This window comes from Phalacrocorax aristotelis, chromosome 2 (assembly GCF_949628215.1).
Source record: "Phalacrocorax aristotelis chromosome 2, bGulAri2.1, whole genome shotgun sequence".
Taxonomy (NCBI): domain Eukaryota; kingdom Metazoa; phylum Chordata; class Aves; order Suliformes; family Phalacrocoracidae; genus Phalacrocorax; species Phalacrocorax aristotelis.
Window position 1 is genome coordinate 73,440,431 of NC_134277.1, and position 266,542 is coordinate 73,706,972.

General features: G+C 45.1%; 2 protein-coding genes and 1 long non-coding RNA gene across 15 annotated transcripts; 2 read left to right on the plus strand and 1 right to left on the minus strand.

Annotated features, from left to right (window-relative positions):
* Window positions 1-11,734: 11,734 nt before the first annotated feature.
* On the plus strand, window positions 11,735-36,324 carry SSR1 (signal sequence receptor subunit 1). Of its 2 annotated transcripts, none has more exons than XM_075084097.1 (8): window positions 11,735-11,958; window positions 14,138-14,256; window positions 16,012-16,099; window positions 16,271-16,533; window positions 17,356-17,432; window positions 19,113-19,191; window positions 20,215-20,308; window positions 35,439-36,324. In XM_075084097.1, exons 1-8 carry the CDS (start codon window positions 11,874-11,876, stop codon window positions 35,489-35,491), a joined length of 858 nt encoding a protein of 285 aa, XP_074940198.1. In that variant the 5' UTR covers window positions 11,735-11,873; the 3' UTR covers window positions 35,492-36,324. The 2 variants fall into 2 exon arrangements, with proteins under 2 accessions (XP_074940198.1, XP_074940197.1); XM_075084096.1 differs by lacking the exon at window positions 35,439-36,324 and adding an exon at window positions 22,943-24,054.
* On the minus strand, window positions 36,203-162,527 carry RREB1 (ras responsive element binding protein 1). 12 transcript variants are annotated; one of them, XR_012659059.1, is made up of 12 exons: window positions 161,855-162,196; window positions 105,016-105,135; window positions 103,478-103,680; window positions 98,793-98,882; window positions 97,262-97,425; window positions 78,477-78,621; window positions 77,168-77,307; window positions 62,912-63,101; window positions 58,412-61,157; window positions 43,119-43,865; window positions 37,380-39,993; window positions 36,203-36,779 (listed from the first exon to the last, which is right to left on the minus strand). XR_012659059.1 is itself a non-coding variant. In XM_075084090.1 (12 exons), exons 2-12 carry the CDS (start codon window positions 116,397-116,399, stop codon window positions 39,473-39,475), a joined length of 5,097 nt encoding a protein of 1,698 aa, XP_074940191.1. In that variant the 5' UTR covers window positions 116,400-116,739; window positions 161,855-161,923; the 3' UTR covers window positions 36,203-39,472. The 12 variants fall into 12 exon arrangements, 11 of the variants coding, with proteins under 11 accessions (XP_074940191.1, XP_074940189.1, XP_074940190.1 ...); XM_075084090.1 differs by adding an exon at window positions 116,369-116,739 and having other exon boundaries at window positions 36,203-39,993; window positions 161,855-161,923; XM_075084088.1 differs by lacking the exon at window positions 161,855-162,196 and adding exons at window positions 116,369-116,739; window positions 161,497-161,815 and having other exon boundaries at window positions 36,203-39,993.
* Window positions 162,528-190,652: 28,125 nt separating this feature from the next.
* Window positions 190,653-192,944, plus strand: LOC142053916 (uncharacterized). Its single transcript, XR_012659369.1, has 3 exons — window positions 190,653-191,916; window positions 192,306-192,420; window positions 192,734-192,944. It is a non-coding gene; the product is annotated as an uncharacterized LOC142053916 (long non-coding RNA).
* Window positions 192,945-266,542: the final 73,598 nt, after the last annotated feature.

Here is a 266,542-nt window from a genome sequence, read left to right on the forward strand (position 1 = left end):
CACTCGACAACAGTATATCATCTGATTCTCTGCATGAGAACATAGCGTCTATACCAGGTCTGATACAGTCAAACAGAGAAGTGAAAAGAGGTATAACGAACAGCGTAATACTGAACATAAAAGAGGAAGTACTGAGAGTTTCCAGCAGAATCTGAGAGATGCTTTTTCCTATTTATAGTTTTCTATTTTTTTCAGTTAAAGACAATGTAAGAAGAAAATTTAAAACAAACATTTTAAAAAGGCTGCTCAAACTCTACTCCTGTTTATTATTAGGGTTTTTTATAGTATCTAGGAAATACAGTAAAAAATTGCATGGCCAATTATGTAAGGTACTTCAGGATATTCAGACCATCCCACTTCCTTCAACAGACTAATTCTATAGCATTTCAAGCAGCATATTTTTTGCCTTCTACCTCTGTCTTCAGTGAATAAAATCTCCCTTTTATCAGTCTTCCCAAAATTCAGTAAATAGAGAAATGCATAGAGCATTGGCAGACTGCTTTAATGTAAACATTACTTTGTCTCCATTTTTTACAACCAAGTTGCTTGGCCAAGTTTAATTTAGCTTTCTTGGTTGTTTAATTTCTTGCTTTAAGGTCAAAGATTATTGTAAGTTAGGCCAAAATCTGATGACGCTCTAGACTTTTCACTCCACCGGAGCTAGATGCAGGTGCAAGGACTGTAGGCATTGTAGAAGGGTGGGCTCCTTCAGTTTTGTCATTTCATTATGCTGGCCCACATTGACTTATCTTCACAGATGGAAAATTTCCACTGAAGTTTGTGAAAAAATAGTTTCCATAAGGTGAGCAGAGGGTGTCGCCTCTTGTTTTGCAACAGAAGAATGACACAACTCTACTAGTACTGCAACACTGTGGGTGAAGCTTACTCAAATTTATCCTCAGTTGCCTTTCTGCCTTCCCTGAATAGATTACTGCCAAGCCATGTGACCTCTCATTTTTCTAATTAGTTGATGACAGAATGTGGTTGTTCTCCTAGGAAACGCCTAAAGCTGATGAGGACTTTTTACTTCAGCATTCTGAGATATCACTTGCTCCCAAGGAAGAATACAAGCAATGAAATAGAAGCAATAAAGGGATTCTCTTCACTTGTAGAACAGGGAGCCCCTTGTCCAAGTCCTTATGAACCATCCTCAGATATGTGTGGAACAAAATATTCCAATTGCCATTTGGAAAAATTGTCATTTGGGAGATAGTTACGAACTTTAGAGGAGTCATCAAGGAGCTGGAGCAGGCGCAGCAAGGACAAACCCAAATCATGGATCTTCAGCGTGATGATATGGTTTTGGAGAAGGTTTGGAGAAGGTTTTGGAGAAGGGGGAAACTACTGCTTAATGAAGGGAATTTACACCTAGATTATGTGATTAGAAGTATAAAGTGGAATCAGAAGAAACAGCCAATGCAGATTATTGATTCTTACTACGAAGCCATTTCTCTGAAGACCGATTTTAGAGTTAAAACAAAAAATCATCCAGCAACAGCATTTGGGAAAAAACTGCAAACAAGTTAAAGAAGGGCACTGAAGATTGAAGTGAAACAAAAGGCAAATTCACAAAGGAGAAAAGTAAGGCTAGGAGTTGGCTGATAGTCATGCAGGAAACTTTATTCAGTGCTATCAAATGTCTTGAGTATGCTGAGACTGAAAAAAAAAACCTTCTGAAGCATGTGGAAGAACCTAAATCTGCATATTATCTCCTTCAAATAAAGCATGAGGCAGAAGTGAAGACCAGGTTTAGGGAGACAGTGCTTAGAGGCAGATCATACCATACACAAGAAAGACAGACACGGGAACTGCAGCATCTCTGAAAAAAGCAGAAACATGAGGCCAAGACAGTAACTTCAGCCCTGCATGTGCTAGAGGAGGAGAAGGAGAATACACAGAAATGGCTCCCACCCTTGCAAACAAAATTCCAGGGAGAAAAGGATGGCAGGTTGGCAGAAAGTCAACAGCTGTAATCCAAATATAACAAGCCGACTGCTCAGATTTGAATCCTGCAAGCAGAATTTGAAAACGAACAAGCTGAGATGATGAAAACGCAACAGCAGATTTGAGTTCAGAAGAGAGAAGCAAAAGCTGCAGCAACAGAGGATGAAAAGAGGATGAAAAGAGGATGAAAGACCTCAAGAACAAAACCGCATCCTGCTGCTTGAAACTGCCAGATGGAAAAAGAGATATGATAAAGTCAGAGAATCACAGGCAGCTAACGTATAATTCAGACTGATACAACACTGTAAGCATCATAAGTATCCGTAATGGATAGAGTTCCTAGTTGCCATGTGCAGCAGTTCCCCTTCCCTCCTCAGGACAAACTTCCACTGACTCAAGCTGATGGTTCTGACCAAGAAGTTGAGAACCAGTAAACTTATGTTTCTCTTTAAGAACATTAAAGTTCAGATAGCACTCCTTCTCTTAAATCCTTTTCCGGACTCAAGTCCCAGTGTGGAATTTTGTCTTATCCAAATATTTTTGCAATCACCTAATTTCAGGTAGTGATTGAGTGCTTTGCAATTTATTATTTGAAATAAATGAGGAAATAAAAAGTTATGATAATAGTCTTTTTTTCACTTATTCAAGGGAAAAAGGAATGAAAGTATTGGAATGTAAATGTTCCAAAGTTTAACACCATATGTCTGCCTTCAACTTTGCAGAAGCCTCTAAATAGTTTTCACAAAATCACAGAATAGTTTGGGTTGAAAGGGACCTTTAAAGATGATCTAGTTTTGTCTCTATCTTCCCCAAGTTGGGGAAGGTCAAGACTGGACACAGTATTCTAAACTCTAACACTGATGAGAGAGGTGACAGTCAGTCGCCTTGATCTGCTGGCTGTGCTTCTCCTGATGTAGCCCAGGATGCTCTTGGCCTTTCTTGCTGCCAGGGTACACCCCTGGCTCATGGCAGCTTAGCATCTACAAGGACGCCCCAAGAGCCTTCTCAGCAGAAGCTTCTCCCCAGCCAGTCAGTCCCCAGCCTGTTCTGTTGACAGACTGTTCCCTTCCTGGGGCAGGGCTCTTTATCCCTGTTGAATGTCATAGGGTTCCCGTTGGCTCATTCCTGCAGCATCCCTAGGTCCCTCTGGGTGGCAGCCCTGCACTCAAGCATATCTGCTAGGCCCCTACCACCACACCACCACCTGGTTTGGCACCATCTGCAAACCTTTTATGCGCTTTGCTCCCTCCAAATCATTGATAAAAAAATTAAATTGGACAGGTCCTGTGACAGTCCTCTGCAGTATTCCCCTTGTTACGGGCGTCCAGGTAGAATATGAGGCTCTCGAGAGCCAGATTACTGCTGTGCTCATAATGACTGTTGCTAGACAAAAAAGGTTAGCCACATCTGATTAATAAACCCCCATACCATCTCCTATTCCCCATGAAAACGCTCAGGGGCCTGGTGGCAGGGGTCACTTAGCATGCAGAAGCCTGTAGGGCTGTGATCTGCTTTTGCAGCCTGGCTGCAGTCGTCAGCAAGGATCTGGAGATTTACCAGGAACTATCAGGGCACCCTGGGGGCAAGGTCTCATGGTACTCTCAGTTCAGGGCTCAAGAAAGCCCAAGCTAACTGTCAGGAAGCCTGCAGCAGGAACAGGACCAATCCACAAGGAAAAATGGGCCAGAAGCTGAGGGTGACCCAGCACAGGCAGCATCCCACCAGCCATGGCAGAGAACCGCAGTACCTGGGTGAGGTGGTGACAGCAACAGGTTCTGCCAGGACTCTGAAAGATCTTGACCTCTGAAAAGCCAGTATCTCCTCCAGCTGATGATCCTTGTATCATTGTTTCATAATGTTTTATAACACTCCTGGTGCCTCTGACAAGGGTTAGATGTGTTATTTTACCACTTCATTTACTAGATCCTTTGTTGATTTGATATGCTAAATTTTTATATAAATTGTGTGAAAAATAGAACCATGACAAAATAAAGACCAGAATGAAGTGCAACATGGTTGGGTTCAGTTGCAAAACTGGATAGGTAATTTTAAAAGTGCTTGATTCTTACCAGTAAAAGAAATTTTTTTTTTCTTGTTGGAAGAGCTTTGATCCTTTTCAACTGAGCAGAGAAAGATGGTGATCAAACCCAGAATGTGTTGTTCAAATTTGAAGGTACCAATAACAATACACAAAACCATCCAACAAAGAAAACAGATCTACTTTGTTCAATTCCTATAGCATAAAGCATGTCTAGAAATTAACTGAATCTTCAGTTTCCCTTTTTTTCTTGAACATTGACAACTCTACCATAGCCATAGGTGGCTTTTTTATTTATTGATTACTCCATATGCAATTACATGTACATGTTCTCATACTGGTTATATTTTATTTCCCTGTTCTATAGACTTCAGGCTTAGAATATAATTTTTCTTTCATCATGTATAACAAACGACACTGGCCTGCTCTTAGATTCTTTTCCAGTAGTAACGTTACTAAACACATGTTAATAGAGGCTCAGAAGGCCTCAAACACACACACTATGTTAGGTTTTGTAATATATTCTGTGTTTGAATACTCAAAAAGCAAAACTATGAAATAAATACAATCTTAATTACCTCTCAGTAGCTTATGTGCTGAGTATTTTCCTAGTAATTCTCTTTGCCATTTGTTATAGCTGGTCTTGGTCAAGATAGCATAGTTACCCTTCGCTTACCTCTAAGGAAAGGCAGTGGTGAACCCTGTGCTAAATTTTGGTTCTCTGTCTGTTCAAACACTGTCAGACTTCCTCCACTGTTACGCTCACTAGGAGACAGATCATCCTTCTACCGCTGAACATAACATGAAGAAAGAAACTATTATTGAACTGCAAGAAAAAGTTAAGAACCTTACCCTTGAAAAGAAAACCTTGAAGAAAAAGGTAGATCTTTCCTGAATGCATGAGGAATGTACAAATGGGTCTGTTCAGCTGATTAAGAAAGGTTCTGTAGTACAAGAACATAGAAATCTTAGTAATCTTTTTTTGCTGGACTGAGTATGGAAGCTGTTTGATTCACGGTGTTTTTATCACACTTTCCATGTGCCTCCCAGTAAAGGAAGTTTACTCTTCAAATTATTGCTCATTTGATTTTGGTTATGTTCAGTAAGCACATAATTATGGCCACATATATATATACACACACATAATTATAAATTATATATATACATAATTACACTATATTAGTTTTCTTTCATTATAATGCATATTGAGATTTAATGATCAGATTTCTAGGTGACTTTGGAAATGACCCAGAAATAAGGACCTTTCACCTATAACACTAGGTGTTATGTCCTTCTGTTAATAAGTCATTTCTAAAAAAACACTAAAGGTTTCCATTACAGCATAAGCCAAAACCAGTCAAATGATTTGCACTATTTACTCAGTAACATACAATTAATTGGGAAGATCATCAAGAATGGAGTCAAGAAATGCTTTCAGTGATTCTAATGAATAGAACCACATGCCTGAGGATTTACAGTTCTCCATGTGCAATGTCACAGAGTGTATACCAATCCTTTAGGAGATACTTCCACCCAAAGAGGGAACAGAGAGTAATTATGTGAACTGAACCTACAGCTCCTTTACTCTGCAGGCCTTAACTTCCCCAGGCAAGCCCGGGAGCTGATGTTCCTTACCTCTCACAAAGAGAGAGAGCATCTAATAAAAAGGTTTAGTTGCTTTGTAACTTATTCTATAGGCTTATCTCTCAGGCCAACTAGGTAAAATTTAATGGAGAAAAGCCCAAGCTAGTTGAAGATAACTGAATGTACAGACTGAAGGGCATGATACAAAGATCTGAACAGCTGGTTACATTTGATAGCTGTGATTCTATAGCTAAAAGAATGTTTAAAAACACATACTAGAAAGAGGCTCCACGTAGAATGTATAAAGCATTATTTCCAGCTTGGGGTTTATCACTGACAGCCTGTTTTTAAAAACTGCTATTGCAGTTAATATTTTTTATAAGACAAGGTATATGTACATAGAGTCCCAAACCTTATTACCATGAATGTTTAGTTACAAAGTACATGAAAAATGTAGCAATCACAAGAGAGTCAATGAATGAAATGAAAACTTTCCAAGACCAAATTACTGAGGCGAGTTTGCTATTCACAATGATAAAAATCAGAGGTGGTTTGCATATACTGAGCACTGATAACAAATATTACTGTGTACTGTGCCCCTTTCCCATCTTGCTCTGTGCTACTGTGTTCATATAGAGTTTATACAATGGAGTCTGGAAGCTGATTGGGGCCCTGCAGTGCATTAACGTCCTGGCAATAAATGTGGAATACAAGAAGTGCACGCCTCCTCAGCTTGCTATTTGAGCACTTGCTACTAGCTCCTGGCTAGACAGCTACTTGAGCTCCTTTGGGAGGGATGCATGAGTACACATGATCAGTAAAATGTGTGCTTGTTGCCCTACACCTTATTATACAAACACAGCAGAATGACAGGGTTGCACTGAAGCGCTACAGGATGGCTGAACACTGCTAGCAGCGCTTAAAATCTCATTAGCGTGGTAACTTCTCTAGTTCAGAGATGTCCTCATCCCCTCTTCCTCATCCACTTCAGAGGATTATGCCTCACCAATACCACACCTATTGCTATTATTATATAGACCTTCTGGAGAAGGCAAACTGTATAGACTGATAGTGTTCAGAACTGGACCTGTTTTCTTCGCAGCAACCAGACATACTGCTGTCTTTCAGGTCTGTAGTGTAATACAGCCGAAGAAAGTAAAGTGTGCATCAAGGAAATTGGAAGACTAGCCCAAAAAAAAACCCCAACCAGTGGACATTTGTCCCATTTTACTTCTGATACGTGAAAAACATATGGGATCTCTTGGTGAACTGTGGGAAGGTGGTTTGCAGCCTTTCACCTCGGCACTTGCCACTAGTGAACAACATCCATGCCTGTGCAAGCCCTGAGCCCCTCCAGATCAAACTGTCAGCAGTTCTGAACCAGTTAGCTATGCGGAACCATGCCATCAGATTCATTGCCACTCCTGAACTCATCCACAGTACGAGTCCAAACTACGTAAAAGGGAATGCTGGTACCTTCAGCCGCTATGCCACCTAGGCTCTAATGCAAGCAAACTCTCACACCTACCTATTTGTTTTATTTGTGTTCAGAAATGTGAATTTAATTTGTAATCTTGAAGTTGACCTCTCTGGCATTTCCAGCTAGGTTTCAACCAACATACAAGGATTAGTAGATAAACATAAATGCACATGACAAATCTTTAGTCTGGTACCACCAAAACCACAAGCGCTCAGGCATTTGACATTCAGGCTGAACTTTCTTGCAGAATTTAAAAATGTTGTAGATACTCTTTATTCTTTATATACAGTAATTCAAATGCTTAACAAAATATTTTACCTTTTATGTAAAGATTGTAAGATAGACTTAGGATATCTCTTATGGTTCTGTCTTTACTAGTGTCTCACAACTAAAGCAAACAGAAGTCAGGACTCTCCAACTTTGTGCTTTCCTAATTTTAAAGTGTAGAACCCTTCTCTTTGCTGTGACAGACTAGACTTGTGATTTCCATGTCCACAATGACATAGAAATCTGCCAAGTAGCCAGATTATAGGGAATTAGTAGCAAAAATTAACTATAGAATAAAAATAGCCTTTTATCTTTTGGTGTCACCAACTTTGGTTCTGCTCTTATTGCAGAGTGAGGATCAAAAATCCCCTGGCTAAAATAATCTGCATGCTTTAAGCTGCATATATTGCAAAACCATCACCCCAACTGAAGCGTTACAAAGAGTCTTAAGCTGGGCAACCTTGAACTAGGCCAAAGGGAGCTCTGAAGTTCCTTTCCTGTTGCCATCATAGGAAGCATATGGAATTCATAAATCTGATTATGCAATCATGGTTGGTGACAACAAATTTAGCTACATTACTAGATTTTTCAGCTGATTCTTTCTGTTTCTCAGAAACACATCTAATTAGTCAAGCTCGTGGAACACAGAGTTTCTCCATATATTTGTATCAGGTACATTTTTTTCAGATAAAATAAGGAATCTGTGTGCCTTTTGAGAGAATTTTGCTGCAATAGTGTAATTAAAACTCCTTCCTGGAAAAAACAAAAACAAAACCAACAACAAAAATACAAAAAAAACCCCACAAACTGGGAAAGCAATGACCTTCAAAGAAGCCCCACAACTCATGCAAAAATCTAGCAGATCTCATTAAGAGCTCTTGTGAACACTGGTTTGTCTCCTGTAGCACCACACAATCAGAAGCAGCCGAAAGGACTCGCAGGGCTGAAGCTTGCGATGTGAGTACTGTCTGCCCGCATCAATTTCAAGTTGATCCCTCAGAGTTATAATGAGTGATAAGAGAGAATAACAATACCTTGATAGGTCCAAGCGGGAGATTCTCACTGGAATCATTAATAACTGCCAAATATAGTAACTGTTTGGCATTTTGAAAAGTACTACAGAAATTAATAGGAAAAATTCTTAGAATTCCATATCCATAGAATTACTTCTCTAAACTACAAAGAGTAATGAAGAGATAATCCTTGATACAATTATCTTGGAAGTATAGTATTATCTCTTCTGATTTCAGCAGTCACTACAAAATATAGACGTTTATGAAATTACCAACTATTATAACAAAATTTTACAGCTTCTGACACTTTCTGAAAAGCAGAAAAATTAGTCTTATCTGTGAGCCCATGAAAAGTCTCAGCAAAAACAATGAGCTACCTCTTTGGTGCGCACTGGATTAGGGCGGTTACTCATCAAAACTATTGTAATGACCTGAACCTGAAGAGAATGGGGAAGTAGCGCAGGTCTTAGCATACGGTGGCACTGCAGGGTACGGACAGCTGTAGCAAAGTCCTGAGAAAAATAACTGCGAAAAAAATATACTTCTTGCTAGTATGTAAAATTCCAAGAAAACTCAGGGAGCATGTGAAAAAGTGAACCTCCTGATTTTACCAACAAAATTTCCCTCTACATTACAAACAAGATCCCTGTCCTAGCCAGATTATGTTTCAGCTGGCTTTTTTCCGAGACGTCCCAACACACCTTCCACAACTGAGAAACAGGAAGCGGACAACAGGTTAGGGCCGTATGTGTGACAGTGCTCCCAGAAGTGCTTTGCTGAATCCATCTCTCACAGAAGCTGCTGAGTAAATGCTGAAGAGGCAGTCCAATTGATTCTTAAACACTTTGCCATGTCAAAAGCAAGTATCAATGCAGAAATAATAAGTCTCTCTATATGTACCTAAACTATTTGCCTTTGGCTGGTATCTTAGAAAATGAAACACACATCTGGGAGAATCATTTAAGAAGTTCAAAACGGAAACTGGAAACAAGAGGTGAACTTTATTTTAGTCCACAAATTTTAATGCTTATGAAACTGAAGGTATTTTTCCTAGAAAGAGTTTTACCTGTAATGTCTAACTGAAAAGCTTTTCTTAAATGCAAGGATACAATGCTTGTACATAACTGTGACCACATGCAGAATTCCCATGGACAGTGTGAACACCAGTCTTCTCAGAATCCGCATCTGATGTAAGATATGTCAAATCCGAAAGTTACAGTAATGGCAATTATTGCCAACACTTATTTTGTTATGTCTGTGGATACACATACAGAGCAGTCTGTGCAAAAAAACCAAAATCTCTGCAACTTGCTTCAGTTATTCATACAGTCTTTTATTTCAGATTATAAATTGTTTAATATGAGTAAAGTACTTAGCCCAAAAGAACTGCAGCCTAATAGGCTTTTAGACACAGCTTTAATATTGCAGTTGGTCTGGGCTCAGTGCTTTGCTAAAGCTAGTCAAGGTATCTCAATTATTTTCACACACACTGTTAGTTAACACTCTTCTGTGCCCCCACCACCTGCAAACTCAGCAAGAGCACCACACAGACTAATTAGTAACATCAGGCTCAGTTAGCTCAGATGGAAAAGTAGCACATGAAGTACGTACTGCTTAGAAGACACAGAATGTTTCAGATCCTACAGTGCTAAACAGAAAACTTCTAACAGCATGCTAGTATTCTTTTACCTCCCTCAAGAAAAAAATATTTGGCTGCTTTTCTCCCCAACCCCCTTCCACCCCCCACCCCCCAACAAACTAAAAACACCCCACAAAACAACCAAACCATGATTAGGTTAAATCAAATGTGTTTGGCCAAAGATTATTATGTTAAACAAATTTAAGACCTTTGAAAAAAAAAAAAAAAGGTAATAAATACCTTTGGGTGGCTATTATCTGATTAGAAATACTTTCATCAGTAGCAATGGATGCTCTTCAGTTTTCATAATCACACTTCATCTTCAGTCAATAATACTTAACTGTGTTTCAGCATGTTAAAAATATGATTGAGATAAATCTTAGCTAGAAAGGTAACTTTTGAAATTTTTTTTCTGTAATTGGTAGATTCAGAATCAAATTAATGAAAATAATGTGGAAAATGAAAGACTAAAGACTTAAGACTATATTTACCATTGCCATCACAGCAAGCTGCATACACACAAGGGACAAATAGTTACCTCAAGATATGGAATGTGACTTAACACTACTCACCTTTCATTGTACCCTATATGCAAATGCCAAATTAACTGTGGGAGAAAAGAGAAAGCTTGGGGGCTGGTTTTGGCCTTGGTATTTTCACTGAATATTTTGATTGTGGGATTTGGGAAGGCTTTCGATCTTAATATGCCTTACATTTAATTTAAAAAAAGATCCAGTGAGATTAAGGTAATATATAACTTTCATACACATTGCCTATCACACTTAGGGAAACTTTTTCTGTTAAGCCATCAAATATAAGACTCTGAAGCAGTAGTTTTAAAGCAATGCAGAATCGTGAGATTTTGATAGCACCTGTTTCAGTGATACGCTTTATCCTTGATCCTTCCAGAGGTATGTTAGTCTACTCTGCAAAAATAAACCCCAATCCTCACACGTAGGACTTTACTCCTCCCCTCACAGTAGGTTAAGGCAAGGCTGAGAGACCTGGGTTTGTTCAGCCTAAAGACCAAGGGGCAGATCTTATCAATACTTACAAATAGCTAAAGGGAGGGTGTCAAGAGGGTGGGGCTGGACGCTTTTCAGTGGTGCCCAATGACAGGACAAGGGGCAATGGGCACAAGTTGGAACACAGAAAGTTCCACCTCATTATGAGAAAAAACTTTCCTGTGAGTATGACAGAGCAGTGGAACAGGCTGCCCAGAGAGGTTGTGGAATCTCCTTCCCTGGAGGCATTTAAAACCCGTCTGGACGCAGTCCTGTGCCCCCTGCTCTAGGTGTGCCTCCTCAAGCAGGGGGGTTGGAGGAGATGATCTCCAGAGGTCCCTTCCAACCCCTACCAGTCTGTGATTCTGTGACACGACCAGCATCACCCCATCACAAGCAGCCCGAGGCCACGGCACGGCCTCTCACGGTGCCAGGCGCCGGAGGACGCCGGCAAAGAAGCGGACCTGTCCTCCCACGCCCACCCGGGACGGTCCCAACAGCCACCCTATGCAGCCACGGGCAGCGCTTCCCACAGAGGAGGGGATTCAAGTCCTCCAGGGCGGGCTACCCAACCACCACTCACCACAGCCCCGGGCGGGGAGCAAATACGACTGGCAGCGCGCGAAACCCCGCGCATGCGCACTGCCTACTGAAGGAAGGTGACCCCATCCCGAGGAGCGGTGGGCGGTGGCGCGCATGCGCGCTGGAGGGCCGGCGGAGGGGGCCGACGTGTATTACGCTCACGTGACTGCCTTGCCTCCTCCCCGGCGGAGCCACGTCCGCTGCGGCGGCGCGCGGGGCGGGGCGCGGCGCGGCGCGCGCGGCCCCGGATGGAGGCGGCCGCCATTTAGTCAGGGGGCAGCGGTGTGGTGAGGGGTGTTGGGTGTGTGTTGGGGTCGCCGCCATGAGGTGTCTATCGCAGCTGCTGGTGTTCGTACTGCTCGTCTTCCCCGCCGCTCTGCTCCTCGGGGGTGCCCGCGGTGGCCCAGGTGAGTAGCGGGGAGGCGAGCGGCTGCCCGGGGGAGGGGGAATGGCCGGTCGCTTCGCGGACCTCCTGCTGAGGGGAAGGAGGCAGCGGGCGCCGATCGTTTATCGCAGTGCCATGGGCGGGTGGCATCGGCTCGGAGCCCTCCCCGCGCTCGGGGGCCGCCACCGGGGCTTCGGTGCTTGGCTCCATTCCTGTTGGGGGCGCGAGGGGCGTCCCGGCCATGCTCCCACCGCGGGCCCCCCATTCTAGGTTTCCCCTCGCGGGCGCTCCGGCAGTGCCGGCTCCTCCGGGCAGGGCCGGACTCTGGCCTCCCGCCTCTCCCGCGGTGTGAGGCGGGGCGCCGCTGTCCCGCTCAAAAAAAAAAAAAGGCAACCCAGAACTCCTCATTTTGAGGAGGTTTTGTGTCTCTGCTCCCGCTGTCGGGGCTGGCCTGTGCAGTGGCTGGGTAGCAGATGCACTGGCTGCCAGTCTGCCTGCACACCTCGCCTGCCCCATTCCCCCCCGCCCCAAAGCGTCCTTCACGCCGCCGAGCCCTGGCCTCAGTTTACATTATAGCGTTATCTGGTTCACGTGATGAAAGTCGCCGGTCCGGTGCGAAGCCTGGAAGGACGGTAGGGCAGCCGCCTCGCCCGGCGCTCCCAGCGGGCCGCGGCACACGCGGTGCCGCCGCTCCTTCCCGCAGCCGGCAGCTCTCCTCCCGCTGCTGCCACATCATCACCGCTCTGACATCCATTGAAAAGGCTCTCAACGAGAGGCCTCGGAGAACGTGCTAGCGCAGTTCCGTGTGCCTGTGCCCTCCTCAGGTGCAAAGGTTTTGATTAAAAAAAAATAATTGTAGACTTAGAAGTTTAGAACTTCGGCAAATAAAATCGCTGTGGTTAGTCTTCGGTGAGATATTGCACGTGGTTGAGCAAAAGTCTTTGAGTGTACCTTCTTAAAGACAGTTGAGAGGAGGGGTTGTATTTGCTTTTCCTAGATCTGACTGACAATCCAGAAGTCCTTAGATATTCTTGTCCTGCTCAGGGATTCTTATTCCTTGTGAAAGTTTTTAAATATTTATTTTAAATGTGTACTCGTGGCAATTAGAACGTTTCAGGCTTGACTAAATCAGTTATCCATTCATTCCTACTCTTTCATTTTGAGAAGACATTAGCTTCATTAAAAGAAAAATATGTAGTTTTCTATATGTTTTAAAAGCTCTTAGCTAGCCTGCATGTGCTTTAAACTGCAAACAGAACTTTGTCCCGTGTCCAATACTTGTATTGGCCAATTAACAACTGTAAATCAACAACAATTAGATATTGTAATATCTCTGCCACATGTTTGCATGTATGAGGCTCGGCTCCATAAAAGCAGAGAGGCAATGAACTATCATATTGTGCTTGTCTTCGAGCCTTGCGCTGGAGCTGTGCTCTAGATCAGGTTTCTTTTCTGACTGGTGTTGTGGTTCTGTTGAACATATGAATACAGTAGCATATGATACTGAGGAGGTCACATTAAAAAGTATTTTTACTGTGTTTTAAAACTTGAATGAAAATAAGTGCAAAAATAATAACTTTCTAGCTACCTGTGAAAGTGTAGTGATCTGATACCAGCAGATGAAAAGAACATGCTAATCATTTACAAAATATTATATATCGTATATATAAATACATAGTGTATGTATAGTAGACATACATACACTACGTGTAGATATGAGAAGTAATGTATTAAACTTACTAGTCTTAGCAGAAACAGTACTTACTGAATTAATTTCCAGGCAATAGCAATCTCTTTCTATTTTCACATGTGTAATGACAGAAAAATTAAAATGTTTTCATACATGGATATTTTCAAAAATTAAACAATAGCTTTTAAGGCAAGTTGGTTGCCTTCTGCGAATTTAAGCATTGCTGTGTGAATGTTGAACTTTTTGTCATCCAGCTGTAGACTTTTTGGTTTTGAACTTACTGGCACATAAGTAAGTAGTTCAGAAGGTTGTTAGAGAAGGAAAAAGGCTGAAAGATCAACACAGACCATCATTTGCATGTGAGGCTTTTGCAACTGAGGCTTCAAAATGTATTTGACAGGTTTTTAAGAAGTTCTTCAAATGTTAGTTTGAAAATTGTACTACAGTGTCAGTTTTCTGTTGATTAACTGAACATTAAGAAGTCTTGTACTTGCATTTTTTTTTTTGGTAGGTTCAGGTTTGCTAGTTGCAGCTCAAGATGCTACAGAAGATGAGGAAGCTGTGGAAGATACTGTAGTTGAAGATGAAGATGATGAAGCTGAAGTCGAAGAAGATGAGCCAACAGACTTGGTAATTGTACATGAGTATTACTTCACAAGTATGAATTAGACCAGAAGTGCTTGAAGCTAGATAGTTTAGATATATTCAAATATGTGCTTAATAACATTGCTATTTCCAAATAGCTGTTTCCAAGTCCCCAGTTAAACTTGGGTTCAATTTGAAGTTTCAGAGGATTTATCTTTTCTTCCTGAATTGCCAGCTGAAAAAACATGTGGGGACAGCCTGATTTCTGACTACCATAGCTGTAATTGACAAAAAAAGAATACCAAGTGAGAGAACCAGAGTCTCATAGGAGCCCCTTGTAGTTCTTTTCCAGCTTAAGCTGCATCTCAGTAAACTGAGAATGATGTTGGGGTATGGGGATATACTTCATCTGCCTTCTCTGCTGTTGATTTTCAAGGGGCAACAGAATCTTAGTTCTTAGTTTAGCTCAGTATTAATTCTGATAACCTGGTTTTGCAGCCTGTTTACACTTAAGACATTCCTAGTCTCTGACACTTGTTGCAGGGTATGCCTGTTAAGCCAGTGGCCTTATTGCTGTTCAGGGTCACTTACTTCAGCTTGACAAAGTGAAATATTTTATGGAGTTATGTGATCTGCTTGTAGCAGTAGAGTATGAGGCTTGGTAATGCTTAGCATACGTAAATTGGTACAAAAATTTCTCACATTTCTGGTGTAAAATAAGAAAGTTTGGGACATACCTAGGAGGAGATGATGTACATAATAAAAATGGAGACGTGGTAAACTGCTCTTTGATTCTATTAGACTTTTACTGAGCTTATGGTTGACCAGCTTTGCTAAGTGGTAGAAGGTATGCTAGGTATTCAGTACTGACAGAACATTATTGAATAACCTTTTGGATTGATTTGGTTTTAGTAAATAGTCTATGACTCAGGTGCAAAACACTACACTTAGGCAGTTTCTTTCATTTGTCACTGAAATAGAAGATGCAGTTTTGCATAGCCTCTTGAAATCAAGAGGCTAGGCGCTCAGCTCTGGTTCACGGCTTCCCTAGGTGGTGGTACATGTACGACTGATCCAGTAGGCTATCCAGTGCTTCATGTGATTGTTAAAGCAGTGAAATCAAATCATCTAACTAACTCAGTTCAGACAGTTCAAAATGGGGTCAGCCTTGTTTTTATTTGGTGGGGGAGGTGGTGATCCCGTGATCACCATGTGGTAAATAAGCCCTTAATGCTTGCATTTGCCAAATTAAAAACTGAATCATTGCAAAGGTGAGCTTGAACAAGTGAATCCATGAACTCGCTTAGTTCCAACTGTCTAACCATTTCCAGCCATACAGAACACTTAACTAATTAAAACTGAATAGAAAGCCTCTATAAACACTTCCTCTGTAGTGAAAGCAGCTCTCATTTGCCTTATGGTTGCCTACAAATTTTGAAAATGCTTGTTTTCTAAATAGAAATAGCTTAGGTGTGAACACTTAGTTTCTATGCTTTTCCTTCCACCCCCAAACAGAGACCTTACTGTTGCTTTCTGATTATAAACCTTTCAATACAGCTAAATACAGGTCAGATTAGTCACTGTGTCTGATATAACAAGTAGAAGGATAAGTGCTAAAAATGATGCCAATTAAATCTAGAGGAAGAATAGACTATGTGCTGCTAATGCTGCAGCAGCAGGAATTGATACTAATAATGGCCATTGTTGCATGCTTTGACACATGGGATTCTCATGAAACAAGCATGGTCTTTGCTTCACTGTTCATTATAGGATTTTTTCAAAAAAAGTCTCTTGTCTTAGACAGAAGAAAAAGAGGAAGAAGACTTGTCAGGAGAACCTAAAGCTTCACCTAGTGCTGATACAACCATCTTATTTGTGAAAGGTGAAGGTAAGAGTCCTGTGTTAATCTACCATCTTTACTGTTGCTTAGACTGTATCAGTGTGTATAAAACAGTGAAGCTGTAAAAAAAAATCTGTTCTAGACATTCTGTTTAGAAACAGGCTAGGTGTGGTGTATGAAGCTTCTAATGGTTGAATATTTTTTTTGTGTGTGTTTTAGACTTCCCAGCGAACAACATTGTAAAATTTTTGGTGGGCTTCACCAATAAGGGTACAGAGGATTTCATTGTTGAGTCTCTTGATGCTTCTTTCCGGTATCCTCAAGACTACCAGTTTTATATCCAGAACTTCACAGCTCTCCCACTGAATACAGTTGTTCCACCACAAAGACAAGCCACGTTTGAGTACTCTTTCATCCCTGCTGAGCCAATGGGTGGCCGTCCTTTTGGACTAGTTATCAATCTCAACTACAGAGATGTAAATGTAAGCCTGATGTTGTAATTCATATCAATCTTTCCAGTTGATGTGGAAACGTGAGGAAGGAACTGCTTAGTCAAGTTACGGCCTCTTCAGAAAGTGAATGCCTTTGTGGTTTTTCAGCAAATCAGTAGATACATAAGCACAGTAAGCTACTGCCTACGTGTTTCACAATAGACACCCATGTCAGCTTAGTTCTGCATATGTTAGACTTAGTTAAGTCAGCAGTGGAAACTAGAATGCCTTTGAACTGTGTAGTAGTGGGTGCTTTTAACAAAAAAAAAAAAACAAAAAACCCTAAAAACTAAAGTTTTCTTCAGGATAACTTAAATTTCACTGTGTTTTTCAAGTTGGGCTTTGCTAACAGACTTAACTATCCACTTGAATCCCATCTGTAGACTTGACTTCAAGCAGAAAAATGGCCAGTAGTTGCAATCTGGAGGAAGACTATCCAAAAGCATAAATGGGGATTAAAATATTAGAATAGGGGATTCTTTTCCTTTTGAGTGCAGGTCAAAGTTTAAAAGGCTTCTGTACCATTTGTGTTTTGATTCTTCTAATAAGAACCCTTAGTATGTAATATCTCATGTTACAGGACATGACATATTTAAGGCTAGATGTGACTTTCCGGCTAATATCAAGACTGTTCTTCGTAGTTGCACCAGAATATTTGCGCTCTTATGTGTTGAGTCAAACTCGCACCGATTATAATCAAGTCTTGAGCAGGAGTTACTTGTATAGTATTTTCTAAGAACATGGAAAAAGATAAACATTTGTGTATGTGTTTGAGAAATGAATTAAAAATGTTATATGGAAACTCTGTTATAGGGCAATGTGTTTCAAGATGCTGTCTTCAATCAAACTGTTACAATTATTGAGAAAGAAGATGGGCTGGATGGAGAAACGTAAGGAGGCTGGAGATTCAAATTTAGTTGGTATACTGGTAGAACAGGTTGTTATTGGTGCCAATGAGAACAGTTATTGTATCTTAGTTTTACTGAATGTTAGGTCTGCTGTGTTTTGCTGATGGTGTAGGAGGCATTTAACTTGTACAATGTTGATAGACTGAAAATATAAACTTTTCCCCAAGTTAAAGTCTGTATTAATACTAGGGATCTTCAGGATTGGTGTTGTGTCAGTGAGCAGTTTACACATCTTCTCAGGGGCATAAGCCTGGAATAGGACCTGATGTTATACAGCTACATAGCAATTCAAAGCTGTTAAGCTTTTGTTATGCTACCGACTTTTTTCCTAAGAGTTAAAGATGCAGAAGGTCCATAGTATTGGGCTGTGGGATCCTACTGTGAAGACTGGAATAACTTGTTTCTGGAGCGCTCCAGTATAACCCAAGATTACATGAACTGAATGATGGAGTTTGAGAGAGAGGAACTCGCACTCATTCTTTGTTGCACTAACCCCTATCTGTAGCAGGTATCTTTCAGGAGTGCTTTTTTTCTGTCTTAAAGACTAAGTACATCTGACATACCTTTTATTTTGCAAGCATATGCTGTGCTGATATGCTTTTAAAATTCCACTACAGTGTTAGAATATTTAAGAGAACGTGTGAGTTAAAACAATCTTCAGAAATAATTGTAGATGATGTTGACTATTTAAATTCTCCTGCCACAGGTAGAAATGGCCTGCTGAGGGAGCTTCCTTTTAAAAGAAGTCAACCAAAAGAAATAGCTGTTGCATTAATGCATATTTCTCAAATAAGTAGCATCAATGAAAGAACAATTGGTTATATGAAAATGTGTGATATTGTGATAAAGGAGTTCTCAAAAGAATTCAAATTATTAGAACTAGTTTGAATTAATGTCCTGTGAGTAGATTATTTTCCTAAAACAGGGATGTTCAATTAAGTCTATTCTGTAATTTAACTCTGTAACTTCATCATAAACCTGAGTTCAGATGTTAAACTTAAAACAGATTCTTTATCTGTAAACTCCTACCTGCTCCCCAAATTAGTTTTTACATATAATGTATGTTTACCTCTTGCAAGTATCAATAGTTATTTCAGGTAGAATTCTTCAAAACAAACCAAAATGCATAGGTTTAAAAAATTGTTTCCATAGGTAGAATTCTAACTGGAACACAGAGCAAGATAAGCAAGGCCTTTCAAAGATCTGTTGCCAATAAATTAGTATCCTAGAAGTACTTGCTTTGCAGTAGTGTACTAAAAGCATATAAGAGATTAAGGGTTTTGCAAGTGGTTAAAGCTGCCACAAATGTAAATGTTACCTGTGACCCAACGTCTTGAAACATGATACTGCAAGAGTTCTTACACTTACTAAATTTCATTAATTGCTTATATCAGTTTCCCAGCTTATACAGCATTTTTCAAATGTTCTGTTAGATTTAGGATTACAGTGTCTGAAACTGAAGTCAGAATAATTAATATTTATTAGCACTTAAGTTTCAGATTCATATTCATTTTTTCCCCTCCACCCCCCCACAAAAGTTCTTGGGAAAGCTCAAGTGGGCATATGGCCAAAGCTAGGCTTAGTTTCTATGCCTCTGTGTAAGCTCTCTTAAATACTTAAATTATTTTTTTAGTTAATGGTTTCTTAAACTGTTTTTTAAAGGATCTTCATGTACATGTTCCTCGCTGGACTTGGTCTACTTGTCATTGTTGGCCTACATCAGTTACTAGAATCTAGGAAGGTGGGTAGTGTGTTTTTTTTCTGTGTACTTGTTATTGCAATACCTTATTGATATGAAAAGAAAGCAATTCAGTAATTACCTCTGGCAGATGATGGTACAGGTAGAACTTCAGAAGATTTACTTTTAGAACAGAGACCTTGGAGATTACTGGGAAAACCAAAGGGTTTTTAAAAAATGTTTGTAATTGGAGACCTTTAGATTGCTTACCTAATCCCCTCTGGGTCTGCTCTTTGGCACCACACTGGAGTGGTTGAATTGGAAGTGTTGATACCTTCCAGTCACTGGATGTGTGCAGCTACTGATTCAATACTTGCTGAGTAGACTTTCCCCATGCTGTCTATTTCTGTCTGCTAGTTTAATCTAGGCCAAACATTGGGGAAAACAGCTGCCTAGTCCTTTATTTAGTTCTTATCAGTGCTTTGCCATAATGTTGATTAGGGCCTTCTGGATTCCATTTATAGTGCTATAACAGCTGAGGGTTGGTTTGTGTAAGTGGTCTGGCAAGTAAAAGCTGTTGAAAGCTTCAGTCACATCTGCATGCAATGCATAGGTTATGTCTTCGTGCAGTCTGGCTTACGATACTTTTGAAGTAGCTTCCCTTGGGAAGAAGTATGGAATGATTATTGTACTTAGAGATATGTTTTGCAAGGTGGCATAAGAGAACATTGTGCTAATCTGACAAAGCATAATGAAACAGGTAATCACAGTGTTTAATTAATCGTCAGCCATTTTTTATAACAGGTATAATGAACTTGCCCAGGCATGTGTGAAATCTTGGTATCTTTGTGTGGAATAAGTATTGCAAGGCATTAGAAGTGGTAATGCCAAGCTTAGGTGGATGAACTGCTAATGGTAAAGGTAGTTAAAGCAAAGCTACAAAGACAGCTTCATACATGGACTAGCCTTAAGTTTGTGTCTTAGTGAAATAATTGCAATTCATTAAATATAGCATTACTAGTTATTTCCAATACTTGTGCTTTCAAAACTTCATGGAAAGAAAAAACTTTTTTCTTGAATTTTCAGAGGAAAAGACCAGTACAGAAAGTAGAGATGGGAACGTCGAATCAGAATGATGTTGATATGAGCTGGATTCCCCAGGAAACTTTAAATCAAATAAGTGAGTAGTCTGCCTTCCACAAACTAGAGCGTAACCAACTTACTAAATCAATTAGTTGTAACTGAATGAGTTGCTGATACCAATTTCTCAGAACAGCATGCATCTCTTCTAGGGAGTAAAAAATTGTCTAAAGCACTGTGCTTAATGATTAGACTATTACATTAGCGGCCTATACTTATGTAGAACAAACTCACTGGTTGATACAATAATGACTATTGGTGACTTTTTCAATTTGTTCTGTAGACTCTTTTTCAACAGTATAAAATCTCTACCCAAAACCTGGATCACAAGGGAGGTTTAAATAGGAGAAAATATCTGTCATCTCAAAGTTTCTGTAAGTTGTTTGGAAACTTGCCTATAGACTGAAGTTTTAAGTAAGCGTTAGAAGTGTGTATTAACTAAAGCCACATTAAGACTTGGTATTAATGTCCTTCACAAGTCCAAAATGACTAAGTTCTAATTGATATCTGAAATGCGAACAGTAAACCCAGTATCTGATTTCTTTAAACCATTTGTGTGTTTGTGGATATTTCTAACTTCTCTTGCTGTTTCTTCTGTTTTGCTTTCCTGTGGCTTCAGTGCAGAGTAGAAGAGGTGAGGCACACTGGTGGTGTAAAGACTGGAAGTGCTTAATGTGTTGTCCATGTGATAATTAGGCATGGATAGAAGTGCAGCTTCCTGCATGCAGTGATTGGTGATGTAGCATGAGCAGTGAAAGGTTACAGAACAGATGCAGGCAACCACATTTTATATACATATAAATTTGTTTCATGTGTTATAAATGTGTGTGGATATATTATTTGTGGTTATATTGTAGTAATGTAGTTTCAGTAGAATATATATTGCTGAAGTACTGGTTCCTCTAACACTTCCACCAGAACCCTTTATCCAAAATGCAGATGCATATCTTGCCTTCCCTGCTACCTTGGTGTAGCATCAAGCTGATGTTACATGAGGGAGGTGGAGGAGCAATCATGACCAGTGGCTGAGCACATCTTGTTTCAGTGAGAAACAAACCTCAGCCTTGGGTATAACAGTATAACAGACAGGTTGATCTTCCTGGGTTGTCTTTATCCTCGGTGAATTCTTCTGCCAGTAGCATTGGCTGGTGTGAGGTGAGAGAGCTTCACTTAAAGCACATCCTAGACAAGAGAAGTGCTTTGAAAACCTCTTGCAGGCACTACCTTCACTTGAAAAAGACTCCTGTTTTGATGAAATAAGCATATTCTGAGCTTTATTCAGTGTAGAGGGCTAGAGGCCTCAGCTCTGATACGAAGTTGTGCCAGGAGTTGATGACTTCACTCTTTTGATTCCTTTACCCTTTTTAACTGTACTTGGGTATAAAGACTGGTGGTTTACCTCTGAAAATGTAAGCTTGCTTGTACACTGTCATTCTGTAAGACACAAGAATGATAGTATAAAATCTAGACACAGGAACTTGAAAAGCCTCAATCTAGTAAGAAAGACTGAAGCTCTAAATGCTATATTTTCCCAAAGAACAAGCTGTCTTTAAATGGGCTCATATGCTGGCAATGTTTGGGTCCTATCCCCCACCCTGTTTTTACGTTAAATAGGTACTCATATCTTAATACCCAAAGTCTAGGAAAAAATGATGGTTTTGTCCTTAATTGTGGTTTTCTTTAACTCCAGGTTAGTTCTAATTAAAACTCTACACTAGAATCTCTTGAAATACATGGCCTTCAAGATCCTCAGAGGTTCTTGACTATCTTATTATAGAAGGACACCTCATACTGTACTGATTGGCTTGTAATGTCATGATGGCTGTTCCTTGTGTTTGCACATACTCTAAACAGTGAAATTATTGGAGATAGTTCTGTTTAAGAAAATGTGCGTTTTTAAGTCAACAGATCCACTTAGCAATCACTTTAGCACTTAATACAAAGCACTGTAGCTTCTCTACAATGTTACAAGGATTGAAATTCTACTTATGTAAGGACCATCATTGTAGAGGACAACTGTAGGCCTGTCAAAGTGTTAAATGTAGGATGATGCTTCTGGCTTCCAGTGATCATAGAGCTAAAGCTGGGTGGCTTCCCTGTATGGGTTATCCAATTACACAGGGACATCTTCATAGTGAAATGTGGATGCTTCCTCAAACCATGTGTTTTCACAAGCAAAACGCTTCTCTTATTTTGTATAAATGTGGAAATATTTCATGCCAGACAAAAGTATCTAAAAGAGGGTCAATCATGTATTCTTCAGGCAGGTAAACTCAAATGCATAATGATCAAAACAATTCATTAACTTTCTAAAAGTGTAATTACTGAATGTGAAACTTTTCTGAACAGCAGAGCATGCAGTTTCATCAGGAGGTGGTATGGGGTTCAGTTTTGGCTTTTTTATTTTCATAACTGTCAAATTGAACAACCCTCACCCTGGAGTTGCATGTTACAGAATAGGAACATGCTTTTTTTGTTACCTTCTATTTAGGATGCTAGTAGTTAAAAAGCCTTAACAAGTTGTCTGAACTGGCTTCTCTGTGGTGATGCATTGCACTAGAAGGGCAGTTTGGCTTGTGTTTGGGAGAGAGAAATATATATGGTCATACGACATAATCTGAAGTAGCTGTAGCAATTCATGCAACTATCTTTTTTTTTCCCTTTTTTAATCTAGATAAAGCTTCACCGAGGAGGTTGCCCTACAAGAGGGCACAGAAGAGATCAGTGGGCTCTGATGAGTAAATGTTAACTACTACAACAGTTGAACCTTTACTAATCCTGCCTGTTTGGGTTTTTTTGGATTGGAGTAGTGCAGAGAATCCATATCACCATCAGGAAAATACTCCTATACATTTGGACTGAACAGATTAACTGAATGGTGTTAATGTTACTGAAAATGCACTTCTCTTTTTTTTGTTAATTTTTGGGGGTGGGGGGAGGAGGTAGCCATTAAGATTTGTGCCTGCGTGTGTAAGCAGTTGGTCTTAACAGAACCATGTTACCTGAAATGTGCCTTTAGAGTTCTTTTGTAATGCTGGCTTGTCATCTGTACACTGTCTTTAAAGGATTTTTCTCCTCCCCCTAATCTGAATGTCTGGTGACTTAAATCTGTCTTGATTGTATCATCTCTGTATCAGAATCTGTATGCATTTTTCTTTTTCAGTAGGTAAGTTTATTCTCTACAGTGTACACACACTGAAGTTTGTGTGTGTGGTCCTATTTCGGTGCCAAGGCACTGATCATCTAGACTTCCGCATAGTTTGCATTCTAAAGGCACAATTGGGTATAGCTGCTTGTAGTGGTAGATATCTTGCTGCTGTTTTGATCTGGGCATGCAGTGACCTAAAAATCTGACCTTACCTGCATAAATGTTAGGAAAACTCTTACACAGCAGCAGAACTTGTGAAGCATGGAATTTGTGTGCTGAATTGGTACTACTACTTTTTTTTTTATACCCAACTTGTTAAATGGTCAATATTGAGTCGTGCCAGCAGCTTAGGTATTCTGATTATAGTGGCAGCTCTGCAGTGTTTACTCAAGAAATTATTGAATAAGCGAGAACAACTTCCCATTAAGTTCTTGGTCCTCTCGCAAAAGCTAGAATGTCATGTGTATCAAAATGTGGACTTTAAGAAAAGCTTTACATGGGGCAAGGACTTCTGCATTTACTGTACACACTTGAAACTGAATTTGAGAAACTGTTGGCTTCAAATCTTCTTAAATGGAAAACTATTTAATTCACCCTTTGCAGTTTTTAAATATCAAACTTCTTTCCTCTGGTCAATACATTGGTCTGAGTTGTTATCACCTTGTTTTTCCTACTAGTAACACAGATGCATATCCATTATTAACTCCATGCTAGTTCAGTACTAAAGCAGAGAAGCTATATGCAATCAAAATGGGATTTTCTTTTGTCGCAGGTACTGAGGTATTGATCCACACCCATTACATCCAGAAATTTAACTGATAGTAAAAAGAGCAGGTAATGCAGGGTGTCAGTTTGCTCCCATCCAGGCACTTGGACAAGGCTTGATTTGCTTTCATCTCAGCTGCATCTCTTCCTGTGTCTGAAGGTTGTCTGGAAGCTTGTTTAGTTCAGGAGGAGGCATTGATATGAGACCTCTGTTTTCTTCTTTTCTTCCCCTTCCTGATCCCCACGTGTGAAAGTGTTCTTAGCTCTACACTTGCTCCGCAGGGACTGAGCTCCTGAGTCAATGAATGCTGAGCAATACTTGCAAATCATGTCACAGTGTGTTTGGAGCGTCTAAGCTCTGAAACTACCTGTACTGGCACTGTTTACTGTATGCTTTGCCAGAATGAACCGTGGAGATGTTCTTAACTCATCCTGCTATGGAAAAGCAACCCTAAGGATGCTTTGTTCAACTTCCTGATAATATAGCTAGCCCAGGCAGAAGACTTGTAATATTTAAGGTTGCTGAATTGTCATACAACTCACTCAAGCAAACAGTTGAGTGACCTTCATAAGAGGTATCGCCACTGAAATTGTATGGAACAACTTTGCCTTTAGTGATGTAATCTGCTGCTGTAGTAGGTTTATGGGCTTATATTCAAGCTTGCATTGATTCAATGAAGTGATTATGTATTCAGTGCTTTGTATACTAAAGCCCTGTAGCTGTTGCAGCACCTGATGTACTGAACTTCTAAGTACCCTCTCTTGGATTATGTCTCTAACCTGACACCAAGAGACTTTTTTTCTCCACCTTCTGGTTATTGGCAATCTTAAATTGTATACTCTAATTTGCCAGGATAGGAAGGGGGCTGATGATGAGAGCTGCTCTAGATACAGGAGTACTCCAGGAAAAAAGACAAAGGATCAGAACAGAGGACACTGACTTGTAGTATCCTAGTTTTGTTTGTTCAGCTAATTAGTTTAGCCCTTACTGATTGGCAAGTTTAGAATCTTACACTGACTGGGACTTAAGCTGAAGGACTGAAGTACTGTTAGAAGTAGGTATCTGAAAGTTTTAGCTTTCGTCTCTGCAGTCAGTGGTTAATATCCAAGTGCTTAAGCATAAAAGAATCGAAGAGACAGTTTAGCAACTTGCATAGGAGCAAGCAATGGGAAACTCCTCAGTGGTACCAAAGCTGTCTTTCTGATCATGGGACTTGGCATTCACTGTGGTGGCTCGGAGTAGCTTTCTCAGCCAGAAGCAGCTCATAAGAACTGTGGTTGGCAGTCAGCTACTGTTTGTGATAAATGAACAGTTCTGAGTTCCTTGTTTCTGATTAGTTTGCTGTAGTTGAAATTTAGCAATAACATTCCAGTGTGTAGTGGTAATTGAACTTGGGCATCTCTTACATTATTTCTAGTGAATAAGCCAGTCAGTCTACTACATTCAGGCTTCTTCATGGGATAATGTAGTTGTTGCTTTATCCTGTTCGTTAACTTCTGTTCTGGTACTTGAATTTCCTACTCAATTTATAAATATGTACAAATAGCACAGTGTTGCAGGTATGTTATTGGATATCATTATCACCTGAGCAGGGTATAGTTTCATTGACTTTAAGATGGAACAAGTGGCAATTCTGCCTATACCACCCCTTTCTGTGTGGTAGCACAGGCATTTGTATAATCTGGCATTCTTACCAGCCTAGTTTTCAGTAAGCTTACTATCCTTCCACAAAACTGCTCATGTGAGGTTATGAGAAGAGGAGCAAGGACTGTGAAAGATTGTGGAGTGGGGGTTCTTCCTTATTAATAAAAGATGCTAAAATGGTTTTGGGTCACAAATAAGCTATAGCCTTAGTGTGAAGGACCACTTAATTCCTTTCTCATGGCTCCTTAACTGATTAAAAAAAACTGTAAGGACTTACTGCACCTATAGAGTCATTAAGAAACTGCTTTAGAGTTCATGTCTACAGTGGTAGCAAAGCATTAATTAGCTACATGTGATACTTGTAGCTGTCAGTATGTTGTCTGCTTTGTGACACCAGTTCATTTTTTTCTGGTATCATATTTTCTGAGAAAGAGTGGATGCTGTCAGTATCATCTTTATTCTTCATGTACAAAATAATTAAGTTATAGGCTATGGAGAGGAATGGAGCAGACTAGTGATGGCAGTGCTGCTGCTTTTTTCAAGAGAGTTATGCTGAACATCTTCCTTACCTTGGAGTGGATATAATCAAAAGCATCACTCACTGTTTGTTCATGGAATGCATGGTGCAAAACAAGATGTTCCAACTGAAAGCTCTGAATTTGGGGAAGCAGCAGGAAAGTCAAATACTAATGGAGGCTGGCTGTCCTGTTCTTAAGTGTGCCTGATGTACTGAGCAGCAGTTAAGAGTATGTTCTCTTTTCTTCTCCAAAGGAAGGACAGTACCTACCTCATAGGGGTGACAAGGGCTGTTTCAGGAATGTTTTGAAGTTACTTGAGACTTCCACAATACAATTCTGTGGAGATTGTAAGACATAGCACTTGTATAACTTGATGGTAACTACGTAGATTCATGTTGTATCAGTTTAATCCCCTCACTGAAGAGAATTTAGCAGCTTTACACCAAGACTTAAATACACAGAGGAACTGCATTTAATGTGAAGAGAGCAAAGCCAGAAAGACCTTTCAGTTTCTGCAAGAGTTTATAGCTGGGCTAAATAACATTGACACTTTTCCATTTCTCTTTAAATTTTCCCAGGGATTGTTTTTAATCAGGTGATTGTAGATGTTTGTTTGTGTAGATACAATCAACAGTCAGTTTAAGAATGACTGTTTTGGATGATTAAGTTCAGATGATGTACTGCAACTGAAATGTTAAATTAACATTTACTTTCTTACCTGCTGACTTTCATTTATAAGTGAGATCAGATCTCTTGAAAATGGCTGCAGGTTTTTGTAAACTTGTTTTTTTTTTTTCCTCTTAGCATTGTGTAGGTTGTTTGTTTTTTTTTTTTTTAAAATAAAGCATGAGTATGGCACCAAAAAGCCTGAGTGGTATGCTGGTGCTCTCTTTCTTGATAAGCAACCTGTAGTAGCAAATATGCAAAGAGTGAAAACATGCTATTATTAAAAAGCTACTTTTCTACAAGTGTGTTTGGAATGGGAATAATAGCAAGGAAGTATTCTGTGATGTTTTGGATAATGGACTAAGATTAATCTTAAAGTACCTTATCAGAATAAGGGAGGGCCCTGGGAAAGTGTTCAGTAAATTCTTGAATCCTGATCTGTTAAAACTGAGCCATAGTCCCTATGTTTCCAGAAAGAATAACCTATTGTTAAACTGTGGACAGCATGAAAAGGATCTGTTAAGATGCTTAAACCTGAAGCACAAGGTTGTAACAAGGCCAAATCCCTATAGCTTTAAAGGGCATGCCATTGTCTGACCAAGCAAACAATATCCAGGCAGTGATCTTGGAAGCAGCAGTTCAAGCAGGTGTACTGTGTCCAAACAGAAGGTAAGACTTGCTGGGAAAGAGCTGAAAAAAGCGTAAGTGGCTTAAAATAAAGGATGCTCAGGCTTCTGTATTTGTGAACTACATCCATGGATAAATAAGGGAAGAGTTAAAAGCAGATATGTTAAGATGCATTTTTAACTCCCAAAGAACATAGAAATAACTCTCAAATTTGAAGTCTACCTCATTTTTCACTAAAAGGGTCATAGTGGATTTTTGAGACTTCATATTGGTCTCTGTGCTTTTGAAGGTGGTCACTGCAGTCTAATTTCCATAGTATCTTTCTTTTCCCCTCATGTTGGTAGTCTTGACTATAAACTCATATTAAGAAAGATGCAGTAAAGTGTCAGCATTACAACATTCCAGTCCCTTAACTGGTGGTAGAAAACTGAAACTTAACCTGTCTTTCCTGATCACTTTTGGTATGTTCAGCTTATATTGAAACCCCAGCTTGTCCTGCTGTAACTGAGTTTTCCCTGTGCTGCTTAAATTCACATAAGTTACAGTTTCTTTAAGAGTGGAGTCTTTCACATAGTGAAGAGAATACTTGGGAGTTAACCTACGTAGCTATACATGTGTCTGAACAAGAGACATTTCCAAGGCAACCTCCGTGTGTAATCTAGTAAGACAGATACAGACCTGCCATACAGGGCCTGGGTGGAGCTAGGCAGCATAGTTTTCACTTAGATGAAGCAGCGTTTGTGGACCATATGTGATTAAAGCATTTACCCTGAAGATAATGTACAACCTGAGGTTCACTAGATGGAAATAACCACAGCCAGTAATACCAAAAGCTGCCAGCTGAGGGATCTCCCAAGCCAGTGACAGCTGCTTCTTCTAAGAGACAAGCGTAAGAGAGCTTTAGTTCCTTCTCAAAGACGAGCACCTAAATGGATGGGTGAGAGCAACTGTGTCTGGCTTTTCTTAGCAAAGAATGCTTATGTCTTTGTCACTGAAGTAAGTCTAAGCGCTGCATTCTTCTGTGCTTTTAATAATTGATACTGTGAAACTTAAACTCTGAAAAGCTGTAAATGCTAGTGTCTTGTATTTGCTTCCAAAGTCAAGGCTATAGGCACCTCTAGGGTCAGCCTAAGGTGTTGCAGAAGCAGGGATAATAGTGATGCTGCATATATGCTGCCTCTTTGTCAGCTGCTTTCCTGGTCCTAGGCTCCTCAGCGAGGCTTCCTGCAGTTTAATCTAACTTCAAGTGGGCCTTTTAGCTCCATGCACACCTTGACCATGTTCAGGCACAAATAGGCCTGCATTCTCTCTTCAGCTGAAATACTTTTCCATGAAAGCTGAATCGGAGTCCAGCCCATCCAGAACACTTAAGGATGCTTCCTTGCATGTGCCTGAATCCACAGCACTACAGAAGCAAGTCGTGCACAGGGCCTTGCCATGACAGCATGCTGGATCCCAGCTTGCACTGGCACATCCACCAGCAAGCCTCCAAGAGAGACAGAAAAGAAAGAACAGTTTTCCTCAGCAGGAATCTACACAGGAAGCAGGAGAGTCTAAAAATAACTCTTGCAGGTTTCTTTTAGAAAGGAAAAGCTAGAATTTAAATAGCATCTGATGACTATTACATACAGTATGTCAAGCATTGTCACCAAAACAACAGGTTATAATTAGAAGCAAGTGTAAATACCCTAACAAACTTGATTATGAAGTGCGTTATATTTTCCTCAGAGCCAGTTTTTAAGACTTTGTTAATGCTGGTTCTTTGTAATAGGATTGGTTGGGCAAAATGTCATTCCCAGCTGTGAGACACTAACAGGTTGCTACTATAAGCAAGCTGAAACGTGGGAGGCACATCTTGCCATCAGGCACCACAGGAACAGCAGCCTTTCAGAAAGAAAACCCAAATGAAATAGGATTTAGCGTGTATTTTAAAAACCATGCTACACCAGGACCATCCCCTTTCTGATGTTAGTAGCAATCTGAGAGGCTGGGGTACTGCTGCGTCCTAGTGCCGCTGCCCCTGGCTGAAAGGTGTGACAAGGATGAGGTACCAGTTGCAGTCACACAGCCAGAACTATCACTGACATCAGTCGTAGCATCATTCCGTGCTCGTACAGGGCAAGACGTTCCCTCGAGGTCCCACTGGGACTGAACTCCCTCTGTACCTCACTGGGTGTCCTTTACTGGTCCTTTAGTTAGGTGCAGCACTCTGGTTACTCTTGTTTTCCTTTCGTGACAATCCCCAAGGGCCATCACCCGTCATTGCTGTTTTGCTGAATTTGTAGATTTGCACCGAAACAGATGTCACTGATTCACTGCAGCAGTACTAAGCACAGGCTGCCACAGATCTGTTGACAAACTGCAAAATGTCCCAAGCTGCCAATCAGTGAAACACTGCCACAGGGACCCTGGGAGGAGCTGCTGTCACTTCTAATTAAGTGTTCAAATTAAGTACCTTCATGTTTAAGCAGGTGTTTTACAGCTGCTAAGGAGAATATTTCAGCTCAGGAAGAAAAAAAAAACAAACCTCAGAACTGTTTGAGATGTGTTCACCAAAGAGTAATAACCAAATGCATTAAAAGCAGGGCGCGGCTCTGCGCCCTGTGCACCTCATGGTAATGTACTTTGGCACAGGTTGCTCAGTTCTCCAGCTCCCTTCCTTTCCCTTACCTACAACCCCGGCGAGCTTTTCTAACCAGGTCAGCGCCGATTCTGGGTTTCAGGTAGCTGTGCTAGAAGGCCTCTGTGGTTTCGACTCCAAAAGATAATGGCAGATAAAGATCCAGACAGGAGATCAAAAGTCAAACTTGCTATGTTGTGGTGCAGCCTTCTCATGGATTGCTGTGTACACACCGGCAGCTTGATACTTTGATTTTCTCCAGCTGTGGAGTGTAATGGACTTGACATAGTACGTAACCTTGAGGCCTGTAAAGCTTTAGTCATAAGCACCTTGAAGGCAATGGATGAAATGGTGTTAAATATCCTGCCACCAACAGGGACTCACCAGCAAAGTGAGCAAATGTATGAGGATTGTATCCTGCTCAGCAGCAGCGCACGAGATCCCTCCACCCCAGCTGCTACCTGGGAGCCCCACGCATCAAGCAGGGCTACACTTCAGTGGTAATAGAGGAAAATGGCAACAGAAAAGGTTATGTTTTTTATTTATGCCAGGTTTTAACCAGTCACTTTTCCATTCCCAAGCACAGGCCACGTGGTAAAGCCCGAGTTGCAAACAATTGGGAGAAATATTTGTCAAAGCGAGCCCATGTGTCGCAACTAGCACTGCCGCCACCCTAAAATAAAATACAAATACTTCCTTTGGGTGAAGATACATTAAAAGTCAGATGCAGCTCATGTAAAACTACAAATCTAGTTGCAGATCTAAGCCGTTGTCATCCTCTGTACAATCAGATAACGGGAGATGGGAGGAAAGGTTAACACACCAATTGCTTTAGTTACCCAAGCATAACTCATCCCCGCACCACACGGGACCAGTTCGTTGCGTACTCGCTGCGGAGGGGCACGCTTTGCTGTTCCATATCACAGCAGACCCACCGACCCCTCCGGCTGACATTTTGTCCTAACCTTCGCACATTTTTATGAGTCGCGTGGCCACCCTCCCTGTGCCGTTAGAGGCTAAAAATTACCAACGGAAAGTCAGCCCACAGCAGAGGTGGCCTTTACCACATTAACCTCTGCCTCTGAGATTATGAAAATAGATCAGGCCTCTCATGATGAAAAGCCTTTTCTCCGGCAAACATTTGTCTTATTTACAGCCTCCTATTAACTGATGTTTGTAAACTGCTTCACAACCCTTTGCTGAAAGACCCTAGAAAAGTTCAAACGCTTTCACAACAGCGTATTCCAAACGCCCATCATCCAGTTTCCTCATACACTCCTGGCAGTTTTCCCTGCCAAACCAGAGATGAATCTGGCACGGGAGAAGTAAACAACAAGCACAGCATAGGAGAAAGCTATTTTCAGTTCCTGCTACTGGAGAGGATTGCTACAAGGTTTCCGACCACATTACGCAGCAAGGCTCGGTGAGCCAGAGCTTCCCACTTACTAGTATTTAACATACGAAAAACTCGAGCTTCCTTTGAACGCGTTTCTTTTTTGGGCTGAGAGAGGACTTGAGAACTAAAGTAGGAGGCAATGCTAGAATTTTTGGAAAGCCTCACCTCTTCAACCCCATCTTTACTTAGTTTCAGCTCTATGGGGCTATTTCAGATGCATCCTGACATGAAGGCATCTTGGCCCCTTACCTAGGAATACTCTGAAGGTTTTCAGTTCCCTTGAGAATTCAGCCAACTTCTTCCTTGGTCAGGCACCCCAGTAACACTGTGGCACATGTGTGCAGATTACATGTCACTTACCTGCAGTGACACACAGCCAGCAACAGTGAGGTAGGTAGATGTTCCTGCATCTGTGAGGTATCCCATTCTGTGCAGTAACCTGCCATCAGCTGGTGTCACTGCTGCCTTTGAGCGGGCCAACTCCCCTCTGCCTCACCACTGTCCTTCTCCCAGGTATCAACGCACTTGATTTCTTTGAAAAAAAGAGCTCTTAATGGAAAAATTATTTAATAAATATCTTTTTACAACACAGCACTGCTGCCACTTCAGCAACATGCAAACACAGCACTATTCTCCTTGTCCACATCCTATCCTTCACCCCACCCCTTGCTTTAAATGGTCCTCACTGCCCAGGTGAAGCCACTGATGGGCCCTGGCAGCACATGGGTTTTCTTGCAGCCTTTACACCTGGAAGAGGTGCAGCTGGTGAGATCCTAAAACACCAAATAATTCTGCCCCGGGGCATCCTCTCTGCTGTGCCCCCCAGTCCTCTAGTAAGTCCCAAGCAATCATGCACGTGGCAGGACAAGTGAGTCCGTAACTTTTCATAGGACCAAGGGCGGACACTACTAGTGTCTGACACCTGCTCAACACATAGGAGAAACACCTTGTGCTTACTTGGTATAAATCGTCCTTTCAGGACTGGTGAGAAGGGGTTAAATCACCTAAAACTGCATTCCCAGTAACACTCTCCTCAGCTGAGGTGATGAAGAAAGACACTAGCATGGCCATGTTGAGAAAGGCCAAGAGCTTCAAACATGCCAAGTGCAAGTGTGTCTGCAGGACACGCTTCAGGCTCTGGAGGGGGCTGCATTAACAAAACATGCTTCCTGTTAACATTCTTACTTCAAAACCAGAGGAACAGACTGTGACCATATACCTCCTCAGCAGAGGTGTTGCCTTAGGAATCCCAGCTGTGCTGAACCTCCTGTCATTTTGGGATATTTCCGTTTTCTCTAATCCTGCGATCCAGCATGGCACTAATTGCCCAGGACTAGGGAAATCCTGTGATCTGGCAGGAAATCTGCAGGTATCAGTGGTCACCGGTTTCCACGCAGCGGCTACAATAGGCTCCTGGATATTTTGTTTCCCCTGTTGCCTGCGTGTGCATACGAAGCCATGGGGCAAGGCGGGCAGCTCCAGTGTGGGGCTGGAGGCCAAACCCGAACCCAGGAACTCCAGAGCATGTCCAGGACCCAAAGTCCAGGGATCACCAGAGAGACACGCTGCTACCAATCTGCAGTACATACATAGCCAGGCAACAGCTCATCACCCCAGGCCAGCCACAGCACAGGCAGATGGAGATATCTCACCGAATAATGTCATCCCGCTAGCAGGCTAGATACATACCTTTTCCCACCCACACACATTCTTTCCCCATCCCCAAACCTTGGATCATTTTTTTCTGAAACATTCAGCTCCTCGCTGATTTGAAGGAGGTTTTCAAAAGCCCCAAGCCAAAATGTGGCTCGTCCACTTCCCTTATTTAAACAGATGGAGACCAAACCCCAGCATCTTCCTTATTGCCTGTTCTGCTGTTGCAGCGAGCCTCTCCCCTGCACAGGTGGTTACAATTACTGCTAAGGAAAGGGACTGGGGAGGAAAAGCACTTCACACAGCTCCGAGGTTGGAGAGCTCAAGTGACCCACGTCACCAGAAGATACTGGTGCATTGTACAGGTTTTACTCGCTTTCCTCCCTTGACATTGGCTGCTCAGGTACCCAAGTCCTGGGTGGTCCATTTTTCCACAGTCCAGCAGTTAAGCAATCAAATCAAAAGCGTATCTCCGTCCTTTTCTTTTCCTGCATTATCAGAGTGGATGAGAAAAGATGGTGCCTCTTAGACTGACGCACAGAAAGTGGCAGTTAGTCCGTGCTGGGGTCTTGCGTCTTCCTTTTGCAGATAGTCCAACCCTCAGGGTTTCCAAAAGTGACATTGTCAATCCCATCTCAACTGCCAATCTCTAAAGAGATTACCTAAATAAAAAGCCGCGTGTGATTACCCAAACCGGAGACTTGCGAACAAGGAAAGTTTTCAAGTAAACTTTTGTCCCGTGCCTTCCTTGCTAGTTGGATTGTGACTCATCTAATTCTAAGAAAGACTTTTTTTTACAACAGAACTGGGCAAAACGCTATATTAATAATATCAACAGCAAATCATTTCTCATTGTATTCACTTTCTGAAGATTTAAGTGTAGGTATACAGCCCTCCCATCCCCCAAATGCTGGGTACTTTGTGACTGCCAGCTGGATAATGGGAAAAAACCCCAACTTTTATTCCTTTTTACCAGTTTGCATTTCAGTGTCAGGAAATATGCAACAGATGCCCCAACCAGGCTCCATATCCTACTTTGGGACAGCCAGCATTCACCCAAGCCTGCTCTCTCGAACCAGCTCTCCTGCCCATCCCCACGGTCCACAGCCCACAGATTCATACTCCACAAGTCCAGAAAAAACTACCCTCCTGGTGCCCCTTCCTGCCAAGGCATCCCCGCAGTGGCAGAGGATTAGGTCTTCCCCAAACCTTAATGCTCTGGGGCGAGCGCGTGGACTCCGCACCCGAGGCACTGCTGCGAGGTAGATCCACAACACGGGCTGTGCCGCTCTCGCCACCCACGTCGAGAATTAACCTGCGGCTTCACCTTTACAATGGTGGGAAAAGAAGCTTTAAGGAACGAGGAAAGGAAGCAGCAAGTTGGAGGCGGCACATGGGGACACCACCACCTCCCTGCCCCTCTGTCAAGCTGATGGTTCAGGCCAGCTCTAGCTATTGCTGCCACAGGAGTTAGAGAGGGAGCAGCGGAGGGAGAGGGAAATGCCGACAAGGAGCGAAGTTCAGCTGCCCTGCAGGAGGTTTTCCTCTCGGAGGCAGGAGGAGCAGGGAAATGCCCAGCTCAGTGATGTCACCGTTGAAGTCAGGCAGAAGGAGAAAAGGGTTGGGTACGCAAATTGCACCCTTCCGCGGCCACTTAGAACCAAGTGCTTGCTAAGTTGTCTATTTTGTAAGTAATTAGTCACAATCACTTCCTAGCCACATAAACTCATCCCATTTGATTTCACACCTCATGACAGGTCCCCACACCCTTTGGATGTGAGTTTTCCCATCCATCTCACAAGAGGAGGGGCGATTTCTCAGGCCAGTGGGTCGGAGAGGGAAGAAAGTGTTTTTCTGCAGGTTTCTTCCCTCAGAAATCCTGTTTCCACCCCTTCAGCCCACCCAGAGGTACCTCACAGAGCCCCACTTCATCAGTTACCCTCGGCTGGGGGCAGAGCTGGCCGACTGACTGGTTTTCTCTTAACCTGTCCTCACTGCAGAGAGTGCCGTGGGGAGTTTTAACCTCTGTCATGAAGGTACGGGAGGGAGGCTGGCTACAGGGAGGAAAACAGCACCACTTTACCCCCCGGGTATGTCTCTCTGATTCCGAATCTGGTTCGCTTCTCTACCAGAAAGAACCATCCCACCCGGACTTAGGAAGATGCGGATGCTTCAACTTCGCTGAGATTCCCTGGCCTCCAGAACCGGATACGCAACTCAGATGATCCTTTGGCTCACTGTCCTGTGAAATGTATTTTATTTATAGGAAAGCATATAAAATGCAGCTAAGGTAGCTCCAACAAGCTAAAACAAAGGGTTTCTCTTTTTTTTGACAAACGCATGTGGCTTTCAAACACATCCTGAAGATCTCACAGCCGTACGCATTTACGTAAAAATAAAACTGTGGTGGCAGAAACCTACTTTGTTTATACAGAAAACAACTGATACACTGTTAATCACCACAAGTGCCAGAAGGATGCTCACTTACGTGATCACAGGGCTACAGTTAATAAAAATAAAGGACAGAGCACCCCGACCCAACGCCCGTGCAGGAAAATCAGCACCGAAGTAGTTTCCTGCTGTCTTCGGTTGCTACGTTAAGGAACTGCACCGAGAGAAAAGCACCATTTCAAAGGGGCTCGACTACCAGAAAACAGCAGCCACTGGTTTGACTGTAGGCAATGGTTTGATGACCAGGAGAAGGTGGTCAAAATGAACGTGAATTTTCAAAGTGCAACAACCACCTCCAACTCAAACTCTGTCCAAGTGAAGGAAGAGAAGCAGCGATGCTATTTACACAGATCAGCTCCAGCTTGTACGTCGTCCTCTAGCAGAGAAGTCTGAAAGCAAGTTACAACAAACCCACAAGAAAAGCCACGTCCATTTTGTAACCTCCAATTTTTAAATATAACATTTTATTGCTTAGATGGTTTGATACAGAACAACTTTTACTTTTTATTTTGAATTTGGAAGTACTGTACAACTGAATAAAAAGAGGAATAAAAGTACCAAAACAAATGTGTGATTCTCTGTTCATGTGGCATAAACCAGTCTTGTACACAATTCGTAGCAGCAGTTTTAAGTTCCCTTTAGAAAAATATGAATTCTACACACTTATTACTGTTTCCTGCATGGGATGAAATCACTAGGATTAAACTTCCTTCGTGGAGAGAGAGAAGAGAAAGGAGACACACAGAGAGGAGAGAGAAGATGATGAATCATTCTGAAAATGGAATCAGACTGTCACATAGCCCCAAGAGTTATTTCACAACAGCCTCAAACAAGGTTCTCTCTTTTTTTTGTCTTTTTCCTTTGTGGTTTTTTTTTTTTTTTTTTTTTTGCTTTCACAGTCAAGTGCTTAATGTAGTGATTGAATTATCTCAATGTTAAGTCCATTGCAACTCAGGCAAGAGAATTTCAGAAGATCCTTTTTTTTGTGGTTTTTTTTTGTTTGTTTGTTTTTTGTAAAAGCCCTGAGAGAGGAAAAAAAAAATAAAAAGATTCAAACAAAAATCGTATAGAGACAAATTAGCTGAACATGCAAACTAAAGCCTAAGATTCACCCATAGTTTAAACACATTATAAATTTCACAGTTTAATATTGGGGGAGGAGGGGAAACAAAAAAAAAAAACCCAACAACAGCAACGGTTCTCAGTCAAACTCAACTAATAAAAATGTCAATAAAATGTGGCAAGATCTTATACTCTACTAGGATATAGATAAACGCTAAATAAAGCTTTAAATCAATAGTGATTATTGCTAGCAGATGTCCCGGCAGGCTGCTGGGAATTAATTACTTGCTACATTGTTCTGCAGCATATAGTTTAGTAATGGCTTCTCCCCCACAGTATTGCGCAGTTTAGTGTGGAGAGTTGCAAAAAAAAAAAAAAAAAAAGAAAAAGAAAAAACAAAACAACAAAAACCAAAAAATACCCAAAATAATAATAATAATAATAATAATAATTATAATTATAATAGTAATAACAATTTAAGGGATGTGTGAACTGGTTTTAATTAAGTAGGATGCACCTGGGTAGAGTTTCAAATGTATCATTGGTTGTGACTGATTTACCTAGAGCTGGCGTTAGCTTCGGTTCTGAACTGGTTCAAACATCCCTATTTAAAAAACAACAACAACAACAAAAAAAATAGAAATCACATATACCTCAACCATTTTTTTTTCTTATTCTATTTGCAAGAATATTACTCGAGAACGTTTCTCTTCCTTTGAATTCTGGACAGTGAGATTTCAGTCTCCAGAAATTTTCGGCGAATTTTTAATATAGATATAGATATATATATATTATATAATATAGACTGGGTCCGAGGCCCACTTCCTCCATGTCTGGTGAGAGCAGGAAAAGCGATTCTGCGGGGGGGGGGGGAGGGAGGGAGGGTCACAGTGCGGGCTGGGCTGGGCTGGGCTGCAGTGGTGGAATAGCACAGTGAGGCTCCGGCAATGCTATTATGGCTCTGTCTGTCCCAGAGGTCATGACTGAAGGACAATTAACAAACAACAATAAGGACAACAACAACAAGGACAACAAAAAACGCTGGGCACTCCTAAAAATGCGCAGCTACAGTAGGATACATTTCGCTTAACCCCTTCAATGTTGGTGGCTGGAGCGTCGCCTGTTGCCGGCAACAGGAGCCATTCGGAGAAATTCCAGCTGCCAGCATTAAAGGGGTTAAATTACTGATATGAAATTTAGACACACACCTCAAGTCTTCAAGCATCACCCCCAAAATCTCAGGAAGAATTTTTTTTTAAATTTATTTTATTTATTTTTAACATGTCTTATATCTGTAGTTTTATTACCAGTAGTATTTTCTTGCTCTAGAACATGACAGTAGCAAGATGACGGTAAGGCTCGCATTTCTCTCTTGCTCGCTTTCAACTGGAAGACGGAATAACTTTGCTCTTTAAGTAACACACGCTGTCACCGATGTCATTGCAACAAGATGCATCTAGTACTCGCAGTGCCTTTCCTACGCACCCGGGGGGGCCGAGTACGGCCCCGTTCCCACACGCTTCTGCCCCCAACACACACGCACGAACACGCACGCACCCACACGCACGCAGGCACTCGCGCTCCACCACGAGTGAGATGTTCCCCTGTACCGGTGTGATGATACCTCGCTGGCCTCCATTTGACTCCGGTCAGAGGAAGGGTTTCATTTAAAGTACAGTAGAAGAGCTGCAACATAAGAAGAGGAGCTGGTGAAAGCGTTAAGTCAAAAAACATTTCGAGAGGGGATCCAAGCTGCGTTATACATCTGCGTGGGCAAATATTGCCCATTGGTTTCTGCTGACTGCAGAGACAAGCAAACGGATGGATTTATAAAATAACAATAAAATAATAATAATAATAATAATATACTGAAGCAAATCAAACATATATAACAGCGGGTGCATAATTTCCATAGGTTACGTTGCTATGTAACTCTTCTCTGTATACATGCTCAGTCCACGATGGCCAGAAAAACCCCCTAGGATTTAGAAGACCATTTCTAATGCTGAAAAGTGGAAACAAGCGTGAGGTGGAAATTCGTTGCATTTCCTGCTTTTTGGCTTGAACCACTTTGAACACCTTCAACTGCCACGTTGTTCAGGCCTGGAACAGGCTTAATGCTCCACCATGTGGCAAATGCAAGAACATCTACTGAGAAAAAACAATAAATCAACATCTCATCTGCATTTCCTCTGACTATTTCATATGAAATTCACATAATTTTGCTTCCAGTTATTGGCTGTGGTATCCAAGGGCCTCCCACCCCACTGCCCCCATTTCCAGCTCAGAGAACAAACACAGCGACTATCACAGATATACAAGAACAAGCTCACGCACACCAATACAAAAGGTAACATTAATGCTTAAATGAAAAAGATCCTTTCCAAATAATTCATTAAAATATTAAAAAAAATCATTTTTGAAAAAAAAAAAAAAATCTATGATACCAAAAGATCTAATAAAGTAGTAAGGCACTCAAATCAGTATATACTGTAGTCTCTTGCATTATTATACTGAAAGGCATATGGCACCGCGTCCAGTCTGCCATACTCTCCCCACAGCTATAGGTCGCTCTTCCAAAAAAAAAGACTCCAGAAACCTTGCTCTGCTGGCTTCGGTTTGCGTGCTGGGATGAGTCCAACCTCCTAGCAAGTCATTCAACCCCCAAGAGCTGAGGCGCACTGTCTGCAGAGGCAAGGAGGTGATTCATGGGAGACTTTTTGTTGTGCATCTCCAGCAAGTCTTGAATGAAACCTGAGGGCCTCTCGTGCTCAGAGCTGCCCCGAGGTTCCTGGTCTTTTGCCGTCTGTTTCTGTGCGCTCTTGGTGGGCTCCGCGAGGCAGGTGCCGGCTCCTCTCCCGCTCGGCCTCTCCTCTCTGCAGGGGGAGTCCTTGGCCGTGCCAGCCAGGGACTCTTTTCGGCTTCCCACGAGTGATGTATGGCTACCGACGCCCCCCGCGGAGTCGCACTCATTTTCTGAGATGGGGTTGGTGCCACTGTGACTAGACTCATTTTCGCTGTCTTCTCCACACCTCGACTGGGTCTCCTCCTTGTCGCTCTCCTTCCCGTGGTTCCGGGCATTTTTGACTTTCTGGTGTATGCGCTGGTGACGAACCAGGCTGTGTTTCAGAGTGAAGGTCCGTTCGCAGGTTTGACACTTGTATGGTCTCTCACCTAGAAGAGAATTAAAACACAAAGTCAGCTGTAACGTCACAAAGGCACCTCCCTCTTGTTTCAAGCGGCATAGATGCTCTACACTGTGGAAATTCAGTACCTGTATCAAACATGAATGTCGCATTTACGCAGATTTTTCACTTCTGTACTAACAAACTAGCTGATGGCATGCACATCCCTTGGGGCACGAACGAAAAACTAAAACTGTCTCAAGATTTCTACAAGCTTGGTATGGCCCTGCACTAAGGAGGAAGACCATAAGCCCCAGGTGCTTGATAGCATCCCATCTCATTTAGTCAGCAACTTTTCTGGAAGAAGTTTGCAGTCGTCCTCTGGAGCTCAAAAGCCTTTGTGAAACCAGCCCACCATGGAGGCTTCCTGCTGCAGGTCAGCCTAGATACACACGGAGAGGACTTGAGATGGAAGGACGAGGATACTGCCCAGGTAACTGTGGTCAACAGTGCTTAAAAACTGAACCGAACAGCACACGAGAAAACATCTCCCTCTCTCTTAGACGCTGGCAGATGGGCAAGCACAAAATGCCCAAGTTAACTGCCGAAGTTGAAGAGAAGCTGTCAGGAATTACCCTTGCCACAACAGCCCCTCCTCTTTCTATGAAGCAGAAGACAGTACCACCACATTTCAAAACGGACACAGAGTAGCTAAAGGACCTAGACTTGTCAGGCATTCACGGGACACAGGAGGTGTCTGTCAGAGGTGATCAAGATTTACTGACTGAGTGAAAAACGCCTGGCTTGGGATGTTATATACGCAGCTCCTGGTGTTCCTCAGCCCACTGGTGCTTTTGGACAGGACTGACACATGAAAGCCCCTGAAAAACCTCTTCACACCCATTCCAGAAATGCTAACTCGGAGGACAAAATTCTTCCTCTTATTTTGCAATCTTAAGCCGCAGAGCAGCTGCAGGCACCCTTTGCTGTAATCAACAGGTCGTCTGCTCTGATCTCAGAGCTGCTTTTTGCACCTGAAATGCTCGAATACTTTCCTAAGCATGAGCTCATCAGAAAACAAAGCAACCACAGTGCCACAGACAAAATTCCCCCAAACTCCCAGCCGAGCACGGTGCCCCAAGGTGCTGTCTGCCCTGAAGAAGAGAAGGTCCCACCCTGACCCCTTCATTCTGTTTCCAATTGCACCTGTTAAAGATTTTTCAGTGCTGCAATACCATCAAGGCACCATCTTGTGCCAATGACCATACAGAACAAGACACTTGCGGCTCATTTCTCACTTGTAGTAATGCTTGGGATCATTAAAAGAAAACCAGTTACAAACTTCAGGTGGCTGGCTGAAATCTGCAAGTAGGTCCTGTTGTTCCCGGGAAGCCTGATGCTTCTTAGAAATGTTTCTCTCTGGTGCCCTGCTTGTGCATCTGCTATCATGGGAGGGCACGGCTCCCCGGGGAGCATTTTTGGCTGGCAGCCTTTGCCCATCCGGCACTGCGGCTGATGCGGGCTCACCCTGAGCTTGGGCAGGGGCACCAGAGCACCCCGCGACTATTTGCGGGGAAGCAGCCTGCACTGGGAGAATGAAACATTTCCAGCCCGATTGCCATTCAGTAGGCAGGCAGAGGATTCTTGCACGCTTCAGCATGTCCCAAATGTTCCTCTTCCGAGTAAAGAAATTCCAAAACTGTACAATGATCTTTAAAAAACCCCACACATTAAAACCAAATTATAAGAAATGTTACAGTCTGACAGTATTTTGTCATTATAGCTGAACAAGGGGGAAGGAGAGAAGGAGGAGAGCCAACCCACAGTACTGAGGCAAAATCCTCAGTTGAAAATGCGCTGATTTAACGGTGAGGATAGGTGGTATTTACACGTATTAAATCTGAAGAAAGCACTGACCCAGGTTCCCATTCAACACCTATTCGATGTTAAAACATTCTCCAGTGTCAAACAGAGAAACAAACCGGGGCGGGGCGGGGGGAGTGCCAACAAAGCCTGCATAGCTCAGCATGCAATGAAAACAATTAAAACATACAGTATGGGAATCTCCACAGGCACACACCAGTGTATCATTTGGGGGTAAAGCTCAGTGCTTTAGATATTAGCATCTTTTAAAGACTTCCAAATTCAGTATGAAAATAGGCACAAACATGGGCCCCATCCCGATTCACTTGTGGCTCAATGCCAGAAGAAAACAGGTCAGTTTTGCACTCAAGAGGTCAATATTTATGATTCAGAATAGAAAAAAGTTTGGTTAAGGCACTTGACTTTGGTGCAGTTCATTAAATATCACTGTCAGTTACAGCACAAATATTTTGTTAATCACAAAGATCTTGTCTTCAGCAGAGAGCACCTTCAAAAGATACAGAATGTCAAACTGCATCAGTCTTCCCATGTCAGAGCAGCTCGCTGACAGGTAAAATGGATCATTAATAATGATGCATTAATAAGGATGAATGATTAATTCACCTTTGAGCTGGCTCATGGCTTCATCTCCTCTACATGGAACTGCTGCAAACTGTGTATCACATAAAGCCATCCCACATATTTTAACTGCTGAGTCAAGTCATCGGACAAGCATTTTACTACCTGTGTTCCACCTTCCCTGCCCAAGCCCGAATGAAGAGCAGGGTGCCCGCTGTAGCTTTGCCTTTCACTCAAGCAGCAGGTGATGCAGATCACCAGCACATTACCCGTACCAGCCTTCGCTAATCGAACACAACCAGACTCTCTCTAAACTTTCACTCAGATATGAAGTCTTATCATCTACTGCCAGATTTCTCAGCTGCTCATCAAAATACTGGGAAGAGGTAGAGCCACGCACACATGACAAGAAGGGAGACAGAAGCTGGACAGAACAACTGCCCAGGGATCTCCATACTTGCCCTCACCTCTAAATTCTGCGTGCAAGCATGGGGAAAAACAATTTGGGAGTTGAAGATAAGGCAGTGCTGACAAATCCTGCTCCCTCGGTAGGCTTTGTGTGTAGCCTGGGGGATCGGGGCAGAGAAGACACCTTGCAGATGTAGGACTGGAGGACTAAAAGCGGTGTCTCCAACCTCAAGTGGTAGCAGCAATCGTGCACCTACAGAGCAGATGCCTCAGTCTGGTGGCAGACCTGATCATCATCTGTTCTGCCCTCAAGTCTCCTCTTACCTGTATGAGACCGCATATGTCGTGTCAGATCTTGCAGAGACCAGAAACGCTTGTTGCACACAGTACAGACTTTCTTTCTTTTGTCTGCTTTTGCAGTACTCTTAGCCCCATCAGTCTTTGGTTTTTTGTCATCACTGCTCTTCTCAGTGGACCTTCTCTCTGTGCCTTCCCCCTCAGAGATGCTTTCGCTCTCTTCATTCTCCTTTCCTGTTGCCTCACAGTCCACAGGAGACTCCACTACCTTCAAGTCCATCGGAGACTCTTCCTGCTCAAGACCAGAGTCCTGCATCGAGGGAGCTCCTGCATCATCCTGAATGCTTTTGCTTTCATCCTCACTGCTCCTTTCATCCTTTCTGTCCTCACGAGTGTGGGCCTTTTTGTGACGGCTAAGAGTGCCAGCAAACTTGAAGGTTTTGCCACAAATGTCACAGGCATGTTTCCTTTCAGTCTGAGAACTCCTGCCTGCACTCTGGTCACTCTCGGCCAGCTTGAAGTCCATTAATTTGCTGGCAAAATTGAGGTCAAGACTTTTGTTACTTACAGAATCTTCCTCAGGGCCCTCTTCATATCGCTCCGCTTTTTCTTCGGCATCCTCTTCTGCTGGAGGGGAGTCAGCCTTTTGCTCCTCCTTGGGGCCGCACTCACTCCCTGGTAGCTCCGTTATTTCCTCTGGCTGTTCCTTCTCGCAGGAGGTCAGGTCCAAGACTTCGTTTCCTGTAGCTAGTGTCTCTGCATCAGACTGGCTGTCTGCAAGCAAACAGAGAGAAACTTTCAGTGGGATGCTCTCTGCTAATTCACAGCTACCAGCAGTAAGGCTGCACACCGACCCATGAGCATTGCTTCTGATCAAGTGTCCCTACATCTCTTTCTCTTATCTGTGACCCAGGCCAGTAAATTACAGCTGAAAAGACATCAAAACACCACTGAACCCAATTAGCAAGATGATTAAAAATCTGCAACCAAATGCTTTCTTTTCCAAAATACTCTCACTTTCTTGGCAGTTTCTTGAAGTCACTTTTAATATAATCACTGTTACCAGAGAATGCAAAATGTTGAGACATCAAAGAAGAGTGGGGACCACTACCATTACAAATACACCATACCAGAGACGTGGATGTATGATTTAGAGTATTTCATGTATGAAATCTGGATATAGATGCAAGTAATATACAACCACATATTAATCAAACTATCTTATGAACTATAAGTAGTGGGAAATGCTCTTCAAATGGGAATGTAAAGGCCTCATGCAACCAACTGGTACAATCAAATGTTAAAGGTTAGTGCAGACAGTAACACAGAGGTCAGCTAAAAAGTTGGGTTTATATCATATAAGCAAAAGACACGTGGGTCTTTGTCACACACTCTTTGTTACATTGATACCACCTGGAACCAAAACATAAAAGCCAAGATGCAGTAAAAGGCAGCATCCTTCGTTGTTTCACAGTTCCCCCAACAAGAAGGCAAAACCCACCTAAGACATCCACCTTAATGACCTCCTCTGCTTCCTTATCAGTTTGTAGCCTTAGCATTGCTGAAGACATAACATGTGTTGAAAAAAAAAAAACAGATAAGGCACTTAAGGAGAACAAAGGGCTGGAGCTGTACCCCTTCCAAGCTCTATACAAATAGTGTACATGTAAATAGGAAATAAGCTGGACTGGATCTGGAGGCCAAAGCTGACGATGATGCACGGCATGTAACTGCATCCCCGGTGCCACTTTCCACAACTGTTCCAGGACACGAACTCAGCAAGTTGTGCTTTCTGAAAGTTGAAACTTTCCTTGCTTTAAGTCCTCCTCCCCACCCCCTTCTTGTTGACAGCACACAGCCAAGGGAGCACACAACCTAACAGGCATTTCAGCATTCATCTGCATGCCTGATGGCTGCTGAGTAACTACAGGGATTTAGAAACTCTAGTAGAGCAGTTTAAGTTCTCCTTTTGACATAGTACAACATGTGCTTGGTCTGAATTGCCTAGATTTCCTGTTACAGGCTTTTTTCATAAGCAAGGAGTAATGACAAAAGATTACTTTCTAATTTAACTATTTATATAGTTATATATAAAAAATAAAGTAAAACTTTTAATTAACTATTAAGACGACAGTTCTCAGGCACTTAGTAGGTCAAATGCAACATAACTTGCATTGACTCCATCTCCTTGCACAAATGATAACAAATGGCCACTAAACAAATGTCAAAACTAAGCAGCATTTCCAATAATGGTGAACAATCACTTAATAGACCATAATCCTCGATATGCTTTTTCATGGGGGGGTGAAAGGGGGAGAAGTGACCTGTCAAAAAAAATAATCTCACCTTTTAATCAAAACAGATCTGTTTACATAGACAGTGGATTATACAAAAGCTTTCCACAAAGTTCATTGCTCGTCTAATTATCTGCCCATTAAAAGAGGCAACCGAGCCATAATCTGTCTATAATGCTAGAGAATTTGAGGATGTGGGCATCTGAAAACAAAGGTCGAACAAGTGCCCTACAAATCTGCATTCAATTTCTGTGTTTTGACTCATTGCTTATCTCTTGGCTATATTGAGGCAAAAAAGGAAACAAAAAAAGAGAGCTATTATAAACAAAAAGAGGTAATTTCTAAAATTCAAGCTGAAATGCTGATACATAATAATTAAGGGGAAGCACTGCTCTGCAACCCAGACAAATGGGTGCCAGGCACGTATGAGAAGCTGGATGGTGCTCTTGGATGCAAGGCAGGTAGCCGAGTCTCACCGCTGCTGGCGCAGGCAAGAGAGGGAGCCCAGAAGGCAAACCCAGGCAAATCTACACAGGGGATACATTTAAGAATCACAGCTATGGGTTCCTGCCTGCCACCTTCTTCCACACACTGTGTTTGGGGGCAGGACGAGTGCATCTGGCTCTCATTGGCAGCGCCTCACCTTGGCCTGAGAGCTGGGATGAAAGGAAGGATTAATGGCAACTGACATGACTCCCTGCTGCTGCTGAAAGGGTCCTCGTCCTTCCCTGGCCACCAACTCCCACCCCAGCCCTTGCACAGCCCTAACGCTCACACACCTGAGTGGCTGGGGCCTTTTTCACCAGAGCACGAGTTTATTTTGGACTGAAACAACCCTGCAATCACCACTCCCTCTAGGCTAAGGGCAGGAGGGAAGGGAAACAACAGGGAAGAGGAGTTTCCTCCCCAGCAGCCTTTGGTTGCTACCATCACAGTGTCATATCCGTGGACGATGATGAGACAAAACTGGAGTGGCAAAGTGTGTCTGAGGCACAAAGACCTTGAAGCGACACCAACAGAACGCACCTAAAATGGCTGCCATACCCCCACCATCAGCACTCATCATCCTCAGCAAGGTGGGAGGCACCTTCTGGCAGATGTGGCACCCTGTCCCATCAGGAAATGCTCCCCCGAGGGGACATACCTTAGACAGGCCAAAGAAAGACTGGAAGCACAGCACAGAGGGGATTCATTAGGGAGTGGGGCAGGAAACCATGGGAGCTCTGTTAGGATGGAGTGAAGAGCATGAGGAAGCCGAGATGGAAGAAGCTCCTCTTTTATTGTACCAAAACAGATGCTTTATAATACTTAGCTGACCAAACAGAAGACAGCGAAGGCAGAGTAAGTCATTTTTCAACAAGAAATATCAGGAGCAAAGTGAATGAGTGGAACATATACCCATAGCACTCAAGTAAGAAAAAAACAAATCCAAAACACTTTAAAACACCAAAGCACAAAAGCTGCAACTTTTATGTTCAACATGTTGTATATCATGCATGATTTTTTTCTACTTCCCCCCTATTTTTCCCTGACTTTTTCTTGTTCTGCTTTCAGTATTTCAAAAAATGTATTTTTCTTTCTTATAGTATATTCATCCTTCAGTGAATCATACCCAAACTCTATCTCCTTTTATCCTCTCCTCTGTGCCCTGGGCCCCTTTCCCAGCTGCTATGCTGGTCTTGCGTGGCTGGCCCATAACTACGTTTTCCTGTGCAAGAGAGATACATTCTGAGAGATAGGTGGTCCACAGGTGAGTGACGTTGCCTTACTAGCACAGGCAAACAGATGAGGTCAAACGTCAAGAAAAGCAAGTTTAAACAATCTGCCTTCATGAAGGGCAGAGACCACTTCAGACCCGAGAGCACAGATGTACACACGCTTTCTCTTCTGAAGCTGGCCCGCCACTCCTGAACGAACACATTCAAAAATCAGGTAGGGACGTAGCCAGAAACGTGCTGACACGCGTACGTGCTTGGGGGAGCACTCTTCTTCCTTACCTGCACAAACCAGACCTTCCATTTTCTTTGTCGAGAAGGAGTTTCACAGGCCCCTTATGAAACCTCATGCATATCGTAAAGTGGCAGCTCCCAACTAGTCGAGCTGCTCTGTGGTTACCCCCAACCTGCGCAGTTGGTTTCGCAGCTGGCGGAAAAGTGAGCTGCTTTGCACAAACCCCAGCTGTTCGGGGATGGGTGAGAATCAGCCTCGCTCTGCTGCAGCCGAACTGGAAGAGCAGCAGGGGAGTTGTGAAGGTGTGTGGGAAACACGACAGCCGTGACAACAGCCATGTCAGGTCTGGTGAGGGATTTCTCCTGCAGTGCAAGGGATGGCTGCAAGGGCAGTCTTGCTCTGGCAGCTGCTCCGTCCACTCCAGCAGAGGTTAGGCTTGGCCTACACTACTGTTTTTTTCCCTGCTTACATGCCTATCTGCAGCTACAGAAAACCTTGCTGGCCATGCAACTCCAGCAGGCTTGTGTCTTACACAAAGATGAGCATTTTGACTAAGGATTCAGATCTGGGCAAACATCCCTCCAACAAGGCTGAGCTCCTCTCAGCCAGATAATTCCTGTTTCCAGAATATTGCTGATTTACAGTGCAGAGCAGCCGCCTGCATCCAGGAGGCGAGAACGGCAAGGTACGTGGGAAAGGCCTGTCATTTCTTTCATCCCCTTCCCGCCTTTCACTTACTAAGGCTATAAAATGCTTTCCGGTCCATTTGTTATCCCACAGATATTTACACTCGGCGAGTCAAGAGGACAAGAGCAGAGAGGTCTGCTTGCCAAGTCTCCCACCTACCACCACTTCTTCAGCAACTGTGGGAGCAGAATATATTACCTTGTCATGGACAACCAGAGTTTCTGTCACTCCTCTGAAGCGAGGATAAGAAGGTGATGCTAATTGATGATGTCAATTCTGACACAAGAGTCAAAGAACATGGGCAAAGTAAGGGAGAGAGAGGGAACGAACAGGGAGGTAAGGACGTATGGAGGAAGGCAACACAAAGCAGCCACTGGTAGCTCAGCTGCTGCTTCATCAGCTCCTGGGAAAAAACAAACTTCTCAGGAGATATATTCATAAGCAAAACCTCAAGGACTCCATCTGAGAATCCAAAAACTTTTCCGCTTGCATGAAAGAAACCACTATATAGTTGTAGCCAAAATAATTTTTCCTTCAAACTGTGGAAAGAAAAGACTGTTTTCCTGAAGTCTATTTACAATTTCAAGATGCAGTTTTGGGTCAGCCCAGTCAGAAGAGACTCCTTAATCTTTTATAGGTGGCAAGAAAGGAAGAGAAAGAGCAGTAAATGGCTTTCCTGCATACACAATCCAAATTATCAAGAGGGACACTGAATACAGAAAGTTTCACATAAAAGAGCAGACACAGATCAAGGTGGGGATGTTGCTGGTTTGACTCTGTTTTCCCGTGGTTTTCTTTTTTCCTGGAACGAAGGTGGAATAGAGAACAGAGCTTGAGTTGCTAAGGAGTTATTAGATAAAACAAGGTGTTGTAAGGGAAACTATTTTGTGACTTTAAAGCAAATGTTTATTGCCAAACATTGCTGACACCCCAAGAGAAGTGTTAGAAAACCCGTCACATAAATAATGCTCAAAACCATAGCACACAGAGCACTGGAAATGGATGCTGTACAAGCAGTCGGCATTACCAGTCAGATGAGGCAATGATTTACTATTCTCCCTACGTTAACTAAAATAACCTCAGCTATTCTTATATTTTACAATAGACGCTGCCACCGCTAGGTGGTAGCAGTCTAGTAAATTTGAGGGGTTTTTTGGACCCACTCACACAATACTGCTGCTACTTCCACCCACGAACTGGAGCCAAACTGGAGAACATCTTTCCAACCTGTGGAGTGAACTTGCAAAAATTTGGGCGTTATCTTTGCCCATTTTTACTGTAAACACTCTAAACACTAAAATTTAGCTACCTTCATTACATCCCATGCACACACACAAGTTAAATATTTAATTAGTCCACAGTTGAGGGAGCTTTGGTCGTATCTGCGTGCCTTTTGAAATGAAAACATTTGAGATAGAAAAGGACTATTTACAGTGAATGGAACTGAATATATCTGGGGGAAAAGGAGAAAACCAGTTCTGGAAAAAACCCACTTCTTGTGTTTGACACAAGGCACGATCCCGCAGTACCTTCAAGGGAGCAGCTGGAGTCACAGACACAAAGAAAAGTGTTCAGGACTGCTCTGACTGCACCTACCAAGTGGAAATCTGTGTTGAAGGGGTGGGGGGAAAAACTCCAGACTTTCAGCTTATGGTGAATTCCACTGTTTAGCAGAAAAGCAGTTTGATGTACAGCCGGCAATACAATCAGCAGGTTATATACTATCTCCTCAGTCCCTTCTAAACAACAGCTGTAGCACTCAGACCAACTCCCAGCAGCAAGCAACTCTTGCTTTACCCTGAGCTACAGCTCTGGAGTGGCTGTTAAACTTTGCCTGACACTGAAAAGATGGTTTCAAGCCCTTTGCCCTCTAGGAAATACCCACAAATGTAGTCCAGAGGTACAAACAGCTAGAACAGTTTGGAAAAACAAGAAGTCCCCTGCTATACCCATGGCTCACATGACTTCTGGAGGCATCACGGAGTGGCAAATATCTGGAGCAAAGATGAATTCTGCTAAATGCTAATCGGAAAATTCACTGTTGACTATACTTTGTCAATATTTGCCTAGTTAGCACAGAGCAGTTGTGTTTGACCCTCTCACATTAGGGGCAAGCCTCTTTAAGAAAGGGATCTTTTCTTAGCAAAGTCACTTTCTGTATTACGTAAGAGATAATCCCTTACCCCATTCCCATCCCACATCTCTTCTCCGCGGACTGTATTTTGTTGCAAGAAGGGAGCATTTAGAAAGCCCGAAGGGGACAAAGGCAGAGCTGCCTTTCACTTTGGTGAAAGTGGGCGATTCATTAAGTTGCTCCACAACTGCACTGTACGCCTCTCCGCCGCTACAGGTCTCCTGGGGTCTGACTGCTGCGAGCTGAGCGGGAGGTCCTCAGTTTGCTTCAGGTGCTTTAGACCATTCCCTTCCTCTCCGTGTAGCAAGGGCACACACTAGCCCCATCACTTACACAGCCTCCTCATCTCTGAATCCTATTCAAAACTACCATCCTGTTTTTGTTTTGGTTTAAAACAAGACCAAGAGAAACCCTCTATAAACTTGTTCCCAGTGACACTCTATTGAATTGCACTTCCTGTCTTACACCTCAGCTTTAACCTTCGCTTCGTTTATGGCTGACCAAACACCATCCAAGCATCTCCCTTCATTCCCTTTCCTTCTGGCATACAGTGAAATCTGGGCGATCATTCACTTCCAAGTACAGCTCTTTTGCACGGGCTCTGCGCATGAGCCCCAAGCACGCTACTCACCCACCTTTTAAAACCAGCACAAAAAGAGAATCGACCCTGTCTTAAACTAAGACACAGTTTCAAATCGTTAATTTACTTCCACTGGTTTTGAAATCCATTTTTCTTGGACAACGGAGGGAGACCACAAGTCCAAAGCTGTTGAATGATTTTGGACCGTGATTAAACACCACTTGGCAAAGCCAGTTATAAACACTAAGCTATGCTATAAAGCACATGCAGTAACTGTAACAGTATAGGATCTGGGCTCCTTCCTTGCTGTCTGAAGTTGCTATTTGAAGACACAAAGCATTTGACAGCAACGCCAATTTCAACAGCATCTATCCCCAGCGCCTCCCAGGAGATGCTGCCAACTCCACACCTCAGCTGCATCAATGTGCTCTTTTAGGGCAGTACCGCCAGCCAGATCCGGGAACTGATCTCACCACTGCTGGTCCCTCCCCTTGCCCTTTTCATTTTTTTGGGCAGCTGGGTCAGCTACAGCTGTGGGGATGAACAGTTGGGAACAGGTCGAGCCAGTACGGGCAAGAAGTGCTTTGTGTTATCCAACTGTGGCCCAAGGCTCTGTCTGCCAGGGGCAGGTTGAACCACTCTGACCAGCCCAGTGTCGGCTGCTAAGAGCAACATCAATGTTCCACTGAAGTCCTACCCATCCTACGTGCAGTGCCAGCGCTCATCTGAGCGGCTTTAGAAAAGCTCGCCTCCTCACCCCACCGACCACCTGAGCTGTGTTAGGATCCCACCGACCACAAAGAAAGTTTTCAACAGACCCAAGTAGGACATTTTAGTTTCACTCTGCCATGAAGATTGTCAGGGGTGAGCACTTTCAGAGCCCTTCTGCAGACTTTTGTTCTGCGAGGCGATCATGTTATAACATGAGTCTTCCTCTTGCAGGCTGTAGCCATCTGTTGTCTGCATAGGCAGGATGAGCCCACGTGACACCCCAGATACCGTGCTACAGCCCTGTGGAGTTACAGGCTGTTAACATGGTAACACAGCAACTTAGTCTCTTCATGATAGGCAAGATCAAATCACGTTGTAACATGTCCCCAGCATGGCAGATTTTAATGCCAGACTAGTACTGAGACCTGCATTACCACATTTGAATCACTGCAAGGCAACCTGCTGTATTAAAAGAAAGGATGAGAGAGGCTGGGGAGACATCAGACTTTCCCAAACGAACCAGAGCTTGGAAAAGTAAGAGGAAAATCCTGTGCACACTTCTGTGCAATCCGATCAGCAGCTAGTCCGAAGTTGAGAGTAACAACTCATTTGTAATTTTAACTGCCCTGACGCACAGAGCCAACTTCTTGCTGCTTTTAGATTTGTTACTTCAACAATTCTCCTGTGAAATCCACTCAAAGTGACACAAAGTGACCCTGTCTCTCCTAGAGGTGTGAACACCTTACAGCAACAGCTCCCTGGTGCTAACGCTTTTCAGGCAAGGGACAGGTACCACCATCTGCTGAGCTTCCTTCTTGCATCCATCCCATTTGGTCAGTGCAGAAAAACCCTGGGTGACTGCGCTCACCCTTGGTTTCGTGTCAGCTTGTCCTTTCTGACTAAATGCCACTCGCCTGCCTACAACAAAGCCTTGTGTGACCTGACAATCTCCTTCACTGCTAAACTCTCAAAACAGAGGGGGTGATACAATGGCAGCTGAGCTTCAATGCCAATGAATATAAGGTAAAACATCTCTGGAAAAATAATCTAAAACATGCCTATGTGATGCTGAATGTGGTACTGACAGGTACATTTAGGCAAGAGGTCTCAAGAGCCATTGCTGACAGCTCTCCAGGATCACTGGCTTGGCCTGCAGCAGCAGCCAAACTAAAGCCAAGAAACACTAAGTATCACGAGCAAGGATATTGAGAGCAAGACCAAGGGTGTCCCTTCACCGCTGTGTAAAGCCCCGGTGTGCCCTTGTTTCCAGTGGTGTGTGCACTCCTGGTCTCCACACCACAGGAAGGAGGTAAGTCATGTTGCGTATGGCACACAGCAAACCTGATCCAAGTGATGGGGCAGCTGCCCTGCGAGGAGGCACCAGAAAGGCTCAGGCTTCTTGTTTTCAAGAAGAGGGTGTTATGGCTGAGGTTTACAAATTTTGAATGCAGCTGAGAGAGTGCACACAGAACTGCAATTCACCAAATCCTGCAATACTGGAACTAAGGGGGAAATCTCTGAAACTAGCAGGGCATCAGCTGAAAACAGATTAAAAATAGTTCCTTACACAGCAGGCAGTGAACCTTTGGAGCCTGACACCAGATGAGGTTGGAGGCAGACAGCATCAGCAGGTTCAGAAAGCAACTGGAGAGACTTGCAGACAGTAAGTCCGTGAACAGGTAGTAAAGGGATCCAAGCAGGGATGTGCTGTCTAACACACAGGCCTAATGCAGCAGTTGTGGATGCTGATTGAACACTGAGATGAACAGACCGCAGGAAGCGGCCAGGCCCACATGCCTACCCTAAACAGCACATCCTACCGCTACCACTGGAGACACGAGTACTTGGCTGCATGTACCACGGTTCTAACACAGCAGGGCACTTCTCACATCCTTATACCTCACTTTTCTGCAGTGTTTAGTCCTACCAAACACAACCCGGGCTTGCTATTCTGAGCCGCCGGGAAAAACTGCATGTGCCACTGTGCAATCCAGCATCCTACTTCCTTAGATTGGGGGATAAGCACATTTTTCCTCAGGTAGCAGCCGACAACTCCAGGTTTGTGCAAATTGTGTTAGATTTGGTAGAAAGGACAACATTTGGTAGAAAGGACAACAACACAATTTTGACAGGGGAAGGGCTTTCTAGCCTGACCCAAGAAAAAAGTATGTCTATCTAACCTCTAACATGTAATAAAAAACTTCTTTGTTTTTTTCCCTTTTCCCTCTCTACTGCTTGGTGACCAACTACAACATCCTGACTGCAAGCTCCTCAACAGCAGGCTCTCTCCTGAGATGTCTATCGCCCGTGTGAATGTGACATAACTTCCATGAAAACCACAGGGCATCCTTCCATTGACTTCAGTAGAACCAAGCCCCATATGCTGAATAAGCAATCAGTTACTTCCCCACAGGAGAAAGCTTTTCATGCCTGTAACTCATTTAAATGACTAGAACGAGGGAAGGGACTGAGCGCAGGAAGAGTTGAAAGAAAAGCCGGGATCATGCAGTGCAATGAGGAAAGCTGTCCTGAAAGACATCTTCATGGTGAAGAGATTGTGAGGATAGTTACTTGCAAAAGGAGATCAGCTCTTGTCATACCTTCCACCTCACACCCAAAACCCTGAACACATACAACTTCCCCCAGCCAGCAGCCTCTTTGATACAACATTGTGGCTATGTTTCTCACTTTCATCTGCCACAAGCTGGACCTGTTCTAATTAACATCTCAACCCATATGAGGGATTCCCCGCATCTCAGGCGCTGTTTCTTCCTCTTAATTTTCTTCTAGTGTCAACACAACTTTTTAGAAGCATCAAGGCACTGATTTTTGTAGACTTTCAAGCCACTCTTTCTTTTTACATGCCTGCTAAGTCAACCATAAATTTATGGCTACTAATACCACCACTTTCTGTGCTTTTATTTGGCTTCATTCACAATGCAAATACAAAACAGAACTTCAAAGTTGAGCAGAAATCCTTTTGCTTCATGATAGCCCAATTCCTTTCCACATTTCTTTTCAAGCATGCAGTGACAGGATTAGCTGGGGATTAATTACTTGAAACTCAACCTGCATCTCAGGTCACAATTTTCTCATATTTTCAGCCTTTTAAACTTTTGTATCAACCAAATATTTGCCATACAGACCAATACTTACAACAGATAAGATGTTCTTCTTTCCACACAAATGTCCTAGTTGGAGGTCCCAAAACCCAAACAAAAATCCTACTTACTGTGCCAATGCCAATCCTCCCACCCCAAGTTTCAGTTCTATTCCCAAATGGAAACCAGACTGCTTTCCAAAAATGTCACCTTTAAAGGCACAAAAAAGATCATTCAAAAAAAGCAGTATTCTCTGCTTCCTGTACTGTCCCTTAAAGGCAACTGCTCTTCTGATAAAATATACTTACTGGAGGGTAACCTAAGCAGTTGGTTTATATGCAATGTGATTTCGTTTTTTAAATTAACTTTTTTCCATAAGAATGGTCATGGCCTGGATTAAAATACATCTGTGCTTATGTATTGACTCAGAACTGACTGTAAAATTTGGTTAACAGCACATCAGGACTAGTCTAGGCTGGACACTTCGTGGAAGCCAGTCATTTGAAGGGAGTCTTTTTCAATATAAAGGGTCATCTAAATTATCACAGCATGTAAGAAGATCATTCCTTAATTAAGATATCTCCTGCCACTGTCGTCCTAGTGGAAACACATTATGGCCATGGTAAGGACAAATGTTGCAAAGTACAGATCTCTACAATTTCACTTTGACTTAAGTCATAAAAGCAAAGCATAAAATGCCTCCAGTCCTTTTTTTGTGAGACCTGTGTCCTCCAATCAACAGGAAACATTCAGGTTCATGGGCTAGGTGTAACTGTACTCTATTTATTTATTACTTTATTTTGTTTATATATCTTTTCTTGTTCAGTTCATTCCTGTTGTAACAGCGAAACAAAACAAAACCAAAACTAAAAAAAAAAACCTCCTGTGCCATTAAATATCACTTTCTACAAAAAATAATCTTGGGCCAAATACGATCTGGCAGTATCATTCTGAATATATCCTCAAGTGATTCTCTGCAAACAGATTTAGGTTATCTACAACAAACTAATGGCCAAAAAAAGACCATTATTTTAATTTTATATTGAACCTAGTCTGATGCACATGCCATAAAAGAAGTAAAATTAACTGCACCACCTGCAGGGCACATCTTACTTGCTGCTCTGAGAATGAAAAAAGCCAAGAGCAGGAGAGAAAAGCAAAAAAGAAAGGCAAGCTTAGTTGAACATAGAATAGTAAATTAAACAACAAAGACATCAAGAGAAAGAAAGCATTAAAAGCAAGTGTTCAAGCATGTTCAAACAAAGCACAGGTACTGTGTTAAACACTGAATAAAACCAAGCTATGCCAAATTCCCAGTGCCCCACTTACGAGCTCTGCATTAAAATAAAAACTGGTGAGGAAGGTGTGTGCTTCTTCAGGGAAATGCTTTTGAAATAAAAAACACACAGTGGTGTTGAGGCAAGAATAAGCGGGGCAAAAGCTTTCACGAGAGAGACGTTTGGTTGTGTGAGGGATGTGGGTTACTGGTAGCATGTGTGTTTCAGCACTTGCACAAAAGGTAAATATGATCTAACACCACATGGAAGGAGTCCTCCATGTCAAAATTTTATTGAACATGAAAGACACACTTGTGGCCCCTTCTGTCCCCAGGTGAGGGAGCAGCCATCAAGCCCAGACAATGAAGTGCTCCTTTTCTCTTCACAACAAGATTAGTGAATTTGATTTTTTCTTAACTCCCTTTATAAAACAGAGCTATCTAACAAGTCACTGCCTGTGCAATAGGTGGGGACAGAAACAGCGCATTGCATGACACTGTAGATGTCTCCGTCAGAAAACCAACTCGCCCACCCAGAACACGAACCCAACAAACTGCTGTATCTATCCCACAGCTGCTAAACTCCTCCCATGCCACCAGCACCTGACGCTCACTGCAAAACAACAGGGATCGCTCCACCTGAATGAATCCTAGCACTTGCTTTGGCACCATCTCCCTAGATCTCCTCTACCTTCCTAGCTTACCTTTCCCTCTCCCCTCCAGTAAGCCTTATCTACACTACTGCCACAGGATTACTGCTGTGAAGTCCCAGTTTAGAAAGAGAGTGCTAGTATCACCTAAAAGGAGATGCCCCAAGGCCAGCCAAAGCTTCCTGTGGGGTGGTCCTCCAGCAACAAGTCTCGCTCAACACCGCTCTTATGATCATTAGAAAACAGCTCTGTATTATTGATGCTGGAGGGCACTAACTGGAATATGATTATTGCCACTGCCATACTACTGCCAAAAATCTTGTATCTGCACTGACGATCCAGCCCTGCTACAGCTGCAGCTACTTGCCTTCTTTCTGGGGACTGCAGCACAGGCTTTCTGAAAGGATGGTGTCTCCTTCCAAGCCCAGTGGTGGTCGGAGAGACAAGTTTTACCAATACAACTCATGGCCGAATGCATTTTCCTGTCTTCGTTAAGGGTTTACACCAGTGCTGCTACCCTGGAAGTCTGCCATCAATAAGCAGGTCAAACCCCTTAGTCTGGGAAAAGCCTCTCTATTGTTTTCTGTCTCATGAACAGTTCTTCAGTAACTATATATTTTTTTTGGAGAGCAGGGTGTTAGAAAACAATTGATATGAATAAAGAGCTATCCTTCACCATTCAAAGTAAACTGTACACTTAATAAGATGAAATAATTTGGTCTCTGTGGGCCAGAAAACAATAGCCTTACAGTTGCAGGGATACCTTGCAAGTTATGTCCTCGCGTCACCCAAAGCAAACTGTAATAAGGACTGCTCCACAGCTCAGGTTCTCGTTAAACCTCTTAGCTAACCTCTTTTACCTCTTCAGGTTTCCCTCTTCAGCACAGACATGAATCAGTTGCTTCAGGAAACATCAGTTCCTTCCAAAAAATTCAGTTATCTTTTATGAGGCTGTACTCAAGTCCCCTACGTTTCTTACACATATCCCTAACTTTTATTCTTTACACCAGGAGTTGAGATTGCATAACAAAGCAAATAATACCAACAATTGTGACTGACTTAAAGGGGAGCAACAGCAATCAGAACTTTGTCCTATCTCTCTCTGAGTAGGATGAGAATCTACTAATTAGTTTATTACTGTGTGGGTGGAAAAAGGAGTGAACTTCAAACTGGCACTGCATTCAACGCAGTATTTCCTTTATAGCGAAGTATGAAAAATAACCCCAGACCTAGAATAAATCTCCCTCCCCAATTTCTCCTTTTGTTTATGCCAGGTTTGAGGTTACTTACACAGTGGCACAATATTAAAGATTCCATACGCATCTCCACGCCTTAGGGCATAAGCCCACCTTTAGTTGTCTAGCACTGAGAAGAAACATTTCCTAGAGGCAAGCTACTACGTAATGATCAGGATGATGTTTCTCGCACCCTCCTTCTTTGATCTGTCAAATAAAAGCCACCGCAATAAAAAAAAGATGCTAAAACGCTATCTTATTTTCCTGCCACAATTCTATACTTATTTGCTCTCATTTTTATGGATCTTTTTGTCATTACTGATGCAGACAGCCACTGGAAGCAGCCTTACACGGCACAATGAAACATTCAACACACACATTCACCTTCAAGATAAGACAATAATAACAGAACACCTGAAACCAGTCTTTTCCCACGTACGCTAAGTTATGCCACTGAAGTCAAATGGGTTTTAGCAGTTCAGTTTGCCCCCTTGATACTCAAAGGCACAGAGATTATTCCATTATTGAAAAATTTACCACCACCACTATACAACAGCAACAGCTAGGGATTTGCAAAATAATGAAGAATTCCATTCAGACACCAGAGAGAGGACAAGAAAGGAGGATTCCTCCATGGGGAGGCCCTTCCATGAGGAACATCCTCAGGGGCTACAATTCACCGCGAGCACAAGGCGCTCTTACCTGTGTGAGTGAGCATGTGCCGCTGCAGGGAATTTGCCCATGGAAAGACTTGAGGACAGTAAGGACAGGGGATATTTTGCAGGCAGTATGAATAAGCGTTCCTCTTCCCTCTCGGCAGCTTACCTTCGGCAGTTTCCTTCTCATCCTCACTTGTTCCATTTCTGCCGCTTTCTTCCTTGAAATTGTCAGTGGACTGCAGAAACGGGCTAAATTTATTAGTGTCTGTGGTAGCCAGCATCTTCTCTATGCTAGCAAACTCCCCACTTGACTCCAGATCCACACCACTGCTAAGTTTAGGCTTATTTTTCGTTCCTTTCTTTCTACCTCTTTTCTTAGTCAACCCAGCATCGGCAACAGGAGACTGCTCTGCATCACATGCCTGAGTCAGGCCACTGGGCAGGCTGGAGTCTCTCTGAACGGCAGTCATGATTGTCACTTTTGCTTTGGCGTTCCCTGATTTGTCACACCCAGTGGAGTTGCTCACTGCCTTGAGACTGGTGTCTGCAGCCTCCGTTTTCAGCAAAGCAGGAGCCGAAGACACAGATGAAATGATCTGTGCAATGGAAGCCAATGGTGGTAGCTCTTTAGTTACTGGAGGCTTTGGCAAGAGAGGTGGCGGTGGTGGTTTTGGCCTCAAGGGTCTCAGCAAGGCAGAATTGCCAAGGAGAGCCGGGGAAATGATCGGGACAGTCAAATGCAATGAACCTTTCAGTGGCTGGGGATGTCTGACAGCCCTGTCCTTCTCTGAGTTCCCATTGGCACCAAAACCCAAAGGACACTGCAGACAGTTATAGGCTTTATCACTGTTCCCAGAAGCAGACAACTCTTGACTCCTGGCTTCACATGGGACATCATCTTTATCCTTCTTCAGGGCTTTGGGGATGGACAGGTCGATAGGCTCCATCGAACAGTCGTAGAGGGACAGGGGAGAAGAGCCAAACAGGTTCTCCTGCTTCACTTGCACAGCACTCAGGTTTTTGTTCTTCTGAGAGAAATCCAAAGGCTCGTCAAAATCCATTGGGAAGTTGCCCGCAGGTTCAAGTTTGATGGGAACGTGAGATGACGTCCCAAGCAAGAAGCCATTTTGTGGCTCCAGGAAAGGCGTCATGGGCTTGCGGTCCATGTAAGTGCTGTCCTCCAATAAAGGAGGGTCTGTCTGGCTTTCCTGGGCACTGCAGTCCACTGCTAAGATGTAATTCTCTATCTCTCTTTCTTGCACATGCAAGTGCTGCTTGAGGATATGGTGAATGCAATTTCTCTTGGCTGAAAAGGCTGTGCCACACTCCTTGCACTCAAACGGCTTCTTCTTCTGGCAGCCGCTGTGCGTCCTCATGTGAATGCGGAGGGCCCGGTAATGCTTTAGGTCCTCGCCACATAGCTTGCACACAGTGTCTGGGGAGCAGAAGGCATCCACCATCTCAGCGGCGTTGCTGGTGACATATTCAATGTTCTTCTCTATATCCTTCCTGGTCACTTTGAGGTGCTTCTTTCGCAGGTGCCTCTCGCAATTGGCTTTCACTGTAAACGGGTAGTGGCAGATTTTACAGATGTAAGGCCTCTCCCCGCTGTGTGTCCGCAGGTGCCGGATCAGCGCTGCCTTGTCAGCTGCGATATAGTCGCAGATGTTGCATTGGTATGGGGAAATACCCAAGTGAGAACGGATGTGAGCTCTCAGGACACCAGAGAAGGCAAACACCTGGTCACAAAAGCGGCAGGGGTACAGGACTTTCCTCATGGTTGGGGCTTTCTTGTTTGCTGCCCCTGCGATGATGGCTTTGAGGTCCCCTTCTGTCACCTCTTGCTTGATCTTGGCTTCCATGCTCAGAGGCAGGAGAGCTTCAATGATGCTGTCCTGCTCCAGCTGTGTCTTCATCTCGTGCTGAGTTAAAGGCTCTACTTTGGGTTGAAGGAGCAACTGCGAGGAAGGACTCGATTTGGCTCCTGGCTGGGGGAGGTGAGAGTTGGAGGAGGACTCCACCGAGTTCTTGATCAGCCTCAGAGGGGGAGGTGGGAGGCTTGGGCTGATGCAGCCAGGGGAGGCTTGCTGGGCACTGATAAGAGGAGGAGGTGTAGAGGTTGTGACAACTGTTCGGGGCGTTACCAAAGGCTTTGGCTTCAATGGTGGCATATGCTTGAAAATGGACTGCACAGGGACAGAAGGTGCCTTAGAAAGTGGAGGAAGACTGATTTGAGGAGGAGCAGAAGAAGCCATCTTCAAGATCTGCTGAATGTCTGCCAGCTCAATGGCAGACTCATTGGAGATGGGTTTTACCACAATACTGCTGTCAGGCTGAATGATAAAACCCTTCTGGAAAGGCTGCAGTGAGAGGAGCTTTATGTTGTCTTTTGTAGGGGGAAGGACTGAAAATGACCCTCCTCCCATAGAGGCAGCTTCCAGAGGAGAGAGGCTGAGCAGACCGGGGCTGCCGGGTTCCTGAGGTAGGTTACTCTTCAGTGCTCTGAGCCGCATTTCTTGGACCTCATCTTGTGTAATGTCCTCCTGCTTGACAGGCTTGATGTCTTTGGTGTACTGTAGGCCCAAGGATGCCATGAAGGCTTTCTGGTCTGGGTTCTCGCCGGGTGGGGTCGTGGACTGTGGCTTGTGCTTGTCTTTTCCCTGATCCACCACGTGGGTGTCTGTGTGCAGTTTGAGCGCTGAAAGCATGGGGAATGCCTTGTTACATGTCTCGCAAATAAATCGATGGAAGTCACTGATGCACCTTCGCAAATTCGTTTCACACCAGACCTGCAAGACATGCAAAAATATTCAGAGTAAACATCTCAAACTGGAAAGGCATCACAGGCTGCTGCAAAACAAAAGCAGTTCACTCTCTCTTCCACTGCCCAAGCTCAGTTTAAAGGAGCCACCACCAACCTGGCATGGAATATTCCTGCTCCACAGCCTTTAGTCACCTAAGTGGTGTATCTAAATTAGGGGCTGATTCTCCAAAAGTTCCCTTCTATAAAGGCACACTCATTCAGAGGGCTACTCAGACTCTCAAATACTTTTCCATGCTGCACTTCCCCTCCAGAAACCTCTCTCGTTTCACTGACAGGACAGGAGCTTTAGCAGGCTATACAGCAAACTTCAGGAAGCTGGGCAGTAAGACCACCTCCTTTAGCTTTCTTATTACAAAGAAACTAGGAGAGGAATTAAAAAAACAGCATTCAAGAAGGTAAAGCACCATAAACCAACGAAAATAATATCCCCCAAAAGCAAATCAATGAAACGTAGAGCCCATAGCAGAAAGGCTTTTGGTTAGTGAAGTCTAATTATATTTATCCTCCCAAGAAAAATACTAAGCTTACAAATAGAGTTTATACCTGCCACTGGAAAGGATCATCAATCCTAATGCTATATTTAAATGCTACCCAGATAGCTCACATGTTGCAAAGGTTCCACATCAAAGAAGAGCACATGTGATAAAATAAGCAGAGGGCTGGCAAGGTCTTTATATACTCTACAGTTCACGTACTCTTTATTCAGATACTTCATAGGTCTTGCCTCAAAGTGCAAGCAAAATTATTAGAAAAGGAAAGCCCCAACATTTAAATCCCTTAATAACTTTAACTGTCTGCCATTAACTACAAAAGAAACCAACCCAAGTTGTTGAAAAAGTTCTCTCCTCTCCTGATTTTGTAACTTTTATACCAAAACCCTACTAGAGTTACAGAATGACTGACATGCTCCCCTGGACCAGCAGCAAATTTAAGGTCTACCACCTTGCAGCCAGAAGAGCTGGAAATCAATGCTTTAATCCAAGGAGAATATGAAAAGGGCAGATACTGAATAAGCACGGTCCTGCTGGATTGCGCTGTTGATTTATTTTTTTTAAACAGGTAAGCAGCTTCATCTAGGCCCAAACTAACTAAGGTTGCCAAGGTTTGATGGAGGAAGGAATAAACCTTCCAATAAAAAGCTTTATGGTTCTCAGAAGAATATTTACAGACTTCCTCCCTGCTCTTCCCCAGAACTGTCCCTCAAAGGTGCAAAGTCTTCAGACCTCACATAAGGAACATAGTAGAAAGGTACCCTCAGACTGTTTTGTGAAGAAGTCACTGAAGATGTCACTATTTAGTAAATAAGGTGTCTTCCCGAAGTTTTTTATGCTAAAATCTTTCACACCACAACTACATCCTTGTTACAGTGAATTAAAATAAATGACGTCTTCCTTACTGTGTGTCCTCCCTACTGATTTTAGATGTGGAATGGTTTGGGAAGGAGAGAACTAATGGGCAGGCTGGAAGGGGCAACAATCTAACACCACCAAAGTCGTCCTTTAAAGTATTTTGATTGATCTTTACACCAATAGTTATCCACTGGAATGATGGAAAAAACCCAAACTCCAATATTCTTTAGAAGAATAAAGAAAAAGGAAAGGCAGAAAGTGTTTGAAGCCTACACAGACAGTGGTAATACGCTTTCCACAAAAAATTCTACACCCAGTCTCTGCCTCATCAAGGGTATGCACTGTATCAACAATGAAGAACAGACCATACCTGAGAAATGCGGGGGAACTTCCTACAGGAGAAGTCTGTGAATCCCAAGTCATGGAAGCCTGCTGGAATCGAAGGGTTGTTCTGAATGAAAGGCTTTCCCATGGGATCTCTGGGAAGCTGCTTGTGGATAACTGCATTATGGCGCAGTAAGCCCCGATGAGTACGAAAGGTAATGCAACAGATGTCACACCTGGAAGGGAAAGGAATAAACCATAAATTACTTAGGGACTGCTGCAGGCTTAAGAACTAGCATTCTTCTCGCATTAGGCCAGCCTCCTTCCTCTTGCCCCATGATACTAAGAAGCTGCTAAACACAAAACGAAGCCACAGCGCATCAAAATCCAATCACCATAGAAAGGCCATTTCAATCACAGTCACTTTCTACCAGTTTCTGGCTATTAAGCTCACTGGAAGTTCAAAGAATATAGTGCATGAGAACTGAGTGTCCCACAAGGGCAGACTGTGATGCGGCAGCTGAGACTACAGCCCTCCCATTGTTCAACATGAAATATTTCAGTGGCTTTACACCATTTCACTTTTACTAGTAAATACTATTAAAATGAAAAGATATTTTTAAAAAATCAGTGACAAGGAAAGGCTAAGTCAGACCTAAGTAGCAAGCAGCTGCAAATGTATAAATAGCACCTTTTTTGACTACTGCTTAAAACACACTACTGCACACCACTCAAACACCCATGTATGAATTTTTCCGCATTGCCTTTCCATAAACTTTCACTGATTTTTCTCAAATATATGAGAAATATACTGTTTCGAAAGGAAAGCCAGTGCTTCTTGAAGGGGAGGAGGGTCAGAGGAGGAAGACCTGAAACAGTTTCAACACTTCTGACACTCACACACCCCCTTCACAGCCAGTGTGCCCCAAAGGAAAAATGCAGAAGCAATGTCTTTTCCTACCCACACTTTATTGCTGTGATTTCTTGTTTTTCTTAAGCTCTCAAACCCCAAATTCAGCTGAACAAAAGTTTCTCACCTAAAGTAGACTTGCGTTAAACAATCAAAAGTATTGGAAATGCCGCTGTGCTGCCAGCAGTAAGGACGATGCAGCAACCTTTGGCCAACAAGTCAGCAAATGAGTCTACTGCCTTTTAAATATCTGGGATTTGAGATTTGCAGCATGACAGGTCACGTCCACTCTGCATTCAACAAGTGACACACTGTTTCATTCAACATGGTTCCTTGTGGTTACAGCTCCAGCTCGCAACCAAAGCACAGGTTTCACAGAAGCAAACACCAGTGAATGTGAAGCAGCTTTTGCCAGTGAGAATATTACATGCACTCGGAGTTTTTCACATTTCCCCCGCCTTAGTTCTCCCCATACTGTCTTTGCCCTCCACATCAAGGAAAAGGACATGTGCCTACTCATTAAAAAAACATCCTGCAATTAGAAACGACTTCTGACAAAATCCTGAAACCACCCCCTCCTTGTCCTGTCCCTAACAAACTCCTATTGTTGTTCTTTTTATCACTACATAAACTTCCACAGACCTTTTTTATTCCCTGAAAATGAAGAGATAACCAAGTCACCCACAAAGAAATTCGACTCATAGTCTCTGAGTGGTGAAAGAAGCAAGTGTGAAGTATATGTAACACGGCCTTTGTTATCACGGTACCCAGAAGGCTGGGACATAAATATTATGTGCTGGAGGTTTAATCTGTTTTATCTCCCCTGTCAATTCGCTTGCATCCTACCTTTATAATTATTGCCAGCATAGTCCCTGCATTCCATTAAATACCAAACCAATGCCATTTACAAAGCAAACATTGACTAAAAGAGGTCTGCTAAATATGACAACAATCTCTGGTGGCGGGGGGGAATGCCAACACACAGCACTCCTCCAGCGTCAGGATCTACCGCTCTCCTCCAGCTCACTTGGCAGCACCTATTCCATGATGCAAAGCTTTCATCTTCAGCAAAAACAAAAACAGACAACCACCAAAACCACTGGGGGAAGGAGGGCATTAAAGGGTTAGAGCAATCACCTGAAGAACTCGCAGGCTACTGAAATAAATTCATTTTTAGAGGTGATGAAAACGCCTCGCATGAAAGCAAGCAGTGCTTCTGGCACGCTCTTGGTACGTCAGCATACAGACAACGAAGACCTGCAAGCAATGCTTCTGCACCCCTGGGAGCATTGCTGGCGGTCTGTGGGGCCAGCTGTTCTGCAGAGAGATGCAGACCCTCACCTTGGGGTGTCCTGAGACAGCTCTGGGGTCCCCAATAGGCCTGGCCTCCCCGGGACCAGCAACCCGATGCAGCAGCCATATCCATTCGTGCATGACAGGCCAGGCACAGCTACCACTGATGGGACCACAGGGCTACTGGGAGAGCTGGTGCCTTCCACGGTACCCCAGGATTTGGGCTGAGCAGAAGCCAGCACTCCTGGGCAAGCAGCCAGCCCCCACACAGAGTGGGGAGGTGCACCTTGTCCATTTTACACTCCCTCACCTCCACTGGGTGTGTGACATGCTGATTTTAAGCACTGGTTTATTCAGGGCTCCCATCAAAAGCTGCACTTGAGGGCAAATCTTTCAGAGCAGAGACCCGTGTGAAAGTCCTTCACAGTACACCTGTATCAACTACTACGCCTCAGGACAGTAAAAATTTGCAATTTAAAAATGGTGTTTTCCATGCAAAAGGAACCGCCTCCCCTCCCCTCCCCCAAAACAAAAGTAACATATCTTAAAAAAGGAGTATATACTTTCGTAATGCATAGGATTAACACCCCCATATTTTTCTCTTTCCTCCTTAGTCTTGTCTTTTTTTTCCCTTGCTGTGAGTGAAGAAACAGCAAGCAAAAAGAGAAGTTGGGAAAAGGATTAAGCTCTTTTTTCCATTTGGTCAGAAAGAGGCTCCTGGCTGAAAAAAAGAAACATCCAGATAAATCACACCTGTCATCTCAAGATGCAGGCACTTCACGGCATATAAATGCACCGCGCCCTGGCTAAGCACCTTCCCCTGGTGTCGCAGTTTACAGGATCACACGGGAGCTGGAGCATGGGAGGGACTCGTGGATGCCCTCCCTCCACAGTCCAGGCACACCTGGAGAGGCAGCCACTGCTTGGGAAGCTGGAATAAAAACAACCCGAGAAAAGCCCTTCCTGAGAGATGTGTGGAGCAGCCGCTCCAGGAAAGGGTCCCCAGGCAAGCAGGTGGCCCCGCCGGCTCCAGCGACGGCGCTGATACCTTGCACCCATGCCGCTCACCAAGGGCAAGGGAGGTCATTGTAAAGTGTTCCTGATGATGAGGGGTGCCACCGTGCCGCCAGCTCGGGAGGTCTCTCAGGCTCTGCAGACCTCACTTGGGCTTGTCAGTCTTCACTACAGATGCAAGCTGTTTAAAATACACAGCCTGTTTGCCCAAGTGTATGCACAATGGTTTTCTTCATGTGTGTGTTTTTGTTGAGTTCCCTCCCCCTCACTTCAGGTAGGAAGGGAGCCCTGAGCTTCTCCCAAATGATGCAACTTCAGCTCTGAACACAGCAACGCAGATGCAGATATGGACATGTACCACCTCCAAGAAAAAAAATCTTACAGGTATTAAGCTTCAAAACCTAAATAGTTAAGCCAAGCATCATGCTACATTGACTAAGGCTTGTGTTAATTTAAAAAGGAGCATGCTGCCATGCCTCACAATGCATTAACTGGAAGCATTAATTTTTTTAAGGAAGCCTAATCTGTTTTGTAATCAGTACTATTTTCCATCTTTAGGTAGTGTCAATGCCTACCGCATTTTAAAATCTAACACCACAGTTGAAGAAGGACAAAAGAAAGGAATCCTAGGTGATACGAACGTTTTTTCATCTTGCTTAAATTGCTTTTAAGAAAAAAAAGTTAAATAATTGTGGAAAGTCTGAAAAGTCCAGCATATCAAATAAAGCCTCTGAAACATATGGTAATACTTTGCTCATCATGAGCTCTAAAAAAACTGAAACAAAACACACAAAATCCCCCCCCCTTTACAATTTCACAAATCTGCTCATGTGTAATGCCAAGTCAAACATGGATGGTATGGCTGCAGAGAACAGAGACGGGAACAGGTTCTGAGGTTGTCAGCGGAACAGGCAGAGCAATGGCTCAACACCTAAGCAGAGATAAAAGCACTCTACTTGCAAGGTAAGTTTCCAGATGTAGCAAATAAAAGCTGCTGTGTTATCACGTGACTGCTAGTCTTGGCCACAGTTTTCCATTTTTCTATAAATATGATTACAGAGCAGAGAGAAGAAAGCTGTTCAGTTCCAAGCACAGAGATGCAATTATAAGTAAAAAGGAAAAAGCTGCTTTTACCAGCTAAGGGCACTTTAAAATGAACTTCATTCTCAATTGCCTTTACCTTTCGGAGTCGTTCACACCTGTACAATGCAAACATAATACTAGGGCTCTGGCTCACTGGCAGAGGTGTAGAAAGCAAGTGGGTGAGAAAACAGAACTGCTAAAATACAACAGCAGAACTGAAATGTAACTGTACGATGACAGTGCAATGAGCAGGCTGACCTTGGTGCTCAGGGCACACATCACACCAGACGAGTCTGTTTAATTATTACTACACCAGTGCACCTTTTTCCTTTTTTTAATGCAGGCAAAGTCTCTGTGTAAAAAAGCACCATTAAAAAGCTTTCTACTAAAATATGTTAGTATTCTTGAAATCTGTAATGCTAATTAGGACATAAAAGCATTTTAACAGGCTTTAAGAAATAGTTAATGCTTTGTGCAGTTTGTTCAAGAGGCAAGCCAGGATTTGCTACACTTACGACAAATGACACCTATGCAAGAAAAGTTTACATAAGCAATGCGTGTTGCCTTGCATTACACTCTCCTCTGAGCCAATTCCAATTTGTCAGCAATGGAAATAGCTTTTTATCTTTAAGAAAAGGAAAGACATTTTAGAAAGGAAATGCAGAGCCAAATTTTAAGCAAAATTAATCAGTCTCGGTTTTGATTAAGGGTAATGCAGTCAAACATTCAATCCTTCTAAATTTTGTATTTCAGTAGTCAAGATAAAAATGCCAAATATTTATATCCATCATTCTGTTGCCAAGAAATTAAGCAAACACTATGCTCTGCATTACCTGAGACTGGCAGTGGGAAAGGGACATTTAGCATTCTTCTACTTATACTTCCAAAACCACGCAAGAGTAAATCAAAACCTGAAGTTTTCACCCACGCAGCTTGCTATGTTGCCTATGTTGTAGATGTCAACAAATAAAAACTATGTTAATTTCTGGGCCTTATCTAAAATAAAAAGCTTGGTACCATTTTGTGCCTTTCCTGTCTATGCTCTTTAGCAACTGCCACAAACAGAAGGAAGGAAAACAAAACAAGAATGAAACATATCCTGAGACAGAAGTCATTAATACAGTTATGTTACTAAGTCACCTAACTCTTCCCACTGAAATCTCTAATACGTACCGTATATAAATTTCTACCTTTGTCGTTATCATTCTCCTTTCTGTCTCACATTATTTGCAGAATTAATGTGGCTCTCCTTAGAAGCAAAGAAAATCCTATGCTGACCTGAAAATAATACAACTGGGCAGTAGAGAAAGATGGGTGATTCCCTGCCGTTGACTCATGCCTGTTCCAGGGACAGGAGCACACTCCCAGCCTCTGCACCAGTAATGCGCTGCGGCGGAGGCCAACAAGGAAAGGGAGATGGAGAAAGGATGGTTTAACCATAAGGGCTTTCACCACCTATGAAAGAAAGACTAGCAGGTTACAGACATATTCCCCTTCAGGAAAGGATTCTTTTCCTTCTCTCTCACTTCTTTTGGGGCAAGGCAAGTGGAGGGAGATGAGAGAGAGCAAATTGGTTTCTGCTCCTGTGCAACCCCACCCAGGTCCCGATACTCATCTCCTTTTGGATGAAAAACCCTTCCTGGCTTCCACACCCAGGGCCCTGGGAAATAACATCCAACAGCTGCACTAATCTCTCCCACTTGCTGCAGATGAGTGATGGAAAAGCAGCAGTGCTGCAAACGCCCCTCCCGCCTCCCTCCTGGGGATCCCTGCTGTCCTCCCGGGGGTCCTCCTGCTGTCTTGTGATGACCGTTCCTGCCTCCTTCCCCCACAGCATCACAGCATGCCTGACCCTGGAGGACCTGCTGCTCTCCCATCTCCACCTCACCCAGTGCTATGGGCCAGTGCCGAAACCACAAGCAGCACAGTAGCACCAGGAGCCAGCTCCCTGACAGGCATGACGGACTGGAGAGGCTCCCCTCCCCTTTCCCAGTGCGTAGAGGGACAGGCACAGCTCACTAGAAGTTCAGCGCATGCTGCTTCAACAAAGGCGGGACTTTTCTTTTAACTTTTTCTCCCTCCCACCTCCCCACTGGCTGTCCCACTTTGTTACCAATGTGTCCTGTCACTCCCTTTAATTGTCTCCCTCAAAGAAGCCACCCTTGGGTGCAGCTAAGGCTGGAACCACTGCACCAACGCTGCTATTAATAGAGGGATGCACAATGCTGTGTGCATTCCTACAGCTTCACTGTGGTCCAGGGGACAAAAGTATCATGTAGGAGCCAGGGCAGATCCAATATAAACCAGGGTGGTGTCATGCTTCAGAAACTTGTCGGCACACTGCAGCCAGTGTCCATACCAGCATATCGTGACTCCCACAGTCAGAGTAACTCAAGTGAAGTTAACCGCTATAAGGTTTAGTAAAAAGGCATGAGCCATCCTGTGCCACCTTTAAGCTTGCTTTGTGCGTGAGCAAAGGAAAATCAGGAAAAAAGGAAAAGATTTCACTTCTTCCCAACACTAATGAACTGCACGTACCAGCAACACTTCAACAGTGTCTGAGTTAAATACCTCTGCCCTGGTGGAACAGTAGCTTACTCTACCATTTACTTCAACAGAATTAACACGGACTAAGAACAAATAAAGTGAAAATAAGAGATGGCCTGCAGACACTTGCACAAACAATGTAGTTCATTTTCTCATAATGACCTTCTTACTTAACAACAGCTGAAGTTTTAAAAACCAGAAGTGTCAAGAAATTGGTCGGACAGAATCACAACGCATAAGATCAACATAAATAACAATGAAGGGTTTAATAATTAGGACAGGCATACCTGGGCGGGGGGGAAGCATGACCAGTACAGTCCTCTACCCTCTACAGCTATGAAAATTGGAAGCTGCACAGCATCCAGAATAAAAGCCATTATTTGTGCACACAAACTCAGGTAGACCTTCTCGTATTCTTTCGGGGTAAGAAAAGGAAAGCTCTTCCTGCCTTCTAACACATCTTTCAAATACAGAAGCCAAGTACTTGTCTAGTTTTAAAATTAAAGGCAAGAGTTTAAAAAAAAAATCCATGTGTATACCATGTTAAAAAAGCAACACCACTTCTCACAAGTAACAGAAGAAGAAACACATCTACAGGCACTTGTCTACCCTATAACCGTCCACTGATGACAACAGGGCTCACAAATAGGTGCAGCTGAATCTGGAGTAAACACCCTTGCCCTTATCTACATTTGCAGGTAAGCTATGCTTAGCACGCAGATGTGACTGCTAACACTATAGGCAGCAGCCAGCATTTTGAGAGAGCCTGCTTATAAACAAACCCTGGTCCTCACGATCAGAGAGGCATGCTAATACACCCTCTTTCCCTCCTGTATTCCCTTTTACGAGCAGCTTTCCTCTACAGTCAGCTTTGCATTTTACCCACTTCTATTCTTGCAACCCAGCTAAGATATTCAACACCATGTGACACACCACACAGTTTCTCATGACAGCGTCACTCTCTGTGTCCATTCACTATCTGATATTTTTACCCGGCTGCTCTGGATTCCCAGTCTCCTCGCACAATGAGCTCCCTGATGTGAGATGACCACTTCTAGGCCAGCATTGGACTTGCGCTTCTCTTCAGATGTTTCCCATCTCTCTTTTCTGAACAGAAACTTCAGAAAGCACTTAAAATGCAGTTCTGGTCTGCTTTTGCAAGCCAGCATACAGACAGATGCTCAGCCCGCTGATTTTACTTCTCCATTTGCTCAGTTAAAAGGATGCATTCACCAGCTTGCTTGCATACCCTCTCCCCTGCCTTATCAACATTAAGAGCTGCGTTGTACCACAGCATATTTTTGGTCCTAGCATTTACCAGAGCTGGATTTCATCGTCACCAGCTAGCTCATGGAACTGCTCCCGCTCTGAAAATGCTGCCAGCAGAGATCGGGATTCAGTTCCTAGTTCTATCAGTAAGACACCGAGCAAACAGCTTGCGGAGCAGCGCAGAATAGGAGAGTCAGCCGAATTGGCAACGCCACACAACTGACCTTTGTGCGCCTCCATCCTTGGCTATAACAAGTCTTGTAACATTGACTCTGTTTGTACTCAGTAACTCTACCAGCAGTTCCTACCTGAACTATCTTTGCTGGTACAATCTCAAATAATGACTAAGAAGGGAAGTATCAGAGCCAAAACCAAAGGTCAAGGAGGTTCATGAACATGCCTATGCTGGAGTACTCTCCACCCCTCGGTACTTAACAATCGTTTAGGATACAACAATCTGAGATTAATCCAGCTGCATTGAAAGGGGACAATATTTCATATTTTGAAGAGCTAACAAGGGATGAGGCTTATCTAATGGGCACACCAGCAGTCGTGACAGAGACGCGAAAGTAGTATGAAACTTCACAATGATGCATGAAGACTACTTGTCACTCATGCTTCAAGTTGCTTCCAGTAATGGTAATGTCAACTACTACAAAAAAGCTTCCTCTGCCCACCATGAACCTATACTTTTGTCTCAGAAGTCATATAAATTGCAAACAACATCCAGTTTTCAAACACATGCACTCTTTTAAGTTTACAATGTCACTAACCCTCTTCCCACAAAAGGCTGACCACATGTAGAAAGCAACATGCTTCACAAAAATGAAGTCAGCAGGATTATTCCCTACTATCTATGGAGAGAAAAGATAGAAAGTGAATTCCTAAAGTTGTTTAAGTAGGCATTCATAAAAACAGGAATGAAACTTATGGGGCTTTTTCTGGTTGTTTTTTTTTTTTTCTTTTACATCCTGTACAATGTACTTTTATGCAGTCACGTTGCTGCTCTACGCACAACTTAGTCTTGTACTAGTCTTCTACTGGTGCTAATGACTGAAGTAATCTCCATACACTTTAAATTTACATTAATTTATTTTCTCACCTATTTTATCTCCCCAAAGCCAATGTGGAAAACTGCCCTGAAATACAGTAACTGGGCCAAATAAATGTGTAAAATTCTAGGCAGCTGGAATCATTTTGACTGAAAACCCACTTCTTTCTGTCTTGACTTAAACAGGGCTGCTCATGTGCATTGGCTAAAATGATACAAGGTGGGGATGCAGGCCTAGGTGCCTTGCAGCAAGCGTCCCACCACCGGACACCATGCACTGAACAACGGGGATGTGCTGGCAAAGGGGGAAACCTGGTGACCAGCCTGACTGAATTGCAAGCTGCATGTGACATCTTGTGAAACAGTTTACCCACAGAGTCCAGGATATCACTCCTATAGGGGTGTTTAAGTTGTCCACTCCTTCTGAGTGAAGCCAGGTAACACCAAGACACAACAATAGCATTTTCCACCTGGGAGTGTTTCCAGAAACAAAAGCTCACAGTGGTCACCCCGGCAAAACTGGAGGCAGATGCCAACAGACACCAATGGTCAGGGTGTCCTGACACTTTCCATTCCAGGACCTGAGCTCTTCTGTTGCTATGCCTGTTCCCGATCTAATTGTTCAAAACAACAGCTTTCCATAGTGGCGTTCAACCTCTAGCCAATTTGACTTCACAAGTTTAAGGAAAACTTGGGTAGGCTATTTCAAAGAACAAGGTAGACTGTGAATGGCTTTTGGTTTTCTTTGTTTGGAAGTTCTACAGAAGCACATTACCCTGGGTCAAGAGAACTGCTTTTGCTGTCCTTGTGAAAATATACCTGGGATTTGGCCAACTACAAAGCTTAATATATTATACCACTGTTTGGACGTGCTCTGTAAAAGGTCAAAAAACTTAATCTACCCTGAATTCATTCATGGCAACAGGCATCTACTGGTTCTGGTCACCAGGTCAGCTCAGTGACTGAGGCAGTGTCTTTTCACACCCTGCAATGTCTATTTTGTTCTCGTCTCCTATAAAAAGCTAGAAAAAACAAATCCCATAACTGAAGGCAATGCCACACTGCACCAAACATGATCAGAAAGACACCATAACACTCATTAAGATCCAGGCTTTTACCATGTTCGAACTGCTCAACTGTCTTTGCTGAGAACTGATGTTGAAACCTGTCTCTAAGAAAGGAGGTAACTGCAATGCTATCGCCACCTCCCCCCTCCTCTCTTCAGGAAGATACATGGGCATGAGAGACAGGATAAATGTCTCCTTGCTGCTGTGAGGAAGGAAAAATTTAAAAACCTTTAGCTGTTGGTACAGAGCGTACTGTAAGAAGCCTCCTGGAGGAGAACGAGAGGAAATATAAAGGGCTTGCTCTGGTTACAGTGAAACCCAGCAGAGGAATTTTATAGTGCATGTACTTTTTAAAAAGCCACACGTTTTACTTTAAGCCTGTTCCATTGTACTTGCCAAAGGAAAGAGGAGAAACCTCACATAGTGCCTCAAGAGGTTTCTCCCCAGGAAACCCTCACATCTCCTTTGCTTGCACTGCTGATGTTGCTCAAAGCTGTCTGTCGGGCGACCTTTACAAGCACATTACCATGCTTGACACTAACCCTCCGCCACAAAAGTTTCCAGAGAAGTTACCCCACTCCGTGAGGTTTCTCATTTTCCCTGTTGGCTGCACAGCGTTTCAGTGCTCTGCTAATTATATCAACACTCAGATACAAACTCACCAAAATAGACGGTGTCCTGAGGCCCCAGCTGCAGGGAAACAGACGTCGTCTTTAAATAATCCAGGTAGAGAGGTGAAGGGGGTCAGAAAGCACCCCTGGGCCACCTCCCACTGCCTAACGGGGACTGCAGACGACCTTGCTCCTGTCACTAATTAGGGTGCAGGTCCCAGGGCTTCAAAGGGACAGAGACTGACCAAGGGGGGTAATGCCATGAAGGAGATGCAGCGCCACAGCTCATTGTCAGCTGGACAAAGGGCCCTATTATTGCTCCCAAGAGCAGGGCAGTTCTTACCGTAATTAGGAGACAAAGATGCACGATTTAGGATTTTACATAATCAAGAGATACTCTCCCAAGCGGGAGCCCCTCTCACACAATCAGTGGATTAAGTATTGTTTATTCTGCCACAAGTAAACAATGAGTTGCTCCCGGCCCGGGGCTTTACATGAAAAAGCAGTACTGTGGAAGACAATGCGGTGTGTCTTTTCATCTGACTTTGAGCAGCTAACCCTGTGATTTGAAGTTGTTCATTTGACAGTATCTGCAAGGGTACTGGCCCACCCTGTAAATTAGCTGCTCACATACTGATCCGGGGGCTGTCAGATAGTCTTACCTTTTCTGCTACTTAGCAGAGGGGGGCCTGGACAGACAGACGCTCTAGGGGCGAGAGGTTGTATTTACACAACAGCACTACAATAGCAGGATTAAAGGACCACAAGGAAGCCAGGAGAAGCTCCTGCACAGCCCGGCACTCTGCTGCTGCTGGGGATGCATCCCTGAAGGGAGGCTGGTACCACTGTCGAGGCAATGCACGCTGGTGCATCTGCAATAATTTTTATACTGACTACTGGGGGAGCAGAAAGAAGTCGGATGTTTGCCCCGTGGTTTACAAAGAAAGGCACGGCTAGGCAGATTGAGCATCACTTTTTTGTTTGTGACAAAACAGCCTGTGCTGGGCTACCTAAAGCAGTAGCTGCAAACCAACTGCCAGACCCAGAGCATCTGGCTCTGGGACACACAACATCTCATACCTGCCTCACAGAGGTCCTAATCAAGTGACTCTACTTTTATAATATTGGCAATAAAAAGAGACTGAGCATGTTCTGCTCCCTCCTTTTTGCTCATAACACAGCTGCTATGCTTTTTGTTTGCCTGAACTTTAAGGAGAGTTCTTCCTCCTTGCCTTCTACTATAAGGAAACACCAGGATTTGATGGATGCCTTCTAATATTTTGCAGTTTGCTCTCCCACCACAGGTGCACCCATACGCATGTGCCTCCTGCTCTGATGCGCTAGAATAATATTCTTTTCTTCATCTCTTTCACTCAAAAAAAAAACACCCTTAAGCCTCACCAAGAGCAATCATTTCAGTCACATGAACTCAGGACTGGGAATGGCGCACCACATTCAGCATATCTTGCTGAGTAACTACAAACAGCCTTGCAGAACCCTGGGAACCAGGGGATTACAGCCCCTGCCTGCCAAGGATTTTAACCCATTTCCTTTGGGATGAAAGAATCACCTTAACAGCAGCCCAGGCGGCTCTGCTTACCAGAGGATTTTCTGCTAGGTTGGGCCAAGCAGACAGTGCCATTTGACTTGTCTAGACTAGGACAAAAGGTATGTTTTAAACCAGATAGGCAGGGCAAGTTCTGTTTGAATATGTTAGCTGACCAGGAGAACCACAGCTTCCTTGTCCTGCCCTATCTCCACTGACATGTCTTAAACTGCTAAAGCAAATACTTGACAAAAAAAAACCCTTACCATCATCTAGACAAGCCCATAAAGACAAGCATCCCAGAACCAGCTTTAACTCATGCCCACAGAGCTTGCCAATCGCGCCTTTGATTTAGGGACACATTTTAAACCTTGTTGCTCAACACGATCAAGGGTAGAAAAACCCATTTCAGGAGAATATTATCCAAAAGCAGGCTTCCTAATCCTAGAAAGAGAGTTGCATGAAGATGACCAGCATGTTTGTACAGCCAGTGTGTCTTTCTGCCTTGCCGTAGCAGACTGCAAAGCTGCCAAGGTAGAAAGATATCTATTCTGCTGTCTTTTATCCATCACTTAAAGCAAGAGAATCCGCCTGTCCACTCAGGTCCATGGCCAATAACTTTGCAAAGAGGTGGTATCTTCCTAGAAGCTTCAGGTAAGCCTAATACGGCAGCCTCTTTCTCTAAAGCATGAAGTATATGACAAAATTATCTCAGACTCCCTTTTGTGAGGGTTGCAGAGCTCTTAGCAGAGAATAGCTGTTTCAGTTTTGCTCTATAATGAAAATTTACTTCATTTACTTCAGAAACAGCCAACTCCATTTAATTAACTGCTATTTACTGGACCAAGTTTAAGAAAGAGCTTTCCAACTCCTTTCCCCAATAATTACAGCACTTACAATGCCTTTAAAAATGGTTTTACACGTATTTACCAAGGTTTTATAATTTAAAAAAATTTGGAAAATTTAATAGAATTAATCCCATTTAACAGAATGGGGTGGCTTGGCTCCATGCCATTCTATTAAGAAACTTTATTCAGGAGGGAGTGTTGACACTTCAAGATGCTGAATTCTGCACCCTTCTGAAAAGATTAGAGCCCAATGTCCCAAAATATGCTTAAAACACTGACAAGCTTCTGCAAATGGACAATCTCTCATTCTAAAACAGTAGCTTTTCTATACATTTAAACTAGACTTGGAATATCTCTTTTATATCTTCATGTATCTGGCTCTACACTTTCCTATGGTCAAAAAACAGGAAATAAAGTATCAGGAGTCCGAGGAACAATTACTTGAACCAGAACACAACACCCAAGCACCTTCTCAAATAATTAATAACTAATTTTAGCTTGTTAAGAGAAGCTCATTTAAGCCAAAATCCAAATCTTTTCCTAACCTTAACAGGCAGAAAAGCATAACACATTTTACTGAAAGCCTGGAACCAGAAACTCATCTATCATCACTCACTCTCATGACAGACAACAAAACCTTTATATCCAGCCACCACCTTCTCCCCAAGCAGAATAATCTCATAGGTTGGTACCTGAATACTTTTGTCAAGTTTTGCTTCATGTTTTAAGCATCTTTAGTGTAACTTATTAAAATTTTGCAATGTTGGCATTATACAGTTTTATGTAACAGTGATGGGTTTGGAGGGGAGGAAGAAGTGCTTTAATTTCTTCTAAAAACATTCCCAGCTATTAACTGGCAAGATTTCCTGTACTTGCAAAAAATAATAACATTAAGCCCTACAGCACCCTGGTGACATAAGATGAGGCAGAAACATTTAAAAACCTGTTCAAAATCATAAAGGGGAGCAGTAAACAGTGCAGGGGGCTGAATGGCTCCTGCCCTCCCCAGCAGCCTCCCTCAGGCCATCTGGTGACCAGAAACACTTTTGGGACTATTTCTTACCTCAGTGAATTATCTGGATGTGTCTCCATGTGCGACTCCAGCCCATACTTGCAAAAAAAATCTTTGAAACACACTGGACAATGGTAAACTTCCTCCTCAGCCTTCTTATCCCCTTCAGCAGAGTGACCATCCTCGACAACCTTCAGAGAGAAGGGGAAAAAAACCTCACTGGACCAAATTTTAAGCAACAAAACAAACATCTGAAGTCCTCCTGTTAAAAACGAAGCAGCGGGCTTCATCCGTAACTTTGCTGTGGGCGACCAGAAATGACTCATTTCAGCAACAGAGAGAGTGAGGAACAGAGCCTCTGTGCGTGTGTGAGAACATGCACGATGGAAAAGGAGGCTCAGTAGAAGATAAAGTGATAAGTCACGGATACATTGGTTCTAATGAGAAACTGTGATTTGAACAACTTACAAACCCTTATGTTTATATACCACTGAACTAGCATACTTCCCCCTTCAGAAAGCCAGGTGGGCTGTCAGCCTTAATTATTTATGCCAGAGATACTGCCAACTTCTAACTCAAGCAGTCCAGGGAAAAGCAATGAACTTCTACATGTTTTCTGTAGCCCTCTTCTGATTACAGGGAGAAAAGCATGCACAGCAACAAGGGATACTGAGCTAAATGAACTACTACTAGCTTGCCATTCAGAGATAGTAAGTGGAAAGGGTCAAGTTAAGTTTGGCAGCCACCATTTATACATTTTGTATAAATGGCTGAAACGCACTAAAATATTTCATAAACAAAACCCTAACGGAAATGTCTAGCCTTCAAATAAATATCTTCTGGTTGCTCTTGCAACTTCAATAAGGGAGGCTTACGCTACTGTGAAAGGGAAATGTACCACAGATTTTTTTTTTCTCCAGATCAAGACCAAAACAGACTTAAGCTGCTGCTGCTTTTGAAGTAAACACTGTTTTTTCAAAAGTTCAAATATTGTCCTGCAAGACTGCTATGAAGTAAATGGGAGACAAAAAAAAACCTAGGGGAAAAGCTGCAGTAGCAAAAGAATAGTTCATCCTCTTGTCATCCAACAACAATTATCTAATATAAATCATAATCAAACCCAAAACTTTAAACAATAAAGAACTAAAAAACTTAAATTATTTCATTCTCTGAAATTAGAAACTCATTTTTAATCTCAGACGACAGTGTCGGCTACACAGGAAAAGCATTGCGCCTTAGAATATATACAGGGCTGTAACAAGACCAAATTTTAATATTTCTATGCTGACTGCATGAACACAACAGCTGAGAGTTTAGGAGACAGCCAGCAGAGTCTTTTGCTTCGTGCCCCGTAAAGAACCTTTTTTGCAGGTGTCCTCTCCTCTCTGTCCATCTCAGCATCATGACTAAACTTCCGTTTCGAAGATAATCGCCTGCGTTTCAGTGGCGACGGGGGAGTTGTGCTTGCTGCGCTGTTCGGATCCTTCTCATGAATCTTCATGTGCCTGAGCAGGAGGAGGAAGAAGACACTGTCAGCAGGCAAATCGGGGTGGAAAGTCTGCATAAATTTTAATGCCAACACCACTTCTAACGTTCACCTTTGAAGGATACCAGCAAAGATCCCATAAACCAGACTGCACTTCTGAAAGACAGCTGGGGCATGATCCAGCACGGGCCCTTCGCAGTGTCTGGGACTATGTGGGGCCATGGCAGGGAGCCCGGCAGCTCTCGCCCATGCCCCGACCCACAGCACAGCATTTGCCCTGCTACTGCCTGGCCCCATGAGCATTGTGCCCGTCCCCCATCATCCAACAGGCCCTGCTTCTGCCTAATACCGCATGGTAATCTACAGGCACGGCCTCCCAGTCTTGTGGCGGTCTAATAAGTAAAAGCCTGCGGCTTAGCACTCATTTCTCTCAGTGCAAAAAAAGCATGCCATCTTCAGCTGGCTTCCCTTTTGCAGTTTCAGAGACTACCCCAGATGGATCGGTATATGCCAATGTCAGAGCAACGCTTCTTAAACACATTTGTTTCCTTCTCATCCTTGACACACTGGTGCACCCCAATACTGAATTTCAACTGCAACTTTGAAGTCAAGATATATCTGGTCACAGTGTTAAGCTGCAGCAGGTTTGGCTTGCAAACTCCGTATTGCCAAAGCATGTTCACAAACTCACTTCCCCAGGAAAACCAATATTTCTTGTCACAAAGACACTGGAAAGTGGAGAGGGACAAAATGGTTCCGGAAGCAATCTCATGAATATGTGTGTATCTGACCCACTTGACTCTTGGTTTTCCATATCTGCAACCTGAGGAAGACTGTCATCTAGTTCCAGGGTCTTGCTCCCATGCTTCTTTTTCTGAGTACTAAAAGCTCAAACTGTAAATTTTCTTTTAAAAACCCCAAACTGTAGGGCCTTTAGCCTCACTTCAAATTTATAGTGCTTTTGAAAAAAATCAGACTTAGGCTCCTGCATGCAATGGACATTTTTACTCCTAATAGGTAGAAATGGGAGTGCAGGAGAGAGCTGCTCTTTGTCGGTATGACTGACTTCAAAGCGGCACAAGGGAGACAATGTTAATGGCATTTGGGCACATCCTTCAGAAGTCACACCCCCAATTCGGCTCAGGACCGTGCCATTTAACTTGACTGCACACTATCATGTTCAAACACGAGAGAATGTTGTAACCGAGACGAGTCTTGTATGTCCTCATAACTGCTTGGCTGTTATGACATAAAATCCGTTTTAGTTTTAGATGCCAGGGGCATGATGCTTCAAGATAACACAGTGGACCGACTGACCCACAGGCAGACTCCAGTGGAGCAGCTGGGAAGACTGTCTCCTCACACAACGCTTTTTTTAACGTTTCCTTTCACAATCTCTGAACCTTTTAAAAGAAGAAAAGGCATCTAAATTACCATCTCAAACTACAGCCAGGCTTCTGAGGGTGTTATGCAGGAACAGCCTCAAGCCAAAAGCACCACATGTACCAGAACCAAACCGATGCAAGATTAAAATGGCTGTTCAGCTACTGCCTGCTTTCAGCCACTCAGCAAGGCTGCGGCTGCTTGGAGGTTCAGGTCCACATGAGGAAAAACATGGCTTCCCCAACCCTCCAGTAACCCTAACTGGTGACACAAATGGTGGACGAACACTGGTGACACCTGTCAGTCACACTGTGGGAGGTTCAAGGAGAGAGCATCTGTGTGCAGATGCGCTCAGCATGTTGGGCACAGCGTCAGGGAAATGTTGCTGAATTTGTCTGACCTCTTTCCCTGCAGATTGCCTGACTGGGAGCAGAAGGAATGCTGCAGCTCCGAGGGTTTGGCTCTCTCCAGGTCCAACAGGACCCAGGGAGAAGTCGGAGCGCTGACACAGCCTCCACAGTGCAGTGTACTCCCCTGCCTCAGCCCTCTGGGCAGCCCCGCCACCATAGGCACCAAAGCTAACTGATTTATCTGCATGAATCCAGTGCTACCTGGTCTCACAAAATCTGCAGGGAAGGCATCTACAGGTATTATACTGCCTGGTTGCCTTTATTCTTTTTTTGGTCTTTCCAGCCCTGTCCCCCCTATGGCACTGATGTAACTTCTTGTGCTAGCTAAGTCGATCTCAGACCTTCCTACAGGTGATAAATCAACCGTGCGAAGAGCAGTTGCCTGTATTCATGCAAGAATAAGGGAGAAGAAACCAGTTATTTGTTCAAAGGGTTTCTGTCCTCAATGGTTGAAGATAAAACTCAAAAAGCATCTGGGAACAACAAAACACAGTATTCAATTGCACAGGCAAAAGCAAGACCTGGAAGGTAGTTTGCTCGTCTTTTTTTATTTTTTTTCTTCTTTAGTAAAGACTGCTTTCCAGTTTCAGTGAGCTCTTAAAAGTGAGACAGAGGCTTCTGCATGTGTCTGTCTGTCCCCCCCACCCCAGACACACACGCATGGCCTGCATGCTTAACCTTCTGGCAGCTTGGCTGACGCATAGCTAATATTACTTGGCCAGTTACTTTTCAGAGAGCTAGAGAGCAAAAACAGTCAAGCTAAATTACATTCACCGAGAAAATAAACAAACAACAAAAAAACCTGCTATGCATGAAGCGTGGGACTTTTTGTTCCTATTATCTTCTGAAGTCTTTCTGCCAGTAACAAGTATGCATAACTCCTGTTCAATAGCTACCCATGCAAAACAGCTTCCTCAGGGCTGAGTTCTTTCCTCCCGCCATTTGTCCACCTGTTGAACTCTGCCTGTTTCGATGAAGCTGCTCCTACTTGAGAAGGGTGTGCTGGCATATCCACAGTGTGCCAACAGCAGAAACTGTTGAGACCTCCAGGTTAGTTCCAGTCCAACCTGGCACCTCTGCCTAGCATGACCTAATGCATGCAAACACACTAGTTCCTGTAAGTCCCTGAAGTAGTCCAGTCATGTTTGCAATATAATGTATGCTAGGAAGGCAGGGCTTGCTAACGTGGGTGCAGCACCACAGTGACAGGGCTTTGCTGCATCTGGTATCAAAGTCATCCGCTGCCCCCAGCTTGCACTTCTCCTTCCTGCAACCTGCATGCTTTTGCCATGCCCTAAAAGCAAGAGCAGAATCCGTACCCACAGCAAGGAATGTGGTAATCCCTTCATGTTGTAGTTTTGCATATTTGAAAGGAAGCAGCCCGAGATATTGAGCTATAAACAGGAAGACACCCTGACTGCACCTTTGACTTCTACTGTGTAGGTCATATATCACAGCCGCCGTGATAGCTCTCTGCATGTGATCATTAAGGTAAAAAGGAAAATCTGAAACCAAAGCAGCAGGTTCCAGAGTTCTCAAGGAGAGTCACAACCTGTCCACATCACAGCCAGCAGGTTTGTTCCTTTGGCAGGTTAAGCAAGTTTCACTACATCAAGACAAGGGTGGAGAAGAAAAAGATTACTAGAGCTACAGCCCAAGATAAGCGGGAAGATAAAGCCAAGCAGTACAAAGGATAGACACAATCTTCATCTCTCTTTTACTTTACAACATGGATGTCATTCTGCCTCGAGAAAACATTTATCACCCAAGTTGGGTTGAACTGCAGCAGATGTCAAGTCACATCCACACTCACATCCTTTCTTTTAAAGTTAAACACTCCCCCCACCAAGACTACTTTTACTTAAAAAGTTTCCTAACTATAATTAAGCCGGGGGGGGGGGGGGGGGGGGCGGCGCAGGTATTTGTGTTGCCTTATCCTCCTTTAGAAGCGTTTGCCTTGGTTAGATCTTACATGTAACACTGAAAATGCTCAACCCCACTGTTTAGCCTGCCAAGATACAAGGAGAACAGGAACAAAGCTGTGCTTAGAAGTTATTTTCCCATTGTGACTATAACAACATATTTTGGCCTGACAACACTGGCATACTCTGAATACGAAAGCCAGGCTCCTAAGTCAGCCTGGCTTTCAGCATCTTACAATGATAAAGGAAAATGATGTGACAAATTCATCAGTTCCAAAAAATAAACACTCAACACTTTAAGTGAGAATGTAGTGCCAAAAAAAAAAAAAAAAAAAGGGCAAAATAAGGACATGCACAGAAATGCTCATATTCAGCCACAGATGCAAGTTACAGTAACATGTGCCAGCAACTCTGAAGTGACCACTACTGCAGCTCAGAAGAGAGCCAGAGCCACAGTGGATGAATCTTGGCTTCTTTTTCTAATTTAAATCAATGAATTGTGGCTCTGAGCCATCCTACAGAGCGACCTAAGACCAGCAGGCAAGCTCAGGAAGGTACAGAGCCCTGAAACCTGCACTTCATGTGGTGGTTAGTAGTCCCCCCAGCACACATACACTTGGACAGTACTGAGGGTGGAACACTAAAATGCAACCACAATACCCAAGATGAAAGGAAGGAGATGAAAATTTGAGCTTAATATTAGGGAGGACGCCCTTGCACTAAGTGCTAGCTAGCCTTGATTAACCTCTCAGAGAAAGTGGTGGAACTCTGTTTAAAATGAGACCAGACAGAAAGCCAGAAGAATTTGCAAAGAATAATCCTGAAAAGGAAAGAGAAAATTAAGTCTTTTCCAAACAAGGTCTGATACACCTCTGAATTAAACTCTAAACATTTAAGAACTCATATGCAAAAAACGCAGGTAACTTGCTGCACACTATGCTTTTTGCAGCACAGCTGTACATGAAAAAGCTCTCCTCATAATCTCTTCCCCCCACTCCGCACCCTGCACAAGGAATTTCACAGGTGAGCCAAGAGGATCCAACTGTGCTACAACTGTGTGCCAGTCAGCCCTTCCGACAAAATCACATTTTTCAAGTGCTTGACTGCCTTTCATTCCATCCTCCCTCTGAGAACCACCTTCCACTTCCCCTCTTCTGCCACAACTTTCTTCTCCCCTCCAACGGTCACGTGAACAGGATGACTAAGATGATACTGCACAATTCCCCCAGCCTCTTTCCTTTTTTCTTCTTTGAAACAAACAGGCAGAAAAAGTACACTGTAATGCAGAGCATGATTTCAGAAGGGTGACTATTCCACCAGAACAGTAGCAAGTGAATACTTTGCTACTTTACATTGAAGAAGAGACTTTTGTAATAATAAACAAATGCAGAACTCAAGTGCCTTACTCCTTTTTCTCCCTGTGGATGGTGTTGGATCAGTGCCTAAGGGAGGTGACTCATAGGAGGGGGGAAAAAAAAGAGCATGTGTCCTACACTGAAGCGACATGCAGCTCCTGCTGGTCACATCCCAGTCTCTGTCGCATCTCCAAAAAGGGCTGCTGTATTTTCTTAATGCTGAGGGGATTTGCATGTTGATCGTATAAGCTTTTGGGAGGTCTTGAAACAGGGCGGCCTACAGCTTCAATGCCAAAACCAGAACGTGGGCAGGTTTTGACTGGCTGGCTCAAGGCTAGAACGAGGAGTGAAAGCATCCTGAAAGAGGCAACTGCAAGACGCAGCTGCTACCAGCTCCGGGTCCCACTGAATTATGAACAAAACCAGGAGCTCCTGCTTTGCATGCAGATAACCCGATCAGCGCCACTTTGGCTCTTGGAAAGGAAGCATCCCTCAGCATGCGTGGGAATCCCTCACCTCTAACTATGGGGAGAAAAACCACACTGTAGCTGCACCCTGGGTTTCCACAGCTGCTGATGTGCTCTACATCCCTAAGAGAAAGGGGCTGCCTGGCTTGGAGACCCGGGCAAAAGGAAGGTGTGGAACAAAAGGGAGTATCTGCAGCCCCTGGGCAGGGTCCAGGGTTAAGCCTCTCCCTTATAACTATGGCAGCACAAGCATTGCTGGCTTTCAGTCAAGAGAGGTTTATGCCAGGTAGGTCTGATTAGAAGGAGCAGCATGTCCAGAGGGGGAGCAGCAAGCAATTTCACTGAGGCCTGGTTGGGAAAGTCCCAGCATCTAAATCAAGATTAATTCTTGAGCACAGGATCCAGTGCATGTATAAACACCCTCCTCCTCCCTCATGTCTCCACGCCTGTGGAAACGCAGTGGGGAGGCCAATGTATCCGGGCATTATCAGTCCGGAGAGATCATCTGACAGTATCAGGTTCAGGTTCTGGCTTTGTATCCCACATATTATTCTAAGTTTCTCCACTTTACCACTAGATGTACCCTATACTCTACTATATTGCACATGCCCGTTCCTCATCTCCCTCGTGATTTCTGAGCAGTTTGATATCAAAATCAAGGGAATGATCCTCATACATCTGACACTTGTCTAAAGACATGGGGAGCTTCATCCAACCATCCAGAAACTAGGAATAAAAATGAGTGCTTTCCATCCTTCACCTTATTTAAAAGACACTTTTTTTTTTCCCCCCATCTCCAGGGTGAAGAGTTACTCAAGTTCACCTAGCTAGCCTGGGAAGGACTGAGCTGGTCAGGCGCCCTAAATACAATTTAACTGGTATAATTGCTTTACGTCTTCTACGCCTTTCTTCCTTGAGACCTTTCACTTACATTGCTATCTTCAAATAAAGGTAATTCTCTCCAAAGAATGAAAAAATAAGTTTTCAATAATTTACAGGAAAGAAAAAGCACGTCTATCACTCAGAACATGACCAAACATCTGGTTTTAAAAAAAAAAAAAAGGCTCCCTTGACTAACTTTGTGCATAGAATGAAAAAAGGCTCAGAGAGTAAGAGAAGTCAGTCTTCAAAATTACACTGATGACACCTCTTCTGAGAGACTTCTGGGTCACATCATCTTTGTCACTGTTTTTGTTTCATTCTGTGTAACAAACGGTACTTCAGCCCAAATTGTCTAGAAATGTAGGAAAACACAGGGAACTCTTCATAGCTTCTGCCATTTGACATGCACAGGTATTACATCCTAAACAAACACAAAATGAAGCAGCAGCATTTTTAGGAGCAATTAGTTCATATACTGCTGCTAACCCCCTCAAGAGTCTCGTGAATATGACTGGAACTTAAGTCAAAAGTACAGTAACAGTATACCTTTGGGTTAAAGAGTTTAGTCAGTTGTTTGTTTGTTAAAACATGTAGAGAATCTGTATTGACAATGCATTTCCAGTGCTAATTACCAACATCACCCACGTAAGAGAGCAATCCACTCAGCCCTTGCCAGTTGTAATCACAGGAACCAGAAAGATGCAGGTAATTTTGCAAATCAGACACAATCTGTACTTGGACAAGTTTCTGTTTGTCTTCTCTTCTTGACTTGTTTGCTATTTGTATCCTCAAAAAAACCCAAAAATGACCCAAAAAGCCCTCAGACATGCATGCACACTTCACAGCAAGTCAAGATACATTCAAATACCAAAAGCCCAACCATTTGGGAAATGCCCTCTTACAACTGCAGAGCAATCTCAAAACAAATTTCAAGTACCACCAAATATTCTAGTGGTAACCAGTGTTGAACACTAGCATCGGATAAACAAAACAAAGCTGAAGAGCAAGAAGTCTCCATGGCTATGCTAGTAAGAAAGCCATTGCAATGCACACAGTGAAAGAGCAGGGTGGGGCAAATGGGTCCCAAGAAGGATCAGATTGGGAAGCACTGACTCATTTTAGCCACATGTCTGCAACCAGGCACAGCAGGAGATCCCCCAGCTAGTCCTTCCCACAGCACCCAGGCGCTGCAGTCTTGCTGGCGCAGCGGCACGTCCCATTATCCTCACAGAGGCCCCGGCACTTATTAGCTCTGTCTATCAGGGCTAACACAGCCCCGGAGAGCCTCCCCACATAGCAGCATGTGGTGGCATGCAGGTGTAGCAGCCCTCTTGGTGTCCCCCCGGGAACTGCTGCAGCCCAAGGTGCCGCACAGATGTGCCGTAAGCATCCCCCCAAGTTCAGTGCGGGCTGCTGTGCTGTCTATCTCCCTGTGCAATGAGGTTCTCCCAGCAAAGCAAAAATAGCCTTACAGTGGGGCACCAGACAGCATCATTAGGATGACATGAGCATTATTATTTAGATCCACCAAGACTAACTGGGTGCGCTAAGGCTGCAAAAGCCACCTGTGATTACATTCAAATGACAGATTAGAAATCCCTTTTCAGTGCTACCAGGACAGTCTGCAAGGTTAACCAGTGCCATGCAGCTGCCAATACATGATACCTAAGGATATATGATACACACACATGCACACAAAGCATTTTGTATTTTTATCCTAGAGTAAAATTTTGCTTTGCTGTGAATAAAGGCAAGTTGTAAGCATGAGTGAGAGGAAAGATACCAATCTACACATCCAAAAAGGGGGGGTACCATTTCTGAATAATTACGCTGTATTCACATTTAAGCAACTACTTGCTACGCAGAATCAGCAAGTTCAAACAGGCTGAGATTGATACAACTGCATTCCCAGCTTGGCTCAAAGTTACTCCTGTTCCTTACCAGCAGCGCTGTCAGAACACCTCAAAGGGAAAAAGGGAGACAAATATTTGCCTGATGATGCTGTGACAGGGAAGTGATTCAAACCATGCTTCCAAAGCAAAGCTTCCCAAAGGACAGCAAAAGAAAGCATTCATTTGCAGTTCGCATCAGCCCTTGCATAAGGGAGGGCGAAAGAGTGGGGAAATGCAGCGTGAGATTCCCAGTATCACTTCACCAAACTATCTGCCCACAGTTTGCACTGAATTCAGAGCAGACCTAAATTAACAATGCCAAATACTGCAAGGAGACTTCCAAGCCATATGAAACTCTTTCATAAGGTACAGTGTTAAACAAGATCCTTCTGAGGCCTCTGTACCTTCCTTAAGCTTGGAGACAAAAGTTTATTAACAACAGTAAAATTAAGCAGGAATAAGATTTTTAAAAGTGTGCCTAAAACCTGGCCTGGGACATTCTGAACTGCTGTTTTCTTTCATCTTTTTGGAAATTTGTGGTTTCCAGGCACATCCTTTAGTTATCATGGTATATAACCTTAGCCAATGACTTCATTGCTGATTTTTCAGGAAACTTCATGTTTAAAGAAAACAAGTGTTATTAGGCAATTAAAGCAGTTTTAAATTTTAGCATCAGGAAAAAAAGGGAGAGGGGGTGGAGAGAGAGAGAGAGGAAATCAGAAAAAGGATGTCAGAAAGGGAAAAAATTTTATCCTTAAGAGCAAAGATGGTTGAAGAAGTCCTAGGTATGTCCTGCCTCCCCCTGCAAAACTGCACCCCTTCACCAACCAAGCAAATACAAGCCCCAGCTACTTCCCAGAACCAGGCAAAGCCCTCATGCAGTTGCTTCCTTCTCACACTCCACTGTTGAGCAATCCTGATGGCACACAGCACAACTTGCTGCGTCACACAGCTCATGGAGGAAAAAATAGATGGCCACAGCAATGCTGGGGATGCTGCACAGATGGAGTAGAATACCTCCCCCTGGCACACACACACATGCATGCAAGCAAGGAAGCGGCACTAGATAAGAGTAGCACATCTCTGTTTAAGCAGGGTGTCGTCGTTTCCCCGCATCACCCCGATATCAGCAGTCACCAAGTAACTCGAGGGGCAAGGAAGTGAGGGGTTATCACTGCACACACTCAAGTTGTGCAAACTTTTCCCAGCGCTAAGGACAGCATCCTAGCAGAAGAGGCTCCACGTGCTCAGCCCATTTCCTCTCCTGTTCCTGAACATGTGGTCCTCCTTCCTCACAAGCAGTGATCTCACAGCATTCCCCCACTGAGCAGAGAAGCACTAGGAAAAGGTTTCACGTCTTGTTACATGTCTGTTTAGTCAAACACAGTAGCTGGAAAGAGAAGTCCCTGCATGACCTGTGCTACTTTACAGAAGTCTGGGACCTTTTGCCCTCAAGTGAATGAATTTTGGTGCAGTCCATAAGCAGTACGTATTGCTGTACTCTCTTTACCCTCAGTTTGAAACTGTCAAAAAAGACGACACATTGAGGTGGCTTGATGTCAAAAATGAGCCGCCCAGAAGTTGTACACCTCCTGTTTCCACATGAAGGACTGGAGAGCTGACTCCAAGGATTTACCAAAAACATGGCTGAGAGTGTTCAGCAACCTTCAGCTAAGAAAGCAGCCTGAAGTACTCAGCATATCTATAGATGCCCTCAAGAAACAGAAAGCAGTATTTGCATATTGTGTGCTATCTACCAGTTGTATAATGGCACTACTACTTTATAGACTGCCTCTTTGCCTAAGCTGTGTGCATCATGGAGGTGAGCATCATGGCTCAAAAACCTGAGTGAAAGGCCCTGGCTAAGTCCAAATGCCAAGATTCCCCTCATGTTTTTTTGGTTTTTGTTTTTGTTTTTTTTTTCAGCTAAAGAAGTTTCCCCAAATGCTGACAATCTACTGTTAACAAATAGCCTATTTTTAAAAGAGGGGAGAAAAGAAAGAGGAAAAAACCTGCTGACCCTGAGAGGGGGTATGTTCTGCAGTTTGCTGGTTCCAACATGCTGAACTAGAACAGGTTGAGCAGGTTAGATACTGGGGGGAGAAAACATAAAGCTGGAAAACATACATTAAAGGTGGAATGACAGCAACCACAAATGCAGTTTGAGATAGACTTTTTCCTCATTCTCATCAGTACTTGGCCCAGGAGTCTTTTCAGGCAACAGGAGGAACAGAGTGAACACATTCATTAGAGAAGCGATACAAGTATTTCTGACGTGCATGCACAACAGGCTGAGCAAAGATTACCTTAACATACAAACTCTCCCAGCAAACTTTCTCACCACCAGCATTTTCTACACAGAATCACCGAACCAAAGTACAATCTAGAAGACAAACCACCAACTGAAATGCCAGCAAAACAACACGTTACTTGTTAACCTTGGGAGCTAACATCTCTGCAAGAATCACCTTAATGTCAGGCTTATGGCAAAGGAATAAAAGCACCTCAACTCCCTGCAAAGATTGCCTGGATTTTCTAGTGCTTGTTAAGTTAAGGCTTGTATTTATTTTGTACCTCTTCAAGGTGAGAAGGGGAGGTAACATCCCTGAGAATACTAAACCTTCAGAGGAGGTGATGTTCCTGAAAGGGTACTTATGCGGAAAGATCAAGGTCTCATGCTGCCATGTGCTCTGCGACTAGAGTCTAATCTGTCAAGTGGCTTGCGCTCATTTGAACTGTGACATGGGTAACAAAGCAGCACTAAGCTACGCTCAATATGCTCTGTTATACGGAGATTTATGTTATTGCCTGTGAGGAGGGTGGTATTACTCTGCTGCATCAGACCACCTTCCCCTCGGCACAAGTTGCACCAGGAACTTAAACATATGGAGCACAGCGTGTCCCCTTTTTTTGCCTGCAGAAAACCAAAACATAAAAATCCACAACCTTACAAAGCACAAGATCAGACTTAGCTATTACTTAAAGGCAACACAAACAAAATCTAGGACTGAAAAGCACACTGAAGTCTTTCTTATATTTACGTACTGAAGAGCTCTGGAGATGGAAGTATAACGTTCCTCATTGTGTACGCTTCGGTTCTCAAGAACAATGGAGCTAATTAAGGTCAGCGTATAAATCTTAACTCTGCACTTCCTTGCTTCGCTTGATTCTAATCAGATCTCAGCATTCGTGTTTTTGTGTTAACTTCCTTTGCTGTTCTTTAATGATAACTGAAGGGGGATACTGTCCAAGGCTACAAGCAGTAACATCTGAAATCATGGCATCTCCTTTTGGCTTTTACAGCTCACAAAGGTACTGTGGCACAAAGGCTCCTTCAGTGTCTCTTACTGCTCATGATATCCACAGAGGGGTTTTTTTGAGCACTCTATTAAGTGTCATGTGAATTAAATAAAAGTTTATATAAAGTCTTTACAAAAGATGACCAATCTACTCAGTAACAGTGAGACAGACAAAGGTTTCTGCCTGGGACCATTAAAAATATGGTAGTCTTTAATCCTCATCAAAAACAGAGAGAAACAGACTCTTACTGCTACACTGTTGTTGAAAAAGCCTGACCTTTTGTTTCTTTCTTTCTTTCTTTCTTTCTTTCTTTTCTTTCTTTCTTTTCTTTCTTTCTTTCCTTCTTTCTTCAAAACATGGGGATCCTAGCAGAATACCAAACATTTACTCTGGATATATCAACTGACAGGAGAAAGACCAAAAAAAAACCTTCTCTCCAGCTGTTTTCCCATCCTTATTCAGAAAATCTATTAGCAAAAATGTAAGAAACATTTTTTAATTGCAAAGAAAACCAAAACAGTTATCACATCTCACTTGTCCCCTACAACTACAGTTATCAATTACTAGAAGTAGAAATTAGTCCTTTGTGTTCATTATCCCTGCTCAAGAATTAGGGCACTTGCATTTGCTGAAGCTTATCTTTCACTAGCATGCTGACAGCGATTAAATCATCCCCCACGTATAAGGAATGGATTTGAAAGCCTGTAATACACCCTGCTTCTTCACATTTAAGAGCACAACCTACCAATTGCTGCACTGAAATAAAAGCTGAAATAAAATGACCAAAGAGACATTTCTATTCTGCAAAATGGTAAGAGGTAGCCTTTTCACATGCATGAAGTGTCAATCATTTTCTGAGTGATGAGTTCCTTGGCTATTTGTTTTTAGTGTCCAGATCTTACATGTTCAGTTTTTCAAAGCTACCCAGTGTTTAACACCAAATTTCCACTTGGTCATCTTTGCAAACCACCAGAAACCAAACCCAGTTGTAATAAGGCAGCTCCCCTCCTCTTCTGGAAATAAAAAAATCCCATCATCACATTTGGTTATGCTCTGCCTCCAAAAACTCCCATCTTAACCAAATGCCAGACTGCACGTGCTAGACTGCAGAGATCCTATTTGTACTTAGAAGCTGGTCATTGTTATTGCACTGCACCCTACAAAGCACACACAACGTACTGGAAGTGGGCCAATGCCATAAATAACACAGGAGCAATTCACAGGTGGAATGCAGGGAGAGGATGGATTCAGCCAGATCTTGAGGACATGCTGCCTATTGGATATTTGCAAAGTCACAGGCAGCCTGTACGCATGCCTGCCCAAGAAACACAGATCCACATTAAAGAGAGCAGGGAAATCATTAAAGCGTATGCATCTCAACCCCTGTGCCTTTATGAGGATCCAACCAGTACGTTACAATCTTCACAAAGTGTATGCTCTTCATTTGCCAGCAAAGATAGCCGGCTAAATCATAAAAATTGACAGGTTACCCTCCAGCACGTGTGTTTTCTATCTTTCTCAAAAAAACTCATTCAGCAACATATACACACACATAAAGTATTGTTTAAAAAAGACTTAATTTGAACATCAGAATAGTACCATACCCTGATAACAAAAACATCTGTCTCCACAGCGCATTAAAAAGAGAAGTTTGGGAAAACTATCTAGCACTGAAAATAAGACTAAGAATGAATATGCCTTCTTAATTAAAAGAAGAAATACCTTCTTTGACGGGACCCTTTGTAAGCATGCTTCAAAGCATAGCTTCTGCGATCCAGATCTTCCAATTTGAGTTTCAAAGACTTCTGCATGTGGTTATTGCATGTGGTGTTTCGCATGTGCCAAAAAAAAAAAATTTAAAAATCCCCAAACTTTGAGACCTGTTCCTGAGATGGTGCATAAACAGCCTACAAGTACATAAGTAGGATGTAAATTAAAAAACATTATGAAGAATTTTGCTAGGTTTGGACTAAGGAGCGGATGGAGAGAAGGAAGGTAGATACCCGTGACGTTTTGGTTTCCTATGAAACGTTTCAGTTAGTTTGCATTACCACACTTACATGGACAGCCTGGTGAACATCAGCCATCGACAGTGCAGCTTCGTTTACCAAACTGGGAAAGCTGTGGCTGAAATACATATATTATCCCTTTAGCCTTTTCAGACTTGCCACAGAGCCTTTAATAGCTACCCGCTGGAAACTGGCAGGAAGGTCATTTCTCACCTGCCTTCTGGCATTTATATCCTATTAACATTTTCAAGTTGCATGGAGAGCATGTCTTTGGCAGGGAGGAAAATGTGATTTTAAAGTGATAAGCACAGACCATCCTCAGTCACAGATATGGAAAAGGAGCCGTTGGCAAAGTCTCCTACCTCCAAAGGAAATGCTTTTGGAGCAAGTGGAGGCATCGCCCTTCCCCCTGAAGCCTGATGCATGTTCCACTGGAATGCAACACCGTAAGTCAAGCAAAGTCTTTTCTCTACCTCAGGGTCCCTTGCTAAAGCTTACAAACCACCACTAAAACTCACCGCAGCAGCCTAACTCCTCTGTCTGCATTTTGGGGAGATGCAGCAGCGGAGATGGAATAAGAGGCTTGCAACATCCTATTTGGTGGCAGAGTCTAGACCCAAAAGGGCTCCTCAGAGTTGGCACTATTCATAGATAAACTCCATTGAGAGCTACCATGACAGTACAGATGAAAGACCTTTGGAAAGCCTTTAGTAATTGCAACTTATGGATTGGAGACACTACTTTGGAAAACCCCAGCTCTTCCAGAGCTACAGAAAACTCTTATACACACACCCCCTCCTTCCATGTAGTTTATGCTCCTGCTAGAGATCTGAGAACATTAAAATTCCATTTACTGTGACTGTAGTCACAGTGACATAGTGTCCGTGTCTCTAGCGTAAAAGTGCAAGGATTCGCATATCCTAAACTGCAGATTTTCTTACGTACTGATCCTTGCAGCACCATTCCAGTTAAAGGAATTTTGAATCAAAATTACTGTGATCTAACTCCTTCCTCCAAATTCCTAAAGGCCCCAAGAAAACAACCCCTCAAGCTCTCCAGTCAGTCCCTGATGCTAGAAGACTTGATATTTCCAGGAAGACTTGCTCTTTCCAGTACTGGTCAAAAAGAAATCTCTGTAAAAAACTCAGCATTGTCTCCAGCTCTCCTCCTCCAGAGCAGTTCCAGTTCCTGATACCAGACACTGATGGATCTCCCAGTTATCACACCATACTGCAACAACCCTCCCCAGACAGTCGGAAGAATGAGAAGATGAGCTTTTTGCACTGGACATTGAGCACTCTCCAGAGACCTTTGCTCTCTCCAACAGCAACTGTCCCCACAGAAAGCTCAGGCCACTCCTGAGCAGTCTGGCAGCTGTAAGACAGTTTTCTGAGATGCCTGGGCTCATGGTTCCCTGTTGAAAATCCTGGCCAAGAGTCACCCTGGTCTGAAAAGGAAGTTGGTTTTAAGCTCTTTTTCTGAATGGTACCGCACAAGAGAACCTTCTCCCTCCACCCTGTCTGCTGTGCCCATTCAACTTGACTTGTTGGCAAGGAGCCAATGAGCACAACAAAAAGAAACTGGACTTTATGGGAGAGACTATGACTCATTTACAAATGAAGTGTTGCATGTATTGTGGAAGTCAGGAAAGGCAGCATCAATTTAACAGGTAAAGAGTACACACAACACCCCAACATAACTAGACATATCCAGAGAAGAGATGGGCAGGAAGGAGTGTTCCCACTCCACAAAAAGTCTGGCTATTGCAAAAACGTTTTGCTCACATGCAAAAGAAGAGCAAATAAGAGTTCTGGAGGGTCTTTTCCTCCCTTCACTTAATAAACTGAGGGAAAAATTACTTTCTATGGAAAAGATGGGCACTTGGGAGTATAACAACACTGATGTTTTCTAACCCAAAAAAGCAACGAAAACCCCTTCCCTCCTCTGCTCAGCTGAATGTCTAATGACCTGGCTGCTATGAGGTGGAAAAATGGATCAGAAATTTCATCCTCTGACGGAACAGTAATAAGCCCTCCTATGGCACAATATTTCCCTTGACAAAACCATTTTGTTGCATTTTTTCCCCTAAAAGGTCTTTTAAAAGTCTGGATTTAAAAAATAGTATAGACAGCTACATAAGAGCCAGAACGAGGCAGAGGGGGAGAAAGAGAAGACAGGATGTACGTAGCATATGCCTATGCACTTTTTGCCCCTGTTCAGATACTGGCAGACTAACTTATCCCTCACTCCTCTCTCGTACACCAAGCTGATTTGATGTAAATGAAGTAATACTTGGGAAGGCTCCTGCAGGACCTTCACAAGCTGTGTTGATTCTTTAGCAGCACATTCACAACTTCCTGCTAAGCCTACAACTTCTCTCTCCGACCCCATACTCCGTGCGATGCTCTAGGGATACCACCGTGCTGGCTACTGGGGCACGTTAGAAATCTTATTCACTGTTTGGGCATGTATCTGTCGCTACTTAAGATATCGTAGCACAAAAAGAGCTAAAAATAAAGGAACTGTGCTCAAAAGCACAGAAAGATGGACTTGTATTATCATCCAGCTGGCGCAGAAGACAGACGTGGCACCACCACAAGCAAGGCCTGTGGGAGCTGCACACAAGTCAGGACCTGGCAAGCAGGTCCTTGCTCCGGGATCCTGAGGCAGAAGCAGTTTTGAATGTGATATGAGAGGCATTCAGCCACAGCACTGGCATGCCAGTGGACCTGATGCTACAGCTAAGTTTGAGATGCCTATGAAAGAATTTACTTCACACCGTCTTAGACTAGAAATACCTGTTTCAGAAGGAGGTACCCAGTGGGCAAAATGAACATCTTCCTGTGAGGGTGTCATAGCACCAGATAACAAATTTAATTTCACTTTGCATTTATCCTCATCTGCCTACTTGCACATTGATGCTTTCCACTTCAGCAACAGGATTCACTATTACAGTCTACTATAGCAGCAAGAAAAAGTTACTCACTGCAAAAAACTGGTGGCACAGTCCTGCCAACCACAACCCTCCTTTAGCAAAACTAGCCTGTTTCAGTATGCTAAGGACCCTGCCTGTGCCAGGTCTGGGGTCACTTGTTGCAGTGCCACCAAGCTCAGTAACAGGTTTCTGCAGTGTCCCAGCGAGCTGCTGTGGTGCAGGCTTACAGAAGGAGTTACAGACCAGACAGGAACCTATCAGATGGAACGAACTTTTAACAGGAAGATTTTCCCTTGCATGAACTTGGGCCCTTCCTATTGCAGTCAGCAAACACAGCACTCCCTCCTGGTAACTTCAAGCAACTCCTCCTTAAGAGAAAAATTTAAAACCAAACAATCCTCTCAGCAGAAGGTTCTGATCTGTACTGACTTCTTTCAGGCAAGTCAGTGAGCCTGGCAATTCTGGCAAATTTGCTACTAAAGCATGGTAAGAGTTGCTATACAGGGAAACCTGCATAACCAAAGTGACTACATCAACATCTGATAGGCCTGGAGTCAAGTCTCAGGGGAAGCTTCAGGGAAGCTCCTGGGAGAGGACAAGGAGATGCCTAGTGAGCAGAAAGCCAAACAAATCCCACAAGCAGTCCTTCAGCAGGCAGCCCAGGCCTAGGGCCTGAACACAAGTGTCTGACCACCCCAGAATCGCAGCACTGGAATACACCCTTGGATGCTGACAGTGGCATCAGCTGCAACTCAGCAGCTGCCCTGCCTTCCTCATGGCAGACAGAGTAATGACCCAGTCTGGCAAACATGTGGCTTGCAACACCTCTGGTCAGATGAGTCAGACGTGTGATTTATTCCATGCCCAAGGCCAGTATCTCCTCTGAACATCTTTGTGTCTTTCCCTTCTCATCTTAGGTCTCTCTCCAACTCTCTCCAGTTCCAACCAAGTATAAGTTAAATAAATACGGAATTACAAAACTGCATTCCCTCCCATTTCTCCTCTGTTTTCACGTAACCGGTTAACCTGGACAATATGATGCAGAAGAGGTAAAGCTGGAAGCAGCTATTGCTTCCTTTGTGTGGCATTATGTTATCTTTCCTATTGTCACCGAAATCACCCTTTTCATTCCACCTATAGCACACTGCTTGGAAAATGACTGGTAATAATCAAGGAAACAAGATCTCTTCCCTCCCACACAAAACCAGTCTGTAACCATCACTCTTGTCACTTTGCTTACAAGCTATATTCCTCTCCCCCACCTGCCCTGCAGTTTCTTTGTAGGTTGTAAACTCTTTGATATGGGGACTGAAGCTATGTGGGAATTCACTCACGACGTCTTAATCAGCTCTGAGGTGTCCCACCCATGCAAATAAATGAATACTGAATCGGGGGATGAGAGAGGGAAGGAACATCCATGTGATTTAACATTTTGTTTCCCCAGTTAACAATTGTACATATTGCTACATCCCTAAGAAGGAAACTACATGAAATACGTTCAGCAACTTGGGTTACAGAGAATTTTCTGGATCTATAGAGCAGTAAGTTGTCTGCAGCACAAGCAAGTACTGATGTGTGTATTTAAAAACAAGATCAATTATTCTGAAGAGGCATCTTCATGACAGCACTTGGATACCTAACTATATAACATACAACACCACCACAGATGTTCTAATCTTGCATCCACAACTCTGAAGCTACAAAACTAGAAGCTCCTATATAGCTTGACTATGTATTTTTGTCCTCTGAAAAAAATCCAAAAATCCATCCCATTTGTCAAGATGATAACAATAACAGTAACAATAACAATAATGATACTAAAAACAAAACAAAACAAAAAAAATACTCTGGATATCCATAACAACTCTTGATAGTATGTGAATAGAGCTAGCAGATCTTTCTCAATTCTGACTTCCTCCCACAACTTAAGCATCCTAGTAGTTGTAGTGTGTATGTGTGTCATGCCATACTTGTAGATCACAGATGGTCCACATTTTCTGCCCAAGTAAGTGTCCTTAGTCAACTTGCAAGTCCTTCCAAGGAAACAAAACAGCCCCCTATCCTGTAATCTTTTCCAAACTCCTGGGTCACGATCAGCACTCACCTGTGCATGTTTCCATTGGTGGTGAAGGACTGTCCACATACTGAACATTTATAAGGCCTTTCACCTGAGTGCACCAGCATGTGGCGATCAAGGGAGCTCGCTGAGCTCAGAGACTTTCCACAGATGCTGCAGGAATGGTCTGTCCCTCCAGTGTCAGTGTTATGCTAGAGAAAGCAACGATTTTTTTTTTCATTGAATGTCCCTTCTGAATTGCCAGTAAAATATTAGCGAGAACTTTAAACATCTTAAAAGCAGCTTTAAAGAGCCACTCGGCACAACACCTTACATTCAGGTGTGCCCTGTATATACCTCTCCTCCCCACCCTCCCCCCTCAACTCCACCCCCACCCTTCATTTTTATCTCCTTAATCCACCAGCACAAGTAGCTGTTTCATACAGCCTGCAATGCCTGCCACATGCAGCATTTCTGCTAGGTGTGCAGCAGAAGGGAATAGAAAGGTATCCAGCAACAACCGATCAGACAAAGGGTACCTTGAGATACTTTAAGCTGTGCAGTAGTTTGGGGTTGGGTGAGTGGTAAGGGGGAAACAGAAGGAGGATGTAATTACGAACTTCATGGCAGAAGAAAGACACTTAAAAACAAATACTCATTAAAGATATTAATTTGAAACTGACTGCGTAGTAAGAAAACAGAAGTAAACAGCTTCTGAATTTACATGCTGACTTCTATGGTGGTAAGAATGCATTACGGGGTCAAAATATAGCCATTAGCTACTGTGCTATATGTACCACTCTTGCTCTCTCACATTCAGAAACTTCACATACCAAAAAAACCCCAAAACCACCAACCAAAAAAAAAACCCCAAAAATCCAGGAGAGTAAGGGAAAAAAAGGTAATGGTTAGAATACAGGAGGGAAAACTGAAGTAATAAGTATCTAGTGGACTCACAGTGGTGAACCACAACCCTAGCATCCAAAGCAGAACCTTCAGACACAGAAAAGGCCAAACTTCCTTATAAAGTATGCATATATTTCAAGAGAAGCAAGAAGAGGCCTGTAGCTGACAAAGAAGTGCATCATCTATTTTAAAAAGTGTATTTTTAATTCTGCCTCCTAAAATTGCTATACTCTGTGAAGGACTGGTAGGTGGTTCTATACTGAGAAGGTTTAAAAATTATGTCTTCCTGCTTATTAATTTGCATGACAAGTAAAGGGATCTGTACTCAAACAGGATAAGAAAACAGGACTTATGCCTCATGATGGAAGTGTTTTTCTAGATCCTTGGGACACCTTAAGCTATGCAGAACAGGACATATGTCCTTGTTAGAGCCACTGCAGAAGGGGAGTGTTGGGGAAGGAAGGGAGGAAAATTACCCACCTCAGGGTTGGGTTCACATTTTTTTTTAAAGAAAATACAGGGGGAAGGCTAAAATAAAAGCAAAACAATTGAATAAAGTTATAATGAAGCATTTCTGGTTTGCACATGGAAATATTTTTCACCATTGCAAAATGAACGCTGGCAAACCAGACACTCTTAAAAGTAAAAAATCAAGAGGTAGTACTCCACATACCTGACGAATGTGCATAGTTAGCTGGTGCTGTGTAGTGCAAATCTTTTCACACAGAGGACAGGTATAGGAAGACTTCTCATCTTTTGTTTCCTGTGAACAAAGCAAAACAAAATAATCAGAAGGAATATCAATATAGAAGAACTCAAAAGTTGTTACTACTGGGGATGGAAAAAACACAATCCATCCTAAGTACAAAAGGCCACTGCTAGCAGAACAACTTGCACGTATACATTTATCAGCCTGATAGGTCCCTCAGGGAAGTTTCAGAAACTTCTGAATTTATAAAGAGGGGCCATTTCAACTACTGCAGAAGTACAGCAGCTGTTTTAACAGCACACGGATACTCAGCAGTAGCAGTTTAGGACAGGAAGCGAAGGCAATTATTGCGACCAGCTCAAACTGTCAAGAGGAATTTAGGTGAGCAGAAAGTAATTACTGGAACACCACTGAAATACGTGGGCAAATGCCACTAATCTTCCCAAAAGATCTTTAACAAGCGCAAGTCGTCAGGACTTCAGGTTTTTTACCCCATCTTGATGGCAAGGCACTAGCTTGGCGCTCTTTTCTAGGGGCTGTATGTTCTGCTCCATGGCTGACTCAGAAGGAAGAGCAGCATTTACTGAATCACCAACCCATTTCCCTGAGCATCCTGTGTTTCTCCTGGAAGCATCCCATCCAGGCACACTGGCCAGGCCCAACCCTTCTGAAGCTTGCAAGATCTGATGAGATCATAGCGAGAAAGAGGTGACAATGCAGGAGTGTACGTGACTCAAAAAGAACACATTATGAACCCGGTTATTCTCCACCCAGGTGAGAATCAGGAGTAGCCGTGGTCAAACCATGAGTACAAACAATTAAGGCGACCAGAGAGCTCAGCCTGATTTAAGTATGCCCCTGAGACACTGAGCAAAGCCGCCACTCTTTCAGCCCAGGATGAAATGGCATTCTTGCAGGAACCAAAGGCGTTTGCCTGAATAGTGTGCAAGGATGGCTACTGCATGACATAAAGGGTATTTTCACCACCTGACTAAGAAACCCCAGCACGGCTTCTGCACCAATGCCTGTATGTTAAAAGGAAGATGATCTGGCACTGAAAATTAAACCTCATTTTTCTGTAGAATGATGCAAATCTTCACCAGCTAGATAGATCCACTGCCTGTTACCTACACTTCTGGTGACAAAAGAGTACAAAAACCATCTCTGCGTGACCAATAGGGAAGTATAATATTTATGCCAAAAGGACATGTTCTACTGAATCCCTTTGCTGGTTATTTTAAGTATCATTAGTAAAACCACGAAAACAAGCAAAAAAGAAAACCCATCCTCAGTCGCTCTTTAGTCAGGAGGGAGCTGATGGTTATCTCTGCATTTCTTCTCTCCTCACAGTTCTTCTCCCCCGTGGCCCTCCCAAAAGTCATCAACTGATTGTCAGACACAAGCATTTCTGGAGAACACTGAGAATGACTAACCGAAGCCTCTGTGACAAATTATCTGCAATGTTAGGAGGAAAGGTGCTGACACTGTGTTAGACAAAAGGTTTTTTAAGTCTCAGTAAAGGAATATCCCCTCCTAGATGATTTGGGGAACCATTCTGGAGAGTCCCCCATTAAAAATCTAACACTGTGTTTTCAAAAACCGGGCCATGATAATTTTCTATTAACTTCAGTGACCCGTGGATTTGGATGAAGAGCTACTTTCCCATTCTGCATGAAGTAAAAACTTGTGACCTTCTAAAAGTATCAGGACTGCAAGGATTAGGTTCTCTCACTCCTCCCTACTGTTTCTCTTGTACAACTTTTTCTAACTGTATTTCAGGGCTCTCTATTCTAAAGCTAATCAATGTAGGCCATGCATATGGGCCAAGGCCTAACATCCTATTTCACAAAACATTAGAAAGCAAGCAAACAAGGCTGCCGCTATGAAGTCTGAACACCCCAAGAAAATTAGAACACATAATCCCAGTGCCCCCCCCCTTTATATACAAACATACAATCCACATACAAGCATTCCATCCTACTTATACAACTTTAATTCTATGATATGCAACCTGTCTGTGGAGTAATGTTCAGCTCCAATTATACTGCAACCCTGTTAAAGTTGGCTCAGGACAGAGAACAAACACACTGTGCCGTGAGGAAAATGCCTGCAGCTGTGCTGACAGTTTAGATGGTGTTTAATCCCCAGGGTATTTCTGGGAAATTATCAACCTACTATTTTTTTTTTTTTCACACAGCCCCCCTTTAATGAGTGCTGCAGTTCTACATGATGCACTTGATTGTTTCAAAGCCTGCTTTCTAGACTGCCTGCTCTTCTAATCAACAAATTAACAGAAGATAGAGTAATTACTGGTTCACCTTGAAGCAAAGATCAGAAACACACTATAGCTCAGCCAGAGCTGATTAGTATTGAATCTGGGGTTTATTATTAACTAAAACCCAAACTTTCTCCAGTGGTCACACAGGGTACATGCTGCATACCATAACACAGCTCAAGCAAATCCAGGGTAGCTACAACAGGAATGCTGTTGATTGACCCAATCCAGACCAAAAAACATTAGCATCCCTACTGTAAAAGCACCCCCACTCACAAATTTAAAACATAGCACTCAGCTACCCCACCAGAGCCAGGCTGGTGAAAACACACTTCCTGAACTGTGAGATAAAATTAGCAGCTAATTTGTTAGCTACTCTGCCTTTAGTAAGTCAACCTGGCATGACTGCTCTGCATTTAACTGATGGCAAATGCTTCTGGAGTTGTGCATTAGGTCTATTTGTGTTTTCTCCAGCTCAAGAAACACCTTTGTCACACTTTATTTTCTCCAAAAGCAAAGCAAATGAGAAACTAAAATGGATGCTGCTTCATGTGAGAACGTGGTTATTAGACTATGAGCAGCCTAGAGCCAAGATAAAGTCAGCATTACAAAGAGAACCATAGACCTCGGGACAAAGGTCCAGGGCAAAATGTTTCGCTGCCAACTCATGGGAAACAGCAGTCAGACCCAGAAAACTAGCTAACTCTTATTATTCTTGAAATTATAATAAGGGGCACATTCTGACCAGAATCTGAGATCTGTGCACTGCTACACACTGAAACAATTCAGTGCTTTCATTCTGCTATGCTGAAAGTGGAAATTCACCATATTAGAGGTTACTAACCAGATTGATACCCACTTAATATTTCACATCTCACTTCTATTTTCTCAGTAATGTAGCCATTTGCCCCTCTAGTGATAATTATCTTTCAGCCTAAAAACAAATAGGCTATTTACTATGTTTTCAATGTATTTGTTTATTTTTATGCTGTAAGAATCCCTCTTAATCCTGTCACATTTACTCTCGAGCTTCCTTTGATTCGATGCCCATCGAAATATCAGGTGGAATAAAGGTCACTAACGCTAATAAACTTCCCTGAAGCCAAACCACATGGTGTACCGACGGACAGCTGTGTAATAGCACTGCCACTGAGACTAGTCTTAACTTCAGTGCGTTACTCCACACGATGAAATCAAGGAACCAGGGCAGCCCTAAGTGGGAATATTGCAAATAAACCTTAAAGCCAGGTGCTAGACAATATGATCCCACAAACACTGTTGCCAGTATACTGCCCAGGCTCTTAATTTAAGAACATTCATTTACAGTTAATGGCTTCTGACTCCTTTCAAGCAAAAAAATCCAAGACAAGTCGTAAGTCTCAACTGGGCAGCTACTCAGCAAGCTATTAATAAACTACTATAGGAACATCACATGAGTTATGCCTTTCAATCTTTCTGGTCCCTGTTACATCTTGATCATTTACAAATTCTCCATGCTTCACTACGAGCTCCAAAGCCAAACTGACACATGGTTTTGCAGTATTTCTTGCTGTTCTGCAGCACACTCATTGGTAGGGCTTGGCCCAGCAGGGCCAGAAAAACATGGATATATATAATCACAGCTTTAACTGATAGGACTCTCCTTTCACTTGTTTAGATCAATATTGCTATCAGTTGGTGCCATCAACTGGTAAATGGAAAAAACCTGATAAAAGCTACATATATTTGCTCTGCAAGATTTGTACAAAGCATTCTGCAATAGCTCTTCATGGTTTTATTAACAATGAAGTAAGGGCACCTTACACCACACACATGTGAACTGAACGCCCTGATGGATGTTTTGTTCTAGCACCATCTTCAACCTTAAATCACTCGGATCTTCCCCAGGGACAGCTGCACACCTCATGAGGGGTCCCACAGAATGGCGAAGCCAAGCCCCATGCCACACTAATCTGCTCCTCTCTGAGCTATTTCTTTTCACCTAGTTTCATGAAATGAACTGCTGCCCCAACAGATTATGTGAATGCGAGAGCCTAGAAAAAGGATGCAGCAGGGAAGAAGTGGCAATTCTTAGGTGTCTTTGTCACTGCCATTGGCATCTGCTAGACCAGCTCGCCACTGCATGACATTGGAGCTTGTGCTCCAATGTTCTACATGCGAATCCAAGCAATCAGACCCCTTCGAGTCCCAGTTTTCTAAAGTTATGTTCTGGAGAGCTACCAGAAAACATACACATAGAGGAGCAATGGCAGAGGCAAGAAATACCCACTGAGGAAAGAAAGGCAACACAATCAAAGAAACATGATTATGCCTTATCACTTCCCATGCAGATGCTTCTCTCCCCTTCATCCTCCCTGCATTTGGATTTATGTACCTGGTTCCTCCTGCCAATCCGATTTGGTGCAGGAGACTTTGAGGGGGATTTGATATTTTGAGAGTTCCCGCCATTTTCAGCAATCTTCCCCACATTCATCACCGCTGACATCATGGCGTCAATGGAGGACAAGTCAGCTCCGTCCAAACTGTTTGGTGAACTTGGTGATACCTTGTAGCTGTTTAAGCTTTCCAGCTGCTTCTCTGGAATTAAAAACAAAACACACATAGGAGTTGCTAGGCCATCTTAAAAAAAAACAAAACACAGTATTTTCAGCTGCCTGTAACTCGCATCACACTCTGCTGGATCATCATGCAGTACAGGCAACAACCCATAATAACCGGAGTCCTTGTAACTGGAAAAGTTTCTTATATTGGAACACATAGGACAAGGGGTACCTTTCTTCTCATAGGATGTTCACATTATATTAATTTTCAAGCTTAATTCAGTATGGGGCTTATAGAGTGATTTACCTTAAAGTTTCTTGCTGTAAAATGGTATTATTCATGGCACCTTGTGATCACCATGAACTAGTAGAGCAGTACTGATGAATGCATGCTCTGGCAAGCACAATCATTCAAGCAAGCACGTGCTCTGAGTGGAAGTGCACTATCATGGCATTAGTAACACAGTGTAGGGTACTGGGTTCTCATTCTAGCATAGCTTAAGTGAGCTGTGTACAGAATAAGCTAAATTAGCAAAAATCCAACCAAAACAAAGCACCAAATCCCCCCAAATTCCTCTACTGCCACAGCTGGCATCTATGTAGATATTTTATTCCTTTTGGTCTACCATATGTGTTACATCCATGATTAATGCCACAGCTAAAGCTGTTCAGATTCAGACTTCTCCATCACATTCTGCATGTAGCAGGAATGCGTCCATCTCAGATACCAAATTCAAAACGCACCTAAAATCTCATCTCTGGTTTCTCAACATAAAGACATGTCAAACACACAGCTAAGGCCTTCCACTTTCCTCTTTCCAAGTTTGGAAAGGAAAATGCTTTCAAATTAAACACTCCTTTCCCCCAAAAGAAGTCTCCCAAACAAACAGGAACACCCTGCAAGTCTATTGCTCTGTCACCTCTGGTGCAGAGCACAGAACCTTAATGCGTGTTGTGAGAAAGTCACTGTAACACAAGAGGATGTGAGGGTGAACAAGGAGGAACATGTTTGTTTGTGAACATTTGATCTCTGCATAATACTGTCTTTGGATGATGTCTGAGCATTATAAACAGGTGGTTTTTTGAGGCTAAGTAATGTGCTGCCAAGTTACTGGGAGCCAAAAGAATCTTAGTTTGGGGCCCTGTAGTGGTAGTCGAGTATTTATGTGCCCATGCTTCTGCTCAACTTATTTTATTCTTTTCAGACAGATAAAAGTTAGGGATGGGGAAAGAAATGCATGCATCAGTGCTTCTGCTCTATGTATCTTACGCTCTTCACACAGATAAGGGCTATGGATGGGTAAGAAATGCTTCCACAACCCTTCATCAATGCTCTAATTTAGAGTCACACTGAGCTAGCCAAATCAGTTACCTTCATTTTTATCCCCCAATTGACTGTGGCTCTCTTCTTGGTTGCCGGTCTCCTCACTTAGTGTAGTATGTATAGTAGCGTCTGGCTCTTCAGCCTCTTCTTCAGCAGCACCCTCTAGCACTATGTGAGGGAAAAGGGAAAAAGAGAAAGGGAGTAAGTTTTTCTGAAAGCCATTTTAGCAAAATAATACTACAGCCCTTTAGTTTGAGGGCTCCCCTGACTGGTATGTAGGTCTGACAACAGAAGCGCATAAACAGTGCCAGTGCAGTCCAATGCCCACTCACACAAGTGGCTGGGCACTGGGCTGGGAGATGCTGCTGCCTCTGCCAGCGGTGAAACCTGGGCAAATGAAGAGAGGAAACCCTTACTGGCTTGGTCCCCAGTTCAGCCAGCAAAAAAAGAGGAGGAAGGAGAGAAGACAGCAAGCTAGCGTATCACTGACGGTTGTGACATTTTGTTTGGAAGCTGGAAAAATATTCTGCAGCTAGAGAATGTAAGTAATTCAATTTAATACACACATTTCTCCCCCCTTCTCTTCTCAGAGGATTAACATTTACTCCATGAATTCATGGTGACCTTTTTCTTCCTTCTAGCAGCGGTGACATGACTACTGAGGTTTCTGGAAGCATTCGGCACATTCCTCACACCCATTGCCCAAGGTTTCCAGATGAGTTGAACACGTAAGCAACCATCATGTGTACCAACAGATTTTCTCCACACCCCTTTCTGAAACCACAAACTTATCATGCTATCTTTGGGGTTTCAGGAAGGATGCCTGCTCTGGCTGGAGAATGACAGGGCAGTTAAACATCATTTTTAGAGGTGACGGGGAATGATCGATGCATGAGAAAGAGAGGAGTTCTCCGCCCGTGGCACCCACAGTGATAGCCTCTGGAAAAGGTCATTTTTAATACAGAAAACTACTGATATATTTTTAATGGAGAAATACACCTTTATAACCTTACATGCAAAACTTCTATTTCTTTATGGAAATGAACACACTGTGGACATTTCATCACCTCGGGTTTACAGATCACATCCAGCAAACTGAATACAGGTTTTCCTTTTTTTCAGAAAGAAGAGACCATCAGCCTCAAACCGTAGTTAACTCAGGAGGGTTTCTTCCGTCTAAAAAAACATATTCTCAAGGATGACATGCAAATCAGTCACGTAACACATCTTCAAATGCTGTTTGAACGGCATTTGCAAACAATAAGTGACTATGTTACCCCAACTACTGACATTTTAGAATGCAAAAGAAAAGGCAGAAAAAAAGAAAGAGCCCAGCTTGTGTCAAGCAGTTCCTCATTTCACGCAATGCCAGACAAAGCAGCAGATTCCAGTTTCCTACGTTTGACTGCCGACCCTCCCAGGAGCAGCACACAGATGATTTGACATAGCGAGCCAATGCAGTCTAGAGACAAAACCTAGGACCCGACTAAGCCCAGTGCCTAAGGCTCTGGATAACATCAACTTATTAACAAACACTGTTTTCAATTTGTACCTTCAAAAACAGACAAAAAGAGTATTTTTATGCTATCCTGAACAACTCAACATAACTCTTCCCTAGTCATTTTTGTACTTTTCTGCTAAGAAAACACTAGTGGTCCCTGTGACACAGGGATTTCTTGATCCAAGGTGAGGCCAAGCACTCACTCTTCTGTATTTTCTCCAGTAATGATGGGAGCTGTTTATTTGTTTTTATTTTGTTTGTCCTTAACTGTTACAACTTTGCTGTTATTTTGCTTGGTTTTAAAAAAGGTCCATCTCATTCAGGAGCAACACAGTAATTTCTCTTCCCCTCCTTCCCCCCAATCTTTTTTTAACCACTTACGTGGTAGCTGACTTAATTTTGAATAGAATAAGCACAAGAGTTATTTTTGAGACTGACCTAAATCTTTGCTAAAAGTTGCTTGCTGTATCTGCTTAGTACCACCAAAAATAAGGACTAGTTAAGTTATTTGGAGGGATTTCTGTTAGAACGATGCAAATAAGTGCTTTAGTCCTTAAAAAAACCCTACCAAAAAACCCAACTATTCCTTCCAAAGCAGACCTATTTATTTCTCTTTCAGTCAATACCTAGGACATTAATGTCACCACTGATTCATCCTGGAAAAAGACAACTTATTGTGCAACTGCGAAGACTCCTGAGTTGGCCAAGATAACTTTAAAATAGCTGAGGAGCTTCCCAGAGAACTAGAGTCAGAATTCCTAGTGCTCTTAGCACCAGTGAAAATGGGGAATGTTCATCACAAAGAGAAAAGGCATGCACATATTAACAAACCTACTAACTGGTTTAGAAAACACCTGCCAGCTTGCTCCCTGTTCTTCTTTCAGGAGGAAAACTACATATTGTGCTATTACAGCCTTTCATAATTTCTAAGAATCAACAGTTTTTTTATTTCTGAATCTAAATATTTTTCTGCTAATGCGAAGAAAGATGTATAGTCACAGATCTTGTTTTTAAAACCATTTTCTGTACATTAAAAATTTCCTATTTTGGAAGCAGCTGAAAGATGGCAACTTAATTTCTGCAAACGTAGATATTATTGTTGCATGCTTTTATTTATATATGTATTTTCCACTCTCTTGCATGAAGCAAAAATGCACCACTGAAACAAAGACAACTGCATGAGCAGCACACACTGATTTCAGAAGCATAACTTTCTATTTGCAATAGGATATAGAAACAATAAGAATACTGGGCCAAATCACTCCTTCCTGTGGGAAAACCCGTGGCAGAGCGCCTCTAGGCAGGAACATACTGAGAGACCTCTCTTGCAGCTTTTTTTTCCCCCCTTTTTTTTTTTTCTTTAAATAAATGCATCACTGAGGAAGGGAAGTTGTTTTTTTTTCCACAGCACCTACGAAACTCAGGCAATCAGGCAGCAACCAGCACTGATGCCCTATGCCATGCTGCCTTCAGGACTGCAAGCCGCCTCAGCTCACACCAAATGCCCCTGCTTGGAGGTCGTGCTGATGGAGCCTTCTTCCTCCCTCTTCTCAAAAGAAAACAAAGACCTCCAGGAAAGAGGACAAACAGGAAATAAGCTGGCAAACAGTGCAGCCTCAGGTTGCATTCAGCGTCGGACCAAAGCCTCTAGGAAAGAGGGAAGTGGTCACAAGCATTCAAGTCATCTTCTACTTTGAAGAAACCCCCCAGTGTCACAGTCATCCTCTGTGAAAAGGAGGAAAAGCACAGAGCAAGCAACAGAGCGAGAGCGCTAACACATGTCGGGGGACACACACCAAACAAAAGAACACAGCAGTCCCCTTTGCACGGCCACACCAAGAGACCTGGCTCCTCTGTAGGAACCTGTCGCCTCCACTTGATGATGTGGCTGAAACCATGAAACTGGCGCAACTTCAGTTCCACAGAGAAACCTGAGGGGCCTTTAGCTCCTGCTGCTGAGAGAGGCCCACACCTGATGCCCCACATAACCAGCTAATGGGAGCCACTGAGAAAGCAGAGAACTAAAAAAAAGAAAAAAGCCTTGTTGCTTCCCATTCAGTCTGTACAGGAAGACACTTGCTAGACCTATTTCCTCCTTTGGGATAAAGTGTGACTCCACTGTATGTTAAAGCTGAGCCTATCAACACTTACTTCCCCCCTTCACTTATGTGTATTTATATGTATTTAATTTTCTTGTTTTAAGACCACTCTCAACAGTTACAGCTGCTTCTCCTTCTGGTGAAAAGCACCACGGATGAAGCAAAAAGGAGAACAAAGGCCACAGGGGAAGGAAGAAGAAAGGAGAAGAAATGATGAGTCTTCAGAGTCACAGTCACTTGACTTGCTGTCGAGAGGCGGCTACACAAGCACGGAGCAGCACGTCCTGGCCCCTGGGAGCCGGTACAAGTCTCTGCTCCAGATTGCTCCACTGTCTTTGCACATGAGCTCTCCCTTTGGAATAGATAGGAAGAAAGGCACAATACAGGCGAGGAGGGGGAAAACATGGTGTGCAGCACAAAGCTCCTCATTGTTCTGCCTTCTGAAAAAAATCCACATTAATGTAAAAGTAGAAGCCATGCACTAATTGGGCCAGGGAAAGATTAACACTCTCAGCCAAATACTTTTATTGGTTTCATTAAACATGTCATAGTATGTAGTACAGAACACAGGGGGGAAGAGAAACAGGGGAAACAAATGACAGTTTTAGGAATGTGCACCCCCACGCACATGCATTTCAAACCACTTTTTCCCGTGAGGCTCAAACAGGAATCCTGAGCCTTCTTCATCATTTCCATCTTAGCCAATGCTATTAGTGTATTCAAGGCTTTCCCACTGGTTTTTTTTTCCAAGTGGTAGAAAAAAAACCCAAGGATCATTTAAATGAAGCCCAGAGGCCAGACCTTCCAGTATACAGAACTTCAAAGAGGGATATCACATTTGAATAAACAAAAGTTTACCGTTTACCCTTGAGATTATAATACCCAAGAATTGCTACACTGCCTGCTCCAAACGGTTTCTGATGTACTGGTCTCCTACTTCTGTACTTCTATACTTCCTGCTTCTACACAGAGGTACAGATTTTACTCCCAGAGCACACGGCGACATTCCCAAGCACAAATGGTCACTCCCACTCCAAGAGATGCGCACAATCACCCGCACTACATTTTGAACATGATTTTGCATCAAAGCTGGCAGGAAGGAAAGAGGGTGAAAAGGCATCATGTGGGAAGAAAAAAGGGTTAATGCTATTCAAAGCACTGCCTCAAGGCAAAGGAAAACCAAACAAAAAAAGTTTTCCCGACTGACCTTTTTAATACCAACTCTGCCTTTGCTACTGAAGTGTTGGTGCTGACTCAGCACCCCAGTGGTAGAGAATTATACTGGCAGCATCATCTCACTGTCACCACTGCTGGAGCACGAGTATAGAGCAGCCTATGAGGAAAGGAAGAGAAGCATAAAAAGAAAGTGGCATGGGAGCATGTGGTGGTCGTTCTTTCACTTAGCATTCTGTAAACACTAAGAAGGTTACCCCAAAGGTTTCGAACTTGTACCTCTAACTAATGTTTTCCTCTAGGGAAAATCAAAACCAAACAAAACAAAGCCTAAAAGACAACAACCAAAAGGAGCAACTTCTCCTGAAGGATATTCTGTGAGCACCAGAAGACAGACTGCTCCTCTTGCTATGCACTCTCTGAGCTATTAGCGACACAACTGTTTTGACTGGGTTAGCACACCTATAATACTTTGCTTCCCAGAACAACCCTACAAATCCACAACACCCATATGCCTTTCCTTACCTAGCATGTACACAGACAGATACACCCAGACACAGAATAAGCAAGTGAAGCACATGGTCATGGCCATGCCTTAAAACTGAGCTAGGGACCACCTTCTGTTTTGGGGGCAGGGCAGCGGAAAAAGCACCAAACAAGAACAAGACAACCCTCATATTTCCAGATTATTTTGTATACGGCTGCTACAACACCTGACAGTTAAGCTGAATTTTAAATATTTAAACACATTTACTTCTCCTGTTTTATTTCCTTGCATGTACGATGAGTTACGCAGGTACATTCAGTTTTTATGTAGGTTTTGAAAATCACCTTCTGATGACTTATAGATCACTAATGGTCCTCAGGATGCTCAGATAACCAACAGCATCTCTCCATAAAGCATACCAGAATTTGAACTTAGTTAATGCCTTAAGCAAAAGACAACACCGAATCACCCTCATATACACACCCTGGTATTACGTTGATATAATACACTGAAAACAAGGATACTATTCTAATCTAACAGTGAGATACCATACCAGGAAAGCAGGGGTTTCCTGAATGAAATTCTCCTGTATGGTCCGAATGGTTTACAGCAATGCACAGAGACACCAGGCAGCTTTAATATAAAATGCATCCATACCTATCTTCTTGTCCCAGTGCTCAGTTTGCTAACTTGAACAGGGTACCCACGCTTACTCCTTTCGCAAGCTCTGTGTGCTGTGGGAACTGCCCTCATGCAAGAGCTTGTGGTCTCACTAAGCTAAAAAGAAGAACAGAGGCACATGCTGCTCCAGCACCAAGAGCGAAAGCAAAACCCGATGGCCTCCAGCCTCCTAACAGGAAAGTCCAGGCCTCTGCCAGCTCGCTCATCAGGCACCTCAGAGAGTTTGATCCGAGCCTGCACTGAGCTCCCGATCAGCACTGCCATTCTCAGGGACGGCAGTGCCACACAGTGCAGTGCGTGGCACTGCAAGAGCTGCAATAACCTATGGCTGCATTTAGGCTCAACAGCTGCTGATGAATTTTGAGATTTTTCTAACGCCTTAGCCCTCCTCCCCCCCCGACTAAAGAAGTATCTATGAGCTGTTCCTCATCCTTGCTGTTTGTATCAGCTTGTGGGTGAGCACCTGGCCCTCCAGGAAGCCTTTGTCACCAAACTGCAGTCAGCTTCAAGAGCTTGTTCAAGCAAAAAGGATACTGAGATTTGAAGTCAGCTTAACAAACCTGGGGCCACAAGCACCGCTTTTAGACATGTAAAAAAAATAAAGTCAGGGCAACAGCAGAGTAAAACACGTGGCTCTAAGCAGACATCCCTCCGCTCCTTCCCATATAGACAACTGCAAACTGCCCTCCACCCTCATCCTTGCCTGCCCGTGCAGCCATCAGGGGGCCGGTGGGGAGGGGGCCTGGCTCACCCCAGCCACCAGGAACCACAGCAAGGCAGGGGGAATGCAGGACAAGCTGGGCCATAGCTGGGCCTTGGGCCTTCCCCGGCACATCCCCTCCCCTGCGCCCTCCCTGCTGCCTGAGGAGGGACACAAAAGCAATACTGTCTGTCCTTATAAGCTCTGCTTTGCATGTGTTCAGGGAGCGGGGACAGCTGTGCGGACGGCTCACAGAGTTCCAGGAAGTCGATGTGTTTCTTGGCTTTGACTCCAGTTTACTTGCCTTAGATGAAGTGGCGACCCGAGAAAGTCCCTTCACGTTCCCCCCGGGCTGGCACCGGCCGCAGCGGGGCGGTGCTCCTTGGGACGCAGCCCGGGGTCTCTCTCCACACTGACCGGCCTTCCCCGGTCCGGCCGCTGTGTCTCTCTCACGGGCTAGGGCTGGCTCACATCCCACCAGGCAAGAGGACGGCCTTGGGATGCTGCACAGGAGAGGATGGGAGCCTGGAGCAGAGGTTCTTCCCTCCGCAGGCGGGATGGAGGTGTCTTGTGAAGGCGAGAAGGGGTCAGGGGAGCGGCGTCGCACTGCCTGACAAAACCACTGCTGCCCACACGGCCCCGAAGGAGCTGAGGACAAGGAGAGAGAGAGTGGAGGGGCAGGGGGAAGCCGAAGTGAGGACCAGCAGGCACCCCTGCCGTGCGTGCCTCCCTGCCCGACAGGCCCAGGAAGGGGAAGCATGCCTGCCTGAAGGAGCCCCAGCGACCCCGGGACACAAAACCTCATCTGCTGCTGCTGCTGCCTCAGGCAAGCAAGAGGGGATGAGGGATGCAAAATGAGGAAACAATCTAAAACATAGCTCTGTGGGTTTGGTTTTGTTTTTTTTTTTTCCATTTTTCCTTTGCCCACCAAACCTAGTTAACTCAAAACCCTGGTGGGGTGGGGGAAGCTATAGGTTGATGTCCCATCACCTACATGGCTGAGCAAGCACTGTGCTGAGGGAATGAGATACTTGTCCAAGAGCCCAAAGGGCGAGCTAGACAGATTGCACTTGGGAGAGCCAGATGGAAAACATTTCTGAGTAACGGAGAATGTAACGGAGAATAAAAGCGACCTTCCCTCCAAACAGTCTGAATTACAGCACCCCCCAGCTCTGACTGAGAAGAGGCTGCAGGGACGTGGGATGGGCGAAGCAGGACGCTGGGTATTTGTGACGGAGATGCTGACATCCCCGACAATATATGGCCAGCCTAAACCACGGGATATCTTGTCCTTTTAAGGTGGGCCAAGAGCAAGCATCTGTGCAGCAGCACAGCCCCAGCCTGCCATCAATAGCCCCTGGTGTCACTGAAAAAAACAGGGACTCTTGTGCCATACCAACTGGCTATGCTGATGCCCAGGCACCCACCCCGTGAAGAGACAATCCATCTGGTTGTTCCTCTGCACAGCATCACGGAAACAAGAAGCAACAGTAGTAACGAGAGGAAGAAAAGACACAAAACCATGCGGCCAGGCTGCTCACTGGCAATTGGCGCCTGCAGCTGTTGGGGAGGGAGGGAGGACCTGTCCCCATCCCCGTCCCCATCCCCATCCGTTGTCCTGATGGCCAGCAGCTCAGTCAAGGGCAGCTTCGGACCCGAGACAAGGCAAAGATTTAAAGCAAATCTGTGGAAGGAGAAACGAGCAAATGTTTCAACCCCCCACGCTTGCTCTTCACACGTAGCCAGAGTCGTGTGTGCACAGCAGGACAGGTTCAGCAGGGATTAGAGAGGGAGGATGAATCACGCCAAGGAAGATACAGAAAACCTCCTGTGCTAGTGCCCTGCTTCTCGTGCGGTGCCCTGCTTGCGATCCCCTTCCTCCAGGATAGATTTAAAGAGACCATCACAGAGGGTCTGAATGCACGGGCAGTTTTGCAAAAAACATTCTGGAAACAGGGTAAGCTAAACCAGGAAAAGACTCTTTCCTCTCAGTGTAGCTATGTTGCACGTGGCATTTCGCCACTGTAACTGCATCCACATGCTAGCAAACTTCCTTGCACAGGCAAGCCCAAGGGGGAGAGCGTTGGTTTGCGTACTGCAGAGCCCCAGTGCATCCCTTGCAGCCCAATCATGCTGTCTTTGCACCCTCTCTGCTTGGAGCACCATACCAGGTAGCACGCCAGAGCAAGATAACACAGTAAAATGATGCACGACATGAGAAAATGAAGAACAGAAATTACAGGGATTAAAACTCATTTCCTGGTGGTAGCGTTGTCAACCATCATGATTTTATCACAAACCCTGTAAAAATCTGATGGTGTTACAGTACTGCATGAATATCTCTAACTTTTTGTTTTTTTAGTCAAAGTTCTAGTTTTCTGGGTTGTGGAGAAAGAACAGAAATATTACATGCTCAGCAAAATACAAAAAGCAAACTGAAGTGAACAGATTAATTTTAAAGCCTCAAGATTTAAGGATAATTACTATCTCAGACGCTCAACCTGTAATTTCTTAACACAGAGGCACAGCAACACAGAGCGTACCTTCTTTACACAGCACATTTTGTACCCCGGAACATATACCTTCCAAAACTAAAATGGCTTTTTTCTTTCTTAAAGAGGGAAAAGAATTGCAACATCTCAGCACGTTTCTAACGTTTTATTTAAAAGCCAGCACAGCTGCAATTTAATGCTACTTAAAGATGAGAACCTCCACCAAACTATCCAACTTGTTTTAACCAGAAAGAGATTCAACATGCAAATATTTTGCAGAGAGAATGATTCAAGAGTTTGCAGCTCTTCTCGCTGTTCTTTTCCAGGGAGCATGACTTGCTGACAGGATTAACTACTGCCAGGCTCACGAAGCTGGGAGACAGCTGCCACATGGCAGCCATTTATTACAAAGCTCCACTCCTCTAAAGTTAGGAAAGAGGCAGACTATTTCATCTGTGTTATCAGCAGGGTTCCTCTGCTCCACAGGCTTTAGTGACTAGGCTTTTTCTAAACAAACACCTCCTTTTCTCCCCCACCTTGTTAACATCATTATCTTCCTGTCTTCTGTTTCTGGTCAGCACAGGAACTATTCCCCCTATCACATTCCCCAAACAACAACAACCAAAAAATCTATCATCAAGAAATTTTAAAATGTTCAGAAACATGCATATCCCCAAAATAGATTTTTTAATTAGAGAGTTTTAGCTTGAAATTTAAAGAGGGGAAATCACATCCCACAGGGAGGAAAAAGAGATGTGCTGCAGCAAAGGGATTCAGAAGAGTGCTGTACAACCCTCACTCTCCCATCCACTCAAGGAGGCATTTGTCATGTCAGCCTCCAACTGCAATATCTGAAGTGGCTACACAGCTTTTTCTTGAGCAAGATAACCTGTACCTGTCCTTCCTAGCTTGTACCTCCACACTAGGCAGACCCTGCGCAGACCCACAGGCCAAAGCCAACCCCTGCCCTGCACCACACGAGGCACAAAGAGGTCTCAAGCCTACAGTCTGCTAAGGACCAGGAACAGATATGCACCATCTACATCACCTCCATGTGATATTAAGCATAGATAACCATCGCTTGCCATTCTCCGGTTATTTTGGACCAGAATTAAGAGATACAAGCTAGCTGCTTAATTTTACCTGGGGTTATTCTAGATATATATTTGCCATAGATGCTAGAGTACCACAAATTGCTCAAAGCAAGGATTATTGCTTCCTCTAGGTGAAGGGAGAACCCACCCTTGAGAAAAACACCTCCCTCCCATCACTGATGAACAAATTGCCACAGTCTTGTGAGCACACCCACTGGCTTGTAACAGCTGGGCAGGTAGCCTTCAGGGTTGTTTGTGGAGCTCTAAATTCTGAAATACAAGGTTTCTTTCTTGGTTTAGTTAGTTAAGTTAATTGCAGCAGTAGATGGTGCTGGCAAGCCTCTCCAAGTTGAGATTCTCACAGGAAAGCCACTAGGAAAATTTTAAACAGCAATGCTATTTGCCAATGGTATTATTCAGTACAAGTTTTCTTTCTATTTTGAAGTATACACAGTGAAACTAACCTGTGGGAGGTGCTTCCTGCACACTGACAAAATGAAACAACATCTGTTAATTTTCATAGACTGCAACACGCGTGGCAAAAAAAGGGCACAGGGATCCAGTTCAACAATTTCTCACGGAATTCAAAAGTCCCTCGGCTTTATCAGATGAATATAAGAAGCCTTCTCAGAAATGATGTATCTCTACCTGACTTGAAAAAACAAGAAATGCATACACACACACACACACACACAAATCCCCCTTCATCCACGATCACATCCAGCTGCTGACCTTCCAAGTTCCTTGTAGTATATAGCCTTTGCTATGGGACTTTAAGAGCCTAGCAGGCGTTCCTAAAGGATTTTACAAAGTACACAGGCCCAGCCTTGTAAAAGCTCATGAGGTATCTATGGAGGTCACCGTGGAGCTTAGACAGTCTGCGAACAGCATAATCCACGTACTGGTGAGGTAAGGAATGACCAAAGTCGGGTGGATAGGCCTGAAGACTTCTGCAGCGACTGGCTCCTCCAACAATGCTGTAAACCCTGGAGGAAATGCCTGCTGATCTTCAAAGCCCTTCAGTAGGAACAGCCTTAAGTTTCCTGAACATGAGCATTCTGGTTGCAAGGCCACAATCCTCTTATGCACACAGAGAAAAATATAAAACCAAAGCAAACAAACAAACAGAAAAATCCACTAAGGTTAACAACTGCAAATAACCAGCGAGACTGACCCTCTACTCTGCAATGAGCTGTCGGATCCATCCAGCAAAGTTTTGATGCTCCTCGGCACAACAGCCACACGGATCAAGCAGCAGCTTACAATCTCTGCAGCTTTCCTTTTTCTATTCCAGGCAGTCCTCCACACGTGTAGACTCCTGGAACGCAATACTCAGTTGTTCGGACTAGGAGGGGATGCTACAGCCTGTAGCTGTACAAGGTGTCCACCGTAACTATTCCAAGACCATTGCAGTGCTCTGCACTGCCTGCAGAATTTTAGGTACAGCCTTCAGTCGCCTGACGGGCTGCACAGGCGACCATGAGTAAAGGGGAGTCTGGACACCTGCACAGTGCAAAGAATTGCAGGAAGTTTATTTCAGGAACGCTGGGGAAAGAAAAAAAAAAAGAACAGACAAAATTGTGAACAGGTTTCTTCAGTAAGTGAAGTTTCAAGTTGCTATTCCTCCAGCCAAAAACGTCTGCTGCTAGTCCAAAACCACCCTCCTCTTCCAAAAAAACAATTCCACCGCTAGTGCTTCACACATTGCCACCAAACAGATGACACAGACAATTCTTCCCACAATTCACGTATGAAAAGGGAAACTCATTTCCTTATGCTAACTCCCATTGACATATAATACACCAAAATGTTAGCCCGAAACAAACTAGTATGAATTATGGATAGGTTCAATCCAATTCTGGGTAAAGCAGTAGCTGCAGGTGTTCACCATAGAGAAAAACAGTAACAAGGAAAAAATCAACCAAGTGGCTGGTGCACCCACTTACTCCCACCCCAGTTTCTGCAGTAGGACAGCAAGAGTTTGCCAGTGGAACCCTGACTAATCACTTTCACATATGCACACATGGTGAAGCAATGCTGAAGGATTGTAGTCAGACCTATGATACTGAAATTCATACCTCTTTTGAGGAGTGATATTTCCCCATGAACATTTTCGCAGTCATATATACATACACACCCACCCAGCTCCTTTCTTTTAATTCCAAAAATGAAATCACCTTGCTTTACAGTTTTAAGCCAGTATATACTATGGCAATATATATATACATTTACATTAATCTTGCTGAGGTCAGAATCTACTCTATGACTAGAGGCAAGCAAGACCTAAAGTGTTTCAAAAGAGCCACAGAAGAAAAAAGTAATCTGATATTATTCTTTGATTAGGTTACAACTCTTTAAGGGAACAATCTGTATCTCTACCCAATTGACAGACCCCATCCTCCAAACTTCATATACAAATGATGTTCAGTCAGAGCAAATGCAAAGGACAAAGAAAACCTCAACACCAGCACTCGCCCTTTCACTCAGACTCTGAATAGCAGGAGCTATTTTCCACCTGCAGTTTAGACACTACTGTTTTGTAATAAGTTTTATTTGCCTGATGGAGCTCAACCATTCAATATAAAGAGATACAAGTGAAGAATTCAAGAAATCGGTAGCCATCTCACCTGTTGAGCAGACAAGCATGTATTTGAATGAGTTAAAAGAAGAAACTGAAAGGAGAAAGCAAGCAAACCCATCAGCTAAATAAATTATTCTTCACTGTAGGGTGAAAAACTTTTCTTAATCTACCCACCCATTTCACACATGGTAATGTGCAACTATCACTCTACCAAAAATTAGAAGAGAGTCACCACCAGATTTGTTTCACTTGCTCCTTCCTCTAAACTTCAAACAGGGCTTCTGAAACAAGAAGATTTCGCCATCCCTCCCTACTGACAGCTGAAGACAGAAACTGGCCTTTGCCTCACCTGTTAGGGTCTGGCATGCCATGGATGCTATGGAGGTAGGCACTTTCATAAACAAAAGTGACAGTAGCAACATCTTCAGCAGATTTCACACCGAACTTAAAATGTTATTCAACACTGGTTTGGCATAAAAAATATTAAAGCTGACAAGTTCAAAGGTTCCTCAGCAAATGTTCTTCTTTAAAACTTCCTAAAATCTCTGAACATGGATAATTTCTGAAGTAACAAGGTCTTTAATATAGCAGTAGGCAAGCTCTCCAAAAGGCGGGGCAATTTGGAGGGTTATCACACCTCTGGGGGAAGTCACAGGCTCTATCTTGGCAGTGTTTCATCCCTTCATATACCCAGGGGACTGATTAGTTCATGATAAGCAATTAGGCACCCTAGGGAGGACAGTTAACTGTCTTACCAAAACAAAAAGGAGGCACAAATGTAAAGTCTCACTAGATTAAAGAAACGCTATCTGAAGAACAGCAAATTTGTGTTTGTTCCCTTCTACTGGAACTAGCAAATATTACATTTTGCCTACATATGGCACACACAGACCTCAGAAATCCCAAATTTGAGCACGTACTTGCTGCTAAATTGGTAACAAATGCTCTGAAGCATTTTCTTTCCCAAGACACCAGTGCTGTGATGCAGGAAAAAAGGAGGAGGGATGGAGGGGAGGAATACAGTAAATAATTATTAGATGACTTGAAATAGCTATCTTATTCATTTAAATTCTCTTCCTCTTTGTTAAAATAATCCCAACCAAGGATCAGCTGCAGAAAGCAGGACCTGGAAAGGCTATTTACAGCTGAATGGTGGTTGCATTTCAGAATGAAGCCCCCAGTCAGCAGCATTCCCATCATTTTACGCCCTGCTCCTAAAAAAAGGTCTAGGAAGCTCCTGCCCGCTGTGAGGCTCGCGGAGAGGCACCTTTGCATACCACAATCCTACCCGTGTTAAACATTTATCTCTGATGTAGCAGAGGGATGAATTCACCTTTCGCCTGCCAACTGATGTAAAAGCTCCAACACACACCAGAGCTGTTTCTGACTTACATCAGGCCCAACGTATTTCAAAGTACTCCGATGTCTTAAAATATGAAGGAATGCTTTTCAATAAGGCGACCCCCTGTTCTTTTCTGTCCTTTTATCTTTTCTTAACAGTTTGCCATCCAGTGATAGGAGGGAACCCCAGCTGTATAGCCTGAGCTTTTATCTTCTGCTGACCATGCAACAACACAAAGCTCAGTGCTGGATTTCCTGCTGCTTGCCTAAAGGGGCTGTTCAGCTTGTTTAAATATTACTTGCCTTAGGAGCCTTGGAGTTGTGCCCAAGCACTGTACTGTATCTTCCCAGCATCCATTTCAGCATGTACTTTAAAGGTCTTTAGGTTCGATGTACTATGCTCTCCCTTGCTACAGGAAGAGCCTCATGCCTCTAGAAAAAAAAGAAAACCCACCCGACTCCTCCCTCTCTCCCCATTCCCCCCATTAATCCCTGTGCCTCATTCCGTTACACAGCTAACAGAGCCCCTCTTCATCCCAAAAGCATGCAAATACATTTAGTCCAGTAAACCAAACCAATTACAACCAAGGGAAAAGACATTGTGGTATGAAAGGCTACAGCTAGGAAGAAATCAGATGCTGTGTATCATGTACAGCAAGCTATCAATGCTCAGCGAGCAAACCACCAAGAAAGTACAGTAGCAAAAGTGGCCTTTTAAGCTGAGCTGTGGTACAGCAGCCTCTTGCCATGCTAAATCTGGGGAGTATCCACAGTGGATTTTAGAAGAAAAGAATCTTCAAACACGACCTTCTCCGAATTTGCAAACTTAACACGAAGGCACTTTCTTTCCTTGTTCAGAGCGGTAATGAAAATAAAACATGGCTTTTACCAAAAGAGAAAGGATATTCCAGCTTTTACAAATTCTTTCAGAAGCCCTCCTTTTCACAATTACCATGCCACCAAGAGGCTGAATTCTGGCTACAAGGTCAGCAGGGAGATAACCTTGGCCAATAGAAATGATCTGCATCAGCCCAAAGGCAGCGCCAGGCGGCCACCCATTAAGCAGCCCGGCAGGCCTCACTGTTAACCTGTTTGCAGCCAGTCACAGCTGATACAGATGGAGAAGGAGGAGATAAAAATCCGGATTCAAAATTTGTGCAAGTTGTGGACACAGCAGTTCAAATATGGAAAACTTCAGTGAATACTGAAGTTTGTGAGACTGTCCTGTAAAAAGATGTCTCTCACATTCCACAGCAGCTGAGATGCAGGAATACATATGCCCCCCACAAGCTGACAGAGAAGTGCAGTTGCAAAGAAACTCAAGCTAGAAGGGAAAACCTGTTTTTAATCCATTCTGCTTTGCCTCAGCCTGCAGTGTACAGACTGATTTAACCTGATGTAAGCCACGGCTGTCATTAAGAAGGACAGACTGCCAGTCCTCACTTCACCCTGCAGCTCCAGCCACACACTCTCCCTCCAGCCTGTGCCAGTTCTAGCATTTGAACAACCACAGGGTGATCCTGGATCACAGAATTGATCCGTTCTGGGATCTGTGTTTGTTTGGGTTTTTTTTGTGTGTTTCACTTAAAAACGTACACACATACAGTTTCATCGACAGCCTTCACACAGGGGAGCTGACACTTCGTCAAATTACACCCTCTATTTGAGTGAGGGATGAGAGACCTGAGCAAGAATGTTGTTGGTAACACTACTCTCTCCGTGCTGCAGTACCGAGGAAAGATGAAAAGATGTAGTGGAACAAACCCACAGCCAGCTCCATCTCCAGACTCCCTCCTCCTGCTCCCCCTTGCTCCCTTCTCTCCAGCTCAGAGCTCGCTTGCAACCCCTCTGCCCTGAAGAACACTCCTATCATTTAAAAGTCTACCTGAGGTTCATTTCTCCAATTAAACCCCTGAAAATAAGTTCACAATAAAATAAACACAATTTAAATGTCTGCACCACACCTCTCCCATGGAATCCCTGGAAGAGGGGAGCAAGAAAGCAAGAGCAATTCCAGGCAATGAGTTAGTAATTTTCTGCTTACCTATCCATTTTTCCTAGATCAAGGACTGGGTGTACCTTTTGCAGCACAAAACAAACGTAAGTTCAAAATATACCCCTCCCTCCCCACCTCCCTCAGTCTTTACATGGCTGAATTAAGCATAATTTCCAACTTTTTTGTTTGTTTGTAAACATTTGTAAATGACCCTTTCCCCATGCACAAAGACAAAATTTACCACCACCCCCCAATACAACTCATGCTCCATTAAGTCACATCAGTAGCACTGCTGAAACCGTCCGCCACCATGTGCCACCACATGTACCAACCACAGCTCGAGTCCTCAGTAAGTAGGGCAAGCAGCTCACCTGGAGTCCTCAGGTACTTTAGAAACAATATTTACAAACCTTGGGCCCTTGGACTTGAAATACAGCACAGTGGGAATGGCACACATGCTCCAGCAGGGGCAGCTGACCCCCTCCAGAGAGCAGTATTTATTGTAAAATGCATCACCTTAAGGGGACGGGATGGGACAGAAGTGGAGAAAAGAAAGTAAAGCTGCAGAGGGAAAGGACGTGTTGCCTGGCTGCATGTCCTCAGGCACTGCTAGCTCACGTTGCTTGCACCATCTGATCGCTCAAAGCTAAACATGGAATGTAGGTAGCAAGTCATAACGCTGTGCAGGGCTGGAGACATGACCCATCAGCTGTTTCTGCATTATAATTATTGCACTGGGGCACAGCAGGACCAGAAGTTTGCCTGGGCAGATTTCTGCGACGTTTTGGCTTGTTAAAAATGACAAGAAAGGCTGCACACCGCTTTCAGATTTGTGATTACAGACACTTTTCTGCAGGCCTGGCATTCTCTGTGTAAAAACCTCAATCCACAAGGAAAGCAGAAGGCCCAGAACTATTTCGTTATATTCAAAACAGCGTTAAGAAGTCAGATTTCACAGGGCTGTGCTCTCTTTCTCCCCCCTCCACAAGACAGAAAGGAGTTTCACACAAAGATGCAGCAAAGCAGCACTCATGAACCACCATTCTCTGCATTTCTAAGCTGGTCCTGGACATTTCCCCTTCAGGCCACTTCTGCTCGCAGGCTTTCCTCTCGCTCCCTTTTATTTTTGAAGTTTCTGGTACTAATAAAAAAAAAAATGAAAACCTTATTGCAATACCATCATTTCCTTGATTTATCATATTCTCTAGTGAACTGATTAATTCTTAGAGTGATCCTGACCCTCAGTGCCCACTGGGCCTCAAACGATGCAAACAGTTTTTTTCAGCTCTTCCTCCATTTTATTTTTGTCCTAACATGCACCGAGTACAAGTAAAGGACTAAGTTTTGCAACTCTGGACTTAAAATGCAAGTATCTTCACTGGTATAGCTGGAAAGGAGCACTTCACTTTAGGCAGTTTGCTTCCGTAGCATGCTCAGATTAAGCAAAACTCAAAGAGAATAAGTCAGTAAAGAAATTATTTAAAACAGTATATTCAACACATCTTACTGTCCAGGCTTTGCTCTATGAGTGAAGCTTCAGTTATTAGGAGCATGGTTTGTCAGGCAGCGACAAGAATTTTAGTGCAACAGGTCTGCAGTGGAGAAACAAGAAGAAAAATTGTAGAAGGACAACACAAAAACCTGCAGTACATCAGCCACAGCATTTCTGTTACATGAAACGTAGCAGGCAGTGTAAATCTGGATAGTGCAGCCTCTTTCCTTTTGCCTTTCGGAGACTATGAGCATTTGCAGGCTGGAGGGATGCTTTCAGGAGGTCACTTAGAGCTCCCTCAGGCTTCCTGTTTGACACTGGGAGAACTCCCTCTGCCCTCCCTCAACAAAACAAAATAAAAATTTTAGCACTTTTAGCATATTTCCAGACAAAGATGCACTCAAAGCAAAACCACTGTGAGGGCTGAATACAAAAGGGATATCCCCCAAACTTCAAAGATGCCGCTTTTTGCAAGAGCAGAGTACCTACAGGGATGCCAGGTGCTTAACAGGAAGGCAGGTGGAAGGGAAGAAGACACCAGTAAGCTACCAACAAGCTCCTGCAGGTCAGAAAAGCACACTCGTGGCTAATAGACCAAAAGTTCTGTTAGCACAAGAAGAGCACCCACCTCGAAGAAACCACTTCCTATCTTATCCTCCCCATCCCCTCCCCGATAGCCTTCTCCCTGTTGTAATTCGGAACAGCCAGGCAACTGATCTCTAACCATCCATCAGAAGAATTGGCTAATACAATGTCACCCAGACCACCACATGAACAAAAAACCACCAACGAATCCAGCTAGTGGTTAACTGCAAATTTTTGCTTTACTGACAGTTTTACACTGCCGAGGGTTCCTTTGCCTTTGCACATAAGCTGCCCTCTTAGAAACCCCCCTCAGCTCAAACTCAAGGTTTACAAATACATGTACAGATATTCTACACATCTGCTTCCACCTGGTGGATTACCAGAGATGAAGACTGCAGCGTTTTTAAAACAAATGTGTAAAGCCACCTCTAAAATTAGTTGCATGGTAATTCTGTGGGCAAAAGCAGAGGGGAAGAGTGGTTGGGCTCAGGGGGGAGGGGGAAGTTTGCAAGAAATGGAATACGAATCGCTAAACTGTTTAACCCATTTTGAAATTCCTTTTTTTTCTCTTGGAAAACAAACAAAAAAGGGATTTTTCTTTCACTCTGAGGAGTTTCTTGAAACAGAGGAGGACAGAGCTATCCAATATTGCTCTGGGGTGCTTAACATGAATAAATGACTTCAATCAAGTGTCCTGTCAAAGAACTTAAAATACTCTTTCCACAGTCTCCTCTTCCATAATCAAGCAGAAAGGAGTTTCTAAATGCACATTAAAATACACATTATACATACACACTCTATATAATCAAAACAAAACAAAATCCTGAAGTACTTTATTAATTGCTAGCTATTACTACGGAAACTAGGGGTTCTTTCAACACTTGAGCAAAGCAAATGAGAAACGTCAGGGGGTATCCTGAGATACTCGCTGCTGTAAAACCTTCCAGGTCTGGTTTCTAAAAATTTCCTCACTCTGATACCTGCAAATGCTGCTCTGCAGTAACTTCCAGTTCCGTTTTCATATGCATATTTTTAAAGATAGCAGCCACCTTCACCCTGCATATACAGCATCAGGGGTATTTCATTCTCTGTGGCCTAAGTTCCCAGAAAAGCCAACTCCGGAGATCCTAGGTGTGGCACATTCCTTTTTGCTCCAGATACTCCTCCTGACTGGAAGCGAAGGTGAATATTACTCCAGCCTCAATCTGTTTCCTTCTTGCACCCACGGCAGCTTAGTAAGAGACAGTCAGCAGGCTATTGCAAATTACACTTAAGGGCTCATTACAAATCAAGGCCTCAGTCCTGCTAATGAATTGATACTAATAGCCCAATTCTATGGAAGACACCCATTAGCTTCAACAGAAGCTACAAAGGTCCCAGTGCAAGCTGTGCTCTGCAAGGGAGGGCTACATGGCCCCTGCAACAGGAAGTTTGTTTACATCACATACACAGGTATTTACGAACTTCTGGGCCTTTGTTTTTATTTAGGAGACTGGTGGCTTTTGGCAAGCTGTGCAAATCTTATCAGACAACTTTCAAGCTACCCTTACTCCATACAGAACAGAAGTGCCTACAAAGTAAAGCACATTCACGAGAACTTATTTTTCGTGCAACCAAAACAAATGTGGCCTGAAGCTAAACACCTGACATGTACAAATGGTTAAAGCTTGGTAGAGCCGCATGCAAGAGAAGACAGGGCCCATAATAAAGCTGCCTGGTGATCTCCAATTGAAAATCCTCCTGGCAGCCCAGCATCTTACATGCAGAGGAACTTACTGAAAATCTCTCTCCATTCCTGTCCCTGATGATTCTCTCAGTATACCTGGAAATTAGGAAGCTGACTAAGCTCCCTAAAAACTGGTCTGGACAGTCCCAGTCAACCTGATCCAAAACGGTGGAAGCGGATGGTTTGACATCTCAGCAGATGAAGTCTCCGACAACACTGGTTGAATTGCCAGCAAACGTTAAAAGTATCTTTTTTTTCTCCTTGAGTCCAGTTGCTGTCACAGCTCCTCATCCCAAAAGTCAAGAGAGATTTTCAGTGCATTTTTGGGGTTGCTGACTTGAAGCCCATAGGATAAACTCCACTCGTTGTTGTTCACGAGTCAGAAAATGTTTGCTTGGAAAAAGAAAGCAGAAAAAAACCCTGCAATTCTCTCACAATCACTCGAGTCCAAGAGCCACAGCCTTAGCACTGCCAGTTTCCCATCTCATTAAGTGTCTTGCAATACTTGTTTTTGTAATCGTTTTCCATGCTGTCTACACAAAAAGCTATCTCAGAAGCCAGAAGAACTACATTCCTTAAACATGGACCCTTTCCAGACTCACCCCAAACCTCTCTGTGCTTAAGGTCCTATACATACATGAACACACAGGCATAGCAGTTAATTAGTTTTCAAGTTGCCCTAATTTTCAGGCTAAACACTTCCTAAACTCCTCCATCCCTGATGTTCCCCTAGCTCTTTTAGGGAAGCCAGGCTGCCTCCTGCTTCCTCTCCATTCACAGTTGCTAAGACTCCACCGCAGCCTACCGAGCTGCTCTCCCATAAGCCACGTAAGTGTGCTACCATGCATGCAGAGTGAGATTCACATTAACTACTACATACACAGCATCTTTCTTCCCAAGAACTTCATAGTGAGTAGTAGCTTGTATCCAGTTTTCATTTTTCAACTCTTTTTTAAGACACATACACCTCCTCCCCCTCTTTCCTCATCACCTCCACTCAAAAAGACTGAAGCTCACTCATCTCATGGCAGATGGCAAAGGCCTTTGAATCAGTGGCTGCTAGCTGGTCTTGAACCAGCTTTGGGTAAGGTTCAGACAAGATACAGAGCACAAACACTCTCCCAGAAACTTTAAAATCCAAATGCAAATTCTCCGCCCATCACCTTGAATGTCAGGCAATAAAAATGCTAATAAAAGAAGTCACAGTACGAGAGGTCATCGGCAGGCTGTCCAGGCTCTGATGAACGCCGACAAGTCCTTGGGAGGAAGGGACAGCGATCCAGCCACTGCTGACAGTTGCCTCCCGTAGCCTCTCTGCCAGATCCTGCCCCACTGACTGGGCCCCACGCTCAGCTCACCTGAGTCCCTGCACCTCCCAGACTAACGAACAAATAACGGCTGAACACCTCCAACGGCCACTTGAACTCAACAGGATCCACGTCCTCTCCTTGTGCTCCGGCGATGCCACACTTGTCCTGGGGCTCAGCAACACCAACTCAGAGGTACAATGAAAAATTAATGGGTGGTTGCTTCCCGAGGTCGGAGTGTACCTACAAATGTAGGCTCACAGTGCAATGCACATTTATTTTCTTTGCATACTTTACATCCTCTATGCCTAAGTCAGGAAAAACCCCATTTTGGAAAGCTTTTCAAGAACAAAAAAGCCCAGTCCTTCCAAACTTTGTGCAAGGAGCAAATACTCCAATACTCGCTTTGTGTGCTCAGGGCCCTGAAAGCTGCCAGAAGTAGTCGTAGGATGGGGGAGAAGGAAGATTTCTGTAACGAATCCTACTTTTCAAAAGGTTTTAGAAATAACTGTATGATCAAACAGATGAAATGCATTGCTCAAATCAACATGTAAACTCAGAGTGGAAACTGTTTTAAAAATCACTATGGCTTTAGGCTTTCTATTTCCATTAATTTACAGTTTTGACAGCAAAGGACAAGTGGTCTCTGGTAGAATAAAATTACTTTTCAACTTCCAGATGTAATTAACACAGGAATTGGTATCTTTGCATGTTTCCTATGCATTTGTATCATAGACTCAATGGTACAAACTCGAGGATGCCTACCTGCAAGGTTCATTACCACACTTTTGCATTAAAAAGATTACTGAGCGATCTAAAAAAAACGGTGGTTACTTTTAGTGCATAGAATTCTGTATCACTCAGTCCATTTGCAGTCTGTAATACTGATATCATTTAACACTGGAGACAAAGGTACCCCTGTTCATCCACCAATCAGATGCAATAAATCCACAGAAATCAAAAGAAAACCAGCCGAGAGATGAAGGATCAGGCCTTTGGGATGCTACGCTACTGTCTCCTGCGTGGTTAATTTTGATGAGCTTGTTTAAGCACAGCCTTTAGCCAAGTGCTTTTTCATACAAACTCATCCATAGCTCAGAGACGATTAATCATCATTTATTACTCACCTTCTGGCAACACCCACTTTAAGCTAGGCACCGTCCAGACACATCAAGAAAGACAAGCCCAGTCTGAAGGCTTTGTGGTAAAAGGAAGGCATTTCTGAGACCCGATCCTGATAGACAGACAATTACAGACACCCGTGGTACCCCACATGGCTACTAGGATCTGCCAGAATAAAGCTGCTCACAGGATAACTTAAACACAAATGCAATTCTTTCAAAAAGAGACAAGGTATGTATTAAATACACCGACTACAACTACTTTTCAGTGCCCGTCAACTGCTACTAGTGTTACGGTACAAGTAAGTCTTGTGAAAGGATTTTGCTGAAGAAATATGGTGAATCTTCATAGACTTATTGATCAGAGCACTTCACATGGTTACAGTACGCAGGAAAGTAGTTATTCTGTTCTTCTGCAGCATTAGTAACTTCTCAAACAAAGAAGCCTGATTGAGGCAGACAGTGAGGGGCTTATCAGCTTAGGAAATGGGAAGGATGGTCCAATTAACTGCCAAGCAGTCAGACATAATTCACTCTGACGAGGCCAATGAGACACAAGTCAGAGAAATGCATGTCCTGTCCATTTATGTAACACCCATACATTCCCCCCTGCAAAGTCTCCCCTTTTGGAAGCGTTGCCTAAATAAGAAGCAAGTCACTGGAGGAAAATGCACCTGTATGGATCTGCATCTAACCAGCACCCTCTCTTATTAAGCAACCATGTACAGGAGACATTGCCAGCTGCTAAACTGCTGGACCCGGGTGCTAACAGCCATCACCGAACAGTCAGCCAGAAAGCTCCGTGCAAGGTTATCTGTGGTCCACACCACTGCACTGTCTTCTCACACATCAAGGAACAGGTCAATAAGTAGGAGGCACAAAAAAGGCAAAAATGCCCCACCCCAGTCTAGGTAGGCAGGCTTCATCTGCTTTTCCTCAACCACTTCTGCTAACACAGAAAGAGTCCAAATGTTACTAAAGTCACTTCACAATGTTAAAAAAAATAAAGATGGGGAAAAAAAAGGAAAAAGCTGAAAGCAAACCATATGTAACAGCTGATTAAGAAAGCTTTGAATCCAGCCACAGTGCTGCTGCTCTTCATGTCCCCTGCGTGCTCAGTACCCTGCTAGCATGGGCTAAACAAAAAGAGGGCACAGAGGAAGGGGAGAAATTCTGTGAAAGATGCGAGAATGAAAAGAGAAAGTCCTCAGTGAATCATAGCTCTAGCTTGGGACCCATCACCTAGGACGCAACAGGGATTTAAAGTGGAGAGAGGAGAAAAAAGAAAGAAGAAAGTCCCTGAAACATTGATTCATAAACACAAGCTTCATCTGGCGTTTACAGAAAGAGTAGAATCTTTATTCTGCAACAGAAACGCACGTGTGGGACCCCGACCATCCTTTGATAAGGCACCTTGTTTTGAATAATTCTCCATTTCTCAAAGTCTTAGACTTCAGACTGACGCGGTCAGAAACATGTGCTTTATGCACTATGAGCAGGAGTGTAAAAAACCCCAGTTGCGTGGAATATTTATGTTACATATGGCAACATCCTATTTGTCAGCTGGTTACCAGGAGCTGAGGAATCTGTGCAGTACCAGCAAATTCGCCTTGCGGCAGGGTGTTATAGCGAGCACGAACCGGACTATATATGGTATGTTTACTGAACAATTAGGCATAAACATGTTAGAGAAGAAACGATGTCTTGTATTGGACACTGGGTTTGCTGCTGCAAGGCAAACCATCTTGCTCGGAAAGCAGTGTATCACATATTCCTCATATGCTTTGGGCTGCGGGTGCCAGTGAAACCTCTAGAAAACAGGAACAGGTTATGCTACAAGTAATGATTAACTATGCGGAGGATCAGCCCTCCAAGCTCCACCCGACAGCATTCCCTGTCTCCTCACTGCTCTTCCTCCCCCGCTACTTTTCAGCTGGGACTGTTCGCAAGGCAACCCGTCGGAGGGCAGGAAGGCGCGCACACACACACACACAGAGGCACATGCCGCACAGAGTGCTGCCTCTGCGACAGGATGATGGGCACAGACAAGTGCACCCTCTGTTTCTTAAGAAACAGCTGGCATCAGGCGAGCAAGCGCTGCAGCCATCCACCTGCCCCACGTTCAAACCCAGTCGGCACAGGACTACATTATACCGGGGAGGAGAGGGGGAAATCCTGAAAGGGTAGAGGGAGGAGGGTGTACTGAAGATGCCTTAAAGCACGGGAGAAGGTTTGTATCTGGCTTCAGCGTCCTGCCTAACCTGTTTTGTGGTATGTTCCAGTTAAGTCTCCTTTTGGTTGAGGTGGGGGGGTTTGGCAACCAGACCCAAGCTGCAGCCCCTTCTCTCCTCCGACTCCTTTCACGCTCCATCACACTCCAGCACAAACATAGGCACAAGGAAAGGAGATGCCAGAAAACAACACGCCGAGTCTATCGCAGACTGAAACTGGACGCGCAATTTCTTTACTGTAGGGAACTGGATCTTCTTTATCAACTCACCAGCACTACCAGCCCTCAAGTGCCAGACTTCCCGCCTTCATCACTGCATTTCTAAGTTAGCAACTTATGCAGCTCCTCAAAAAAACCCCAAAACTATACAAAGTAGGGTAAGGGGGTGGGAAAACAAATCAAAAAAAAACCCCAAAAGCACACACCCTGAAGACTGCATGCCACGCAAATCTCACCAGAGCATGGTGTGGGGGCAGCAGCAGTGATCACAGCATCAGGACATACCATCATCACCACGGCAGATTTTTGCCTTCACTGTGTACAGTATTCACAGGGTTAATGGATAGTCCAAAGATGAGAAATATAACTGCTAAGCAACAAAAGCGTTAACTCAAAAGCTGTGCTGGGTGGTTTTTGACAGGGGTTAAGCAGTTGGTAACCAGCGGCAAGAACTTGATAGTGCTTCAGTAGCCATTTTAAGCAGCAGATGTATTAATCATGGGAGTGCAGTAACAAAAGAACCAGGGGCAAAAACACACTACAGAAATGAGGACCCCTAAAATCTCAGCAACACACACATATCCCTCCATCATGTGTAAAATAAATTTAGAGAAGACAACAAAGACGAAAGATTATTACATGACCTCCAGAGCACAGCAAATCCCTCAGAGCAATGAGCGCTAGGCATCAGAAACTTCCTGGTTTCCAGGCCGTTGTTTGACATGTTTTCTGGGGAGTTTTCATGCTGTGGGAAAGATCTCTAAATACACTGAAATTAAGCCTGCAACATCCCCTTCCACTCCCACAGCAAGTATGCAGCCCATAAAAGATTAAAGTGTTGGAAACGTATGCCTGAGCGAAGACTCCTCTTTTTTTTTTTTTTAATCATATCAACAGTTTAGCACTTGATGCATTTTATCAAACTATTTTGCCATCCCTTTTTTAAGGCAGCCGGGGGTGGGGGAAGATGGAGCAAGCAAGAGCGCGTGAGACGCATGCAGTCTGTAACTTGAACACCGTTTTACAGATGTATTTACTATACTGCTTTTCTTTGGGGGCTTTTCAGGCCAGGGCGGCCTTTGTCTCTGCACGCTATATGCTAGCCAGCTCATAACAAATGAGCAATCACAGAGAAAGCAGATCTGGCTCCTACTCTGAATCTGCTGGGATGCCGGGGCACGAAGATGTGCCTGAAAAACTTCTGTCTGGTTACGAATCCCATCAATCCCTTTGGTCACGCGAGTGCCCGAAGTCTGGTACAATTATTAACTGTGCTGCAGTCACATGAATGAGGACAAGCTTCCCCCTCCCACCCTCATCCCGCGGGTAACATTATGTGGGCAGAGAATATATGAAGGAACATGGTAAGGCGGGGGGGGGGGGGGTGGAAACCTCCACAGACAGGCTGCAAAGCTGTACTTTTAAAAATTATTTCTATTTGGTGGATGGATTATCACGTTTCAGGCAAGCCTGCCCAAAGCTTAGACTCATTCAAGTGCCCAAAGCAGGGTGAGGTGGGGAATCCTCACCCTCTCCACTCAGTACCGCCTTCTTTAAAGAGGGAAAATTAGAGGTGTTTCCAGTTTTCCCCACTTCTTAAACACAACAATGATGGATCATGGAAAGTATTTTTACTGAAACACAAGCAGGCAATTTCTAAGCTGATGGGATTGCTTTGCAGATGTTCTTTTTTTCTGGGGAGGGACTCAGCCAGGTATGAGAGAGGAGAGTTGGGGAAAAGAGCCCACTGTGCTTCCGAGGAGAAACTCTGGGTGTTGAGACAAATGAGGCAGGCAGCGTGGACTAAAAGCCTAAGCTGTGATTCAGCTGCTGGGACCAGAGCCTCATGCAACCTCCCTGTTTTACAGCCTGCACTCGCGTAAACTGAGGATGGGGACGGCGCTTTCCAAAAGCTGCTTTTCAGGGCCAAAGGGGAAACGACAGAGAAACGGCATGCAAACAGTGCGGTACCCACTAACCCCCAGCTGCGCCTCCGCCCCCTCCTCATGCACCTCCCAGTCCGCCAGAAGGCTGGTGTTGCATTATTTTCAGTGTAAACCAAGTGCTGCAGATGTGTGTGCTCTGTAGAAACCTGTGCTGGGAAATATTAAAGACTGTATCTCAACTACAATGGGAGTGGCGCTTGATGGCTGTGCAGCCCCTCCAGCCTCCCCCAACACGTCCTGGCCCAGCGCAGCAACCTGGAGTTGTGCGCACCATTCTGGCCAAAACCAGTGACTTGCGCTGACCTTAGGAGGGGGGTGAGCAGGGAAGGCGGGGAGAAAGAGCCCCAGGTTTGACATCAGATGGTATTTCCTAGACACAGTTAAAAATGTAAAGCACAGTGCATCTTTAAGTGGTTACATCTATACAGTCTCCAGCCCTGTGGCACTTAGAAGAAAAGACGGGGGGGGGGGCGGGACTACAGTGGGTTGATGACACAATAAAACATAAATGAGCACAAACACTTCCAAAGTGTTACGTGTATTTTCAGTTAAGTTATAACTGAGTGCGTCCCCAATAAAACAACTACATTTGTAATGTTATACCATGCATCCATTTTATAAAATATTTTAAAATGTGCTTTTGCCTCAGCCCGCCCACACAAAATAATGAAGAAATATCACTCATCAGGAACTCCCTAAAAAAATAAACCTTAAAATAGCACGGTACACTCACTGAGTAATATGTGTTTCTGCAAAACTGATGCTCTTTATATATTTTGCATCTGAAAACTGCAAGTCTCACATGCGCACACACAAAAGACAGACAGACAGACTGCTGCTGTGGACAAAATGGTGCCATTTAATACAAAAATCTGGTTTATGCATAGCCTGGCTGTAGTGCATGCTGGTCCCAAGCAGAGTGGGATGCAGCCAGTTATATCGAACAGTTGTGCCCTCAGCAACAAATGGTGCATTCATAAAACTGGAAAAGCCTCTGTCTAGGGGCTCGCAGTTCTGCAAAGGAAACAATTGCTTGCTGACATTTTCTGAGGGAGGGTATGGCCAAAAGAGATTGAGGGGGAGAAGTATGATCTACAGGAAAGTTATGTACAGAAGAAATACCAAAATACAAGGGAAAAATCCCCAAATCTGCCACTGAACTACCTTTGCACTCTCCCTGCATTAGCTAGCCTCTAACAAAAGAGCAAGGCCACCTGAAAAAGACATGTGCTTGGAAAACACTTGGCCAGTCAAGAGTATAGAAGAAAAAGAAGAAGGAAAGAAAAAAGCTTTCTTGTAGAACGCTGGCCCATGAAGAAGCGACAGACATCACACAGGCTGCAGTACACAAAGCCACATCTGACAGGCAGTTTCTCACAAGTTTCTTACCCTTGCCTTTATTAGCTATGCCACCTCCACACTGGTAACTAAAAGCCAACATCTGGTGCTAGCTAAATGTCAGTACAGACAATCCCTTTAATAAAAATTTAAAGAGTCTGGGTCTCAACAAGGAAGTCATTAGCGCTTTGAATGTAAGACCCTACACGAGAGCTGCAAGACTAAAACAAGCCAGGCTTTTAAGCCAGGCAGAGCAGTGACTTCGGTGTGCGCTAGGCCACCTCTCTAGACCCCCTGCCACCTCGTAACGGGGATGCTCGGCTCGTGGCCGCCAGCCCACGTGTAGCCCGTCTAGATGGTTATTCTGGTCAGCACCCTGCGCCAGGAAGCCCAAACAGGGCTATGGATGCCCGGGTGCTGCTGCAGGATGGGAGCATGCCGTATAGTCTGCCCTTGGCCTAGGGAACTCTGGCTCCTGACGCTGAAATGCTGGGCACCACTGCCTGCCCCAAACACAGCTGGCACCTGCATGGCTGCAGCCAAATCCTGCTTGCCCTAAGATATGACCCAAGCAAGTCAATGCAAAAGTGTTCCTAAATGGCATTTAAGTAGCATAGCTCATTAATGAATATCTGTCACCTGCTCCATTCTACTGAGCTCAGTAATTAAACAAAAAACCCCCAAATCACACTCTGTAACTGAAGTTCAGTGGGAAAATCAGTGAAAGTTTCCCTAAGAGGAGAAATGAATTGAGGCCCACCTGCATGTTGATAGGAAATTAAAAAAAAAAAAAAAAAAAAGCCCCCCGACCACTCCTGGCTGCCCCAAGGCTGCGGTGGGGCATCCACCCCATTTTCTCCTGGCACTCACATGGCACAGAGGCCTCTCACATCTTGCCCAACAAGAATTTTCTACCAAGCCAAACCTGTCCACGGGAGTTTGGGAGTAACGAGACTGTCCTCCCCAGACAGGGGGAGCCCAGCTGAAGGAGAGAAGACACAATGAATCCCTTCACTATATTATCAAAAGACTTTGCGTGTTAGGAGATTTAAGCGAGTACTCTCGCACTGAAGCCTTTGCAAGGGTATCTAAAAAGGAGACACATGTAATTCTTCCAGCCCGCAGTGCACCTAACTGTCCTCTGAGAACGCTTTATGAAACAGTTTCGGAGGGGAACAGGACTGTGGTCTCGCAGACTGACAATACAAGTATTTTTCCAGAGGTTAAAAAAAAAAAAAAAAAAAGAAAAAAGGCAAAACAGGATGAGTCGTTCTTCAAGAGAACCTTCAGGCCCTTCCTGCACCTCGGTTCTATGAGCAGGCAAAACCTGCGGGTCTGCTGGAGTCAAGGAATAAATGCTGGGAGGACACACAGCCAGCTGCAACTGCGAGAACCAAGCAGAAGCTATTGAGGCACCGGAGAATGAATGGTAATGTTTTTGTTTACCAGCTGTGCACTGGAAATGATTGCTATTGCAATAAAGTTTGCACTGTATTTGCATAAATAATTTCAATAAAACTGTATGAAAAGACGCTTCATTAGCACTGGTTATCAGTTGGAGACCTACAGCAAACACAAAACTGCAAATGCTTTTGCAGAGGCATCAAAGCAATCTAAAAATCGTCCTCCTTATTTTATTCCTTGGTCGGTTTCCAGGCAAAGTAAACACACGCACACACATAACGTTTTGTACATGCTCCCATTAAACCTGCCCTTAGTATTAAGTGAATGTATTTTAGAATTCAAGCAGCACACATGATTTGGTTTCCCTCCATAGGCTTTACAAAGTCTCCTAATACAGCACGTGATTTACTTATTAGGAAAGTAAGTTTAGTTGGTTTGGGTTTTTTTTTAGATTTGGAGGAGGCGAAAACACCTGGAAAGCTGTGGGAGAAGACCAACAGCGTTAAAAAGAAAATTACAACCCAGTCCCCTGAAAAAATTTAAACTAAAGCTCTTTAGGAAGTTTGTGAATAAGAGATGAACAAAGAAATTCTCAATTTGCAAAATGTCTTTCTTTTGAACACTGAGTCACACAATACAAGTCTTCGCATCACCTTGCTAAAGAAAAATAAAAAATAAATCTGGCCTGAAATGTGTCACTTTTCGCTGCTGTTTACTTTGTTTGTTTGTAGTGGTTCAGTAAAATCCCACAAATATTTAAGACCAAAACCACAGTCCATATTTTATATTTAGATGAACTACAGCATCTTCCAAGAGGCTGTAATTGCAAGCCTGCATCTAAAGCTCCTCTTCCCTCTGCCACCCCCAGGACCACGCAGCCACAGCAGGAGGAAGAACACGAGTCACCACTGCAGCCCTGGCGGTGGCCCTCCTCCGTGCAGCAGCCTGGCCACCCCACAGCTCAGCTCCAGCAGGACATGAGAGCTGAGCCCTTGCACCTCCCATGACAAAGCATGTCTTTGAGTTGGATGCCTCATGTCTGTAGTTAAAATTTAAAACCAACAACAAAGTCTCTTGCCTCTCTTTCATCTCCCAGCTGATGCAGGTGGAACAAACAGGACGGGATTTGCCCCTCACACTGATGCTTCAAGTATCAGCCCTGATTTAAATCGGTATAAAATGCAGTAGGGAAAGGAGCTCAAAGGTTTCTAACCGGGTGTGCTGAACACCATGACCTCCTCACACCCCCGCCCCACAAATGCTTAACTGCTGAATGAGATTCCTCTCGTTTCCTGCACTGAATCATCTGTGTCACCACAAAGATGAGATTTTTAACAGTGCGCACACGTTTCTTATTTGAGGGGCATGCAGCGGAGGGTGTTTCTCAAACTACTGTCAGATCAGCCACAGAAGGTTTGGATTTCTTCTGTGTTTGATGTATCATTTAAGTAAATCTGTGTTTTTCCAAGGAAGTACAACCTTTCAATGATGCTGTTTTCTAGGAAACATGCAGGTGAATACTGCTGCTTCCTTCTTTCGCAGAGCATTATTTGAATGGAGCTAGGAGGGACAGGATATGCTGATTTACACAATTAAAAATAACTTACAATTTGAACTATAGCATCAGATGCTTAAAAAAATTTCATTAGGGCAGGTCACATGCTCTTTTCAAAATGCTTTTTTTCCACACTTCAACTTAAAATAATTTCATTAGTTTACCTGCAATTTACCTCATTTTCATTGCTAAGCTGATCGACTATTTTTTTAATCACCACAGCAATTCATTTTGCAGCAAAATTAGCAGCACTGCACCCCTCAAAAGCAATAAAGAAACATCCAAGTCACCCAAGTGAAAGAAAAGTGAGGCAAACTGCTAAACCACAGTTCCTTAACCAACTCATCCTAACCAGGATGGCTTTGCATCATTGCTTCATGCAGGCAGGGAGGGGAGGAAATTGTGATCTCTTGCTGCCTGCACTTGGCGCTGCACTGCCGAAGTCAGTGGGAGCTTTGTGGATCCTGGGTAGGAGCAGGCCCATATAAAAATGTGACAAGCGACAGGGAAGATCATACTCTGCTCTGGATTGATCTGAGTCATGAGGAGTTCATGCTGTCAGTCAGCAAGAACACAAGGAGGTCTGATGGATTCCGGTCATCTCACTAGAGCAGAAGAAATATTAAAGATGTACATCCTCCTTGTGGTACCCCTGCATACTCTCACCTGGATGAAAGCTTAAGGACAAGAACCACATTTTTCACACGGGCCTACTTTTTCCACAAAGTGTTGTCAACCTTCTCCACCCCTTATTTTAATAAGGAAAAATCTACCATCCTTTTGACCTTGGACTTGTTCATTTTCTCTGTCTCTCTCAGTACATGCTCTTTGCTAACCATTCAGCATGCTGTGAGCCCTGATAAAAGTGGTTAATGTTTACTGAAACCTGTGTATGAACTGTACTAAATCTGATGGGGGGGAGGCAAAGTTCTGCTAACAGCATCCATGACCAATTAAAAAAAGTTTTGGTTTGTTTTTCTTTTCAGGCTCACTCCAACCCCCCTCCCCACTACACAGCTGCATCAGTAGATGGGCAAGCAGCATAGAGGACTGAAAAAACGCTTCTAATCCATCCACCGAGACACTTCAGAATAAGTCACTGTTCTGAGTACCACAGGCCTTCCAAGAATGCACAAAAGCAATGAGAGAACTGACTATTGGGATGCTGTTTCTGGGGGATGCATACTTTACCCCCAAATAATTGTTTTCCAAAACAATCTGAAAACCTACAAGTCTAGCAGAACTGCTGAGTGTTCCCTTCCAGCTTTTCTCGTAGGAAGTCCACACACCCTCACGTGAGCAGTCCTCAAAACATCCTCTAACAGTTCATCAGTATGTTTGAGAGACCTTAAATTCACCTTAATTTCTTCTCATCAGCGACACATCCTTAGAAACACTCATGTGTTTCAAAAGCTATACGCATGTACATGTAGGAAGAATGTTTTGTAGCGTAAACCAAACGTATGCATCGCTCCTTCTTTGCTTACCGACATCTTCTCCGTCTTTATAACCAGCCCAGAGAGTTCTAACAAATCGTTCTCCCTCCCTTCCACCCGCTCTGGTGACAGTGGGATGCTCTCAGGTGTTTAAAGCCAGGTTGTTTTTTTTTTTGTACTAGAGGGCAGCAACAGCGCCATAGTCACCTTGGAAACAACCATCACCCACTGTTTGCAGAACAAACAATGGTACCTTTTCAGCCAGCTTGAGGCAGGCAGGGCAAGGGGCAGCCAAGCAATTCTGGGACTTACAGGAGTGTTAACATATTGCATTCATTCGGTGCGTCAAAAAATAGTTCAGCACAAGAAGCAAGGCACTCTCAAAGTGAGAGCCTTTGGCTGGAAACCACAGACAAGTGCACGGGGCTCAGAAGGTCAAACAAGTCTCCCAAGTCAGCAGTGAGGTCTTTTCCTCTGATTTTTTTACTTGCCCTCCTGTTCCCCTCTCTCATACACACAGAACGAAGAAAAACACACCTATTTAAACTGATCTTATCCATGAAAATCAAGTGTTCAGCTTCCAAGTAGCACTCACTGAAGCTTTCTCAGTGTGCCAAAATATTTTAAAGAACTGTTTACCCGCACTTGTAGTGCTTTGTACCCAGTGCATCAAGAGCCATTTCCAGAAGCGTTCCTTGTGAAGTTAGCAAGAATTGCGGTTATTCAGCATTTCAGACCCTATGTCTAAGCACTCAAGCAGTTACATATCCTTCTTCTTTTAAACTAATTCCATTTTCATAGAACCATGGATAATCTGAGTACTTTAAAAAACATAGGATGTACATTTGGCTTTACAGTAACTTCTGAGTGGCTTCCTATCCCCTGGAGACTTTTTCCTCTGCTCAGAAAAAAAACACCAACAAACAAGTCTTTTTACCTACAACAAGCAGGAGAAGCAGCTAGATATTTAGGGATTCAGGTTTTATCAGTTTTAACACCCTCTCACAAGGCGCTCGCTCTTGTGGCTGGTTGCCAGTGTAATGCATAAAGCAGAATGGAGACTGAGGCGTCGCTCGGATACCTCAGTGCTTTATGACCTTCCCACACCGGTTACCAGACACGTACATCAATGAGAACAAACTGACAGAGGTTCGGCTGCCCAGCAGATCTGTAAGGCAAAGAATTGTGAGGCCCTATGAAATCATGCTACCGTTTGACTTGTGCATAACACAGCATCCAGGTGTGCTGTGAAGGAGTGCCAGGCACAACACACCCAGCTGAGAACTGCTCTGAGGTGATGAGAGCTGCACAAAGCTACAATAAAGCAACTCCTGGGCGAGATCTGTAGATTTCCACATCACAATATAAACATTTTTCTACAGCCTTCACTCATCTTTCAAGGTGCACTTGCCTTTAGCAAAAAAAAAAAAAAAAAGGCAAATAATCTTAATTAGACCATTAGAAACACTGACTGGTGCTGTCCTGCTAACTAAAGCCTCCAGCAAGCTTGTCCATGTGGGCCAGACAGGTTCACTCACGACTACAACCATGGTAGCTCAGCTGAGTCAGATTAACATTAGTAAAAATCTATCTTAATGTTCATTAAGATGCAGGTTAATGCATTAACTGGTCTTGCACAGCCACAAACATCGCTTCGGACACGGCAGGCTGTACCTTAAGCAGCATCAAGAAGGCTTTTTTTTTTTTTTAATTGTGTTCAGCTAACTCAGTTGACCTCAAACAATTGAGACACACACCCTTTTTGCCTGTCAGGACAGGGTCCTTCTCTGTCTTTCACTGCTGGGACAGGAGAAGTGAAATAGGTATAGAGGTGATTCACATTCAACCCATCCTTCACTTACTCCTAATGGGGGGTGGAAGGGAGGGAAGAACATGGGTGAAAAGCTGCAGCTGTTCTAAGGCTGTTCCAACTTTACAGCACACGATTTATGGAAAACAAAACCAAAAGAACAGAAAAATAGGATTTTAACATTACCAACCTGAAAGAATGATTATAAATACCTCCTGCTCTGTGTAAGGGCTACCCTGGGCTCCATCTGCCTTCAAGGCCAAGAAAGGAAACATTCAACTTGAACAGCGGCCAGAATTCACTGCCTACTTTCTAACAGCACCAGGCTGTGCTTAGATGGGGAAGTCTCTACCTGTGGCAGACCAGCAGGCAGCGCGTCAGTCAAGCCTTGCTGCTGCTGCTGCCTCTGCACTTCGCACCGTCACCGTGAGCTCCAGCCAGAGCCCGGCAGAGGGACAAAGACGCAGCTCTGCCCCACAGGGCTGCCTTCTCCTCAAGCACCTGCAAACAGCACCAGGTTCGGACGCCAGTGCGCTCCTCGCGCCCCAGCAACAGGTTCTGACTGTTTTGGCGGAGGCGTGTGCTCCGAAGGGCCCAGACTCAGCGAACAAGGCAGGCATGGGTACCAGTCGGACAGGAACACTCTCCCGCACAGGACAGCCTTCCAGCTGGGGTTGCTACTCAAGGCACCGCGATGACATTTACACAAACAAGGATGGCAGATTCACGCGTGTCCCCTTCGCTCGGGCATCACCGTGAAAACTTCCCGGGGGTGACACCGCAGCCCAGCGCAGCTGCTGCCGGGCCTCCCTGCCCCGAGGAGCGCGATGGAGAGGCAGGAGCAGCAGTTGTTGTGGCAGGGCCAGCCCTTCCCCTCCCTTCCCCCGCGCAGCCACCCCCACCCTCCAGGAGCTATATCGCAAATCCCCAGGCCGAGCGGACTGCCAGCTGACATAACTGTTTAGTCAGCAACCAGGGAGAGGAGCGGCCGCCCCACTCCATCCTTCCCCGGCTCCTTCCCGTGGTACCTTCCCCGCCGCCAGCAGCCGCAAGGGAAGCAATCTCTGCTCCCCAACCCCTCCCGGCCTCCCCAAAGTATTCAGTTTTCCAAAAAGTGAGTCGAGCTTTGCACGTAGCTGAGAGATCAGGGGTGTTCTGTTTTACTTTTTCCTTCCCCCCGCCACCCCGCCACCCGGGTGCTTTGTGTAACCCTCTTTCACCACCCTGCCCCATCCCCCAGGCGAGCGGAGATCCAGAAGCGCTGCTTCTGCTAGAGCAACTTCCTCCATTTGCTGTGAGAACATCACTCCGGCCGGCCCCGCGCCCCGCGCCGCCCCGCAGAGGAAGTGCAACATAATAGCCAGGCCCCAGGTGCCAAGGTTAGCTTGTCCTTTTCCTCTTCCCCGGATGATTTCCAGTCCTTTTAATACCAGTCTCCTGAAGAGCAAGGGCTTAAAACCTGTGCAAAAGTTATGAACCAAAAAAAAAAAAAAAAAAAAAAAAGCCGAAACCTGCTGAAGCACCACACTGCCTCTGCATGCTAAAACTTACATGTTTTGGAAAGGTTTAGCGTTTTTCATGGAGCGAAAAGTCAGGCTTCATCCACACACACAAAAGCTGAACAACTTTAACCATCCCTTTTTAAGCCAGAGAAGCCCAGCCCTTGCCAGCAAGGCAGCAGTACTACCCGCACACAAAACTGCCCGTACCGGCTTTCTCCGCCTGCCTATTGCAGATGCAACAACTACAGCAGTACGAATGCCTCAGCTGAGGGGAAAACTGTAACCCAGACCAGGCTGGAATAATGAAAAGCCTGGGCAAAAGGCAAGAATTTAGTCTGTGAGGGAGACGGAGGTCATCACCCTAACACTGTCCCTCAGAACGCCGAGGATGCAGTTTCCACCCTCTGTTCTGAAAACAGCGTGTAACTGAATGCACGACGTATTTTTTTAAAAAGTTGGTTTTAATGGAAAGCCTCACAATGTGTTATCACACCTCTCCCTTGTCAGTCTGTTTGTATGGTACAAAAGCGTTCATCTACTTACTCCAAAATGCAAATACTCGTAGTGTCCTGTTGTCAGAGGGAAGCTGGTACACTGACTGGCTCATTTCGCAAAATCCTCTGCCTTTCCAGATGTAACAAGGGGAGATTAAAAGGTTTAACTATGCCCTAGGTGCTATGATGCTATCCATAGTTTACGCAGAAACAACATGTCCTGTGCTGACATCCCTAAAAAAAAATGTTATTTATTTGGCTTATACAAAAGTCTATTTCACTGTGAAAAACTGAAATCTCCCCTTTCCTCCTCTCCTCCCCATAAAAAAATACACGCATGCTCTTTTTTTGTATTTCCTCCCAGCTGGGTATCTGTGCAACTGACTCCAATTCATCTGATTACTAAACTGTAGAGTTACTGAGAAAATTGAAGAGTTAGCGACCCGTCTCAGTTTATCATATTGTGAATACAAGGACTTACTGAAAGAAAAAAAAACAGCCCTACAAATAGTCTCCAAATAACTAAGCGATGGTGAGGACTGAAATTCCCTAGAAAAGAAGAATGTTTTAAGTTCAGAACTCCTTAATTCACTCTTCCACGCTTCAGTGCTAAAACCTCACATTCTATACAGGCTGCCTGCTGCCAAGAGATAGACAGCTGCAACACGTAGACACAAAAAGGAGGTGTCTTTTGGCTGGAGTTTTAGATTTCTACATGCTGCCCTGTTTTACATGCTACTCCCCCAAACAGTTATAAAAAATAACTTCAAAAATCTAAAAACAAATGGGCTATTGTAACTGATAATAACCACTGATAGTGCCTGTATCAAGTGTGCATATGCCATAAAGCCCCTTTGCAGTCCACGTTCCTTTGCAACAAGACAATTTTCTTGGAAATGTGCTGTTGCAGTTATTGTACTTACTTGGCCTTTAGCATACGTTGAGTTCCATATCTTATAACAGAAGTCTGGGCATTCCAATAAAACCTACATCAGCCTTCACTACTATTTTCTTTAAGCTGGTACCTCTGGTGCAGTGATTGATACTCTGCTCCTGGCTACGCAAACTGACTTCTTCCACAAAAGACACTGCACCAACACTGGCAAAGTTGCGCCAGATTTGTACCAGTTCAGCCAGAACAAATCCTGGACCACAATCTTACATGATAAAACACGATCTCCTTATGCAATATCAAGCATAATTAAGAAGGATACTCTCTTAGGATGGAAATTAATTCGGAGCAGAAAGAGCAGCTAAAGGAGACACAATTTACCAAAGCAATAGAATTTTTGCACAGCTAATGCAATAAAGAGATTTGCACCAAGAGAGCAGACAGTGAATGTGTAGCAAAGTGAGAAGATGAGACTATCTTCACAGCTGAAACTCTCAAGCCTCTCGAGGCAAACAGTGTGCAGTTTTGCGCCGCTTGCACTGGGTCAACGCCTCTCCAGAAGCTCTTCCCCTTCCTCCAGCTGCTCATTCCCATGCCAGGGAAAGCCTACGTATGGTTTGCTTCCCCTTCAGAGACAAAAACAAAAATTTGTGGGCTGCAACTGTTGAAAGACAGAAAAAAAATGAAAGCGGACTGGCTACCCAGATTGTTTTAGAGATAAAGCTTACAGAGAAACCCCACAAGCCTCTCTGCATCAGCATCTCTGAAGAGGGGGCAAGTTACAGTACAACAGGAATGAACTGCTAGAGGTGAGGGGATAAACCCCTCCTTAAACTCATTTTGCTGTGGATTATAAACTGCTTCTTCATCCTATGATGTCAAACATACATTTAGGTTGCCGAGGAAACCATTCTGAAGTCACTAATTCGACATCATCGTAAATTTTTTTAGTTACCCAAGCACAGACACACCAGAAAGGGGAAAGTTGGGAGGAAATACCTAAATATCAAAAGACTAAGAAAAAGGCAGCTTCAAAGAGATAACAAACATCGGCACAGATCTCCATTGAGATTTTCCCCTTTGCATTGTTTGTACTCACATACCTGGAAGAACACTTGCCTTGAAGTGGTGGGGGGAAAAAGCGTTAAATACAAGTGGTGTTAAATACAACCTTTGAAAGCAAACACCACAACCTACCTTGAAAGACAGGGGCAAGTGGGAAAAGCAAAATGGGGGGGGCAGGGGAAAGTGACTCTATCAGCATAAACCTGCCACTCTTACAGTTACCAGCATCACAGTACAGAGATACCCATGAACTGAGAGTAGCCATGGAGTGGATGCTTACCCTTACCTTCAGCAAAGCTGGAAGCCAGAATGCAGATAAGGATATACAAGTTAAAAATGAAGCATCTTAAAAAAAAAAAAAAGTTATGCTGGTTTTTCAACATTGGAACTCCAAACTAGCAAAGATCCTAAGCCCAACAACCCAGCAGATGCAGTTCCTATACACAAGGACAGATACAACAGACATTGCTAATGACCCCCTGCTATTGGGCAGAGCTTGGATTAGGTAGGCTCTGTGCGCAGGAATTAATCAACCCAGCAATACTACTGCATGGATTCCAGGATCCATCCTAGCAAGCAATGCCTCCTGTTTTCATCCAAGGTTGATCTGAGGTCCCTGCAAAGATAAACTGGCAAATAAGCATTCCACTTAGTCCTTCCACTTTTCCTCCTGGCTGCTGGTTCACTACAAAGATGTGGCGGCTTTGATGGTTTGAGCACCGATTTTGTTGCACAAGCTTTTAAAAGCTGTTCTATCTGCATTGCAATCAGAAGTCCTGTCCTCCTCTGCTATGTCTTCTCCTCTGCCTCCTTGTGCCAGCACAACTAAATCAGCTGCACAGCAAGTCAGATGAGAGAACCAATCCCACTGAAACTAAACTTTCGGAAGACAGAAGGACAAATACAAAAAGTCCTCATCAGCATTTTGGCCTAGCACTTTAGGGCATACCGTTACAATATTTAAGCTCTTTAATATTTAGGAGATGCTCCCTAACAAAAAAAGACAGTTAAGAAAATACTTCTAATTAAAGCAACATAAACACGCCCTCCTGCTTACACATACACAATGACTTTATTTTAGCTTTTAGGTTTTCCTGAGCAGAGACACACCTGCAAAGCATATGCCACACTAGGGCTCCGTTCCTTGGTGCTCACGAGGCCTTTAGGATACTGAATTTAAATATAGGGTACTAAATGCATAGAGCAGCAGTAGAGCAATACAAGACAAGCTCTGAATTCAATAATCAGAACTACAACCACAACTTGATCATTTAAAAGGACAGCACCTGCCTCCTTTCTCCAAACAGATTCGCTTGCAACTTCCAAACACTATCTAATTCACAGAGCCCAGAGATCCCAGCACTAAGTGCTGAACAGCTTATCAGAATGGTTTTATACACAGTGACATCACAAGATTACTGTTATAGATCAGCAGTACACAATGAACAGGGCTCATTTCTCCTAAAACCGATGTATTTCATCAATCCTGAGAGGCTTAATAAAGGGAATAAGTAACCTAGATAAAGCTGAGTTCTCATTGTGAAAGGCTTTCTTTACCAAAAGGCTTGAAATCACTAGTGTCACCCTTCATATTTCTCGCAACTAAGTTCCCAGTTCTGGCAAGCTGGAATAAAGTTTTTCATCAGCTGAATGCAAATCAAGTAGCATGCATCATTTGGTAGGCAGGTTAAGGTATGGCTTTAAAAGCCAAGGTTCCTTTTTAGGCTATGTCAGTATTGAAGAATGTGTAGCACTTTACACAAGGAAAGAAATGGGTTAGCATGACCTGATCTAAACTTCTCCTTTCTCACTCTCCACTTCAGAAGTGGCTGCATTTCAGTAGCATTGTAGGCACCAATTTGTAAAGCACCTCAGGAGCGATCTAACGTAAGTGAATACTAGTGGTATGGTTGCAAAAATTAAATCTCCAAGTCCAGTAAAATGGAGTGCCCCTACAGGTGGACAAGTGGGTTGGCAGAGTACCAAAAAAAAAGGGATGGGAACAGAATAGAACTACATCAATAAACATTTTACTTCAGAGAGCTCAAAACAAGTCTTCTGAAACCTGCTGAGACTAAACAGATGGGGAAATCCTAGTTATCATCCCAAATAAGCACGCTAGCATCAGAAAGCAGGCAAACTTTTTTGCGGGTAGTATCACCCAGCTTGGGTGGAGCTCAAAGAAATGCCCCCAGAGCTGGCAAAGACAAATGCCCCTCGTCTCTGGATATGCTGCATTCACTAAGGTTTTAGATATGCAGGGCGTGATTCAGGCTACCATCTGGGGTGGGGGGGGAATATTAAGTGGAGGGATACAGGGACACTGCTCTTAGAAACCAGTAGCATATTTGGGAAGGAAAGCAGCAAGCAAAGCACCATTTAAACAAGCAGTTTTCAAGCAAGAAGTTAACTGAGCCAGACCTGCAAACACCCTCACCAATCAGCATCTTCTGCCTGTAACCTGCCAACACTGAGAAACTTTCCCAAAAAAAGCTGCTGGAGAATCCTGGCAGCACCTGGAAATCTTTAAGCCTGTCCAAATATATGTCTTACAGCAATAAATATGTAGGCAAATAAAGTACTTTCGGCATGTGCCTGTGATAGATGTTAACAAGGCAAACTGTAGCTTTAACAAGTGTTCAGTGAACAAAATAATCAAAAGCATGGAACAGCTTCTGCATAATAACTGATACTCAGATCGGGACTCCAACCTGGGAGGAAGGCCACAGGGGTGATACAACTGAGGTCCGCAAAATCCTGAAAGATGTGGAGAAAATTGGTAGTGAATGATTACTAGCTATTCCCCATAGTACAAGCCCTAAATGGTATCTAGCGGAAGCATCAAATAGCAAGTTTAGGAGGATTTTTTTTCACCTCCCGTCCAACAAAGCATGTAGTTAAACTGCAAAACTCACCACCACAACATGCCAAGTGTCTGTACGGGTTCAAAAAGCCACTGGTCAAGCTCAGGAAAAAGGACTCTTGAACCTAAATACTGAACATACATAAAACCCATTTGGCTCAAGAGATTCCAGAAGCTGCATGGTGCTGAACGACTATACTGGGAAAGCTTCATTAATAAGTGCGCTTTTGCCATACTCTGTTTTGATAAATGCACGTCGATCAGGATCCTGGGCTAGATGGGCTTTTGGTCTGATTTGGTATTAGACACAAGTAGGACTCCCTCTAGTTTACAGTTTTGGAGATGAAAAATGCAGCATGACTTACTCCACGCGACTAAAAAGCCTTCTGCTACAGATCCAGAGGCATTTCTGTCAGCCTGAAGAAGCATTTCCTGCTCTGAACCCAAGTTTCATTTGCAGGAGGAGGTACCAGGAACTGTTCATTCCAGGACAGGGCAGTCCTGGGGAAATGTCACCAGAGCCGCAGCTTCAGCGTGATTCAGGTCAGGGTGATTTCAGAGGTTACCGTACCACGGCTGTCTTCCCTGTCTGACGGCCAGTGGTTACCACACTTGCAGCAGACACATCCAACTCCAGAGCTGCCCATAACTGAAGTTTTAACTACCACTCAGGTCAAGCACAGCAAATTCTGAAGTGCACCGCTCGGGAGGGAAGAGACACATCCAGTCTTCTGCCTTCTCTGCCAAGCCCTTCATCAGGGTCAGGGCAGAGCAGCAGGACGACAAACCTCTGGAAAAACTGAAGTCCCTTCTGCAGCAAACATTCGCCTGAGGCCCGCACCTAGGCAGCGAGTACAGACACACATCCAGGCCTCTGGGCAGGGATGGTCGTTAGAGGCTCATTTGCCGACCACCTCCAGCAGAAGAGTCCAGCACTGAGCCAGCCCTCTTGTTGGTACTGCCACAGGCCATATTAACTTGTCGCCTTCAATATGCATCCAGCAGAGTTCAGGTCATGGATTTGTTGGAAGTTCATCACTTATTCAGGCTTTTGTGCGAGAGGTCATTGCTGTCAAACTGTCTGCTTTCACAAGCACAAAAGCTCATGTTAAAATGTAAATACTTACAGGTGTTCCACCAGGCACTCAAGATGAAAGTCAGAGCAAATATATTAGCCCTAGCTGTATTTTACAGTGCTGGTAGTACTTGAATGTCATCTGTTTGTGAACCAAGGTTTTTATGTGGGTTCATCTGCCTAGACAGGAAACATGACCTAATGGTGAAGACACAGGACAGGATTTAGAGTATTTGGGTTTTTTTACTGCCTCTGTTACTGTCTCCCTCTGTGACCTTCAGTAAATAAATTCTTCATGCCACTGTCCCAATTGAAAAGAACATGAATAGATGCTGATTTGGTCCCATGCAACTGCTGTGACCCTGTGCCATTTTTGCTCATTGCTGCAAGAATTCTGGAATGATATAGGAAACGTTAATCCGACTCATGAACTTAACCTGAGTTAATAAAAAGCAAGAGCCTTATAAAAGAGCACTACATCCTTCTCCCCAAATGCCTGTGTTACGCTGTTTGTTTTTCAGGACAGAATCTCTGCAACTTATTATTATATTGGCCTTGATGGAGACAGCATTTTGCAAATTCAGCTTTGCAACAAGCCCGGATAGGCTGGCTTACCCCTGTTGCCTAGATTTGTGCACTGCATACCACTTGCAAGGAATTCAGGCACAACTTCTGTGTTGGGGTAACACCACAAGACTAACAGCAGGACTCTGCTGGCACAGGCCTACTGGGAAAATCAACTCCCCAGCTGTGGGAAGAAGCAAAGCCGGCGGAGGCTGCAATCACCACGTCACCCTGGAATCCAGTTTCATGTCCAGTCCAACCTCGTTCTGTGATTGAGCTGCACAGTTCTGGAAAAGCTGGTATCCTCTTCCCTCAGCACTTCCAGCTACAGGTCAGATTCTCTTGCAACTTTTGGAAACTACTGTATTAGCTATTAAATTGGAAGAAGTCATTTCAGGCCCGAGAGCTCACATTCATTCAGTTCAGTACCTATCACAGGGGTAATTTCACACTGTGCATCCATGCCACGGAGGTCAGACAGATAGCCCCACCGCCCTTAACCACACAGAGGCTCTCACCGTCAGGGACCCTTGGTATGAACATACAAGGAAAGACAGCTCTGTTAAACCTCACGGGTAACGTGAAGCACCAACTCCCTGGAACAACACAGGGGAGTGGAAAGGAGCTGTGAACAACTGTGTTCTTCTGATGTGCATTCCCCTCCTCTGCTCAAGCAAGCGCAGGAGGCCAAGGGAGCACACATGACATGCTCCCTGCAGGATGCCACATCCTGCCATATTTCATACAGCATCCCAAGGCAAGCCAGATACTTTTCAAACACAGTATGATGTTTGACAGTATGATCTGTCACAGTGTGACAGGTTCTCAGAGACAACACAGGGGAGAGAGAAGGGAACGGCACTGACAGATTTATCCAACAGTGCCGAACTGTTCCTAGCCACACTTCTCTTAAAAGGAAAAAAAACAAGCAAACAGACACAGTGCAGACACACACAAATTTTACAACGCATACTCTTTCTGCTCCTTGCTTTCAGTAACTTGTTTTTCTTTTATGGATTTCTCATAACTCTCACTCACTTGTCCAAAACCTTCCCACTCCTATAGAAAGCAGAGGTCTGCTTTGAAAGGTGGTGGGGTGAAATTGTGGATGTTGTTCCACGTATGGCTTACCCCGCTAAACCTGCTCCCAGCCCTGCTCCCCCTCGTGCCCCACACACGGTGCCGCGTTTTAAAGAGCACTGGTTCTGCTGACATCAGTGAGGCTCCGGGGGCCATCTAGGCAGCTGTTCCTGCTCCTGTGCGTGGCCAAGAGCCAAGTGGCTCTGCCTTTTCGGTGATGTTCCCTCCTGCCGGCTACCCCCCCTCCCGCCCACACGTCTGCAGGGTGGGGCGAGGTGGCCACTGGCAGCCTCTCCAAGAAAACCTAAGCAAAAAAAAAAAAAAGGAAAAAAAAGGGCAGCTTTCATTTCCAGCCTCTGGTCAGAAATGCTCAGCGATTTTTGACAGCGTGCTGTGGGTTGAAGGAACTGTAGTTTTTCTTCCCAGACTGCCAAGGTCCAAGTTGCCCTTATGACTTTGTCACCCAGAGGAGAAAAACGTGCGCTCTGTCCTCCCTCTCCCCAGGCGCAGGGACAGCCCACCAGCATCAGAGAGGGGCCCGCAGGCCCCACTCCATACAGCTGTTCCCCTGTTTTAAAGCAGACCCATCCTTGGAGGCAGCTGTTCTCCAGCCAAATGATGATAGCAGAGCAGCAAGAAAGCTGACCCAGACCAACCCGAGAGCACAACGCGGGTGCAAGACATCTTCCAGGCACAGGAAAGGGGCCACCGCAGCACTTTTTCTTCCCTTTACTGCTCCCCGCAAGGGCAGGAAGCAGCGCGAGGGCAGGTGAGGCATGCCAGGGCACCTTTCGGCCCAGCCAGCCCCATGGGGGCAGGTTTTAGGCAGCTGGCTATCTGCAGCCGGTAATCCCAGCGGTGGGGAGCGTCCCTGTGCTGAGCCGCAGCCAGATCCGGGGAGTGAAAAGGTGACAGCCAAGCCAACTTCACATAAGCCCTCAGAGCTTGCAGCTCAGACCCCATGTCAAGATTAGGAAAGTATGCACACACAGAGAGCACATGAGCTGCTGGAGTGCTTTTGTTTAACTCTTGCAGACACCGTATATTGAAGGAGTTTGGGTTCACAGCCACGTTTCTTGCCACCTCTCTTCAAAGCCAACTCTTCTCGGGCTGCAAGACCTGCAACGCTTCGTCGAGCTGAGCCATACCTTCTCAAGCAGGTCAGAAACTGAAGTCAGTGAGATGAATTTGGAGCTGCAGCTCACACGGGTTAAAGATTCTGGCTTGTGTCAGGAATACTTTTTCTGAAAGTTAAACGCAGGCCCCAGTCCTGAAACACTTCCCCTAACTTCGCCCATGCCAGTATTTTGACTTAAATGGAACAACCTACTTAAGTAGAATTATATCTGTGTTTAAAGTGTCTGCAGGATCAGCGCTTGGCGTGATCTAGACTGGCCTCCAACATACACACACACCCCAGCAAATTTTAAAAATACCTTGAGAGCCATCAGGCTAAGCTGCGTTAAGACAAAAAGAAAAGGATAAAGACGGTAACCCCCACCACAGCACACTGAAAATTTACATCTGCGTATGTTGTAGATGATTCACCGGGGCAGGAGAAATAGGGATGCCTGAAGGCTATGGCTGGAAGCGAGGGAAGGGTCCCTAATACGTGGTATACCTGGGCAAAGAGGACTCTCAAAGCCAAGCATATCTGTATCCCATCAGCACCAGAAACACTGATGATTCTGGGAATGATGCTTTATTTAATTTTACCTCTTCTAAGAAATAAGAATTTAAGTATAGCAATGTTAAAAATCCCAAACTGCGAAGAACCCCCCCTTCAGACAAGAAACAAACTCGACTCCCTCCTTCTCCGTATCGAGCACAATAGCAGCAGATACAAACACGAGTTTCCCTGGAACAAACCAGTCAAATTCATTCAAATCTTCCTGAAGCACAACAGGGCAGAACCCATTCCTGTTCCCAGAGCTTATTACAGTAACATGACTAAACACGCTCAGCAGTCCAATGTGATAGGATGCATCCATTTGCTGATGCCAGAGGAAGATGCATGTCTCTTCTACATGGCACCGCTCTCACAGGCTGCTTTTCAAAAGATGTTTTGAAAAGCGACCTGCTGCGTACATTCTTAACAAGTCATAGTATCACCGGCTGTACAAGTGTTTGACCTCTACTTGCTGTGGACAAAAATCTGACATCAGCTTATTCCAACCTTAGTAACACCAAACTGCTCCTACAAAGCTGGCTGGAACAGACTACAACAACGCACCGATAAACTCCCAGACGGACCCCTGGAGTGCTGAAAATGCAACTAGTTTAGTACATGAGCCCACATGTTTTAAATTTGGGTTGGTTTAATCCAAGCAAGTAACCTGATTAAAATGGGAGTCTTTTCTGGAGGTCTAATTTCTAGATGTTTCCATTACTCCATATGCTTTCATGTTGTACAAACATAACGAACGATACATACATCACTGTTGGGATGATTTAAGAATTTGGTTTAAAGCTACAACACAAGCCACTCAAGGCAAGAGAATTAGATTACTTTGCGAATGGCACTTCATTTCAGTCTTGGGAAGGTGACATATTGGGGGGGTGACATCTTTCTATTCCCAGTTTCTTCTAATTTCTCAATTTCAGAACCTTGGCATATGTCACTTTTACATACAGACCTAAAGCAAAAGGGAGAGAGAAGGATGTGGTCTGATGCTTTAGAACATGTATTATAGCTAGGAGTGTATCTGCTTCTAAACCAAACCACCAGACACAGACCCCTGAACATGTGTATATACTTACACCTATACTGCCTAGGAAAAAAAAGAATCTTTGTCCCTCATGTGCAAACTAGGCATTTAAGAGAGCTGCCCAAATTCTGCCTTGCAACCAAAGCTCTCTGTTTATAAGCAGACACCTCAGCAGCAGCAGTGCAGGTTCCCAGCATGCCTCAACCCTGATAGCTGGAAAGGCTCCATTATGGGGTAAGAAGATAGTTATAATTAAACATTTATACTGAGGTAGTGCCGAGCAGGTCAGTTCCACAACGTGTTAGGTGGCTTTTCTAAACTCCGTAATTGAACGCTGATCTGTGCCCCGAAGAGTTTACCATGTAGGAAATCAAAGCATAATACTTGGCATCTGTATACTGGGAATTAAACAAAGACCACCACCAGCTCATTCCTTGGGTCTTTGGACTAGGCAGCTTATATAAACATCCATTACCAGAAATAGTGGAAATTTTTAAATCAGCAGTCTGGACTTTCCTAATCCACATCTGTGCTACTGGGTTGTGCAGCTCCCTTTGAATTACTAGCTGGGACAGTGACTACAGTCTGCAATTTGCACACGCTGCTGGCACCTTCTTGTCCAGCATAAATTATTTTTGGCCCAAATGCTTTTTAGCAATCATTTTGAAAAGACAGTGAGCACACAAATGGAAACATTTACTGCAGTCCAGACAATTCAGGCAGTGCAGGCACAGGAGAGGCTGTCAGTGCACGAGGTTGAAAGTCAGGCAACAGCAGATCCTTCTGCACAGGGTCACCCAATACTCCAGGACGACCCCAAGCAGGCATCGATGCATCTGCTATGCAGCAGTAACACACATCGGCTATCAGGCAGACCACAGCCACATGCAAGCCTCTGGCATTGCAAATCTACTAACCCACATCTTTTCCTATGGAGATTAAGAGTTACGCAATGGTGTAAACAAAAACTCTGGCCCCAAACATGCAGGGGCCATCTCTGCCCCAGATCCATCCTTGGGGAGAATTCTCTAACTTCCCCTTGTCCTGCAGGGAAGGACAGGCCTGGGAAGGCCACGTCCTCCTCCCACTCACCAGGCGAATATACTCAATTACGTTGAAGTACAGCCTCTAGGATTTAGAAAAGAGATGCAGCAATGGCCACACTGTTTCAGTGATGCCCAAAACCAGCATGGAAGAGAATTTAGTCAAAATAGGCTATTATATCGCAAATTCAGCTTGCTCTTTATTGAACAAGCTCCTAAAACAGATGCATTGCCTTTGTAACTACACCTGTAGGAATTCCAAGCACTAGAAAAATACAAAGACACTATTAGTGTTTCAGTTTTTAAAAGTTTCCTGGCGTCTTTCACACTATGACTGCTCAAGAGCTTTCAGCTCTATATACCCCACATAAAACCTTAGTCCAGTGAAGCCTGAAAGAATTTTGCTGTTGATTCGCATGAAGCCACGTTTTCCACCTCTACATACTATTTACACATCTATTGATTTATTAAGCACATAACAGCAACCATAAAGGGGCACGATCTGTGCTCAGCTTGGCCCACCTAACTGTTCTGTGAACACCTTAACTTTCGTTTGCTGACTTTCAAGCATTTAAAACGAGTAACCTTACCATTTATTTCTATCTTTTTTCTGTCTCGAAGGGAAAAGGGAACCATGGAAAATCCTCAGCCACTAGATTTAAAGAGCTTACAAGTTCCAAAAGCTTTGCAAGTAGATTGGGAACTGCTTGAACTGCAGTCAGCGGGGCTGCAGAGTTTACAGAATCCACCAGTTCCTTCCTACAGAGTTTATAATCTGCATGGCTTCCTCCCAAGGTAACCGGCATCCACTCTGAGATCATTTCACACACCCCTAGAAATTCACCTTCTGGTTCAGTCAAACGTGGTGGCCACCTCACGCTCAGCGAAAAGATGCTGCCATTTCCCAAAAAGGAGGATGGAGAAGATTTCTCCCACAGAGTGTAGGTCGCACTGATATGGAAATAAGTTGTTCACTATTTAAAGAAAAGCACAATAACTTTCCAAAAATAAACTGAGTTCACGCCAGGGAAATAGGGGCACCATGATACAGTTTGCTCTACCCTTTTGCAACATGGACAGTCAGGCTCCTGACAGTTCAAAGACTGCCAGGAGATCTTACCAAGCATAAAATCCAGCTATCTGCTGTAAAGGCTGGAAGTTGCTCCAAGACTTCTTCCAGAAGCTGCCAAGGACCACAGTTTTGAACCTTACCTCGAAATGCAATAAGATGTACTAAGCAACACCTGGCTGGACCATCTGATAAGGAAGAAGAACAAATGATACCTGCAGCTGTTAGAAAAACAGACCAAAGGAAATACACCCACCAAATCAACCAAATCCAAGGCATAAGTTACACCTCTGTGGAGAAGCACTTGTCATTGCAATCACGCTTCTTCCCCTGGAAAATAACTGTCAAAGTTCACGAATGGAAGCCCTTAGTAACCCAGCTACATCTCTTCCACAACCGGCTTCTACGGCACACGCTTCTGCTTCCTGGGCCTTCAGTGTCTCACTTAAAAAGCAAGTCTCCTCCTGCAGCTTTCTTTCCTTCCACCCAAAAATATCAGGATGTACGGACAGCAAAATATGTGAGTCGTGCTGCAAATTACCCAAGTGAACACCAATTCAGGATACCTTAAGGCTTTTGGGGAGAAGGAGGGGATGAAGCAGGCAAGCACATGCACAAGACACCCCAGCCACCTGTTGTCCCCAATACAGGGGGAACTGCATCAACACCACTAAAAAATGCACACACGAATGAAGAACAGCACACAGGTATACATGTCCTGGCTGCTTCTCATGTTCTCAAAACACTAAGAGCAATGAGACATAATTAATTTAATTTAATGAAGACAATGCATTTTATGTAACAAAAAGAGGAGCTTAAACTAGGCTCTTTCCCCTACCCAAAGCTGTGAGTGGTCCAAATTAAAAAAGTGATGTTGCTCCCTAAAGGAAATACAAGGAAGTACTGCTGCTTATTGGTGCAGACTCCAAAGCAGTTCTCCCTTGTCCAAGCCATAACGTTAGCAGCGTGAAGGAGTTCAGCCCGAACACACGAATGGAATTTATTGCTTTGATGCAAGCGCCCTGAGCAAAGCACTCCCAGGTACCGATACACCTGAACACGGACATCACCTGCCGTACGAAATGGGACTAACAAGGGCTCGAGTTAAAGCTAGCTAATCACACACAATAAAAGCAAAGGCCAGCTACACTTCAACGTGAACAGTCTGCTTCTCTCATCCTCAGAGAGGAAGCGCGTACCTAAATTAACTAACAAAAAGGCTTGTCAAGGCTGATCATCATCCATTTTCACAGGACAGATGATGCAGGCCACCCATTCCCAAAACACCTATGAGTACGTTTCTGCTGTTTCAAGAAAGCACATGCTAACACCTGTTAAAATATCTACCAGAGGACGACAAGTGGAGAAGCCTTACATGTACCAGAAGCTGGTGATTCCACTATTAACCACAAAATGTACTTTTCTCTTAGAACCAAATTAGCAAGTCACTCAGGCACCTCAACATAGAAAATGTCCAAGATGCTTAACATACTTTTTTACCCAGAGTGACTTAAAAGTCAAAATTCAATTTTTCAAAGCTGACAGAAATTACACTGGCAAGTCACCTGGCCACTGTGTGCAATCACACTCTTTAAGAGCTCTACACAAATAACGTCCCTCGTGCAAATGGATCTTCAAATAAACTTCAGACACCAGGATGAGGGGGTGTCTTCTTCAAAAGGAAATGGATCTCTCAAAATCCCGAGATTAAATAAGTAAACAATTAAGTAAGATTAAACACAAAACGTTTTTGCTCTGGAAGGTTAGGTGCAGGAAAACTGGAATTTGGAAGTTGCATTCCACAGGCTGCTATGGGAAAATCGGCAAAGGAGACAGGGGAGGTAGTCAGGCCTCCCTCTCTAATGGTCCTTGGAATACCTATTTTAGTTCAGGAGCCTAACAACGCCTGTGGGGGATTTTGACAGCTTTTCTTTTGCCTCGCTGTAGCACCTCTGCTGATGGCTGGGACTCTGCAGGTGAATCCTGTTGTTAAAACAGCTGCCTTTCTCCACATCTTTAAAGAGGTATTCAGATTCTCTTAGCCTTACTTAGTTGAATCACTCTGAATAAACAGTCTCCACCCACCAACTACTTTTGTGTAAAGCACCTATTCAAAGGCAACCACCATTATTGATTGCCAGGCTGGCCAACCTGAAAGCTGAAATACCACTATAATAATAAAAAAAAAAATTTTAAAAAAAAAGCAGGATACACCAGAAGGCCTGTGTTGTTTCTAAAGGAAGCACAGGTCCAGGCACTGCTCAGTTACATCAGGACAATTCCTTTCGCACTGCAGGAGGCTGCTCTAACAGGTTTGATGCCAGCACAGCCACGAGCCAAACATGCCACTGACTCTTCTCCCTTTTGTCCAGGCCCTTTTCCTTGTTCTGACCCTTTCCCAGCACAACACGAACAAGCAGTGCAATGGGAGTCCGCAGCAATGGCAATTATTTGTACTTTCAACATTTCATAATCAAGCATTAGCACGAGCTCTAAATAAGTTTTGTCACCCTGCTCAGAGTAAAACGCTGAGGGAAGGGAGGTGAGATGCTCTGGTACTGCTGCCTTGGAAGCCCGTGCTCTTCTAAATCGCTGGCCCTCAAAAGTTGATATGCAAAACAGAGCAGTAGGGTGGGGTGGAGGGAACACCTTCAGGTGGGAAAAACATCATGACTGGCAGACATGAAAGATAAGCCATCATCAGATTTCTTGCACCGAAGAAGAACAAAGAGTCAATGCTCCTGAAATTCCTGTTCAGAAGTACCCCAGAAGAGAGCCAGCACTTCCCACCTCACCTATTTTCATTTGTAATCAAACGCTGATAACCGAACCTGGGCTGGCAAAGCTCTGCAAGTTTCAAGCCCTTCCTGGCTCCACACAAAGAGCTAAGTTTTTCAGTGTATCATCAGAGAGTGGCATTTCCAAAGATACCCAAGTCCTGCCTTTGAAATCGCTGCCTATAAAGATGCTTCTAAATAAAGGAGGCTGGGGGGTGAGGGGGGGGGAGAAGGGGGAAGGGAAGCGAAGCACAGAGAGCTGCAGCTCCCATAGGTGCTGGTTTATGTAGGATAGTTGGAAAAAAAATAAACAAAACAAAGAAGCCACCCAACACACAGAGAAAGGACTCCTCATACGCCTCCCCAGAGAAAATCTGCTTTAACTGCTGAACAACAACTTGGCAAGTCAGATCTCCCACCCCAGAATAAGAAACAAGCTGCTGCATGGTCTCAGAAGGCAACTCCTTCTCACCCTCAAAGTTTACATCTGCTCCTCAAGACACCTCCCAGCAAAGCTGCAGGGTACCTGAGCGCTCCATCCATGACGAAGCTGCACTCTAAAGAACAAGAAGCAGTTCCCGGCCCCTCTCCAAGCTGCAGAATACTCTTGAAAAAGCGTATTTTAAAGCTGTAATCTCATGACTGACCATCTTGCTTGAATTCAGAAGGGAGGTAAAAGACAAAGACATGGAGCAACAGACACTCTCACTACCTTCAGGAGAACCGAAAGCAACCTCTACAGGCAATTATCTGACAAGAAAGAAGCTACCACACCATCAAGGCAGACGTCTCAAACTGGTACAGTAACATGGTCCAATAATACACTCATTTTAAAACAACCTTTATTGTGCTGAAAGAAGACGACATGATTTCACATGTTTTAAGAGTGTACACCAAAAACACAGATTTCCAGACTTAGGCATCATTCATCAAAAAGTTAAAAGGGGCTTTTTCTGCACATGCATAGATTTCAGACTAACAGGATTTACTTGTTCTCTGCCTGGTCCTGGAGAACTTCTGCAGTTTCTTTCTTCCCAAGGCTGTCCCTACAGGCTGCTATCCAACATACATCAGATGCTCTTGGAGCAACAGATAACTCTGGAAGGACATTTGCAAAGGGCACAAATCAAGGGCCCAATGCTGGTAAAATTTAGGCATACTGGAGGAGGGTGGAATGACTCCTGTATGTAGATAACTTTGAACACTTGACAGTCCCCTGGAAAGATTTAAGCTTCATGCACATAAGGGTTTTTTTTTCAGATGTTTTACTATCAAAAAAATGTGGTTTAAGTCAATAAAAAAATTATTGCAACTTAAAAAGTGAATCCCTTACTAACACACTCAGGTTAATTTTAGCATCCTTCTGTTTAGCTGCTTAGCAACACTTATCCTATGACCTTCTAAGCACCACCTACTTTTACAAGGGATAATGAATATGACCAAAGGGATTTATCTATATGTTTTTAATCTATACAATGTAAGTACATTAACAGTTTTTATTTAAATGAGAAATCCAACTGAGAGCAATCCAAACTATTTCTGCTTAAGAAGAAACTTTCACAGCCTCAAGCCAAGCTACTGTTATGATTGCAGTATGACTGTATGACTTCGACGTAGGCAAAGTGATAAAATCCTTAAGGATAGAGGAAAGCACTACAGAAGTCAGTGCTTGTATGCCTTGGGAAACACTGCACTTATTATGGTACCAAAGGAGATTATAGATATTACTAGCAGATAATGAAGACATTTGTCTTTTCCCCATTTTGAAACTTTTAAGAATCTCCTGACCCTCAGAATCAAAAGTAAGAGCCATTCAGTCAGAGGGTCAGTGAATGTTTAAAAGACTTAAGAATGGGTGCACAACCTGGGTGAGCTGAGTCAGAACAAGATGTTTCACTACACTGAAATCTGCAAGCAAATAAAGTTTCAAACACCCAGGTCTGGGTAAAACAAACAAACAAGCAAGCAAGCAAGCAAACAAAAACCCAGCCAGGAAACACCCTGTTGTATTCTGTCTTAATTCCAAGCCAAAAATATATGTATTTATTCTTTAGGGTCATTAGTTATTAAAAGAAATGTGTAAGAGCGGCTACATAAAGAGTCACTAATGATGGACAAACAACAGTTTGACAACTAGAAGCTGCCTGCGAAACCAGAGCAGAAGAAAAGTTTACTCGACTGTACTGAAAGGATGGTGTTTTTCCAACTACATAGTACGAATTTGGTTCCAAATACGGCTGCCGGGAGGAGGAAGGTGAGGGAGCAAAAGAGGCCGGACTGGGCCGAGCACAGCTGCCCTGCCCCGTGGCACGGGAGGAGGCTGGACGTGTCCCTGCCGGCAGGTGAGGGAGAGCCCTGGTACTCTGATTGATTGGATGATGGATTCATGCTGTTTCTGGGTTTCTAACAAACAAAAGGGCCTATTCTTCCCTGGATGTACCCAACTCCCGTTAAGGCTAATCGGCATTATGCAGGCACACCAAGAAAAGGCTATATACCCTTAAGTCTTCAAAGAGAAAATTAAAACCTAAAACAAATATGGCTGGCCTGACCCTGAGTCACTGCATCCCTTTCACGCACGCTGACCCTGTGGAAAACAGGAACTGCGGTAACAAAACTCGGTGCTTGTGTCAAAACGACAGACCTCAACGAAAAAACTTCAGCCATCGTAACAGCTGTCTACTGTGCGCCGCAGGGGTGACAAGACGGCGTTATTTAGCAACTGCTCCTGTTGTTAATAAGCGAAGTTTTTTCCAAGGCACAGGGCTGGAGTCTGGTGTTGGAATGGTAAGAAACACCAACAGCATTTGCTGTCTCCCCTACTCCAAATCACACCGAACTAGGTGTTTAACTACTTTCTCAAATACGTGACCACACTTGGTTTTACCTATGACAGAAAACAGGGGAAAGAGGGAGTCGGGATTAAAACCGGATGGTTGGGTGTCGTATGTCGTGTCCCCCCGCCAACCTTCCCTCCAGAAATGAGTTCAACAGCTCCTGGGCAGGATGCTGGCTCCTCAGCAGGCGGTACCAGAGCATCAGCTCCGGGCCGGACACCCCCGGCGTGGCCGTGGGAGGGCGGGGGGGCAGCCGGGCCTCCGTGGGGTGTGCGGCCGAGTGGAGCGGGGCTCGCAGGGAAATGTGCTGAGCCAGGAGAAGCGCTCTCCACCTCCTGCGTAACTCAGCGAGGAGGATGCCGAGCAAGGCAAAGAGGTGAAACGGGGAAAATAAAAAAAAAAAAGGAAAAAACGGGGGGGGGGGGGGGGAGCAAGTGTGCGTGCGGAGGGGAGGCGGGGGAGAAGTGCAGGGAGAAGAAGCCAGAGGAAACTTATCTGCGACATGACAAAGTTCAATCCACCGCCCTCCCTCCTCTGTTGAAAAAAAAAAAAAAAAAAAAAGAAAAAAAAAAAGAAAAAAAAAAGTTGCAGCATCTCGGCGGGCCGCGCTCGCTCCCCGCGGCCCGGCCCGGCCCGGCCCTGCTCTGCCCAACAACAGCGGCGTCCCCCGCACCCGCGGGTGGGGGGCTGGCGGGTGGAGAAGAGGCCCCCCCACCCCCTGCATTACTACCCGGGCGGGAGGGTCCGCCTGGCATCCCCGGGGCGGCCCCCGCCGCGCCGCCGGGGGGGTCCCGGCCCGTAGCAACGGCGATGGGGAGCGCAGTCGCCTGAGAGACGTGTGGCGGGCGGCAGCCGCCCGCACCGGGCGCACCGCGGGGCTGGCGGCGGGGCGGGGGGGGCCGCCCCAAACTTTGTTTTCACCCCAAACACCACCGCTGCGGGTGAAGGGGGGGGGGGGTGTCTCCACTTCACACACACAACCCCAGCCAAGACGGGGGGGGTGAAGGGGGTGAAGGTGGCCCCGGGCGGGACAATCCTCCCCCCCCGCCTCGGATGCTGCCCGGCTCCTTCCTGTAGTGGTGACGCCGCCCGGGCGTCCCTGCCCGCCGCTGGCCCCGCCGCGTAGGGATGTGTCCCTGGCACCGCACGAAGCCACCGGGATCGGGGGGACCCGAGGGGGGCATCGCCCCCCTCCCCGGGCCTGGCTCACCTCCCCCACACCCCCCCGCCACCGCGCAGGCCGGGAGGAGAAAGGACACGCACGTCCCTAACCGGAGGGGGGGGGGGTGGAGAAAGAGGAGGAAAAGGAAAAAAATAAAATAAAATAAAGAAGAGGGGAGGGGAGGAGTAGCGGGGTGCCGGGGAGGGGGAGGCACGGCCGGCCGGCCCCGCCGGGGGGGAGGGGGGGGGCGGAAAGTCAGAGAAGAGATGCGCGGCGCAAGCCGGCTCTACCTGCGAAGAAGAGGCGCCTTCATCCCAACTTCCCGGGTCCAGCCGCGGCCCTCCCGGCCGGGAAAAGCGGGCAGGGGCCGCCGCGGGAGCCGCCGCCAGCGCCGGCAGGAAAATAAACCCGAAGGAAAAGTTAAAAGGCTGCGGGCTCGTGAGACGGGGGCGAGCCGGGCTAGAAGATGTTGCTTCCTCGCAGCCCCATCCAAATTGTGGCGGTGGCTGGTTAAAAATAAACTTTGCAGCAGGAGGGGGGGGATGATCTGGCCGGATTCCTGAGCTCAGACGGTTTAATATGGATGAGCATCAGGTCCTGAAGGCAAAACGCCGCGGCTGGTGCCGCTGGTTGGTAGAAAGTCTGCAACAGGGAAGGGAAAAAAAAAAAAAAAAGCCAGGAGCCGCGGAGGGAGGAGAGGAGAGGGAGGAGCGGGGGAAGGGAAGAGGGAGGCTGCACGAACTCATCATCATCTCCACCGCTGCCAGCCAAACTTTTTTTACTCCTTTTTTTTTTTTTTAAAGGAAACTTCCCCCCCCCCCCCAGAAGCATTTCATTTCTGAAAGAATTCGCACGACCGGCCGACACGCTGCACCGTCCTCACCCCCGCGCCTGCCCCCTCCCAGAAGTTTATTTTTCCTCCTCTTTCTCCCCACCCACCCAGCCTTTAAGAAAAGGAAAAGCAGAAGGAAAAAACAAAAACCAAACAAAACCCCCCAAAAAACAGAGAGGTCCCTCCGGAGTTGAGGCAGGCTGCTGCCCTTTGTGAGGGAGCGCGGCGGCCGGGCAGCCCCGCGGTACTTACGCCGGACTTTGCTGGGGCTGGGCTGCTTGCGCCGCGACATGCCGGGAGGAGGATGGGCCGCCGGGGGGGGCGCGGGGGCGCGCCGCGGGTGGGTGGGTGTGTGGGGGGGGTGGGTGGAGGGGAGGTGGGGGGGGGGGCGAGGAGAAGCGCGCACGGGAGGGAGCCGCAAACTTGTTCCGGAAAAAGGAATCAAAATGGCGTTTCTGTGGATGTGCAAAGTTCATCAACTCCGCGCTAACTTCCCGTCCTCCGCGCCTCCCGGGAGGGGAGAGATGGGCACGGTTAGGGACCCCGCCGCGCCGCGCCGCGCTCCGCGGGCGCCCCCGCCCCCTGCCCGCCCCCGCGCTGCCCCGCGCACCCTGATAAGGAGACACATCACGTGTCGCCGCGGCTCCTCTCCCGGGGACGCGCCGCCGCCGCCGCCTGTTGCAAACAGCATCTCTATCTCGCCCTCCTCGCGGGGAGGGGCGCCTCGAAGGGGAGAGGAGGGAGCGCGGCTCCCCCCGCGACGGACACACACGGACGGACGGACGCGCACCCCGCCGCCCACCGGCGGGATTCCCCGGGCGGGCGGGCGGGGGGACACATGGACACGGACAGACGGGACGCGGCCAGGTGCCACGCGGCGCCCTCCCGCCGCTCCCGCGGGGCTCCCCCGGGCGGGCCTGGCCGGGCGCCGGCCGCGCTCCCAACCGGGCGTCTGTCGCTGTGTCTGCGTGTGCGTGTGCGCGCGCGTGTGTGTGTGTGTCCGTGTGTCCGTCCGTCCGTCCCCCGCCGCCCCCGGCCGCGGTGAGCGCTCCGCGGCCGGAGCGCATCCGGAGCCGCCGGCGGAGCCGCGCCGCCGGCTTTAGGAATTCATCTGGGCTCTCCGCTGGCCGTGGAAATGTCTGTGCATCCTCCCCCTCCTCCTCCTCCTCTTCCCAGCCCGGTGCCTCACCAGGTACAGCGGCCGCGGGCAGGAATCCGCCGCTCCGTGTGCAGAAGTCAGCTCCTGGTTTTGTTTGCTTGTTTGCTTCCTCAGAAAACTTTCGTCCTTGTGCACTTTGGGTCCCTCCTGGGGTCGGTCACATCCATCCGGCTGACGAAACCTAAAGGACATGAAATTTAACGTGACCCAGAACATCAGCACAGGAACAGAAGGTCCAAATACCACGTCTAATCAAAGGCACGACCCGGCCCTTTGCAAATAGAGGTAGCTACAGACCGCGCGGGCACTGTGCACAGCACTGCGCCTATGGTCCTTTCCACCGCTTGCACTGCAGGGGAAGGTCAAAGATGCAGAAGACTCAACAAGTGATGGAGAGGTGTTCAGAGTGGTGGGGGTTTCACTTTAAAGCCAGCACCGGTTTAGCGTTGTGTGACAAAATCATAACAGTACCTAAAATATCTGGAAATACTGCATCCTGAAAGCTCGATGGAAAAAAAGAAAAAGAAAGAAACCAGCACTCTTGCAAGCAAGACTGCTTGCGAGGCGTGCCGTAGTGAGTATAGGAGGAACCAGTTTACACTTTAAGGAAATGGTTATTTACACTATTTCTAAAGCTACTAAAACTAGGCCTTTTTAAAGCTGTTTCTGGTGAGATGGAAGCCTGAAGCCGCAGGCTGTTTTTTAAAGAAATCAAGTCCTGGCCTGTAGGCAAAAGGCTTGTACCAGCTTACCTGGTATCCTAACTCCTGACTGAAATGGGATTCGCATGGAAGGGAAGGCTAAATTCCAGGTACGTGGCAGTAAGCCCTCCACAGACCCTTTTCGTGAACAGTCTTTTGCCTGTAAGGTATCGTCGTTAACTGCCTTCGCACCAGTCTTTTCAAGTATTGGATAAAGGCATGCAAGTCAGGAGTACGCAACACCTGTCTCAGAGACATGAGCTGTGCTTCATGTTGGAAATAACCCTCCTCCCTTCCCAGCTCCGAGTAAAACACCTGCAGCTCTGGTGGTACGGAACCTGGAAATGCCAAAACTGCAAAACCGAAAGGCGCACGCATGTATTCCGAACTCGGAACCGCACCTTCAGCTTACGTGCGCTTGTTGCGGTGGTTTCTGCAGGCTGAATTTTTGTCAGCCAAATTTTGTGCACGATTACACGTGAGCTTTGTGTATAAATTTCAATACCATTAAGCTCTGTTAAAGTGGAGTTGCTGACTGACAGAAGAGCTAGAGAATAGTTTACCCCACAGTATAGCAGCAAACATTAGAAAGTGCGTTCTGATTGTTCTGCTACAAGGTTCTTACTTTACCAAAAAACCATCAAGGGAAGTCATTAGAAACAAACTCGTTGTAAAGTGTCTTTAACCTTTTCATGTCCGTCCCCACTCTACCTGCTGACCTGCAGTGGCAGAACGGTTGGTAAATTCAACAGCTTTATGGCCAGCTTACACCTTTACTTCGGCGTCTCTTGCGGTCGGGCATGCGATTAAACAGAAACCCGAACAGTTGTCCCTCTCAAGTTCAGATGTTGTTCATATCGGAAGACTGCAGTCATTTTAGCCTGCATGGCACAGACATAGAAACTGCGTGGAGGTCAGGCCTACGAGTTGACAACCTAAGGCCTTGGGTTTTTTATATCTTTACATTTTTACATTTACATTTTTTAACATAAATTGCAGTCATTGAAACTGGTGCAAATTTCTGTATGGATAATCATCTTTGGAGGCTGGCAATGCATGTCTCATTGACCTGTGGCTAATATCTCTGGAATAGTAGTGGAGGCATTTTGGACCACCTCCGCATGAAGATTCCCATCCACCCTGGCTGTATTTTCTAACTTCAAAGGTGCCGTAAGCACCCTTCCACGCGGGAAGTTTAGCCAGCGGACAGACAGAAGACAAAAATGAGCGGTGTTCAATTCAGCATCTGAAGCTTGCTCTAGAAGCATGGACGTGCGATTATGTAGGTACTGTAAAGCTGGTGCTGGAAAAAAATCGGGATTTAAATGCTTGGAGAAAATATGTAGTTTTTTTAAATGGCATTTATATGTTTTAAGCATCCCTGTTCTTACAGAGAAATGCAATGAAGGGTGAATCAGCACATAGTATAGTATGTTAATGCTGTAAATTAAAAAATACAAACCAAGTTATATTAAAAAAAATTAACTACTGTGGTTTATAGAAGAGTAAAAAGTAAAAAAGACTAAAAAGTCTTTACCAGTTTAGGAATGAATTTTAATTCTGGGCTATCACGGGGCAAGAGAAATGAAAATAACTCAGTTTCCAAACTTTCCATCATTTGAACTTTTGTAACACATCCGAGAGGTCAAAACCCACTGTGGTCTAAGACTGAATGTGAAATTTTGAGCAAATGGTTTCTTTTTTTTTGTTGTTATTCCAGTGAAAGAGAAAGTAGAGATAATTTTTGTCTAATAAAAACCACTGTTACGAATAAAATGACTCTTCCAGAACGTTACTACATTGCTTATGTGATACAGCTATCCATTTCACTCTGCATTTTCTACCATCTGCATTGCTGCCCGTCTCCTCTGGTCACCCTGTTCGTGACAGGTGAAGTATTTAGTCTTCATTTTCTTATGACTGCACGTGGTTTGTGTGCTTTCTGGATATCGTGACATCAATGCTCAGCAGTGATGGTAAACATGCTAAGAGGCAAGACGACCTTCTCTGACTTCTGTATAACCGTCCCACACCTCTCCGGTCCTACGCAGTGATGTGAAATGCAACGAACAATAGTACAAATAAAAACAAGAGTTTTGTGAAGGTATTTGTGTGTTACCAATTTCGTTAAAACCATTGGGTGGCATAGCCATGTTGGCGATATAAAAGCCACCTGCTGCGAGCCCAAGAAAAGGACAGCTCTGCCCCCACCCACAACTCAAATATGAGAGATGCTGATTAAAGGTATTCAGGGAGAGAAGAAAAACAGGATGTGTAGCTTACACGAAGGCCGCAACTTCAGGATACAACGATGTTTTACAGCACAGAGATTAAAGCAAACATCGGTGTTAAAAGAGGAGGTAAAGGTTAGCAAAAGTCTTTTTTTTTCTTCTTCTTATTAGACAGTATCAGGGTTCTCTGCTTTAGATCATGGTATTTAGAAGTTACTTTAATTTCTTGCAATGTTTAAACATCCCTTTCAGCAAAAGTAACTCGGTTCGGGATAAGGCCGTTCTTCTACTAACCAGGAGTATTTTACAGGCTGTAAGAGGCAGCGTTGGTCCCTGAATGCCTGGCGACTGCATTCGAAGGCGGGGTGAGGGCAGCTGCCAGGAGTCAGCTCCCTCGCCCTGACACATGGCTGCACAGCCACAGGGGATGTCGGAGGCGTTGGAGGCCCTGTCCTCTGCCTGAGCTTGTGCCTGCGCAGCATCCGGAGTCCTCTCACCGCCATCCTATTCCTGATGCCCTTGCTCATGCCAAGAGCCAGAATTCAGCTGACAAACTAACGCAGGGAAAAGCCCACTTGGAGGATCAGAGAATATGGCCCTGAGGGCTTTGAGAAATAAGTCTTTATAAAACCTAAGACCAAAAGAAATGCTCAAATTTCCTTTACATTTCAAACAGGTATTTCTTTAAATGAACAAACATGCCAGTGTTGGGTCTATTCATGGGTTAGGGTTTTGCTTTGCTTTTGGGTTTTTTTTTCTTCGACTGAGGCACAGGGTTCTTGGATCAAAATGACCAAGCACAACTGACAAGTATGACCACCATAAAGGCAGGGTAATTATACAGAATAAAAGGGGGCAAATTCAATTAAATATCTTTCCTAAAAATACAGGGTTTTTTATTGGTCCTAAAAAATAAAAAATGCTTGGAAAACTAAAGTTGATGAATTCGTGCAGGGGAAACCCACGCAGAAAAGCACATCACATAAGACCAGCCGCAGACTGTCTCAGAGCATTTGTCGGATGCCACATCATCATACAGCATTCCCGTTTTCCCCATGTGGGTAAATGTGATGCACCACCATGCTCAGCTACCTTGGCCTCTGGAAATTGGGCTGCTGGGGAGTGAGGGAGCAGAGTGGTGGAACTTGCTCCTGCAGCAACCCCACCCATTATCTCCAAGTGCAGATTTGCATGATCAGAAAGTCAAGGCTCAAGCTTCAGTCCAAATTTATCTTAACATTAGCCTTTAGCGACTGAAAGAAAAGCTGAGGTAACACAGCGTGCTTAAGCAATTTACTTCACATCTCAACAGAGTAGCAGTGGCAAAGCGGGAAATAAAACCTGTCTTTCCCCCAAAATCCCAGTGTAGTTCTTCAGGTACCAAGCCATCCACTCTGCTTTATGACCTGTTCTCCGCAGGCAGTATTTTAGTGATAACACACAGCAAAAATAAAAGATTGAGTGCTACGTATTTGTTCCTTGTTTGCTCTGAGCCGTTTCAACAGTGCAGAGCAGACCTTGAGCTGACTCATCTTGCCAGCTAGGACTACCTCTTGTCTAAGGACTCACCTGGAAATACAAAGACAGTATTTCTGAAACCCACACCACTTTTTTCCCCCATAGATCACAGCCCGTAGGGCATATTGCAGGGCTGCTTGAAGTCTCTGGCTGCAATAATTGCTGGCCCCATCTCCTTCTCTCCCTTCACTGTGGGAGTCTCCGGCAGGTAGATGCAATGCAGAGCAGCCCTGCTGCTGGGACTGGACCAGCTTGAAGAACTAGTCCCTTCCCCAGCCCTGATTTCAGGGTGTAAAAAGTAGCATAAAGTATTCCCTCAAACTATTGTAGCAATGACCAATGTTTCTAAATCCTTTCTGGGGAAGATCAACAACTGAAACTATTTTTTCAGTCATATAGGATATACTGTCATATGTCCTATATACAATGGTAACTGTAGAGAATGGCTAGAGTGATATGTAAGCAACTGACATGTCTTTCAGCCTCATAACCAAAACAAACAACAGGGGCACAAGAGGGTACAAGTTTAGTAACCAAAATTCTTAAAAGAGGAGGATTTTAAATATTAGTACATTTTATATGGATAAAACTGAGGAAGACCCCCCTGCATACTTAATTACTTTGCAAATTTTGGAACAGCACAGCCTACTTACTCCTCAGACTGTTTAAAACCATAGCATAAAAAAACCTAGCAAGCAGATGTTTGGCATTTACATTCTCAAACAGTTCTGTGATTGCTAATGTACAGCCTTAGAAACAGGTTGTATAGCCCATGTGCAAGTGTGCCTGTGTAGAGATGGAGTGGGGAAAAAGAACAACGGTAAGAAAAACCACCCACTGCAATACTTTCACTTCTTTTAAAACTCTGTGTTGTTGCCCAGAAGCTTTTGTTGCCAGGTAATGCAAAAAACACAGGTGTGCGAAAAGAAGTTAGTGTTTAATGCCCAGCTTGTGATTTGGTATCAAATGAGACATGTTTCATTCTTATTGACCACCCAGCCTCTCACACCTAATTGATTGTTAGTTTAAATGTGATTATTTTCCCTCCGGAAGGGAAGTAGTAAGCCAGCTGCGTGTTTCCCCATGTCTCATTTGCTGGGGAGACTGGATTCTGAAACCTCACAAACAAAATAAATGCTCACGCTAACAGTGACTTCTTCATGTTCAGTCGTTCAAAGGGCTGCTGTAGCACCAGCGGAGACACTAGCAGCTAAAGGAAGGCAGCGATATCCAGCTGAAGCATTACTTGCCACCTTTCGGTATTATAGACTAGAGATGGAAAATACTGCTATTCATTCCCCGAGGCTGCCACAGTATTGCTCTGTGCAATATACTTTTCAGTGCTGTCTTGTTTTAGTTTTAAATAATCCTCAGTTACAGAGGATTCAACAGCTTCTGTTGGGAGCTTCGTCCGTACTCTTGCAGATTTTGCTGTTAGGACGTTTCTCTTGATTTTTCCAGCCTACATTTTTACTTTCTTTACTTCATGCCACAGCTAATTATAGCTCAAAGAGTGCAAGTAGGAAAGGGGGTGGGGAAGAAGGAAAGCCTAATCAGCTCAGGGAAAATATGGTAGTGCTTTGAGATGCACACACAAAGCAGCAGAAAATAGGCAGAGAGGGCTAGCAAGCAGCAGAGAAGTGAAGAAATAGGAAGTGAGGCAGCAGTCATGAAGAAAGTATGCAAGGGAGCAGTTACCCTGCAGGGAAGGAAAAAGCAGGACAACTTTCAAGGGCAGAGATTAATGTAACTTGGGGGAGGCTGCAGTGACAGGTTTTGGGGAAGAGATGAACCGAACTACCAGGGAAAAATGGCTGGTGGATGCAGTAGGCAAAGAATCAAGGGGGAAGCAGAAGAAAATGGTATGGCTCAGGGAAATGAGCATGGAAAGAGCTGCTTTTGCTTTTGTACCTGCTTAAATTCTGATTGTGCCTCCTTAAACCGGAGGCAAAATTGCCTCAGGAGAGGTCTATGCCATAAAGTTGTGCAGGCCTACTTACACTAGTCAGATAGATGTACAAGGGACATGATTTGCAACTGAGGTTAAAACCGAGCTACGCAACCAAAAAGCAGTAAATGTTCAGTTATGCAGTCAGAACTATACTTTCACTGGCACAGCTTGTGGCATTCAGACAATGATAAGATAAGCCACACTGGCAAAAGCACAGTTCTGTTCATGTAAATTGTATCAGGGGTAGGTATACCTCCACCACAGCGTACAGGTGTGTAACTACACCAGTAGACCTCTTTGCCTGTCAAAACAGCCATGCTGTATTAGCAGATTGTCCATAACAGAGACATGATTGAGACAGGTAAAAGGAATTCTTCTACTGGCATAATAAAATTACTTCCACAACAACAGCAAAAACTGTCAGCGGAAGATTTCTCCTGGCAGAAGACGACAGCTTTGTGGACCAGAGGGGCATAAGATAGGGGTGTATTTTAGATCATCTCTGGAGCTTTCATGCAAGAAACTACTTGCTTCTACAAAAAGAAAACTCAGTACTTGCAAAGTGTTTGAATATTAGGAAAATGTGGACAAGAGCATTTAAGTCCTAATATTGACACTTTTACCTTCATTTGTCATTCAACATTCACTTATCTTCATTTTTAAATAAAGGATTCTTGAGAAGAAAGTATTCTCAATACACTTTTCTGCATTCCTGTCTTCAACTTGTGTAATAGATAACATTCCATATTCTTGTTTCCTCCTGTGCGATACAAGGAAGGTGAAAATTCTCTTAATGAGTGTCTAGAGAGGAAAGATTTGGTAGACAGGGTAGATACGCTACTAAACATATTTTTTTTTCTTTTCAATTGCTTTGGTGGTCAGATAGGACTGTGCTTTATCTAAAATGAAACTCGAAAAGGAAAAAAAACCCCAAACCACTATTATTAAAATGAGCGTAAGAGAGCTGTTACCTGAAATGATTCACTGAATGGAAATCTCGACTCTTGAAACAAACGTTTTCTAAGAACAGGGCACAGACATCAGCCTCTTTTCCTCAAAAGAACTCCAAGTAACTAGAAAGGGCAGAAAACATTTAAAGTCTAAATTTTTAGCTTGCAGTCAGTGGCCCATGTGCTTACAGCAAAGGATTAAATTGTTTGGGATTAATGTCTATGAAAACATCCTGAAATCCTGAGAGTCATGCAATATTTTTCCTGCAACCTCTTATGAACTGATAATAGATTTATGTGCCTCCGCAACCTCACTGGTGGAATAATCTTCACAGCTATTAATTTTTATTAAATGGCAACTGCATATAAGATTTTCTCTAATAATTTTCTGAACAATCTTATGCACTGACTTCACATAGACCTCCTGAGGTTGTTTCATTAACCTGTCTGTTTTATGCTATCTTCTTTCCCGCTCAGAAGTGGCTGAAGGTAACTTTTAGAGTCCAAATGAGCAGCCTGAGTAGTTCAGCAAAATTATTTTTAAAATGGTCAAATGCAAAGAAACTGACAAACAAGAAAAGGCCTGAGGGTGGAGCCTAATGTCACTGGAGTAAGAATTATACAGAAGACAATCCAAGAGAAGGGCTGAGGAAGACACTGCTAAGGTGTAGCACTGTCGATAGGAGCACTGGCTTTCTCCCTCTAGAGATTTGGATGCAAAGCCTGATTTAAATGCACATAAAAATTAATGCGATGAATTCACCTTGGAGCCCTCTGAGCAGTGGTCCACATGTAAAAATACCATCTGTTGAAGGACGCCAATGTCCTCCACAATTACTTATCCCCCTACACACACACACACACACACACATGCTAAATAAGGCTAGAAAGTTGCATGAAAGGTCTCTCTGACTGGTATTTATAAGATCTTTACTATGGTTATAGTTTTATGCAACAAAGAACTGAGGAGCGAATAGTCTCCTAAATGACATGAAATTCTGAACTGTGGTTTCTGCTATAAGTGGGGATGATTCACCTCAGAAGACCTAGTCTGTCTTTCTCTGGGCACAGACTTAATCAGTAAAACTCCTGCCTGATGTTTTTGTGTTAGCTCTTAAATCCCTGATCCATCAGCCAATGGACATGATTCACCAAAGTCCACACACCTGCAGATGATGTTTCTGGTCTAGACTCCAGGTTACTGACACAGCAAAAGGAAGGAAATATTCCCTGTGCCTGCATGTGGTGATTCAGTAGAGCTGGTATCACTAGTCCTATCCTATGATGAGCACCACATCACCCAACCACGCTGGAAAAGAATGGGCAGGCTCAGATTTCATATCTGGAAACTGACAGCTCATGTAAAACTTGGTACTTGGATAATACTGCATGTAAATAGGAACTAGAGCAAAATCTTGTGGCAGCAAATTGGGGCTAACGATAAAAATGGAGAGTTTTGGAGAGCTGGGGCAACAGCTGAATGAAGAGAAAGTAAGATGAAGGGGGTGTATAATAGTTCAGTATACAAAAGTTTGGTAACGTGGAAACTAATGGAGACAGTTCCTGGCATGATTTTGGGCTAGTGCTGACTGCAGAGAACTGCTGTACAGCTGGAGTACTCGTGTGAAAATGTTAGCAGCATATGTAATAAAAACCACTGAACTGGAATTATACAGAAATAAGTTATTATTGAAACACAGCTGTACTTTGAACAAAGCATTGAGGAATTTAAAAGACAATGATTTGCCAAAGGGAACAGCATAAACTTATCTCAGCCAGAGAGCCACAACCAGTTCCCGTGGCTGCTCCCCACCACTGAGTGCAAGCCCCATTTGTCTGCAGTAATGAAATGGGGACCAAAAGCTTAATTAGATGGCACACTCCACATCAACTTCTATAAATCGATGTCCTTTCTTTGCATGAACTAAAACTTGTCAGTGTCTTGCAACTTTTTTCATCCTCTTCATCATTGCTATCACTCTTATCATATGAAAGTTGATCACAAGGGAACTGTAATTATTCAGCTAGCAGCTAGTGGCGATAACATCAAAGCAAACCTATGTGTATAGGGTTAATGCATGATTATTTTAGCATCCCAAAGACTTTGGACTGCCATACCATCCAATTATCCCAGGGCTATGTGAGAAGAGGGAACTTCATGTAATTAGGAGGGCCTAAGCTAAGCTTTCAGGATCAGTAAAATACATCATGTCACAATTCATGCTGCCAGCCGTTTCTCCCCAAATTTTACAGACCATAACACTACCTTTTTGAGAATTTAGAAAATGAAACAAATATGTTGAAAATCGACTGTAGAATTAGTAACTACATTTTAGTTTTTAAATAGAAAAATCATTACATTTGCCAGACATCATAAAGGTATGTATCAGACCTACCACATCTGAATGAGCAAGAGATCCCTCAAGTCATATGCTCTGCTTCTGCTAGGAACCAATACTTCAGCCATATTCAATACATTTAAAAAAAAAAAAAAAAAAGGCAGGTTATTTTTTTTCCACTTAGGATGCCTGTAGTTAGGTATTTGACTCTGTATTTTCTAGCCACCCATATAGGCTGATTTTCAGAGATGTTGAGCATGTTTGTTGCTTCTATGGCTGCTGAATAAACCTGAAACTTAAGCACATGATTATGAATTAGAGGCTGAACTGTAGTAATTCGATTTTAAAAATTAATAGCATAATGCATATAACTCATTGTGTGATCTCTGCTGAAAATGGGATGGAAATTAATGGAAACACTTTTCTGCATCTCAGGTAACTGCCCAAACTACTGGGATATCGAACGAGTCACCTTTGACTCAATAAACTCTCCCAAGAAGGGCTTAATCAACAGTGAAACATTTGAGTGAAAAATTTGGGCTGTAAAAGCAAAATTGCATTTCAGAAATTTGTGGGAAAATTCCAGAGCAAATCTACTTACCAACATTCTGTTCTCTGAATAATACCAGGAAGTTAGTTTAAAAGTGAAACTCAGTAAGAAATATTCATTTAGAATCCTCTGCAGTTTGTAAAATATGCTGCAGCATGTTGAAACACTTGAAAAACTATTACTGAGAAAACAAGTTAAATTCTTCCCAACAATTACTAAACAGTTGGGAAAAGTGGCAGAGGCCACTGTGATTAAAGGGAGATAGGATGGTTGCTACGAGCACAACATAAAAGGCTTTCAGGAATACAAATAATATAATAAAGAAATAGGTTGAACTTTAAAGTGACATAAGTTAAGAGCTGTTTATTTAGATAATTTGAAAATGTATATGAGTAGTAAGGTTTTCTTTGATTATCAGGCACCCATAACAATGATTTGGAAACAGGATAAGAAGATGATCTCCTAAAGACATATTCTGCTATAGCCTTTATGCATGAAAAATGAGAGGATGGAGCCAGTTATCCATGAATGGAATACAGTTTCCTGGTACAGTGGGAAGGAGTTAGTGTGTAGATAACAGCAAAAAGAGCTGTTAAAAATACTGCGTATAAAAAATGCCAGATAACAGACATCCACTTGTAAATGTGACCTGCAAACATCTTTAAACAATCCAGTAATATTAGATGATGTCTGCCAAACGCTTCTGAATATCACAAGGTTCTATGAATTATTAACTCGAACATTAAATAGCCATGCATTTTGTGACTCTACAGAATTCTGGTGATCTGCTCTTAGTCATGATCCTGCATGCTCTCTGCTGGTCATGTCTCATCCATAAACCCTTTCTGCAGACTTCAGACAGCCCACAGTTAGAAAGATAAATGTTGTCTTATTACAACGCTTTCCATTCTTTGGGGCCTATTTTTCATTTCAGCATTTTATTTATCATTTGGCATTCGCATTAACTCTCCAAAGCAAAATTTCTGATCCTGTTATGCAGACACACTGCTCCATTGTAGGAATATACAGAATTTTAATATCACCCACACAGTGCTTTCTGGGGCATTCTTTGGAAAATGGGTGTCTGACCCAGTGCAAGGCTGTTGCAGGACCTGGGGACAAAATGCTGTAAGGATGAAAAGGCTCAGCTTCAGATTAATAAAATGCATGACATATACAACTATTGCACAGCTCATATAGCCTGTTGTTTTGGTGGAGAATTTTTTATTTTAGGGGATGAGTCAAAGAAGGGTGAAGATGCAATGCAATTACTTCCCTCCCCCCCGCCCCAAAACTGACCTAGCCCTAAATCTGCGTTTGCATTTCAGTTACTTTAAAAACAAAATTAAAACTAATCATTAGTAAATTGAGATACCAGATAAAGGAACAGTGCCTCTGGTATCGAAGATGTGCATATGATTCAGTGCAATGATTTATTTTTTTTTTAATTGGAAGGATTGTCATTCCAAGTTACTTTGAGTTTCTCAGAAAAGAAACTCAATGTCATGCTGGGTATATTCATCAGCAAGAAAATAAGGCAGTGTAACTGACGGGTTCAAATGCTTATAAAACTGTTCCTGAATTATCCAATGTTTGCTACATCCTCCAAGACTAGTTTCTGAGGCCTGCTCTGAGAAAACCTGAAGTTACAGAAATGCTGATATACCCAACTGTAGGAACCCCCTGAACTGTGTAATTCACCTACTATCAGTTTTCTGTAAAATACTAAGAGATATACAGTAGCACTTAGTAATAAAATAACAGCACTTAAATGATTAGAAACCATCCTGATTTCAGAGAACAAAAAAAGGGATATTGTGTGTATGACATTTACTACCTCCTTTAAGTATAGACTGTCTCAAGGTTAATAACTGGTTAAAAGAGAAATTCCTTTTTTTTTCCTTATTGCAAATAATTTCTGCTAGGATCCTGACAAGATCTTAAGAAGACCACAGTAATGATATCACACTGTACAAATATTTTCTTATCTAAGATGCTATTCTACCATAGCCAGGCTGAAGAGTAGAAGATGCTAACCTTGAAAAAAGTTTTGCTGCTTTGTGCATACCGGTACGACGTTGTATTACTCCCCACGCAGTGATGGCGGTATGTAATACTTCTGCAACAGCTATTGCTGTCTAATTTCATGTCACATTCTTTACCAAGAATCTTAAATCACTTCATAATAAAAAGGACGGTTTTGTGAGCCCCATTGCACAGCTGAAGGAACTGGGGCAGTGAGAGGGGAACTAATCAGCAAGACATAGAAAGGCCAGGAACAGGAGCCTCCTCTCCTAGCTCCTGGCCTGTTTATGTCAACAGTGTGCACTTCAGTGCATGAAATCTAATAGGCTGTCATTAAACGAGGAAGAGAGGTGTCAGCTGCATAACCATGTTTAAAGAAAAGTTTTAGAAATTGTAGAAATTACATCACTGACTGATACAGTTCTACTTTTGCAGCTTTTGAATGCGAAACAGCCTGTAGCTGAACCTCTGCTCTACGCACACTGGTAATCAAAAAGAATCTGTTGGTCTTTGGCCACTCAGGAACAGACACAGAAATAAATACAGAAAATGGTGGATTGATGGTTTTATGAAGGCAAGATGTTGGTTGAAGAATACAGAGGAAAAAAGCAGAGAGCCAGAACATGGACTAGGAGGCAGGAGGACGGAAGGTTTAAGGGAAGGATTTAGCCTTGTCCAGTGCTTTTTTGTGAGGTTGCTCCTGACTCTAACTTTCAGGGTGAAAAGGCCCTGTGATACAGCAGAGCTTGTGTGCGTTTGTCACACGGAGAAATAATTTGAGGAGGGTGTACAGGTGTTTCCTGTGTTGCAAAAGTCATCTCTACAGAGACTTTTGTTTGCTATTACCCAAGGCTTCAAAGAAAATACCAAGACGGATGTGTAAATGGTCCTGCCAACACCAGGATCAACCATCTATTCTCTGCTTACCAAAGAGCGACACAGACACAGCTTCAGGAGGAGGCACCATCAACAGCAGCTCTTCAAAACAGCCCTAGATGTAAAGAAGATTCTTCCTTTACCATTCCCTTCTGGGTAGCATCCCCAGTGACTCATATATGTTTCTAGAGTTGGGCCTTACATTTTTAATGCACAATACGTACATTTTTCTCACTACCCTGATTTTTCTAAAATTCCTATGCTGCTGACCAGCTGTACTGGAAGGCCCTTCCCTTTTAGCAAAATTTCTTTTTTAGCCTGACATGGTATGCTTCAAACCCATTTCCCCATGCTCTAACATGATGCTACTATTTGTTTGCATCGCCTTTTGTGTTTGGAAGCATCTGTTCTGAAAAATTACATTTCTGATTTCTTCTAAATCGTATTTTCCTTTTTTGTGCCACTCAGTTCTGATTTTTCAGAGCAAGCTGTATACAATGAGCTAGGTTTTTCACAGGTGCTGAATAACCCATTTTGACCTGAAACACTTTGTTACACATCAAAAAAAGGATGCTGAGAAGTATTGAGAAATCTACATTTGGAAAGGGGGAGCCAAGTAGGAAGGTAGCATGCTTTGCAAAGTCCTTATCCATGTCTTTCCTCCTCAGACCTCTAGTGCAGAGCAAGCGCTGCCAGGTGGCTGCAGAGGCGCTGATCTGTCAGGCACTCTGACTTCGCCCTGGGCTTGGGTGGGAGGACCCATGCACAGCCCTGTGACCTGAAGCACAGCCCTTTTGCAGGAGAGAAAAGAGTACAGCCTTGGGCAATGAAACCTAATTTCACTCCAAGGAGTTCTAGTTAATGGGAACTCAAGAGAAAGCAGGATTATACCACAGTGACTGCTCCCAGTGAAGTACAAAAACCCTGCATCTCCCATGGTCCAGTCACTGCAAAGCCTCTCCCGTGGGTGTGGGCTGAATTACAGTGAATTAAGATAAGGGGAGCTGGCTGGCTAATTAAGACTTTTATAAGCATGTTTTGAAACAGGATCCAGTAAATAAATGGCTAAAATTTTGAAAAAAATAGGGTAGGTTAATCATTTTAAGTCCACCATGTTCTTACTTGCAAGATGCAAATCTTTTGAGCTCCTTCTGAAGCATCTCACTGGAAAAGTGCTATAAATCATGAAATATCTAAACTTTGTTATTTGGGACACTACAAAAATCAGGGAAATGTGTTTAATGAACGTTCTTCTTGTTCAAAGCATTTCAGTAGTTTGGCTCTGATATTGTTTCAAAACTGTTTTCTCAAGGCCCTCCAGCACATGGCGTTAGGAAAAAAAAGTTGTCAGACTGGTTTTAACACATCTTTTCAGTACTGATAAGCAAAAGTTCACTGAAATAATTCTCAATAAGATACATGTGGAATATACCTTTCTTAAGGCTTTCTTCTTTGATTCAAACTTTAAGGAGACCTGTTACACTCTAAGCTTAAGCAGACTCTTTCAAAGTTATTAGAGAAGTAGAGGGATGTGTCACATACTGTGCTGAAGAGAGTCTATGTCACATCCTGTTAACTGTGTCTACCTTTAAACCTGTTTTGTAAGTACAGTGAGTGGCTGACAGTCTCCAGCTGCAAACAGCTTTGAAACTACGTGCCTGAGTTTCAAAAGAAAGCTAGAAACTACTGTATGTTGGTTGCTAAAGGTAAAACACTCAATAAACAGAATGATTTTCTCAATGAAGTAAACGATTTAATCTTCAGACTACTTTGCTTAACAATGCCATCATTAAAATGGTAATGGACTTTGAGGTCCCTATTCACCGTGGTATGGCATCATACCTATGCTGCTATTGTTTCATCCCGTTTACAGAGAAGCTTCTGCAATTCAGCCTGGTTAGAACAAGATACTAACTAAGGAAATAAACCTCCAAAATAGCATGCAGCTAAATCTTTAAATCTATCTTAATAGGGCCCAATCTATCCTCTCCCTGAAGCCAGTCAGCCACTTTAGTAGGATGCAAAATAGTTCCTCTGCAAGGTGGAAATAAGATGAGCTAATAACTTCTTTTAAATTATTATTATCTATGCTTGAAATGATGGTTTTAAAAGCCAAAACATGCCAAAATTACTCAGAAAAGAAGTATTTTACTAAACCATACACACCAGCCTGCTAACATGATTTGATAAAACTTTGTACAAATCTTTTTTCTCTCTAATAACCAGGGGACTAAACTGAACACAGCTAGAAAAAGCCCTATTTAAATAGAGGTTTTTCTCCCCTCCTAATTTTCCAGTGTACAAGTTAAAGCAAAAACAAAGCAAAACCACTTTTGCAGATGGACTGAAGTATCAGACGTGGAAGTTTTCCATGTTTCCTTTTCCATACTTCTGCGTTAACTAGCCTCTCACTGCAGACTAGGCCCATGCCCAAAGCTTGGCAGTAAAGGAACGGTCCGGGACGCCACAATCAACTGCTGTTCAAAGCAGGTCCAGGTTGTAGGTCTAGCTCTCCGTTATACCTAAGCTGTGCTTCATGCCTTGTCGTATTATCTGGTCCTTCTGGGGACCTCCAAGACATCCATACAGATTTAGAACAGCGTCAAGGTCCCTGCCATTTACCCTTGAATTGAAAGGCCTTTGCCAGAGCCAAGAATAACTAGAGAGCGGCAACGTTCTGGCCACACCTCCTTCCTCACATCATCCCTACAGAAAGGGGCGGAGGGGAATAGATAGGAAACACCATGCTCCTACACTAGGCACAGGAGGATTTTCTCGTGCCTGTTTCCGTAAGGCTTAACATGCCCTTTGCTTGTCCAGAGGGGCATAAAAAGGCCCCAGCTGAGTAATGAAATCAAACCTGTCCTGCCAGTAAGTGAAGGCTGCTAACTCAAGTGCTTCTTCTTCATAATGTTTAGTTTTCCCAGCTTGCTGCATTGCCTCAACACACATGGAAATATGCCGATAATAGGTGGGACGACCAAGACTTTCTGTGGCTGTCCTGGAAGAGGAAGCTTTCTAACCCGGCATTTTCACCTGATAATGAGAGAGACTTGTGGGATCCCCCTGCCCAGTTCTGCAATACTGCATGGCAGCAGAGGCCTGTGCAAGCAGATGGCATAGAAGACTCTGTCCACTGACTGTTCTGCATTGTCAGCAGAGTTGACAAAACCAAGTAATGTTGTTCCACAAAAAATGAGCATGACATACCTAAGCAATTATTGACCTTAAAACTGTGGATAAAGACTGTCTAAATATTTTCCATGACTGAAGGCAACGGGCTACATTCACCTACGAAGTATCACCCCAGCCCTCCACTGAGTTCTTTTTAAGAAAAGCTTTGAGGCCCACAGCACTTAAACTATTATTGGTTTCTACTTTTTTCTTAAAACAGGAGTAACGGGACAACAGATTAGTTATATTTCACCACAATTTGCTTACGACCATGTAACTTTTACTATTAAATTTAGCTTTTAGTAGCAAATGACTTGGAAAAACAATTTGACAAATTATGTCACAAAAGAAGTAGAAACAGTAATATTCATTGTGCATCCTTGAATGTCCTTGAATTAAAGGGCATGGATGCGTTTAAACACTGAGTAGCTTTCAGAGATGAAAGAAGCTAAAGGGATGTTTATTTATAACAATACTTCCTTGACAAATAATTCAAAGAAGTAAAAGGAATAGCTGCAGTTTGCTGCAGTGACTTTTGTTCCCTGAATGAAATGTACACGCATACCCTCATCCATTGACCGAATGCATGCCTATCTGCTGCGTGGCCTGCACTGACACACCCGGTGTGTCCCCTCACTCCTGGTGCATCTGTGAGCCTGACAGCTCAGTTCTCTGTCGATCCTCAGGCTGGGAGCAGAATCTGTCCCATGTACAGCATCCTGTTTTTTCTTCAGTGTACCAGTGCAATAGAAAAAACACAACTCTGGAAGAAAATTAAAGAAATTGATATATCACAGTATCTATATTCTGTGGTTTTTTTCAGTTCTTCGTTCTAACTCTGAAAAGTGATTCCCCACCCCTGTGAATAGAAGTCTATTTCTCTATAAGAGGAAGCTGGAGATTAGACTATAAGAACTGGAGGGAATAGGGAGAAATGATGCATGACTGGGCCTCAAGTTGAATATTTTTTGCTTGTTCTTTTAGTTTGTTTTCCATTTTGAAAATATTTAGTTTGGGGATTTCCTATAGGAGCCAGGTTGATGAGTTCTCTCTTGTAATCTACGTAACAATATTGAAAATTGTTAAGCTAAAGTAACAATGCTGACAAGAAGATGGATGCAGACTTATGATTTTGAGTCAGCGTTCACCTTCTTTCACACCCCTTAACTTCCAGAAATTCAAGCCATCAAATGAAAATTACTTGAACGCAAAAGGGCTGCACAGGGCTACTGCAGAATTGTGGGTGAGCTCTGCACCTTACGCTACATCAGTAAGGCAGTTTTTTTCTATCTCTATTTTCTTAGTAGTTTACAATACATCGGGGATAAATTCTGAGAGTTTTATTGCATCAGGAAATGTAAAAGTAATGTACTTAACTAATACAGTTTGTTGGGACGTTTTTTAAACGTTTCCTGACCTGACTGCAAGAGTTATCCAGCCTATGCAGTTTCAGCTTCCTCCTCCTCCATTAGCAAGGCTCACCTATGATATTTACTGCATCATTGCATCCAAGCCAAACTTGGTTACTGTGGCAACTAAGTTTTTCTTCTCAAAGGGTCACAGGGAAACACATCCTTCAGGATTCCCTAGTAACCGTCAGCCGGTAGGACTGGGGAACATCAACAGTGAAATGCCTGCTTTCCATCGCTAAGGCAGCGCCGCCTGTGCCTGCAACAAGGGGGGCAGAGTCTAGTTACATTCCTGACCCACTTTCACATCCCTCCCTCCTCCTCCTCCATCTCCTCCTCCCTCCCAGAGCACAGCAGCAACCAGCAGGGCAGCAGGAGCCTCCATTTAGCAAGCCTCACACACCCGCAGCCACCAAGCTGTGTGCTGTCTCCTAGCAAGCAGGACAAGCGCAGGTTTCCACAGCAGCATGTGGGGAACAGGAGGGGGAACTGAAAACCTCCTAGAAAGGAGGTCTTCCCTCTTGCTGCCCTGTATGTGTGGTGATGGTGCTTCTGTCTTTAGTCCAGCGCTTTCACGCACCCACATTGTAGCATGCACCCGCTCCAAATACAGCATAAGGCTGTCCCCCTTCCCTCCGCTCCCCAGCCAGCCAGCCACGCTTGGGTGCGCGCTTCGTTTCCTCTCCTGACACCCTTTCCACCATCCCCTTGCCTCCTAGCCTGGGTGCGTGCCTCTGACTGTCCTGCTCCCCTTCTCGCCCACCCCTTTTATGTAAACCCGCCATTCCTCTCCCACTCTCACGCTCCAGGGTCTCGTCCTTTCGCCAGATATTGCAAAACCTCCTCCCGCCTCCCAGCACGGCGGGCAAGTCAGTGAGTAAGAGGAGGGAGCTCCTGACTGGTTTTGCATCCCGGCGGCTCCTCATGGACCGTCTAGTAACCCTGCAAGGGACACTCCCTTCCCCTGGGGCAGCTGAGAGGGATTCCACCCCACGCTGGGGGCATACATTAACCCCCACGCCTTGCCTTGCCTCGCCTTGCCTCGCCTCGCCAGTGGGGCTGCCCACATATCCCCGACCTTGTGCCACGGGTGGCCACATGCCTCGCCAGGCCACAGGAGGCCCCTGCCACTTGGGGAGGATGTGCAGACAAGCCGGGGGGGAACCCTGCTGCTTGGGGGGTGCAGACGAGGCCTGGGGTGCAAGTGCCAGCCTGGGGGTACCCACATTTGGGGTATGGGTGAGCATCGTGAAGCCCAGCACAGGGGGTAACACCCAGGGGGGCGGACATGGCCCCGCTCTGGGCCTCGACCTTAGCTGTCTCCCCTCAGGGCATGGAGCCACCCCTGACGCAGGGAGAGGGGAAGGTGGCCCCCAGCACTCCACAGTCCTTGGGTCCCTGAGCAGGTGGTGGGTCTCAGAGCTCCCTCCTCACTGGCCCTGAGGGTATGGGCAGGGGGAACACCTTGGGGGAGCCCTGCTGCCGGGACACGCACACTGACCCACCGTGGTGGCTGCTTGGCCATGAGAGATGTTAACGGCAGCTGGGTATTTTTTTTTTGTGTTTTTTTTTGTTTGTTTGTTTGATTGTCTGTGTTATTACAAAATACCAGCTTTGACAACAAGCAGGTTGTTTTCAAGCCATGCCGCAGAGCCCACCCTGCGAGGGCACCCTGGGACATTGGTGCAGGATGGGGTTCACACTGAGGAAGCGCTCCTGTCCTGCAGCATTAGACGCTTGCTGGCCTGGGACATGAGCTGCTGCTGGCTCGGCAGTCCCTGGGGAAAAAAAAAAAAAAAGGCAAAAAAAGTGGTTTACCCGCACTGCCATGGTGGGAAGGAGCCTTAGTTTTAAAATTACGACTTAGATTTCATGTGTTGCTTTCTCAGCCCCTGGGGTTTTTTTTTTTTGGTGGTGGAAATGGGAATAAAAATAGCTGTTTAATTTCTGAACGCAAAAAGCGACTGCTTAAAAAATGGTTCACAGTTCTTTGTGCTTGTATAACTTAAAACCACCTGTTTTCAAGTTTGGGCTTGATACATATTTCAGCTCTGTTCCTGTAAGCACTTCAGCACATGTTGTACACATGCTTACATCTGCAGAGTTGGGGGCCTGAATCTTCAATGTCACCCTAAATCTTCAGGGCTGTACCACATTTACAAAACTAGTTGAGTAATAGATAAATAATGACTCAAAATAATGTGACACATAAGCAGTACATTGTTTCCATCATGACAAAAAAGGTGGTTTTCCAGATACCCTCTCTTTCTCTAAATGTGCATGTAGCAGAGTTCTAGGTACTGAGTAGGTAGTACCTTTATATTTTTAATTATTAAAATTGAATTAAATGCTCATACTTCTCATTTAACCTAATGTTTTACACATAAAAGGGATAAAAGCCATATTTATTATTTACGTAAGCTTTAAATTAGCATGCAATGTCCTGTGTGATGCCAGTGCTAAGCTGGTAGCAGTACCTCAAGCATCTTTAAACCTTCCTCAAGTATTTCTGCACAACAGTGAATTGACACCTATAGTTAGCCATGCACTAGGGAAGAGTTACACAACTACAGGGGTGTTTGTGAGGACATGAGACTGCACACAGGGTATTTTGATCCCTGGTAATGTTTTTTAGAATGTTTTATAGAATGTTTTTTAGGCTGAGTGAATACACTGAGCTTCCCTGCATCTGTTATGACCACGACAGCAACCGCATGCTGTGAAGTGTACCTGTCAATGACGGACACTTAAGTGGAAATGAACAAAGAAAAATTAGAAAAGAATCAGGAGAAACCACCAAGAAAATAATAAATGCAGAATGACAACAGTGATAGATGTAAAAACTACTAAATTAATTTTGAGTGCAGTATTTTTTAGTGGGATAACCAAATCTTGTGGTTGAGATAAAACACACTTCTGAACAGGCAGCAGTAGCTGTGCTGCAAATACATTTTTCACCTTTTCAGAGCCTTTCAAGAAATTAAAGAACAGCGACTATTTGCAATACTGTTTGACAGCTTATTATTAAAATAGTAGCATCCCCATTGCTAACATCAGAAAACATGACTGAAGCAAACTGCTAGGCTGTTTAATGAATGATCGTTGATGAGCAGCATATGCCTTTTTCTAGAAAGGATTCTTACTTCTTACTAGGCTTGCAAAAATCTTATCTAAATCAGCAACTGTAAGATATTTCCAAGCAGAGCTACAGAGAAGAATGTATTATCTAGATTTATTGCATAGAATATTGCTTTGCAGTACTTTATGGTGAAGATTTATTAATTAAACAGCTTGTTTGGGGAACTTTTTGTGATAGTTCCTACAGGTAGCAGAGGAAGGGAGGTGAAATTGTATGATGCATGTTGGTACAGACCCTGAGCCTAGCTGCAGTTGCTAGTTTAAAGGTACTTTGCAGGGAAGTATTTTCTGTATTGCAAGGCAAGCTTTAAGGTTAAATCTTTACTGCATCTGCTGTAATAAAGATGATGGTTGTAATATCCTGGTCAGGTGCTCTCCTTTGGCTAGTTCACGTTATGGGTAAAAAGTGGTTTGCTACAGAACAGATACTGAAATATCATTAGCAAAGCGATAAAGCAGATGCATATGCAGGAGGTTTCGAAAGGCTTGGAGGAGTGTGGCAGGGAGGCTGTCCTAGGCTGTCTTGGGCATCTGGGAGGGCAGGAGCCAGCAAGCAGCCCCAGACAGTTAACTTAAGACGGCCTTTATTCAGGCACATACTGCAGCCATAAAACTAGGCCTACAAGGGAATATCCTGGGAGAGCTTTTCCCAAACAGCAAGCCACGCCTTGAGGTACACTGCCATGAAGGGTGAGGTGTGGAGGGGCCCTGCTCTAATGGGAAGTGTGTGGAGGATCCTGAGGATGGAGAGGAGCAGGAGGAGCCAGGCTGCAGCAGGAATGGCTGTCCCTTTCTCTCCCTGCTTCCCCACGGCCCTCAGCCACACTGCTGGCCGTGGGGCAAAGGCCTGAGGCTTGGGGGTGAGACAGCATGTCAGACGTGGCAACGTTGGGGGGAGCGGAAGGGAGAGGGAGGACAAGAGGCAAATAACCCTAAACAAACCCCTTTTTATACCCTTTATTTCAAAACAGACATTAGGTCCTGTCTTTCCTGCTCTCAAGGATTTTATTTTTTTTCAACTGAACGTTGCTGCAACTGCTGCTGATGTGGTAAAGTAGGCGAGGCCAGCAGCACACCCCCATTTGGAGTTGACCTCACCTGGTTTGCCTTCCAGTGAGGCTGAAGCTGCTCAGCTTCATGGCTTTTTACCTTGGGATCGGTCAGAAACTTTACCCCGAGGTAAAAAAAAATGCACCTCTTTCTTTGCATAGTGAAGGCAAGGCCTTGCTCTGCCTCAGCCATCTCTCTCGGTAATTGGAATTTCAGCAAGTACCTGCCCCTAAGATGAATGTTGTGCGGCATTCCCAGGCACGCCCCACCTCAAACACTGGCCTGATCTTCCTCCAGGCCCCAACACAGAATCAACAGCCTTTTCCTGCCTGGAGCAACGTGCGCTGGCTTCAGAGGAAGGCTACCCACTCCGCGTGAGCTACTGATTCATGCCGCTCTCCCATCAGCAAGCAGGGAGATGTCTGTCCCACCTCAGGGACTTGGGTGCGAGTAGTTATCTGGGCGAAATTCGTGCTTGGAAAGAAGGTCTTTTTCTTTCTCCACTGGCCCCGTTCATGAAGATTTATATGACCGATTTATAAACTCTTCTTAATTGTAGAGATAATGTATTTAAAACATATGGGCTTCCCGTAGCACTGCGCGAGCTTTGAATGCTGTCTGCCTCTTGCCCTGTCTACGTTCACAGAAGGTACTCGTGCATATGGAAACAATCAGGCTACCCAAAAGACAACACACTTGATACTGCTAATTACACGGAGTAAATGCCGCTGGGACTATAACCGGTCTCTAGATCTGAGTCAGTGTTTTGCTGCTGAGCTAAAGAAGAAAGTCCATTATGTGCACTCGTATTATAGCCAGCTAAGTCCCTGCTGTACATACTGCTGATTTCTGTACATGCTACATGGCAGAGAGCCAAGGAATTGTAGCACAAACAGGATTTTATAACCAGTGTTATTTAAGGATGGGCAAACTGTGAAGCTCCAAAAGTTAATGATTCTAGCGCACTTCCAATTAATTTTTATTGTCAAGCTGTATTTCAGGGTACTAAAGACCTCTTGCGATGACAAGAAGGAGTGTGTGGGAACAGGCGGGAATACAGTATGCATTGTTATTCTCTCTGATTTATAGATCAGTGAATAACCTATCTGGATACTAAGTTACTTCTCTCCTCTCATGTTAGACGGAATTCATCTCTGTGTTGAGCTCCCCCCAGAAAAGGCATTTTAGCAACATAAGTACAGTATCAGGCATCATATTGCACAAATAGTACATTTGAGCCCCTGCACAAAATTAAATATTACCCTTTCTGCACTAAGTATGTCTGTAATACTTGTGTTGTTAAGACAATCTTACAATAGCCTGATAAAGAAATCACTGCATGGAGTTAGAAGTATTAACTACATCTTAATGACTTACAGAAGGAACTTCTGACAGGATACTGCTTTATAAAACATGAGTTCGTACTGAAGTCTACATGCCATAAGTTTCAAAGTCTGGATTAAAGCAGGCTGTGTATGAGTAATCAAAGTGATGAAGCCTGGCCTCATATGATGAGAATCAGGTTTACCACCTCAGCTCCCTCCCAGTCCCTCTGAAACCATAGGCCAGAGCTGTGTCTTGGCTAACTGGCAGCACTGTCTGGCAGCTGGATTTTGTCTGTCTTTCTTCTTGCAGAGGACATGAATTTGGGCTTCTACCCAGACACTGGCTGAATTAGGGGGACATGCTATGTTTGAGACTCTTTAAGAGTTGACTGTGATTGGACAGCAGATTTGAAAGGGATTACAGGAAGACTGAGGGACAGAGCAATTGCATAAACCTAATTTCCTTAGGAAACCTAAGGAAGGAAAAAACCTCTAATCCAAACCAAAACACACACTTTGGAAAGTATTGGTAGAGTTGGGCCACAGTCAGGCATCCTGCTCTAGCTTGCAGCTGAGCGAGGTGGCTGCTCGGGTCGGCTCATTCTCCGCTGCCCCAGGTTACTGCTTCATCGGCTGTGCTGATTCAGCTGTTTGTTTAGCTGCCCTTTAAGCCAGTTCTGTGAAATGATCCACTTAAAAGAAAAGATGTGCTTTTCAGGGAGGATGTATAGTGTTGGTTTTTTTTTAACCCAAAGGTCCTTAAAAAAATCTTTAGAGCTCAGCTACACAAACGCTTGATTTGGTGTCATGGGACAGCAGATATAAGTGTTTCTGTGGGTGTGTGAGGGATGAGAGGGAGCTATACCATGGGGCTCTGCTTCAGTCTGAACAGATGTATGTCCATAACGTGAGATGGCAAAAACAGTGTAACATCTGTTCTGGTGTTCCTTCTCAAGTCCACCAAGACCATAAAGCGACCTTACACCTGCCTCTGCACTGTATGCACCTACTGGATGGTCACCCTGTGGTCAGCTGCCATCCTCACCACAGGCTACCCACTGTAGAAGTTTCTTCCTTCCAAACCCATGAGTTTTGACAGACCTAGCCTACACTGATTTTTGCCAGTTAAGCTATATCATACCAATTTGAGAATTTAAATAATGGCAAAGCTATGCCCACACCATTTAAAATGTTAGCCAAGCCTAATGCATTAGCACCAGGCTCATCTCCGTGTGAAACCTGGCACATGACAAGCCAGAGTATGAACTTCTTGGACACTGTCACTCTGCACTTAGGCCATAGATGTTCCTGTAGGCTGTGGCAAAAGTTACCGTCTCCAGCTCCTCCCTAGTGCTGGAGGCTCCTGCTGCTTCAGATCCAGAGATTAGGCTGCGGGGTGACCACTTCCCATTTTGCATTGGGTGGCAGCTTATAACATTGAAATACTAGGCCTCTGCTAACCTACCTCATTCAGACAGAAAAAATGTGAGAAGTGTTCGAGCACAGTCAGGAAAGCAGACCCGAAGGGATGGCAACCACAGGCTGGGAGGTTAGCCTCTTCCACCAGCACCTTAGCTTGGGAGGATGTGCGTCTGCAGCCCAGCCCTCTTTGTGGACATTGTTAGATTATCTCTAGACAGTTTATTGCAGAGAGACCTGCTGCTTATTTCTAGCACGAGACCGCACAGCTCCTCCTTTGGGCTAGCATCGTGCTCCAGTTAATGGGGGCAGCTACTCAGATCGCCGGTGTCTGCTTAAAATGGGTAGACATAATCTTTATGTATGCTAAGTGGGAAGTAGCTCACCCCTCCTTTGAAACGCAGGTAAGATACTTGATTGCTGATTGCAAATGAAGAGCATCTTCATGGGGAATTTTTCTGCTGAAACCAGAGTAAAACTTTACCCTTGGCTTTCTTCTTACTACCTCCTGAGTCACCGCATCCTCTTGTCACTATCACCTTTCAGTTTAGAAAGTGGCAACTATCTACAGTATGCAGCAGCAAGTGAGAAATGGGTCTCTCTGTGTTTGTGGGGAAGAGATGAATTTACGGAGGGCTTAAAATTTGCTCTTTGAAAGCAGCCAACACCAAAGGGTCCACCTGGGGAGAATGTTTCTGGCGTGCTGCAATTTTATGTTGCTTCCCTATGTTTCTTGTGGAGACAAGCCCCAAGGAATCTGAAGACTTGGCTTATTTTCCTGATCCTGCAACAGATTTCCTGTCTAGCCCAGCCACAGGCAAGTCCTTTAGGTTCACATTTTCAAGCATGGGCTTTAATTTTAGCCCTGTAGCTTGAGATACTCAGAATCTGTCTTGCACATCTATTATTCACTTACAGCTCTACCCAAAATTAACAGAAGCTGCCTGTGCACAGAAGTCCACTGAAAATTAGATGCTACTTAGAAAAAACATGGCCAGCTCTGTCTTACTCGGCTTGCTCATATGTTCAGTGGAGATAACACCTGTCCAGCTGGGGAGATATCAGGTTAAATTAAGTGATGTTTGTAAAGCATGTGAAGCTTTTTTTTTTTTTTTTTTGGTAGCATTATTTGCAAATGTAAAGGAGAAAAGCTCTTTGAGCATTGTTTCTCTTGTTTTGGTCTTTTTATGGATTCAAATAAGGATAAACATTACCCCCTTCATTAGCAAGCTCAGCTAAATGTTGCATGCCCAAAAAGAATTTGGTTTTGCTTGGAAGGATTAAGGCACGAGATTTTTGGTTCCTCTCACTTGTTTATGAGAACGAATTTGCTAGACATAAATCACTGCAGGTCAGAACATTGCTGTTCCCTTAGCACAAGGTAAGAGAGCACAGAATCACTCTTTAATGTTGTGCAATTGGACAGGATTTGGCTTGTCCCAATTTTATGTTTGGAGAACTCAGGCTGCCCTTTGTGCCTGATGTTTTACCTCTTTTTCTCTTGAAGGTCCAGTGGAGAAATCTCACTAGGCACATTTGCATCGCTCACTCACTGCCTGTTCTTTGTCTCTGTTCAGTGTTTTGCTGAAATTAAGGTATAGCTTCCTTCTCTTTTGCTCTCTGTGGGATTTACCAGTGTTTCACCAGGCTGCAGTCTGACGAACTCTTCAAGCTGGCACTGATGCTGAAAGAAGCAGCTGTATTGTCTTTATACTTGTTCCCTTGTATCTAGTCCAAAGTGCATGTGGCTGTAAGGTGGACCAGAGCAGCGAAGTAATCTGGCTCAGAAAATAACCGTTTCTGGTTTTTAATCAGCTTAATTTTGTGCAGTTCAGTTTCACAACACAGCTGAGCAGCAGGGCAAGAGCAGGAGTTGCAGAGGGAGGGATTCAAGGCCCAATCCTTCAGGTGGCCTTGACTGGTGGTGTTTGAAGGAAAACAGTCTTACTATTTGCCACCCTGTGCCTATTCATCTCACTTAGTGCCACTATCGCTTGGTGGCGGGGGGCGGTGGCAATGAGTTAATGTTACTCAGTAGCCAGCAAGCAATGGGGATAGAGACCCATATTGTGCCTTTCTGATCCCAAGGCTATCCCCCTCCCCCTTTTCATTCTTTGGTTTACTCAGCAGAGCTACCCTGATTCACATAAGCTAACAATCTGTTTGAGAAGAAACAATTAGGCCCACAGAAGTTGTTGACATCTTATTTTCATTTTTTTCAATGGCATAACGGGTACCCCGGTCCAGCTTCTCCTTTTGTATTCTCCATCCCAGGCATTCCTCCCAGATGCAAAGACCCTGTGAGGATGGGAACAGAACAGTGGCCCTCCCAAATATTTTGAACCAAGAGGCTGCTAATGACACTTAGCATTTCTCACAGACCATGACGTGGCTGCTGAGCAGGCTATTAATTGAAAACACTGTGCATTTCACTGCCCAAACCAGGCAGGCTCCCCGGGTCAGCTGCAGGCTGCTTCCTGTGCCCTCTGAGCCCACAGTGCTGGCAGTTGCTGGGACGAGCTGTAGAGCCTGGGGAGGATGGACTGTGATTGCAGGAGGCCATAAGAACAGCTCAGCTGTCTTTTCCAGGAACTCAAGTGCATGCTCCCTGCTTCTTCTTTCTCTGTGGTCTTTCAGAGTTCAGCTTAAATCAGATCCTGAAAACAGCATCCTGCTGCAGAAGAGCCAATGGTCCTAGAAACAGGCTCCTACTATAAAAAAATCCTACAGGAGCCAGATGCCCCAGACCCTGACAAAGATTGATCAAGTGGCTGGTTGTATCACCTTTCACTTTGCTTTGGCAAGGGGGGAAGCACAGAATGATGGAAAGTTTTCAGGTGGAGTTGTATTTAAGTTTGTTTTGTTTTAAGAGCTGCAGATGGGAGTCATTCTACACAATGCAGTGCCAGTAGAGAGACGGAAAAAAAAGGACTATAGGTATTGAGAAGCAGTCATTCCTGAATGCAGTGTGCTACAGATTTATGCTTTGTGAGAGGTTGGGTTAGATCATCACCGTGGAAAGGAAATCTATTAAATGTGTCTGCTGGAGGTACAGGAGGCTCTGCGACATGTCTCCCGGGGCAGGGTGAATCTTTGGGCAGAGATCCGCTTTGGAGATGGGACGGGAGAGAGAGAGAGATGCTCGTCTGCGCTGCCAGGCTTTGCAGAACCGCTATGCTAACTCTTTCTGCAGCTGAGGCCGGGGTGCTCCTTCATTGGCGGGCCGGACCCTTTCCGATCTGCACGGTCAGCTCCGATGCTCCTTACAGCACCGCTCAGGGTCGTTCCTGAGGTAACTCGCTGCCGTTTCAAGGGCCATTCAGGCCGGCCGGGTGCTGCGGCAGGTGCTTCCGTGCTGCGGCACCCGGCCAGGGCTCCGTCAGGCCGCTCTGAGGGCTCCGAGCGGGCCCCGGGTGGACCCCGGGTGGGCCCCGGGCGGGCCCCGGGCGGGCTCCGAGCGGGCTCCGGGCGGGCTCCGGGCGGCCGGGTTCCTGCGGGCCGCCAGAGGGTGCTGCGCCGTGCGCGGCCGCCGGGCGTGAGGAGGCCGGGCCGCCGCCGCCGCTCTCCCCTCCCCGCCCCGCCGCGGCCCGCTGGCCCCCGCTGCAAGCCTGCCCTCGGGGTGTTGCTGGTCTCGGCCTGGCCGGGCCGCTGGAGCCCTCTCGGTCGGGTGCGCCTCGGCCGGCCGTGAGGAAAAGCGCTTGTGGCGGTGTCGCCTCGCAAGGGGAGAAACATCGACGCGGAAGATGAGGCGGTTGTGGCACCTCAGGGATGTGCGTGTCGGAAGCAACATCCGAGGGGAGCCCGTCTGGCTGCTGGGAAGGATCAGTTCCTTAACTTTGCACCCCCCGGCAGAGTCGCCAGACATCATTTAACAGAGGTTTAAGAGAAAACCAGAGAGAGCATCAGCCTGGGAATCACAGCCCTTTGCATACTTCCTGCCCTCTGCAGCGTTTGGCCATCCTGCCTCGCCCCATCGGCTGCACGCTGTGCGTGGTGCCTGGTGTCCCACTGGCCTGGGGTTGTTGCACAAACATTCCTTACAAAGACATCTCTTGGCACAAAGACCCTGGGAGCAGGATCCTAGGTTGAAATGAAACCTTCTTGGAATAAGTAAATACCAGGGGTTTATTTCCTATTAAGCTAGCAGGGAGTTTGTTCATTTTGCCGCAGTTTGCAGTGTCCGACAGATACGGGTGGATACTTCGTGTCTTCCTTCCTCTTTATATTTCCAGTCTGGGAACAGCAAAAAGTTAGTGAAAGTGTAACATCTGTGAGAGAGAGAGAGAGAGAGAGGGAGAGAGAGAAAAGGATGAGGCGGGCTGGCCAGGCAGCCAGCCTCAGGAGATGGTAACACAGAAGAGCTATTCATTCTGAAAGCCAGTTGCTCCTCGCCCTGCTAGATTATAAATTGGACACCTTATTAAGAGCTGATCCTCCAGCAGCCCCACCCGGGGCTGTGCTCATGCTCTAAACCAGTGGAACGTAATCCTATTTCACTATTGATGCCTGTTACTGGATAAGCACATGTGCAAGCAGGGCAGAGGATACTAGGCAGAAAGAAGCGGCACCTTGGCTGTTTGCTGAATTGTCAGTTCAAGGAAAGAAGATAAAGAGTTTTGGGAGAGAGTGGGGAGGAAGTTGGTTTGCACTAGAATTTGGGTGCTTCTATGATGATGCTAGCTGCCTTACAAATAATTAAACCAGCATATTTTTTTTCTTGTTTTCTCAGTTGTAACTTAAAAATGCTGACTCACTGGCACGCTGTGCCAACCCAAATGTGGCTGCTGGGATCAACCGCTGGAAGAGCCTGACGAGATATAACCCCAGCATGGCATAGGCTTCAAGTGGGCCTCCTTGGTGATTCTGTTTCTCTTCTGATGGTTTGCTTGGCCACTTATTTCTTGTCAGAGTAGCTGAAAGGTCTCGACAGATTAGGCAGACACCAAGCTGAACAGTTGTGGTGAAAATTTCATGGGAACATAAGTTTAACAAATTCAGCAGTTTTATCATCCTTGGCAAGACTTCAAAGCTTTTTGACCTTCATGCACCTTTCAGTCATTTGGAAAGTTTTCCGACTGGCATTTGAAATGCACAAAGTTATTGCCAGTTGTTGTCAGAAGTAAATATCCGACATGTATTCTTCAGGGCTTACTTTTGTGCTGAAGAAAACAGGATGGAGTATTATAAACCTGTTTTAGTGTCTCTGAACAGTATCCCTGCTCATACATACATGTTTTTCCTTCCAGGCAAAACCAGCTGGGGCATTCAGACAATGCTGGATGCATCATGAGGATTCTGTGTCATCAGAACATTTATTCTGAATATTGTGTAGATTCACGGCTGGTTGATTCCCGTATTGAGGTGCCTCTGTTTTACTTTCCTTGGCAGGCAATTTAAACTTAGATATATTGCAACAGAGTAGTGGTCAGGAAATTCAAAAGTAACATGGAACTGCAACCTTAAAACAAGGCCCCTTCCCTGTGTAGCAGTGAGTTCTGGACATAGATTCAGGTGTATTTCAATGATATCTTCTAGACTTTTTGACTTGTTTTGCATCTCATATAATTGAAAAACAGCTTTTGTGTTTGTTTTAGGAGGAAATATATTTCTTTCAGATCTGATTATCATTAGTGACTCATTTGTAATTTGAAAATGTTTGTGTGATTCTGTCCAGGTTCGGGGTCCCTGACTGTCACTGCTGTGCTGGAAAGCAATGACTCCTCAGATGTTCCTGGATACCTTTATGTATCTGTCTCCAACTACTTTACGAGCTCATGAAAATGAACACAAGGCATCTTCAACATTTCTCTCTTCTCCTCTACTATTTTTTACATAGGGCACTTTTTCAAATAACTGTTTCCTAGTAAAACAGTGCCTCTGAATTCATGCTGTGTGTGTATGTCTGTCTGTGTATGTGATTCCATGTGCCCTACCTCTGCACCTCCCCAAAAGCGTGGGCCTGTTGGTCAGTTAATTTGTCAAAAGAATACAGATCTGAAAGTGAAGTTCCTGTAAGGTTAAAAGAGAGAGGCCGATGGGTGTGCGAGAGAGCCTGTTTGTGCTAAAAGCATCATGGTGCTGTCAGCTCAGCTCACCTTTTATCAGGCGCTGGAGAACTCCCACTGGAGTGTGCCCTTGGAAATCAGACTTCACCCTCTCTGTCAGTCATGAACTGCTTGTTCATACTGGTGGTTTTGGTATGGTTAGTATAGAGACGGGAAGGCTGGGTTGAAAAACCAGAGTTTCTCTTTTGCTCTGCACTTTTGAGATGTCTCCTGCAGGTGATCAGGAGTCCATAGTTGTGTCCTAGGCACTGGGGAATCTCTGGTGCACACACCTTCAATTGTTACAGAGAAATACAACCATCAGATTTCAATATTATATTAGAAGTGTGGATCTCCTTAAACCAATTTTTGCTAAGGTCATGAAGGCTTTGAAAATAAGGGCAAAGCCTTGAATTTAAGCTGGAACTGAGTGGTCAGCAGAGCAAGGAATGGAGCTCAAACTTGTTCGGTGGTCTTGTGCTGCTGAGTAAGGGGACTGAAGCATTCTTCTACGGGTATCATTTCGAAACCTGCCAGGTTGTAGAAATCAAGCATAAGGGCCAAGTTTGATCTAGCACGTCATCCAATCAGAAATAGTGCTGAAGAATTGAGGTTATTGGGGTTATTGGGGTTTCTGGGATGAATGAGTTCAGATGAACATTAAATCTGCCCTTAGTCTTAATGCCAGCGATGGTGAATGGATAACATGGAAATGTGAAATACTTTCCTATACCATTGTCAGCCCAGGCTCTTGCTTCAGCTTCTGCCAACATCTCTTCATTCATTTGCTGATCTCAGCCAAGCTCTTGAAGAGCTGGGTAATGGTGTTATTTGCATGGGAGGTGAAGATGATGTAGAGATGGGTGTCATATGTGCACTGCTGACGAGTCAGTCCATGGTGCCACCGAATCTTCTCTAGAGGCTTTATATAGATACTGGACGGGCTGGGTGAGGGGAAAGAATCTTGTGTTATTCAGCAGGTGGAAAAGGTTTTGGAGGTTAAGGAAAGAACAAGTGTTTATCATAAATCTCTTCAGTGTACAAGAGATTTATGTAAGGGATGAGTGAAGATGTACCAGCTCAGTTCCATAAGGCTGTGGACAGACATTTATTTTCAAACAGCTGAGCTGGTTGCAGATCTTGCAGCCATCCCGGGTGCTTGCTACCAGTCCTCTGCTGATGGTGCCTGTACCACTTGCTCTGCTATTAGAAAAGGTGGTCCAAGGTCTTCCTAATCTGTCATGTGAAGCCTCTCAGATAGTTTAAGTGCTGACAAAGGTCGTGTTAGTTAACCCAGCTGACATTGCTTTACATTTAAGAAAGAGCTGTTTACTAGTACAGCCTTACCCTCAGTTTTAGAAAGGAGAGGAGAGAAGGCGGCTGTAGCCTTTCCCACCAAACACATCTACAACCCCAGACAGTTCCTGTGTTGCCTCCTACAGGTCTGAAGCTGTGTAAGGCATGTGTGTGGGACTGAATATATCTACTGGAGCAGACCATGTTACTCCTGTTTTGGTGAATATGTAGTTGGATATTTTATGCCAAGCATGTGCGTAAAATATGTGTTAAGTACTTGTTTGTTACATGAGCAACTCAAATGGTGTATTTGGAGCTGTGTCAGCCTCTTGTGTAAACAAGAGCTGTAGGATGGGTACACAGTGTGGTAGAAGCCCAGGTAACTAAGAGATTGTTAGTATCCAAATTTACTAACAGAGCATTTACAAGAAATTTGTATTAATTATTATGTTACTACCACTGTGGTTAAAGCCGAACCAACAAGTTATAATAAAATGTTTAAGAATATCCAGTTTGGGGCAAAGAAGAAAGCTCCTGTGCTCAAGGGATCATTCTGAAATGTGAGGAAGCAGGAAGAAAACATGCAGGTGGTTTTTAAGAGATCCTGGAATTCTTACAGGGTTTCCAGATCCAAAAATACAGGACTGTTGAGGAATCCTTGATGCGTGCACAGGCAAAACAGTACAAGCTATAATACCGTTGGCCTGTTAAAACTGTGCGGCCCAGTTGTAAATATGTCTGTGTGCTGGTAGCGCTTTATCACGGAGAGCTGATAGTACTCACTACTGTGATTTTCAGGTAGTGAAACATGCTCTCTGTTATCAAATGGTCCCCTCTGAGGACTGGTGACACTCAGCAGTCTTCCGAGCATCCCAGAAACAACCTGCAGCCTTTCTGAAACCTGGCAATGAGCACACAGTTTTTAAATTCTCCTTTAATCAAGAAACAAATGCACCTATTTGTGTACAGCTGCTGACTTATTGCATGACACAAACCTGTAAAAATGGGCCACCTTAATGTCTGAGTCTGGCTCTAAAAAAGATCCCTAAGTTACTGGTCCTCCTGTTTCTGAACTGGGCCAGAATGGAACATCCTACCTTAACAACAGTCTGGAACTCTAGTGGAATTTGGACTTGGATCCAAACTCGAGGATCAGGCTCTTCTCTAAATAAAAATAACTAGATCACAAGCTATTTTGAGGTGGTGACTTTTAGGCAAGAAATGTAGGGCTTACATAGGTTTTTACTCCGGTCAAGTACATCTGGATGCTGTCTTCCTTCCAGGAGATATTCTGAAAGTGCTGTCTTCAGCTCAGAGCCAAATTACTCTAACTGGAAGGTGGAAACTGTAGTACAACCGATATTGTTCACAGTAAACACTGGTGTTTTTTTGGTTGGTCCTCCCTCCCCCACCCCGCGAATATTATCCTGCTCTGGTTGCTGCTGCTGCTGCTGATATAATTTCTGTCATGGCCTGTAATGAATAGCATATGCAATGCTGGGTCAAGATAAGAGCCAACAGCATGTTGGAAAGCCTTCTCTAAATATGAATCCCTGTGGTTCTGGCTTTCTTGACAGGGAGGTGGTTAACGAAATTGCCATGCCTGGTACCATTTACATAAGCTGCCAAAGCTGCTGATCGCCATTACCTCCTCCCTTCCCCCAGCACCCGCTACCAAATCTTCTGGTTTTTCCTGTTTACTTGGTTATACCTAGTATAAGGATATGAATAGTTTCCATTCATGAAGAATGTGGTGGGACATAGCTGGTTATAAGGGATAGGAGGCAAAGGAGGAAGTGGTATGCTGGGATCTTATTGTCAATGGCACTGAGCAGCAAGTGCTAAAGCATGTTTTCCATCAGTAGGAGCTGGCTGTGTACCGTACCCTACTGGGAGTGCTTCCACAGTGCTCAGCAGATAGGCAGCAGGGGGGTTTCATGGCTGGTTTTAAAGGTAAGAGCACTTTTTACCTCAGGAGCTCCAAGCAGTCTATGAACTTCAGTTAATTTGAAGCTCTGGACTGTGTAAATTATTATCCTGTTGTATCAAGGAGAAAACTGGTTTGCTTAAGATGTCACAGGAAGTTGTCAGCTTTGCCAAGGGTATAAACTAGATCTTCTGACTCGTAGGTCTGGGCTATAATTGAGGGAATTTTCTTCCTCTTAATATAGCTGGCCTACCTTCTCTTTGATATTATCCCATCTTCTCCTAACCACTGGGAGACATCTTATCTCTGTGGCTTTTGTACAGCATCCGAGATCTATTGTATTTAGTCCAAGATCTCACCCAAGGCCAGCTGCGAAGCCTATGGAAAACAGGGTGCACCATGGCAGTGTATATCACCATGACACGGAGATTTCCCTGAACCAGCCACAGGAATGGTTGCAGTGTCCTCCACTAAACTCTAGTGTGGAGGAAGGCTGTTACCACCCACATGCTTCCTGCAATTTCTGATTAAACACAGTGGTCTTTACTCGCTGCCTGCGGTTGGTATGTAAAGCTGCTTTCTGTAGGTTTAAAGCTGCTGCCCCCTCCGAAGTGGCTTTATTTTAGCGTTCAGTTCAGTGATTTCTGCAGAGTACTTAGTAGCTGATAGATAAGGTTTTATTTAGGGTCAAGTTAACATATAGCATTACTTTTGTTGATGTTGTTATTTTTCTTTTGTCTCTAATCTCACTAATAGTTTTAGGGCTGTTGCCTCTTTTTTCCTCTCTCCTTTAAGGATTTCCAATTGTTCTTTCACACTATGGATGTCATGGACCAAATCCTGCCCTAATTTACACCAGAGCAATGGAGCTGCATACGTGCACATGAGGACACAGTTAATAGGATGCTGAAGTTGTTTTCTTGTTTTGAAAAGTCATGTGGTGTAGAGGACTGATGCTGGGAAATGTCATTTAGCATTATATAATTCCTAAATTTGTAAATACTCATGTACCAATAGCTTCTCCCTTGGCTGGATACTTTTATTGGTGATAAAGTGTATATATATATTTAAAAAAGTTTAGATGCTCTACTGGTAGAACCCCTTACTGGAGTTATAACGCTTCTATAAGAGCTTTTTAGACAATACAGCACTTTTCCCATCCTACCTAGTACTAAAGGTTTATCTACACCAGGAGTTTTCACAGATTGGGAACTGTATTCAAATAATCTTTAACATCTGTACTGAGGGTGAAAATTGAGATTTAGGTTCAGTTGTGTAGAGAATTTTTACTTTTCAGATTTTAATTTGGCAAACTTAAAAAAGTCTGTGTTCTTTTTTTTACTCCCAGTTCTTTGTTTTGTTTTGTATCAATTGGAAGCTTTGATTTGAGTTTTGCAGCTTAGCTAATGCAATATAAGCAGACACACAAAGGTAAAATGAAAGTGGTTTTGAAATAAAAAAAGCAGCTGAGTTGCATTTCAAACATGCTGAAAAATGTTTCAACACTGCTGGAACTCTTTGTTTTCCTGATTTTTCTTCTTAAGGGAAATCCTGGCGAAATCAGCTGGATTTTGTGATGTGTTTTGATTCCAGCAGAACAGGATTTCAGCAGAGTTTGTTTCCTGGTGGATGGAGAAGAGCAGGACCAGCAGGGCTCCCCGTGCAAAGGGTGTTATTCCAGAAGAAAAGCACTCCCTCACCCGCAGAGAGGAGCGATCCAATACGCCTTCCGTCCGGGGGCAGGAGGGGGAAGGAGGGAGGAGAAGGGGGATAAGGATGCTTCCTTCCCAGCGCTTGGGGCTGCTGGCCAAGAATGTAAGTCTAAATTCAAGCCCGGTGAATGCTGTGCCTGATCCAGAGAGTTTGGAGTCCCTTTGTCCAAAAGCTTGCAATACTTGGAACAGTTGCCAAAGGGGATGTGTAGCATCCATGTAATATATCTGATGCATGAAAACTGGTTCCTACTGAGTTTACCATGGTGCCTGAGGCAAAAGTACTTCTGATTCCCTACATGATGCAGTGATCACCAGACCACTGCTGTTCTCCTTAAACCCGGCTACAATGGCAGTTCAGGACAACTTCCCGCCTCGGGTCAGGCTGAGGCAGATGGCACGCACAGGGGGAGGAAAGGCGGTGCTGCCTTTGACCCTGCTCTCTCTCTGGGAAGGGAGGACCCAATGCCATTTGCGTTTCTTCCTAGGCTGAACCATTAAGTCTGATGGCAGAAATGAACCTTTCCCCCTGGATATGGGCCAAAAGACTTTTTTTTTCTTCCTTTTATTCTTTCCCTCCCGTGTCTTTCATAACCGTCATTTTCACATATCTCTGGAACATATCACGTACTACTGTCATGTGCTGTAGGTGCGCTCCCCTTTTTTTCTTCAGCTACGTCCTGCTTTCCATCTGCCAGATCAGAGTCTCTCCATGTCTGGCTGATGCTTGTTTGCCACAGGTGACAGGGTGGACCAGAGCCATTGCTTCTGCCCCAAGGGAGAGCCTCTGCATCTAGGAGAGGGAAATCTGCTCTGGAAACATCATCTAGCAGCCTCTGTGTCAACAGGGCTGTAGCAATTCCTGTGGGATGAGAGCACCTGTGTCCCTCTGCCTCGTCAGAAAGTTCAGCCAGTTGTGCTTGTGCAAGCCCCTGGAGGGCTCTGAGGTTGAGCAGGTGTCAGCGAGGATATAGCCTGGGTTGCAGGACTCTTACGACAGGCCGTGCCGGACAGAGAGGGAACTTGTAGGAACTGTTTTTGTGTTTCATAGGGATGCTGATGGAGGACAGCAGGCAAGGGGAATCCTGTGATGTCAATTCCCAAGCCAGTAGTACCCAAGGTGGGTTTCCCATTTCTATATGAATGGGGTTCACATCAAATGCCAAAGTTTTGCTGAGGGCTGCATGTGGAGCAACTCTGATACAGGACGTGCCATTGCAGAGCCCTACGCAAGAGCATCAGTTCAGCCAGTGCCCAGGCAGAGGTGGAGCAGAAGCAACGTGGTTTGATGCGGCATGGTTCTCTTAGGCTTGAATTCTCGCTAATCTGGGTCTGAAAGGGCCCTCTGGGATGTGTGGCAATAGGTTTATAACCCAGGTCCATACCTGGATCCAGTCCATTGCTAGAGAGACTGAAGGAGATGTGATCCCTCCATCCCTCATCCTCCTGCCATCAGTCATGGTCCTGGCACATGTTCCTCCAGCTTTCTGGGGCTTCTTGTCAAAGCCATGCTGCTGCACTGAGAGCAAGAGCTCTGGACCAGAAAATGAGAGCTAAAGCTTTTTCCTGGGGCTATCCCAGCCTGGGCAGCCGTGCTGTCTCCTGGGCTGCAGCTCAGCTGCTCTGGCTCCACAGGCAGCAGCCCTGTGTGTCCCATGCAGTGCCTGCCAGGAGGCGGGTCTCAGCTGCAAAATGGAGCATGGTCTCTCTTGCCCTCCCTGGGTCAGGGTCCAGAGAGTGTGCCCTTTCCCTGGCATCTCACCAGCACAAGGAGATACCCTTTCCCTGGCATCTCATCTGCTCCTTCATCTTCTCCCCTGCTCACATCAGAGATGCCTTTTTCCCCAAGCACAATGAGCAATCCCTTGCCTTTCTGTCCCTTGCTGGCCAGAAGGGAGGCTTTCTGTTTGAGCCTCCCAGGCAGTGTGACTTGGTTCCAGCATGCTACAGGCAGGCCTCTATTTGGATGAATGTCCCTGTTAAATATGTATGAATCTGATTGACTTCTACCTCCTAGTTGTCCAGTTTTTATTCCTTTTTATGCAGTTGTGGATGCCTCCTGCTAAACAGGGATTTGTTACCACATCTCAGTGAGTTTTAACTCATTTGAGAGGCTGCCCTCAGTCTGCTCGTCCTTAAAGCTTCCTCCCCTCCTCCTCCACTCCATCTCCCTCTGGCTCATTTCCCCCCTCCTCTCCCCCTGCAGCTGCTGGACAGCTTTGTGACCACCAGTTAGGATGGCTGTCTTTCACTCTCCTGTGATTGCTGCCATGTGCTGTTTTCCTTATGCCTCTTCCCTGTTTTCTTCCCTGGTCAAAGAGGAATTCTCCTCCACAGAGAGAGGAGCAGGCGCAGTTGTCTCTGGGCTGAACTGGGAGCTCCTGCTTAGCTCTTACTCCACGGAAAGCCTAGAATTTTTTTTACGGCAACCAGTGATTTTTGCCTTGTGTTTCTCAGCACACCATGAGGTTTTTACTGGTGGTCAAACAGCTGATCCTTTGGCTTTCTACCTATGCTTTGTGTTTAGGTACTGGTGCGAGGGCTTTGACTCGCATACCCTTGGCGGTGGCGGCAGAAGCTTGCTCAACCAAGCTATTCACTGCCTCTCTGCCACAGGTTACCGGCCATCAGGCGAGCAAAATGTGTGCTCGCGTTTGGCTGCAGCTGTGCAGAGCCCAGCAGCTGATGCAGCTGAGGCTGTGGATGGTCGGTGGAGTGGCCAGAGGAGACGCTTTGGGGCAGGCAGGCTTTTTGTCTCAGCGGGAGAGGCGTGAGCGGTGAGGGGCAGGCTTGCAGCCGCAGGGGCTCGCTTAGCGAGTAAGCGCTCGTCGATGCTGCAGACAGCGGTGGTGGAACTGGAACAGGAAGCTGGTACTTTATAAATAGACCTACTGTTGCAAATGGGGCAAAAATCCTAATGACAGCAGTGCCTGTGTATGGGCAGGTGAGCTTGTATAATCTGCCTGTGCTGGGCCCAGGAACTCTGGGTGGGATTTTCAGTGGTACCAAAGGAACTTCAGTACCTGACTACTGCTGAGGTTTTGCCTTTTAAGCTTTTGGGACGTTGTAATTTCCCATCCTCCCAAACAGGTCATGCTGATGTGAAATAGCATCACGTTTCAGCAGAGAGATCTGCAAGCGCATGTACTGGCCCACAAGCTAGAGTGCCACCTGCTGAAGCAATGGCTAGTCAGAAACACCACCTAAGCACGGATGAAATCAAGGGATTGTAGATTTTGCAGCCTGCTGCTGCTGCACATGTCCTAGCAGTGCCTTTCAGGGAAGCTGGTGAGCCGGCCAATGCCTAGACATGGCAGGCTCAGAAAAGAGGACATCTCCTGCGCCCTGTTGTGTTCCCCGGAGATTTCATGCTGGGTGGCAGTCCCTTGCAGGGACCTTGCACAGGCCACCTGGCCGGGCAGGTGATGTCAGATGTCCCTGTCCTGCCTAATTCCGGAGGGTGTGAACTGAAAAAGGAAGCGCTTTCCCCTCCTCTGCCACTGAAAGCTGCTTCTGCATTTTCCTGGGAGCACCCGCAGCACCGGCTCTGCGGGGAAGCCTGCTGTGGCCTGCAAGCTCCAGCCTTTGACCGGGGCGTCAGGTTCCTGTTGACTCCCAGCCACAGCTGCCTGTGAAACGGCAGCATGAATCAGGGTGAGCTGGCACCCGGGGAGAGGGGAGGCCCCTTCGCCACCCGCCTGGGCGTGGGGCAGCCTCCTTGGCTGCTGCTGCTGGCATCCAGCTACCCCATGGTGCAGAGGAGGCTTCTGCAGCGGCAGTGGGGGCTGTCCGTTGGGTGTTATTCCTCCAGGGATAAAGCCCTGTGAGACCCACCCTTGTCCTTCCATGAGTGAGACAGGACTGTGCTGCTGAGGCAGTGAGAAAGTTGCTGATTCTCCTTCCCCCTCCTCAGCACATTTTATTTTACATTTAAAATTTATTTATTTTAATTCATCCTGTTCTATTTTTTTACATATTTATTTTTACCTTGTTCTTTTTTATTTTACTTTGCCTAGCTCTAGCTTATTTAATTCCCCCTGCCCTGAGCACTTGTCAGGCTGCCGGTCCCTCCCACCCTGCTCCTGCACCTCCCTTCCCTGCTCAGCCGGAAGGTTGTTCCTCGGGTGCTGGAGCTTGACCTTGCACGTCATCCATCATTTGGCTGAGGAGCCGCAGGAGGGCTGTCCCCTGGCAGCGCCCGCGCCAGGCTGGTCTTTACCATGTGTGACTCGGGTGTCCTGCGCTCCTGCAGCCGCTTGCTCCTGTGCACTTGCTGACCTTTTCCTGCCAGGTCCGAGATGGGGCCACAGGCCACCTCTCCCACACCCCCGTCCCTCTTTAAAGATACAATATAATTCCTTTATCTCCTGGCGCCAGGCGAGCCTGGGATGCTCAGAGATGCAGATAACATTGCTGCTGTGCGTGCCGGGGGCCAGCCAGGCGAGCAGGGACCTCTCCTCTCCCCCAGCACTCGGCAGATGACTGTCTGGTCATCTCCCTGACCTTGCTTTTATTTCTGGTGGGTACAGAAGGATCCAGCTGCTTTTTCCACCCCCTTAGCAAACTGCAATGTGGCCCTTCCAGGTCCTGGTGGCAGGGTGGCTGGACACGGCTCTCAGGGAAGCGTCAGCAGGCAGGAGCAAGCAGGCAAGCCAGGCCACGCACAAATAAGCAGTTTATGGCCTGGCAAGGGAGTTAGGGAGAAACTTGATCCCCCCCTAAACCCCAAGTGTGTATTTGGGGTCCTTGTTTCTTCAGGTCTGCGCGTCCAGGGATGCAATGTATCTGGCCCTGTGGATGCTTATAAATATCCAGTTATGTGCTGAGGCACAAATTCAAAACTACTCTTGGTAAAATCATAGAAGAAAGAGCAAAATTTTAGTCACCATTAGCACAGAATGCTGGTGATTCTCCCATCCAATACCACAGTATATTTTCCTATGATATTTTACAGTGAGAACACAAAGCCTGGCATCTTTCAATTTTACAACTGAAATGTGTTTACAACAACAAAAATATGAGGGAATTCAATATTGTCCAGATCATTGGATCAAAAGCCTGTCTCTCAACTTATTTACCCCTCCACCTATGGCTTTTACTGCACCTGTTTCCACAAGCATCAGAGCGTTTGTGTTTCAACTGTCTTTTCCATGGCCAGATGAAATCATCTTGGAGCATGGGTGCGGTGATGAGACACACATGTAGAGGATTTACATCTCTGGGGTAAAGGGAGAAGCTGAAGAAAGATTCCCCTGTGAGCTGGCTCTTACCATCAGTGTGAATATCTTAGCACAAGCCCAGACTGCCAAAACTGTGCAGCTGGGTGCTGTCAGGACGACAGCCCCTGCAGCTTCCTGGTTCCCTGAATCAGCCAAGGATGAAGGCTCTGGGATCTGGTGCTCCTCTGGCAGGGACTGCTGAGCCCAGGTCAGGTGAGCGGCAGGCGTCTGAAACTTGGCATGTGACCCGGCCCCTCTGGAATTTGGGAAAACACCTTACTGTTTGATTTTAATAAACAACCCTGAGGCCAGGTCCTGTAGCACGTTGAGCGTCTATGGATATTGGCTAGAGCTGGGAGAAACCTAATGTTTTGGAGAGTCACTTCCATTTTACATACATGATACTCAAGTGGGATATTGCATGTTTTAAGTACTCAAGTTTCCAGGAAGCAAGGACGTACAGATACTCTGACTCACTAGAAGAAAAATTACTTCTAGTGACTCAAAGGCTTGGATGCTGTTGTTTCCTAGTTAATCACCATGCTCCACTGTGGGTCTAAAACCCTCCTCTGAGAACCAGAGAAAGTTTGAGGCCCTGAGGATCCTTCCTGCTCTGATGCAGCTCTGTGGGTGGAGAGGTTGACCTCTTGCTGCCCATCAGTACCGTCTGCAGACCTAATTTATTTCTGGGCTGTTACCACAAATGACCTGGCAGGCTCTGAAAGCCTGACTATGGTAGTTTTGCCTAAAAGGTGGACTTTGCAGGGGCCGCTTGGACTTTGTTGGGGTTACCATGTGATTTGAGGAATCCCCACAAAAGTATACTGTAGGTTTGGCATCAATCTAGTGATCTGAGGATGCAGGTGTTGCGTGGACTCATGGGCGGTCATTCCTGGGAAGAGATGGATCCTGCAGTGCACTAGAGCTGGGGAACCCCAGGGAACCCCGCAACACTGCCCTTCCTTTGCTAGAGGACAGTAAGAGACGCCACCCTTTGCCTTGGTGTGGCTGGTTGACTGGGAAACTTCTCCCATTGGGCAAAAAGTGAAATTTATATCTTTCGTAGCTATGTGTGTGCTTTTTGTGTCCTGTGGTTATTTTGTACCAAATGATACAAAACCAGAGTATTATGCATTGAGATTCCAGGTAGCTCATGTCCTCTGCCCTAAGACCAAAGTGTATGCTGCTGTCAGCACTGGAAAATAGTATGCCCACGGATGTGAGCAAAGAGTATTTCTTTTCAGTGTTTGTGACAATTTTGCGCTTAATTGGTATTTTAAAAACCTAGCAAATCATAATTAAAACTGAATTTTCCTTTTCCTAAAACTAGGTCTTAAAATGTAACTTGCCTTAAATATCTGAGATGAAAAGGCAAGCTTCTGAAAGAGAAGAAGCATGCCCTCATGTGGCAATATTTTTTCTTTATACCTGTTTGTTTTGTTTTTGATCCCCAAATATTCTATTACAACAAGTTCTGTCATTACATCAGAACTGGTATACAGGGTGGGTGTTGTGATAGAAAGCTGGCATACACACAAAATGTTCGGAAATAATTATATGGGCTCTAACTCTGTTGTTACTTGAGTCCCTGCATGAGTGCTTTTATTCTAAAATAAGAATAGCTCCACACAGGAATTCTCAAATAAAGGTGTGAATTAAAACTTGTCCTGTCCTCTGCTTTGTGGGAAAGTTGCTTTCCATGACCAAAAGCAAAGTTTATAATTGTTTCAAAGCCCTGGGTGGACAACTTTGAAACCAGAATAATCGTTCTTGAAGTCAATTTTAAGCTAACCAAAATAACCTGAAAATGAAATACACATTCACAGAGCTGGCCTGAATAACTCTCTTTAAAAATCATGTTATTTGTTTCTGGTAGAGTTTCCTCATGTCTACATAAGCTTGCAACTGTGTGGATAAACCTTTGGAAAGATGGCTCTGCTCTAAATTTTATATTTTTGACATGTAGAGGTTGGGTTTTAAAACCCCAGCTGACACTTCTCTGATAAATCAGGAAGTTCTAGTCTTGCCTGATACAGCATCATCTGCTTTTACTATAGAACCGTTTTCTCTTTTTTCCTTCCCTGAATTTAAACAGTAAATGTGATTTATAGAAATTACAGGGTCCTGGCAGCTTATCAGGTCTTTTTATGGCAGTTTTTTTGGTGATTACAGATGGATTGATATCTTTCATCCCAGAGCGCCACAGGGAGAGTAAAGATAAAAATGGATGAGGATCATGGGATGCCTGATTTAGAGGTGTGTGATGGTTGCCATGAAGTTTTAAACTGCGGGGAAGTGGTTGAAACCTCAGGGTTTCCAGTCTGCTGCCCAATCACCATTTCCATTGGATTACTCTTTACTGGATTGCCAGTACTGCACCCCACCTTGGAGCAACCCACAGCTTGACCTCCCTCCAATGTGTGGTTGCTCTTCTGAGGGACCTGCCAAGAGCAAGACTTATCCTCATGGGGGACTTCTGACCCCTCTGTGGCAGCTTGGTACTGCCGTCATTGGGCAATCACCTGGACCGCAGGTTGCCCAGGGTTCATCCTCTTCCTTGCAGAGCCTTGCAAAGCTGCATGGGCTCACAAGGTGGTCAGGTCAGCTGAAGAGCAGTTGCTTTCTCCTCTTGCCTTCCTCTCCAGCCCCAGACCCCTGCTAATACAGACACATCCCTCCCGTGCTGAGGGTAGTTTCCACTGGGGCAGGAAATATAAGAAGCTGAGAAATGGGAAACTGAGGATCCACTGAGCTCCTCTTGACTCTGCTGGGGAGGCCTGAATGTGTGTAAGAGCTGTGGGTGGTCTGAATTTTGGGTGCTTGATCTAGAGGCTTTGGATATCAGTGTGGATATCCAGGTCGCTTTGAGAAGGCTTCAGGCTGAATGAGAAGTAAATTCCTTAAATCTCTCCCCTAGGGTCTCATTGACTTCACTGGCAGCAAAATCCTTCCTCAGAGATAACTCGGCCATCTTCATTCATTGCATCCTCGGCAACACTCTGCTGTTGAGCTCCTTTTGAAAAGGTTTTTGTGCTGTAATCTGCTGGCTGGTTATTTAACTGGTGCTGCTTACAAACCTCCACTAGTTGTTGCGTGTCTTCTAATTTTTAAGGGTTTATTTCAGCTCCTTTGCGAAGCATAAGGAAATAGATGATTAGCTAAATTCTTCCCAGTATTTTAGAAGCATTAGTAAATATTGAATAAAGGGCATTCACACTGTTGTTTTCACAGGAGCTGTGAAAGGAAGTAAAACTGCTAGATTAGATGCAATCCTGCTCTTACAGTCACAACTTTCTTGTACATTTTTTTTTTTGCACTTTGACGCAAAACTCTTTTATGAGAACGTGTGCTTGTAACAGGCCAAGTAATTCAGCACTGCAAGAATCCCACCAGCTTCATCTCCAAACCAGTAATGAACACAGGCCTGGACACATCCAACCAACTTGTTTGTCTGCAGAAACTGTCTTGCACTATTTACAGTCAACGACAACAATGTCCTTCAAATGTTGGCTTTGATGCATTAAACAAAAGTGCCACTTCTGCTTTGCTTTATCTTCTTACTGTGCCCTAGGCTGGTTGTAGCTGTGCTTCACTTTCGGTTACTGGGCCAGAGACACCCTGAATCTGGAAAAAGGCAAGTGGGGCAGCTCTGTTGGAGAACCTGAGTCAGCCTTCCAGTGGTCAGTCCATGCCTGTGCCTTGTTGCCCATTTGCACAGCTTCAGTACCTGAGCCAGTGTGTTTCCATCTGGCCAGGGTGTGCCTGAGCAGCGCTGACGTCCCTGCAGCAACTGCACGGGGGACCAGAGTGGTGCAGTTGGAGCAGAGGTGCTTGCTGACATAGCTGACGAGATGCTCTGGTCAACTGGTTAAATATTGGTGGCAAGGGAGCTTGCAAAGTTACTTTGAAGAAGTGGGTGGGTCTTGGCCATATCCCCACGGCCTGTTGTGTTGCGCCTTCAAGCCTGATTTCCATTTTCTAGACACCCTTTGCTTCCTGCTCTTGGCAGACTGTCAGAAGTGAACAGGGCCCTCCACTGGATGAACAAAGCCTACCTGTTCTGTGCCCAGCCCAAAAACCTCACATAAGGCATGGGATGCCCAGTCACAGTCCTGTTGCTCCTCTTTCAATCTGTGGGAGATGAGTGACGGTGGCACCCCAGGACATACCACCCTGGAGGCATCACTGTTAGACTTATGGCAGCATGGCCCAGGGTTTGGCTGATGGTTTTCAGATGCAGAATGCTTAAGGCCATGGATGTCAGCACTCTCTCTAAACCCCCTTTTCCTGGGCCTCTCAGCAGTTTTTAATGCTTTCTGTTCAGATAAATCTGAAATAGGTAATGTAGGGGTGTATGGCTCCTGCCACTCCCCTGCAGCAAGGCTGGGGGTGCAAAGCAGGTAGTCCTTTCCTCCCTGAGGGGCTTCACCCATGCATGCTCCCTGCGTTGTGGGGGGTGGGGGCAAGCTGTTTGCAGAGGTGGCATGATGACCTGTTTTGCTCCTCGCTGTACACAAGTGAATCCCATCTGCTTTCCCGACGATGTAACTTACCATGTTGGTGGGATGTTGAGGTGGCAGGGAGACAGCAGCTGCCGGGGACGGGGGGAACAGCTGGCTGCTGCCTTGGCCCCGCTGCATGCGGGAGATGCTGGCCAGAAAGGTGGGGGACAGGAGGGGAGAAATGCCTCCAAGAGGGAGCTGGGCCACCACATTCGCCTTCCTCTGAGCCCATCTGCCCCTGCTTGTCAAAGGGGATGTCTGTGTGGCTGCCTGAGGCTTTGATGCACGTAGGCAGATGCCAGCGAGGTTTAATCCAGCTGTCTTGGGCAGGGAATTTCTGTCCCAACCTTTAATCACCTGAGTGAGTACCCTTTGCACCTGAAAAGCTCAGGCTGAAAATGGAAGTGTTGCAGGGAAAGGCAGAGGTTTTGTCTGGCACCAGTCCTGGCTGGTAGCTCCCTTGTGAGGGACTGGCTGCACTGCGGATGGTCCTCCAGCCTGCTCAGGCCACCTCCGAGGTGGACTCAAGGTCCTGATCTGTGAGGAGCTCCATCCCTGGCTTGCAGGAAGAGGACCACTTGTCTGGGCCAGGGGAAAACTCAAGGGCCCTGAAGCATGTGGCCAGGTCTGCTCCTTTTCCAGAAGGTCCTACAACGACAGGAATATTGTAGATGTGACTTAGGCAGGGCTGTGGGATTTCACAGCACACGGGCCCCCATCCCCAACTGAAAATATTTATAAATACCTTTCCAAGTAATGAGGTTTTCCTCAGTAGGATCAAAATTGCATGAGAGGCAAGGGGTTGTTCACAGGAGAGGCAAGCCTGCTACACTGGGACCTTGTGCAAGAAATTGGACTGGTACCATCCACTAAAGTTAAACCATGAATTTGGAAGGGCCAAGTGGAGGAAGCTCCTCAGCATAGCATTGATGTTTTTAAGATGAAGAAGTCAATTCATGCCAAGAAGCAGCTTCTGTGTCCATGGCAGGGAGAAAAGACCATGAAGCCCCATGACACCTCTTCAGGACACCTCCATGTGAGCCTAATAGACCAGAGAGACATCCATATGGTATAAAGAAGTGTGCTGTTGAAAACTGTAGTGCCAAAACCCAAGAGCTGCCCTGTTTTTGAGGAGGAGTTTGATGAGGTGGGGAGGAGGCAGGGCAGAAATGAGTTTGTTTAGAGTTATCCTCTTACAGGCTTGTTCCCTAGTAGCTCTCGGAGCATTTTCCAGGGGGTGCTGTTATTGTTACCCTGGTTTTACTAATGGGGAAACTGAGGCACACAGCAGCCAGGTGACTGATCCGTGGTCAGTGCAAAGCTGACCAAAGAGAAGGACCTTGCTTTCTTGGGTTCCAGCCAGGTGCTCACTGCAAGATAAGTTATAAGTGGTATAAAAATAGCCCTTCTGCTCTCTTTATTTAGAAATTCTCATTTCCAGTGGGAAGCAGGTAGAGGAGGAAACGGTAAGCCCTGTGTGGCTGCTGCTTTTCCTTACTAGCCTGCTTGTCAGTTCCCTTTTACCATTTTACATATGGTCACTTGATACCAGCAGCTGCTTTGGGACATCTCTATCTGTCACATCCTTCTTTTCATTTCAGTGTCCAAAAGCTTCAGTGCTCCATAAAAAAAAGAAAAAGCATTAAAAAACCACCTCTGGTAGCCGAGTTTCCTCCCAGGCTCAGTTCTAAACATGTCACTTTAATGATGTCTAAACTACGCAGTGCTTGATGAGCAAAACATTACTATCTTCTAGCCACATTTGTTTTCCCTGTCTCCCAGAGCATTATAGTCACCCAGGGAGAACTGCGTGTTCTACTTCACTGCTGTAAAGCTATTATGGGTATGAAAAGTTCCCATTAATCTGCTCCACACATGGATGTTTCTGGATAAAGTTCAGTAGCCAGATCCCTCTTTCTTTGTGTGCATCAAATGAAGCAGAAAAACGCCTCCAATTTAAAGACACCAAATGAATAACCAAATAGATGAGATTAATTTTTGTTTAATCCACGTGGGCAGCAAAGCCAATGGCCAGTGTTTGTATGTGGACTTCTCCCGGGAGTTCATTACCAGCTGAGTCTGTAATAAGTTAATGCAGAGATTCCATGGAAATAGGGGGTTAATTATATGCAGAGGATGTTGGCCGATGTGCAGCTTTGAACAACAAAAATAGCCCAAAGTCTTGTGTTTTGGATGTGGAATCAATTAACAAGGTCCACGACATGTACCAGAATTTGTTAAGATAGTTGTTGTACTATAAGGATGCTTTATCATTTTTTTTTTCTAAAGAGCTAAGAAAATAAGTGGGTAATGGAAGGCGAGGGACAGAAAGACATGAGACTGGTAATAAAACACTGGACTTTGGCCTGGGGCCAAAGCAAGCTTTTCAATGGGTTTGAAGTTTGGACGACGGCAGAGTTTGAACTGGTTTTCACTAACTGTCCAAAAGGTTATACCGTAACAGTCAGAGAGGAGAGGTTGCTTTTAGTTTACCAACTCCCTTCTCTGTGCTGGCAGGAGCATTATGCTGCTAATATGCCGTAGTCATTAGACTGACGGATATCAGCATGTGGCGCGGCGTGCTGCAGATTCATCTCCGAAGCTGAAATAAAAAATTCTCCTCGATGCTGGCTGGCACAAACCTAATTTTTTCCTCCTTTCCACATCTGGTCCCAATATAAAATGTGTCTTTCTGCCTTTTTTTTGCCTCCCTTGCCACATCTTTAGAAATGGCTTCTTTAAAAAAATAGAGTGCCCCCCCCCCCCCATATTTCTAGGTTTTAGAATTAGTTGTATGTATGTGTGGTAGTTTAATAGTACAGCTTGGGTACTGAATAGAGCACAGCACTGTGCCTTTGCACAGGGATGTCATTTCGCAAAAAAAGCAGAGAAAGATGAGATTACCTTTACTTCCCGTCAGTGCTCAGAGCTGTGAAACACACTTTTGACTGTTATAAGTTTTCAGTGAGCCCCTTAAACAGGTAGAATACAAATTTAAAAGAAAAAGATCTGACCTATTTTCACTCCCTTTCATTTTAGCACGAGCTCTGGGCATGCTCCAGGCATTTCTTAAGTCCCTCAGCTCCCACTGCTTCTTTTCTCACCCTCTTCCCCCAACTTGATCCCTAAAGCCATTAGTTTGTTCCTAGAAATTATCTACTTGTTTGTTGTGTTGTGTTTTGGTTTAGTTTTTGTTTTGCGCGCAGAAATCCGCAGGCCAAAGCAAACAGCACTTCAGAAAGATGTTGCAAGACAATGGAGTTTTGAGCCAAGTGCCCCTGATAACTAACTTCTCAGCACCTTTGCTAGAGCAGTGGAGGCTGGGGCCACTGAGTCTCCATAGAAATCACAGCGGGTAAGATTTGTTTAACTAATTAGTGGTAATCCTGAGCAACTCAGTGGGCTGTAATTTATGGGGTTTCCTCCAGGTTCTGTGTTCAGCTCCTCACGGAGAGGGTGGGCCCCCAGTCGTTTTAGCACGTAGGCTCCTGGAGACTGTCTGGCAATGTCTGGAGATCTCAGAGGAGTCAGCCAGGGCACAGGGATGTGGCTTGGGGCTGAGTGCCCCTGCAGTCCCCCTGCCCTCCCTGGCAGGCTGGCCCCATCAGTGGCCATTGTCCCGAAGGTCCTTGGGGGGTCCAGGACACAGGCTAGGACAAGGGCAGGATGGATGCCAGTGGGGTTTACGGCAGTGTGAGGAGGCCAACTGTACGACGGACCTTGGAGGGTCACGCTGGAGAAATGGACTCGGTCAGCAGAGGCGATGCAGGGACCACCCTGACCCCTCATCTGCCCTCCTGGCTGCTTGGAGTTAAAGTGTTACCAGCAAAGGTGGCTGCAGCCTTTAAACAGCAGATCTGGTGTGCCTGTCACCTCCTAGGGGCACCTGGGGACAAGGTCAGAGCAGCGGGAGGGGAATGTTATTTCTGTGGCAGCTCTTTAGATAGACAGGAAAGAGGAGACAGGGGAGGTCAGGCAGGAGGATGCGACAGCCAAGCTGAGGTGACCAGCCTCGGGCCATCAGGTTGATGAGGAGTCACAGAAGTTGTGGGGCTTGTTAGTCAGGGCCCCAGCCTGCCAAAGGAGGCAACAGTAACAAGTACGGTTTCTTGGACTTTGCATGGGAATAGGCAATGTCTTTGTTTTGCCTGTAATACCAGGGATGGCTGCAGGCACTGTGTTACAGGTGCACTAACAATGAACGCCAGCATGCAACTCCCCCATGCCCCCCAGTACCCACCAGGTGTTAGAGCAGGGGCAGGCCACGTCTGATCTCTGGCTTGCCCAAATTTTGAATGGAAAAGGTATATCCCAAGTACCAGAGCACCACTTAACTCCCTCATTTATATCCTACAGCTGGTTCAGTTAGGGTCATAACCGACTGAAATGGGAATGTCGAGCCCCATTCATGCTGTAAGCATAAGAAAACAGCGTATTTTTTGTTTCTGAATGATCTGTGGAGTGTCATAAGAGAGGGAGTCTTTACTGTCTCTGGATCGTTGTTTTTGGTTCTTCCTTGTTTGGGAGTGCTTTAGGATGGGGTGACCTGCTGCTGACACAGCTGAGCAGTGCCGTGTCCCATGCCTTCAACTCAGCTGAAACTCTTCACAGAGCAAGATTGGATGATGGCAGCCTAATTCCTCTGTAACCAATTTGAGCAAGGAAGTATAATTATGATAGTTATCACTGGGGGATGTTTCAAAGAGAATGCATGCAAGATACTCTGACTAAGCACTTAATTTTTTTCCATCAAATTGCTTCCAGCCCAGCAACTAGCTCTGCGTACATAATAGCCCTGTTGGCTTCAATGAGATCCTCCAGCTAAGGTCAGCTGAGTACGTGCCTCATGAGAGTGGGCCACAGAGCAGATGTGAGAAGCCGTGGTGTCACCTCATCCACTCCTTTTCCCTTCTGCTGCAGACCCCCACCCCACTGGCTACTTTTCAGCATTTTGCCTTGTATAATTTTAAATGAATCAAGCTCCATCTGATTTTACTCTTAAACCACTCGATCATTTCCCTTTTAAAATTCAGATTTTTGTTCACACTCAAATAAAAATACATATCAATATTTTATAATTTCTGCAGTGTATCCCCAGGCACAAATTATATTGTAATATAACTGGCTAGCTTGTTTTAATAGTTCCTGCTTTTGGCTTTATGTAACACTGCAGGTGTGAATCTAGTAGCAATACTGTAGGTGTGAATTATTATGTTAGCGTAATAGGCTGTACTTTATTGTGCTTTATTGCTTAATTGGCTTCTTCCATAAGGATTCTGCAGTTGTTACTGGGAAATAATGCCAAGCTTTTCCATGAAAAGAGTGATACTCTCTTTTTTTGTGTTTACTAAGGTCAGTCTGATTTCAGTGCATGACTAGGTGTGGGAAAGGAAGGAAAGATGTCATTAAATGAATTAAGAAAGTGCTTACTAAGTCCATAATAAAAAGCAGAGCAGGCTAGAAGATGCTCCTTGTTAAGCATAGATACTTGTAGCCCCAAAGACCCCTTTAGGAAAAGAGCTGGCTGAGCTTTCTGGCAAAGGAAGCCTTCTCCCTTGTTCAGGGGATTCCCAGGTGGTGGGTGATACCTCTGGGTGCTTACATGATCTGTGATCTCCTCTGTCCTTCCCACCACCTTACTTTTGCCAGAGGATGGAAGAAGATCAAAGTCATCTGTGCAGCAGCACACAGGCCCTGATCCCCTTGCCAGCATAACCCTACAAGAGCGCACCCCTGAGCCACCCCGCGTGGGGGAACCTGCCTCCCCTGGCTGCGCTGACCAGCCCCAAGCAGCGGGGATGCAGACAGCCCTTTGGAGCAGTGCAGGGACCCCATCCGTGTGTCCTGCTGCTGTGTCTGGGAATTGAAGGGACAGGGAGAAAGCCTGGAGGTGCCCAGGTGCCCCATGGTCACCTCTGCCACTTGGAACGTGGGACGCCTCTGATATATTCAGCCACACCATGGTGCGGGGACCAAGGGCATTTTTCGATGGTTGGAAATAGTGAAAGCTGCTACTCCTGTGAGTCACTCAAATTCCCGCCATGTACTCTTGCTAAATGATTTCCACTGCTGCTACTCTCTTCTCCACGGTGTACCTACCCATGCTGCTGAAGTTCATTTTTGGCCTCTCTACTTCTACTTCATTTAAGCCTTTTTATGTCTGTCTGGAACTGCAGGTTTAGCAAAGGGATATGTGGTTGCTTTCAGCTGGGTGAAATGTGTATGCCTGGCACCTTGTTTGCAGGGACAGTGGAGTAGGGACTTTCATCATGCAGAATAGAAAACTTTTGATTTGCCCTTCTTCTTGTAACGGTATTTTCCAAAACTATTAATGAAAAGCAGGCCTGGGCAAAAACTACAGAATATGGATGCAGACCTAGATTTTCAAGGTGCAGGGTTTTGCTTAGTTCCCCCAAAATGGTGAGGCTGTATGCGTGCTGAATGCTATCTTGCCTTACCAGGGATGAAACTGAAAATCTGCAGAGCTGAAAGCCCCGTGGATGCAACATTAACGGCCAGGTTAATAGGAGTTAGACATGCAACAGATTGTTCTTTTCTGTGGCTGAGATAGAAAAAGTGTAGTACTTGTGTCTTCCTTTTTCCAGGTCTCACCAGGTCTGACCCACAGAGGATGAGCATGTTTGAGCTGTGTTTGCTCTGTCTGCCCCGGAAGAGAGGAATCTCACCCACAAAGGTCTCAGTGGGGTTTGTGCTGAAGTGGGTTTCCACCATCTGGGGTCTCCCCAAGAGCTACATCATACTCTATTAGAGATAGGAAAACTTCATAAAGAGAAGACTTTGAACTAGGAGTCCGCTGTGCATTGCAACATTTATCATCATGATTCACATACCTCCAGTGTTACTGCAAATCTGGGCAAAGTGTGAAATGATCCTCTCTCTTAACTTTGAGGAAATGCCATGTGCTCCAACCCTGCTGACTCTGAAAGCCATCTTTGCCCAGTTTTGGTCCACATAAATTGTCAGGATTATTGGAAAAGCTCAACAAACCACATCAGCATAATCTACCCAATTAATTTTGAAGTACTTTGGGAAGCATTCAGTATTTTTTCTTCACCTTATGCAACTCCATAGAAACCTTTGGAGTTCGGCAGGTACATACTGTGTTATGAAGGAGGTGGAGGCACTTAGAGAGCTGGAACATGATTAATCACTGTCAAATTTCAGGCAACACTTTAAAAATCCCTTAAATCCCTTAAATCTCCTCCCCTACTTTGCCCTAGGAACTAGGACATGAGCCTTTAGCTAGGCTGTCGTTCTCTGATGCAGTCCCTTCATTTGTGATTGGAGAGGATCTGAAGCCACAGACAAGGTGTTCAGAAACTTTAGGATGAAGTCCTGACATGGAAAAAAAGGGAGACTGGGTGAGCTGCAGCACAGAAGATCACACGAGGGAGTAGCTGGTATGTGCATGCCAGCACCAGAGTCCTCAGACTCTTTCATCATGGGAACCACAGCGTGACTGTGAGAAAAACCACCTCCTTTTGTATTCACAATTGCAAAATATCTCTGCAGAAGCTCTAGCAATTGCTCAGAGAGAAAAGAGGTAGAAAAAACTTTCTTCCATCCTTAGAGTAACAGGTTTTGTTTTTTTTAAAAAATAATCGTGCATTTTCATTTGGCCCTTTGCTATAGCTCCACTCTGTGTCTAAAGTGTTTTGTTTGCCAGGAGACAAGTAAAGGCAGTGAACTCTTTGCAGACCCCTGACAGTGTTTTTGGCTTTATCAGTTTTAAGGTTGTTTTGTTGTATGTAGTTCGGTGTGTCTTTTTTGTTTGTTTTAGATTGGATGGAGTAACTGTATTTTGTTGACATGCTGTAGTTTGCAAAAAAATTTAAGAACTAAGTTTATATCTCATTCCCATTTGCTGTGGAGGCCTGAATCTCAGAGTAAATTACAGGAAAACCCCAGAAACAGTTAATCCAATGTTAAGCAAAATGAATGAGGCTTGTATGGTGCCCTGAAGGTCATTAGATTCAAGGTCTGAGCGGGTGCCAAAGGGAGTGAGCTCCAGGGCGGGAGCACTCATCTGAGAAATCCCCATGGAGGGGTCGAACCTGGGAGCTGGCTGCAGGCGCCTCCCAGCTGAGCTCAGCTGCCATGGCTGGATGCGGGGTAGGACCTCGTCCCTTCTCATACTCCTGGTCCAGAGAGCTCTGCAAGGGAATGTGAGGGCAAGTCCCATCCCATGGGAGGGCAGTAGGGACTTGCCTATCGCTCCAGCCAGCTGCCCGCTTCCTCTACTAGCTGTGGAGTGAGCAGGTAGCTCTAAAAACATACAGACAGACAGTTGCTGGGTGTTAAGGCTGATGGACAGGACTGTAGTCAGCTACGCGTCCTCTGAGCCACTCTGCATCCCACCCATGTCTTTCTCTCCCCATCAGAGTGACTCTGCGGAGGGGCTGCTGGTTTATCTTCCACTTCGGTCCTGCCTCTTTCCAACTTGGAGGTGGAAGTGAAACCACAGGATGTGGAAGCAAGATGGAACAGAGAGGCAGTGTTGTGGTGTCTGTTCAAATTCAGCATGTCCTCCAGTGCCTCTTTCTATATTACAGAAGAATTTTGACTAAACAAGTCATTAAGTGAAAATTCTTATGAACGAGGATGAAGATGTATCCGGGTACCCATGCACTGCTATTCATCAATGTTAAGAAGCATGCTAAGCCTTCCTACAGGTCAGTTTGTGTATCTGTGGGGCAGTCTTGCTATTTTATTCCTCATTTGTGCCATAATCGCAGGAATCCATTATGCCAGTGTAAACACTAACCTCACTGCATGTTGGAATTATAAAGTATATAAGATGAGGAGAGCTGGAATAACAAGAATGTGTATTTTCTGAAAGAGTAGAAGGTTTCTGGAGGAGGAGTTTTCCCAAAGGGAGCTAAATTTGCAGATCTAATTCATTCAGGCCTTTTTGGTTCTGAAGCTGACACACACATGCACAAACACACAGAGTCCAGTATCTATTTCATGGATGCATTCTTCCCATCTCAGTGTGTAAAGGTCTTGAAAGCAATAGCTACTGGCAGTACCCCAATTCGACATATCTAATAGGTCCTTTCCAGTTACAAAATCACTAAGGACACATGCCCAAATGAAAGCGGGGCTGAAACTACCTTGCTGTCAGAAGCAATGAAGCAAGCTGTATGTTCTTGTAGGCTTGATTTGTGGGTTCTTTGTTTTTTCAGTCTTGGTTTGCTGACTGCATCTCAAGAATTGTGTTGCTAGAGCAACTTTGCTAATGTAACTACTGCAAGTAACTCCAACTGTCTGCAGGACATTTAAAAATCTAATAATTAACTGCAATGGGTTTTCATTGTTTTCTAAATTTTCTGGATTAATAGGCTGCAGGTGGAAGGAAAGAAAGGGTAGATATGATTCTTCGTAAACTACCTCTGACTCAGTGGATCTGCTCAGATTTAAGAGGGCATGCCCTGCCTACATACTTAAAGCAGATATTTTGGATCAGCATCAAATGGCCTAACTCTACTGACTTAAACACAGCATTTCCAATTTACATCATCTCAGTGTTTGTACCTGATGTTACGTGTGCAGACATGTAATCAGAGCAGTGACACTGCCTCCCTTCAGCTCAACATTTGACCTTCTCTGTATTTGTGTGTGTTTTTATGTGAGTCTAGAGATATGGAAGTACATCTATGAACACAAAATATCTATGCTTTACTGTGTTTTCCTGACTGCTTAGGTGGGAAATCTTAGCTACAGTAACTATAAGAGAAAACTTTTTTTGAGGAAACAAATGCCTTGAAAGCGGTCCTTGTGGTTTGCACCCGGTGAGGACATCCTGCATCTCCGGGCTAACAGGAACAGTGTTCCTTACAGGCTGACATGCATTTTCAAGGCCTAAATTTCTGTTAGGAGTTTGGTTTCTACATTGGCATCCCTCCTAGCAATTGTCATGCTGCCTATTCATACCTCTCAGCGTAGAGGAACTCTGACCAGGCTTTATCTTAGTTGTCTGTATTCCTAAGGTCACCAAAACAGTTCAGGCTTATTCTTTTGAACAAAATTAATTGTTGTTAGGCTATCTAGGATTTTGACTCAAACAGTGTATTTCACTAATAAACATTGTTTTGAAGAGCTGGTGTTTAAAAAGAATTGTTATCTAAGACTGACTGGCAGGTTTTGAATCTTGCACCCGGCTGAGATTGATTTCCTGTACATGCCTAATTACTGATGACACAGTAAGATATAAGCTAAAGAACTATCTTTTAACTGAAAAAAAAAAAAAAGCTTCAAGCCAAGTTCCCTTTGGCTTAAACAGAAGGAGGCTTCATTTTATTTAATTTAGTAAAGTCACCATGGAAGGATCCTCCTCCAAGAACTTGCAGCAATATAAGGAGTGTGTGCAAAACAAGTCCAGACATCAAATAGGGCAACTCCCAAAATGTCTCTGCATTTGTAAACATGCTTCACATCTGCTCAGCTTTGCAGTAAGCATGAAACATAAAACTTGGGATATCTGTCTTATTCATTTGAATGGATGCTAATTCAGGCTGTGGCTTGATGAGATGGAGGCTGCAGCTGCAGCTGGCTAGACAAAGTGTTTTAAGAAAAAAAACCCACCCTGAAAAATTAAAGATATTTTTATTAAAAAAAAAAAAAAGGATCGGTTGCCTGATCTAATTTACAGTGCAACCCTATAAATAGTTGTTGGCGCAACTGCCTAAGCACTGCAGTCACTGTTAGCCTTTCCCTGGGATCAAACAACAACCTTTGATCAGAAGGATGTTCACTGATGATGAGAACGTGGAGGGAGGGGAAAGAGCTTCTGCTTCATTGAGATATGTGTCCTTTATTCCAGAGTATGGAAAACAAATGGAGAGCCTTTATTGGGCTGTATATTGAAGTTTTGCGTAACCACCACAACTGTGGACTGGCATGCTTCAGCAGGTGTACTTTTCCAAATATCTAGTATAAAATCTTGCAGTGAGAATGTGAGTGTAGTAGTTTATATGGATGTAAAGTGGCACAGCCTATCCCCAAGTTAGAAAGATAATATACTTCATCAGTAAAAAGCAGTTTTATACCAGCATATGTACCTGCACAGCAGGGATAGTACTCTTAGAGACTACATCAATTAAAAAAAAAATTATAGTAGCATCCACCTATATTTGGTACATAATTATAACGTGTGGAGTGTGTATGGAGAGCAGGTCTGAGATACGTGTGCTGTAAAGTGAGTGGCATGAGATGACCTTTGTTGGTGGCCAGGCACTAAATGAGGCTGTTTTAAACGTTAATGTAATATTGTAGGCACTACACTACTAGTTAGTATATCTTCTGGATCCAGCTGCTGAAAGAAGGTTTTGCCCACTGCTTAACACTGTCCCTTCTCTGCGAGTTACATCTCTAAGGTTTACTGGCAGAGCTACTGATCTGATTTGCCTCGTGCACTTCAGTCAAAATATCTACCTTTACATCTGACTATGAAGAAGGACATCTGTCCGTAGCCTGAGGCTTTTGGCTTGAGGCAAACCATATCAAGTACAAGAAGAACAAGCTGACCAAGACTGATCTGGACTTTCAAGAGTTTGGGGATCTGAAATTAAAAGAACAGGGTCTAACAGCTTTACAAGCTGCTATGCTATTTGAATCCATAAATACAAGCACCACTAATCATGCCATCATTGGACTACTTTCACACGCTGGTTAGTACAACTATTTTCTCCCTACCCTCATGCCAATTTCTAGTCAGATCTGCCAGCAGGTCACACTCATTTTCCATGGGAAATGCTCTTCTTTGTGTAAAGAATTTACACAATTTTTGATGTAGAGACAATAAATCTGTCACCAGTTAAACACATTAAGCACAGTTTCAGGAGTGCTGTAGCCTCCTGGAAAACCTTGGCCTTCATGATGTAGATATTAAAGCCATGTAGTGAGAAATCTGTGGGTATGTTGGTGGGGAAGAAAGGGTAAAGTAAGGCACATCCTAACAGGTAAGGTAATGTCTGCTGCTTAAGGACTTAGAAACGGCGTGGCCTTCTCTCTTTGGCAAAACTTCACTTTATACGTGCTCTGTGGCTTGTGTCACTTGGCCACATCCCAACCTTAACTCTAGTGCGGCTACATTTCAGCCATGCGGTGTGTGTAAGTGTCGTGAATTATTATTTATATGACAGCAGTACTTGGAGGCTTAAGCGAGGACTGTAACCCATTGCGTTAGGCACAGAACAAATACACTGTGAGAAGCATTCTTACTCTGAAAATCTCATGGTCTAAAAAGACCAGCAAAAAAGCAGGAAGGGAAAGAGAAATAAAGAGCTGAGAAAATGCATCCAGGGTTGCCCAGTGTGGAAACAAGGCACCATTGGTTTCCGCTAATGGGTGGTGGCTGGTTTTGTGCCTTTCCAGCAGCGAGTGTTGTGCCCCTTAATGCTGCAGAATGTAACTTGGGTCAGATCTGCGCACAGGGCTTTTGCAGGGCAGCTCTGGTGGCTTTTCCTGCTGTGACAATTTAAGAACCTTTCTTGTGCTGTATGACTGCTGTGTCCTCCTGCCCGAGTGACTGCCCTAATGCCTTAGTGAATAAAGATACGCATGCCTACATAGTGGTCTTTCTAGGGCAAAGTCCAGCCTTTGAGTTTCAAACTGCTCGTATACAGCATATCATTGGTATTGATGGAGGTGGGCCTTAAGTACCTGGACTCCTGATGCCCGCTAGCCTCCATCGTATGCTTTGGACTAAAAGGTGCTATGCAAAGGATATGTCACGTTGTTAATACAGTCACTTTTCCAAGGGAGCTGTATGTGAGAGGTTATTTTTGTTCTTTGTTGTTTTTCTAACTCACAAAAATGTCCGATGTTCTCCAGAGTACAATAGACTTCATCCACACTGCAGATGCTTATTTCTATTCATCTCCTTAATAGGAGTGAGGGAGCAGTGACTGGTCACCCCACTGCAATGTCACGATCCTTCCTGAACCTTTTGAATGACTAGGCTGGTAGGAAATGACAGCAGAGTGCTGACAAGATTAGCACTTCTTGATCTTCGTAGTGTAAAAAAGCCCAGGACTAACTCATTCTTCAAGCTCCTCAGTGACTAATAGGTGTTTTATCATCCTTTCAATTAGAAAGCATTTATCAGCAATCCTTGCTAGCTCACTGCATGAATTGACCTGTCGTTCAGTCTCAGCCCTTGGAACTGGTAATTAAGTTTAGCAATCTGCCTCAGCAGCTCTGATTGAGATATGTGGTATGTTTCCATGTGAGTAGGCAGGTACTTTGGGTTTTCCTTCCCAAAAGGAAAGGGAAGTGAATGAAAGGTCCCAGAAGATGTCTGCTTATGTCAGGTACCTGCAACCATCAAAGCCTTGCAAGCAGAGTGCAATAAGTGGCACAGAGCAGCTCCACCACAGCTGGGGGTGTGCTGTGGTGGTGCGGCACGCGGGCCAACCTGACTACCTGTGGCCCCAGCACTGGAGCAGCATTACTTTGAGTTGGTTGACATAAGCTGGGACCAAGGCACAGTGCACTCTGGCCAGGTACCTGCTTCATCCCCAAATTTTCTAAGTTGCGTGCTTTTGGGGCTGTAAAGGAGATGCACGCTTCATTCTTGACATTTTAGCTATGTCAACATTGAAGTTTAGGCATGGATATGAAACTCTGAAGTCCAGCTATCTCTTTGTGTTGAGCAAGGGGTAAACCAAAGCAATTGCAGTAAAGCGTGTTATGTGTGGCCAAATCCGGAGATCAAGTACACTGACACAAGTCCTTTGTCCTCTCTGGTACACTCCTCCTCAGTGCCAGCAGAGGACATGTTTTATTGACAAGGTAAACAGCAACAACAACAAAAAAAGTCACATGGTCTCCTAAGAAAGGAAATTATTTAAGAAGTTAGACCCTACAGAAAAGTGACTGAGCTGCAATATTACCCCATGATTTGCTGTGTTAACTTGAGGGTAATGCTAGCAATGTCACATGTATTGCCAACATTGAGGCTGCGTGTCTGTGGTTATCTCTTGGCCTGTCCAGGTATCATTTTGTTTTTAAGATGAGAGGAAATTTGCAGATTGCTTATGCTGTGGCCATCCTTCTCGTAAAGGAGCTTTTCCCCCTGCTTGTCTAGATCTTTGGTTGACACTAGCTGATTTTCAGTAGCTAGCCCACTGTTTTTTTAAGCAAACATTGTTCTGAAAAGACAGGCATCTTAAAAAACCCCACCCAACCTTCTTCACAACTGCCAAGGGGTACAGAAATGCCAGCTTTCCCAGTACACGCTCCAAAATCAGGTTCAAGTTGCCTGGTTTGGGGTTTTGGAGGAAATGCGCAATTTGCAGAGTTCACTGAACCTCACGGAAGACTTGGATTTGTCTGGAGCTGCCCTGAAATATTCCTTACCGTTCCTGAAATATCCCTTACTCTGTTTTACCACAGGAAACGTCCTGAGGGGATTTTTTTGCTGCTTCTTTTTTCCCCCTTTCACTGCAACAGGCTTGTGTCAGTGCTGTCTTAAGGAGACCACCTACAATTTAAAGAAATAAAGACCGCTGTGAAAAAGTACAGGCAAACCTGATATTTAAGGGTCAGTTCCCCACAATATTTATCTAGTCGTCTGAGCTGGTCTAACCACAGAGTGGGGGAAAAAAAGCATTATCATGTGATGGCTGGGAGGGTAATCTCTGTTAAAAAACAACAACAAAAACAAAACCCAGCAACCTAAAAGCTATGGGAAAAGTGCCAAGGAGAGGAAAGGAAAGGCCTCCGATATTTATGAGGTAGAGCAAATAATAGCATTGGGAGGTAGCACTGCTTACAAAGTATGTGCTTGGTGAGGATAAAGCAGCAGACATACTACTTTAATTTTGGAGAGGAGGGAAAGGGCCCTGCCTAATATAATTTATTTAAGAGGTTTCTCTGTGTTTCTAAGGGGGAAAAGTGGTCCTGGACATGAAAAAAGAAAACAAGGATGGAGCTTGGGCAACAAAATATGCTTTCTTCCTTGAAACCACGCAGAGGTTCCTTACAGCCTCCTGCTCCCTGAAGATCACGTCCGTTAACTTCAGACAAAAAAAAAAAGGAGTAGGAAACAAACCCTTACAATTTGGAGCAAAGGCTGCCTTTCCTCACCAAGGCACTAAGCAGGGACATAAATTACAGGGTATCTGTTTCAGGCCCCTTTCAATATATGGCTCCTATAAGAGCTCCAGAGTAAGATAATCCCCTGGAGATCAGAGGCAGCATGTTATTAGCAGAAGCTCATAGGTTACATTTACTGGTGTCTTGGGTACCTTTATGCTGAAGTGTTAGTATCAGCTAGAGAGCACATAATCTTTCTCCTGAGTCTAATTATATAATCGTTGCACAGGCTACAGAATATTCATATGTATTTAATTAGTAAAAAGATTATGCTTTAAACCCACAAAAGCAAGGCAGTAAGAAGTAAAGATGAAAAGTCAAATAGCCCTTAAATTGGTCTTTTATCTAATTGCATCACTGACTGCCTGGGAGCCCCCAGGCCCCAGTGTGAAAGATACTGTAAAAACATTTAAATACAAAGCCATAGCTGAATAAGCTACAGCCAGAGTGAAAATTTAGGTCTCTGGTACGCTTAATGACCAGTTGAATTCTTCCTGATTTACACCAGTTCATATGGAAAAGGAAATGTGTACGGTTTGTGTCTGCTCAGCCCCTCAGCTGGATGGCCTGTAACGTTTGTGGTATGGGTGAAATGCCTTCTGCTGTTTGTAAAAGCAGTTTGTTATCTGCTTTGGAAATTTCTCATTTACATTATCCCGTTACAGAATATTAGGTAAAGTTCTCGAGGATTTGCATTAAAGTTAGGTTAGTAGCTTAAATAGGGGGTTATATTTAAATATAAGCTGTAAAGGCTTCTTCACCCTTGAAAATAACGCCATTTTTTTATCTTCTCATCTGAAGCACCATTTTTTTTTTATTTTTGTTTTTTGGATTTTGCAGGTGCTTTCTGAAATCTAATGGTGACGTAATTGTTGTATAAAGTTGCAGCAGTTAAGTTTTTACCACAGAGCCTGTGGCTAAAGAAAGATCTGGGAATGGGGAGAACGGAGACACTGTTTGTGCTTCCGCCAGTTCTCTCTCTGCCTAGCCCTCTGCGAGCTTTTTCAGCTGATATTTTTCAGGAGTGGTCACTCAGTCCCGAAGCCTGTTGGCATGGCATTAATTTTTTTAACCTGTTGCTGAGTACCGACAGCCCCAAAGGAGAAGGTGTGTCTCTGGCCAGGCGATGTCCCCGCAGTCATCATCTCCAGGCTTCCAGGGCAGCCTGGTGCCCCAGCTGTGCTCTGGGTCAGCCCAGCTTCTTGCAGCTTCAGTTCTGCTTCCCTCTGTTCAAGTAGCATAACGCCTTTGTCTCAGAGACATTTTGCTGGAGGGACACCTTCAAAGTAGGGCCATCATCCAAGTTAGATCAACTTTTCCCCTGGACAGGACAGGGACGTGCACATATGGGTTTTCCCAAGGTATGGTCTGTGGTATGTGACTTAGTGTAGAGAGTGCAAGACTGAAAGAAAAAAAACCTATGAAGTGAGCTGAAAATCCAGCTCCTAGAATTAGAGGAGTTAAGGGGATTTGGTCCTTCCTTAACAGAGTTCAGACAATTAAAATAAGCCATTCCTATCAAGGATTAATCAGCTCAGTTGGGATGGGTGATAAGGAATGCCCTTCAGTGGGCTGTGACCGTGCTGAGGCTGCATCCAAGGCCCATCTTTCAGAAGTTGCAGACTTTCCCCAGAGAAGGGTGTCAGAATAAATCTGCTCAGTATCCCCAAACTGAAAATTTATGAAGGTTTCCTCCTGGAAAGATAGGACCTCATTGAAAGCAGAGTAGAAAATAGAGGGCCTCTTCATGCTCAGCCCCATCATACAATATAGCTATTGTTTTATTTCATACATCTAGGCTGGGAGCATCGTGCCATATGCAGAGCATGAATCAGGATACAGTGAATTTATTCCTTTAGTAGTTTTTAAAACCATCACGTCTGTATGCAGCATGTGGAATCTGTCATGCAAAGACTTCTGGTTTTTTAAACACCCTTATAAAGTGTTTTAAAGGGACATCAAAGAACGCAAGATATCAGGGGACTGATTGCAGATCTTTATGTAGAGCTTGGGACCAAGATACACAGCTCCTGATCTGTGCTCACTTGCTCTTGCTACAGGCACTAACAGTGGGAAGTGTAGATGGCCATACCTCCACGGTCTCCTCCCAGCTCTGCAAGTAAACGCTAGGTAATTTTTGACCAGCTGGGCAAGCCCGGATCTTCAGAAGCATTTGTACCCCTAGTTTGTCTTTGTACTTTTTTGCAAGTAAATGTCCTTCTGCACTGACTCTTTACTAGAGGAGATCTGCTCAAGCCAAACTTTCTTCCTCCTTACGCCTCTGCCGCTGCCACCATTTGGAGATGTAGCCGGGGCAGAGTTCATGCGGGCATGTCTTCTGAGGAACAACTTGGGTTGTTTGTTTCTTTTTTTTTTTTTTTCTGAGGGTGCAATGACCAGGCTGTGGAAAAGGTGTTCAGAGGGCTGGAGCCATTGAGGCATGGCTGGTCACTTCCCACCTGGAACTGGTGGAATACTGAGAAGGAAGAAGTGAGACTGCAGTTGTAATTGTAAGCACCACCCCTGGCCCTAACTTTGATCAATTGGTTGATTTCTTACCCTAAAACACCATCTGCTTGCTACTGTTTCTATTGCATGCCAACCCTTGCACATTCCGGGAAGTCCGTGCTACTGGGCCACCCATGGTCACAGCCAGAAAGTGGTCAGTCTTGGGAACCAGGTGTGTGCAAAGTGACTCCCAGACAGCAGCAATAAACCAAAGCAGGCAGAGGTGGGGAAACAATGGTGTGTTTTCAGCGGCCTGACTCTTTCAGGCGTGCTTCTGCATCTTAGGGGCTCAAGCTTCAGGTTTTATTTTCTCTCTTTTAAGAATATGGGGAAAAAAGGTCTAAGCAGGCTTCAAGATGGTAATGCAGGGCCTTGGGTGCACAGCCTGACTTTCAGGAGCATTAAGCACTCCTCACCAAAGCCATCTTTGCAGCCTGGGAGGAAGGTGGCCTCCGTTTTCACAGCACTTCAGGCTGAATTAACAGAAAACTGCCAGTAGTTCTGGATATTTCCCGTGTTTATGCCACTTATCTCGTACCTAAAGAAGGAGTTTTTGAAGACATTTTTAAGTTTTTTTTTCTTTCAGCTGCTAATCTTAAAGTGGCAGGAGCCTCCACTCATGGGAACGTTGCACCAAGTTATCTCGAGGGGATTTAAATTTTAGTGAGAGTGATGTGGGCTGCCTTCTGCATCATGTTAGCAAAGCTCAAGTTCAACTGGTGCATCTATAATGCTTTGCACCCATGCAAAGCAAAACACTTTGTTATCTTGATGAGAAAATAAAAACAAACATCTTATGATAAAATAAAAAAAATAAAAACGGAAAGCCTGTGAACTAGGAGGACAGCGTTACAAGTAAAGTGCGACCTTGCAGCTTCCTGTTGTGCTCTTTCACTTCACTTTTCCAGCCAGTCACGAGAGCTGGAGCAGAAGGGCAGCTGCTGACTCTCCCCATCCCACATCGCCCTCGCAGGCCTGGTGCCCTGCATCCCGCTGCAGGGGAGCTGTCCCTGGCGTGAGTTTTGCTCCCCGACAGACATGTGTGAGTGCTGGTGGGACCCCGGGCAGCGGACCTGCTGCTGGATGGGCTAGGCGGATGACTCACAGAAGCTGGGTTTCCGCCCTGCTGGCGGGCAGCAAAGTGAGCTGTGATGCTGCCGGTCCTCCGCAGGGCAACATGAGCTTCCTCCCGGAGGCAGCCCTTTGTCCCTTGGTGGGAGGATGAGGAGGAGGTGTAAATCACAGCTGGGTTTCCACATGGTAACCTGCAGGCCTTTACCTCTATACAATGTTTCACAACCGGCACAGCGGGCCGAGAGATGACTTTTGTGCTCACACTTGTTTTCCCACCCAGGCTGGCTCAGTCCTTCATGAAAGTCAGCAGGCAGCAGCTTTCTTGGGTAACCACTGCTCAGTGATACAAAATAAGAAAAAAAAAATAGTTGGAAAAGATGGGATGTTGGGTTTTGCCTTACTCATCCTTAAGGGCTGCATGCAGGTGTGAGGCACCAAAGGTGAAAATCTCAGCTAATGCCATTGACGTCAGCTTTCTTCCCCTTAATTTTTATTTCCATTATTACTGGATAGGATGGGTTCAGCCTGTGGACACCTGCATCCCACCACTCTTTCACAGGATGCTTCCCAGCATCTTTGCTGGGGTGAGGACGAAGGCCTCCTATGGAAACCAGGTGCAGCTCAGCCCACGGAACTCGTTACCACCTCTGGCATCGTTACCGTGCCACAGGATGAGCGAGTAGGCTCTTGCAGGAGGAGCGCTCACGGATTGCAACTGCAAAAATCCCAAAGCAAAACAGCGGAAAGCTGGCTGGATAAATGTGGAAAGCATTTGGAAATAAACACCCCACGGAGGCACAGCCAACCTTTTCGAAATCAGTTTAAAGCAATCGGCAACCGAGTCCTCCTCCACGTGGGTGGGGGCTGGCGTCCTCTGCGAGGTGTGCAGGGGGCACAGCAGATCCCTCTCCTGGCTGGGAGCCCCCCCGGGGCTGTCACGTGGAGATGTGATGTGGTACCGCCAGCCGGTTGTGCTGGAGGCCAAAAGCCTCCCTTCCCAGGGGCTGGAGCAAAGTTGAGGGTGTTGAGCAAGATGCGGGGCCAAGCCCAGCATCCCCCACCGATGGCAGGGTAGGGCAAGGGCATGGCGGGGTTGCACGAGACTTAGTCCTGCATGCGTCTGCCTTGCAACGCTTTTAAAGTGCTAACATGTTTTACGACACGGTGCAAGCGAAACAAAATAGTGGCTCCTGGCTCCTCGTAACTTGTGTAAATTCCAGATGTGACGATCCTTTTACTGGCAAAAGGAGCTGTTTATCCCCGTGTTCTCCTCACATTGAATTAGCTCCTGCTAAGAAGAGCTTGCTGAAAATGTGCCTGCCTTGCTACTAAACGGCTGCATAATTGTCCCTCTGCCCCTTCCCGGAGCTGCACATAAAAAGTGCAATCCAAATTCCTGGGCAAACCATGCAGGGCCCTGGAGAGCACTTCCCACCCCCCTTCAGGAATTGAATGTCATTCCTAAAAGATAATGCAGGATTAGGGCAAGGGGAAAACGAGTGGCTTAAACAGATCCTAACTGCAGCGAGCCTCAGCAAAACGTGTCCATCTTCCCACCCCTGGCCTGCTCTTTTTTTTTTTTTAAATAAAATTTTTCTTTCTTGCAAGGGGAAGGAGGAAAGAGGGCCTCCAGATTGTGAAACGGGCAGAAGAGGAACAGCATTAGTTCCCCGAAAGCCCCCAGCCCCAGCAGCAGGGCAGCCCTGCCCACTGCCACATGGCAGTGCTCATGGGAAACCCTTCCCGGTCCTCCCCCACCTCCTCCGCTCGCTGAACACACAGGCACTAGTTATTAGGGATTAGGTAGAACAGATGCATGTAAGATGCTTACGGCCTTTTCCAGACATAAGGCCACTTTCCAATCAGCTCAGAGGAAACAGGGTAATTAGATGGAGTCGCGGGCAGGGAGCAGGGGGGAATTAGCCTGTTACCCAACCAGAGACTGCAAGCCCATCCCTTTCACCATCCCCCTACTTTTTTCTCCCCATTCCTCTGCTCATTTTGTCATTTGAAAGCTTTTTTTTTCTTTTTTTCTTTTTTTCTCTTTTCTTTCCCCTTTTCCAGGAGGCAGCTGATGCTAGCTGGCTGCTGCCAATCAGGTCAGGACTCTGCAGCTGAAACTGCCCGTGATACTTAAGCAGTATGATGAATCAGCTGTGTCCTTTAGAAAAGGCATCCTCTCCTGGACGTGCTGTGCTGGTGGGGTGTAGTGTCCCCCCACCTCCCCACGAGTGTGCTCAGAGCTGCTAGCTGATGGCAGTGGGTGGGTTGATGAATTTGGGTTAACTCTTCCCCCTCCCCCTCATAAACCAGCTTCACCTGCTGGTGAAGTTATTGCCTCTTAAGCTAATGAAAGCAGTTATAGGTGTCTCAGAGTAGGAAGAGTGCTTGGCTTTGAAGGGAAAGATGCCTTGCTTGTCATTTGCCTGTCTTTAAAAGCATACTAAGGCAGCTTTGGCTTGAGTGCCCTGCAGGCAGAAATTCTGAATGGGGACAGACTGGTCCCGAAAAAGCCTGGGCTGTTGGGGTTGCTGCCTCTCTCACCCATTGGAGTGCAGCTGCTGCAGTCTGGAGGCTGCTGTTCCTGGGATGCTTCTTGCCTGACGGCTCTGTGACGAAGCAGGGGGTTTTCCTTTTCCAACTTTTGAAAAAGTTACCTACATGTGATTATACTTCAGTGTATGTTTATCTTTGGAGAGATTTGGCTGGGTAAAGTCCTCCAAACATGGAGAGCAGTCCCGTCACCACTATGCACAGGGCAGCTATGACAAGGTAATGGTGATCAGGCACTAGGAGGGGTGATTAAGAAGCTGGCTATTGTGTTTGTTACCATGTACTCCCACAAGCGCCTGCTTTGTTGTTTAGCTTCTGAGGCCTGTCTGTACTGCTGTTTATCGGGAGAGCAATGCTCTTCTCTGAGATGTTTAGCTTTAAAACCATCAGGATGTCCCTAGGGCATTTGAAAGGGGGAGTGCTGTGTCATGGAAGGCAGCGTTCCCTGTGGAAGGTTTTTTCCAAGTGACAGGTCAGTTGGGCAGTAAACACATGAAGGAAGATCACCATCACCACTGTAATCGAGTGGAGAGGAGCTGACCTCAGTTTCAAGGCAAATAAACTGGCTAGTGTCTGAATTTTTCCAAATGAAGGCGCTGCTCCTCACTGGTGGTACCCTTCTGCACACCCTGTAGATAATTTTCTGAGATTGACATTAACCTCTTCTCATAGGTATGCACAAGCACCAAGTGTTGAAATCCACTCAAGAGCTGGATGGAAAATTTCTGACGATGGTTTGCTGTCAGGAAATGCTGGTTCAGCATGAGGAAAAGATGTCAACTTCGACAGTAAAAAAAGGATCAGAAAGAAGCAGAAAAAAAAATAAAATTGTACCATTGAAGTCCTCTCCTGAGGGCTTTTTGAAGCAGTGGGTTTTATTTTTCAGTGCTCTCTTTTTATTGTTCATCAGCATGTGGGATGGACAGAGACAGAGCAGAGGCTGCACCATCATCTTTGCTATGGTTTTACTCAGTACGTGGCAGGTAATAGCTTCTGCACACCCAACACGCCCTTCCCAATGCACGCAGTAACAGAGACTTTAATGGTGCACATGGAGGGAGAGGAACTTTCTCCGATGTCCCCCCTTCCTTAAGGGAGAGCAAAGTGCTTCTGTGGAGCATGAATCTCCCATGCGGGGGTCTGCCTGGAGCTGGCTTATCTCCTTCACTGGCACCCTGCACTCCTGGCTGTGTGGGTTAGCTAATGACCTAGTAAAGCCATTGGCTTGTCCCCGGGCCTCAGCATGCTGCTCGTTTATGTACCTCCGATTCCTTAAGTCCAGTAATTGTAAAACTAACATCTTTCCTGAGCATCCAAGTCCTCTCAGGACAAAGTCAGGAGCAAGACAAGGGTGCCTTGGAGGAATAAACCTGTGCTGCATGGTAAGTATATGTAGTGTCAGTTACTGCTCTGCATTTTTTTCTGTCTGCCAAACGCATGACATTGAAAAGTCAACAGATAAAAATATAAATGTCAAAGTAGAAACTTAAGAAAAACAGTAGTCTAGGGCAGTTCTGGAAAGAGCCAACCAAAAAAATCCCCCCAAATACATAGCATTGCTACCCAGGATGGTTGTTTGGGTCAGGACCACCCCAATTAGAGCTAAAAACAGACCATAGTGCTATGCGCATTTTAGCGTACGTTGTATAAATACATTATTACTGTTAGATGGAGATTAAAATGATTGGCTAGTCTAATCTATGTTTTGGTGTAGTGCCAGTTATCAGGGCACCGGTTGATGCGCTTCCCCTTTCTCCTCGTGTTGTTTCTGAAACAGGACATCTATTAGATGGGGTTGTGGGGGAGCCCCGCAGCACATGGGACGGGACTTCTCTTACCAGTATTGGGCCACTGATGCCCCGACTTCCCCTCCAGGAAGTGGGATGGTGAGAGGAGAAGGGGCCTGGTGCTTCCCATCCCCACCGGTGAATGGGGCCAGGCTTACGCTGGACTGCACGTGAATGCACCAGCCCAGATGCTCACACGTAGCCCCATGCCCGCTTGTTCCTAGGAAGGAAAGCTGGAACATTTCTGAGGTTTTCTTTGGTATTTTGTGTTATGGTGAGGCTCCTGTCACGAGTGATTCTTGCATTTTATTATCCTTTTTCAGTGCTGCCTCTTAAGGTGGAAGATAGAGGAAGGGAGCATCATTTTTATGATAACAAGGATGTGTCCTTTGAGATTGTGACTCCCCTCAGCTGGCACGCAGGATGCCGTGACTGGCCTGCTGTGTTTTCTTTCTCCTGGAACACTGAAGTGAATACCACAGTGCTAACCTGTGACAGATAACACTGTGATGGACATACTGGAAGAACCAACATGTTTTACAGAGGTTAATGAGAGTTTTGTAGCTGTTATTTATTAGCAGGGCAGGGACCGCCTACATGTGTCCCTATCTCTTACTGCACTAGCAACATTTGTCTTGAAAACCTGCTCATCTGCTTTCCCCCTCTTTACAGTTTCTCCAAGCCATGCTGCCCATTTAGTATTTCCCTGAGCTACAGGGGACAGACTGAGCGTCTGGAAATGTGTGCACACCTCAGATGACCCAAAACAGCCTGCTTTTTTTTCCCCTGATACTGGATCACTCAGGTGCTCTTGCTCTGAATCTCCCTGTTTGTTACTGCTGGGGCTTTTGTGGCTGGAAGTGTGTCGGGACAGGAGCAGTTTGACACAAGCATGTACAGCATGGAGGAGCAGTCTGACCTGCTCACAGGCTCCATGCGCTGCTGCTCTAACTGTGATGGTGTTTTTTCATGCATGTTATTGGAAGAAGGAAGCAACTGTTTGGAGTAAGCCATGTATTAGTCAGGAGCTGTATTTCAGGGGGCTTTTTCCTGATTGTTTTTTTCTCCTAGTGACTTGCTTTGCAGCCGTGAGCCTCTGTCAGCCCTGCCAGGGTCTGGCATTTGTCAGTCACTTGGAAGATGGGAGATCAAGTGAGAGCTTTTTCCAGTTGCCAAATGTGGTCCATATTTAGGGAGGCTTTTGGTCCCAACCTCAGAGGAATTGTTGGTGTTCTTGCTGCTGGGCGATGCTCCTGCCAGCCTGGGGGTGAAAGAGGAGAGACAGGGGTGTCCAAGTCTCGGCTAGATAATGCCTGGATTTCACCTCCAGCATGTGATGCAGCTGTTTTGCAGCTTGTGCGTGCAAACACTGTTGAAAACTGAAGGGGCATGCGAGAAGAGGAAGAAGCATTTTGCTTCTCCTCTCCCCTCCTCTGCCTGTTCTTGTCCTGCTCCCGTTCTCCTCCTCCTACCCTGCTCCTCAGCTATTTGGCAGAATCGCTGCCATTGCAAATGTACGTGACTAATCTGTTACTTGAGGAACGGAGAGGCAGATTCACAGGCACGAATGACCCAGGCTGTCAGGAAGCTGATGGGATTCTCTGCTGGGAAAAGTTTTTTTTTCAGAAGGCTGCTCCCCTTGTTAAATGATGGGAGAGATACTCATCTGAGTATTAGATGGGATGGATACGGTGTCTGTTAAAGTGGTGGCCATCTTCTTCCCAGCCCCGGAGGCAGATGTGCTGCAGCAGGACGGAAAGTCCTCCCCCCTTTCCCCCCAGACATGTGGATGCCGTTCCCTTGCAGTGGCACAGTGCCATTAGCCACGGCGTGCTCGCTTGAGGAGGGAGTGCAGAGACTCTGGAAGGCCTGGGTGTGAGATTAGGGCAGATCCTTACTCATTCATCTCCTAACCAGCTCACGCAGAGGCCCAAGGCTGCAGGACCTGAATGCCCTGACCTGAATACAGCCAGGCGCCTGCTCTGCAAGCCTGGTCCTCGCCTTCCTCCTCCACTTTGCCTTGCTCTGTTTCAGCTGTGCATCCTTAAGTGATTCAGGGGCTCGGGGCCAGAGGGCTCTCTGCCTCGCCGAGCTGATCCCGAAGAGAAGGGTTGATGTGCCAGGAGGTCTGGGAGGCGAATGTCATTTCATCACTGTTCTCCTGGGAGAGGTAGAAGGATCCAGCATGGGAACAACGGGGGTGGGGGGCAGGGGTTAATGAGGAGAAATGGGATAAATTAAAGCAGGGAAAATGTAGGCTAAGTATTGGGGAAAAACATATGTTTTATAATAAATATTACATGTTTGAGTGCTTGAAGCCAAGAATTATTTGCTAAAAAAAAAAAAAAGCAAATCCCAGAGAATGACTAAATTATTGGACACAGTTCCTAACTAGGTACCTAGAAAATGTGTTGAATCAGGCTGTCAGTGTGAATTACTAGGCCAGCTCTGGAAAATATACCCTAGGGAGTGCCAGCTTTCCTGGTTTTCCACTGATCATAATGCCAAAGTGAAATCTCCTGAGGTGAAGGGCTCGCACATTAACTAACTTACAGTGCCATCTAGCCCCATCTGAGACATAAGACGTTTATGAGTGGTTGCTAATTTTGTTCCTGTAACTGGGAGGCTGAGTCACTTTAGTTCGAACCCACCTCTTAGGTCATGTGCTTATGGATGTAAGTGTATCTTGGAGCACATCCGTACGTGCACTGGGATGTATTTTTAAAGACTCATCCACGAGTCACAAATGTAAATGCCTGACTGGGAGCCATCCCAGCTGGACAAATCCTATGTGTTTTCATGGCCACTTGATGTGGGGAGGGCAGCTCAATGTTGCTTAAGCCTGCCTGACACTTCCCACTGATAAGACTTTACTTTGGATGGCTTAGAAATTTGCCAGCCTGCAACTGCTTGGGCTGGGAGTGTTGGGTGCTCGGTGCTTGCTGCAGGCTATTTCTAGGAAGCTCCCCAGAGCAGTGTTTGTGCTGCTCCCGAGGGTGGGCTATGGACTGATGCCCAGGTTTGCTCACTCTGAAAAAAGAAAGAAGGCAAACACAAAAGCGATAGCACTGCTTCTGCCGTTCATCTTGCGAAACACGGTGGGGGAAGAGGGCGGTGGCTCCAGCTCCTGCGGCCCACGGTGTGCTGTGGCTGCATCCCTGCGCCCTTCACCACCCCCATTGCAAATGCATCCTCCCCTGAGAGACAGGGCCATGGGGCAAGCTCTGGTGACCTGCCAAGGGCCACAGAGTGGAAAAGGATGCCGTGGGCTCCTCAGTGCAAGGTTTTACCCCCCCGAGGTCTGGGACAGTCCTAAATTTACTGTGCTGGCTCTTCAGGCATCTGCTTTTTGCTTTTTGCTTGCGTGGGCTCCAGAGGGCTTTGGGGGATGCTGCTGGGGGCCCTGGGTTTGGTGCAATGTCATGTTTTTGAGTGTGCTAAGGTGGTGTCGTGGTGTCAGCCTTTCTTTTCTGCCTTGCAAAAGACTGATGCAGGGAAACTGCCAGACTGCCAAAGGTAGCAAAGTGACCTTTTCCTGTAGAGGAGAATACCATTATCCTAACTGGGCTTGGATTACAAAAGTGTTGTTTTGCACTTTCTCCTTTATGTTTCTTTTTTTTCATTGTGTGCTTGCAGTAATGGCCATAGCCAGACATATGCTTATGGCCTGGAATGAAGTCGACTGCAATTACATCCTAAGGGAGTCACTCAACGGGGGTTTTGTGAAGGCAGGACGCAGGCTTTGGTAGAGCCTGTCGCTGCTGCACATGTGCTGTTAGACCTCCAAGTGCACTCACCCTGCCTTCAGCTTTGTGGGAACGAGGAGCAGAAGGCTCAGAAATACAGCCAGTCTGGTGCACATCTGGAGGCAGTAATGTGAGGCAAAGTAATGCCTTCTGTACTCAAATGAGGTGTTTTCTTGCATTAGCAATTTCAGCGCGTTGGCATCGAAGTGCCTTTTAAACACACTGGCGCCGTGTCCCCCGTGTTCCATGCCAGTCCAAACCTTTTCCAAGTGTAAAGGTGCTTGGAGCTGGGTTGCAGGGTCAGGCCTCTCTCTGCTGTGCTTTTGCCTTACTTCCTTTATCTCCCAAAGCAGCAAGAAGCACATGCTCCGGCAACGTAATCATTTAATCCAGGCTGGTGAAACCTGTTCTCCAGATGAACAACTGACAGAGCATTTGCTCTGTAGCTCTGCATATGAATGCAATGTTTGTTGGGGCGGCTGTACGTCGGTGCCAGCTTTCCGCTCTTGTTTCCAGCAAAGCCAAACAGCAGCCTGCCCGTGAATCTGCTCCCAGCTCCTTCCTCCGCTCCCTGCAATGCACTCGCTGCAGCCACGTTAGTACCAGGGCTCTCCCTTCCCGGCTGCTCACTGCTGTTGTGGATGTGGTAGGTGCACAGATACCTGCCAGGTGAAAGCAGTGCTTGGAGGAGCACAGCAGGCTTGTGGAGCTCGGGATGGGAACGTGTTTGCCTGGGGAGGCAGGTGATACTTGAAAGGGTGCAGCCAAAACTAACAAAGGTGTGTTCACAGATAGATACGGTTTGATCTTTAGCCCCTGATACAAACCTTACTTTGGCTGGGGAGGCTGCTCTGCCAAGCCCGTTCATAAGGGCGTAACAGCCTGGCAGACTGCTGGGGATGGATGTGCCAGCTGTGGGTTGGAGGGGGGGCATTTGCTGTGATCCCCTTTGCAACTGCTGTGAGTTAGCAGGAGTAGGAGAGAGGAGCATCCCCTGTTTTAGCCTTGGAAGTCCTTGCATCTGAGTGCCAGACACAAGAGGCTGGTACCTGTGTCCTAAGCCAGTCGTTCATTGTGCATCACGCAAATGCATGTGCTCGCATAGGTTTTCTGAGTGCCCAGCACTGAAAATCTGTCTTCTCCCAAGTGTCGGAGTTACTGCTGGTGGGCAGCCTGTCCTGCTCTGCTGTGGGAGGCTGCTAGCCCTTGTCTGCAGCTTCTCTGGTTTCAGCTTCCATCTCTTTTCCAGATTTTGTAATGTGAGTAGCCTGGGCTGCTAAGTAACAGCTGACAATCTCACCGACCAGCCGATGGCACAGTGGTGGCACGCTACCAGGGAGAGGACTCTGGTGTGCTGCTTGGGGCGGCCGCTGCTCCAGCAAACAGCACAAGAAACTTTCCAGGTGAATATGCAATGGTTTTGCTGCCGTCTTCTTTCTTTCTGGCTTAAGGAACAAGCCCAAATATTAGGCTGAGGCTCTTCCAGGGCCAGATTATGCCCCTTGAATTGCTTGATCTGCTTGCATTGCCTCTGACAATGGAGGGCAGAAAGAAGCTGCTTGCATTCAGATTGCAATCCAGATTTCTTTAAAATGCCTTTTTCAGGAAGATCATGTGTTAAATATTTTCAGGCCCAGCACTGTGGGGCTGGCTCAGCCTCCAGAAACACTTTCCAAAGCTTGTTGTCCAGAATTGTGTGCTCTAAAATGCATTGCATCCTCCTGCACTAGATGGCCCACCCTCCTCCTACTGTGACTGTACAACGGGGTTTTTCTTTTAGCTCAGGTGACAGTGGTCTCATGCAGCTCTCCTTCCAAGCTTGGTTAGCTTGGCATCATCTGAACTGTGTGAGGCAAGGAGCTCTGAAGCCTCTTGCTCCAAGTTTTTGGTAGCTCTGCTTACCTGCTGTTTTGGTCTGTCTCCCATCAATACTAGCTGGTGTAGATGGTTTTTAATGGACACATTTTATTGCTCACAGATGATGTCAGATTAACAAGCTTGGACATGTGAAGTAACCTGGTCACCAACCAGCTGGCTGTGGGTGGGAGAACAAGCACCCTTCTCCCGCCACCCATGGCTTTTCCAGTGTGGCTGTCCCGGAGCAATCATCTCTGCGGATGAGCTCAGTGTTCAGGGTTTGACCCATCAGCTGGGCCTTTAAAATCTGTTCCTGCAGCCATCATACTGACTACTGTTTTATACTTTTCAGCCAAAGCCTAGTAAAGGCATGGGAAACCCTCACTGATTGTTTTGAATGGACTTAGGATCCATATTGTTTTATGGTCCTAAAAGTCATATTAGGACCTGTATTTGTTGCACATTGCAGAGTTCAGCTGCTTTTTCTTTCTGCTCCCTCTTATGCACCCCTGGTGCCTGGCTCCATGCTAGACGAAAGCCTGTGGGGCATTCAGGGAGTGCAGGTCTGGGCCATGTATCACCCTGTCGCCAGGACCGAGCTGGGAGAGGTCAGTACATGTGCGCAGCTCAGAGCAATGCGTGCTTGGGGGATGGGACGTTTAAAAGGATCACTGGTATTTTATCTGCAGTTTAGCATGGCTCCAGTTTGTCAGCAAGACACCACAGCCCTGAAATTTCAAGCCTGAGGTGGAGCTGGGAAGGAAACCCCAGAGCTCCTGGGTGTCCGTCTAGGGCTTTGGACACAGCTTCGGTCAAAGTCTCCCCCTTCCTAAAAGCAGAGAGATATTGAAGTGTGATGTTTGCATTTTTATTTGAAGTCCATTCGGACCTGTTCACCCCTCTGCCTTTGCATCATATTTTTGGGCAAGCACTAACTAATAAGGAAGTGAGTAAATATTGCTTGAAGCTTTTTTTCTAACTATCCCCCATGTCCCGCCCCCAGGCTCCCCATGGCAGGTGCTAAAGACACAAAAGTCAGTGCTCCTGCAGAGGGAGATTAGCAGCACACAAAATGATCTCTCTCCTCCTTGTGCACCTCAGAGCCTGGAAACTCCCCCATCTCGCCAGCCTTGCAGCCCAGCTGTCCCAAACCCCAGGCAGCAGGGATGGATAGCAGCAGGCTGCTCGCTGCACTGCAACCCAGGCGATGAAGAAGATAATGGGAAGGCTTTCTTGGTACAAGTAGGAGCATGAATCCTCTGAAGAAATATTAAGTCTAGTTGCAGTGGAAAGAAAAGAAAAAAAAAAAGCAAGCGCACTCATATACACATACACGGCCTCAGCGTCATGTAATGCTGAAGGGTTTGGTTTGGTTGTGTCTGAGTTTTTTCTCAGCTGCTGGTCCTTGGACTCCTCCCGACAGGGCTCCACCGCTGGAGCGACAGCTGGAGTGCTGAGGAGCACCGCCGTGCTGCCAGCTCTCCTCGCTGCAGATCAAGCCTTGCACTGTGATACTCGGGGATTTCCTTGAAGCCCTCGTGCCTGTCTGCCCAAATGCTGAGGTCGCCTGAGAATCTTGGCTTTCAACATGAGAAAAAGAGCAGGGGAGAAAAAAGCTAATTAAGAAAAAAAAGTTTCACAATTGTGTAGGGAAATTTAAAAATGGGAAGTGAGTGTGACCTATAGTAAAATAATAATCAAAAGTGTGTTCTACCTTTTTGCCCCAAGTGAGGCTGCATGAATTGTTTGGATGATGGGGCAGCGGTAGAAAACGGAGCCCTGCTCAGCGCTGCAGCCTGTCGCCACTGCAGAAGAAAGAGCAGTGAAAACTTATTTTGCCACTCTGGATGCTAACTCATGACAGCCAGTGGCTTTAGCTGTGGTGAACAATGTGGTTGGTGCTTCCAACTCCTGGCTGCTCTCTTTGCCAAAGTTTACTGCAGCGGTGGTGGTGGTGGTGACGGCCCAGGGAAGGGTATAGTGGTCTACCACAGACTAACTCCTAAGCCTTAGGATGTTTTGCTAAGTGAGGTGCTAGTCCAGTCTGTGGAAATCTATCTTGCCTTTCTTCTTTATTTTAAAAAAATATTAGACCCTGCCTGCAAAGATGAAGTTTTTCCTGGCCTCACTTTTCAGTATTGCTGCTATTCTTTCCATCCTCCATCTTCATTACTTCCACTGTGGGTACAGAGACTTGAGCTTTCCATACCTGCATGTTTCCATCCTGTTTGTTAGCAGTGCTCTGCACGAAAGGGACCATGAGAAGTTTGAGATGCTACAGGTAAACATCCGAAAAGTAATCCTCACTTCCTCATGAGGCAGTGCGTTTTGCCCGGTTAGGGTGGTGGAAACAGGACTCATGAGTGACAGAGCAAAAAATCAGCAATTACTATTTGGCAGGAGATACTTAAACTTTGTCAAGCTAGGCAAGTATCTCCATTGTGGTCTCTGACTCACAATTCAAATATGCTGGGAACATTTGAGGGGGCTGGGTCAGTTCTTTAAGCAGTGGGAAAAACAAGGCTTTAATACATGACGGTGTAGCTTTGGGTCTGTGCTCTACTGTTCTGCTTTTCTTTGAGGAAACTGGTGTGGCTGGCAGTGGGGAGAGGGAGGTGTTGTGAAACCACACACACACACACACACATGTGATTTTGATCCCTCCTAACAGTGTTTCGGACTCATTTGACTGCAGTGGCTGGGCTGAACCACTTCTGACTTACCCTCCTGAAGGTGAACGGAGGATGAGGTTGTCTGTGGCGGCTGGTGACAGCTCGGTCTCCACCTCTGCTGCAGCAGCCTGGCTGAGGTATGCAATGCAGAGGAGCTCGCGGAGGGGCTCATTGGCCCTCTCCAGCTACTCTGTACCACCTTGTGGACACAAGAGTGTCACAAACTGGCCGGTTAAACCAGGTTTGCAGCTCTGGTGTGTCGTTATGGTGGTGGCAAAAAGCAGCCAGGCTGTTATGGCGAACCAGGTTATGAGGGTGCGAGGGCTTGACAGCAGCTCAGCTCTCCCTGTTCCTTGCACCACTGCAGATAAAGCCGTGCAGCTGCCCAGGGGGAGCATTTACGCCCTTACCAAGGGTGCTTTCTGCTGATATGGCGTGTTCATACTCATGGAGAGGAGGGGAGATATGGCCAGACATCCTCTGCCAGGTCCTGTTGCACAGATGAGAGCGGCTGCTGGCAGTAGGGTTGCTCCTCCATGCTCCTCCAGCTGGAGGCAACCACCCGCTTGGGGATGCTTCCCAGCAAATCCAATTGTAAAGCAGGCAGATGCTTTCAGCCCATGGCTTTGCACCTTCTGCTCCTGGGAGGGGCTGGAGGGAGAACCAGGAAACAGCACTGGAGGAATATGGCCAAAAATGAGCAAGACCAGGCGAGGAGCAGCCATATGGCAGATGAGCTGTTGGCTCCATAATTAAGTCAAGTGCTTGGGATGCAAGAGGCTCGTCTCTGCTCAGTTCAGAGCCTGGCTTCCTGTGTGTTCCTCCCCACTATGATTTTGACCAGAAATTCCATTTTTGACCTGAAAAATCTTCCAGATGAAAATTTAATTACAAAAGTGATGTATTCCCACAAGAAACTTCGGTGTCAGCAAATAAGCATTTTTTTTTTATGAAAAACTGTTTTATTCACACACACAGAAACACTGGCTCCCATTGATTCCATACTAAAGCATTACCCTGCTAAAATCTCCAGTGTTTTGTTTAAAAGAAATTATTATGATTTGCAATTAGCATCCAGTAGGCATACAAGTCACAAAGAATTAATACTGACACTGCGGTCCTCCCGTACTGGATACAGTTTGTCAGCAAGTTATTAAATCATGACTTTACGCTATGCCTGTGATTTATAAAAGGTTACTGGCGGTGGAGAAGTGGGATGAATGAGACGCAGGAGTGTTAACTCAGAAAACAAGATTTTGTTTCCTTTTGTGCAACAGATCGCCTGCTTTCTACACAGCAAAGGTGCAAGCGTTTTCCTCCAGCCGATGTGATTTGTAACATGGAGTTTGTAAATATTTTCCATATGCAGAGGTCTTCACTCGCGTTGTTATTGATTCCATATTTACTTGGGATCTTCACATGCAGAGGATGGCTTTTGGCTTTTGAAGAGGAACTTCTCTGAGGCTGGACCATTTCCCCTTGCACAATGAGTCTCTTCAGGATTGTGTGTGACACACAGAAAGCCTGCTAGGGGCAAGGTGCTTTTCTGTGTAACAGAAAACTTTGCAAGCTCACTGAAAAAGGACAAATAAAATAAAGCTTAGAAAGTCAACATGTTTGAAAAGATACACTGTTCTGGGAAAGAAGCGGAGATGGGGTGTGTATTTATATGAACAAAAGAAGTCTAAATGGTAAACTATAATATATCTGTTAGCTCATTACTGCATCTGATGCTGACTAATTCCAGGGGTGTTCCTGCTGCCGGGCAGCAAAAGTGCAAAGAAGTGGACAGCTGTGATTTATTGCCAAATATTTAAACACATCATGACCATTCGGGCCACCCACACTCTTACGTAAATACAACTTCTGGAGAGTCATTTCAGACTGGACTGAAGTGCAGAGCAGCCACTCTCACGTGCATCTAGGCCAAATGGTCTTCAAATATTTGAGGCCAAACTTTGTCCGCTGTTAAACCCTGCGAGCCCCCATTCACTCCGCAGGGTTTGCACTATGTAGCTGAAGGCAGAGCTGACTCTTGATGCTAATCTGACCTTTTCTAGCTCAATAAGTACAACTTTGCATGTAAATGTGAATGTGGAACAGATCTGGACTCGATTAGCTCCTGAGTCCTTGACAAAAGGCCATAATTGTTTATCCAGATGATTTTTCTTTGTCTCTCTTTTATTTTCTCCACACTTTAAACCCAAGTTTTTAATGGGTTGTAAAATAAATACATGATTGTAGATTACAGTGGTATAAAAGGTGTGAGGAAAGCCCTTTCCTTCTCCTCAGCAGGATTAAGTGCTTGCTTGGTGCATGCTTAAGTTGCACTCTCCAGAGCCTTGGGCAGGGGTGGCTATGGATCTGACGGTAGGAGGGAGGGTATTTCCAAGACAAAGCTTAGCCTGGGGCTCCCATTACAGATGTGAGGGACCTGCAATATATATCTTTGCTTCCTGGTAGGCAGTGAAATCTGTACTAGTGGCAATATCTGGGGCACAGGGTTGTTGGTGGAGGAGCAAACCAAGGGAATATGAAAAAATATTACATTTATCAGGGTAATCTAGTCTAGGAGCACAAGTACTAAAGCATTTTAATCACAGTCATACGGCTATGTGTCACTGAAGGGCAATGTTAAGGCTGTTTGTATGCCTTGGTTGCACATTGCCACACTTCAATAAGTTTGAATTTATTTTAAGCATAAATTTAACTCTGAATTCCCTGGGTTTGTAAAATCTGGTCTGGAAATAAGTGCAACCTCTCTATATTGTACTTTACTCTTCAAGTAGGCTTTCTACTTCAGCTCAGCAATTGCATGGACTGTTATTTCCTGCCCTGCCAGGTTTGCTGTTCAACTGGAGAAGGAGGTGTATCTGAATAAAGGAATACAGCCGTTAAAGCGGGGATGGTGGATGGATGGCACACACAATGAGCACTTCCAGGGCTGCTGTGTGCACAGCCCAGTTAGTGCTTTAACTGCCCATGGCCATCTCCTGTATGAGTGCGTGGATACCCTTTGCGCACAGATGCTTTTGTTGGGGGCAGAGGGAACCCACACGGGATCAGAGGCTGAAATTCAGTTTCATTCTGTGGAGGAGACACCCTAATGCCAGCTCCCAGTAAGGTCACTGGAGTTGGTGGGATGATGCTCAGCTCACGCTGGCATACCTGCAAGCTTGGCCCACGGCTCTGGGGCTATGTGCTGTAGCTCTCCATAAGCCACGGTGGAAAGGGTCCACCTGGCCTGGCTAGGCATGGCCAGCCAAGTGGCATGCCCAAGGACGGGGCACAGGGGTAGTCCCCTGCAAAGGAAATTACTTCACTTGCCACCCCATAGGGGAAATCGCCTCCTGCCTCTTGCAATGGTAAGGGCTGGCAGCTTAGCAAGGTTTCTTTGAACAAGGCTATTCATCCATGATAGGAGGGAAACAGCATTGTCCCTGGAGCTTCTCTGCCTCTGCCTTGGCTTCTGCCTGCAGCCGTCACCTCCTCCCCCCAGTCCTGAGCCCCATCCTGCTGAGCTTCTTGCTGCACATCCAGATACACTGTGCATATGTTTCCCCTTTCTCTCTCCCTTGCTCTCCTGTGTGTGCTCCCTTGCTCTCTCCCTCATTTCCCTCCCCACCCACCCATGCCCTACCCCAACTAAAGCAAAATTGCCCTTTTTTTTTGGCAGCTGGCCTTCCCAGGGGCCCAGACTAACAGAAGCCTGAGTCCTGACTCTGCCTGCGCCTTGGTGAGAGCAGAGCAGCTCCTTGTGGACAGATAACGTTGCCTTAAAGGAGAAGGGATTATTTTTATTTCCCTATCTATCTCCCCACTGCACTCACCCATTTGTTTCCCAGCTCCCGTGGGGAGGGGGATGCTCATGATGGGGACCCGCTGCCACCCAGTCACCTACTGGGAGTTCCCCTCTTCCCTCCAGGCTCATTCCTGGCAATGGAGTTCATCTCTGAGCCAAGCCTCCTGTAATTAATGAAAACCTCCCTGTTGACTTTCAGTGAGCTTTGGATAAGGCCTTTCCAGGACTTGCAGCTTTCCTCCAGCTCAGTCCTCACATGCCAAGTGATGAGGCTTCCAGGGTTTCTCTTGTGGGATGGCTCCAGCGCATGCATCTAACTGTCAGGAAGCTTTTCCTGCCACTCGGCCTAAATTTTCCCCTTTTCAAATGTCGTCCTGGCACTCCTATTTAGCATGCGCTTTCTGTGCTTCTTGTTCCCTCCAAGAAGGCTGGTGCTTTTCCCTCTCTGCTGCCTGGGCTCTTCTGGTGCTTGCTGGCTGGCACCCTCTTTTCTCGCACCAACCTCGGCTTAGCCAGTCCAGGCACATTATCTTACAGCTCATTTCCCTTTATAAATCAACCCCCCAGCCATTTTTTCTTCTTTTTTATTTTCTCTTTTTCCCTCCTCCCCACAACACAGGAGTGATTTTTGGGTGTCTGCCCTATGGTGTGGAACATTTTCCTCTCCCATTTGGGCCGACAAGGTTTTTAGCTTAAAGTGCTGACATTTCGTTGTTGCTGCAGGCAGCCAGCTCTCCGGGTGATGAGCAGGATGGGTAAATGCACCAACCACCTTCAAGATGGAGTTCCTGGGAGCAGCCCAGGCGGGCACTCCTCTGCCAACACTGCTGTCCTGCAGATTCTCCAACATCAAATATGGGCTGAGCTCCTGCTGTCACCTTTCTCTGTGTGGACGCACTATCTCCTTCCCCTCTTTATCCTTCTTCCCATGGATTTCATGGAGCTGAGGCTGCTAGCTCCTTGCTGAGTTCAGTCTGTGTGAGCAATGGCCTCAGGTTCAGCAGGGAGTGGGAGGGAAGAGGGGCAGGCTCTGCCTGGTGCTGGGCACACATGAAATGACTGCATGTGCCTCATTTCTTTATCAAGCCAGGCTGAATGTGCTTCCTGATGAGGAGCAAAGCAACACCAGAATGTAAAAAAGTAGGCAACAGTTCACTTTCTCTCCCATGTCCAACTCCTTCGCTACCACATGGATGCAGGTTTTGCTTGGGAGCAGGACCCAGGGCAAAAGGCTGAGCCACCATCTGGCTCGCACTGCCACTATTTTTGCATTCTTGCTTTGCTGCAGCCAGAAATAAAAGATTTCACCATGCAAAGTGGCAAACACAACTGTGGAGGTTGCCATGACAGCTCCAAGGAGAAACTGGGTCAACCCTGCAGCCCATGGCTGCCTGGTGGTCACCCATAAGCCCGCAGGAGCAAATACATTGCAGCACTTGTTATTGAGCTGACTGCATTGGTTCTTTATTTCCCAGGAGGAAACAAAAGAGTTAACTTGGTTACCATTTTAAACTTAGTGCAGCTAAAATGATTGGTTGTAACCCACACCACTGCCATGGCAACAGAGACATTTTTTTTTTTTGAATGTGCAATGAGAACAACTTTTCTTGCCCAAAAGTAACTCTTAGAGGAGAAGATCTTGAGAAAGTAAAATTAGGAATGAAATATTGAGGGGACTGGACATACCAGGCCAATAGAGTTGAATACAGGATCATTCCAAAGTTAAAAAGAAAGCCAAGGGTGGATGCTGAAGCTGAGAAGGTGTTTTAGCGGTGAATTTCCTTAAATAATAGCAGCCTCCATGGGCTTAAGACCAGGTCTAGAAATGCACCATTGTTTTGATGTCAAAATAGGTTTTTCAAAAGGTAAGACTGGATGTTCATTGATTATTGGCCCCTTTGAAGAATGTGGTCACAAGTATTTCGGGTGATTGTGGCTGAGAGCTGTGAAAGAGCTATCCTTTTCTCCAGCCATTTACGCACCTCACCTTCTATATCTTCACCTCCAAGGTATTACATGTTAATTCTCCTTTTTGCCTCCTACTTGCCACTTTCTAGACAGATGACACCAGTGTATGGGATCTGAGCACCCTCCTTGGAGAACAAGAGGAATGGGTGAGGAACATCTAACAGTGCCTGCAGTGGAAACCAGTCAACTTTGTTCCTTTTCTTCAGCACCACCCATAATGCTGTTGTCTGGTCTCTGTGCAAGGGAAGGACAGACACCAATTGCCTACCTCCTTGCAGGTCGTGAATTATCAGTAGTTTCATAATAAAAGAGTTTTAGGTTTAACTCTGGCTCTACTTTTGTGTTGATATCACTGACAGGTAATAGTGTGACCTGTTTAATGGAGCAGCTATACAGTCTGTGGTTATTACTGTGTAAAAGACACTACATACTTTTGTAGAGACTGGGAGATTTTTTTTGAAATTGCATGTGTGAAATATAAATGAATGTACCGAACTGCGTTTTGTACACACACATACACGTGCACACACACATACAAGCATGGATCTAGTTGCAAGCTCTGCTCCACCAAAGTGGTGTTGATTTGAAAGATTTTGCTGCTGCCTTCTGCAGCCTTTTTCCTGTCACAGAGGCAAGGAGGGCCAGAGGGTTTGCCCTGCAGGGTACCAACAGCTTGGCACTTTGTGTTGCATGGTTGGAGGGTCACAGAGCCTGGTGTCACCTGGCCAGGAGAAGAGTTGCTCCTCTGCTGCTAGCAACCTTGTGGCAGTGGCACGGCTCTTAGGAAGAGGCGCCTCCCTTTCCATGTAGTTAGCAAATATTGCACTGCTGGGATAGCTGTTTGTCTAGGACAGTGAAATGGTGACCCTTGACCGGGCTCACTGAGCACTACCACCATACAAGTAGCAGTTATTTGGGCTTATATAGCTATGTATAGATATAACTGAGCCCTGGCTGAATCGGCTGGCACAGAGGCTGCGCTGGGCACAGAGTTTCTCAGCATGGGGATGGAGCCCCTCTGAGGCATCAAAACATGCAAATCCTTCCTGCTGGCCTCCTCCCTGCCCGGTTTTCCTTTATGTCTTGGATATCATCTCCTCTCTGACTGCATCTGGAAGCATTTCTTTCCAATGTTTCTAGAATCTCAGAAGGGAGCTTAATCACTTCAGCATCCTCCTCATGCAAAGTGTACCTGGGGTGCCGGATGGCTGAATAACCTTTCATGCACTGAGATCCATTAGCATTTGAATTAGTGACATGAGGATAACAGGCGATTATCCCATTTAACAGCTGTTGAGTGTTGTTAAAGGGACACCATCAAGAATGAACAAAAACATAGTGGATTTTTCTTTTTTAGTAAGGGCTTCCCCGCCTTGTATGAATACTGACATCCTCTCATGTCTGAAAAGTGGAGCAGATTCCATAGGGACATTTTATAATCCTTAAACCTGTTCTCTGTAGAGGGCTGAAAACCTAAATACACCCACAGCATACCAGCACACAAGAGTGAGAAAGTGGAACTGTCCCCAAACAGAAAGGGAAGTGGTCATGGGTATTTGGGAGCCAAGCTAAGCCAAGCATGAAGGGAGGCAGTCATAAGAAAGCTGCAAAAAGAAGCAAAAGTTAAAGCATCCCCTCTGCTCCGGAGCACTTCAGCCATAAGGGATGCACATGGGATGGACCTGATTGCCATCTGCCTTGGTAGAAACGCAGCCATTTCAAGGGGCAGAAGGAGGCAGGCATCAGTTAGAGACCCCAGAGCAATATAAAGGGTGAAAAAAACCCTCCCCCTGAAGATTTGGCTAGATGCAGAGAAGTATATTTTGAAAATATGTGATCTATCATATGCTATGGCCTAACAAAACTTTTTGTACACAGGGCATTTTTTCAAATGAAGGCTGAAGTGAGCAGTAATTATTACAGTTATTAGTAGAGGTGATGCTGCAATACAGAGAAATCCCTGTCATGGTCCATAACTTCATTTCTCTTGACAGTGTGTTAAGCAGAAGACAAAATACTGGTCCTCACCACCACAAGGAAGTGTTGTCTGGACTCCTGCATCAAAGATATTAAAATATAACCCTCCCTATCTCTCACTTGGAGCCTCAAACATGACTCATTTTGAGGCTCTGCCTTTTACACTGAGCTGAAAAAGCTGAGGATGCTGCATTTTCTCAAGGATTCATCCTACACCAGCTCCCACCAGGGTGCTGATGGCCAGACTCCCAGCCTTTCAGAAGCCCTGACCACTCACCCAGGTGCATTGCTGGTGCCCAAGCCCCTTTCCGAAAACTGGTTCAAACTGGGTGCCCTGAGGTGTTCATGGAAAGCTGGCTTCTGCTTCCCCCTAGACAGCAGCATCTCACAGAAAACAGAAATAAAACCCCCAGGCTTTTGTCTTCGGCAGAGACTGAAGGGGTGCAGCAACATACACAAAATGAACTGGGGTTTTTGTTCCTACGTGATGCTTTTGGGAGGGCAGAAGTGCCGTGCAGGATCAAGACAGCAGTGCTTTCGGGCCAAGGCAAAACACTTCACATTAGACAATTAAGGGTTAAGTTGCCTGAAAGGGGACCTTCTTCCTAACCATCATTCAGTGACTAGTGTCATGTTATGAAACCCGAGGGCTCATATCCTTCCCAAAGCTATCCCTCGCCTGCATGCAAGGCACTGTGCTGAGTCCTAAGCCTGTGGCATGAGGTCTGCCTTGGGGCAGGTTAACCCTGCAGGGTGAGAAAATCAGTTTAAGGTGGTGAGGTTTTCCCTGGGGCAGAAGTGATGAACGTGGGCAAACAGAAATATATCTCTAGCTTTTTCGGTGCTATTTTGGCTTCCTGTAGGCTTGAGGGTGTTTGTTAAGCCTTCTTTAAGAAGCCAGAGGAGCTTATGGAGTAAAGATTTTTCCACAAGTCTTCCATCTCTTTCAATACCATTTTGTCATCTCTCTCTCTAATCTCTTCCTTCTCTTTCAATAAACATCCTTTGAGGTGGGTGCAGTGGCAACACCCAAACATAGGTGAGGATATAGAAAAATTTATAATGTTAAAAAACATCCATCCTATTTTTTCCTCCCTCATTATTTTTACCCTCTGTGATGACCACTTATGGTCTAACTAATAGAAGCATTATTTCCATACGAAGCTGTGGTAGCAAGAAAGAAGAAGATACATGTTTTTAACATTACTTGTTTCTAAGCAGACCTTTTTCATACCATCCTTACCACTTATCTGACCATTAAATCTGCAACTACATGCAAATGGTATTTACTGTGTTATTACATGTATCTATAAGTAGATGGTGGGCCAGTACAAAAGCTCACATTTTTACACCTTTATGCAACATCTTAGGAGCTGGATTAAATGTCTGCCTGGGTTGGGGTTTCACATGGACCTCTGCCCTATGGACAGGACTGAGCACACGTGGGACGCAGCCACTGCTGGGATGTTGTCACCCCTCGCCTCCAGCTGCTGTAAGTGCTGAGGTCCAGGGGGAGGAGTTGGTAAACGCCTCACAACTGCTGCCACTCCCGACCACGTTATTTTGGGGTATTTTTTTTCATACAATATTAATAAAGGAATGTTGACAACACTTCCTCCACCTCCCTGTCCCCCACAGCCTCAAGTAATATTTCCAAAGAGCGGTGCCAAGGGTTTGAGCCATTGCTGTGTGCATTGCTGGTGTCTCAGTCACCTGGGTGTCCTCCTGCTTTTTCTATACCAGGTGGCTTGGTTCAGCCGATATCGCAGCATCTATAAGCACTGCAAGGGGGTTGTACAGCAAGGCAGACACAGGGAGCAGGATGGAGCCCAGGGCAGAGGGCTGAGCCCCCTTTGCTCACCGATGTGGGAAGCATATCTCGCTGCTCTAGGATGTGAGCCGAGCCAGTGGAAAGACTCCTCGTGACATTAAACCATCTGAAGGGCTGTTGTTAATCACCATAAGGAGATCAGGCAGGTCTGTCCTGTAACTAGGGCTAGCAGCAGGCCTTGTGGGACTTGGGTGACACTGAGGACACCAGGAAGTGCTTTGACTCATCCACATGCAGAGCAGGAAGGAGAGCAGGAAGGCAGAAGGGTTTCCCAAGCCAGGGCCTGAACAGCAGCCTATTTGACAGATGCTGGAGCCCACTTGCCATGGCCACACAGGGGCAGAGCCTAATCCTGTGGGCATCCCTGCTGCACCATAGCCACTGGCAGGGCGAGGGTCCATGCCGGCCCACAGGCTGCGCCACTAGCCCTCGTGGTTTGTCCTGCAGGCTTGCCCGCCACTCCTGCATGTAGCATTTGCTTGCTGGCCCTATATGCATTCCCTGCTCAAAGCCTGTGGGGTTAAACATGTGAGATGGGTGTTGCCAGCAAAAGTGAAACCCACCTGTGGAGTTTCCTTGGGAGAGTCCCCCCTGGTGACGGGTTCAGGAGTGAAGCAGCACTGAAACCTACTCATGTTTCCTTGGGCAACACCCAGGCTTGGGGAAAATCTCCCAGGAGATTGCCCTCAAACACACGCAGCCCTCATCCCAAAAGCTCCACCCTTCCACTTGCCACCCAAGAGCAGAGGATTATTGGGCATAAAGCACTCATTCACTGAAATTTGACCTCCACGGCATGGATGTCTTCTGGCATTGTTACGGTAGGTCCCCTTTTCAGACAGAAGTAGATATATGATGTATCTGATGTCTGCTTTGGGATGGGATGAGATGAACTGCACGTTTGGTACACCTGTATCTCAAGCAGATCTGACATCTTTGTATGGCTGGAATTCCTTCACCCCACAAAGCCACCTTTCTAACCCCTGCAGCCTTCACTGACATTCCTCCCCTGCAGCACTCACACTCATTTTCATCATATTTCCTCTCTTTACCACTTTATTTTCAGATATCTCAGCTATGGCTCACTCTGTCCCATCCATGTGGTCCTTTCTCCTACATAGTGCCTCATGGTGTCACTCTTCCCTCTCCCCTCCTTGGAGCCTGTGCCACCATGCTATGTCTTCCTGCCTGTTTTTCTCTGGCATAACGTACCGCAGTTCCAGATCTTCCTACACACAGATCCTCAAAGTCTCTCCTCCCTGCGTCCCCTCTTTATCCATCTTTCTTTCCTTGAGCTATGGCTTGCTGCCTCTTTGCTGAACTTGGTCCTTTGGGAAACACCCATGCTAGTTCCCCCAGGCTCTGCCTGCACAGCAGGCTCCAGCGCAGCATGCTGTTGCCCAGCTTAGCTCCCAGCCAGCCAGTAGCTGAGTACAGGTGGACAGATCTTCATGGGCAGAAGAAGGAGCTTTATTGGAAAGATCCTTAGCTGATGTAACCTGTCATTTTAGAGGGGAAAACGGGCCTTGGGATGCGCAGTCCTGACACTCTGCAGTCAATACACCTCCCTGGGATTCACCAGGCTTTCTTCTCTCTACGTTCCCTGTTGTGGCCAAGGCCAGGCACAGGAGCGCCCATTGCACGTCCCCTGTGTCCTCAACCAAGCACAGGACTCCTCAGTGCCCTTTCTCCAGCAGCTGCTGAGGTCAGGGATCCCTTTATAACCTTATATCTGTCACACAGGGGTGGCATGCAGGGTAGGTAAACTGAAACCCTGCTCTGAAACCCTGGAGCATGATGCACAGCAGTGAGCTCAGCTGGGAAGCTTGGCAAGTTCTGGGCCTGTTTTCCCATCTCGTGTTGGACTTGTTCAGCTGGGGGTGGACCTTCTTTTAAAGTAGCCCCTGGCCCCCAGTGCCCCAAGCAGCCCTTTCTCTTCTGCTGCTTCAGACCCAGTGATGGGAACTTCTGGGGAGAGAATGACTTCAGGACACAGCCTGTTTTCCCATGTGGGTGAGATGCTGTGTTTATTACCTCTTTCCCTGAGAAAACACAATTCCCCAGGGTGACTGCACTCTGACACTGTCCCACTGTTACAACAATGGCTGACATGCTTTTTCAGCTCTTGGGCCAGTATTCAGGCCATTTTGGTAGTGAGATACAACAGAGCAAGGAGCCATACAGGTCAAGGAGAGCTGTCTGGGGAAGACAGCAGTGTTTGGAAAGAGGGCATTTCCCTAGGCACCACCTCAGACATGTCTGTCATTTGTCTTGGATTTGCTCAGGGTACTGCTGGCAGCACAGATGCAGACTAGGTCTCAGCATAGTAAGTTCAAAAAACCCCATGTGTCTCTACAAAGGGCACCCAAATTTGAATGCATGGACATCTGCTGGTTTACCTCCAGATCAGAAAAAGTGGTACCTAATATTTCTTCCAGCCATGGGAGACATTGCAAAGGTCTGCAAACAACCTTTGCATAGCCAGAGTGTTCAGTAAGTAGACTCTGGGCACCGGTCCTGTGGCTCTCAGCTAGAGGGTGCCAGCATGGTGGTGTTTCTGGAAGTGTGGCTCTGCATTGCACAGATTTACCGCTGCCCTGCTCTCAAACTCTCACAGGGATTTGTCTGTGAGAGAAGGGAGATACCCCTCCGGCGCAGGCATCAGCCAGATGGCAGCATGCCTTTGACCAAGGGGAAAGGAACACAGCATCTCCTGGTAACGGAGAAAGCTTGGGTGGTTTTGCACATAGGAAGCTTCTTTAAATGTGTTTCCTCCCACCCTCTGGCCTTTTGTTTTTCAACCATGCTTGATGCTGGTGTTGGAAAGCTGAACTCCCCAAAAGTGAACTTCCTCTCCTACTATAAACTGACCCCCGGGGGTTGCTATAGTGACTGTAGAGCAGCTAGCGAGCTGTGTAAACACTCCCTCCCGCTTCCCATCACACTGCGCCCAAGAGGCCGAGTCACGGGATGTGCACAGCAACCTGGATTATGCAGGCAGTTGTGAAATGCAAACCCAACAATTTCTCTGCTTCCTCCCTGCTTCCCCTGCGGGGAGGCAAATGCGGCAGGCCAGTAGCAGGCATGAACACGCCTGTCCTTGATGAATTTGGGCACATGGCATGGTACCGCAGAAACCAAACCCAGACACTCACCTGGGGAGCTTGAGCAAGATGTGGAAATGTATGGTGCAACTGGATCCTCTGCAACATCTGATTCCTGTGGCCTCACTAACTGTTGAGCGTCCAGCTGTGTGGAGGGAGAAGTTTGGTACACACACACTCACAGCTCCTTCCGTGTAATTAATTCAAGCAGTCAACGGAGTGTGAAATCCATCAGTTTTTGCGTCCTCTGTTGCTCACTTTGATGTCAGCTCTTCCTCTTTCATTTTCTTTTCCTTTTTTTAAAATGCATTTCATTAAAATCTGTAGCTGACTCTGAGTCACTTTCCAAACACTGATGCTTGTGCTTGACTGTATCCACCCCAGTAAAACAGGGTCAGGTATTTCAGCAGTGGTAGCACCCAGAGATGTGTTTTCCAAGTGGAGCGGGGTATGCATCCCCTAGGGCCACTGCAGATGTTCTTCTAAAATGGCAGGTATTGCTTAGCCAGGGATTTTGTGAGAGGTGAGCGAAACCACCCTGCCAGGAGATGGTAATCAGTTCTGCTCCCATCATCTCTGATTTCCAGCACCACCAGACCTTCAGACTAATGCAGTCATCAACCCCATCTCATTAACGAGTCCTGATGTGTGCTGCCTTGCCCTCACCCATGGCACTGCTTGGCAGTGGCTCACCTGGAGCCCAGTCCTCTCCCCATGCCTGCAGCCAGGTCTGGTATAGGCAGGCAGAAAGGTCCTGGCCCCAAGCTGCCACGCTGAAATGCATCTCGCTGGGTTCGCGGCACGAGTGATGTCTTCAAGAAGCAAGGTTGCCGTCACATCGCAACAGAAGTGACTGCTTCAAAAGTGCAAATCGCATCATCTCAGAAGTTCATAAAATGATGCCCCTGCTCCATGCCTTCAGGAGGGCCCATTCAGAAGTGTCAGGCATCCTACAAAACACCCGCCTATGCCAACCGCCAATACACACTTTTGTTTTACTACTAAGAGACTTGCTCGCATGAGGATGGATGGACTTATGCATCCCATCTTTATGTGCCTGGGTATCACTGACCAAGCTGATCAGTTGGTACTTTGATGTGACACCTGGTTATACAGTCGCAGGCTGTCTGGGGGTTCCCTGAATTTCCATCCTTTCTGTGGCACCCGAGAGCATACACAACCTCTGTTGGCAAAGATGCTGGCAGAGGTGGGAAAGAAGGAGGTTTCTGGAAGAGTGCTTGTCTGTAATCCTAAACACATCCCTATAATCCCAGCCTGTGACTCAGAGCTGAGAGGATGCAGAGGGTCAGTGTGGCCTGTTCATCCACCACAGCGGATATTATGCCCCAAAGAGAAAAGGAGCCTTAAAGTCTCGTTCTGATTGCTGTGAATTATGGCAGTGGGACATGCCATCTAAATCAAAGGCAATTCTGATACGCAATATGTTACAATGCCCGGTCCCTATAGTGTCTCACTTAACAGATGGCAGGAGCTGAGCCTGATTAAACTGAGTTTTCTGAATCACTCATGGAGACAACTTGAGAGACAGGCAGAGGTATAAAGCGACACACAGCTCAGAGTGCCTTCTAGATCTTGGTGGGTTTGTGCTTCTCCATTCATGGCACGCCTGCCTCGATAGGTCATTTAAAAATAAGGCAGCTGAATTAGTCAGTGTGAGTACATGGTCTTTTCTGCTTCCATCAAAGGAGCTGCTGGACTCTCCACTGCCGTCTCGGAGAGCATCCCAGCTTTGAGCAGCTCTGCGAGCCTGGCCTACGCTTGATGCGGACAATGTGGTGAAACCAGTTATGTGATAATGGCACCAATGCTCCCATTTTCCCTGGAAGTAAAATCACATGAATAAACGGCCTGTAAATCCAATATTCACATAGGGGCTTAGAAAGTGTAAAGTGGGCTGCGTGCATTTCTGAGTAGGTGGAGAGGAGACAGCAGTGTCTCCCCACTGGAGATCTGGGGGAAGGGAGGCAGGAGGAAGGAGGACAGGCAAAGCAAATCTGCTTTGGCAACTCTGGGAGCTGAAAGATCACCAGTCAGGTGAGTTTATCAGTTTTCTTTGCAAAAGTATTAAGCCAGCTTGGCTCTGATGAGCGATGGAACAGCCTTAAATGATGCAGCATCTGAATTATGTCCATAGTAGCAGTCAACAACCTCGATGCTTTACAAGTCATTGAAACTTCTGCAAACCACAAGAGACTGAGGCTTTTTGGTGCAATTTTAGGTAATTCTGCTTGGGAGGCCAAATTTGGGGGCCCCAAAGAAAACGGCACCAGTTAGTTCAAGCCCAGCTCCCTACTGCCAGGGCTGCATCTCAGCTGAACACCTGGCTTGGCACAGGGGCACGAGTAGGCACCACCTGAAGTCACCTGCAGTCTTGGTGTGAGCACGGCATGCACTAAGGAAGCCTGAAGGAAGACAGTGCAAGGGAGCTTTCAAGCCTTTCCCACATCTGGCTCAGATCCAGCCGCAAAGAGTCCAGGGATGCCCTTTCCAGATGTGGACTGACACTGTGGCTGTCCAGGGAAGCTGGAAATTGCCGGGGGAGGGAAGGGGGGAGGAGGTGTTATTAGGACAGTTCAGCTTAAAAATGAAGGGAGCTTTGGGAGGTTTCTGCAAGGTCTCCCTGCTGCAGGGAGCATGTTTTTAGAGGCGCCTCTGGCTGTGGATTGTGAGTGGCCGGTTGGCGCTGTGGTCGGCTGCTGCTGCCTCCCAAAGCCACAGCAGCATTGTCAAGCTGCAGACGTGCAGAACAGCTCACACTAAAGCTGTGCACTCACAGGTGATCTTTTGGTCTGTACATTTTCCAGCAGAGCTGGCAGCTGCTCCTGCAGTGTACATGCTTCGTTGGCTATCCAAAGAAGGAACTGGGCGGGCATTGATCCAGTTGAGGCGGTTTCAAGGAGCGAAGGCAGGAAGGAAAATTACCAACTTTGACATATGTTGCTCCCTGCAGGTCTCTCTTATTATAGCCTGGCGGGATGTCAAGGTGCACAGACACAACCCAGAGCTGTAATACCCGATGGCTGCTTCGCCTCCTGTCCCACCCCTTTCACACAGGCAGGAGTGGCAAACCCATTTCTGGCATACCAGGAAATCCTGGTTCTCTCTATTATCAAGGAGTGAGCGCGCAGTTATACAACCTCGAGCTGCCATCAGCAGGACCCGCGGGAGGGAGAGGGGGGGAATAGTTCACTTGGAAAGGAATGCTGCAGTGTAGGGCAGTGGTTTTGACATGCTGGAGTGAAACTTGGCATAGGGGAACACAGGGAATTCATTTGCCCAGTAGACGTGGCACTTGAACAAGAGATTAAATGAAATGGCAGTGGAAATCTTGAGAGATCTTAAGAGGCAGATAGTTAGCACAGGGCATGTGTCTGCAGCCCTTAATGCAGGTTTCACTGTGCTGGGTGTCTGTAGCTTTCTAACAACTATTATTTATCTGACTCTCTAGCTCTTTCATCCTGCCACCACACATAAGAAGCCAGCTGTGTGCATAGTCTTACCCAGGGTAGGACCTCCAACTTGCCAAGAAGAGATGAAGACCCAGGGTTCAGTGGCCTGAAGTGTTTGTCAGCTGTTTGTGACAGCAGAAATCTAGTTATTTTTCTGAGAATATTTATCCACTATAGTGTGCCAGGAAGAATGTACTGTGGCATAGCAGCCATCCAGAATGATGGCAAATATTTGTTCCTGGTAAAAATTTTCTTGCCACCTGTCCTAATTTGCAGCATATCTCCTGTCTTGGAGCAGATGCGGAGGGGTCTGAGGTGTCCTTCTGAAATGTCACTCATTAAGGACTGAGTCTTAAAGAGGGCATTTATGTGGAAAGGCTGGGAGAAATACACATGTGCATCGAGAAACATTAGGTGTGTGTTGGTTTAACACCTTTCATCCTCCCTCCTGACAAGTCCCTGCCAAGGGCTTGAAATCTAAACAAAACACCTTAAACCTTCCTCTTCATGAATTTTTCTTCTGGGGCAAGTTCCCCATCGCTTGCTTTCATGCTGTGCTTTCAGCCGTTGTTTTCATAGTCTGTCAGCACAACCTTGAGAGAAAGGACTTTGGCTGAGAGCTGAACACACAGTACCAGCTGTACTGATTTCCATCTCCTGGTATGTAGCAGTGGACTTTCACACTGTGCCTTCTTTGCCTCCCCCAGCTAGGCTGAAATCTCTTGCCAAAGTTTCTGCTCTTCTGCGCAGCTGAATTGACTTGGCCACGAGAAGCAGTGGGTTTAGGCTCCTGCAGCCCGGCTGTCAGGACGGGAGCTCCTTGGCAGGGCACAGGCAGCCACGTGGGATGAGGGGCTAAAGGCATTGGAGGAATGTTGATATTCCAACAAACTTTGGGATGAGTGAGGGAAGCTGGAATGCACAAGCTGACCAGAGAAGAGGAGGAAGCGACCGGAAAAGGGAGATATTATGTGATAGATAGGAAGGAGAGCAGAAGGGCAGTGTAAAATCACCCAGGGGATGGGCAGGATTTGAAGAATAAGGGCAATAAAAGATGAGGGAGTGTTATAAGTGCTTAACTCTCTAGGGAGCTGGTAAGAAATTGGACTTCCCTCCCCCCTCATCTCTGACTTTGATTGTATTTCAAAAAGAAAAAAAACCCAAAAGATATTTTAGTGACTATCTTTTTTTTGTTGTGAAATAGTCAGGTACTTGCACTATGGTTTTTTTTTCTTTGCATTCCTCTGGTTACAGCAGTGAAGTAGATTAAAACCAGAAGCACTATATTTTGCACTTTGTCACATGCTTTACTGCCCTGTCCTTTTCTCCTTTCTGTGACTGTGGCAAGGAGAGGTGCAAAGCACAGACTTCTCCTCCTTAGCAGTGGTTTTACACTAACCTCATCACCCACGTAACGCAGTGTTGTTACCTGGCAGTTATGATGCTCTTTAGCCTTAAGCAAAGCTTTGTAAGAAACACAGGACCTTTGTGTGACTAGGGGGAAATTGGATCAAGAAATGGGGTAATGCCAGAACAGCAGCATGCCTGGAACAAAGGCTTGGAAGTGTAAAGTGGGAAGGGGGATACTCCAGCCTCCTCCTCAAACATTCTCCAGTCACTGGAACATGATCCGGAAAGTCCTCATTGTCCTAGTGTCACTCAGCTGTAAGGTCTCTTCATCCTGTCACATGGCCTGCAGATACCGGTGACCATTGACTCCTTTCACCTGCTTCCCCTTTGCATGCCTTGGAAAAGGGTGTAAAACTGTATTTCTGCCCTGCCTCCTCTCTTGCTGCTATTTGTCCTTCCAAAGCATACCTAGCACACCTATTTTCTCTGGCCGTGTGTTGATGAACTTTTTTGTGTATCCCAGGGTACTCGTAAGAATTAGGGTCGGCTTGACATGAGTGGAGTACTGTACAGAGATATTTACAGCTGTTTGCAATGCTTGTGTTGAGTATGAGACCAGCAGCAATTAGGATCCAGGCCAGTGCCTTCAGTGAATAATGGTCTTGGTTACTTGGAAATATCAGATGGCTTCAGCTTTATGCAGTTGCTATGAGGAAAAAAAGTTAAGTAAACAAAGAAAAAGAATAAGAGGAGGGAGTGGTGTTTTTTTTATTGGCATAGTCAAGAAGGGCAGTCAAAAAGAGAGAAAGAAACTTGAAAACAATACCCTGGGTCTTCTATTGCAGCCCACAGCACAGAACATTTTCTTTGCCCTCCTTGATGCTCAATATTCTGCTCCATGAGCACTTTTGATTCCTGTCCGTCAGAGACCTTCCTTGGAGGCCAGTTTCATCATTTGGGTGTCCCACTGTTAAGATTTGTTTCTAATGCCTAACATGTGATCTTCATTGCCATGCATTCCTGGGACATCATCCCTGCGAAGCACCCTTGCATCTCATGGCCTCCACGGCAGCTGGTGGTACTCAACAACACGTCCCTGGGGCCAGCATCCAGCAGTTCTCCCTCTTTTGTGAGGTGTGTCTGAATAGTCCACTTGGCTTCCTCTGGGGGTTTGAAGATGGGAGATCCTGAGACTGGAGGCTGAGAGGGAGACTACTTCTGGAGGTTTTTCAGAGCTGCTACACTGCTTGTTGCATAGATGCCTTCCTCTCCTACAGATAATGGAGAAATGCTTTCAGATTCCTGGAAATATTTTGTCTTTCCTTGGATAAATAAAATACCTGAGAGAACTGATTACACCATGTTTCTTGGTGTCTAGGTGTGGTAACAGGCACTCGGCCACTCTTGCCAGACCAGCCTTGGAGTCTGTAGTCATTTACGCTTCTCCTGGACTGGCAGTGTGGGTCCTGCCTGGACCCATGAGTGGTACATGTAACTCCTGTGAGTCGAGGGTCTCCACCTTGATTTTTGGGCCAGTCTCCCTTTTCTGGTGCAGGTTAGCCCTGAGCACAGAGGTGAGCACAAGCCTTCCTCAGCATACCACTGTTCAGAATTAAATTGGGGCCATTTTGCTTCCCTGCAGAACACCCTGAGGACTCCGAGGTGAGGCAGGACTTTTCCTCACAGCTTGCTTTCCCTTTCTGTAGCAAGGGTTGCCTCATCTCGTCACATTCCCTGCAGTGGCCCACGTTTTCCTCTGGATATGCAACCAGTAATGAGATCAAGATGGAGGGTCAGCCTTTTAGCAACCCTTCGGCCTGCTCTAGCAATGGAGGAGGGCTTCCCCTGCACCCATCAGTGGGACAAGGCCTGGGTACTCGTGCCTTCTAGCAATGATGGAGCTGGCCCTTCGAGGGCAGTGTACGCTTGCTTGTGATGACACCAAAAAAGCCTTGGTTCCTTGCAGGCTGCTGGCACAAACGGCTCGCTGGAGCACTGGCAAGTTTTTAAGGTTTTGTCAGATGGGAACAGTGGTGGAGAAAAGAAAAGTGAAACCAGATGTTTTTCCTTACAGTTGCTTCATATTCATATGGGGGGGAGAAGAGAGGCCATAAAAATGTCATAACCCTTGATCCCTGAGGCTCAGCATTATACTCTGCAAAAGCCAGTGCCGTAAATCCACACCTCAGCCTCGGCAGCTGTGGGTCCTGACGGGGCGAGACCATTGCGATAGCTGATGGGCGGAGAGCCTTTGCATTTGTCAGCATAAACTGGAGGAAAAAGCCTTTTGGAAGTTAACACCGATAGGCTACTTTTATGGAATCAGTTATTTTTTCAGATTTCTCTGGGGATGCATCACTGCCGAGTCCTGAGGCTGACCGGCAAGCTTAGAAATTTGGGATGTGTCTGCACTGCAATGAATCTACCCTGCAGGCTGTGCCGATGGAGTGGAGTTAACTTTATCCTTCCCAGCTTGGGCTTGCCTGTCAGCACAGCTGGGGCAGCACAGCACTGAGGTGAGGACTCACCGCCAAAGCATTCACCTAACTCACCCAGTGGGGTTTTGCAGCCCTTGTTGCACCTTAGGCACGCAGCCTGGGTACCACTGCAGTGCAGTGCCAGCAGCCATGTAGAAGCAGATCTGGTCAGAGGGTCCAGCTGCCACTGGAGACATGCTGCCAGGAAAAGTCTGACTCCAGTCAACCCTTTTTTCATATCGTAGAGGCTGCTTCTTGTAGTCAGAAAACAACTGTGAGGAGTGCCAGGCAATCCCCTTCCAGGGAAATGTGTGCTTGTGCGAGCACAGGGATGGAGGAGAGGAAATGAAAGTTGTGTATACACATGCCTGGAGCCAAACAAGGATTTAAACAGAAAGCAGCTAGGCCTTTACTGCCCTGTACAACAAGAACTGTGATAACTGGATATTTTTTCCTGATATTTCTTGATATTTCCGTGCTCGGTTTCTGCCTACATGTCAGCAGCGAGAAAAGGCTTTCCCTAATCTGACACAGACTGTATGGGAGTGCATCTGCCTTGCAGGGGCTGGGGTGGGAGGTGACTTCAGCTTCCAGCTTAGATTCTGAATCCCAATTTCCCTGCAAGGTCAAAGATGACTAGGTTAGCCCTGGTTTTGAAGGATAAGCTGTGTTACTTCCAGTAGGATGCAGCTAGGTTGCCATGCTGTACAATGTACAGTTACGGCACTACTCATCCTAATGGGTGAATGGGAACAAGAACAGCACAAAGGGAGCGTGTGTAGGCTCTGATGGAGAGGGCAGCGGGCTTGAACTCAGAAGATTTTGTTTTGGATCTTGATGCAGCCAAAGACTCCTGTGGTTTCTATGGTCAAATCACGTAAACCAGCTTTTGGAGCTTTCTGCCCTTTTGCAAATGAAGTGAGCTACCCTCAGTAGCCTCTGCTTGGCCCTGCAATTGCATGCTGCTCAGGTATTACAACAGCACGGCCCAATTGGTTAGAATAATTTTTAGAAGTATTTTCATTTGTCAGTTAGTCATCCTGTAAAATAATTTCACGGAGTAACTGCAGTTTTCTTTGACTTTGCAACACATTTTACTCATGAAGTGACTAAAAGTGACAGGCATTGAAGATGCTTTACCTCACTGCTTGAATTCTCTTCTCCATTGCCACACCAAGCAACAGAAAGTTGGAATCATTCGCAAGCTGCCTGGCAATGTAGTTGCACTACTTGTGCGAATGCTGGCACTCTGGGCATCCTGGTGCACTGTGGCCATGAAAAATGGGCTTTTCTCTGAACAACTGAGCCTCCAGCAACTTTGTATTGACTGGGATGTTCTTGGACAGACACAGTTCTTCTGGTCCCTCATCAATGACCATGTTTTCTAGACTTCTGGTCTGTCTCGTTCCTCTTTTCTGGAATCCTTCCTGTTGGTTGGTGTTGAAGCATTGTGTCCAAAACGGGACAGCAGTCCAGCTCCAGCCTGGCTAGTCCTGGGTGGAAGGATTACTTCACTTGTCCTGAGGGCTTTTCTCCTGTTTATACATCCAGCACATCATTTGCCTTTTTCCTAACGGTGTTGCACTGTTGACTGACATTTGGCGTCAATATCCTCCCCTGCAGAATGTGTACCAAGATGGTAGCATCTTCATCCTGGATCTGGGAACTGACATTATTTCTCCCAGCGTATAGTTCCTTGTGCTTGAGCCACTTGAAATACACTCTCTTTCTCTGTGACTGTTTCTTCGGTTTTCCTGTGGTTAATGGAAAGAAACTTTTCTGATTGATTCAGACAGTTGTCCAGTGGTCGGCGGGGGGAGGCCAGCTTGGGTGATGGAGTTGTGGTGGGCCAGAGCGCTGGGAGACAGGGCCAGATTTTATGGGCAAGGCTGAAATGTAATGGCTGATGTTACAATACTCAGTTTTGAAAATACTAGTTATCTCTGTCAAGGGATGGGTGTTGCTGACCAGCCTTAGAAGTAATTACAAAAGATTGCCTGGTTGTAGAAATGAACATAAGAATAGTTTTGCATCTCTTTTTGAGTTAGGGAGTTAGTAATAGCCAGAGGGTGAGGATTTCATCTGCATACCTATCATCTCCTGGCATTTTGCAAAATGCTGAAAACTTCAGCCTGTTTGAGAAATGACTGGTTTCACAATATGAGAACATAACGTATGTGCCTTAAAAGGCTACTGTAACTGAAACAGAGCAGTAACTCAACAGCACCTTTGAGTGTTCAGTGAGAGATGAAATTTGTCTGAGGAGAGACTCTGTCAGATATTCTTTCTGACCCTGTTGCAGCTGAGAACTTTGAAGCCATTAGTAAGGACAGAATGGCCTTAAGACTTCTGTTAACCTGGAAAATCCCTCAGTACTGAATTTTTTTGCTGTTGTCAAAAAACTCTTCCCTTTGCACCCAGCTGCTTCTCCCCGCTCCTTTTGCTTTGGTAAAGCACAGCAGGACATCTCTGGGATTAAAAACCACTCCTTCTGCCATGCAAGTGTTGGGAGAGGAGAGTGATTGCTGGGCAACTGATGAGCTGGGGTGAAACAGTGTTGGGAAAGAGAGCACAATGTTCTTTTCTTTTTATGGAAAGTGATATATTACTATAGACCACAGTAATCCAAGGTCTGCTCTTAGCTACTTCACGACTAGCGAACAGGCCCCACTTGTGCTGTACCGACCATTTGTGCAGCTGTGGTAGGCATGAGGATGTCAATTAATCTTGATTTGTGCTATAGGATTACTTCATATGAGAGGAAATTTATCATTGGGTTTGGTTTCAGTGTATGTAGATGGACATCACACTATCTTTGCAGGGAAAACACAGGCCTCCGCTGTACCAGGCAAGCTACTGGTCCTCACTGGAACTTCCCTGGCAAATTCCCTCTCTTCTCTGGAACCCCAGCTCAGTCTAAAAGATGGAGCAATCAGCACACAGTACAAAATGTTTTGCAAACTTTGCCCAGTCTGTCCCTGTGTCACACCCATTTTAGGGAAAAGAAAAATAAGGCTTTTGCTCAGCCATATAAGTGGTTGTAATTATTTTTTGCATGGCAGCTCAAACTTTGTGAGATGCAGGGTAAACACAGAAACAGGTGAAGCCCTTGTTCTGCATCAGAGAGCACAAAGTCTGTGTAGATAAAAAACCCAAAAAGATAAAAAAATGTAGGCAAGCACACCCTCCGAGAACAGACGTGTTGTCTTTTAATATTCCCCTACCACCATCCTGAACCAGAGAAAAATGAATTTACTTTCAAAATTGCAAGGCTCAGAGAAATGAATAAACAGCAAACCACAAACGTGGTATTCTTACTGGCTTCTTTTGCAAGGTGATGTTTGTGCAGAAGAATGAAGCTCCTGTCTCTGAGGTGTGATGAAAAAATACGGAATGACGTGACTTGTGACAAAATCACGAGACCTGCCAAACTGTTTCTCAGTCCAGTGCCCAAGTGTACGTGTTCTCCTTCTCTATCCAACGTACCAGCCCCTGCTGCATGAAGCCAGGCTCCCCAGGGACCAGACTGCTCTGAAATGGGTGCAAGGCAGCACATGCTGGCTGATCTAGTCGGTACAGGTCAAAAGCAGGGAAGAGGGAGCAGCATGGCCTTCAGCAAAATACAGTACAGGGACCTGGAGAACTGGCTGCCTTTGTGAGCTGGGGCTGAAGTCCTCGCTGCTGTGCCTCTGCTGCAATTGCTCCCTGCCTGACCTCGCTCGGCTGCAGCTAGCTCAAGTATGCCAGCCACGCTGATTGTAATGTGGAGCTCACTGTGCACAAGCCAGAGGAGAAAATAGCTAGGCAGATGGTGCTATATTAAGGAGAGCGTCTCAGAATTGTCTGCTGGGATTCTCTGGGGGCAAGGGCCCGTCTTGGCCTCACTTGCTCTCTGCCTTCCCCAGCACCTCCTCCTCTTCTGCCTCTTTTCTCCCTTATAGATAGTCCCTTGCTGAGGAAGCCCATGGGGTGCTACCTGCAGCTGGAATTTGGGGGAGGATGAAACCTGGGTGTACAAAGCCTGCTCCCATCTGTGCTCAAGTAAGCCAGAGGCCCCTCCATTCCCACGCCCTAGTCCAGCTCTCTGCTCTGCCACAGGTCCCAGAGCAGGACCCAAGCAGCAGTTTTCTACAGGGATGGGCTGGCACAGGCGAGGGAGGGCCTCCTAATCTTCCTTGTCAGCAATCAGCTTTCTTCTCTTCAGAATCCATGGGGGAAGGACTTGCGGCAGCATGTTTTTCTTCTTCCTCTCCCAGCCTCAGCTCCCACCGCTTCCAGCCAGTACCAGCCCTGCTCCTCATCCCTGCCAGTTGTCTCTGCCTCCCTCCAAGCTCTCCCCTCCAGTTCCCAGCTAAGCTCCAGCGAGCAGGGCAGCAGGCAGGGGAGGGAGGGGAGGACAGTGACAAGACACAGCTGCTGGCTGCTCTTAGCAGCTCTGAGAGTGGCCCCTAGTGACCAGCTGCAGAGTCGGCTGGGCATGGACGGCCTCATGGCAGGATGGAGGGCACTCGTGTCCCCTCAGGAGGTCCACACGCACTCCCCTGGGGTCACCTTTTGTGAAAAACAAGACCCGTCTAGTACAGAAAACAAAAGGGAGAAGAAAAACGATTGGGTTGATGGTGTAACTGAAGGGTCTGAAGATTTGCAGCTTTGCACTATTACCCTTAAATGGTTTTGGTGGCACTGAGATAATTTCCTAGGGCAGGGAGGTCTCAAGGAGGCTGGGCAGAACTTCCCTTGCCCCATCTCCTCCCCAGCTCGGCTGGAAAACAGAGTCCACGTGTTGCATGACTTTTCCAGCCCTTTGAAATATCCTAATGGATAGTATAAGGATGGTAACTGAAAGCATGTGGAACGGTCATCCGCCTTTATCAGTGCAGGCATCTGGTGTTTTGGGGAGCTCAGAAAGGAACGGAGCTGTCTGGTCAGATGTGATATGAGCTTCTGTGTGGTATATCTGGGCTGTGGCTGGGATCCCTAGCTGGTCACTGCAGAAAACTTGAGTGCAGAGAAGCCCTAGAATTGCTCTCAGTAATGGATACTCAGGATTCTACATGTACAGAAAGAAAAGTGGCTCCTTTCACCAGTCAGAGTGTGGAAGGATCAAAGATGAAAATATGGGGATTGATCGTGGTGGGTGTCTAAATGGATGCTAGAAGATAAAGAAGCATGGCAGCCGCATGGGAACAGTAATGCAGCCACTTAGAGAGGCTGCAAAAGGCATGTGGAACAGTGGCTCCTTATACCACACGTCTTGGTTAGGTTTTCTGTTGTAAGAATAATTTTGCCACCTGTGAACAGTTTGCATGACACTTCCACACAGCCCTTTCACGATGTTTTTTCCATATTAATCTTGACGGGTTCTTAAGTGTAAGATTGTTACAGAAAAATAATATTTTTTTTTCTGGCTCTTGAACATTTAAAAATCTTGCCCACAGCATTGCACCCAAATATTTTTTTTCTAGTTGTTAAAATATGGTGCTCCTGGGTTTATATCATATGCTTCTTCATATCACTGTTACCGAGTGGTATTTTGCCCCAGCACGTCATGCTCCTCCCAGGACCTGGCTTTGATTCTGAGTCCACAAGGGAAGAGGCAGGCAAGATCCCTGGCTGCCTGATGCAGAGCACCGGTGCTTGAGAGAGGGAAATACTAATTCTGTTGTAGAAAGCGATGTGACATGCCATCCACACAACGTGGGGTACTTATGGCCATTCACATTCAAAAAAGATTGATTCACGCTGGAACAGGTGCAAAAAAAAAGGCAGTGGGAGGATTAGGGTGTTGGAGAGATGAGGTTATAAAAGTAGACTAAAAGAGCTTGGCTTATTTAGTCCAGCACCATGAAGGCTGGGAGAGGGATATGATCGCTCTCTAAAAATACATCCTGGAGGTTAATGTTAAGGAGGAAGAGGAGCTATTTCAGTTAAAGGACAATGCTGACACAAAAGCAAATGGGCATCATAAACCTGGCATGCAGAAACCAAGGTGGGAAGTTAGATGTCAAGCATTGATGCAGGCAGGGTGAGGGCAGGGGGCTCGGGCAGCTTGTGGGGAGGCTGCATTGCTGTGGCTACAAATGCCACGGGCCAGGCAAAGCAGCCATGGGCTTGCAGGACCCCAGCAGGAGACATCCGCCTGAGCCTGTTCGGCGGGGTGCCAGGGAGGTGGCACAGCAAACCTGCAGCTCCCACCCTGTCTGGACACTGAGGGCACTGGCAGCCCTGGTGTCCTTGCCTGGCCCCAAGGGCTCCCCCACGGCCCAGGAGCCCCGGTCAGCCCCTGCCTCGGCGATGCCACAGCAGGGCCAGTCTCCAGCTGCCAACAGCCCTGCCCTGCCCAGCCATGTCTCCGTCCCCAGGGAGGTGCTCAATGCCTGGGGCCAGCGCTGCCCTCCCTGAGCCTGTGGGGGCTGTGGGACAGGGACCCACCAGCCATGTTAGCCCTGCTGCTGGGGGCGAGCAGCGCAGGGCCATGCTGATCTCCACGCAGGGCTTTCACCGTCCCGTTGGTTACAATGGCCATAGTAGTCTCAGTTTGCCTGCCTGGAGAGAGAGGAAGTGCCATTGAGACGGGGCAAGCTGGCGCCCACTTTGTTTCGTGGCTGGGGGAGATGTTTCCCTGCAATGGCTTTGATGGTGGATTTTGGGGTATGGAAGGAGGTGTCTGCCTCAGCCTGCTGCGGGCCATAGGGCCAGGGCCCTGGGAGAGCAGCTGGCTCCCCAGGGCTGGTGCTGCAGCAGCGAGGGGTATCCCCAGGAAGCCACAGACATTTTGCTCCTAGCACAGAGTGTGGTCAGCCGCTGGAGTTAGCCCATGGACGAGAAGCTCTCCCTGGGTGTATCTGTCACTTGAAATCATTCGCACCATGTTGTGCTTCAGATCTCGCTGCCTAAAAATGTTGGCAATGTGAGCGAACGAGTGAGTTGCTCTCAATGATGGGAGCTGAGTGGCTGCTGGCTTGCCAGTCCGGTTTTATTTCTACCCCGTGCCACATGCTCCCTGAGAGACTTCACCTTCGGATCAGTGGGATGGAGAGGAGCTGCCACTGAAACTGTGTCTCCTGCTAAAGTGCACTTGGTCGGGGCAGGAGCCCTGCCTCTCCTCCCCAGGAAGATGCTGACGCTTGCCCTTCGGATGCTCTGCCAGTACAGCGCTCTGAGCACACCCCACCTTCGGCGTCCAGGCCATCCATCTGAGGAGTGACATAAAGTGATGGGGACCATACCTAGCTGGCAGGGTTGGCTTTTATTGCACCTTGCAAAACAAATAATGTCACAGTCACAAGCATCCTGGCTCATGTGTTTCAGGGTTTCCCCTGCTTTTCTATTTTCATTGCGTGAGGCTGAGGGCAGCCCATGGGATGAATATTTCACTCTGGACTTCCATTCAGCTGTTAAATCAGGATGTTTGCCAGAAATTTAATTCTTTCTTATATCTCCAGGATAATAGCTGGGCAGGATGGTGGATGGCTCATTCAGGACAA

What these genes read in the sequence shown, in the direction of transcription:
- SSR1 (XM_075084096.1), top strand. Translation starts at nt 11,874, where the DNA reads ATGAGGTGTCTATCGCAGCTGCTGGTGTTCGTACTGCTCGTCTTCCCC. An exon ending in CTTATTTGTGAAAGGTGAAG is followed by an intron (nt 16,100 to 16,270) that starts GTAAGAGTCCTG and finishes TGTGTGTTTTAG; the next exon opens with ACTTCCCAGCGAACAACATT. An exon ending in GATGGGCTGGATGGAGAAAC is followed by an intron (nt 17,433 to 19,112) that starts GTAAGGAGGCTG and finishes TGTTTTTTAAAG; the next exon opens with GATCTTCATGTACATGTTCC.
- RREB1 (XM_075084087.1), bottom strand. Translation starts at nt 161,536, where the DNA reads ATGTCGCGGCGCAAGCAGCCCAGCCCCAGCAAAGTCCGGC. An exon ending in CAGCCCCAGCAAAGTCCGGC is followed by an intron (nt 105,136 to 161,496) that starts GTAAGTACCGCG and finishes TCCCTCACATAG; the next exon opens with TGCTAGAGGGTGCTGCTGAA. An exon ending in CATCCAGATAATTCACTGAG is followed by an intron (nt 63,102 to 77,167) that starts GTAAGAAATAGT and finishes TTTCCCTTCCAG; the next exon opens with GTGTGACATCTGTTGCATTA.